The sequence below is a fragment of the Pinus tabuliformis genome, chromosome 1_1 (genome assembly GCF_031772625.1).
Source record: "Pinus tabuliformis cultivar Carrire ecotype Pingquan chromosome 1_1, CPIR1, whole genome shotgun sequence".
In the NCBI taxonomy this organism is placed as follows: Eukaryota; Viridiplantae; Streptophyta; class Pinopsida; order Pinales; family Pinaceae; genus Pinus; species Pinus tabuliformis.
This window is the reverse complement of record NC_142297.1, coordinates 49,542,031-49,830,388: the sequence shown is the minus strand read 5'-3', so window position 1 is coordinate 49,830,388 and position 288,358 is coordinate 49,542,031. Positions and strand designations below refer to the sequence as shown.

Genomic DNA, 288,358 nt, shown 5'->3' with positions numbered 1-288,358 from the left:
GACCACTGTGTAAGACCATATTTGATCACTGGAGGAAGGCTGGGAAGACTGACACTAACAGAACCAGCAAACACCTTCTTAGACAGAGTAAACCAAGAAATCATAGAGGATTAAAGGAGTCCCTTTCTCGATATTGCCCTCATGGAAACTCCGACAAGATGGTGGAAGACACACTGTTGTGCATTGAGAGACTAGACGAGCATCACACAAGCCAATAAGGAAAGATTTGCCCAGGAGGAAGAATGACGACAGAATAAGGGAAGATACAAGGGGGATTCAAATCCTGAGGAGCACATCAAAGAGTGCATAACCAATTGGAAGAGCTAGGGAATCCCTAAGGATCGATGGGTACACACATTTATACATACCCTCGGGACTGTCCCCCGAGCTTGGTATGTCCAAGAGGAGCTTCGCCAGTAGACAATAGATTGGGATACCTTGGAGGCATAGTTTTTTAGCAACTTTTCATTCAGAGGCAACGAGGCACAAATGACAGAGGCACTCTAGGAAATAAAAGAGGTTATGTTCACCCTAGAGTCATTGCTTGAAGGAGTGCCCGATGAAAACTTTCTTCAATGTCTATATGAAATGGAGTCGCCAGGATATGCAAACTACAATAAGGTGGACGCAGAGCCAGAGGAGGATCGGTTGGAGGGACTGAGAAACCTAACCTTCGGAGAAACATAAGGATAGAGGGACATCTGGGAGAGCCCCTCAACGGAAGGTGCCCATCTTCTACCAATGAAGTTGAGAATGCAAAATGTTGGGTCAGAGGATAAGCCCAAGATGGCATCGGTGGGAGACTACTAGGATGAGAAAACCACCAAAGAAATTTTCGACTGATTGCAAGAATATCAGGACCTATTCCCAGTTTTAGTGGCAGAGTTGAAGGGGATAAAAGGAATAATTAGGGAAATGAAAATCGTTTTGAGACCGAATGCCCAACCAGTAAAACACAGACTGTATAGATTAAACCCAATGGTGAAGGAGAAAGTTAATAAGGAGCTTGACAAAATGTTAGAAGCAGGAATCATATTTCCGGTAGATGAAGCTGAGTGGATAAGCCCAATAGTCATATAGAAAAAGAAGGATGCAACCGAAATCAGAGTATGTGTTGATTAAAAAAGCCTTAACAATGCATGCGTGCATGACCCGTTCCCTACGCCTTTCAGTGACTAAGTCCTAGACAATGTTGCGGGGAACGAAGCATATTCATTCACAAATGGATTTTTAGGGTACTAGCAAGTGCGAATAGCAGAAAAGGATAAAAGAAAAACAACATCCACTATTGAGTGGGGGTCCTATGCATACAATGTCATGCCATTCAGACTAAAGAATGCACCAGCGGTCTTCTCAAGGATTGTCATAGCTGCATTCTATGATTATATTCACAAGTTTCTAGAAGTCTACATGGATGACTAGATAGAATACGGTATATTGAAAAAACACACCAGCTTATTAAGAATATTGTTTGAAAGGTGTAGGCAATTGCATATTTCTTTATACCTCAAGAAATGTATCTTCGCAGTCCCATTTGGAACTCTACTAGGCCATATCGTCTGCAAGGATGGAGTACGTGTAGATTTTATAGACATATTTGGGCACATCAACCCCAAGCTTATATGTCAATAAAATAGGGCTCATCAACCCCTAAAAGAGTTCTTTCATGCCCTAAAAGAACATAGTCATCTGATTACATCATTCCCCAAAAGTTACACCTGAAAAACCATCCATAAATGGCCTAAACTGAACCATACTGACTGCTCCACTGGAAAAGTACGATGCATACTGAGTGGTACATTGCTAGGTTGCGATGCATATTGTTTGGGCCTTCTATAGGGTATGATGGGTGAGGATGGAAAAATGTTTGAGACAGTTTGATAGGTGGTTGCTCATGGAATCTTCTGGAAACTTCTCCTATGCCACTTGCCTCTCTGAATTCGCCCAGGGATGAGTAATAGATCCAAGAAATCTCCAAGTGGAACCAATTGTAACAAGTGGAATGACACTAATCAAAACTCCATGGATGACTCACACCCTTGCACACATCTATAAATGTATCCCTCATCTAAGAGATCCAGAGGCTGGAATATTGTGAATTGCAAGGAAGTGTTGATAGTTTATAATTGAGGAAAGAGCATTGTATTGTTGGTGTGATCTTTCTATCTCATGAGGTGAAGAGGGATTGATGCTGGGAGGATGATGCTAGATCAGACAACTGGGTTGTAATTCTCCCTTCTATTAATAAAGTTCTTCAAGTTTTCTTCCATATGATTATGCAATTATGAATGTTATCATTTGTGAATGCTATCATTTGTTCATTATATATCTGATTCTGTAATGTTTATGTTGTAATAGATCACAATGCTTTGATAGTTCTTTGTTGCTGTTCTTGTGCAGGTACTCTCCAAGAGGGTTAAGTACAGGGAGGAGTTGCAAGCTCTGTCAAGGGGGAGAGAGATCAAGCAAGGGATTAAGCGGAAGTTCCAGGTTGGTTCCATTGTCTTTCTCTTATCTGTCACACATAGAAGAAATCGTTGAATTGCTTTAAACTGTTGTTTCTATGGTAGCTACCAAACCTAGAGGGCTAGTCGTTTTACAAGACACTATTTTTCCCATAAACAAATTGACGATTCCACTGGGGAGGAACAGATGTTTGTTTGTTGTTATTGTTTGTTTTATAAACTATAGACAGAGCCTGAAGTCAGCCAGGTAGCCTTCAAATTGCTCTTGCTCTGCAATTGCATAGTAGATGAATGCTGCTTCAATCAATATCCGGTTTAGTTTATGAATTAAACATTTGACCTACAAGCACATCTAGATTCCCTTTTGGTAGCTCAGTAACCTCTCAAGACATTCCTCTATACTTTGCTCTTTACTATCCATCAAAGCTCAGCTTAACTCATTGAAAATCGTTGCACATCTGAGCCAAAACCCATTTCAATTGCACTCCCTAGCCCATCACACTGTCTGTCACTGTAACCCAGTGTGCATCACACCTCCTAGTGTAGTAAGTGCGATGCATCCCTGTTTCTGTGAAGCCCAGGTGCGATGACTGACTGAACCCTTTTTCCATTCTAGAAATTGCAGGTTTTTGACATTGTTTTCAGTTTTGTTTAGTTGTTTTGCTGCTTATGAACAATGCCTCCTTACTGAAGCCTACTTGCATCACATAGATCAACCTCCATTAGATTAGGATTGGAGAATGTTTTTTTTGTATTTGTTCATCATTTAAAATCCCTTGTCGAAAAGTTATTTAAATCAATTTGTCGCTTTGATGCAAAAAATGTCGTAACTATTGTTTGGTGTCGAAAAGAGAAGTGTCATGGATTCTTCCTTCCCTTAATAGTTGATTGAGCTTTTCTTCAATATTTGGTCTGATTTGTTTTTATTCGAAGTGTCAAAAGCATTTTTATTCAAAATTTAAAAGTGTCATTTAGTCTTCCTTTCTCTTTTGAAGAATAAATTGTCGAAAATGTCGCCTTGAAAGAAATATTTCACATTAAGGAGAATGAAAACAAATACATGCATTTTAATTTAGCATTTTTTAGTTTGTGTGCGAAAAAATGATTTAGGAAAATGAACTAGTGTGTGCTCTTTGCTCTTTGTTTGAAAGAATTGTAATCTTCTTTCCCTAGTAGCTAGGATTTTCATTGCTCAAAATAAAAAAAGATTGTGTCAGACCAGGCAGTAACTCCTCAACACAAATCGATTTTTATATTACATTCCTTCAGGTTGGTTTTTATTATATACATGAGGGAGAGACTGTTCACTTCATCTCCCGATGACTGTTCATATTACTTATTATTTATCTACATTATATTCACCCAATCCCGATGATTAGGTGTCAACATTCCCCCCTTAATCTAAAGGGATGTTGGTGAGTCCAAGCATCATTCTGAATCGTTCAAGGTTTTCTCTTCTAAGCGCTTTGGTGAATATATATGCAATTTTCTCATTAGTGGAACAATGACGGAGATGGATTGTTTTGGCCTCGACATGATGTCAAATCAGATGATATTTAGTATTGATGTGCTTTGTTCGATCATGGAACTTTGGGTTCTTGTACAACTTTATTGCAGAGGTATTGTCAATCATGAGTGGAGTTTATTGTACTTGTTTTACCTACAAATCTTCAAGAATTTTCCTGAGCCACACAATTTCTTTTGTTGCTTCCGCTGCTGCCACGTATTCTGCTTCTGTTTTGGAATCTGTTGGAACTGATTGTTTGCATGATCTCTAGGAGACAACTCCTGATCCAAGACTCATAGCATATCGTGAAGTAGATACCCCGGTTTCTTTGTCTCCATTGAAGTCTGAATGAGAGTGTCCAATCAAGCTAAAGTCGTCCACCTGTGTATACTTGATTCCAAAGTCTTGAGTTCCCTTCAAGTACCTTAGAAATCTTTTTGCAGTAGACCAATGTCCCTCACAAGGCTTTTGCATAAACCTGGAGAGGATTCCAATAGCAAACGAAATGTGTGGTCTGGTAGTAGTTAGGTAGTTGAGACTTCCTACAAGCTGTCTATACTTTGTTGCATCCTCAAATTCTTTTCCTTCAATAGATGTGAGCTTTAATTTTTGTTCCCTTGGAGTGGTAAGAGGATTACATTCTGTCATGCCAAACTTGTTCAACAAATCTCCAATGTACTTCTTTTGAGAAAGAAGTATGGACTTCGGATGTTGGGTTACTTCAATACCAAGATAGTAATGAACATAGCCCAAATCAGTCATTTCAAAACTTTTCCCCAATTCCTTCTTTATGGATGCAATCTGCCTTTCATTGTTCCATGTCATCAAAAGATCATCTACATATACCACAAGATATACAACTGTTTTTCCAACTTTCTTGACAAATAAAGTTGCATCATCAAGATCATAATGTTTGAAATTGAGTTTCAGAAGATGCTGACTTAGTTTTTCATACTAGGCTCGCGGTGCTTGTTTGAGGCCATACAAGGACTTCACCAGTTTGCATACTTAATGTGCATGTCCTTTCACAGCAAATCCTTTAGGATGGGACATAAAAAGATTCTCTTTTAGATCTCCATTTAAGAAAGAATTTTTTACATTCATTTGATGGACTTTCCAACCATTCTGAGCTTCTAGGGCAAAGAGTGTTCGGATGGTAGCCCATTTTGCTGTGGGGGAAAAAGTATCCTCATAATCGATCCCTTCCTTCTGTGCAAAACCTTTTGCCACAAGCCTAGCTTTGTGCTTGTCAAGTGAGCCATCAGCTTTATACTTGTTGTTGTAGACCCACTTGCAGCCAATTGGTTTGGTTCCTAATGGAGGATCAACCAGCTTCCAAGTGCCATTCTTTATGAGGGAATCATACTCGTTTTACATTGCCTCTTTCCATTCATCACGAGAAGCAGCGTTTTGAAGAATTCTTCGGCGAAAATCACATTCAGAAATTTTTGTCGACGCGTTTCGAACCAACCAGTGTCGTTCATCGTCAGGACAAGTTGAATGAGCAGATCTGGCTATGCACTTTAAATAGATAGGGCAGAATATCCACTGACTCAGATTTCACATGAGGTAACAACTAAAAAGACAATAGCTAAATAGCCGTTATCAGGTCAAATTTAGCTGTTGTCTTTTTAGTTGTTACCTCATCGTGAAATCTGAGTCAGTGGATATTCTGCCCTATCTATTTAAAGTGCATAGCCAGATCTGCTCATTCAACTTGTCCTGACGATGAACCACACTGGTTGGTTTGAAACGCGTCGACAAAAATTTCTCCATGTGATTTTCGCCGAAGAATTCTTCAAAAATTTGATATGGATCACAGAAGTCTCAATTCAATAATTGATTCCCTGCACGGAAGAGAAGCAGCTTCTTTGAAGGAAGTTGGTTCAAAATCTGTAGACAAGTTCAATTCACAATCATAAGAAACATCCATATCAACAGGTGAATTAGAGTCATCTACATCACCTCCATTTTGCCGGTTTGAATTTCTAGTTCCTATCTTTCCAACCTCATCAGGATGAACACTTTCAAGTACCTTTGTCAGCCACTTTAGGCGACCTTTATCAGATGGTCTAGGCTGCTCCGCTGATTGAGTTGGGACTGAATCAATATTGAGTCTCCCAATTCTGTCAATCACATCACTTAAAGCATCATCCGTTGTTGGAGTTTCATGTATGGGAGAGTGTTCTTCAGAAGAAGATTCCACATGTTGATCTAGTATAGGAATCCCCCCTTCAAGATGTGGAATCTGATTATCAAATTCATGAAATGATTTTTCTTTTGTGAATCTATCCAAGTGATCAAGTTTCCGCTCAACAACATTGTCAGTTTTGGATGATTCAAGAAAAATTACATCTCTAGATAAAACAAACTTTTTATTTACTTCATCATAGAGACGATATGCTTTGGAGGTGTTTGAATACCCCAGGAAGATACATTTATGACTTCTAGCACCAAGTTTGTTTCTATGTACCTTTGGTATCAAGGCACAAAAGGTGGAACCAAAGACCCTGAGGTGCTTTACCAAAGGAACATGTCCATACCACATTTCACATGGAGTCTTGTTTCTAATAGCATTAGATGGACATCTATTCTTTATATATGCAACACATAGAACAACATTAGCCCAAAACATTATCTTTACATTTTTTAAGAAGAGCATGGATCGTACCATATTTAAGATTGTCCTATTCATTCTTTCAGCTACACCATTCTGTTGGGGATTATAAGGCACAGGTGTTTGATGTTTGATCCCATGTTGGCGAAGAAAGTTTTCAAATTCATTTGATGTGTATTCTTTTCCATTTTCAGTGCAAATAGACCCAATATGAGATTGTGCATCATTTTCAATCCATTTATGAAAGTTCTTGAATGTTTGAAAAACATCATATTTGTTCTTCAATAAATAAACCCAACACATTCTGGTGTAGTCATCAATAAATGTCATCATATATTTATTTCCATTTGCAGAAGGAACAGGCATTGGACCACATAAACCTGAATGAATGAGTTCAATTTTTCTATGTGCTCTTGAATGTGAATCATGAAAAGACTATTTGCTATGCTTTCCTAGAATGCAAGCATCACATTGCTTAAATTTACTAGGAATTGTAGGCAAACCAGCAACACAATTTTTCTTCAACAAGCTAAGGTTGCCATAGTTCAAATGTCCAAGTCTAGCATACCATAATAAACTTGATAGAATTGTACCTTCTTCATGATGAGAATTGTATGAGAAATTTTGTGCACGAGCAAAGGTACCTTGCAGCTTGAGAAGCCTTTCTTCTTCTATTCACCTCATTACAAGTGAGTGGTCAGATGATTTTCTCATCTCAAGCTTGCCATCAAACATATGAATGGAGTGACCTTGCAGGTGGATGTGGACCAAGGATAGCAAGTTTCTCTTTAGCTGTGGGAGATAGAGAACATGATGTAGAAGAAAGTCTGGAAGACCAGGCAATTCGAGCCTGATTGTGCCAAGCCCTGATGGCTTGATTTTTGATTGGTCTGCAAAGTATACTGCTCCATCAACATTGTCAGTAAATTCTTCAAAAAAATCTTTTCTATGAGTCATGTGGCAGGTTGCTCTTGAATCAAGCAACCAATCTTTTTTCCAAGAAGCAAGTGAAGCATTAAATAAATCTTCATTTATTCCAATATTACATTGTGCCACAACATAGTGAGCGGATTCAGGTGCTTTACCTTTGTCTGTATCATCAATTTTACCTTTCTATTGGTTTCTTTGCTGCTCAATTTTGTCCCATGGTAACTTGCATGTAGAGGCATCATGTGATCCATTTCTTTTGCAGCATATGCAGTGCAAATATGCCTTTTCTCCTTGACAATGTCTGCCCCCCCCCGCCTCTAAAATATCTTCCTCTTCCTCTTGAAGAATCTAGAGCATGATGCTTTTCTTTATGAGCAAGGCACACAACTTCTTCACAAGATTCAGGGGTTGTCTTCTTTCCAAAATCTTTCTCTCTTTCAGCAAACTTTTTCACAAGAGATTCAAAGGTGATATCTTTGAGATTTCCATTTGCTTGCAATGACTCAAGATAATTGAAGTAGGATAAAGTGCCTTGAGAAAAGTGATAAGAGGAATATCCAATTCAACCTTAGTGGATTTAATATCATGCATTATAGACTTTACTTCATATGCAAGAGCAAGAGGATCATTATTTTGCAGTTCAAGAGTGAAGAGTTTAATCATGAGTTGAAAAACTTCAAGTGCAGAATGTGATTCATAGAGTTCTTTCAGCGTTTGTAAGGCTTCAAAAGCAGTGGAAAATGGCGAAATATGGCGACTCACCTCTTCATTTACAGATGTTGTGATTAATGCATAAGCTTTGTTGTTCTTGTTTTCCCAAATGACGAGCTCTTTGTTTGAGGTAGGTTGTTCTGGCTCTTTGTCTCCACACTCCTTTCCACAACTCATTGAAAATAATGGTGTATTTTATCATCCGGGACCACTCAGGATAGTTCTCCTTGCCAGTGAGAACTATTCCCACAATGGATATGATTGAATGCATTGTAAAATCTTGTACTGTAAAAAACACTGTGTACTGTAAAAAATATACTTCTGCTGGCAAAAATGTGCTTCAGAATAATACAACCTTATTCTTCCTTCTTGATTAGGTAAGAATTTTATTTGATATACAAAGAGTAAAACTGTATTCTATATAGAATGTCAACTGCTCAAACACCTATCATAACTTGAATTCTTATGTAATTGGAATTTGTCAAAGAAATGGATGGATGCTTTTCTAAAAAATGAATGGTATCAAAGCATTCACTTTTCACCGCACGCAGGTGTGTTGATCATACTTTATAATCACGCTCTTAAATAAATCTTCATGAAATAAATCTTCAAAAAATAAATCTCTATTAAATAAATCTCTTCACCGCACGCATATATGAGAAATCTGGTAATACGAATTTGTCCAAGAACAAACCCAAGCCTCCAACGATGTCCAGGATACTAGCAAAAATGCTCTCAATGCCGTAGCCACACCATGCTCTCAATGCAGCAACTACACCATGCTCTCAACGCAACAGCATGGAATGAGCAAAGGTTCAACACTCCATCATGACACACGGCAGAGATGGCCTTTAGTCCTCCCAGAACAGTTATGCAGTGGGCACATAACAATTATGCAACAATACAATTATGTAGTGGGCGCAGAACAATTATGCAGTGGTTATAAAAAATACCACATGGACAGTATGGTAGAGAGCCCAAGGAGCACAGAGAATAGAGGGACAGAATATGGCAGAAAACCGAAACAAGGAGTTACAACACAAAAGCTAATTTTGGGAGCTGGCTCTGATACCATGTCAGACCAGGCAGTAACTCCTCAACACAAATTGATTTGTATATTACATTCCTTTAGGTTGGTCTTTATTATATACATGAGGGAGAGACTGTTCACTTCATCTCCCGATGACTATTCATATTACTTATTATTTATTTACATTATATTCACCCAATCCTAATGATTAGGTGTCAACAGATTGTTTATCATTGTAGATTACATTTTAGGAATTTTAAATCATCATCACGCGGTGAACCATTGATTTAAGGCAAACTTTAAACAAGATCAACTTTAAAATAAATTTCAATGAACCTAACAACGCTTTGGAACTTAACACAACATATCTAGAGGTCTAGGCTAGAGACGTGTTCCGGCGTCGTAAAAACTAGTAACTATCATTTTCATTGAAGGTTGGGTGATTCCTCCTCCTTGATACGACAAGTGCTAGCACGGACTTGTGCTCCCTGTACTATCGCGTATATATTGGGAGACCACAATAGGCTTATATCCTTTATCCATAGGAAGCTGAGTCTGTCGCCTTATTGATCGCAATGCACTGAATACAACATTCGGGAAGATTGACTGCCGTACATAAGTCCTTGGTAATTTCTCTTTAATTTATCACCAAGGTGTATATTGCAGTTTTGCGATTGGTTTGGTAATCCCTCTGTCTAGATTTTCTAGAGTAGTCACTTTTGTTCCTTTTCAACTCTTTAAAAGAAAAGGTCCATCTCAGCACTTGTCACTTCAGGCTCATTAAAAATCGAAGGAGACTAGAGTCATCTTTAGCTTTTTCTCGACTCTTAAAAAATGAAAAAGCAAAGTTGTGTCCAAGCATCATTAAAATTAATTGAATTCAGAATAACATCATTTTCCCCTTAATTTTGAGTTGATCAAGTAATCCGCAATCGTGGAAGAAATTCAATCAAAACCCCGTCATTCACGGAGACTAGCGAGTCAACCGTCTTTGACTTCGGAAGCGAAGCCAATCCGAACAAAGTGGTTTCGTTTAACTGAGTCCAATTCATCTAGTTTATTTGAAACTTTCGTTTCAACATCGTCAAATACTACAGTTACTCCAATCATTTCTAGTACATCTGCCTTTAGAGAATAAGTTCCGCAGTTACAAGAGGACATTAGAACTGATCCTAGTGTAATGGTAGACACTTCTGTACCTGAAACAACTCCATATAGAGTTGATCCAGAACCCATCTTAGTTCAAACCAAGGCTACATTTGAACCAGTAGTTGTTCAAGAACCTCCCTCTGAGACTGAAGTTCATTTACCTGAACATATGGAAGTTGAGTTTCGGAATTCAGAAGCTGTCACCCCTCTCGTATCTGTCACTGCAGAAGCTATACCTTCTTTGGCTCCAGAAATCTTTTACGGACCTGACGGTCTACCCCTTCCACCTGGTTTGATTGCTATAGAGGAGATAATAGAGGATCCTCCATCTAGTACCTCGTTACATTTTGGAACTGGGATTCATTTGTGTCCTTCTAATGATAACTTTGGTTCTTTTAAACATCCTTCATCGCAAGTTCATGTCGAATCACTAGGAAATATTTTGGATAGATTAAACATGTCTGAGCAACCATTAACATCTAGGAATGTTTCATCTAATGCAGCTGCGGCAGAACTTCCTGCTGCCATTCCTACAGTGCTTGCTGGTATACCATCTGTTTCGGCTAGTTATCAATCACTAGCCAGAGTCCACTCAGGGGCTGCTTTAGCAACATGGTTTGCTCCAATTTATTCATTCGGATTCCCATCTAGTATTTCTTATGTTGAAACTCAGCAATTTGATCCTGCATGCCAGTATCAATATGGGCAAACCAGTCTTCAAAGACTGATATATCCTTTAAACACTGGAATGCCGCCATATGGAGGGCAGTATACTTTTTCATTGTTCCCTCCTGGGGGACAACCATATGAGAGTTTCCAAAAAAATTCAGGTCAAATTGGAATTACATCTAGTGGTTGGATACCAATACTACCACAACAACCAAGGGTTTTATATTCAACGCAACCGATCCAACCTGTGTCAAATATTTCCACTACACCTGCTATTATGACTATGTCACAAGCACAAGCATAGCTTGTTATGTCTCAACCTCAAGTCTCTCGAGTTGCGATACAATAACCACTTGTCTCTATAGCTCAATCGCAACCTCAGGTTAGTGCTTCCTTATCTAGAACGACTCAGGCACAAGCGGGTATTATCAACCCGCATCTTGGTCAATCTTCCAGTATTGGGCAACCGCAAATGGTCCAACAACCGTGGCTGGCACAATACCAATAACCACAATTCCAGCAAACCTAACCTCAGCTTGGGCTTGGTTTACAAGCTCAAACTAGATTTGGTCAATATCAAGCCTACCGAGGACCTGAACAACAAGGCTTTGTGGGTTATGGACAACCGCATTTTCAAAATGGTTATCAACAACCACCCTATACTGGTTATGTCCAACAACCTTATCAAAGTTACCAGCATCAAATACATTATGCTAGTATGCAAAGACCTACTACTCAGGCGATTCCATCTTATCCTGGGTATGCTCCACCTAACTTGAATCAGCAATTGCCTTTTGTAGCAACTCTGGAATTACCATATTTGAACCGGCTAATGAATGATCCAATTGCATACGCCCCTTGGTGGGCAGCGATTCCTCATAAACTTCCCTCTGATATTCCTAAATTCAATGGAAATCCAGGTGAAGATCCATCGAATCACGTAATGACTTTTCATTTGTGGTGCTCATCTAACACCCTGAATGATGATTCAATTAGACTTCGCCTTTTTCATAGAACGCTCACTGGTCCAGCAGCGAAATGGTATATTGAATTGCCTAGAGCTTCATTTGATGACGTCAGCATCCTTGCCATTACTTTTCTAACCCACTTTCAGTTACCCATCAGGTACGAAATGGGAATAGAACTCCTTACCAACTTTAAACAGACCACGGCCACTCACGTATCCGATCATATTCATGAGTGGCGGCTTGGTCATCGAATGGTAAAGACGTACATTCTCGATCAACTGTTAGCTGAGTGGTTTATTAAGTCCTTATTGCCATCTATCATTGAAGACGTGGGGAAAGGAGGAGTTGTCACTAAAGAGCAAGTCATTACTCGTGCCCAATATTTAGACTTGATCTATACTCAGTCCGGCACACTCTACGACAAAATTCCCGATGCTCCTAGACTAGAATTTTTCGTTCCACCTCCTCCTAAATCGAATAGGGGCTCTCATGCTAGTGACGTCGTGATCGGTGCCTCAAGCACGCAAACTACAAGGGGTCCATCTGGTAAATCTCTTGCTATTTCTAGTTAGAATGCAAATGAAAACCCTCTTGCCTTGGAGATTAATGTCGTGTCATCTAACAAGGGAAAAAATCCAAAGCAACCAGGGGGCAAGAAGAAAGGGAAAAATAATAAGAAGAAACAGGAGAATTCAACTCCTGAAAAATCATCTGAGAACCCTACTGGGCCAAAGAAACCTCCTCGTTTTCCATGTTTGATATGTAACGAGGAGCATTATACGAGATATTGTCCACATCGATCTGAGATTTCAAAACTTTTGAAGGCTTCGAATACCTCAGCAGTGTTGATTGATCTGTTTCCAAACCCAGAAACTAATCTTGTTGCTATCGATCATGCTTCCACATCCCAAGTGCTTATGCTATCCATCTCAAACAAGCAAAATGATGCTTTGATATCGACAAGAAATAAAGATTATGGTAATCCATCGTTGTCGAACAACCAGGCTATAGGTCAACCTAATGGTTTGACAACGACTTCACCAGAAGTTGTTCCACCCATTATTCCTAAATTAACTATAAAGCTGCCAAAGGGAGTCATACATAAATCGACATTTAATCCTCATGCTCGAGCTGCTCAGAATTATAACATTGTGGAGGATCTAGCTCAATCGCCATCTTCTATGTCGACACTTGAGGTATTGCAAAATTGTCCCTCCCAAAATCAGGCTTTGTTATCAGCAATAGGTGGGATTGATCCAATGGATTCCAATCTTGTGGCCTTTAATCATAAAGGATATGCACCTCAGTTACCAGCCCAACTCGCTTTCCTCATATAGGTAAAAGCCCTTAATAAAAATGTTCATCGGACTATCATTGATGAGGGGGCATCTACCTGTATTATGTCAATGAGTTGCTAGAAAACTCTTGGTTCACCACCCTTGTTGTTATCATCAACAACATTAAAATCATTCGATGGAAGAACGTACACTCTATATGGGATTTTAAGTAACTTGCAAGCTGAACTGGGGGGCAAGACAGTAGAAATTGAAGTCGAGGTCATTGATGGAAACCTTGATTACAATATATTACTGGGAAGGACCTGGATTTATGATATGGTTGTCGTTGTGTCTACATATTTTAGAAAGATTGCATTTCCCTTCCAAGGTGGAATAACAATCGTTGACCAACTAGCCTTTTTTCCTAACAGTTCACAAGCTACTGGAAGCATTTCATTGATCCTTAGAAGTTCACAATCACTTCAAAATGTTGGAGTAGGTCTCCTAAAAGACCCTTCCTTAATGGGAACTTTTTCCCTCCCGCCTCCATCTGGTTTCGCGGAAGTGGCCACAGTGGAAACCTGTCAAACGATCTCTTCTACATCATCTGAATTTAAGAAGAGTTCCGACTATTTTGATAGTGAGGATCATCGTGAGGCGTTGCCACCAAGCCCCATCAAATCTTTGTAGCAATCAATTTTCTGGGCTTGGGTGGAAAACCCGAATCAGCACTCGACGAGTGTTTGGGTAGATAGGTCTTTAGAATATGGTACCTCTTCCGATCCTTGGTCTCATATACATTCTACAGATGAAGGAATCATCCAATCAATGATGATAGGAGAGATGCCATGGGAAGATTACCACCATCGTTCCCACCTTTGAGATGACAATGAAGATTATTCAAACAACCTCAATCATCCTTCAATTTTTTATTTTTTATTAAATTCTGTAAATACAGTAGATTCTGAGCGAAATCTGTCCAACATTGAAGAAACTATCGCCATTAATATTTTGACCAAACCTAATGTTGTAGAGAATATTCACGTTGGAAAATCTTGTTCTCCATCAGAACTAGAAATTTACTGCGCTCTTTTTCGTGAATTCAGAGATGTCTTTGCATGGTCATATGAAGAAATGCCAGGCATTGACTCAAGAATTGTTGAACATGAAATCAAGATGTATCCATATGTCAAACCAGTACGACAATGGCTTCGACCTGTTCATCCAAAGAAATCCGTTGCCATTAAAGTAGAGGTTGAAAAACTTTTGCGTGCTGGATTCATTTACCCTATTCCTCTCACTGATTGGGTATCGAATATTGTTCCTGTAATGAAAAACAAGGAACGAATAGAGTGTGCGTTGATTATAGGGATGTAAATCAAGCATGTTCGAAGGACAACTATACTACACCCTTTATCAACCAGATAATTGATGAATGTGCTGGATGCAAAATATTTTCATTCATGGATGGATCTTCTGGATACAATCAAATCAATATCCACCCACAGGACTAGTCAAAAATTGCATTTATATGTCCGTGGGGCACATTCGCATATCGTAAATTACCTTTCGGTTTGAAGAACCCAGGGGCAAAGAGGGAAATGAATTATGCCTTCCATGACATCAAACACATTGTTCAACCATATCTCGACGATCTGCCAGCTCATTCGCGAAAACGGACTGATCATCTGTAGCATTTGAGAGCCATATTTTACGTTGCCGACACTATAAAATAAGACTCAATCCACACAAATGTGTGTTTTGTGTTGGTTCTGGTCAATTACTTGGTTTTGTAGTTTCTAAGGATGGAATTTGACTTGACCCATTTAAGGTTCAGGCAATCCTTGACATGCCTCCACCTTCAAATTTGCTTCAGATTCAGAGACTCCAAGGGAAATCTAACTTTCTGAGGAGGTTCATTCCACATTATGTTGAACTCGCTAAAGGTTATACATGTCTTTTGAAAAAAGGGGTACTCTTCCACTGGGATCAGGTTGTGAAATCTTCCTTTGATGCTTTAAAAGATTCCCTGATAAAAGCATCATTAATGTATGCTCCTGACTATCAAAAAGACTTCAACTTGTATCTTGCCGCTGTAGATACAACCATTGCTATGGTTTTAGTGCAAGAAGATAACGGAATTGAACATCCTAGATATTATTTAAGTCGTAATCTTAATGATACAGAAAGCAAGTACTCTTATGTTGAAAAGTTGGCTTTATCAGTCGTTCAAGGAGTACAAATATTTCGACACTATGTTTTCTTTCGAAAAACTACCATTGTGTTAGATTGCACCCTATGACCTACATTCTGTCACGTCAATTACTAGGGGGGAAATATTCCAAATGGATAGCCATTTTGCAAGAGTTTGATCTGGAATTCACCAAATCCAAATCAAATAAGTCTCTCATATTTCCGAATTTACTTTGTGACCTTCCCTCGTCATCCAATGATTTAACATCCAAAGCATCAATCGTGGATGAGACTTTGTTTATGATATCGTCAAGTGATCCATGGTACGGAGATATACTGGTCTATCTCCAGACCCAAAATTTTAAGGCTAACACCTCTTTCTCTAAACAACGACATACTCGATACCAAGCCAATGACTATCTGATTGTTGGTGATACACTTTACCATCGTGGTGTCGATACAGTGCTATGAAGGTGCCTCACGCATGAAGAGGCCGAAAAAGTTTTGAATGATTGTCATTCAGGTGCTTGTGGGGGGCATATATCTGGTTACGATACTGCACAAAATATCTTACGAGCTAGTTACTTCTGGCCCACCATAGTCAAAGATTGCATAATTACAGTCAGAAGTTGCCATGCTTGTCAGATTTTTGATCGCAAAACCAGATTACCACCTGCACCACTGCATCCAGTCGTTGCTGTTGGGCCCTTCGCTAAATGGGGCATGGATTTCATGACATGTAACCCATGACATGTAACCCCACCTCGGTCGGGGGGCATGAGTATATTATAGTCGTTGTCGACTATTTTACAAAATGGGCCAAGGCAATGCCTACATTGAACAACAGCGGCGAAACGACTGCTCTTTTTTTTCAATCATGTAGTTTCTAGATTTGGTGTACCACAGGCTATAGTCACATATCATGGGTCATATTTTCGCAATCACATTATGATCGAATTAACTACCAAATTAGGACTATCCCATGATAGTTCTACTCCATATTATCTGCAGGCTAACGGACAAGTTGATGCAATCAACAAAGTACTTAAGTGCATGTTGCAGAGAATGATTGGAGTCCACAAACGGATTGGGATTTAACCCTGTACTCAGCTTTGTGGGCATATAAGACTTCGGTGAGAAATGCGACCGGATTTACGCCTTTTTAGTTGGTGTATGGTCTGGAAGCAGTCTTACCAATTCAGTGCGAAATCTCATCCCTCAAGCTTGCAATTGATCTGCTTCCCGAAACTTCTGAAGAAGAAGCTCGTTTCTTGGAACTAATCCATCTGGATGAAACCCGTCGTGACGCCGCGTTAGCTAACGAAACACATGAGAAACACGTCAAGGTGCAATATGACAAAAATTTCAAGCCTCGTGTCTTCTTAGAAGGTGACTTGGTCTTGCTTTACGATTAAGACTCTGACAAATTAGGAGTAGGTAAATTCGAACCATTATGGATGGGACCCTACACTGTTAAACAAGTATTGACAAAAGGATCCTACGAGCTGGGTGATTATGATGGGATTCCACTTTCGCAGCCCCGAAACGGGTTGTACCTTAAACGTTACTATGCTTGATTAAGTATAGTAAACTCATTGTACATATGCTTTTATTGCATTTTTGAGTGTTTTCTTTTAGAATTGTCATTTTGGTTAGGTAATCCACTTCGCATTTGTTGCAGATGTCAGATTTTTTGCAACCATTTGTTGGGTATGCTAACGGAGCTAGTCATAGTACGCAGAACCTATCTTCTGCTGCCTGGGCCATCTTCACTCCAAGCGGCGAGTTAGTGACTTTCAGGGGGATATGTATTGGTCGATCGACAAACAACATCGCTGAGTATAGCGCGTTGATGGAACTTCTCTCTGACGCATGGCATACGCCGACTCATTGTCAGGATAGATTCACAACTCGTCATTCTACAGGGTACTGGTGTTTATTCCATTTGGAACCCAACTATTTATTGCATGTTCCTAAGAGTTAGGATTTTGGAAAGACATTTTGATTCCATTCAATATCAACACATTTCTAGAAACTTAAACACATTGATTGATTCATTAGCAAACTATGTGTTAAATAGACATTTGCAACATTTGTAAAGAAAGCATTTCACATCAACATTTGCATCAGGATTTCATCACTTAGCCAAAATAAAACTCCAAAAACCAAAAATAGATAGTTGTTTATAGTTTTTACAAAATGTTTTGTGTCCAAGACAAAATCAGTCATCTGACCAAGAAACTCAAAATGAATGCAGAAAAACATCCTAGACTAGTGATGCTGGTGATAACATGTCACTGCCTATGCTATCATGCACAAGAGCCTAGTCCAACGACTCAGTACGCCAGTAGTATGGCACTGTAACCTCAAAGGTAACTCATCGGTCCTGACATCCTGAATGCTGAGAGTGAGGCCCTTGATCTAATCCTGCAACACTGCCAGGGTCTCCGATATGTCTAGATCCCGAAGGACGGCCCTCCCTACAACCTCTCCTACTGGAGCATCATCTGCCGCCCGTGGGCGTGCCATTGGTCATACTGGTCCAACATCTGAACACACATATAAGTTTGATTAGTCTTGGTAACATCAAAAACACAAAAACATTATAAAAATGAAATCGTATCCAAGCGTAGTTCCCCCATGGTTCAAGCTTGTCAAAAAATGAACCCACCTTCAACTAAATAACTTTCGTGATTGCCATCCCTTTGGCCGATCATACACTTTCACTTGGTTGTTTTACCCCTTTTTGAGGAACAGCTGCGATGAGTGGTCTTATTAGCCAGCTTGTTCACAAAATTCACCATGTTTTGAGAAGTTCCAAATTCACTGGAACCAGTTGCTACCCTAGACACCACTCGTTCCTCAAAATCGAGTCTCCTTTAAGCCATTTTCAAACTTGTTAAATATGAAAAGATTGTTGAGCACCGACCTTTCCAGCTCATTAAAGTGATTGGAGATGTCATCCCTCTTGTATTATTTTATCCTTTTTCGGACCTGAGGGATTATCTTACGAAAAAGTTCAAGCGCTTGTCTTTTTTAGCTTGTTAAAGTGATTGGAAAAGTCATCCATTTTGTATTATTTTAATCATTTTCTGACCTAAGGGATTATTTTACGAAAAAGAACTTATAGAGTTTCCTTTTTGTCCATTTTCAAACTCTCTAAACATGAAAAGGACCAAGTTATCCTTGTCGTCAAACTTGTTAAAATAATAGCGACAAACTTGTCCATTCTAGACAAGACCGAGTTTCACTGTCGCTAGACTCGTTAAAACATAGCGACATGTTTGCTTGAAGGGAAAATTATAGAACAAGCATATGTTATCCTCCTCAAGCTTGAAAAATATAAAGAGGTAATGGTCAGTAATGACTGGGGAAAAAGGGAAAAAAATTGAAGAATTTATAGTAGCAGGTCGCTCTTGAACATGACACTTTCACTCCATCACCATTATTGAGTCGGGTTGGGTTATTTCGTTCACCGGTCATCTCACCACTGGTCTTTCACACCATCCATATTTTGGGGTTAACACTACCAATCCATCTCAGTGTCGTCGACATGTTCAAGAGAAGTCATTCAATTGAGAAACCACAATCCAGTTAATGCTTCATCCACTGCAATACCTCCAACCTTCATTTTTTCATGACCACCATTCCTGAACTTTGTGTCGTCAGTTCATTTTCACTTCTAGAAATCATTTGCTTCGTTTCATGTCGTAGATGTGGGATACATCAAGACCCTCCTACGACAAGTCACTTCTTGTCAACTTCAGGTCATTATCCAAGAAGTTGACTTAGAAACACCCCTTTTAGTACATTGAAACTTGTATACCTCAATGGCAAGTTTTTCACTTCCGGTGATAGGTTGACATCAATGTCCTTCGACCAAAACATTTTGCGTGGTGTTCGACATTGGATCATATATTCACACCAAGTGAATTGTACTGTAGTACCTTGAGGGTCATTATCATTATTGATGATTCCTCTCGCATCTGTTAACAGCTCACATCATTGGCTGGTAATCAGGCTATATCTTTCCATGTTCGACTTCAGAACATCTCTTCACATGGATTGATTTGTACATCGGGAGAAGATTGAACAAATTTGAATACCCTGGATCTAGTTTCATCCATCTGGGCTGCGATATATTCAGGGATATAAAAACATCAAATGTACAAAGGCACTGCATAGATAGTCATCCGAACCATGGATGATGACTCTACATCTAAAGAATCACCAATCTGCATCTACAAACGACTATCTGATCTATGTACATGAAATGAATTTATAAAGCTGAGCATGGGAATGCCTACCTCATCTAGATCATGAAATTTATATTATGATGATGTATTGTATTGTAACTTATGTAGGTCACCTTCCAGTTTGAAACTTCGGATCCTCATTATAAAGCATTTCACCCGACATCAACATTTACAACTTCATGCTTTAGGGGGCAACTGTCATAGACATATTTGGGCACATCAACCCCAAGCTTATATGTCGATAAACTAGGGCTCATCAACCCCTAAAAGAGTTGTTTCATACCCTAAAAGAACATAGTCATTTGATTACATCATTCCCTAAAAGTTCCACCTGAAAAACCATCCAAAAATGGCCTAAACTGAACCATACTGACTGCACCACTGGAAAAGTGCGATGCATACTTAGTGGTACACTACTAGGGTGTGATGCATACTGTTTGGGCCTTCTATAGGGTGTGATGGGCGAGGATGGACAAATGTCCGAGATAGTTTGCTAGGTGGTTGCTCATGGAATCTTCTAGAAACTTCTCCTATGCCACTTGCCTCTCTGAATTCACCCAGGGATGAGTAAGAGATCCAAGAAATATCCAAGTGGAACCAGTTGTAACAAGTGGAATGACACTAATCAAAACTCCATGGATGACTCACACCCTTGCACACATCTATAAATGGATCCCTCATCTAAGAGATCCAGAGGCTGGAATATTGTGAATTGCAAGGAAGTGTTGATAGTTTGTAATTGAGGAAAGAGCATTGTATTGTTGGTGATCTTGCTATCTCATGAGGTGAAGAGGGATTGATGCTAGGAGAATGATGTTGGATCATACAACTGGGTTGTAATTCTCCCTTCTATTAATAAAGTTCTTCAAGTTTTCTTTCATATGATTGTGCAATTGTGAATGTAATCATTTGTTCATTATATATCTTATTCTGTAATGTTTATGTTGTAATAGATCACGATTCTTTGACGGTTCTTTGTTGCTGTTCTTGTGCAGGTACTCTCCAAGCGGGTTAAGTACGAGGAGGAGTTGCAAGCTCTGTCAAGGGAGAGAGAGATCAAGCAAGGGATTAAGCAAAAGTTCCAAGTTGGTTCCATTGTCTTTCTCTTATCTGTCACACATAGAAGAAATCGTTGAATTTCTTTATATTGTTGTTTCTAGGGTAGCTGCCAAACCTAGAGGGCTAGTCATTCGACAAGACACTAGTTTTCCTAGAAACAATAGACCCTGCAAAGGTTGCGGAAATTGTCCACATGGAACCACCGTGCAACGTAAAACAAATAAGAGAAACTTTGGGTCATACGGGGTACTATAGGCGGTCATTAGGAACTAGGCATCCATCAGAACCCCAATGGAATTTTTTTTGAAAAAAATAGAAGCGTTCACTTGGATAGCGGATTGTCAGACAACCCTGAATAAATTAAAGGAAAGGCTAGTAAGTGCCCCTATACTGGTGTACCCTGATTGGAACAAAATGTTCTATGTGCACATTGATGCCTCAGGGATAATGCTAGGAGCAGTCTTAGCATAAACAGGGGAGAAAAACATGGACCATCCAGTGTACTATGCTAGCAGAAAGTTGTGTATTGCAGAAAGAAACTATACAACAACCGAGAGAGAAGCCCTGACAATGATTTACTCTCTACAAAAGTTCAGGCACTATTTACTGGGTGCACCATTCAAATTCTTTACAGACCATTCCGCGCTTAAATACTTGGTAAATAAGCCAGTATTAGAAGGAAGGATATGTCGATGGTTGTTGATTTTCCATTTACATTCTAGGTGGTCGTAAAGCCCGACAGACTAAATGTGGGACCAGACCACCTATCGTGACTAGACACAGGGGAGAATGAAGGAGCAGTGGATGATCAATTGCTCGATGTTGACTTGTTCAGAATAGAGGCAATCCCAAACCACTTGGAAGAGATTGCCACATTGTTATCAACCGGTCATTGCCCAGAAGGATACACGGAAGGACAGAGATGACACTTAGTAATAAGGGCAGCAGATTACCAGCTGATCGTAAGAAACCTCTACAAGATGTGCTTAGATCAAATATTGAGGCACTGTACCCTTCGACATGAGAGGAATGAGTTCTTATGGGAGTGCCATGCAAGGGTTGCAGGGGGTCATGTGGGAGGTAAAGCACTCAAAAGTCAAAAGTCAATCATCTATTTTTATTAATAGGAAATCTAATGTGACATCAATAATCTTTTTTTTAATTGTAATAAGAGGTCTATTTTCAAAAGTAATGTGGAACTATAAAAGAATTTTTCGCGCAACGGTTTTGCATGCAGAGATATGCCTGGATCTATTGAAAAGAAATATATGTTTAACGATAATGTAACATCAATAAAAACAAAATTATTTCAATAAGTTTATTTTCAAAAATAATGTCGAAATATAAAAGCATTTTCCGCGCAACCGGTTTCGCGTGCAGAGAAGCGTGTTGTCTATTTCAACAACAAATTTCTATTGGCCGACCACCCTTCCATTAGTCATATGGGGAAAGACAATGGCCCATGTGACTCGGCTTTTGTTTCATTAATTAAAAGATATTCAAATACACTTGCGAAGTCGAAAGTGAAATATGGCCATTTTTATTTATATTTTCTTATTATTCACTGGTTCGGTGATGCAGCTGCGCACCTCTTCTTACGTCATTGCAATGGTGTGATAACGTGGTTCTTCTATTAAATATTTAACTCCATAAACAACCCTTAGGTCATGTTTATTTATTCAATTGCATTGATAAATATAAATAGACTTTTTTATTATTCATAAACGTGATAAACCATTAGTAAATAATGAATTTCAATTTATATTCAAACTTTTAATTAATATTATTAAAAATAATAATATAATGTAATTGATAAAACTCAAATCAGAGATTGGATTTGGTAAATCTTTGAAGAAAGAAAATATAAAATACGCTCTCTTTGTTAAACTATGCTCACCTTTCCTTTTCAACTTCGAAAGTGCATTGGAATATCATTTAATTTAATTAATGAAACAAAAGTTTAAATGATTAGGGGCATTGTTTTATATCAATTTCTATTTTTACTTTTGTAGTATTATAAATGTCCTCTGACATGTAAGGGAAAATAGCGTTTGCCCTCTCTCCACGCTTCATTCATTTGTTCATGTGTTGTCACTCAAAAAGAGAGCGTTATTTTCCTCGCATGTCAGAGGGCATTTATAATGTTATAAGGTGGAAATAGGAGTTTCCTTGTCTTATGAGGAAGGGCGGCTCGTTCGGCCAATAGGAATTGAGAGTTGGAATAGGCAACACGCTTCAAAGGTCCGTTTACGTCGCTAGAAGAGAGACCGTTAGGTCTAAGTGAAGATCTGAATACTAGATGTATCTATGCATCGGCTTTATGCAGGGGGGAGAGGCGACTCCTATTTCCGACCCTATAGCAATATTAATGCTATGTGACATGCGAGGGGAATAGTCATGGACTGCCCTCTCCACGCTCGCCCTCTCTCTCCACGCGCTGTCACTCAGAGGGCCATGGCTATTCCGCTCGCATGTCAGATAGCATTGATATTGCTATAGAGTCAGAAATAGGAGTCGCCAGAGAGAGATAGATAGTGAAGATTTAAATACAAACGTGTCTATGCACACAAATCCGATGCGAAAAATTGCTTTTATAATTCCCTACTCTTACATTATCTTTAAAATATACTTTTTAATATAATAAAAAGATTATAAGCTTCCAAATTACGCACTAAAGTCCACGGAGACACCCCGATCCTTCTTCATATCTGCATATGTATATGTTTGTGTTTATAATATTATAATAAGTTGATAATCTTTACGAGTATAAATAAAAGGTTTGACATCGATTTTAATCATATTCAAAGTTGTATTGCAAAATAAAATTGGTTTATACTGGAAATGTGTCATCACAGATTTTGTATAAAATTTATGTTATTAAACATTATTAAAGTTTAGTTTTAATATGGTAGGGTATCTGGCAGGTTGGTTTTACTCTTCATTGTATGATTCTTGTTAGCATTATTTTTTTAACAATCATTTCTATTTTTTTTAAGAGTTAAATTAAAAGAAATGTATTTTAAATTTTTTCTCTATTTTTTCATAATTATTTTAAATATTTTATATTTTGAATTTTTCTCTGTATATTTTTTTTTATCAAATTTTCTCAAAATTATCTTAATTTTTTTTAAAATGTTTAGGATGGTAAATATTTATTTTTGGGATGGTAGAATTTAAATGTAAAAGGTTTTTACAAAATATTCATCTAATTTTACATTTAAAAATGTAATTTAAAATATGGAAAATTGCAATTTTATTAACAATTATATAATTTGATATTATTGATAATTGCTAAAAACAAATCTAAAAATAATTATAAAAAAAAAAAATATTTAGAATTTTTTTACCAATAACTTATTTCTCTTCACCCATTAGTTAAAATATATTTATACTTAATAAAATTGAGCCAAAATAAATGCAAACATACCGCTAAAACATATTAATATGATTTTATTTTTTTTACTAAAAATCAAAACCTCTCTTATTATAAAGAAATTCTCCTTTATTTATCCTTAAATAATCCAACACTTTTTCAATCAATTTGATTATATCTCAGATGGATCTTTTTCATAAATATTCATTTCAATTTCTCTTTTACAAATTCCTAAAGATTCCTAAATATTCCCCATCCTAAACACAAATTTGATATTAAATCTTTCATATTTAATATAATAAAAGAAGAAAAATAAGATAATATAAACTCATTTTAAGTTTAATTTTTTTCAATTAATTAGTTCCTAATAATTATTTTAGAAAAGAAATTAATAAACATGAAATGCAATTTGTTAGGTTGATTTTTTTTAATTATAAATTTTTATTTTTGTGTCTTTGAAGTAAGGTGTTTTGCATTATGTTAAATGAGGATTACATAAACCAAAAAATTTATGTTACTAATATGTTTAAATAAAAATCAGGCCATAAACATAAGTGAAGAGTTTTTGTGTAAAAATATAATTGCACACCTCTTTTTATGCCATTGCAATAGTGTAACAAGTTATGTGACGTAAATGAGCACTTTCTCTTAGATCATTGCAATGGTGCGATAATATGGATAACATGATGTTGACGGTGTTGGAAATCCATCAACCAAGAGGGTCTCCCCTATGTGAACTCCCAATTAGACCTCATATCATTTGAAGTAGGAGCCACATCCAGAGTATCGACCCGACCGCCATGTATGTTGTAGATTTTCCTTGGCTACAAAGTTCAGCACAAGAGAGTAATACACAGTTATCTTTGGATCAGAAAATGAGTATGCCTTGTGAAATGTTCAGCCGCGGAAAGTATCAAAGTCCTTCTAACAAAAGGGGAGAGAAAAGTGGGCCCTTTAAAGATAAGTAATAGTACTAATCTAGAAAAGATACACAAGCACATACATAAGAATGAATCGTTGATCAACTAGCGAAATAGTTCACAAGGAAGCAATGATTGTTAAATAAAACAAAACACACTTTTAACAAGATAAGTACCAGAGCCACTGAAATAGTTCAATTTCCTTAGTACATATGAGAAACAATATATATCGCAAATATTCAAAGAACAATCTTACAATATTCACGACATATGCATGAAAGTGTGTCGACTCAATGAGCTTTTGAATTAAGTAAAAGTTCCAAGATACATCAAAATAGGGAACACCACTAGCCCCAATAATGGAGCATTAGAGCAGTCACTTGCTCCTCCAAAACAACTATCTTTCTCTCTAATGCCTGGTAGGAGTCAAGGTGATAAAGTCCTTTGCATGTAGAATGAGGGTTGATATATAACAAATGGGGTGATCATTCACCTCCAATGTAGCTCCTCGACTACCCTCTTGATTGTTTGACTTCTCTATGACCTTTCGAATCCCACATGACTTTTCACATTACATATATGACTCTTGGATTTCCTCTTTACATTACATTTTCCAATATAGAATTAACATAATCCATAAATTATGTGGCACATGATCACTTGTGACATGACATGACATTGATGACATTGATTGCATGATGACATGGCAATTTCAAGACACTCTTTGTTGTTTCTTTGTCTTCAATAAGAGATGTGTAATGCTTCATCTTCATGAGAGATATGCATTCTTCTCCATATACACCCTCCAAAGGGTTGTGAATCAGATGGAGCCTTCATGCGGTCCTGGTCTTTTGATCTTTTTCTGTAGTTTGGTGTTCCTTGGTCTTCTCGCTTGATGATCATCTTATCTCTTTAGCTCCATATGTGTCTTCTAACATAGTCCTCCTCTCCTTTTCCTCCATCATCATCTTGTCATGATAAGACATAGTACTTGCAACTAAAAACATTCATGACAATGCATCGTTAGTCCGAAAAACCCCTAACCTCATATATTTTATGAATTCACCTGTTAGGGTTGGAATTGGTGACTGGTTGAGTGACTGACTAAGGGGATTGCACATTTCCATAGGCCAAGGTCTAGGAGTGAGTCTTGAGACTGCGCAATGCACAGTTTAGGATGGTCAGGTTCAAGAGATTGTGCAATTGAGGGAGTTGAGAGCTTAAGGTAGGGGCTTGAGACTTGAAGATGTCAATTATGCAGTTTTGGAAAGACAGAGGTCAATAAATTGTTCAGTTGAGGGACTCAAGGACTTGGCCTGGAGGCTTGAGCCTTGATATGGCACAATGCGTAGTTGAGGGAGGCTTGGGCAGAGGGATTGCACAGTTGAGGGACTCAAGGGCTCAAGTTGGAGGCTTGAGCCTTGTGTTTTCCCATTGCACAGTTTTGGGAGGTAGGGAGACCAAGTGATTACGCAATTATGTAGTTTAGGAGCCCAAGGCTAGGGCTTGAGGATTGAGAGTGTGTAATGTGTAGTTAAGGCTGGGATAGGGAGAAATATTGTGTAATTATGGAGCTAAGGGGTTGGGCTTGATGTTGGCTTACATTAATAGATGAGATCCAAGGTCTTCATCTCTATCCTGATCAAAGTACGAATCTAACCATGTGAATAGATTTGTTGATGTCGAACATGGTAGAAACCACCTGATTACCAGTCAATAATGTAAGTCGTTAACAGGCACGCGAGAAACCACCAATAATGATGACAGCCCTTAAGGTACACTAGTATAATCTATAAGTGTGAATATGTGAGCTGAAGTTGAACACTTTTCGAATCATTCGATCGAAGGTCAATGATGTAAGCATGTCGTCGAGCACAAAGAACTTGCCATTAAGGCATGCAAGATCCAAGGTACTGAAAGGGAGTTTCTAAATCAACTTCCTGGATAATAAGCTAAAGTCGACAGGAACTGATCTATCGAAGGAAGTCCATAATCTTTGCCACATCATTGACATGAAACATAGGATATCTCAAAATGATAGAAGTGATTCAAGATTGTTGCAGAGAGGGTCAAATAAGTATAGGAAGTTTGAATTTGTAGATAGGACTTCTCTTGAACATATCAGCGACACAACTCCGGTGTTCGGAAACACTTGAATCAAAATGGAATCAGAGTTCATGATGACAATAGGGGTGATTGAATCAAAGGCAAATGAATTTTCCAAACCCAGGAAGGAAAATGGCGAAGAGAGGATATCCCAAAAATGACACAAGATGTAGATGAGTGTCATGTTCAAGAGCGACATGATACCTTTACACAAAATACACATCTTTACTTCCACTCCTCACTATTGCTAGTGAGTGCCTCTTTATTTTTAATCACAATCTTGAAGAGGATAACATATGCTTGTCGTATAAGTTCATCCTTCGGATGAATCCATCCCAGTAAGTTTAACGAGCCCTAGGAAGGAGTAGCTTGGTCTCGTCATGGTGACAAGTCTTGTGTCATTTAAGTTTTACAAGTCAGATGGGGGGGTAAATCAACATCTTTTTCATGTTTAAAGAGTTTGAAAAAGAGGCAAACAGGGAACTCCAAAGGTCCCTTTTTGTAGATAGTCCCTTGAATCCAAAAAGGTAGAAAACGATATTCAAGAGAACCTCTTAGCCATATTCAACTAATATATTCCTTTTTCATAGCTAGTCTATCTCAGTCTGGAAAAGGGTTAAACTTATACTAAGTGGACGTCTTTTCATTTACTTTTATGAGTTCGAAAAGACAAGTTCTCGGCAATATTTTCATATTTTTGGAGTCTGAAAAGAGCTGAAAGAAGACTCCAACTGGAGGAACAAGTGGTATAAAAGTATAAAAATTGGTTCTTGTCACGATAGAACTGCTCAAAACATGTAAAGGTCAAGAGGTTGCTAATAAGACCACTCATCGCATATGTTCCTCAGGAAAGGGTATAAAAACCAAGTGAAAGTGTATGATCTGCCAAAGGGATGGTGATAATGGAACAAAAAAATCAAGGCTCATCTAGCAAAAACACGCTGATAAAAATGGAAATCATGAGAGCTAAAGTGGAATGGTTTCATTTTTACACAAGCTTGAAACATGGGAAACTATGCTTGAGGATACTTGAAGATGGTTTCATTTTTTCACAAGCTTGAAACATGAGAAAAAACTATGCTTGGATTTCGTTTCATTTTTACACAAGCTTGAAACATGAGAAAAAACTATGCTTGGATTTCGTTTCATTTTTACACAAGCTTGAAGCAAAGATAAACTATGCTTCAGATGAGTTTGCATGCCCCTAGAATAATGACTCAATTCGAGGTCATGAGGATAGTTCTTTTACCATGTCAACCTTGTTAAAAAATGAAATAGGTCTCCATGAGGAAAGTGAAGAATGGATTTATAGTGAGGGAGAGGGAGTTAGAGATCCACCAAAGGGGGAAGAAGGTCTTTATCCAAAAGGTAATATTATTAAAGGTGGGATCAAGGTCTCTAAATGGGAGTACTCGACCATATATTCATCCAAAAACTACCAGCTCGTTATTCCCAAGGCTTCTAGTAAGAGAAGATTCTTGTCCATTTTTGGAGAAAATGCTTAAAGAGGACCAACATGGATATTTCTATCAAAAGTCGCACTGCCAGCGCTAGTCAGTGGTTAGACAAAAGATTACCAGCACAAATTTTCCTACTAAAACTAGTGTTGGTCTTGCAAATTAGGGTTTTTCACAAGTTTTTCCAGAATTTCTTCAATACATTAGTTCTATATCTCTTCATGGATGTAGTGAGCATATAATTCATGGTGAATGAGTTTAGACAACTTTTTTCGCTTTATGAAATTTGTGACGACAGTGGCACAAAGGACGACAGTTCAGGTATAGAGTTAGGAATGTGACAAAATACTATGTAATAGATGTCCCCTAAAGCATGAAGGTAGAACATGAAGTGATGGTTGAAGTGCTTTATCAGTTAAGTCAAGGAGCTCGGAGGACCACCGTCAAGAGACCTGCAAATCAAGCATGATAAAATATATGATATCTCTAATATATACATATTCCTGATGATACATCTGAATAGACATCAAAATATAATACATGAATCCACGGTATGGATGAAACCATCCATCTGAAAAGGATCATGTGTATGGATCCACGACATGGACACATCCATCCATATGAAAAGGATCGTGTCTAAGGATCCATGGCATGGATACAACCATCCGTATGAAAAGGATCATGTATACAATCATGAATACTCAATAACTCCTCTTAACCTGGATTTTAACAGATGATATCCAAGGTCTTCATCTCTATCCCGACCAAAGTACAAATCTAACCATGTGAATAGATGTGTTGATGTCGAACATGGTCGAAACCACCTGATTACCGGTCAATAATGTAAAGTGTTAACAGGCACGAGAGAAACCACAAATAATGACGATGACCCTCAAGGTACACCAGTACAATCTCCAAGTGTGAATATGTGATCTAAATTCAAACACTTGCTGAATCACTCGATCGAAGGCCAATAATGCAAGTCTGTCATTGAATACGAAGAAATTTCCATTAAGGCATGCAAACTCCAAGGTATTGAAAGGGAATTTCTAAATCAACTTCCTGGATAATGAGTTGAAGTTGATAGGAAATGATCTGTCGGAGGAGGGCCATAATTTTTCCCACATCATCGACACGAGACATAGGATATCTCAAAAAGATAGGAGTGATTTAGGATTGCTGGAGAGAGGGTCAAATAAGTATAGGAAGTTTGACTTTGCAGATAGGACTTTTCTTGAACATATCGACAACACAACTCCAAAATTTGGAAGTACTTGACTCAAAATGGAATCGAAGCTCATGATGACAACAAGGGTGATTGAATCAAAGGAAAATGGATTAACCAAACCTAAGAAGGCAAGTGACGAAGAGAGGATATCCCAAACCCGACACGAGATCCTTTCCACTACTCGTCCTAGTTTACTTTAAATAGTAGCAAAACCCTCCTTAGGTTAGGAAGCCACTTCCTTAGCCTTAGAGACAATGCCAATGATGTGATAGTGGGTGGCTTTCCTAATGGTTGCTCCTTGACTCTTCTCCTAAGATAAGGACTTTTACCCAGTGAGAGTTTGAGTTGCAACATCGACTGCAAAGCATAATTTGAAAAGTGTAGTTTACTCTCAATAATAATATATCATATTTGGCAACTAGTTTATATTCTAGTTCGTAAAATATTTCTTTGGATTTTTATGGTTGAATCTTACCATAAATAGACAACCATATAGTCAACACTTCTTGAATGATAGATTCTTGAAGTTGTTTTATTCACCATGGATCTGCGTGAAAGTGTACTCAAATTGTGAATAGGATGTCATGATTAGATTTCTAATACAATGGTGTTCCATCTTCCAACATCTTGAGTACTAGTTGGAGACTTGAAAAATTGAATGCTGTTGAGGGATTTCCTTATAGATCAAGGATATGAAGTGCCTAAATTCACAAGCAGTTAGTCCAATATTCCTTTTTGCCTTGCATTTCATAGGATATCCTAGACAAGAGACTCATCAAAAAGAGTAATGTTCCTTTCGTTCATTGAAAGGAGCATGTAAAAACAAGATATTTGGGCCTTCAAAAGTCACAAGTTCAGTATTCGGAAGATGCTTTCCTCCATTTTTAGTAGACCTTACTAGCACTACACTCCATTTATATAGAGGTATTTGCAACACAATCTGAAATAAGGTATAATCATTTTTTTCATGGGAAATGTCTTTGGGGAAACCATCTAGATACTTCATCAGATTCCATGAATGGCACGTCTGGTAAAAGCTATCAGGGTACAACATGTACTCCTAACTCAAAGGGACTCTTCCGGACCTGAACCCATTACGTATTAAAAAAATTTCCTTGAAACTAGTCGGTTCTAACCAATGGAGCTAACCCACTAGACTAAGGTATCCACAATTTATATTACTGCACACTTAATGTGTGTCCCTCAATTTGATTCCAAATTTCCAACTAACCAGTAATCTTGATAAGCAAAATCCATCCTTGAAATGATGGAAATGGTGTGAATATAATCTCTTGTCTAACAATCCTGGAGATGAATTTAGTGGCATTGTGGCAGTCACCACACACACATAGGATTTTTGTGATACAGATAGGTGTCCCATAGCTTGTGCAAATAAGCCCAAAGGCAATAGCTAGCATCTCACTGACTGTAAAGTGTGTTTTTTTTCACCTTTTCATCCTCATTATGCAGCACACGGTTTGTGTCTGGCACAGTATGTGCCGCCTCCAGCTTCCCAGACAATGTTTCTAGTGTTGCATAAATTTTCTCAGATCGAGTATGTGATCTCTCTTCAACAATGAATGTATGAACCCTATTATTTACTTCAATCAAGCTGTATCCTGGTATCTTTTTTATTCCCCTGTACTTCATCATTTTTCGCACCTTTACTACATCATTCCATCTGCCAGCTGTGGCATAGATGTTTGACAGAAGTACATAATATCCAGCATACTGAGGCTCTAACTGTAAAAGAAGGTCTGCAACTTGTTCTCCAATCTCTATATTGTTGTGAATTCTGCATGCACCAAGCAGGGCTCCTAATACACTAGCTCCAGGTTCTATCGGCATCTTTTTAACAAAGTCAAGTGCCTCGTCTATATGCCCAGCACGCCCAAGGAGATCTACCATGCATGCATAGTGCTCAACCCCGGGAGGGATGGAATAATCTCGAGTCATGCAATTAAAGTAGTCCCAACCCTTTTCCACCATACCTGCATGACTGCATGCAGTCAGAAGACAGACAAATGTAATATGATCCGGTTGTGTGCCCACATTTTGCATTCTCTCAAAAAATTCCAGGGCATCCTTACCAAGCCCATGCATGCCATATCCAGCTATAATTGTATTCCATGACGCCACGTTTCTTGCTGACATACTGTCAAAAATTTGCTGTGCAATATGTATCTTCCCACATTTGGCATACATGTCGATAAGGGCAGTCCCAACAACAACACCCAGCTCAAATCCATTTCTTATTATATAACAATGAATAGACTTACCTTGTTGTAAAGCTGCTAAATGGGCACATGCCGGAAGCACACTCACCAGAGTCACAGAGTCAGGTAACTCATCAGGTTGCATTTGATTCAAGAGTGTGAAGGCATCGTGGGCATGTCCACTTTGCACATAACCAGCAATCATTGTATTCCATGAGACCACGTTTGTTGTGGGCATCATCTCAAACAATTGGCGTGCAGCTTCTATGTCCCCACACCTGGCATACATGGCTACAAGGGAATTTTCTACAAAGATATCCGTTTCAAAATTACTTTGAATCATGTAATCATGGATCCATTTTCCTTGTTGCAGAGCCCCCGGATGGGAACATGCTGAGAGGGCACTCACCATGGTGCTTGAGTTGGGTTTTATAGATTCTAGTAGCATTTGATTAAAAAGTGCAAAGGCCTTATCATCACTGTTCTCAGCATACCCAGCAAGCATTGCATTCCATGACACCAAATTTTTTCTACCCATTCTTTTAAACAATTGCTCCGCAATATCTATACTCTTGCATTTTGCATACATATCTATGAGGGCAGTCCCAACAACAACCTCGGACTCGAATCCACTTTTAATAATGTAGCCATGATTACACATGCCTTGTTGCAGAGATGCTAAATGAGCACATGCCAGCACACAACTAACCATAGTGACTGAGTTCGGTTTCATGTTATTCAGTTGCATTTGCTTAAAGAGAGCTAAGGCCATATTGGCATATCCATTTTGTGCATATGCAGCAATCATTGCACTCCACGAAACCACATTTCTTCTAGGCATTTTGTCAAACAAGGCATATGCCATATCTACAGCCCCACATTTTCCATACATGTCAACAAGGGAAGTTCCCACAGCAACATCTGGTTCCAATCCACATTTCAATACATAACCATGGATCCTATTACCTTGATTCAAAGATGCCAATTGCCCACATGCCGTCGATACACTCACCATGGTAACCAAATCAGCTTTCATGTCTGCCAGTTGCATCTGATTAAACAGTGTCAAGGCCTCCCCAGCATCACCGTTCTGCGCATAACCAGCAATAATTGTGTTCCATGAGACTACATTTCGTTGAGACATCATGTCAAACATTTGACGTGTAAATTCTAAACTTCCACACTTGGCATACATAGCTAGGAGAGCATTCAACACAGAAACATCAGACTGAAATCCAAAATGAAGAGCATAGTTATGAATCCACTTGCCCTTTTGCAGATCTCCCGATTGCGCGCATGCTTGGAGTGCACTTGCCACGGTGACCGAATCTGGCATCACATTTTCAGATTGCATTCGATCAAATAACTCCAATGCCTCATCTCCATATCCATTTTGCGCACATCCAACAATCACAGCATTCCATGACACAACATCTCGTTCAAGCATTTTCTCAAACACATGGCATGCATCCTCCAAACCCCCAGATTTTGCATACATAGTTACAAGGGAATTCCCCACGTAAACATCAAAAGCAAATCCAGCTCTGATAGTGTGATCATGAATCTGCTTACCTTCTTGAAGAGCAGATACGGCGGCACACGCCTTTAGCACGGCCGGGAATGTGAACTTGTTGGGCCAAATGCCTGCAGCATGCATTTGGAAATAGAGCTCAATGGCTTCTTCATGGAATCCATTCCTGGCATGCTCACCGATCATCAAATTCCATATGAAAACATTTGGGTTACACATTTCGTCAAACACTTTGCGTGCATCCGCCACACTTCTGTACTTGGCATATATGGTAAGAAGTTTGGTTTTCACAAATGCAATTTTGTTAAATCCTTTTATAATTAAGTTAGCATGGACCTGATTCAGCTCTTTCAAGCTTTCACACGCCTGCAGGAGATAATAGATATATGCCTGAATAATATCAGAGCCCATGGTATTGTTGACTTGTAATTGTGCTGGTGTGGGTTGTTCATTAACAGTGATCTCATTGTGGATAGATTTTGTTTCAAAATCATGTACAGAGAAGAGCACTTGAATTTTTTCCCGGCTTCTGAATTTGTTGAAGATGCGGGAACGCTGCAAATGCCAAGCCAATTCCACTCCCAGTACTGAAAAAGCCAAAGCCATGATACTGAAGGAGAATAACTGTGAACAAAAGCCATTTATCAATTCAAACGGATTTCAAGAATCCATGAATGAATTTTCATATGGCAAATGTTTAGATAAAAAGGAGTTCATTCTTCAACTCGAATAGAGAAAGGTGCGTGTGTGAATTTCAAATTGGATTGTGATTACAAGAAGCAATGGCGGCTATGGAACCAGGCAACTTCCAGCAATGAAAACGGTTCTGGAGATCATGATTCGAGGCTATGCTAAGGTAACCATGCATGAAGGACTGGAGATATTTTATACTTGGTCGTTTCTGCTGTCCTTCCAGTTCTGTGTCTTTGCTGGGTACCTATAAACCTTGGAGGATGGTTTTAGTCTTTCTCGCCTTATCGGTACATGGGTTTCTATTTTTCCTGGTTGAGGATATTTCGTCTAACCACGTAGAGGAATTGCCTCGATGGACTAAAAGTGGTTGGAATTTGGCTAAAAAAATTTCAAAAAATCTTGTAGATGCACTGTTTGAATCGTGTTTTTGATGGTGGAAATGGATTCAGCACCATCAAAAGATGTAAGACACCTAAAATTTTGAAGTTTAACAACTATAACTTGGATTTACAAAATTCCTTGACAGATTTTCTCTAAATATGACCAGAATTTCCATAACTTTCCAGGGAACTCCTTCGCCTCGTTAGACTATGCGGAGGTAGGACCTCCATTCCTAAGTTTTCCGCAGCCTTGGGACAAACAACACGTCATGTCTTAGGAGCGTCACCTAAGTCCACCAATCGTGATGACCCTCAAAAACCGTGTAGGCTTTGTGGGGGTAAAACCCATGTTAGGCGCTAACAATGAGTGAAGCAAAGCTGCGAGTTTCTCTGCCCGGCCTTTGATGGGTGCTTCTACTATATTTCTCTTAATGATGGAACAGTCGAAAACATGGTTCTCCACTAGAATCCGCTATAGGGATATTGTCTTGCTATTAGCCTCCTAATTAACCACTAAATACACTTTCATCCACTACAGGGCTATTGCCCTGCTATTAACCTCCTAATTAACCACTAAATACACTTTCATTTTCTAGATGAAGGTGACTTCAAAACTATCTTACAAAAATCATGGATTCTTGGTCGTGGTTATATGTGGCTCTATCGGTTGGCTTCAATAGTTTACAAAAATCTTGGGTTCTTGGTCGTGGTTATATGTGGCTCTATAGGTTGGCTTCAATTCCCTTCAATAGAAACCAAAAGCTCGATATTTGTGGGTAAAATTGGTTGTTTTTCCACTGGAACTGTGGACGAAGCAGATTATCATGTGGGTGAAAAATAACATCAATATATACGTTTAATTTGACGTGATGTCCTTGGTATCTTTTGACAAAAAAATTCTTTGGGTCCTGGTCGAAATGGACTTGGAGAAGGAACTTCCTAAGGAGCTATACATCATAATGAGAAACTATTACTTCTATCAGAGGCTTGACTTCTAGAATGTGTCCTGCATATGTTCCATTTGCCATCATATTGGTCATCTAAGTGCACTTTGTCCTATGGCTAGGGAAAATAGTCCTAAAATTCCTATTCTTAAGGTTTTAGCTTCTACTCCCTCTTTTTCTACCCTCACATTGTCAACTAAATTTTCTTGGGAGGTAGTGTGGGTTTGATTGGAGGCAAAGGGTTTCATTGGACTCCTTCTCGTCTATTAGTGTCAGAGATCCCCCCTCCTATTATATATAACCATGGGGCTATGGGATTAGATACTAGAGGATCTATATTTTTGGCTCTTGGCATTGAGGAGGCAACGAGAGCTTTTGATCTCCTTTCTACGGATTCCCCGTTACTAGTGGACCTCACATAAATCTCAAAGGATGGGTCATCTGCACCAGTGCATGGGTTGGGCTCTTCCATCGGAAGGATGTCACAAGACTTGGCTACTTGGTCACAAGTTCTCATGGAGTCACTATATGGTAAGCTACTAAATTTGCTACTTGCATATGATATCGCTTTACTAGACAATCTTGCTTGTAAAATAACTTTTCATTTTTATGTTGTTGTCAATGTTGTAGAGACTCCATCATTTATCGACCCGACCCTTTGTTTGGGGGGTCAAGCTCGGACCACATTATTCTTTACTCGCTTGGTTCCCCTTCATCATTATCTATTGCCCCATGTGCGAGCTATTCTTTTATCTACTATGGTTCAATAGGAGGGGAACATAAAGTGAAGGCTTCAGGATCCCTGGATCCTTCCACCCCGTCCTTCCTTAATCTTGATTCCATTATGACTTGCCCTTATCCTCCTCCCTCATCTGCCCCCCTTGTGGATTTTGTTCCTACATTCCAAAACGTCACTATCAAGGAGAAGAGCCCTAATAAAAAGGATTTTGCCCAACACATTTCACCGCAGGGGGATCTTTTTAGGGAGATATCTAATCCTATGGATGTATCTAGGGCCCTTAGAGCATGTGTGCCCTCCATTGAGGGTCTCCCATGATTATTATATCCTTGAACATCAGAGGAGTTATTGGGGGGGGTGCGCCTCCTAATCATCAAGCCCATCATAGACTTGTCTCGATTGAATGGCCATCTATCATCCTTTTCCAAGAAACTATAGCCCCTACAAAAAAGGCTAGAGAAATCTTTATGAAAATCAACCCATACTGGTGCATTTGTGATGTTGAAGTGACTAGACGTTTTGGAGGTTTCTCGGTGATGTGGAATCCCAAGGAGGCCTCTCTTAAGTCGTTCTCCTCTAGGTTTATACATGCATTTATGCAAGGATCCAATGCTAGATTCAATCATAGATGGAAGTCTTTGACTGGTTTAGGCTTGTAGGGTTGTTTGGCACTTGAGTTGGATGGTCTCATTCGTAAACCATTTCAAAGTGGCCCCATTCTTAATGCTTGAGAGGATCTCCTTTTTTGGCAAATGAATTTAGCAATTGGAAAAATCACAACTAAGTTGGCATATGTAGCAATCACAACAAACATTAATGCTCCTCAACGGTGAATCATAGACTTGTCTCGATTGAATGGCCATCTATCATCCTTTTCCAAGAAACTATAGCCCCTACAAAAAAGGCTAGAGAAATCTTTATGAAAATCAACCCATACTGGTGCATTTGTGATGTTGAAGTGACTAGATGTTTTGGAGGTTTCTCGGTGATGTGGAATCCCAAGGAGGCCTCTCTTAAGTCGTTCTCCTCTAGGTTTATACATGCATTTATGCCAGGATCCAATGCTAGATTCAATCATAGATGGAAGTCTTTGACTGGTTTAGGCTTGTAGGGTTGTTTGGCACTTGAGTTGGATGGTCTCATTCGTAAACCATTTCAAAGTGGCCCCATTCTTAATGCTTGAGAGGATGTCCTTTTTTGGCAAATGAATTTAGCAACTGGAAAAATCACAACTAAGTTGGCATATGTAGCAATCACAACAAACATTAATGCTCCTCAACGGTGAAATGGTGAAGCCAGAAAATCTGTGATTGTGACATTCCTCCAAAACTTAAATGCCTCACTTGGTTGGCATTGGAAAACAAAATCTTGACATGGGACAATTTGACTCGTCGTGGATTCAAGGGTCCAAATGTTTGTGTTCTCTACAAGTGGGGCCTAGAATTAAGCATCTATTATATTAATGTGAATTTGGAATAGCTTTATGGCAAGAAGTCCAAGAATCTGTGCATTCGAGTTTCAAGTCCATTTAATTAGAAAACTTGCATCTTTTGGTGTGATCAAATCATGGAAAAACACAAATCCCTTCCAATTTATGTGGCTTGAGGAATCTAGAAAGATCAAAACAAACTAATCTTTGAAGATTTTCCTATAAGCATCCACTGGATTATACCTCAGATTCTTGGTTTTTTCTATGATTATCTGAGACAGAGGAAACCTAGGAAACGTTGCCTTGTTTCTCTTCCTATTGCATACTCTATAGATAACTCTGGGTTTTTTAATGGAGCTCAACATAATCGAGTCTTTGGTGGTGGTGTTGTTATAAATCTCCGAGGAAATCTCATTGTGCATATTTGTCTAAATATGGGGTTGGCTTCTAAGACAAAAAGCAAAGATTGTTGCATGACAAGTTCGTCTACTTTTTGTTGCATCCTTTAAGGTGGTTTATCTGCTGGGACATGGAGACTCTCAGTTTGTAGTTGAGTGGCTAAAGAGAAACAATCAGCTTATGGCAATCAACCTTCTATGTTGGAAGGAGAGAATTAACTCCTTGAAAGAACACTTCCAACATCTCTCTTATCAGCATGTTTATAGAGAGTTGAATTGTTAGGTGGATGCACTCTCCAAAAGAGATCTCCTGGAAGAGGAAGGCACAATCATCGTGGAAAAATATCAGGGTAGTCAACTTTTGTGGAGAGGGCGCCTGCATTTCTCTTCCGACCATCAACTCTTGCCTCATTGATTTTCTTAGATCTTATCATGCTCATGTGTTTAGAATACAATAACTTGGTTTCTTTTTGTGATCAAAATAGTAGCAGCTCCAATGCATTGTCTACATGTTTCATTGTTTTTGCTATGCACAGAAGTTATTAATGTTGCTTGGTATGCTCATATTTTTAGAGCTCCTAAAGTTTTTTGTACAACCGTTGTATAGGCTTTTTAGGGTTTATACTTTGTCTTTATCCCGGCTATGTGTTTGTGCTCATGTATATTTATACAGAGCCTAAATAGGCCTATGTAGATATTATCCATGAATATAAACAATAATTATACTTATTTTCATTAATAGAAAGGATGATCTCTTTTTTCCCAAAAAGAAAAAAAAAACACAAAAACTTATATTGTTTAGTAAAATATATGAATGAAATTATTAATATATACATTGGACAATCTAAAAACTCAGTGAAAATGAAACAAAGATGTGTCATGTATAGGTTTACAAGTGTTTCTTGATAAAATATGGTCTTATTAATTGGATTTTAAGTGGTGAGAAGGAATTATTATTATTTTTAAACCTGCCCATATTATAATTGGTTGTGAATAACTTGTCTTGTTTTGTAATAAATATTTTTAATGTTCTTTAAAAATTATTATATTAATTCTAATTTTTTTAAAATAAAAATATATTTGTATTTATAAAATTTATTATTTTTACTTTTATATTGTAATAAATATGTTTAATGTTCTTTAAAAATGATTATATTAATTCTAATTTTTTAAAAATAAAAAGATATTTGTATTTATAAAATTTATTATTTTTACTTTTATATTGGGTGAGTATAATGAAATGACAAATTTTATGTGGTTTTAATTGAAATTATCATTGTCAACTATTTGATTTATAAATGAATAAATAAAAATATTTTAAAGTGTCACATGTTCATAGATTGTATCATGATTTAATGTTGGTGGGTATTGGGATTGACTTGACACATTAGTTACAACCTTACCATTCAATTGAGAATGCATGATAAATATTTATTTTTAAACATGTTTTAACGTTCCTTGCAATCTCTTTAATAAATGCTTGATGGCAGGCAACACAATGGCTACATATATTTGATTGCAACATAGCACAAACACGAACATTTGATTATAATTGCCTCGGAAGGGCAAATAGAGTAGTTACACCATTGGTGACATAATGAACCCAGCGTTGCACTATTTTCTGGAGAGTGGTAGTTGTATATGAACTATGAGGTGTCTATGTGCATATGAAACTAAAGAACATATGAACTTTTAATGTATATGAGTGACACCAAACAATACATACTTCCCAAATATTATAGCGTTGGGTATAAGATATGCTACATTTTATACCTAATTTTATTTTGATTGGCTACATTTATCAAGATTCGATATTTGTGAAATATGTTATTATCTGCAATAGAGTAGCTCGTAAATCTCACATGAGTTAGATTTGTGGTACTATTTTTAGCTACTCCTACTCCTAAGCTAACAGTGCGTGGGTTATCTCACGTGAAGTGATACTTCCAATGCAGCCAATGGCGCATTGGTAGACCCATGTTGGTGAAGGCATGGTTTGTGAAAAAGACAATTGTGCGAACCAACAAATAAGAAAGATGTAACAGTGAAGACAAACACACTCCGAGTTTAAAAGTGTACACATAACAAAACTAAGTGAAAGTGCATGACATGCACTCTATGGATTCGCCATGGTGTTGTGCTACACTGCGTGCAAATGTCGAGTGTATGTATTCTCTTGACTATGACAAGCAAGAAAACGTGAGAAAGGTAGACCATTTACGTTGTACATGTGTGCTTGCTATGTAAGATTCCTCCAATGCATGAGTGATGGGGTCGTGTAGTTCGAGTGGAGGAAGAAAAATATGGGTGTTTGGTCGATCTTCAATGCAAAGTAGAGAGTGATGAGGAGCATTGAGTGTTTCAACAATTTCCTGACCAGAAGTGAAACCAACCACAGGATAGCGAGGGCCTAACATAACCAACAGTTGGGGCTGAAGTGCCTCGACATTCTAGGGGGTTTCGACCTCACTGATAGATAGATCATCATAGACCAGTGTCTTAGATAGATTAACAACGATTAAGTCAACATCGTGATCAGATGAAGAAGTAGAGAGATCACAACAACCAAGATCATAAAATTCACGATGTTTGTCAGCATCCTCATGATTTGATGAATCGGGTAGAGGGGTAGACGAGAAGCAAATATGTTCACCCTCTATTTCTTCAAAAATGACAGATGATAGATTGGATGGATTTCCAAAGGAAGATGTCTCCTCTATACACTGTGATGATATACTAACATCTGACATGTCCTATGAATGATCGGAAGTAGAAACATCCGGAAATGGGTTTTCACAGGAGAAATCAGCAGTGGAAGAATCACAAGGGATGTCAGGATGAAGCGGATGAGGCGCGTTGAAAGGGAGTCATCCTTCACCACAGGTTCTTCTTTAGATTCCCGCACACACTCGTCATGAATGATGGCACAGGTTGGTTTCATAACACCAAATCCGCGACAACTTGATCCTCCTTGACAACAATTTAGGAGTCCGGAATGGGAGAACACAAGACGGTACAATCCAGAGGATCAACAAAATGCGAGGACGAAGGTCGAGCGAATGAATCCACATGACCACCAATAGGCTTGCAAGCCAAATCTGCACAGAACTCAAGAGTAGGTGGGGTGGGAGGATGTGATAGTTCAACAGATGTGTGTGCACGATCTCCCACATCACTCTGCGGCGGTGGAGCTTTTTGATGAGGTGAAGGCGAACAATCACTTGTGACAACAACTGCTCCTACTCATGATTGCGCAATTCCATCACCGAAGTATAAGCAGGATTTGAGTGATTTAAAAAATTGCAGATTTTCAGATATGTAAAGAAGATACTCAAATCTCCCATCGAGAAATTCCCAATCAATATCATCTTCGGGGAATCAGTATGCAAGATTACAAAAGTGTGTGTGAAATTGTTCAATGCATTCATTGGGTGCTTTTCATAATTTCATAATTTCTTTGTTGAGTGCTTTACGGTCAAAGTGATTGAAAGCATGGTCTATCTCTGCGACCAGATGAGCAAGAGAATGAATAGATTTTTCGGGCAACGTGGCACACCAGTGCATTGGGTGCCCTCGAAGCGTGTAGATGAACAGCGCACATCTCATGTATTCTTCAATGAATCCATGTCTTTCGCATGAACCTACAACGCCAACTGCTTGCCTAACCAAGGTTATGTGGCCTCCACCATCATATGTTTTATGAGACAAGTTATTCAATAGATTTTCTGAGATAATGAATTCATTTCCATAGGACATGCACTCCAGAAGAGCAACTCGGTAGTTAGTCATGATAGATGTGTAGAGATTCAAAACAGATGTGAGGACTCAACTTTTCATCTGGCCCTCCTTCTAGCACCAAAATGTTGATGGTGTTGGACCCACAAACATGTTAGGGGATCTCCCCGATAAGAAGTCCCAATTAGACCTCAGACCGTTTGGTGTAGGAGTCCCAGCAGTGGGTCGTACGGTGACTGCGATTTGCATAGAAGCAAGTAAGATAACTCTATTGGTAGCAAGGGTGTGACAGCTGCAGTAAGACAAGGAAGGTGCATGAGAGGCTCTAACACACCGAGGGTGAGGTGAGTGCACCCCTTGGCAACTTGTAATAGTACTCGGACTGGAAGGGAACATACGAGCAAAGATACATCACAACATGGAAAGAATGTTAGCGAGCAATCCAAAGTGATGGTTAAACCAACAACACATTTCAGAAAGATTCATACATACTTATACAAAATAGTCCATACATGCATGCCTAAGAAAACTAATACATATATCATTTATAGTAAACCATATAGCATAGAATATAATACAACATATGCATGAAACATGTTGGCCCTTATTATATAAAGAAGTGTAAGTTCCAGTCATACAATACATCCATGTCCAACAACTAGTTCCAATAGTGGAATGTTACAACCACATCCGTCTGCTCCTCCAAAGAGATGTACTAGCTCTGTGCAGTGGAGAAGCCAAGGCTCGTTACAATACTATCCAAGCTCTCTCCAAGATAGTCTTATCGGAAGCTTGGCTGACCAAAATCCTCTACAATGAGTTATGAGGGACTATTTATAGCAAAGGGTGGGGTGACCCTTGACATTCCCCTTTGTGATAGTTCAACCATCCACATGACTCTTCATCTACTCTATGACTGTTACATCTAACTATCGACACTTGACTTACACTTGACAAGATAGTACATTACAATGCACATGTGCTCATGTGAGACAAAATGGCTTGAGCAAGCCATGCAAGACATCACTGACACTCGATCCGTTGTGGTGAGACCAAATCTTTGACATGTTTGTGATGGTGAAGGTGATGAGTTGATGCCAAGCTTGGTCATCTATGATGGTGTGCATGCGCTCAATGGTGACATCTTGTTGAAGTGAACTCTTGCCTTTATTGCATCTGAGTGCATTGGTATGACTCCTCCATCCAAATCATCTGCTAACATGCGCATGGTCTTCTTGGATGCGGACAAACTGACAACACATTGTTGCATAGTGTCCATGTTGATCCTCCAGTGTGTTCTAGTGGCCATGCGCGTCCACTATCAACTACATGTTCAGCTCTAGTTGGAATTGCTTCTTGTCTTCACCTTGGTGAGTGTGCTGAATGGGTTGGATCACATGCCTGCACACAATGGCATGCATGCTGCTGAATCCCTTGCATGTGATCAACAACACTGCTCACCATGCCTGCTTTGTGCCAGCTTCTGGGATGGATCTATAACTTTTACAGGCACAGTTTCATCCGTGAGTGCTTGTCGTGGCCCCTGTTTTACATGTTCCTACTACAACTCATTCGCTTGTATGTGCAGCTCATGTTCTTCCTTGAGTTGTTGCTTCAGCACATGCAACTCCTTCTTTGTTCCATTCTCTGTCTTCACGCGATCTTCATGTCACACCGTCACCTCATAGCTTGAGTCTCCAAATTTTCTTTCATCATCAGTGGATCTGCTTGAGCTTTCAACTTTGTTCCACCTCTGTGTTGTCAACAACCTTTCCCTTGCATTCATTACATCTGGTATGTTGCCTTCAACTATTGTTCATGATGTTGCTCGTTGTGATGTTGTTGCCATCATATATTGATGTCCTTGTCTACGAACAACTCAATGTCTTTGTGGGTATACAAGTCCATAGACACTTGATTGACTGCATCCCCAAGTGTGATCTGAATGGTGTCTTCGACTCTTCTCTCTTGGAAACAATTGTACTTATACTGCTGAGAGGCAGATGAACACCTACGATACCTAGGGACATGGAAACACTCATGGCAAGCAATATGTCAATTGAAAACCAAAATGAACTTGAGAACTGACTTGCAACATACCTATGTGATTGATCATGAAGGTTGTGCAATTTCTGCCGGAAGGTTGGGAGACTGACTGCCAATACTACGTAAGGCACAGTCTGGACTATTGGGAGGCTGACTGACTGTTGGAACTACACAATGCACAATCCATTATGGTTGCTGAACATTGGGATTGCGCAATGCGCAATTCCAGCTGGGAGTGACTATAGGCTCAGGCACTGTATTGCGCAATTTCCTAGGCCAGCAGTCACTATCCCTCATAAATGCGCAAAATAGTCTTGGAGGACATTGTCTGGGCAGAAATTCCATTTTGGAGAGGAAGATAGAGCCTTCCTTCCCTAATTGTGCAATTATGTCTCAGTGAAGGCAAAGTCCAAACCAAGGTTGGCCAGACTCGCTGACGAGAAACTGAAAGCAAATAAGGAATTGAATGCATGGCGACACTAAGTGAAAGAAGAAATGATTGATCGTGCACGCAAACATTGAATGAAAGATTCAGTAAACAGATCAACATGCATGTGGGTGAAGCGAGTCGTCGAATCGGCGACCATTCGTGCAAAACAGTTTCATACATGCGACATCAGTGAGATAGCAATAAAAACTGAAACGGTGCTGGTACAAACTAGTATGTATCAAAATCACGGCAAGCACTCTCTAAAATCAAGCAGACAACATTCATACGAAGTGAAACACAAAAAGTGCCAGAAATGCAACACAAAACATGGAAAGCGGGCTTACCCCAAAACAGTTGAATTGAATGTGCCGACAGCTCCTAGATGCGATGTGGGATGTCAGAGCTGCAATATTGATGTGAGGAATGAGCTTTGCAGCATCTAGTTGATGAGTTTTGATAAAATCAAGGTTGTTACGCGCATGCCACAAATCTAGGGAAAGTGACACTTGGTGGGAGGTTTCTGAAATGATCCTTGAATGTAACCTCCAACTGCCAAAAATAGATCCCTGAAACAAAGGATGCCTTTCCATGTTGCCTTGGGAGAAGCTGCCCATGTCTGCAAGTCTATTTTGCTCGGTCCTGAAGGGAACCGGTCAACTCAGCTGCACATGCAAGAGACTACCCAACTGCTGGAAGAAACTGTGTATTTCTAGCTAGGAGTTGGGCTTGCTGCTCAAAAGATTTGTGCAATTTCTAGGAAGAGCAGCTAACTGCTACCGAGATTTGCGCAAATTCAGGGCTGAGCATCCCAGCTAGGAAGAATTGTGTAATTTTTTGGGTGAAGCTTTCTCAGCAGGCTTACACAATTATGGGGTACATCAGGCTGTCAATCAGGATTGCGCAATTTCTGGAGGGAAGGTTGGTTGCCCTCCAGATTTACACAAATTCTTGAAAGAGTTTCTCAGCCTGTTGCTGGACCAATTCCGGATGAACAACCTATGAGGGGAATGCATCAAGGTTTGATCGACATGCTATCTTTCTACAAGAAAATCACTGGAGCTTATGTACCTGACGAAGCAAGACATGCATGTTGAATTTTCTAATTTTATCCGTTAAAAAATTAATCTATATTCTGCTGGTTTATTTCTTCTACTTGCAAATTTTGAACAAGTTATTTAAAACATTTAAATACCGAAATAAACACAATAAGTCACAACATCTACATATCAATAGCTGAAAGAAAAAAACACACAAGTGACACCGTTATTTTTGGACAAATGTCCCTAGAAAAACCCAATGTGGGAAAATTGGTGCAACTATTCTAAGGGTATATTATTATGCAGTATTTCCTTGAGTACAATTGGGTGCATAATCGGCTCACTCGACAGAGAAAAATACACAGAATCAATACCTCTATATTCAGAAACAGGTATTCATAAAACCAGTCCCACGAAACCCTCTCTGGTGACTCTGAAGCTCAGCGCTGGCCCTTCTAGCCTCCGCGTCAGCCTCAGGACCCTCTGTGTCAGCCCTTTGAGGCACTTCACAGCCTCGGGGACCCTTTGCATCACTCCAGTAGCCTCTGTGTGGCTGACGCTATCCCTCTGGCCTCTGTGTTGTATTTATTGGGCTCTGTGTGGTCTGAACTGGTTGTTTCTCTCGCTCTCTCTGCTTCTGCATTAGTCTCTCAATATTGTCTTTACCTCTCTGTCCAGTACTCACTACCCCTTCCTACTGATCACTGATTCACTTTTCTTAGAAACCCCGCTCTAGCAAAATGAATGACTGATCACTTTGATGTATTCTCCAACTAACCCTCAAGCCTCCTCTTATACTTTTCCTGTTAGTCCTTCAACGACCAAGATTACATCTCTAATCAATGGCTAATATTAGATTTGGCTTTTCCATGTCTTTTGGAACCTTCTAACCCACTTTTATATTAATACCCATTAATATTTTATTTTTCTTAAGTTTAGACTTAGGAACTCCATTAAAAATATTAATATTTTAATATCTCCCAAACTAAGTACAATCTGTCCAAACCATTTCTGGGTCTTGGAGATCTAATGTGCTTTATCCTATCCACCAATTTCCATGGCTAGAGCATATCTGCTGCTATCCAAATCAACACTTCCTCTTAGAAAGGACTGTGCTCTAGTAATACTCCTCACTGAGCATCACTCTGATTATCTGGCACCGGCACCTGTGCTGATGCTAGGCCTCCCCGCCCAACATCCTCTATACTGCTACCCATGGCCCTACCATTGCCACTACTACATCTGTACGACAACTCCCTCTGCATTTGTGTTTTTGTTGGTCCATCCTCCTAACACTGCATCTTTACTGCATCCCCTCTCATCATGTTGTGTCATGCTACTGCATATTGCTATTTCATTGCAACTTAGTTACTTAGAAGTATGTAACTGATCCACCCAACTTTTGACATCCCTATCAGACTAGAAACTCTCTCTCTCGATGTTGAAGCTCTCTCTACCACTAACAAGTGCTCCCTCTACTGACCTCTGTGGTGCTATAACAACTCCCTACATCTCGCATCATTGCACACCTCTTTGTGCCATCCTGCACTAGTGCAACACTCTTAGTGCTTCTCACGTTGTTTCAATTGGCTAGCCTCGCGTTGTCTAGGGACTCCTACACTGTAGCACTCTCTTTCGCTTCATCTTCATTCGTGTCTACCAACATCCACTAGTCCTGCTACTCTCTCTTCGGGGCTCCCGTAGCAAGGTATAATCCAAGAGGTTGGGTACCTCAAGGATCCTGCTCCTCATCACTTGTAGTCCTCCTGACTACAGCTCGATGTCTCCCCACTTCTTCTCAAGTGGCACATGAGCACTTATGGCACAATCGTCATCCTCCTCAACTTATTTCTCCGCCTTCGCTGGTGCTACCTTAGAGTCAGAAGCCTCTCCCATACTCTTCTTCCTTAGACACTAGTTTACATAGTGACCCAATTCCCCACAATGGAAACACTTGACCTTGGTGAGGTCCTTCTTCTTCCTCTTCTCCTGCTTTACCACAAATTCCATAGTTGCATCCTCTTCCTCTTCTCCTGCTTTACCACAAATTCCATAGTTGCATCCTCTTCCTCTTCCTTCTTGATCTGGACTCCTTTGCTACTACTCCCCGTCGTGGTTAGTCGTCTGATCTCCTCTTGGCAAAGAGTCGCCCACAGGTCTTCCCAATCTGGAAGACTTGCCCTGCCCAGTATGCTCTAGACAAATTTATCCCACTCCTCGGAGACTGCGTTAAGTGTGGTCCTCACCATCAACTCCTGATCCGGAATGGCCCCTATGGAAGTCAGTTGGTTTTGGATCTCCTTCAACCGACCAAGGAAGAGATCTATCTGCTCCCCCTTCTACATCTAGTATGACCTTAGCTGATTCTCAAGGAGCATCTTCCTCTGCATGAAAGTATGCTGGTACAATGTCTTCAAAGTGTCCCACATCTCCTTTGTCATTTCCTTCTCGAAAATATGTTGGACCACATGATCCTTGACACCATCAAGGATGATGCACTTTGCCTTAGCCATTGCCTCTTCGTACCTTTCATTAGCTATCGAGTCAACTGGGATAGCCATTACTCTCAAGGCGAAGCCCTTGATACGATGTTTGTCTAGAATGGACAAGATCCTGGCCTTCCAGACCACAAAGTTGGGCACTCCGTCCAGCCTGTCCTGATTTATCAGCCCATTCACGACCATCTTTCTACTCTTCTCTGTCGGCTACTCTGAGTCTCTCTACTTCCCGCTTGGAAGTTCTCGGTTCGACTCCTCTGAGTCTCTCTACTTCTCGTCTGGAAGTTCTCTTTTGGACTCCCTTTGAGTCCCAATTTCCCTCCTGGAAATCCTTCTACCAACCGTCAAATTGCCCCCTCTCTGATCATTTATGCAACTATAACATTGATCTGAATTCCTTGGCTAGAAATTCACCTCGACAACAACTCCCTCTACCTTGGTTTTGCCCTGTTAGGTATTGTTCTGACCACAGTACCCCACCAACTTCTCTCCCGCAAACTGCCCACAACTTCATTCACCCCAACAACTGAAGGATTAAACCTCTTGGCTCTGCACAATACTAACACCGCCAAAACAGCTCCCTCAGCCAACTGCGTCAGCCCTTCTGGCCTCTACGTGAGCCTATTTCTGCCCTCCTCAGCCTCTGCGCTAGCCTCTATCAAGCCCAGACTGATGACGTAGTCCCTCTGCGTCAATCCTTCCTCTGTTGTTGCTGCAAGGATCAAATACTGTCACTCAAGACCGCTGATTCTGTTGCAAATTCTTTTCTTAGCTGATGCCTTTAGCTTTCTTGTGATCTAAAACCATGCTCTGATAGCAAGTTGAATTTTCTAAGTCTATCCATTAGAAAATTAATCTGTATTTTGCTAGTTTATTCTTCTACTCGTAAATTTGGAACAAGTTATTTAAAACATTTAAATACAGAAATAAACACAATACAGTTACAACATCTACATATCAATAGCTGAAAGAAAAAAACACACAAGTGACACCGTTATTTTTGGACAAATGTCCACGGAAAAACCCAATGCAGGAAAATTGGTGCAACTATTCTGAGGCTATATTATTATGCAGTATTTCCTTGAGTATAACTAGGTGCCTAACCAGCTCACTCGACAAAGAAAAATACACGGCATCAATAACTCTATATTCAGAAAACCTATCCCACGAAACATTCTCCGGCGACTCTGAAGCTTAGCGCTAACCCTTCTGGCCTCTGCGTTAGCCTCCTACTAACCTTCGTCAGCCCCAAGACCCTCTGCGTCAGCCCTCTGAGGCACTTCGTAGCCTTTGGGACCCTTTGCGTCACTCCAGCAGCCTCTGCGTGGATGACGCAGTCCCTTTGGCCTATGTGTTGTCTCTGTTGGGCTTTGTGTGGCCTAAACTAGCTGCTACTCTCGCTCTCTCTGCTTTTGCATTGGTCTCTCAATATTGTTTCTGCCTCTCTGTCCAGTACTCATTGTCCCTCGTTTCTGATCAGTGATTCACTTTTTCTTAGCAACGTGGCTCTAACAAAATGAATAACTGATCACTCTAGTGTATTCTCCAACTGACGCTCAAGCCTCCTCTTATAATTTTCATGTTGGTCCTCAACAGCCGAGATCTCAGCTCTAATCAATGGATAAGATTATATTTGGCTTGATCCATGTCTTTTGGTACCTTTTAACCTTATCTTAATACCCATTAATATTTTATTTTTCCTAAGTTTAGACTTGGGAACTCCATTAAAAATATTAATTATTTTAATATCTCCTAAACTGGGTACAAACTGTCCAAACCATTTCTGGGTCTTGGAGATTTCATGTGCTTTAGCCTCTCCACCAATTTTAATGGCTAGATCACATCTGATGCTACCCCAAATCAACAATGTTGATGTGAAGGTTGGTAGGGAGGCTCCAAAATGAAGCTAAGGCAAAATTTTGGAGGGTGGTTGTAGCCACTACAACACTCTCTTATATTCATAATATGTGTGAGACGAGGAAGATTTTGTATTCGCTTATTTTAATTTTTTTTAATACTGAATAGGTTGGAAAGAAAATCACTTTCTTGTTATTTACTTTTATTCTCTAATCTAATCCCCATGACACAAAATTTAAACTCTTGGAATAGTTTCACATTTCTAATTAGGAAGACAAAATTGACTTCCCATTTAAATCAAGTTTTTCTTATTGTCACTAGATGCTTCCATTGCTAGGTCCCTATGTTAATTTGTCTTAAGGAGATGATAAATTATGGATGTGAGAAACTTATGTGGATAGCTTGGAGCCACATAAGTCCCTACAATTTTCTCCCAATGGTGCCTAGAAAATTCTAAAATAATTGTAGTTGCTTACTAGGTGTTTGTATTTGAACGCCAACTAAACCTGAAAGGGAGGCCATCAAAGTTGATGGTCCAATGATAAACTTAGAATTCATGTGAATTTCCATAGACTTTTCTAGTCCACTACTTAAGTCTAACTTAACAAGAACTTGAGCCATTCCCATGGTTGAGAATCACAAGAAATTGAATTTTCCCATAAAAAATGATAAGGGAATTACTCATTTCTTCAAATATTACATCCATCCAAAAAACCAAATGCAACCATGAAAATAATACCCAAGTTTTTGTTATATCTTTTTGAGTCATTCTAGCATCAAAATTCAATTTTCATGTTATTGTTATATCTTGTTGAGTCATTCTAGCATCAAAGTTCAATTTTCATATTTTAAGAAACAATGGTTGGTTACTCCACTTCCAAATGTTTTGTAGAATTGAAATTTGTTTTTGTCCATTCCTTTAAAGTGTCATTCTTCATACTTATACCTAGATGGTGCCTCGCAAGGGCCAAATATGTCATTTCCACAATAGCATTTAACCTCATCTTTTTCCCTAGATGTAGGTTCATTGGATGGTATATCTTCTTAAAACATTTGCAACTTTTTGTTTCCTTACAGTCTCTAAGTTCTATATACCAAGACCATGTTTTTCAAGGTTTGTACCACTCATCAAATTCTAGCTTAGAATTTCCCTTGTCAACCTTGAGTTGGAAAATTTATTGTCATTGGTGATCTTGTCATAGTAGCCAAAGGTCAAATGGTACCATTTGAAGTAAAAATACATACATAGGTACCATGTAACTATATAAACTCCTCATTCAATTCTAACCTTTGTATTAAATGCATAGTTCTCCTAGGTCAAATCAAGTGCGCATATTAGTAGGAGAAACATACTTGTAATTACGAACCATGGGAATGCTTAAAACCTTTCCTATCACCTCCATTTTGAAACTAGTGATAACATGGTTTCACATTTTGAGAAAATGTTTCTCTATTTCTTTGATGATGTGTATAGTCTCTTCTTCCAATGGATGTGAACCCAAGTGGTATAGCAATATGGTTCTAATAGGGTTGCAAACCCGCTATTTGCTCACCTTTTAAAGGATCATATGAGAAATCAAAATCTATTCTATTTCCTATCAACATAAATCTCTTCTAGTTCTTTTAAACATAACTCTAAAATTCCCTATCTGCAAGTTTAGTCATGGTGCAGGTACTTATCCACTTGTAAAACCATCCAAAAATATCTAAATATCTTAATATGCATTTATCTTTATACGTTTATATAAATTATCATATCTAACTATTAACTTACATGTTTTTATTTTATATGAGTATTTTTAATAACATTAAATACACTTACAATCTATGTATTTATTTTATTTTTTTCTACTAGAGGAATCGACAACTAGGCCAATCACATACTCATATGACATGGGGTCAACTCCAACTGCTTCCACTATAACCCCTAGGTGAACCACATCGTTGAACCAAACCATGTCGTCTAAGCATGCAACCCAAGGGTAAACTCGGAGGATATGAACCTGGAATCACGTGGTACATAATACTTCATTTTCATGGTCATCGCCAATTGAGATGCTCAAGGGAGACTCTTAACATCCTATATTTCTTACATAAACAAAAACTAAACATTTTTATGAATAATGTTAAGTTTATGTAATATTAAAAAGGAAATTGGAAAAAAGTGGTATACATACATACATACATACATACATACATACATATATATATATATATATATATATATTTCTTTTTATAATTCATACATTGAGAATGAAAATGGATATATTTTATCATTATTTATTATTCTTAAATAGTGTTAGATTTTATATATATATATATATATATATATATATATTTCTTTCTTTCTTTCTTTCTTTTTATATTTCATACATTGAGAATGAAAATGGATATATCTTATCATTATTTATTATTCTTACATTATTATAATAATAAATAGTGTTAGATTATTTATATATATATATAAATATATAACCATGGGAATTCTTCACACAAAGAGCATTAGAAGAATACACTCTATCTCCACATATTTTGTGAGCAAAACAAACTTTAATCTTTTTATTTGTCATCAATTAATTTTAATTAAAATTTAAATTACATTAAAATAATATATTAACTTATTATAACCTAAGGGAGGGTGATTCAACATTGAGTGATTCCTTCAATTGACACTATCTTATACAAATATTATGTGGAGGTAGTAATCCTCAATATCCAAAATTTGTCAATCAAATAGGAAAAATATATTAACTTATTATTATTAAATAATTAATGTTAATTATTTTCTTATCTAAAAAACTTAACAATTATCAAATTACGTTATTAATTTCATATGAGATTAATTACAATTTGTTAAGATTAAACATTATAGATCATCTTCAATACAACATAACCATAACGGGAGAACTTGAAACATTAAGTTCAAATAAATGTATCCATGTATTTATAGCACTATAATTTATTTAATAATTAGTTTATGGTTTATTTAGCATTCTCACTAAAGAAAGTGTTATGCCTTGTGCACCCATCTCATGCATGCATGCAATTAGAATAATGGCCCATAACGAACCTAGAGCTCAGCTAGTGAAAGTGAAGTGATTAATTAGTAGATTATTTAACTAGCAATTGCCCTAAAAGGTGCAACCACAAACCCATTGGATTGTTAAATTGAAAAATTTGTACATTAGTTTGTATAATTAAACAAATAATAATTTGTGTATTAAATTTAAGTTTTTTAATGTTTTTTCTAAATATGGATGGGGATTTGTAACGCTGATATCTATACATATAACAAAAATTTTAAGAACTATCTATACATATAGAGCCTATGCAAAAATATTCAAGAAACCAAATTAACACCTTTTGCTTAAATCTCTAGACTGGTGATTATGTCAGCTCCACACTTTTGTCACTCTCTCTTCAAAGCATGCATTATGTGATATATGTTGCATTGGTCCGAAACATAAAAAGCAATATGAACATTACAAATGCCTACAAACTAAATAGAAACTCCCATGCCATAAATACTCCTCTTGTCAACAATATCATTATTACCAATAATGACTCTCCCCATGCACTATATATTGAAGGGTTTTCATTGTATTTGATAGATAAAGAGCTTACTCTAAATGTTTTAACTTTGGATTTCAGGCATCTTTGGTTCATTTTTTTAGTTGAATCTCGGAGTACCCACAGTAATAGTCATGTTTCTCAATGTTTCAAATCCCAACAGGGATCCATCATCAGGACAATATTGAATGATGATAGAAGAAGAGCTAAGTGAGAGTATAAATAGTGTTACGATATTTTTAATATCACATTTTAACTTTTCAAAAAAAAATTAGCACTTTTTTTCTGGGTTAGGGGTGGGGGGGAATTTTGTATAGATAGATTAGTTGTTGAGATAAAATATGAGTTTATTAAAAGTGTTTAAAGAAATTAAATTGATTTATGTACTTTCAAATTTCAATCGCCAGTTTAAATTAATTTAAATTCTGAATTTATTAAACATTGAGAAAAATAAGTGTCTCAAAATACAAATCTCTTTTTTTTAGTGTAAAAAAGATTTGATCATTCTCGTAGTTTCATAGATTGGAAATTAAATCAAATCTAAATTGGTTTAATCATTATTAATAGTTAATAATTATAATTATTAATTTATTTTATTTTGTTTTTGTTTTTATATAATTTAACTTAGTTAAAATACTTATATAACATAACTCAATATAATTTTACATCTTTTCCATAATTGTAAAAATAAATCAATACATAAAACATTTAAACTCACTACTAAACAAACTTAGCTTCTTGAAAAGTCAAAATTTTAGAGATAAAGAATAATCAACTCTCAACATATTCATAGAGAGCTCAATACAACAACAAACATTTTACCAAAAAAAACCTCTTCAATGGATATAGGATACTTATATTACCAGGATTTCTTGGCAATACTTTTCAAAGTGCACATTGTGTGTATTTATGAATATGAATATTCATCCACAAAAAATTTCTGAATATGAATATTTCATCCACAAAGTCCTATATGAATATTGTGTGTATTTATGAATATGAATATTTCATCCACAAAGTCATGTGCAATGAATATGAATATTCATCCACAAAAAATTTCATGACGTTTTGGAAACGTTGGCGAATTAATATGAATATATAAGTAAGGTAGCTTTAAATAGTCTTGCGTTCCAGTGGGCTACATTGCATTCATTTAATATTTTAATTGTTATTTACCAACGAACTAAGCAACAAACTGTTCTGCACTGTGTTTAAGGTTTATCACTGCTCCACACGGACACTGGTGTAACATAAGTGTTCGGTCTTTTTCAAGATGTGTGTCTTGCTACTTCTCCATCTACTAAATTAATTACATAATTAATTACATAATTCAAGTTTGGTCAAGTGATATTTGTTGTTATTATGCTTGCTTCAATCATGAAACTTGAGATTCTTGGCCAATTAAATTGCAGAAGAGTTGTCAATAAGTAGTGGAGTTGAAGCCTTTTTGTTTCTCCTACAAATCTTCAAGTATTTTGCAAATCCAAATGATTTTTTTGTAGCTTGAGTTGCTGCAACATATTCGGCTTCGGTGGTAGAATGAATAAGAACAAATCGCTTGTGTGATCTCCAACTGATAGTTGTTGATCCAATACTCATCAAATAAACAAAAGTAGAGACTTCATTCTCATTCTCCATCAAAACCAGAATCAGAATAGCCATTAAGATGGAAATCTACAATTTTGGAATATTTCATGCCATATGTTCGAGTGTCTTTCAAATACTCGAGCACTCACTTTGTTGCGTTCCAATGACCTTCACATGGTCGATGCATGAACTTGGAAAGTATTCCTACAACAAAAGCTATGTCAGGTCGAGTAGTAATTAGAAAATTCAAACTTCCAACAAGTTGTTTGTACTTTGTTAGATCTTCAAACGTACTTCCTTCGGTGGAAGTAAGATTCAAATTTTGATCCATAGAAGTAGTGACAGGGTTACAATCCTGCCTTCCAAATCTATCCAATATACTTTTTCTAATAAATGAAAATGGATTTGGGTTTTTGATCAACTTCAATCCCTAAATAATAATGTAATAAATCCAAATTTGTCATGTCAAAAAATTTCATCAACTTTCTTTTGACGAACACTATATAATCATCATTATTTCCTCTAATCATCAAACCATCTACATACACAACTAAATATACAACTAACTTTCCAATCTTCTTAACAAAAAGAGTTGCATCATCTAGATCAAATAACTTATAATTCAACTTGAGAAAGTGTTTACTTAACTTTTCATACAACGCACGAGATGCTTGTGTCAATCCATACAAATTCTTCACTAACTTGTATACATTTTTCTCTTTGCCTTTGATAGCAAAACCTTATGGCTGAAACATTTAAAAATCCTCCTTCAAATCGTCATTCAAAAAAGTTTTTTAACATCCATATGGTGTATCTTCCAGCTATTATGAGCTGCAAGAGAAAACAAAGTTCTAATTGTGCCCCATTTTGTTGTAGGAGAAAATGTTTCTGTGTAGTCAACACCTTCCTTTTGAGCGAAGATTTTTGCTACAGGCCTTGCCTTGTATTTATCAAGCGAACCATCTGCCTTGTACTCTTATACACCCATTTTCAACTAATAGGTTTGACGCCAACAGGAGGACCCACTAACCTCCAAGTTCCATTCTTAATAAATGCATCATAGTCCTTTTTCATTGCATCTTTCCACTCATCACAATTAGCAGTTTCTTCAAAACAACTCGGTTCGCTAATTGTACAATGATTGAATTCACAGTCATGAGAAACATTACCTTAATCATCTTTAGAAGACTTTCATGTTTCAAAATCATCATACTTGCTTGGAACTTTTCTAGCACGTGTAGATCTTCATAAAGGTTGTTGAAGTGCTTGTGATGGTTGCTCATCCTAAAGTACAGGTCTTTCACGAACACTTTTTGACCCTATAGAAACAACATTATCCTCCATTTTTCCTTCAATAGTAACATCCTCATCATTCTCATGTATCAAAAATGGAAAAAACACAGACTAATCCAGAATGGGAATCCCCCTTCAGTATGTGGAACATCATCATCATATTCAAAATAGAATTTTTTAGATGCAAATTTCTCCAAATGAGTCAGTTGTCTATCAAGAGTGGAATTATCTTTATCTTATTCAAGAAAATTAACATCTCTGGAAAGAATGAACTTCTTATTTTCTTCATCAAATAGCTTGTATGCTTTGGAAGTATTAGAATAACACAAAAATATACATTTTCGACTTCTTGCACCTAATTTATTTTTTTGTTGCCTAGGAATCAAAGCATAACACTTAAATCCAAAAATTCTGAAATGTTGAACAGTTGGAGTCCATCATACCAAAGTTCATAAGGAGTTTTGTTGTTAATAATAGAAGAAGGAAAACGATTTCTAATATAAGTTGCACAAATAATTACTTCTCCCCAAAACATTAACTTCACATTCTTAAAGAACCTCATAGACCTAATCATGCTAAGCAAAGTTCTATTCATACATTTTGCAATGCCATTCTGTTGTGGATTATAAGGTATCATAGTTTGATGTTTGATTCCAATGCCCTTCAAATAGTGTTCAAAGGCATGTGAAGTATACTTGCCACCATTATTAGTTCTGAGAATGCATATATTTTGTTGAATTTCATAAAGTTTTAAAAACTTCAAACACTTGTGACTTATCTTTCAACAAATACACCCAACATGTTCTCAAGTGATCATCAATAAATGTTAGCACATATTTATTTCCATTGGAAGTTGCAACATGCATAGGTCCACATAAATTTAAATGTATGAGACTTAATTTTCATAAAGATCTTAAAGAACTATGAAAATGTTGTTTACAATGCTTTCCCAAAATACAAACATCACAGGGTGTAATCTTTCTTGGAATTGTAGGAAGACCTGTAATACCTTTCTTTTCATAATTTTGATGTTGCCATAATTGATGTGACCAAATCGAGCATGCCACAAGCTGGGAGATAGGATATCACTTTGTTGTTCGAAAAGAGTACAACTTTCACGAGAATTAGTAGACAAAGTACCATTTAATTTTAAAAGTGTACCTTCTTCCACACTGGTCATAATAATTGTATGATTAGATGCTCGTCGTATCTTGATGATGTCATCAAATATATGAATAGAATGCCTCTGTCACTAAATATGGATAAGAAACATCAAATTTTGTTGAAACTATGGAATATAAAGTACATCTCGTAAAACATAATATGCAAGATTTGGTATCTTCAAACGAATAGACCCAATGTTAGATGGTTTAATTTGAGACTTGTTAGCAAAGTAAATAACACCATCAATATCATCATTGAAAGTTTCAAAAACATGTCGCCTAAATGTCATATAACAAGTGCCTCTTGAATCCAAAATCCAACTATCTCACCGTGAAGAAAATGCAGCGTTGAAAACATCATTAATATTAAAACTATAGTGAAAAACAATGTAATGTGGAGACTCTGGTGATTTTACATTATCTAGTGGTAGTTGATCTTTCTTTTCATCCAACTATTATCTCCTTTCATTGACTTTCTCACAAGTGATTTTACAGTTAGCAGCAGCATGACCAATTTTACTACATCTAAAACATATGATAGTTGGTCTATCATTAAAATTCCCTTGTTGTCTATCATTTTGTTGTTTGTCTCTCTGATTATTTTTGCCCCTTCCCCCTGCCTCTATTATTTCTCCTACCATAGCCTTTACTACTTTTATCACCTCTAGAAGTTTCAGCATGAGACTTTTGATCCTTTTGTGCATGGCGCAAAGTTTCTACATTAGAGTTAGGTGGAGCCTCTTTCTTCCCAAAGGCCTTTTCTCTCTCAGTTGTTTTGTTTACAGGTTTATCAAATGTAATGTCTTTTAATTGCCCACTAGCTTGGAGAGATTTCAAATAATGTGAATAGACAGGGTGAAGGACCTTTATAAAAGTTGTGAGTTGTAAATCTACTTCAATTCTAGTGGCTTTTATATCATGAAAATTGGTTTTTATTTCATAAGCACTCTTCAATTGATCATTATATTTCATCTCCAAATTGAACAATTTCTACAACAACTGAATAATTTCGAGTTCAGAGTGTGAATCATGCAATTATTTCAATTTCTTTAATGCTTTGAATGCGGTATCACAAGAAACGATATATCGTCTTACCTCTTCTGTCACTAATGCAGTTATTAATGCATATGCCTTGTTGTCCTTTGTCTCCCAAATTGCACGATGCTTCTCGTTATCAGGCATCTCTTGTGCAATTTTTTTTCCATCTTTATTTGTTCTGCCTTGACAAACTTCCCATAAATTGTTAAAAACAAGGGCACTTTTAAGCTTTTTGATGCAAGTGCATCTAACATCGGTCAATTGTTTACTAGAGGAGTTAGTTTGTAAAGTGAGGATTTAATTAATTATTTTATTTTTCTATAGTTTTTAAGAGAAATGAAGATTACTGAAATAGGAGAAGATTCGAGAGTATTGTGGAAGGTTGAGAGGATAATGGATTAGTTAGCTCTTACATAGGGATAAGGGATTAGATGAGAGATTTTATGGATTATGAAAGATATTTTGGGAGTTTGTTGAGGCTCTAGAACCTATTTTTGTTCAGATCCATTTGTATAAATTGAGATGAGCCCATGAGATATGTATGATGTATGTAGAAGTGTGTGAGTGAGCGTATGGAATGAGAGGCCATGAATAGGCCATCAGTTCTCCTGTAATTATTATTTTTATTAATTAATCATTTTCAATTTATGTATACATGCTCGGTATGAGTTTCAATTCAGTTTTATGTGTGTTTGTGAAGACTATATGGTTAGATGTTATTTGACCTGCGTCAATTTTTGGTATCAAAGCACAAGGTTGGGTTTTCGAAAGAGGTATGACGAAATGGTAAGTACGTGTTGTTGTGTCGCTGTGTATTGAGCACTTTATTGTTGGGTATTGACTGTATTTGCAACGTGGAGCGAGGATGTTGTTCTACTGTAGCACGTTGTCCATTTTTTCGTCGCCCAGGGTCCAAAACAATTGTGCTACCACAAAAGCATCATTTTCATGGCCATGCTTATTTAATCCTAGGAGTTGCTGAGTTTCTTCAGAAAGAGCTCCCTTTTGTACTATCAACCTTTCACGAGAAATCAACGAGGGACCGACATTCTTTTGCACGAATTCTTTTGCACGAATCATTGAAGCAAGGATGATTGCAGATGGGGATTTATTATGTTACAAAGACAGATTGACAAACTAGAAGAAGTAAGAATGAGAAATCTTCGTGGAATTCTCTTGTTGCTGAAGACCAATGCTCGAAGGATAGTTAGAACTGTGATCGTTGTTGCCACCATTTTTGAAGAATCGAAGACGTGTTCAGTTGTTGTGCGAAGCTGTTGGAGATACGATTTGTGTTGAGCGTGGAGAAAGAATTGTCTGTCATGGGCTTGCAGGAGGCCACAGTACGAGGTTAGATTCCTGCAGTGGATGATCAGGTGAACATTGTCAAATATCTGGAGCGAAATTTTGAAGATAAAGAGCCTCCTTCTTCAGACTTCAAAATGTTTAGTTTGTGGGCATGAGAGTTTGTGATGTGTCTTCTATTGAATATTGATCTTTTATTGGAGCATTATTCGATGTTAGAAAGCGTTGTTCAAATTATACACACTGTGTAGAAAGACTTACAACGTGTTATGCAGTGTGTTGATGGAGATCTAATGCATTTATGCCACACAACTAAACTGCGTGATGTGATGAGATTTGCTAAAGAACCATGGTTCGACTAATTGCTATTGCCTGTGAGTGTAGAAGAATTTAGTTCTGTCATTGCCTGTTTGGTTGCCATCGCAGGATTTTTCTATGAAGGTAAGATTGCGTGAACACACTCCATTGGTCGATTTGGAATTATTCAAAAATCTACCATCTTTTGACTATGCATCTGTTGTTTTGTTCCACATTGTGCCTATATTCTTAACGACATACAAAGATCAGAATTCCACAAGTGGTAGATCATGACAAAGAGTTTATTGGAAACGCATGAATTTTGAAGGCTTAAAAGGCCTATCATTATTCAAGAATCCAATGAGATCAAGAAATTTAAGAAAATAAAATAAGATCCAATGAGATCAAGAAATTTAAGAAAATAAAATCAGAGAAGGATAGCAGATTGGAGGTTCGAGGACAATTTCCAAAAGAAAATGTGGCTTGGAATTGTGGTCTACTTTTATATTGACGTGAGATCCACTTCACATAAAACCATTTATTATTTTCATAAGGATAAAATTTCATAAGTGAAATTTTTCATGTTTTAGGGTAAAATATAATTCATAAGTGGATATTAAAAGAGGAGAGAGAATAAGTTCTTTGAATTATATTAAAGTGGATTTTATTGTGAGATAATTAATGTACTAGTATACATATTGAAGTAAAAGTCTATATGTAATGAAGTGAAAAGAGTCTAGTAAATAGTGTCAAGTTCAAATTCAAATGTTTTTTTTGGGAATATTTTTGATAAAGTTAAAGTTGAAGAGTGAATTTTTCAAGTCAAGTGGTCAAAAGTCAAATTAAAGTTTGAGAAATCATATTTTATAAGGGTGTATTTTCGATTGTACTCGACATCGAAGGTCATTAATGCAAAATTGATGTAAAAGTTTGGAGTCAAAAGAAAACTTAGCGTCAAGTCAAAAGTGTCATTTATTGTAATGGGTGCATGATCGGCAAAACCTGACACCCAAAGTTTGGTCAAAGTGTTGTAAGGACAAATTGAAGAGTTACTGCAATTGTTGTTTGCAGCAAAAAGGAGCAAGAAGTGTTCAGGAGCAAGGTTCAAGTGAAAGGAACCATTGACCAAGTTTAGAGGAGATAACTTGGTAAAGTGATTCAGTTGCAGGTTACAGTGAACAAGGTGAAGTTCACGAAAGAAGATGAAGATGGATCGAGATAAAAGTCACAATGATGGCATAGCAATTAGCATTGTTGATAAAGAGAAAGAGATCGTTGAATTAAAGGCACGACTTGACGTGCAAATGGAGTTGTTACAAAGACAGAGACACAGATGGCTAATAAAGAAAACAGTTAAATGGCCAATCCAACAATTGATGGAAAGAAGACAAAAGCATAAACTAAAAGTTTTATAAGCAGAGAAACTCCAGACAAATATATACATTTGTGAACAAAAGAAAGAACCATTGATGGGTGACAACGATGATGATGTGAATGTGGGAAAATCATTGAAGACTATTGTGCATATTGAAAAGAGGCCAGAATAACATGTAGATGATGAATGTATGGATATGGACACCAATCAGAAAATTGAAGAAGATGAGGAAGAGTTAGTGGACAACTTAAAGGATTGTATGCTGATGAGCCCCAAAAATGGATAATTATTTGGGCTCATTCAACCTCCTAATTCGACTTAATCCACCATTCTCATTAGTTTATTGCATGTTTTTTATTATATTTATGCTAATAGAGTGAATTGGGTTAGTCATTATGCCAACAAGTCTAATGGGTGCTTTTTGTAGCCTTTTTGGTCAATTTGGAGACAAAATTGAAAGTCTTAATGAGCACTTGGCAGCCAAATTCGTGGGAGAACAAGGGAGAGGATTTGTAGGAAGGTGTCCCCTTCATTTATGGGCCCTTACCTCGAATTCTCCACCATCAGCTCAGAGTTCAAGAGCCACCAAATCAATTAGCACAAGGGCAGCCAAGCAAGTCAAGTAGGATTGTTGTTAACTACAAGTTTTGGGCAGCCGAGTCCCTAAAGTTTAGGAGGACTGTTGGGGTCCTCAATCTGTACTAATAAGAAGGCTTAGGGCCTCATTTTGGTTGGCTAGTGGTTAGTCATTTTTATTAGCTAGTGGTTAGTCATTTTGTAGCCAATAGTTAGTCACTTTGTAGTCATTTTTGTATTCATTTTGTAGTCATTTTGTAGTTTGATTCTTAGGCAGTAGATTAGCTTTGCTTTCAGCACATTTTCAAGTTCTCCTTGGGGACAATTTTTGGAATGTAACATTTCTTTTGATCAATAAAGATGAATCCAGCTTTGCACCAGGTCTAAATCTCTCTTAGGAGGTTGTAGCTCTTGGGGTTGGGCCCATCTCAAGTGCCCAGTACCTCCTTTGTTTATCTTTATGTGTTTTTGCTGCATTCTTAGAATAAAATCTGCTATTTAGATTTAAATATTGTGTTATTGTTTAGGTTGCTTTTGGTGATTAAAAAGGTTTTTCAAGTTCGGATTTGCTTGATAGGTTAATCATATGGAAGATCTTCAGAAAAAAAGGCTACTAAACACCTTGGATCTCACCTCCCCCTCAGTGGAATCATGAGTTGGGACCAATGTGACTTTGCTGCCAACAAAAACGTTGTTTTGCTTTGCCATGCAATCCTTAGTGTTGGAATCCTCTTTTGTATATGTTGATATTAGTAGCGTTTAAATGCTTCAGTTGATGATTTCTTAGTGGCATAAATTAGTTCATGCATTCCATTTCGAATAAATTGTTGTTCATTTCCTTTTGTTGTTACTTAGGTCAGAATAGAGTAAAGTAACTAGGTCATAGGTTTTATAAGTGTTTGTTTGTTCAGTTTGAAAAACCACTTGCAGAGTACCTATTACCCTTCCTTACCTGCACATACTCCATCCAACCTACCTGTTTCATCCTTCACTCAGAACCCTTACCTTACATTTACCTCATTCGCTTACTTTGCCATGATTCTCATCTTCTTGTGCAACATCGTTTCATCCCTCCTTGAACAAATCTCACCATCTGCGCCACTCCTCGACTCCATCCTCCAAGTCTTGAACTCCCCTACACCCCTATTTCACCTCCATACTCGTTCCTCCACCTTTTCCCCTCCATCCATTCTCCAAAATCCTCTTTTCAGAACACACTGTAGAAAATTACAGAACTTCCTGTAGAAATCTCTGAGCATCATGTAGAACCCCTGCAGACTTCCTGAAGAAGCTCACAAATGAGGTTTCTTGATAGCCAAACTTTGTGAAACTCTTCGGAAGGGTGTTAGGGACTCCTTAGACCCTCTCTGAACATTCTCAACCTTTTCAAAGCATTTCTCATCCTTGATCCACCTCTGCACAGTAACAAAATAGTTAGAAGCACATGCATGATAATTCCAACAACTTGAACAAAAATACAAAAATATGTCTTCTTCAGATAGAGGTAGTCTAGACGCATGTATTTTACCTTCATAGAAGTAATGGCATCTCTTTCAGTAGTTTGCATGCTCTCCTTTGTGTCAGTAGGACTAGCTGGTAGAATTAGGGTTTGCTAGGGTTTGTGTTTCTTTTTGGCTTTCGGTTTCTTTCCGCAAGTAGATTAGCTTCCTTCGAGTTATCTTTCATCCATCAATTAAAAAGCTTCTTCTAAGAGCTCATAGAAGTTGGCTTAAGCTCCTAGCAGACTTGTGCCAGCTGACCAAGTGACAGCTGCGGCAAGAGCTAGTACTTGTGCATACAGCATCGTCGCTTCCAAGTTTGTTACGAACTACCGGGTTGATAAAATTAAAGAAGGGAGTTCCAGGAGTTGCAGCATTATTGTTGCAATACTGGAGCCCACCATATGCTACATAAGCAAGGGATGCAGGAAGCCATAAGAGAGACCTCCAGGTCTCATGATTTTGAAACTAATACTTATTTTGTGTTCACAGGTAGTGGAGGATCACAAGAAATCGAGAGTAAGCTGAAAATTAAGGAAGCTCAGGAACCATTGGAAGAACCTATGCAAGTCTACAAAGGCATAGATATGGAAGTTGTTGCAGAAATGAATTTTTTAGAGGGTTGGTTGGACAATCCAAAGAATAGTTCTGAAGCAAATGAAATGATGATGGACTTCAACAATTTCATAGAGGACGGGGACGAGGTTTCAATGAAGAAAATGTGGCAGAAAAGTGGCAGCGATAAGGACGACTTCAAAAAGAAGAGGCAAAGAATGATAGAAGATGAGTGGTATCCTAGTGAATTCATGGACAAGGGTCAATTTCAACAAAGAATGGGTGATTTTTACCAGCAGGAAGACAAGTTGGACATGGAAACTGAAGAGATTACAAGATTGATGGTGAAAGTCTCCCAAAAGAGACACATTGTAGGAAAGAAAGAAGATGGCATAAGCTTGTTAGTGACATCAGAACAAGCATACATCAGCAAAGAGAAGGGAGAATTGCAACATAAAGTTTAGAAGCCTGGAAGACAAGAAAAGACAGCCACTGAACATCAACAACATAACAAAGTACATGATCAGCGACAAACTAAAGTTTGGGATCCAGAAAGATTTTATCATCTTATGAACATTGATGATCGAGAAACCATTATTTTCTTTTACCTGGGGAGTCTGATGCAGGTGCATCTAACCCAGGTCAATTGTTTATTAGAGGAGTTAGATTATAAAGTGAAGATTTAGTTAATTATTGTATTTTTCTATAGTTTTTAAGAGAGAATGAAGATTATTGTAAATAAGAGAAAAATCAAGAGTATTATGAAAAGTTTGAGAGGATTATGGATTAGTTAACTCTTATCTAGGGATAAGGGATTATATGAGAGATTTTATGGATTATGGAGATATTTTGGAAGTTTGTTGAGACTCTAGAACCTATTTTGGTTTAGATCCATTTGTATAAATTAAGATGGGCTCATGAGGCATGTATGATGTATGTAGAAGTGTGTGAGTGAGTGTGAGAAATGAAAGACCATGAATAGGCCATGCATTCTCATGTAATTATTTTGTTTTATTAATTAATCATTTTCAATTTATGTGTATATGCTCGGTGTGAGTTTCAATTAGTTTTATGTGGGTTTTCCATAGTTGGAGTTGTCCTTAGTGGAAAGGAGAACTATCAAACTCATAGGGGAATTTCCATAGTTGGAGTTGTCCTTAATGGAAAGGAGAATTACGAAGAGTTGTTTAGAAAGTGAATTTTTGTCACTTTCTAAACTCTTGATAATTCTCATTTTCCTTAAGGACAACTCCAACTACGGAAACTATTGAAGTCATAATTGTTTTGCAATCAAATAAATTTTTCAAACAAATCCTTTTCAAAGTTTCAAATATGTGAATTAGTCCTCTAAAAGAAAATATAAATTCTTTTTTTATAAAAATTGGCTTAGTGATTTGATGGTGGGCTTCAAAAATAATCTAGCAGATAACTAAGTTCAAATCTCATTGTTTCCTTTTTTCTTTTTCTCTTCAACTTTTAAAACTTATTTCAAATAAAAACAAACTTGTCCTGGAATATTTCCACCGCTTTTTACTCCAAGTTAATTAATTTCAAAATTGGCCACTTTTATTTTTATTTTCTCATTTCACCTTTCTTGCACCATTTTTTTCTTAAATACAACTGATAAAAGAAATGAAAAATATTTTCTTTAATCACAATTTGATATAGTTTCCATTCACTTGATACTCGCCAACTTTTTCTCCTATTAACTTTCACATTTATATGATTCTTTCTCTGTTCACTTTCACCTATCTAGTTTTGCTTCTTTCTCTATTCACTTTTACCTTTCTAGCTCTGTCTCTTTCTCTATTCACTTACACCTTTCTGGCTCTGCCTACTTCCACACAAAGATGTTTCTAGAAGTAATATAAAACATATGGGAAATGTATTCACCTTACTCTTGGTCTCATATTATGGAAATGTCTCTATATTCATTTATTTTTTACAAATCCTTGTCAAAAAAAATCTGAAATATCTTTTTTTACTTTCACTTTCATGAACCTTGAAGCATTCTCTACTTTCCAATACTATGTGTGTTAAATTTAAACGCCAAATATGGAGAAAGAAAAATATTTCACTAAAAATAATTAATAATTCACTTCCAAAAAAAACGCTTCAACACTTCACTAATATTCAATGTTATTTATTCATTGTCGATTGTGCCAACAATAAGAGTTACTGGTGGGTAATCACTTTTACTTTGGTTACTTTTAACTTGATTTCCAACACCCTTGCAATCTTTATCTCATGTCTTTGCAAGCAATGCGCTACTCAAAATGCATTTTATGAAACTTGTACATTCATCTCTGCATAAACTTCAAACCATTGCCTCCTTATAAACAAACTCAATAGGCAAGGAGTTTATAAACTATTTAACCGAGGGACTGATACCATTGTACCTGAATAAGCTCTACAATGAAATAGCATCATATTAATGATAAAATCACTTATTTATACATGTGCAATCTAGGTACGTGATAGTTGTGTCTCGGTAACTTATTAATTGTAAAAGCAGAATATGAAACTAATTACATATTGTACAATAACAATCCTGAAGGATTAGTTAACATCTTTTTTAATTTAAAAATGTAAATTCGGATTTTAAATATGTCGTAGTTTGCTTATGAGTCCATCAAAAGCTTATCTTTGTTGTCCATGCTATAGTGATGCAACAAGTTGATGAACAAAAGTGCAATGTTATAGTGATGCAACAAGTTGATAAACAAAAGCACAAGAAGAAAGAAAAAAGCATTTGTAGAGAGTTAAAAAAAATGATTGCGCAATATTGAAAATTAGAATTATAGTTCATATTCAATACCTACTAGAGCAGATACTACATCAAAGTCTCAATTTGAATTGGATCACACAGATCCCTTGGCAGAAGAAAGAGTAGAGATCGAAATATGTAAAAGGCGGTTAGGAGATGTAAAGGCAAACTATTCAAAATCCGCTAGAGGAACCAGAGAAATGACCTTAAATAATATTCAAACAGGCCTTCCAGGTCTATTCCAAGCACTGAGTAGTTTTTCAAGTTTATGTGCACGTTCCTTTGAGGATATCTGTAATCAGATCAAGTCTTTGAAGAAACATTCACTTCGAGAGATCCTATCTATGTATAGATTATACTCTGCAATAATATTTGTTTCAAGGGTCCTCACATTGTAATTTATATTATATGCAGATATTGAGTTGCCCAGAAGCATTTTTCTCTATTGTGCATACAGGAAATAAACTTGGTTGTGACTTGTTTTTTGATTGCCGCATTTGAGTTATGTGTACACCTCTAAGTTATGTGTACAAGATTATGGAAGCTAGGGAAGGAAATTAGTTTGGAGCTATGTCAATAATGTAACTTAAAATATCTAAGATAATTATTTTGTCACATTGATCATATGGATATTAACTTGCACATAAAAGGTGTTGTGATATCATTGTCATGTTGATTGTTGTCTTTTTTTTACTTGGCTAGCCCTTCAGAAAAGAAAAAGACAACAATCAACATGACAATTGTGGTTCCTGGTTTATATGTGACAACTTTTTTATTTGCATCTAGTGCAGTTCATGGTTTATATGTGACGGCTTTGCTATCCGCATCTAGTGCTAATGAAATGAAATGAAATTTTAGCGTCCACAAGACTAGATATAGTTTATGGGACAACTAGCTTCCCTGTTTTTTGCTTTACACAATTCAATCCTCTTATTATTCAAATTAAAGATGAACTGACCCAACCTTCTAACATTGCCCTCATTGAAAAGACAATGCCAAGGAACCGATGTTAACATATTGTTGTAACTATCTCTGATGTCTCTGAAAGCATCACATTCCAAAATGAAATGTTTTTCCAATTCCACTGCTCCAGAAGTGCAAAAAGTACACACCTGTTCTTCTCAAGCTTCTTTAGTCTTTTCCCACAACCTATTTCACACCGTAATTGAAAATAATAAAAAGAGAATCAATAGAGCCATTATCCCAGAAAATATTCACAATAATATCTAATTTTTTTCCACCAAAAGCACGGGCTTAGAACCTTCGGTGCAACCGAAGTGTATATGTTTTATTACTAAGGCCAATGTTCGTTGACAAGTAGGGGAACTTGGAGCTGAGAAAAATTAGTGTCGAGGGCTTACTATTTAGTTTCTTATTCTCATATTCAAGTTTAAATTTTTGGCTGTGTAACATATCGTTGTGTTTGAGCATCCTTGTGTCTCCTTCTGATATCATTGTCAGGCAATATCTCCTACATGGACTGAGAATACAATGAAAAGAAGGGAACAAGAAAGAATGAAGGCAGTCAGTGATGAAAGGTTTTGACTCTGCATATTTTACAATGATTCTGGAACTTATCTCTTCTAAATAATTTCACTTCTATTTCCTGATTTATTATGTTACTGTATTTTTTGTGCACTTTGAAATGGTTACGCTGATATTCCCCCTCCCCTAAAAACACTGACATTGGATCCACCCTAGTTCCGTTTATGTACAGATCTGCATACAAAAAACAGATCAATTTTTCGGTCCATGGATCGATACACGACAAGAATAAATTGAGTAAGAATCTTCTAAGATGTTGATGTATTTTGTCCACAGATGAATTCTTTGGTGCATTGAGAAGAGTGGTAATATTGGTATTCACAACCAGCAGTATTCTTGCATTCAAATTCATGCAGAGCGTTACAGAGAAGGCTTTTGCATGAAACCTTGTTGTAAGTGGAGGAACGCGAATGATCATAGATGAAGCATAGAACTTTAAAGATATGCAGAAATTATATATAAATATTTTATTAAAGAGATGAAATTACAGATGATGCTATTACAATTGCGGGTGCCTGGCTTATATATCGCCATGGACACCCTTTAGGGAAAGGGCATGATCTTATGATCGTGCCCTTTCATCTAATTTAACTGAAACTTAAATAATAACCTAATTTAACTAATTTTTTACATAACATTGTCTTCCTCCCGAAAGAATGCTTTGTCCTCAAAGCATACGCAACGACGGATGTTGTTGACAAAATGCTTCATTCTCCCAAGAAGCGTCTTCTTCGATAAGTCCTTCCACTTGATTATATATTCCAAGATGATCAAGGTCCCACACTTTAAAAGGTCTTGGATCAATCTCTCAATTTCCGTTTTTTGGTGATGTGAATATCAGTATGGCTTGATGTTGACGGACTCTGATCTTACCTTGACTTCTATTGTATGCTCAATTTCCCTATTAGGTGGCATCTTCATGGGTAGGTCTTGAAATACTTTTCCATGCTTCCGAATCAGATCTTGTATCTCTGGTGACTCTTCTCTGGTCATATTTGCAAATAACATTTCTAATTGATGACATTGTATTACATAAGTAGGTGCTCTTTTTCGACTCAGCTTCATCATCTGAGATGATGATACAACTTGATTTTCTGGTGCTTGGAATCCGTGTAGCTTGTACTTCTGACCTCCCCATTTGAATTTTATAAATTGTACTTGATGGTTGGCAGCATAAGTACCTAAAGTTCGTAACCATTGGATACCTAAGACTACATCTACTCCTCCTAACGGTACTGTGAAAAATAGAGACTCTAGATTAAAGTCTTGAATCTGCAAATTGACCTTATGGCATTTCCCTACCTTTTCAATCTTCTTACCATTAGCTACCATCACTTTCATGTTTGGTAAGGGAAATGAAAAGATATTGAGTCTCTTTGCCATGGTTGCATCTAAAAATTTTTGTGTGCTTCCAGAATCTACGAGAACCACTATGTTGTTCTTCTTTATGTGTCATTTTAACTTTAAAGTCTGAGGTTGTGATATACCTGTCATAGCTGATAATGACACTTGTGGAATACTTCCATCATCTAATTCTGGCGAGAATTCTGGGGCGTCTTCTGTGTCTTCTATGTCATAATCTTCACTGTTTGAATCATTGGTTGCTTCACAATTATAGAGGTTCTTTGGTTCTTTTCCTTTAGCACATCTATGTTTGGGGTCCCACTTCTCACCACAGCGCTTGCATTTACCCTCCTTTATCCTTTGCGCTTCCACATTAGATTTTTCATCTTCACGACGATGTGGTGGAACATATCTTGTATTATTTGAGTCCACACACTGGGGTATCCTTCGTCTTGCATAAGCTTTTTCCGTTGTTGACCAAAATATTGGTTCGGATTTCTTTTCGGCTATTTTTGTTTTTCGTCTTGCTACTTCTATAGATGTAATGTCATGCATCTCAAGTTCTGCTTGTAAATGGGTTTTGAGTCCCGAGATGTATGACTGAATTAGACGAGATTCTGATAACCCAGGTACTCGTGTTACTAAGGTCTCCCATTCTTGAGTGTATTCATCCACACTTCCTTTTTGTCGTAATTTGATGAGTTTTGAAAAGAATTCTTCTTCCTTTACACCTTGGAATCTTTTGAAGAATGCATCTTTAAATTTTCTCCAGCTAATGACGTGTGTTGTCTTTTTCCACCACATATACCAGTTATATGCTTCTCCTTCCATTTTCATGGATGCATGCCTGAGCTTTTCATCATCATCATTGATGTCATATATCTCAAAGTATTATTCTGCTTTATTTATCCATGCAACATTGTTTTTCTCGTTTCCATCGAATTTAGGCATCTCGACTTTTGCCCGTCACTAATATGTTGCTACTGGTTGAGCGAAAAAAGGATGTTGATCGGTAAAGTTATCCCAGAGTTGCTTGTTTGTAAAGGCTGTGTTACTCGCTTCTTGGTGGGGTGTCACTGATTTTTTTGGGGATTCAACTTTGTCATGAGAGTCTGTGGACTTAGTTGAATCTGACGAGACGTGTTCTAGATTCTCTTCACCTTCTTTTAGTAGTTGTTCGGGTGTACAATTCGACCTTTTACACAGACTTTTCAGCATTGTTAAGACCTCTCTGATCCCTGCTTCTGTCTGGATATGGTAATTTTCCATCTTTATTTCTATTCGATTCGTCGTATCTTGAAGATTTTTGATTTTGTCTGCTTGCTCCCCAAGCTTGCTCTCGACTTCATTTAATCTTTTATTGACTTCGTCGTAGTTGTTATTTATCTTATGCTCTGCGTCAACCAATTTTTTCTGGAAATCCGCCATTGTCATTGTCGACATTGAGCGGGTTTGTGGGGGCGTGTATTTATTTGCAAGCGAAAATATTTTTCCTCTTTTTTTTTATTAGCGAAAATAAATTTTATACATATAAATTTTAATTAATTAAAATAAATTTAATTAATTAAATTAACATATATATAACTTTTAATTAATTAAATTATATATATATATATATATATATATATATAACTTTTTAATTAATTAAAATAATTTTAATTAATTAAATTAACTTTATATATATATATATATATATATAAAACTTATCACTGTATTATATATAACATAAAATATATATATATATATATATATATATATATATATATATATATACACACGTTATATAAATGTTTATATATAAAATATAATTATTTATATATATATATATATATATATATATGTGTGTGTGTGTGTATGTTATATATAATATATATAAATTAACGTTATAATAAATGTTTCACGTTATATATATACAAATAACTGTTATACGTTGTGTATATATTCGATAGTTCCGGTAAACATCACATTTGCTGATGGGGTCACCTCCGTTGATCGTTCAAAAGAAAACGAACATCAAACGGAAATCACCGCAGATATTTTCGACGACGGCAGTGGTAGGTCTTCCGGCGATTGCACAACAGTTGGACAGCGGACGGGTGGTCAGCAGAGTGGACTGATGGCAATAGCGTGAGGGAATTGGTAGCGGTGGTAGTGAGACTGCACACACAGAACAGTTGGATTAAGATGGATATGGAAGGCTTCGACGGAACAGGAATGATGGCGGTGGTGGGGCAGCGGACCTATGACAACGGCGGGTATGCAGACGCTCGATGTTGTACACAGCAACTGAGGCAGCGTAACACAAGACGACATCGATCTTACTCGCTCTGATACCAGATGAAGCAGAGAACTTTAAAGATATACAGAAATTATATATAAATATTTTATTAAAGAAATGAAATTACAGATGATGCTATTACAATTGCGAGTGCCTGGCTTATATATCGCCATGGACACCCTTTAGGGAAAGGGCATGATCTTATGATCGTGCCCTTTCATCTAATTTAACTGAAAATTAAATAATAATCTAATTTAACTAATTTTTTACATAACAATAGAGCAGGGTTGGCTGCTTATAGCAATCAGTGCAGGGCTTGCCATCAGGAGAATTGCCACCCTTCCCGCAGGCTGCATAACAGTTAAAATTTATTGGAATCTTATTGGACCAATCAAATTTTGAACTGATGTCAATTCGCACCCTTCCCGCAGGCTGTACAACCGTTAAAATTTATTCGACCAATCTAATTTTGGACAAATGTCAGGACCAAAAAGGTAGACAAAGACCGGCCTGACCATTTTCAAGAAGAGATGCCTATCAGTATCAGTGTAAAAATATTCACTCCAGAAGAGACGCCTATCAGTGTAAAAATATTCTCCCAAAAGTAAAAAGCATAAACAGGGTCCATTTTCGTCCCGAAAACAGAAATTTTAGTGGAAATTTTTGAAAATCTGAATTACAGCATTAAGATTTTGGGTGTCCCATGTATTCAAAATGGGTTTTGGATGCCAAAGAGTTTTGATAGTGATGAATCTATTTTCACCGTTTGAAAAAAACAAAAATTAAACATTGCCAATCAGATTTATTGAGGAATTTCCCAAAAATCAAAAAATTTAAACAGTGCCACAATCAGCAATCAGATTTATTGAAGAATTTCTCACCGATTCACTGTCGAGGCAAAATTGTGACCTTGTTACACAACACCCTTAACAATCAGATTTATTGAAGAATTTCTAACCAGATTCACTGTCGAGGCAAAATTGTGACCTTGTTACACAACACCCTTACCCAATCTGCTGGTTAACTGTCACAGTAGAGAAATTGTGACCTTGTTACACAACTCCCTTATCTGCTGGTTAACTGTGTCACAGTAGAGCAGAGGGGAAGAGAGCCTATCATTCACACCTATCATTATTTATTGAGCTGCCATTGACTACCATGCACGAAGATAAAGGCAAAGAAGAAGGCCTAAATCACTCCAATTACCCATTCCCATTCCAAAAAAGCATTCTGAAAATAGTTGCTTGAAAGACGTCATTTTTCCAAACTTCATGCACGAGTGTTTGACATCACCATTGTTCAATTTAATTCCCTTAACGTATTAAGATTTTGGACAGCATTGAGGCTAATCCGTGGTTGTGCTACGGTGAGGTGAAACAACCTTTCATATGCTAGTATGCCTCTCATATATAACCTTACGTTTGCATTCTAGGATCATTCCCTACTGCTCTACATTGGACGTCCAAGGTACCATTGTTATTCATAAGTTAAATTGTTGCTTTGAAGGTTGAAATAGCATCCTATGTTATAAATAAGCTATGGAAATAATAAATTTCTTGGATTGATAGCATCCTATGTTATAAATAAGCTATGGAAATAATAAATTTCTTGGATTGATTCTTAAACCTAAACATAACTCAACACGCATGCAGTCAACTGATGCAGTGTGTCAACGTCATGCCATATTGGTTAGATTTCTGATATTTATCATTGGCCGTTGGCATCACATTTGGATGGTTCTCATTGCTATTTTTCATGGTCACATAATACACTTAAAATCACAAAATTCTGTTATATATTTGGTATCTTACAGTTGTATTATAATGGTTCCTGAATGCTCAAGTGATTACATTATCTAAGGCAATTGTACTAGCAGGTCTGAGTATTGGTATTTCTCGAGTTAGTTTAAAGCTTGACAGTGTTATATTTGCTATGGTAACACTGTATCCTGGTCTTTTAATGCCTATTATTGGATCGATGCAAATCTTGGCATTATAATCTTGTTAACTAGAACTATGGCTGAAGTTTAGTGATGCATTTGTTTTTTTGTGTTTTGTGGCTTAAGTTTGAAGTATTTCCATTCACTCATCTATGAGATACCTTGTTGATAACCTGCTTATGCTATATAGAATTAAATGCTAATGATAAGGGCATCTGATGTCTCTCCGAATTGTGGATTGTTCACTGCTTGTGTCCTAATTTATGATAGTATTAAGGGTAAAGGAAGATAATCACTATGGAATCTTTTGAATACGTAAAGTAAATATTTTCTATTTTTTTAAAAAGAATTTGGAATTTATATAATCTGATCTTGTGATGACAAATAGTCTCTCATTTCAGGAAGCAAGAACCATTTCACTTGATAAGTTGTTGGTCCACGTTGATATATATTGAATTCAATCACATTTAGCAAGTTTTGTCCTCATTTCCAAGCATTTATTATGAATGAGTCATTGCTACTTTGAATATCTTTCAAACTCAGTTGCAATTTGGTAATTTGAATTGTCTGTATAAGCATTCCTTCTATCCTAAGATTGAATACCAAACTGTTTTAATCAAGCTTAGCTAGAAGGCATTGCCCTTTCCACTACTCGTTCTAGTTTACTTTGAATTGTAGCAAAACCCTCCCTAGGTTAGGAAGCCACTTCTTTAGCCTTAGAGACAATGCCAATGATGTGATAATGGGTGGCTTTCCTAATAGTTGCTCCTTGACTCTTCTCCTAAGATAAGGACTTTTTACCTTTAGGAGAGAGTTTGAGTTGCAACATCGACCTCAAAACATGATTTGAAAAGTGTAGTTTACTCTCAATAATAATATATCATATTTGGCAACCAGTTTATATTCTAGCCTTCAAAATATTTCTTTGGGTTTTTATGGTTGAATCTTACCATAAATAGATAACCATATAATCAACACTTCTTGAAAGATAGATTCTTGAAGTTGTTTTATTCACCATGGGATATGCGTGAAAGTGTCCTCAAATTGTGAATAGGATGTCACGATTAGATTTCTAATACAATGGTGTTCCATCTTCCAAAACATCTTGAGTACTAATTGGAGACTTGAAAAAATCAATTTTCCTTATAGATCAAAGATATGAAGTGCCTAAATTCACAAGCAGTTAGTCCAATATTCCTTTTTGCCTTGCATTTGATAGGATATCCTAGACAAGAGACTCCTCAAAAAGAGTAATGTTCCTTTCATTCATTGAAAGGAGCATGTAAAAACAAGCTATTTGAGCCTTCAAAAGTCACAAGTTCAGTGCTCGCAAGGTGCGTTGCTCCATTTTTAGCAGACCTTACAATCACTACACAACATTTATATAGAGGTATTTGCAACACAATCTGAAATAAGGTATACTCATTTTTTTCATGGGAAATGCCTTTGGGGAAACTATCTAGATACTTCATCACATTCCATGAATAGTGTCTGGTAAAATCTGTCAGAGTACAACATGTACTGCTAACTCAAAGGGACTCTACCGGACCTGAACCCATTACGTATTAAAAAAAATTCCTTGAAACTAGTCGTTTAAAACCAATGGAGCTAACCCACTAGACTAAGGTATCCACAACTTATATTACTGCATACTTAATATGTGTCTCTCAATTTGATTCCAACTAACCAGTAATCTTGATAAGCAAAATCCATCCTTGAAATGATGGAAATGGTGTGAATATAATTTCTTGTCTAACAATCCTGGAGACGAATTTAGCGGCATTGTGGCAGTCACCACACACAGGTTTTTTGTGATACAGATTGGGGTCCCATAGCTTGTACAAATAAGCCCAAAGGCAATAGCTAGCATCTCACTGACTATAAAGTGTGTTTTCTTTCACCTTTTCACCCACATTATGCAGCACAAAATTTGTGTTCGGCAGACCGTGCCTCCTCCATCTTCCCAGACAATGTTTCTAGTGTTGCATTAATTTTCTCAGATTGAGGATGTGATCTATCTTCAACAATGAATGTATGAACCCTATTATTTACCTCAATCAAGCTGTATCCGGGTATCTTTTTTATTCCCCTGTACTTCATCATTTTCGCACCTTTACTACATCATTCCATCTGCCAGCTGTGGCATAGATGTTTGACAGAAGTACATAATATCCAGCATACTGATGCTCTAACTGTAAAAGGTCTGCAACTTCTTCTCCAATCTCTATATTGCTGTGAATTCTGCATGCACCAAGCAGGGCTCCTAACACACTAGCTCCAGGTTCTATTGCCATATTTTTAACAAAGTCAAGTGCCTTCCAGCATGCCCAAAGAGGTCTACCATGCATGCATAATGCTCAGCCCTGGGTGGGATGGAATAATTTTGAGTCATGCAATTAAAGTAGTCCCAACCCTTTTCCACCATGACTGCATGCAGTCAGAAGACAGACAAATGTAATATGATCCGGTTGTGTGCCCACATTTCGCTTCTTTCAAAATGTTCCAGGGCATCCTTACCATGCCCATGCATGCCATATCCAGCTATAATTGTATTCCATGAGGCCACATTTCTCACCGACATACTGTCAAAATTTTGCTGTGCAATATTTATCTTCCCACATTTGGCATACATGTCGATAAGGGCAGTCCCAACAACAACATCCAGCTCAAATCCATTTCTTAGTATATAACAATGAATAGGCTTACCTTGTTGTAAAGCTGTTAAATGGGCACATACCGGAAGCACACTCACCAGAGTCAGAGAGTCAGGTAACTCATCAGGTTGCATTTTATTCAAGAGTGCGAAGGCCTTGGGGCATAACCACTTTGCACATAACCAGCAATCATTGTATTCCATGACACCACATTTGTTGTGGGCATCGTCTCAAACAATTGGCGTGCAGCTTCTATGTCTCCACACCTGGCATACATGGCTAAAAGGGAATTTTCTAAAAAGATATCAGTTTCAAAATTACTTCTGAATCATTTAATCATGGATCCATTTTCCTTGTTGCAGAGCCCCCAGATGGGAACATGCTGAGAGGGCACTCACGATGGTGCTTGAGTTGGGTTTTATAGATTCTAGTAGCATTTGATTAAAAAGTGCAAAGGCCTTATCTTCACTGTTCTCAGCATACCCAGCAAGCATTGCATTCCATGACACCAAATTTTTTCTACCCATTATTTTAAACAATTGCTCCACAGTATCTATACTCTTGCATTTTGCATACATATCTATGAGGGGAGTCCCAACAACCTCAGACTCAAATCTATTTTTAATGATGTAGCCATGGATACACTTGCCTTGTTGCAGAGATGCTAAATGAGCACATGCCAGCACACAACTAACCATAGTGACTTCTATGTTATATCCTAATATTGAGAGGAGAAATGCTAATATAAATAAATTAAAGTTGAAGACAAGATTAACATTTACTTAAATTCTGAAACCAAAAATATAGTTTTATAAACATTAAAAAAAATACACTAAAAAACTTAAATTTAATATATCAATTGCTATTAGTTTGATTATGGAAACTAAGCACAACTTCAATTTAAAAAACCTATCGTTGTCTCCTGCACCTTTTGGAGCAATTGCTAGTTATAAACATTGAAGCATGCACAACCAAACCCCAAACCACCTTTGTCATACAAGACTTGCACTTGGCATACGGTAGAAATTTCAATGACATTAACTTGTGTACAAGTGCTGAAATAGTTACAAATCACTATAATACAAGACAGTCACTTGCAGAATTTTAGAATTGGTGCTTCAGTGACGATAACCAATCTGCTCAATACTGACTCCAAGGGCATAATGTAAAAAATCCACTCATCAGCATGGAGGGGTACCTCCAAAGATCTAACTGCTGTTCATATCAGCTATATACCGGATGTGGGGAAACCTATGTGCACATGAACTAATGATAAAAAACATGTGCAATGCCCTTGCAAGTACAAAAGATATAAAACATGAAGTGCTGCATGTAGATGGATTTGAAAGAAGTTAGATGCTGACTACAATATCATTAAGTTGCACCCATCCATATGCACAACGATCTCTTATTTTGCGAATAGTCATAGCTGCAGCATCAATTGCAGGTCGTATTTTGGCAAGGCGTTTCTCTGCTGGCATTCTTGCATTATACTCAAACTGCAAAAGGTTATTTCTTTAGTAAAGACAACATTGATTGAATTTTTTTAATAATACCAACATTGGTTGTTATTGTACAAAAATTTTTGCCAGGCAGTAAGGATGAACTCAGTCAAAGATTACAAACCTTTTGAATCACACGTGGAATGTCAAGTATGTGGCAGAAGTATGTAAGCTGCTTGTACAGGTCTACCTCGGTGTACTGCTCCCAAATATTAACAATTTGGCTGTTTAGTTCCATTTTAAAACAACTTATTAGGCGAAAAACACGTGCCATGAGAATTTTACCAGTCATTACCTGTTGGACAAGATGTCCATTGCAGCGAGGATAATTTGGACAAACTGTTCCTCTTTCCATATCACCGATAACCCGCAAGTTCAAGTTTCTAGTTGTGTGCTTGCACATTTCTTCATCACACTGAAAAATACAAGATGGGAACAGAATCAACCAAGAAAAATCAGTTCAACATAAAGGAATTCTTTGTAATCTTCTGATGTGATAGTTAATAAAGGGCATCTAAATGAGATTGGGAAAGAACCATACAATCATTAACCCTGTATAGTACAATGCGATGAATTTTTCTGCCTGCCTTTTCACCTGCATAGCACAATGCAAAAGAGTATTTAAACCAAGCATAGACACTAGCTCTGCAGTATGCAGAAGTATTAGTGGGATGATCCACAGAGTTATCAACCTATTATGGAATCCTGTAAATGACGGCTAACCTGATTAGCTAGTATGGCAGGAGAAATTACACTTGGTACACCCTCATCTTGACATTTTGGGCAATGGAGTGAGCACCAATATTTCTCAGTTGCCTCCCTTGATGTCTTGGATAATGTTTCATCTTGTTCATTTTCTCCGGAGTTGGTTGTAAGATTTTCAGAACTTTTAATTATGCTTGCGACACTAGGACATTCAAAACTTGAGGAACAATGTGGGCATACTATCAAGAATGGCTCGCAGTCATGGTATCTGTTGAGCAACTCAAACAATGTTAGAGAATTAAACTAAATGCAATATAACAAAGTAGACTCAGATATAAGAAGCAGTCTGAAGTTTAATGAACAGAACCAAATAGATAATATCACTCCTTGCTGAAGTTGCACCTTTCATCATCATCATCATGGAGACTGGAGAGAAATGCAGTAGCTGGCTCTTTCGCAACAGCTTCAAAACTCATTTTTGGTTCAAACTGACAAAAGAGACATTTTGTCAGCTTCATACAGAATGTCATACAAATCCTGAAATGCCTTAGAACTATAATGAGATGCACATGCTCACCTTCGATGAGTCCAATCCAAGACAATCTGCAAGACGTCCTGGGCTTGTACCTTGGATAGGTGCACATAATCTAGACACAACAGGATGAATCTGGAAATAGAAGCCATCGAGAAACAGGTCACATAGAGAATAGGACATATTGAAATCGATGTGTAAAGGTAGAAGATATTGCATATCAGACAACATGCTTGGTTAAATTATATGAAAATGTACTATGGTGGCCTGCATACTTTATTTTTCATGAAAAGAGTAACATTCTCCATTGTCTAGGTGGAAAATTACCACTACTTGATCTGATGATATGAGAATGCAGAAATACCTGCTGAGATAGATAATAATCAATGTCAATCATCCAGTTTCCACTGTCCCTTTTCAACTCATCTGGATGTCTTGCCCTTTCGGCAATGCCTGTTGTTGATCCCAATCCAGATCCCTATTCAATATAAATAACAGCAAACTAAGATCCTCAGTAAAAGGAACAGTGAACTGAAAGTCTAGAAGCAACTTCCTTTTCTCTGCAACAACTATCATCATTAATGACGGAGACAAGTTGAACACGCATTCTGTTTATTTCTTGAATTGACAAAATTCCGGTGTATAGTTTGAAAGATTTAGAACGTACACATCAAACGCTTTGTATTTGCATTTATAAAACAAGAGAAAAGGTGTGCACCTGCTCAAAACAAATTATGTAAGGAACTGTATCACCAACAGAACAACCAATATGATGGCCACTCTGCTTCATTCTTAATGCCACCTGTCAAGAATGAAATGTGTCAACTTATGATAAGCCTGTACGCATACTCCAATGGAATGAATGTGAATACACATCATAAACATAAAAAAAAAGCTACTTGAAAATGGATGAAATGGTGTTATAGATTATCTACCTGGACATGTGGCTGGTTTTTGGAATCCGGATACTCCTCTGGAGGTTTAGTCAATGATTTTGTAATGACGTATTTCTCAAGCTCCACTTGACCATTTCTCATTTCCTCTTGCACCTATTACAACAATTTAACTATAAATACCTGCTGTGTACCTATACACAACTTATTTTGCACATTAACTATTTTGTTTATAAACTCAATAATCTAATGTTTGAGTCATCAATGACTCATCACTCAGCTAGTTCAGAAATGTTAGTTACTTGCATTAATCACCCATCACTAAGTTAATTGAGGGTTGTTAACTACAGAGATTATTTACACATTGGTAGGCTGAGTCATATTAAAAAGGGTCACCCCCTCACTTCTAATAATCACTCTATTATCGTCAGCTGAGCTGTGGCCTAATGATAAACATGTGAGAGTTTGTAACCACTGGCCTGTGTTCAAATACCAGTAATAGTAGGGAATATTCAGAGTTGCATGCACAGGAGTGCAGTTCCATTAACTCCAAGCCAGTCCCAGTAGATACAATAGAATCCAATAGTGGATTGGGGGAATAAGTCCCTGATTCTGGCCAAAAAATAAAAGGTGTACCATATCACTATTTCTCATCGCATTTAAGTACCATATTCCTGATATATTGATATATTGATAATAGTAATATATCAAATCTTGTTTCTCATCTGAGTACCATTTTCCTGAAGATGTCTACCTCCATATTTCAGGAAGTCCAAGTGCATTCCACTTTTGGATGCACAGTTACCCCCAAACATTTGTTTTCGTTATTGTTTATTAAATTATTTCTCTTGTACTTGTTATTACTTCAATAGTTGCAGTAGTAGTTCCATTTTGGGTAAAGAATGCAACAAAACATTATCAAAGTTTTAAATTCTAGCAGAGGGTTGTAATTGTATTAGATTTTTGAAAATATTATGCGCTGAGTTTTCAAAAACCAAAATTAAAAATTTGGAATCTACTCAAAAAACTGGTTTAAGAAAAAAAACAATTCACTCAAATTGAGAGTTGAATGAACAAAAATATGAAGTTTGAAAAAATTGCGATCTTTGGCATTAATATGACGGGCTATAACTTTGGGCTTTTTTAGCAACTTCTCAAAAGAAGTTGTCAATTTTGACTTAATATTCAAGAATAAATATTATTAGCTTCAAATCAATATATTATATATTTGATTTGGGCTTACAGTGAAGAAGAATCATTTTGCTGAAAATGGTGTAAGCATCACTTTTGGCCACAGCTAACATCAATATTGCAATCATTATTGTATGTGTCTGTAGGATTGTTTAATGTTGACCTGGTTAGCACTGCTTTATTGTATTCCTAGGTTTAGTGAAAGCTGCCCCAATAAATGTGGGCCCATAATCCTCTTGAGGAAAACGCCCTACTCGTGAGTTGTGTATTTATAGACAACTTTCATTTGTGATTTCACATATCTTCCAACCATTCTTTCATCTTTGGGATAGTGATTTAATCTACAAGCACCAAGTGTTGCACTCACGCTTCTGAATTATTTTTATCTCTACGGTTGCACCTCTTTTCATGAATAGTGCTGCTTCTTTCTCTTTATTGTAAAACTATGGTTTACTGATTGTTTTGATCCTTAGAGTGACATCCTTAGATCCATTGCTAGATCTTCCTATCTCGCTCATCTTTTCTTGGCAGACTATTGACTAATTTGTATCGTGCTAGTCTTTTCTATGCATGTCGCAGCAGCACTACCGCTTGTTTCTTTCTTTGTTTATGTTATTTTCAGCATTGTCTAGGACCTGTGCTTACACTCCCACATTGCATTCATATGGATTGTACTCTTCTTCAGCCCCATTGACCTACTTTTGCAGTCATCTCTTGGACTGGGACATTTAATAAAATCATCTCATCTTTATCTTATGATATCAGAGTGCATGTGAACCTTAATTACCCAATTCTGCAGCTGATATGAGGCTATTTAGCTGGTGACATCACTGATTTTGTTCCTGCAAAACGAAGGTTTCAAACCATATTTTAACTGCAGATTTTCAACAGCTGATCTGAGGCTATTTGTCTGGTGAAATCACTAACTTTCTTTCTTCAGAACCAAGGTCTCAGATCATCTTTTAATTGCAGACTTTCAATAGCTGATCGAAAGGCACTTTGGCTGGTGGCATAACTGATTTTGAGACTGCAGAACCAAGGTTTAAGTCTAAACTTAGGAAAATTAAAGTATTAATGGGTATTAATCAAAATATGGGTGAGAATGTTCTAGAAAGCAGATCAAGTCAAGTTTTTAATCTTAGCCGTTGATTAGAGACTTAATCTCGGTCGTTGAAGTCTCAACGAGAAAAGTATAAGAAGGAGGCTTGGGGTTCATTTAGAAACACACCGAGAGAACGAATTGATCAAGAGTTCGAAATTTCTGGGGCTAAGAAGCTGAGAAATTCGAACTAAGTGATCATTCTGCCGCAGAGAGGCAGAGATAGTTCGGGAATACGGGGCAGAGAGTCGAAGAGCCACTAGTGGAGGCAGCGCAACACCTAGAGGGACTAACGTTGGGCCAGTCTAGGCCCATGCAAGCTTGACGCAGAGCTAGAAGGGCCACCGCAGAGGAAAAAGTTGCCTTCACGCAGAAATCCAGAACTGTCAGAGTTGTCGAAACAACTGGAAGAGGTTGACGCAAAAGCTCCAGGAGGCAGAAGAGGCAGCGCAGAGCTAAAGCAAAGCATGCAAGGCTGACGCAGAGCCCGTAAGGTTGACGCAGAGCCCGTAAGGCTGACACAAGGCCTACGCAGGGCTAGCGCAGAGATAGTCAGGGTTAGCCAGTTTTGATGTCAGATCAGTCGAAAACCATCGGGTGAAGTGAGGTAATCTCACTCAGTTTTCCGCCATTATATTTTTCTCCGTAACTGGATTGTCGGGAGGGCATCCAGCATTGTATTCAGAACTACTGCTTAATAATATAAAACCCTCAGAGTTGTTGCATCGGTTTTCCTGCATTGGGCATTTCAGGGGACTATTTTGTCCAAAAATAACGGTGTCTTATGTATCTTGTTCTTTGCTAAGTTTCTTGTTTCATGTAATCAAATTAAATTCGTGTAGGTTGCTGAAGTAATTTACTTCAATATTTTTCAGAAAATAACTTGATAATGTATATTAAAATCAAGTAGAAGTAATTCAACAGTTGATCTGAGGCTATTTGTCTGGTGAAATCACTAACTTTCTTTCTTCAGAACCAAGGTTTTAGATCATCTTTTAATTGCAGACTTTCAATAGCTGATCGAAAGGCACTTTGGCTGGTGGCATAACTGATTTTGAGACTGCAGAACCAAGGTTTAAGTCTAAACTTAGGAAAATTAAAGTATTAATGGGTATTAATCAAAATATGGGTGAGAATGTTCTAGAAAGCAGATCAAGTCAAGTTTTTTAATCTTAGCTGTTGATTAGAGACTTAATCTCGGTCGTTGAAGTCTCAACGAGAAAAGTATAAGGAGGCTTGGGGTTCATTTAGAAACACACCGAGAGAACGAACTGATCAAGAGTTCAAAATTTCTGGGGCTAGGAAGCTGAGAAATTCGAACTAAGTGATCATTCTGCCGTAGAGAGGCATGGATAGTTCGGGAACACTGGGCAGATTGGCAAAGAGCCACTAGTGGAGGCAGCGCAACACCTAGAGGGACTAATGTTGGGCCAGTCTAGGCCCACGCAAGCTTGACACAGAGCCAAAAGAGCCAACGTAGAGGAAAAAGTTGCCTTCACGCAGAAATCCAAAACTGTCAGAGAGTTGCCGAAACAGCTGGAAGAGGTTGACGCAAAAGCTCCAGGAGGTAGAAGAGAGAGCGCAGAGCTGAAGCAAAGCATGCAAGGCTAACGCAGAGCCCGTAAGGCTGACGCAAGGCCTACGCAGGGCTAGCGCAGAGATAGTCAAGGTTAGCCAGTTTTGTTATCGGATCAACCGAAAACCGTCGGGTGAAGTGAGGTAATCTCACTCAATTTTCTGCCATTATATTTTTCTCTGTAACTGGATTGTCAGGAGGGCATCCAGCATTGTATTCAGAACTACTGCTTAATAATATAAAACCCTCAAAGTTGTTGCACCGGTTTTCCTGCATTGGGTTTTTCCGGGGACTATTTTGTCCAAAAATAACGGTGTCTTATGTATCTTGTTCTTTGCTAAGTTTCTTGTTTCATGTAATCAAATTAAATTGGTGTAGGTTGCTGAAGTAATTTACTTCAGTATTTTTCAGAAAATAACTTGATAATGTATATTAAAATCAAGTAGAAGTAAATTCTGTTTTGCTACAGTAGGGGATCCTTGAGTTTTAGGAATTTTCACATGGTATCAGGGCATTGATTTTGAAACAAAAAGAGCAGATCCAACGTTGAGCAGAGAGGCCAATAGCTGCATTTGGCAGCAATACGAATCCCCTTGAAGAGATTGCGCAGTCCTTGCCGAGAAAGCAGAGATTTCGAGGAAATCTCCCTCTAAGAGAGTCGACAAAGAGGTACGATTTCCAGTTCGTGAGCTTGCAGAGGCAGAGGGAGTGATGCGGAGCCTCAGTGTAGTGCTTGAAAGGCACAATTTCTGTCAGAGCAGAGATCCGTCAAAAAAGAGCAAAGACACATAGAAGGGGAATTTTCTCCTCAGAGGACTTTTCTCGCCAAAAGTTCAAATTTTTCACTTGTCGAGCAACAGACCAATGCTACGCAATGACTAGAGGAGTCAATTTGACAATTTGGGTGAGATGGCATCACATGGGCTCAAAGATCAGGACAGGTTGGAAGAAGCTTCCAACTATGTCATATGGAAGACCAAAATCTTAGTTGTTCTGGAGGAGTACGATCTCGAAGCTTATGTCAAGAGTGTTGTGGTTGTTCCTGCGGACAATGATCAGAAAAAGAAGTACAAGGCCGAGCAGGGAAAGGCGAAGAGGTTCATACTCGATGGAGTTCGAGATCATGTGGTCTCACACTTGCAGGGCAAAGATACAACTCGAGAAATGTGGGAAGCTTTGTCTTCATTGTATGAAGGTTCTTCCGAACAGCGGAAGATGTACTTAGAACAAAAGTTGCAACGGACATTGATGCAGAAGGGAGAAGGGGTTAACTCCTATCTTCAACGTCTTTAGGACACCAAAGACCAGCTTGTTGCAGTGGGGTCTACTCCTCAGTCTACCGCAATGGTAAGGATGGCCCTGAATGGAGTCTCGGATGAATGGCAAGTCTTCGTCCAAAGTATATTGGGCAGGGAAAGACTACCTTCATGGGAGGAGATGTGGGCAGCCCTTCAACAGGAAGAATTAAGGAGGGATTTGGTTAAGGTCAACCTCAATGGCAACAATAAAATTGGCACGAATACCAAGGAGGAGGAGGAGAATGCAACTCTAGCATCAAAGGGACAACAGAAGCAAAAGCAGAAGGACATTTCGAAGGTGAAATGTTTCAAATGTGGCGAGATGGGCCACTTTGCATCCCAGTGTCCTTTGAAGCAAAAGGATAAGGATGAGAAACATGATCCTAAGGTTGCTCCAGCAAAAATTGACGAAGATGAGTTTGCCATGAGTGCCCACACATCTCTAGGAGGGAAATGGGGCAATATAGAACTGTAGTCGGGAGGACTACATGTGGGCAAGATCCTTGAGGAACCCACCTCTTGGATCAATTCCTTGATACGGGAGTCCGAGATTCAGCAGTAGTGAGATGGACTTAGAGTCAGATGATGCAGTGGATTGGTTGGAGAGACAGATGCAGTATCCTAAGACTAGAGACTGATCAGCACAGAGAAAGGTTGGCAACAATGCAAATGGCACAGTACAGAAGTCAACAGCAACGCAGAAGATTCAAAGGGTCAGAGACTAATAGCGGTCAGATTCCAACATTCACATGGTATTATGCTAAACACAGTTAGCGCAGTAACTTTGGGTGTTTTCCAGTTGCTTCTCTCAGCCACTGAGTTGCAGTACGGATGTAGTGTTAGCAGTGGCAGTGCTAGCAGAATAACAAATGCAACATTTGAGAGAGAGTTGTAATACAGTTGCAGCAATGGCAATGCCAGTGTCATGGACAGAAATACAGCAGTAGTAGCAGCACAGTGTTGGTCACAGCGACAATGCGAAAAAGACATGTTTTAGAGACAGAGTAACATGCAGTTGGACATTGTTGCTAGAGCACATTTCTCGCTAAGAGGGAGTGTTAGTTTTTGGTAGCATCGAATGTGCTCTAGCCATGAAAATTGGTAAAAAGATTAAGGCACATGAGTTCTAAAGAACCCATAAACCGTTTGGTGAAATTCCACCCCGATTGTATTTTATTAAAATAATTAATATTTTTAATGGGGTTCCTAAGTCTAAACTTAGGAAAATTAAAGTATTAATGGGTATTAATCAAAATATGGGTGAAAATGTTCTAGAAAGCATATCAAGTCAAGTTTTTAATCTTAGTCGTTGATTAGAGACTTAATGTCAGTCGTTGAAGTCTCAATGAGAAAAGTATAAGGAGGTTGTTAGGATATTCCGACACATAGGAAATAGTTAAGTACAACTTGGTCTAGTATAGAGTTAGGTAAAGTGTGTTTCTTTACTATGTACATTTTGTAACTTACAATCTGACGGTCACGATATGTAGTGATCCGACGGTTCATTCTCTCCTTGGTATTACCGACACTTGATCCGTGGCTTAACACCCGATTGGTCCATGATCTCTATTTAAAGAGCATGGAGGGTCATTTGTAGGTTAACAGTTCATGAGAGAAGCTTATGTAAATTTTCATTCTTTTATTAATAAACTGCCTGAAGTGGCCACGTTGGCTCAGGCCGTGGATTGTTTCCCTCTTTGAGGGTTTTAACCACGTCAAAAGCACTGGTGTATTGATCTGCGATCTGTTTGTGAGCGGTGTCCTTTGGTGTTCTGTCTGAGGAACTTACCCTGTAAATTCCTACATGGTATCAGAGCTATTTGAGGGCCGCGTCCGTTGGTGATCCAAATCTGAAGCCGGTAGAACTGCATCTGACTATTGTTTCCTAGATCTACTGTTTCTGACTGCTTTCGGGCCGAGAGGACTACTCTGTTGTGTTGGGAGCATCTGTTCCAGTGAGGAACCCCTTTCGTTTCATGCGAAAAGGTTTCCAGTAGCCCTAGCTGCGTCATTTTTAAGATCTAGAGGTATACAGTGTTTATTTGCAATTTACAGTTATTTTCTCTCTGTTCATTTCGGTTTTCGATTTATTTAGCCTTTTTTTATTACCGCATCTATACCTTTCATTTCTACATATGCTCTTTGCCCTGCAACTCTGTGCGATCTGGGCAAATTAGAAACAGAAAGGAAGGATTTTTCTCATGCGTATGCTCTTTTTCGCTGTGCCTTAGTGTGATCTCGGAAAATCAGAAACATTGAGAAAAATATTTAGTTTCCGGCTAAAGCTAACTTCGAGCCGCAAGGTTTGTTTTTTTTATGTTCGTGTTGGGTTTTTTGTTTTTTGTTTTGTAGGGAAAAAGAGTTTTATCAAAGCAAGCACGCAACCCAAAGCATCAACCCCCCCCCCCTCTCTCTCTCTCTCTCAAATTTTTTGTATAGCTCACTTGATGCAAAGCTAATTTATGAGAGTAGAGGTCTTGGGTTCAAGTCTCCATTTTGTGGGGGCGGATTTTTCATTTCCGCACATCCCCGCACTTCGTCGGCGACTTCATCAAATTTTCTTCAAAAAGCCATAACTTCTTCATCCGGAAGCCGTTTTCAGAACCATTTTTTTTTAAATAGCCTAATTTTTCGAGATCTTTCCATTGAAACACTTAGTTTCAGCATCTATAGCTTCAGTTTTTTTTTTTTTAAATGGAAATTCCATGCCAAGTTATTCTTGACAACACCAACTACTTCCAATGGTGGTCCTACATTGTGGATTTACTTAGAAGTAAAGGTCTTTACAGAATAGCCACAGGCCAAGAGACCAAACCGAAAGATGAAGACAAGGCAGCTAAATGGGAAAATAGGCAAGACCAAGCACGTGGGTTGATATGGATGTCTATTTCTCCAGATCTTAGATTCCATATTCCAGAACTTCATACTCCCGATGAAGCAATGAAACAGATTACTAAAGTCTTTGGAATTAAAAATGAACTTAAAGCTCAACTTGAAAATGAATTGCTTACATTGGACCCCAATAATTTTTCTTGCATTGAAGATTTTTTTGTCCAAGTTCAAGACCCTTAGACTTCTCTTAGAAGGTGTTAAGGTTAAGAAAGAAGATAGTAGCCTTATCTACTCCATTCTTACTAAGTTGGGACCAGCCTATTCTATGTTTGTCTCCACCTTCCATTCTACAAGAGAAGCCTTCATTTCTCAAGGACAAGCCTACAAGTCCCCTTCCTTTGATTCCTTTTGTGATTCTTTAATAAGAGAACAAGAAAAACTCTTACACCTTGGTCTTCTTCATCTTGGAAACTCTTCTAAGAAAGCGTTAGCCGTCCAGCAGCAACCAAATTCAAAGAATCCTAAGAAGTCGTATCCTAAAAGGAATGGTCCTAAACCAAACAAGGGTCCTAAGCAATTTCCGCCTCAAAATGAAAAATCATTTCAACAAAATGATTAAGACAAATAAAAACAAATGGAAGAAGACTAATAGACATTGCAACTTTTGTAATCGAGATGGCCACTTAGAATCCAAATGCTTTAAGAAGATGGAAGCCTTGGAAGCAGCAACGAAGAAGCATAACATCCATTTGGAGCAATCTTCAATTTCAACTTCATCTTTAGGAATGGCACTTTCTGCATGTGGTTGTCAAGCATCTCGGTCTTGCTATGCACTAAATGTATCTTCTTCTTCTCATTCTCATGAGTGGCTCATTGATTCTGGAGCTTCTTATCACATGGCCAAAAACAAAGCCATGTTTTCTTCTTTAAATGATTGTAACACCAAAAATATATATGTTGGTGACGATAGATCGTTTAGTGTTGTAGGGACTGGAATTGTTCATCTAGACAATGGTCAATTTAATGATGTATTATGTGTTCCAACCTTATCCTGCAACCTTCTATCTGTATATCAGATAACCCATTCAGGTGAAGGTAAAACCGTTGAATTTTCACCTCACGATGTTGTAATTAAGGACCTAAGAGATCCTAGACAGATTTTAGCTACTGGCATTGCTGATGATTCTACAAGGTTGTATAAGTTTCACAAGGTCATCAAATCTTCCCTCAGTATTTGTTGCTCATAATGATGAAGTGAGAAAACTTTGGCATGAGCGATTTGGTCACTTAAACTATTGCTCTCTTCAGAATCTATGTAAATAAAATATGGTGACAGGTCTTCCAATGATATCTTGCAGAGATGGTGTTTGTTCCAGATGTGTACTCGGAAAACATCATTGGGATAGTTTTGAAAAACGTGCCTCTTGGCACGCCTCAGCCCCTTTACAACTCGTGTATAGTGATTTATGTGGTCCACTTCCAGTTGCTTCATTCTCTGGCTACAAATATTTCTTAAACTTTCATTGATGATTTCTCCAGATGCACTTGGGTATACTTCTTAAAACTCAAGAGTGAAGTATTTAACATGTTCTTGGCCTTTAAGGCCTTTGTTGAAAAACAATCTGGACATCAAATTCTTAAGCTAAGATCTGATAATGGTGGAGAATATGTTAAAAACACATTCATCAACTTTTGCACTGAGAATGGAATTCAAATGCAACATATTGTTCCATATACTCCACAACAAAATGGTGTAGTTGAAAGGAAGAATCGCACCTTCAAGGAAATGGCTAATTGTATGCTTCAATCTAAAGGACTTAGTCTTAATTATTGGGAAGAAGCAATTAACTGTGCAAATTACATAATAAATCGCACTCCTACTAAGGTTTTAAAGAATATCACTCCAAAAGAAGCATGGAGCTCAATCAAACTAGATGTAAGTGACTTTCGTATTTTTGGAAGTGAAGCATGGGCCCATATTCCAGATGAGAAACATAAAGCTTTAGAACCTAAGAGTGAAAAATGTATTTTTGTTGGATATTCTGAAGATGCCAAATGATATAGACTTATTCCACTTAAGTCCAAAAATGTTATCATCAGAAGAGATGTAAAGTTTGTTGAAAATATATCGGCTTGCGAGCCTAGTTCGGCGGATGTGCCACCTCTCCCTATCTCTTCTACTTTTGAAAATATTTCTTCTTCAGATGATGAAAGCGAGGATGAAAATCCTCCCCCACCTTCTCAGGATCCTCCTTCAGCTCCTCAGCTTCCAAAATGGGTCTGTGCTGCTCGAGATGCAGCAGGTGATCTTGTCGGTGTTCCTACAGATCAGCGACGTACACGTTCTCAGTTCGAGAGAGACTCTTCTTTATTGGCTCAAGCTTCAGTAAATTATGATCCTGACACCTTTGCAGAAGCTTCAGGCCATCCAGATTGGGAAGCAACTATGAATGAAGAATATCATTCATTATTGGCAAATGATACATGGGATCTTGTTCCTCTACCAAAGGGACGAAAACTTGTTAGATGCAAATGGGTTTACAGAACCAAGTATGGACCAGATGGGAAAGTTGATAAACATAAAGCTTGTCTTGTTGCTAAGGGTTTTTCACAAGTTGAAGGCATTGATTATACTGAAACCTTCTCCCCTGTTGCCAAAATGAACTCTATCCGCCTTGTTCTTTCCCTTGCTGCCTCTTTCAAATGGGAAGTCCATCAAATGGATGTTAAATCTGCCTTCTTGCATGGGGACTTGCATGAAGAAATCTATATGGAACAACCTATTGGCTTTATACAAACAGACTCCAGCCTTGTATGTCGGCTTAAGAAATCCCTTTATGGTCTCAAGCAAGCTCCTCAAGCTTGGTATGCCAAAATGGATAACTTTCTTTTAGAAAATGGCTTTTCTAGGTGTCATTCTGACCATATTGTCTACACCAAGAAAGTGGGCAAGTCTCTTATCATTCTTGTTCTTTATGTTGATGATCTTATCCTGACTGGTAGCGATCCCAACCTTGTAAACCATGTGAAGTCTAGCCTTAAAAGGAAGTTTGAAATGACAAACTTAGGACACTTACATTATTTTCTTGGTCTTCAAGTCTTGCAATCCAAGGAAGGTATTTCCCTTTCCCAATCCAAGTATGTCGTGATATTCTACGCCATTTTCACATGGAAGACTGTAAGCCAGCCCCTTCTCCCTTTCAGTCTGGAGTCAAACTTTCAGTCACTTGTACTTCTCCTGAAGTTGATGCTACCTTATACCGTCAACTTGTAGGAAAACTTTTGTATCTAACCCATACTCGTCCTAACCTTTCCTTTGCTGTTGGCCTTGTTGCTCGGTTTACGCAAAACCCACGTGAAAGTCATTGGAAAGCAGCTAAAAGAATACTTCGTTATGTTCAAGGTACAGTTCAGTTTGGGATTCATTACAGTGCTGACGCATCTCCTCTATTGGTTGGTTTCACTGATTCCAATTGGGCTAGTGACCCTAATGATCGGAAGTCTATTGCAGGTTGTGTTCACTCTTGGTTTAGGACCTATTACATGGGCTTGCAAGAAACAAGGTGCCATTTCTCTTTCTTTAGCAGAAGCAGAGTATCGTGGTGCTGTAGAAACTAGTAAGGAAGCCTTGTGGCTTCGTCAGATCCTGTCAGAGTTTGGCTTTCAACAGCAACATCCGACTACACTTTGATGTGATAATCAAAGTGCCATTCAACTATGCAAAGATCCAATCAAAATCAGCGCAGCAAACACATTGAACTGCACATGCACTTCATCGGAAAGCTCATTCATGACCATGTTCTTGAAGTGCAATATTGTTCAACAGATGATCAAGTTGCAGACATCTTTGTAAAGGCTCTCACAGAGGCGAAGTTCACTAAACTTCGATTTATGGTTGGAGTTCAAGAAGTTGTCACTAAGGGGGGATAGGCTCTAGTGCCTCCTTCCTTCTCCTATTGTGTCATATTTGTAAATCCTTCAATCCTATCCCAAGTTGTTGTTGAGGGGGGATGTTAGGATATTCCGACACATAGGAAATAGTTAAGTACAACTTGGTCTAGTATAGAGTTAGGTAAAGTGTGTTTCTTTACTATGTACATTTTGTAACTTACAATCCGACAGTCACGATATGTAGTGATCCGATGGTTCATTCTCTCCTCAGTATTACCGACACTTGATCTGTGGCTTAACACCCGATTGGTCCATGATCTCTATTTAAAGAGCATGGAGGGTTATTTGTAGGTTAATCGTTCATGAGAGAAGCTTATGTATATTTTCATTCTTTTATTAATAAATTGCCTGAAGTGGCCGCGTTGGCTCAGGCCGTGGACTGTTTCCCTCTTTGAAGGTTTTAACCACGTCAAAAGTACTAGTGTATTGATCTGCGATCTATTTGTGAGCGGTGTCCTTTGGTGTTCTGTCCGAGGAACTTACCCTGTAAATTCCTATAGAGGCTAGGGGTTCATTTAGAAACAAACCAAGAGAACAAATTGATCAAGAGTTCAAAAATTTTGGGGCTAGGAAGATGAGAAATTCGAACTAAGTGAGCATTCTGCAGCAGACGAGCAGGGATAGTTCGGGAATACTGGGCAAAGAGGCAGAGAGCCACTAGTGGAGGCAACGCAGCACCTAGAGGAACTAACGTTGGGCCAGTCTAAGCCCACGCAAGCTTGATGCAAAGCCAAAAGGGTCGATGCAAAGGAGAAAGTTGTCTTCATGTAGAAATCTGGAACTGTCGAGGAACTATCGAAACAGTCAAGAGAGGTTGACACAAAAGCTCTAGGGGGTAGAAGAGACAACGCAGAGCCTATAAGGCTGACATAGGGACAACGCAGAGATAGCTAGGGTTAGCCAATTCTATTGTCGGATCAGCCGGAAATTGGCGGATGAAGTGAGGCAATCTCACTCAATTTTCCGCCATTATATTTTTCTTTGTAACTAGATTGTCGATAGGGCATCCAGCATTGTATTCAAAACTATTACTTAATAATATAAAACCCTCAAAGCTATTGCGCTGGTTTTCCCGCATTGGGTTTTTCCAAGGACTATTTTGTCCAAAAATAACGGTGTCTTTTGTATGTTCTTTGCTTAGTTTCTTGTTTCATGCAATCAAATTAAATTGGTGTAAGCTACAGAAGTAATTTACTTCAGTATTTTTCAGAAAATAACTTGATAATGTCTATTAAAATCAAGTAGGAGAAGTAAATTCAGTTTTGTTGCGGTAGGGGTTCCTTGGGTGTAGGAATTTTCACATGTTCTTCCAATTGGTGATCATGGGTGTAGACATTGTTCTACAATCATGCATTCTAAACCTCTTCAGAATATCTATAGCGTATCTTCCCTGCCCAAGGGAGATCTCCCCGCCTTTCTGCTACACTTCCAACCCTAAGAAATAGTGCATCAACCCCAAATTCTTCATATCAAATTCTACTGCCAAGCTCCTCTTGCAGTCCTTTCTGAGCCTTGATGATCTTGTCAAGAAGAGATCATCCACATACAATACTAGGATGAGTGGCTCACCCTCTACCATCAAATAGTAAAGTTTGGGATCTGCATCACTCTTGACAATCAACATCTGTTGAAGTAGTTGTCAATCTAACCATACCACGCCCTGGGAGCATGCTTGAGCCTGCATAGAGCTTTCTTTAGTTTGCACACGTGAGTGTGCCTCTCAGGAGTCTCGAAGCCCTGTGGTTGTTCGATGTACCTTCCTCTATGACCTCATTCAAGAATGTTGTCTTGACGTCCATCTGGTGAATCTGCCATCCCATCTAAGTGACTAGGGATATAACTGACCGAATAGAGGTGTATCTGGCAACTGGAGCAAAGGTCTCCTCATAATCCATTCTTTCTTTCGGTGCATACCCCTTTGCCAAGAACCTAGCCTCAACCATCAGCACCACCTCCCAAACAAAATTCGTCATGATAGTGTTGTATTGTTCTACCATGGTATCTACCCACACTTGATGTTGCAAGGCTTCCTAAAAGCTGGAAGCTTCTACAACTTGAGCTACCAATGCTTGGTATATGTCAGGTTGCTTGCACTCCCTCTTGTTTGTCTTAGGAGCTCCAACAAACTCCTCTGCATCCTTTAATGTTTGGCGAACCTCTCTGCTGGCTCAACCACTAATAGTGGGAGGTTCTACCAACTCCTCCTCATCCTACCTCTATTGCTCCATCTCTTGAGATCTTACTGGATTCCCTGCTCCTAGGGAAATACTAGTATTAGTTAATGTATTGGATCCCTGTGATTGTCCCACTGGTTGCCCCTGTTGTTGGACCAATGGAGCTTCAGCTGGCTGATTCTAATCACCTAAAAGCATCTCATGAGATCTCTTGAAAGCTCGATCTTCCATGAACTTTACGTACCATCTTACTACAATCTTCCTATTGCTAAGAATGTAGATCCTGTATGCATTAGACATTTCGCTATATCCAACGAGAAACCCCTTCTCTGCAGTCTAATCCAATTTGGTGTGCCTCTCATCTAGCATGTGACAATAAGCAACATTGCCAAAGATCCTGAAGTGACTTACTTCTGGCTTCATCCCTATGAAGACCCTTCTATCATTTTCTTCCTCAATGCTCTATGAGGAGTCATGTTCTAAATATACACTGCAATGTCCCATGCCTTTGCCCATAGAAACCAAATCCTAGTAATAACACATTGTTTTTGCAGACCCAACTATGGTTATGTTTTTCCGCTCCGGTGCTCCATTTTGTTGAGGATTATATGAAGCTGACCATTCTCTTCTGATGCCTTCCTTCGCACAAAAATAAAGCAACAAAACTTAAAGAGTGTGTGTGCTTTTAATATAAAATACTCAAATGTATTTATAAATAATATTTTATTAATATATGAAATGTACAAGGATATGAATGTCACAATGAGTTCATGCTTATATACCTAGGCAAGTGTCCTTTCATGATAGGGCATGTCTTTTAGGCATGCCTTTTCTCTTAACTAATGGCTATTTAAGATAATCATTATTTGATTATTTATTATTTATATTTATTTATTATTCACTTTATTTTATTAATTTATATTCATAACATTGCCCCTTCCTTCAAAAGCTTTGTCCTCAAAGCTATATAACTGGCAATTTTCTTCATATTACATTTGTCATCTTGACATATGTAACACAACCTCACTAGTACCTCAACGTGTATAATTTGTCGTTAATATTATTTTGGAACTAGGTTTAATTTATTTTTTCTTTCCTTTTTTTAATTTCAATTTTTTTCCAATTTTTTAAATAATAATAATAATATATAATTAATTACATAGTTAAATTATATAAATTAAATTAATTAACTGATATATATATATATATATATATATATATATATATATATAATTTGTAACTAGATTGGCCCAAATCTGGCATTTCTTCGGTATGGAAAGCACTGTTAAATTCACTACCCCTCATCAGGGATAACCTGGTTTGGAAAGTTAATGATGGATCTCTGGTTCGAATTGGTGTCGACCCATGGAATGGGAGCGGTGGCAGACATCTTTTATCAAGACAGCGAATTCAGTATCTAAATTCTCGTGAGATCAAGGTCCTTGCTAATATTGTGGATCCTCACAACACCTCTATTTTTGCACAGCGATGGAAATCTGTACACCAGATTAATCTACCACTCTGCTGGCATCATGAATGGAACGATTTATAAATGCTCTATCAGAATCGCACATTAGGATCAAACAGGGGCCAGATGAGCTCATATGGCATCACTCTGATAGTGGCATATATACTCCAAAGGCGGGATACTGAGCGCTGATCACACAAAAGGTACCGGATTTGATTACCTTTTGGTGGAAGGCAATTTGGAATCTTAATGCGCCTCCTCGAACAAAACTCTTTTTCTGGTGCATCCTAAAAGGCATAGTTCCCACAGGGGAAAACCTTATGCACCGAGCCTTCTATGGACCTACCTGGTGCACACTCTGCAAAAATGCAATAGAATCGATCTCACACTTATTCTTGAATTGCACAGCTTTGACGAACCTATGGCAAATCATCTCTTCTTCTATTCATTTCTCGGGCTCTTGGGAAGGCGATAATATAAATGGAGTATGGGAAATATGGTACCACCAGCACAAAGGAACTAAACTTCAGAGTCTTCCTCTTATTATTAGTTGGTATTTATGGTTATCCCGGAACCGGATCATCTTTGATGAAAAACCTGTGAGCTGGCCCCATCTATCAGCGCTCATTATATCGGCCTACAATGAGCTACCTGAGCCACCCCAGCCTCGTCCCCGAAGACCCCTCGACCCTCCACATATCTTCAATAATTCAGCAGAGAGAAATAGTACAAAGATCTAATTTATATCAGCAGCAACAAACCCTAGTTCAAGCTTGTCAAGTCTCCACCGATGTGTCATTCACTGTGCACCAGTCGAAGACTTCATCGCGCATCAGTCCAAGACTTTGTCGTGCTCCAGTCCAAGACTTCGCCGCGCATCAGTCCAAGACTTCCCCGCGCATCAGTCCAAGACTTCGCCGCGCACCAATCCAAGACTTCGCTTCACACCAGTGCAAGACTTCGCCGCGCACCAGTCTAAGACTTCGTCCCGCATCAGTCCAAGACTTCACCGTGCACCCTTCCAAGACTTCGTCGTGCATCAGTCCAAGACTTCGTCGTGCACCAATCCAAGACTTTGTCGCACATCAATGCAAGACTTTGTCGTGCACCAGTCCAAGACTTCGTTGTGCACCAGCGCAAGACTTCGTCGTGCAAGACTTCGAATGATCTATTTTGGCTCGGGTGATAGAGAGAGCCTTTCTGTGCAGGAGAGAGAAGAGACTCTTTTTCTGCGCAGGAGAGAGAGATATGATGAGAAGTGAGTGACCAAATGAGGAGGAGTCATCCTGTACTTGTATCCAAACGTTGAAGTTGAATAGATGTGTCTGTTGGGCGTCTGAGCCTACATAAGTTGTTGGCCGACTTTGATAATTTGTCAATAATCAAAATAAATTCATATCTCCATAAATACTTATCGGAATCGGATGATCTTTAGATCAATCCTACACCTCTCGACGAGAGGAATCTAGGAAAAATATTATCAGCCATGAATAAGGTGACCCATATGGAGTTTGGCCCTAGTTGCCAATTTCAACATGATGCAGCGATTGCGTGGGCTCTTCCCAGCTACTGCGTCACCTTCCCCTGGTTCAGAGTGTTGATCCAGGCACTGCATGAGCCTCTATGTCACCTTCTATGCACTGTGTCACTCCCCTAGTGCGTCTCTGACTCTGGAACAACGTTGTCACTACGGACTGCTGCTTTTCTACTGCAAATTCTCCGGATTTCTTGGTTGGTGCCTTCAGTCGCCTATGATTTGCAATCATTCTGATACCATTTGAAAATTCTTGAATCTAACACATCAAAAACCCCTACTGCAATTATTGGTTTACAATCTCCTACTTGTTCTTTACATTAACAAGTTATTTAATTGTATAAACATCGAAGTAGACATTATTACAGCCTTCACAAATATACAAATCATGCACTGAAATAAACAAAAACAATAACACAAGGGACACAGTTATTTTTGGACAATCGTCCCCAGAAAAGCCCAGTTCAGGAAAACCGGCGCAGCATATAGAGGGTTTGTATTATTAAGCAGATTTCATGAATACAGCTAGGGTGCCAGAAATGGCTCACCCAACAGAGAATATCCTCAATGGCAGTACCTCTATCCGGAGACAGATACTCTGACAAATCAACAAATGGATGATCAAACCCCACAGCGACTCTCGTTGTTCCCTATGTTGGATAGGGAAAGCTACTCCAAGCACTGCTCAAGAACTGCATCACTCCTCCAAGAGTTGCGTCACCCTATCCTGACTCGGAATCTATTGATCTGCTTCCAATCTACCCCACAAAACCTCCCAAGCGAAGCCCTCTAAAACTTCTGCATCAGCCTCTACGTATTTTGCGTCAACCTCTACGGCCCTATGCGTCCTCTGCATCAGCTCCTACAGCCTCTGTGTCAGCCATTCTAGAGCCTGCGTTGTCTCTCGCGACACTCCACTGCCTCTTTGCTATGTATTCTTCAGCCTCGAATGGAAATCCCTTGTTGAACTGCCCCTCACTGCAACTAATCACTAACTCGATTTCCTCAACAAACCTCGCCCCAAAAAATCGAATTCGAAATCTCTTGGTGTATTTCCAACTGACCCACAAGACTCCTCTTATACTTTTCCTATTGACGATTCAATGGTCGAGATTTCCCTAATCAACGGCTAAAATTAGAACTGGCTAGATTCTCGTCACTTAGAACTTTCTCACCCATATTATATTAATACACATTATTATTTTTATTTTCCTAACTTTAGACTTAGGAATTCATTAAAATATTAATTATTTTAATATCTATTCATCCGAGTGGAATTTCTCCAAACGATTTATGGGTCTTGGAGACCTCATGTGCCTTAGCCTCTCCACCAAATTTCAAGGCTAGAGCACATCCGATGCTACCCAAAATCAAAAGTGTGCAACTGTAAGAGGGGGTTGTTGACGGTGAGGTTGGTTGACCACGGGACATTGGAACAGTGAATATGACGTACAAAGGTCCAAGGCTAGCGGAAACATTTGTGTGCAAAGTATGACAACTCCAACATGCAGTGTGCCAATTACGTTTATTTTAAAAAAAATATCTACTTTTTTAATGATTTTTTTCTAACATATATATATATATATATATATATATATATATATATATATTTTAATGGCCAAGGACCAACTGAAAAAAATGGACAAACTCCAAAAGTTGTAGCAAACGCTTCAACGACAACGACGTTAAGAAATTTTGATGGCCAAAGCCCTGAATCAAACTAGCTCTCTGTGCAACAGTGAAGCATCCATAGGATCGAACAGCATTGATACCAATGTAACGAACAAAGTTCGTATACTTAGAGGAATGCTCTAATACCAATGTAACGAACAAGGTTCATATACTCAGAGGAATGTTCTGATACCAATGTAATGACCAAAAGTCGTATACGCAACAGAAATCTTTAAAATACTTCAAAGGCGTAAATGTCCATTGTAATACATGTAATTGTATATTGAATATTGTATATGAATTGATATGAGATATGAGATGATTACAAATGAGAATGAGGGTCTGCTTATATACCCTAGGTAGATGCCCTTTCATGAATGGTCATGTTTCTAAGACATGCCTCTTCATTACTAACTAACTAACTAACCATTAGTTAATTAATTATTAATTATTATTATTATTAGTATTATAATATTTATATTTATTATTTTTATATGAATGAAAAATTCACCCAAGTTTGATTACCAAATTGATGTATGTGAAAGTGAAAGCTTGCTCGACCAAACAGCCCTTAGCAATAAATAGTCAAATAGGCATTTTTTGGTGCATTCCACTTTTGGGTTAGTAAGTGTTCCCAACCCTTTCATCTCATTGTTACTTCATTTTGTTGTGGTCCCTCAAACTATGTATTGTTTGCAGCTGAAATAAACACTATTATCATGCTTCACAACAAACAAATTAAATCAAAAAGTCTCATGTTGTGTTAGATGGATTGGGAAAGGAGGTTTGACATCCTTAAAATAGGGAATCTTTGTTGGTATTGATGGCCACCAATTACAATGCCTACAGATAACTATTAATGTATACTTGCATTCAAAGGTTGTCATTAAGCATGCTCACATTTATGTTCCTCACAGTTGTGATCTTTTATAATTCCACCTATATTTAGTGTTTATTATGTCCCACTCATAAGTGTCGCTCATGAGATCACTAGCAATAAAATGGCTCTTAAGCATTAGAGTGGAAGTGAGGGGTAAAGTGTGCATGCTATTGCAACTAGTAAAAGGGCAGTGTCCATACTACCTGGGATTTGGCCTTAGTTGGCATCCATACCTTCTTAGGAATGTTTCAGATTTATGTACCGAGGATTTCAGGCATTCATGTGTTGTTACTAATAGCTACTGTTGGTTTATCTTTGGTCATTTATAGTATAGCATTGCCAAATCAAATCTACTCCTAAAAAATTACTGGGATTTCAGTTTTTAGAGTTGAATCTGTTGTTGTCGATTTTTACAATTATTACAGTTTTGTTTTGTTTTTTATTGTTTAGTGCTGTTAGCACCTATCAGTTCTCAAATTTTCAAAAGAAATAAAAGAAAATATGGATTAATTAACAAAATTAAAGAATCACATTCCAAGTTTGGCTCATTGAGACTTCTGATACTTGTTATCACTTCAATAATTGCTTTAACAGCTGATTTTGGGTAAACGAACATGGCAGCATCTCTGTCGTTTAAAGTAAATTATTGGCAATGACAAACAAAAGCGTGATGCATGAAACCTAACACTCTCTTTTTGAAAATTATAAGGCAGTCATAAAAATTCTACCACAAGAGGAACTCTAGTAAATACCTTCTGCAGCTTGCTGTGAATAGCTTCCACAACATCTTCACATGACCTGTAATAAACAATGACATCCCAAGATGTTTTCATATATTGATGAAATAAATGCAAAAACAACATTTTTATGGTGAAGTGTGACTTACAAATAGCAAAAATGATTCCTTGTAGTCAGATTTTCTAGAAATAATGATAATAAGAACTCATTTACCTCCACCATCAACAATTCTTCCAGAGGAGCTCATGATATGATAATGGTAAAAAAATGGACATAAGATTCTAAAATACATAGTATTTTCAATTCGTATGTTATGAAGAAAGTTCATACTTGAGTCAGCAAATCTAGAACACCTAAAATATGAAGAGATCCATTGAGGATACAAGTATATATAAAAAAAATATGGTTGAAGAATATGAATTGGTTACAACTGAGGGTCCCATAAATGTACCTAGATAGGCACCCTTTAAAAGTTTAATGAATGGTCATGTTTTGAGACTTGCATCCTCAATATACTACTTGTTATTAACTATTAATTATTAATTATATTCATAACAAGGTAAATCAATGGTTCCTTGTGGAAAGCGTAGAAAATTGATATTTAAAAACAAAGTATATAATGCAATTGACAATATAATGTGTTTTCCCAAAAAAATGCTTTCTGCTCGTAATGTCCCCAACCACTTAGGAAACTTATGACAAAGTCCACTAGCCTAGCGTGGTTCCCATAGGCTAAAGCGGGGAAATATTTAATAATGGGGCTTAAATTCCCTAAGAAAACGTTATAACGTTGAAAAAGGAGAAGGGGTGATATTTCCTAGGCAAGTGAGAAGTCACTTTAACTTTATAAAGTGAAATATCATAAAGTGAGTTAAGAAAAGTGAATTTAATAAAAAAGGAAGGTGAAAAGGTGTTAATTTTAGGTATGTTCTATGCTTAGAGCAATTTATTTCAATTTTCACACTTAGCTCAATATCTTTTCTAGATTAGCAATCACATCAGCATTAAAGTAAACACAAGATGTGGCGCTAGACAGGGACAAACCCCAATGTGGGGAAACCCTTGATCAATTCTTCTTATATGTTCTTCAATAGTTCAGCAGAAAGAAAGAGAGAGATAGTACGTTTACAACAGAAGTCAACATAGTACGTTTACAACAGAAATCAACACTTTGACTTATCTAGATAAGAGCATAGATCATCTCTAAGAAGATGATACATGAGATCAGTTGAAGACATGTTGCTTACAATTGAAGAGATGGGCCCCCTAGGTAGACCTCTGGTGTTATAGATGCGATATGTCAATTGACATGATCCCCAATGGACCATCTTGCAACTTGATACAAATTGCCAACCCTGAACCCATGAGAAAAAACAGCTATGAAACGTACCTTTCCATTGATGAATGCCACCCTGAAACATTTGACTTCCATTTCTGAGATGGTCACCAGGTTCTTCTTGCGATCAGGTACATAAAAGAGATTATGTAAATGAATCGAGTTACCCTTATTCAATTGAGGGGTAACATTCCCTGCACCCTTTCCGGGATAGGTGGCATCAGCTCCAAGTATAATCCCACAATTGTTTCCTCTACCAAATTAGAGAGTACACCCATCTATCCGATGAAGTGCCTCGAAGCACTGCAATCTATAAGCCAAATTCCCAAAGAATGTGAAGGAGAGGGCCAATACAAGATAACGCTTATTTATCTTATCAGAAACAACATTTGATTCTTGGGGTTCCTTGCTTTCTATGAAGAGTCGGCCATTTCCTTGATGACCTGCATTACCTGTCATTCCTTTGATCATTGAAGATGTCCCTGGAATGATTGTTATCATCATCAAGTGATGTGTCCTTGCCATTCGGACACTCATTCGCATAATGGTCGAACTAGTTATATGCTTTTCCTTCCACCCTGAGATCTGGTCTTCCAATGAAGTGATCTTTAGGTAGGCCATATTCCGTTGCACCATTCTGATAATATTCTCTGCTTCAACTTCACCCTTGGTGAATTTGAAGAGGGATGAGGAATCCACTGATCCTTTTTTCCTTTCCCAACTATCTTCGGTAATTGCTCTTTCACTCTTGCTTGGGCATTGTCTTCACTCCAGCGCCGATACCATGTTAATTTTAGTTATGTTCTATGCTTAAAACAATTTATTTCAATTTTCACAGTTAGCTCAATATCTTTTCTAGATTAGCAATCACATCAGCATTAAAGTAAACTGCAGATAGAACATAAACATAAATCGCAAAAGACAAGCCAAGACAAGAGGACACAAGATGTGGCACTAGCCAGGGACAAACCCCAATGTGGGGAAACCCTTGATCAATTTTTTAATATGTTCTTCAATAGTTCAACGGAGAGAAAGAGAGAGATAGTACGTTTACAACATAAGTCAACACTTTGACTTATCTAGATAAGAGCATAGATCATCTCTATGAAGATGATACATGAGATCAGTTGCAGACATGCTACTTCAACTAATTATCCAAGGTGACTCCTTCACCTATCGTTGTGTTACATTTTGTCAGCATGCTACACCTCACCGCGCTACACCCATCATCATTATGCTACATCTCATCACGCTTCATTGATCATGATTGTACCCATCACTGTACTGCATTATGTGTCATTGCTACACCATGTTGCCATCCTGACCTATGTGTTGGTTGCACCTTGCTTGCTTGTTGTCCCTTGCTTGCATGTTGTCCTTTTGTGTTATGGGACAAGTCGTCAAGGTCGGCCAGCAACCAAATAAATCCCACTTGTGCTCAACATTTTAGTAGAGGTGGCCTTCAAGTCATTTCAACACACTTGGGATCTCTTCCTCTCTACTTGTCTTTGGGTTTTAGTAGGAGAAGAGATCCTAAGGGATAATGTTGCCCTTATCTAGAGGGCAGAAGCCAGAACTGCCAAGAATAGTCGGAATTGCCGGGAATAGTCGAAATTGTTGGAACTGCCAGAACTGTCGAGAATAGCTGGAATTGTCAGAACTACCTGGAACTGTCACAACTGTCGGGAATAGCCAGAATTATCGGAACTGTCGAAACTACCGAGAATAGCCGGAACTACCGGGAACAACCGAAACTATCGAAACAGTCGGGAAAGCTGAGGCAAGGGGCATGATCCGGAAATGCCAGGAAAAGTCAGAACTATCGGAACTGCCGGAATTGTTGGGAATAGCTGGAATTGCCGAAATTTCCGAAACTATCGGAACAGCCAGAGCATCTGTCTCCGAAGGAGAGCAGCATGCAAGGGACAACTAACTAACATTGGGGCAGTTGTATGGTACTTAGCAGCAAATACACCACGCATGCAATGTTACAGCTAGCATGCAAGGGACAGTTAGCATGCAAAGGACAACAAGCATGCGAGGAACAAGCAAGCTAGGGACAACAAGCAAGCAAGATGCAGCCGGCACATAGGTCAGTATGGCAACATGGTGCAGCAATCGCACATAATGTAGTACAGTGATGGGTACAGTCATGATTAATGAAGCATGATGAGATGCAGCATAGTGATGATGGGTGCAGCATGGTGCAGCACGGTGAGGTGCACCATGATGACGAAATGTAGCACAACAATAGGTGGAGTCACCTTAGAGAATCAGTTGAAGCAGTATGTCTTCAATTGATCTCATGTATAATCTTCTTAGAGATGATCTATGCTCTTATCTAGATAAGTCAAAGTGTTGACTTTTGTTGTAAACGTACTATCTCCCTCTCTCGTTGTTGAACTACTGAAGAACATATAAGAAGAATTGATCAAGGGTTTCCCCACATTGGGGTTTGTCCCTGGCTAACACCACATCTTGTGTCCTCTTGTCTTGGCTTGTCTTCTACGATTTATGTTTATGTTCTATCTGCAGTTTACTTTAATGTTGATGTGATTGCTAATCTAGAAAAGGTATTGAGCTAACTGTGAAAATTGAAATAAATTGCTCTAAGCATAGAACATACCTAAAATTTAACAATGTTACAATAAGGACCCGCTTATATATACCTAAGCAGGTGTCCTTTCGTGACTGGGCACATCTTTTAGACATGCCTTTTCACTTAACTAAATGACTATTTAACATAACCAATATTTGATTATTTAGTATTTACATTAATTTTAATTATGTCACTTGTTACTTATATTCATAACATATGAGCTTCCAGAATTTTAGCTATACCTATTATGCCTTGTTTGAGGACCAAAATTCTCTTTCCTTTCTACACGTGATTTAGTCCTTTACCCTTCAACACTTTTGCCATCAACTTGTCTTTCTCTATTTAGCAAAAAGACCATAAGTTACCTTGATTATATGTTAGTGCATTATAGATCAATGATGGTTATCTTCCATCCTAGATCTTGCAGATGAGACCTTATGAAGATATCCTACATCCTTTGATACCCTTTACTTTTATGTAGATCAGATTTCATGTGATCTTCTTCATTGCACCTTCAGAGAATGAGTTTATCATATACATCTCTTTTATGTCTCCAATGTTGCTATATGAGGGGATCTTTTCATAAGTATCCATTTTCATAAATTCAGAGGAGACCTTTTTATATGTTTAATGACTTCAGCTACTTAGAGGACTATGACTATCCTTCTTCTCCATGCAAGGAATCTTGATGACCCATCAACCTATAGATGTCCTTGCAATTCATGAAGTCATTTAACCAAATTTATAAATTGAAAAGATACTTACTTGTCATGTGAAGATGAAATCTTCACCTTGATTGCTTTGATGATGGTTGAAGAAGATATATGAGGGCTTCTTCTTGAATGATCTTTGTTCGAATGAGAAAGCCTTTTCTTAATAGAAAAGGTTGCTCCTTTTGATAGGGATGATTTGTTGCTTCCTTGGATGATCTTCTTCTTGGATAAGGAAATGATTCTTGCTTGATTATAACAATGCCTTCTTGCCTTCAATATGTTTTGCCTTCTTTTGTAGAGTAGGTCAGGATTGCTTCAATCTTTTCCAAGATGATGAGATCTTTATTTTGAGGTCCTTTGAGTTTCATAGCTTTGTAGATATCTTGATGAGAGTCTTGGTGGTATTTTGATGATGGTGATGTGGAGACACAAGTTCTTGATGTGGAGTTACCTTCTTGTCGTAGACCGCTTGTTGTAGATTTGATCCTAAAACCCTTGGACTTGTTTTGATGCCCTTTCTGAAGAATGATCTGTGTATGTCTCTTTTGTTGTCCTTCCTTTGACTTCAGCACCTTAGCTTTGACTCCATGTTGAAGAATCTAGGGCAAATGTAGTTATTGTGATTCTTCTTAACATGATAACTATTTGTGAGGTATTTTAATTTTTTGCTTATTAGCAAAATCTTATCTTGATATCATTAGTGTGTGTATTTCTTACTTCATTTTATAGTTACGAAAAATACAAGAGACAAGAACACAAGATGTTGGCTTTCTGCCAGGGCCAAAACCTCTCCCTCTTGGAGAGGAAAACTTGTACAAAATTCTTCTTATAGAGATTCCAATTGACTAATACCAAGACCATGACCCTTGACCTATTTAGCCACTCCAAGACCAAGACACCAATCCTCTTCTTTGTCACTGCTTGAGATCATCATCATTGCTGCACCACTGAGGCTTTCACCGCCAAGATCTCCATTATTGTTACAACACCATTGTTGCACCTTCATTTAGGACTTTACCATGACAAAGAGATCATTGATGTTGCACCATAGTTGCTCCTTCATTTAGATCATTGTTACACTCTCACTTGAGATCTTCACCATGTCAACAAGGTTTCTATACTGTGTGAGAGTTGCACCGAGATCATGATCATGTCTTCATTATGACCGAGACCATGATTTCTACTTTACCGAAATCATGATCGTGTTTAGTATCTCGAGAATGCTTCACTGTGGGATCACTGAGCTTCTTCTTATCACAACCATACAGAGAATGTAACTGTCTAGAGAGTATGCTGAGTGTATCACTGAGATCCTTATTATCATAATTATGCTCAGAACGTGATTGCTTCATTGCTATGCCGAGAGTGCTACCACTGAAAGGGTCACACTGTAATTACTTGCTGTAATTATACCCGAAGTTGCAGAGACTTGTGTTCATTCTCTTGCACCTCATCCGAAACCCTATACCATTGTGCTTGACCGAGACTCCAAAGATGTATGCGGAGATATCTCTGGTGTGAGATTATGAGATTATATCATTATGAGCTTTTGTGGTGACCTTAGTTGGGTTTATATAGTTGTCACGTATCCATAATAAGCCGACATGTTACGGTGAACTGATGTGCCTCTATTTTTCAGCGGACTTATCATATATATAAGCTTTGAGGCCGACATGATTGTCTTCTACATTGTTTTGATGGCAGAATTTTTCTTGAAGGATTGTGCTTGTCTTGGAGGGCTGATCTAGACACTAGGTTGACTCATTTACATTACATATATGCTCAAGAAGAGATCTTTAACATTTTCTTTGACTCTTTGCCTTTACTACAACACTTCAACATGTGTTGGACCTATGTAATGAGCAAGAAACTCATTTTACAATTTACAAAAACAATATTTCTTCTCTTTTTACAAGTACAAAGATCAAAATTACATTTATGAAGACCGAACCTAGTTCCACTTTCTTCAACACCTAGGGCAACAATTTACCGACAACTTAGCCACTGAAAAAAGTTCAATCTCCAAGGGTCCTGCACTGGCCTTTCCTCTAGCCCTCCTCCAAATTTGAAGACATTCTGACGGTGGAGTTGGGAGAAAATCCAAGCCCTACCTCTAGGACCAAAACTTGTCCTGCCATCCCCAAGGCTAGTACTTCCCAGGGTCAAAGCAACATCATTGAGTGATCCTTCCCACTTTGTCTAGCGTAAGAAAATCATTGATTATTTCATACCATCCTCATACCCTAGACCGAGTCCACTTGGCCCCGAGTGGTCCCGCTCCTTCAAAGGACCATTCTTCAATAACCATTCGGGAATTCAACTTTAACAAGGATTTAGGGTGTGGGGAACTCCTTTCAAAGCCTATTCTCATACACCTAACCCCCAAAATCCTCTTCCTTTCCCTAGAAGCAAGCGAGCTCCATCCTTCAAAACCTTCTCAGAAAGGGTCTGTATCACTCATATCCATTGACTTATCATTCATTAGTGACTCCATACATATCAGGTCTCCTCCCATCGGTGAAAGTCCATAAATAGTGTAGAAATTTCTGTTTTCCCACCCCGGTTTTCAGTTTCACCTTATTTCTCCCATGTAGTTAAATGCCCTTTCCCATAACCATACATTTAACAAGCTGAAAAAATAAATATTGCTGAAAACACAAATTCTGGAAATTTTACAGAATGCTGGAAATTGCAGAAATAAAAATCAGCAGTAATAAACAGCCTTTAAAACACATTTAAACACTGAGATTTTTGGTCAAATTGACCCTGGAAAAACCCCCTAGAACTCTTGGGGAAAACCAGTTTGAGAGCTCTTCTTTATTTCTGAAAATGCCTTTTTACAGTGTGAAATTTTCAGCAAAAATCAGCAAGCAAATTTACAGCTTATCTCGATTTCTGAGCCTCACAGCCCACCAAAAATTTCCAAACAGCAACACAATGATGTACGGCCACTGTACAGACGATACAGACAGCTGTACGGATGGTGCAGACGGCTGTACAGACTGTACGGACATGTTGTACAGGTGGTACGGACCTCGATTTTTGTGCAGAAAATCAACTGCCTCGATTTCTATGCAAAAACAAATTTGTCTTTTACTATTTTCTCAGCAAAAATCTGTCTTTTACTGCTTGCACATTCAACTGTAAGGATTTGCTTAAATGTTGCCTTGGTATGTGTGCCAAGCTGCTGCCTCCTTCTCCTCCTTGTCCAGAAATCTCTCTTGCTCTCTTGCTCTCTCTCTCTCAATCTGCTCATGAAAGAATGAATGATCTTTTCCTCCCTTAACCCAACCTTAAGTGACTTTTGGGTGATCCCTAAATCCAATGGCTGAAATAGATTTAGATCAATGGCTGAGATTAAATGCTCATTTAAATCTCACTTTCTATTTTTTAATTCACCCCACTTTAATAAAGACCCACTTAGTCATTTATTTCCAAAGTCACTTTTCCTTTCTAATTTTTCATTGACTTTATAAAAGTCACTTTAAAATTAGACTTAGTAACTTTATCACTTAAAGTCACTTTTAAATTAGATTTAACTTTATAAAAATTATAAAGTTACTTTAGGAGAAAAATTAAATTCTTTTGGACACTTTTCCCTAGGCCAAAGATCAAACCCTAAGGGAGCCATCTGTCCTCCGGTACCAAATTTCAACACTCCCTTTTACCGAGGAAGGTGTTCCTCACCACACCCATCTTGTCTCTGGAGTCTGAAGTAGACATGCTTGCCCTGTGGTAAAGCTTTGGTAAGAATATCTGCCACTTGCTCATCAGTGGAAATATACTCAAGCTTCAGAGCTCCCTTCTGAACATAGTCTCTGATGAAATGATATCTGATCCCGATATGCTTTGACCTGTCATGAAATATTGGATTCTCTGTGAGTTTAATGCAACTCTGATTATCACAGTAAATCACTGAAGGTCTCAACGGCTGACCAAATAAGCCAAACAACATCTTGCGAAGCCAGATGGCCTCACAACTAGCTAGACTGGCTGCCATATACTCTGCTTCCGCTGAACTCAGTGCTACTGACTACTGCTTCCGGCTGAACCATGACACTACTGCTGAACCCAACCCAAAACAGCACCCTGAAGTGCTCTTCCTATCAGAAGCACAACCTGCCCAATCAGAATCAGTGTATCCTGCCAATCTCACTCCATCTCCCTGCTTGTAGTCCAGACCATAATCCATTGTCCCCTGCAAGTACCGCAAAATGTGTTTTGCGGCCATCCAGTGAACCTTCCTAGGCTCACACATAAACTGACTCATCGTGTTGACTGCAAAACAGATATCTGGTCTAATGTTGACCAAATACATCAAGGAACCAATCAGTTGCCTGTATAATGTGGGATCCACCAACTCGGAATCTGAAGCATGAAGCTTCTTCCAGTTGGTGATCATCGGTGTCGACATGGGTCTACAATCCTCCATGTGGAATCTGCTAAGGATGTCCACAATATACTTCCCCTGCCCCAGGAAGAAATGCCCCTCCTCCTGCCACACCTCCAAACCCAAAAAGTAATGCATCAAGCCGATGTCCTTCATCTCAAACTCCGCCGCAAGATCTCTCTTGCAGTGCTCTATGAGTCTCTCTGCACCTGTAATGACCAAGTCATCCACATACAGCACCAGAATGAGAGGCTCCTCACCAATCACAATAAAGTAAAGGTTTGGATCTGCCTCACTCTTTGTGAAACCCATCCCCTGCAAATATGTATCTATCCTGGAGTACCAAGCTCTGGGAGCTTGCTTCAGGCCATAAAGGGCCTTCTTCAGTCTGCACACATGGGACTCCTTCCCATGCACCTCAAAGCCCTGTGGCTGCTCAATGAACACCTCCTCCTGTATGAAGCCAATGAGAAATGCGGTCTTCACATCCATCTGGTGGATCTTCCAACCCATCTCTGCTGCTATCGATATAATGGAGCGTATCGAAGTATATCGAGCCATGGGAGCGAAGGTCTCCTCATAATCAACTCCCTCTACCTGGGAGAACCCTCTAGCCACAAACCTTGCTTTGAATTTCTCAATGATGCCATCTGCAGCATGCTTTACCTTGTAAATCCATCTGGAAGTAACCACGGATTTTCCCTCAGGCCTCGGCACCACCTCCCAAACATCATTCTTCATGATAGAAGAATACTCCTCCTGCATGGCCTCTCTCCAGACCTGCTGGCTAGCTGCCTCCTCATAGCTAGAAGGCTCAAAGTCAAGGATGTTGGTAACCATCGCCATATAACTACAAAACCTCTCAGGTGGTCTACTCTCTCTGACCGGCCTCTTCGGCTCAACAACAGATGTGGCATCTCTCAAGGTGTCCTGAAGCCACTTGGGCTTCCTCTTCCCTGAGCATGCTTCTCCCATAGGAGAATGAAACTTCTCCTCCTCATCACCATCAGTAGCCTGAACTCCTGACTGTTTGTCTGTTGTCCTCCTGCCTGCACCTGAACCGGTAGAAGCTGAGGTACCATGTGAACTATCCATCAGTGGACTCCCTAGTGAACTGCTCTGTGAACTGCTCTGCATGCTGCCCGGAGCACCACCCCTCTGGCTCGGCGAGCCACTGCTCACTGATGGACCTGACATCCTCATAGATATACCTCCGGATCCTCCTGATCCCTGCCCACTGGATCCCTGCGACTGACTCAACTGCTGCTGAGGGTCTGGCTGATCCAGATACTCTAACTCCCGTGACCTCCTAAAGGCCCTGTCCTCCTCGAACTTCACATCCCGTCTGACAACAACTCTCCTCTGTGCAGGAATGTAAATCCGAAAGGCCTTTGAGGTCTCACTGTAGCCCACCAAGATACCCTTCTCTGCAGTGGGCTCTAGTTTGGTCCTCTTCTCCTTGGGTATATAGGAGTATGTAATGCATCCAAAGATATGAAGATGACCAATATCAGGCTTCTTCCCAGAGAAAGCCTCCTCCGGAGTCATGTGTCCCAAGGCACGATGCGGACTCCTGTTATGCAAGTAAACAGTTGTGTTGCAGGCCTCTGCCCACAAGAACAATGGCAACCCCTAATCATGTAACATGGCTTTGGCAGCACCTATGATGGATCTGTTCTTCCTCTCTGCGACCCCGTTCTGCTGGGGGTTGTAAGGAACTGTGAACTCCCTCCTAATGCCTGCCTCCGCACAATAGTCAACAAACTCTCCAAGGGTGTACTCTCCTCCATTGTCCGACCTCAAGGACTTGATCTTCTGACCTGTCTGTGTCTCCACAAGAGCTCTAAACTCCTGAAACCACTTGAAGACCTCACTCTTGGTCTTCAAGAAATAAATCCAGGTATGCACCATGATATCCCAGACTTCTGCCTCCTCAAAGATACTCTACATTCTCTCCTTCCAAACGCTGTAATTTGTATGCCCATCCAGCCTATCCTCTACCCTCAATCTCAATGACATCCTGTTGTCCTAAAACTGAAAAATAGCACTGCTGTGGTAAAGATAAAATTGTTGTTTATGAAAAATCATCTTGCTGGAATTTTCTGAGTGAAAAAATCAGCAGCTGTAATTTTTCCTTTTGCTGTCTCAAACTGCCCTTCAGCACTCAAGCTCTGATACCATGTAGAAATTTCAGTTTTCCCACCCCGATTTTCAGTTTCACCTTATTTCTCCCATGTAGTTAAATGTCCTTTCCCATAACCATACATTTAACAAGCTGAACAAATAAATATTGCTGAAAACACAAATTCTGGAAATTTTACAGAAAGCTGGAAATTGCAGAAATAAAAATCAGCAGTAATAAACAGCCTTTAAAACACATTTAAACACTGAGATTTTTGGTCAACTTGACCCTGGAAAAACCCCCTACAACTCTTGGGGAAAACCAGTTTGAGAGCTCTTCTTTATTTCTGAAAATGTCTTTTTACAGTGTGAAATTTTCAGCAAAAATCAGCAAGCAAATTTACAACTTATCTCGATTTCTGAGCCTCACAGCCCACCAGAAATTTCCAAACAGCAACACAATGTTGTACGGCCACTGTACGGACGATACAGACGACTGTACAGATGGTATGGACGACTGTACGGACTGCACGGACAGGTTGTACGGGCGATACAGACAGACTGTACGGACCTTGATTTTTGTGCAGAAAATCAGCTGCCTCGATTTCTGTGCAAAAACAAATCTGCCTTTTACTATTTGCTCAGCAAAAATCTGCCTTTTACTGCTTGCACATTCAGCTGTAAGGATTTGCTTAAATGCTGCCTTGGTATGTGTGCCAAGCTGCTGCCTCCTTCTCCTCCTTGTCCAAAAATCTCCCTTGCTCTCTTGCTCTCTCTCTCAATCTGCTCATGAAAGAATGAATGATATTTTCCTCCTTTTCCTCCCTTAACCCAACCCTAAGTGACTTTTGGGTGATTCCTAAATCTAATGGCTGAAATAGATTAAGATCAATGACTGAGATTAATTGCTCATTTAAATCTCACTTTCTATTTTTTAATTCACCCCACTTTAATAAAGACCCACTTAGTCATTTATTTCCAAAGTCACTTTTCCTTTCTAATTTTTCATTGACTTTATAAAAGTCACTTTAAAATTAGACTTAGTAACTTTATCACTTAAAGTCACTTTTAAATTAGATTTAACTTTATAAAAATTACAAAGTTACTTTAGGAGAAAAATTAAATTCTTTTGGACACTTTTCCCTAGGCCAAAGATCAAAGCCTAAGGGAACCACCTGTCCTCCGGTACCAAATTTCAACAAATAGAAGGGAGCCTTAGCTGGGGTGACAGTGGGCTAAGACTCCATTTGCTGCCCTTGGCCTAGCATTTTGCCTTTAGGGATTCCCCTTAGGTCCTCTGCTAGTTTGAGCGATAACAATTCCCATAGGCTAAAGCTGGGAAATATTTAATAAGGGGAATTAAATTGCCTAAGGAAACTTTATAAAATTCAAAAAGGATAAAGGGTGATATTTCCTAGGCATGTGAGAAGTTACTTTAACTTTATAAAGTGAAATATCATAAAGTGCTTTAATAAAAGTGAATTTAAAAAAAGGAAGGTGAAAAAGCTACCCTCAACTCATAAAAGAAGAAAAATGAGGAGACTATCCTCATTCATGCATTTTGAAGTTTTTCGAAGGAGTTCTTAGAGAGCATTGAAGGAGAAGCTTAGGGTTTTGGAACCCTAGCCGCTATAGCAGATTTCGGTGTTAAAACTAAAGAGTGAAATCACTCAGATTTCACTGTCGAGAATCAATGAGAAAACGATTTTCTAGAGATTTGAGCAGGAAGAGGTGCTATCAATTGAATCTCTAATTTGTTGTTCTACATTTATCATATTTCGGGTTGAAAGCACTGCCAGAACTGAGCTACAATTTTCCAAGCTTCATTGTGAGTAGAAGAGCTTAAGTGGAGGCTTGAATTTCTTGCAAGAAGGAGGGCGATTTTTTAGCAAAGTCTGGTGGACTGAAATCCTTCATAAAGCTGGATGAAATCACTGCAGAGGCAAGAGAATCAAGCTATCTTTCCTTCCTAGGTTGTAACCACTCTCAGAAATTGTCCCAGCAGCAATACAGTGGACCGTAACCTTTCCTTCACTGCAGAGGTGAATGCTCTACCAAAGAGAGGCTATGCTGGAGGTTTCTACTAGCTGCCTTGAACCAGAACAGAGTTTCCTATTGCTGTGTGCATGGGAAGTCTTATTAGAATCATTTCCTGGGCTGTACTGAACTGGAGGAGAGCCAATATAGTGGTTGTTACAAGTAGAGTCAAGTAGGAAGCTGTCCCGTAGACTAACACAGAGACTCGAGACCTCTTTTAAGCTGTCCAACGTTCATCAACAGTCCAGGTTTCCTAGATATCATTTCTGGGTTATGCCACTTGTCAATTTTAATAAGTGCTGAAAATTGTATTTCTCATGCTCCATAAATTATAGACTGATATTTTTGAGAAAAGAAAAGTGTATTTGTATGATGGTCGGTGTGACTCTTCTTATGGGTCACTTGCTATTACATTCTATGAATTGAAAGTTGGTATTTGAATGATGAGATTCTTATGAGTCACTGTTTGGGAATGTAAAAGTTGATCATTCACACTTACAGCAGTGCATGCATAAATAAGTTGACCAAGGTTGTCACTGAAACTTCACTGAAAAACCCAGAAAGTCATAACCGCTTGAGACAAGTACTTGGGAAGCAATATTACAGTGCTCTAAGCAATAAATTTTGAAAATCCCTTATCCTGATTTTTGCATAGTAAATTAAAATGTAGGCCCATTGTTATTCCAAAACTTAGACTATTCATACTTATTTTGATTCATCAATAGAAATTACTAAATTAGTAACAGAAAGTGCAAAGTGCAACATTAAGAGATTAAACAAAAGTAAACATAATATTTCTGAGTTGGATGTGACCAACTGTATAGTAATTTTGGAAAGAACTTCACGTTCCCCTCAATATAATCGGTTTCCTTCATACTCTGGCATCGTATTCTTTGAAACTTACAACAGTAGTAAAATTTTGTTCAAGAATAACATGATATAGAAATACGCAATTCAGTTTTCAGCAACTTCCAGTTTCCAAGAATTCCTTCAAAATATTTGTTTCACTCCAATAAAATTCAGGAAACCTACCCTCCTGACAAAATCTGTTCCAAACAAAAGTTGCCTATTTCTTTTGACAATAAGCTCCAGTCACGACGAACTATATCAAGCCCTTTTTGTTCAATGACCTACACACACAGGATGAAGTTCCTTCACATTCATTCTGAATGCATAGAATGTACACTGTGGACAATATTTATCTCGAAAAACACTAGAATCTTGCAATGGGGTGACTGTGTATTGTAGGTCAATACTGAATACAAACCTCGTAGATGGTACCATCCTTGTTAAATTGCACTTTAACTGCTGCATATTTCTTTTTCTTGAGCAGAAGCATGCGCTTATATATCCCATCTAGATCTATTTCCAAGCATTTATACTTCTTGTTAACCTGAAGACCATACCATCAGTCATAACCCCACCATCACAAGCTCAAATTCATTAATGGAGTCATCATTTAACAATATAGAAAATGCACTAAGAATGTAAAGGCAAGACATTGATGGGATTGGGTTTTCAAGTCAAATCCACCTCTTTTATGACCTTCACTGCTACCATCTTGGAATCTGTTACATCATCCATCCCAGTATGGATCATGATCGAATCTGTATCTCCATAAATGACCTGCCCAAAATTCAAATAATACATATTTTAAAATAAAACACAAACTCCAATATCCAAGTCTGCTTTATCCCATGAGTGGATTTACATTACATGTTTTCGTACATGTTTGCTGTTCTTGATAATAGATTTTTAAATATCACGCATATCATGTGACTGGGAGTATTGCAAGCACAGCCCTGTGCAATGGTTTTATAGGCCATTCTGGAAATGAGAAGGCCTAACAGGTTTAAAGTTTAAACGAATAATTTTTAACACAATAGACAGCTCACAATATCCATAATTTGCCATGAAACACATTGCCCGTTTAGCTAGCAACTCATCAAAAGACAAATCAGCAATGTGAAAGGGTGCATCAGCAACCCACAATTCTTCAAGCCATACATAATCATCAAGAAGCCACACATTATGCCAAACCAATCCATGAGCACTATGGCATACATCCCATGTAGCCTAGTATCATCCAATATCAATGAAGGATTGGGGCAACTTCATCATTGAAGCAAAGAGCGACAAGTGTATATGTGCCTCCACATATGTACCAATGAAGAGGGGTACTCCACATAGGACCATAAACCAATATAAGTGTCAAACCATGCCAAGTAAGCTACCATGCTCCAATAATAGTCCTCGAACCATGATAAAACATACCAAATTAGCCCAAAAAGTGTGAAACCATATGAAAGATAGGGGCAAATGCAAAGCAGCAAGCACTCTACATCACCATGAAAATATGCTAAATTACCCCAAAAAGTGTGAAACCATATGAAAGAAAGGGGCAAACACCAAGCAGCAACACTCATCATGATGCCAACCAAATGTAGATGTCAATACAATCAATAATCACTAAGGTGATAATGTCTCAACTTACATCATCATCACCCAACCCCTTATGAGGACTAGAACCCTCGTGCATATGCACTACGAGTAAGTTGTAACATATAATGAGACAAGCAACATATCAAACACAACACCATAATGTCCATACCATCCATATCAAGAAGCAAGCATCACCACCAACTATCCACTAAAAAGCCAATTCATCCATCAACGATATGCCACAATCAAGAGAAAACAAATGGAGGAACCATGACAATCCACCACAAGCAAATCACGAGGTGGCATCATCTCCAACATCAAAAAATAGAGTGCACACTGTACCCCTAATCCATCTAGAGTTCCATGGATACCTTGCTGCAAATCATATATTGTGATGAAATTCACAAGAGTTACCCTCATGCAATATGAGGAGCAACACAGTGCAAGCTGCACATGTACATTAGCTTCAGAAAAGAGTGAAATAGACAATTGGCATATGGATTGGATCCAAATTCAAAAAAATATCAGCAATGTTTCTTTATGAGAGGAGTTCAGAGATACACAAGACATCAAGCAATGCTGAAATATCATGAAAAGACAAGCTTGCCTGACCTCAAGATTAAGATGGTTTTGTACAAGGTCAACGGTACTTTGTAAGATCTCCCGGCCCTGCACAGACAATTTCAGACCACTCATACATTGTGCTGAAAAAAGCTTATTGCTCAAAGCAGGAAGTACGTTTGCTCACCTGTGAGGTGATGAGCTCTGCCAGCGGCTTTGCATAAAATCTTGAGTTTGTGAATCCCAAGCAGCCATACATGCTGAAATATACGGCATGTAAAAACATTGAATGTGTCAACTCCAAGAAAGTGACCCCACCAATCAATCATGCAAAAGAACACCAATGCAAAAGACGTATGATTTGAAAATCTAGAGTTAGCATAAACCTGTTAGCAGTGAGCTTCAATGCTTGCTGTTGAATATCTAGCTGTTGATATTTTAGAGGATCTGATGTGTTTTTTAGCCATAACTTAACTTGTTTCCTTCTTCCAACTAAATTTTTCAATAACTGGACATTTAAACAATAAACACTGTCAAAAGATAGGCTTCACAAATCAAAGAGGATGAGAATGGCATTTCCTCACTGTCAGCAATTGAAAACAATATTACATTGCAGTCACCCATTGAAGAAATTGGCATCCACATGAACATAACATGCTCTTAATTTGTGTCCCAGAATGGCATTACGGTATTCCATAACTGAAACTTACTGCATTATATTTTTCAAAACAATATATCCACAGTATGCATGCCACAAGTCAGCATACAAAGGTGGAATGGATTAAAATTAACAATAAACCCAGCAGAGAGTCATCCAATTAACTACATAAAGTACAGGACAGCAATTGGCATCAGCAAAGGTAAGTATGTACAGAGAAATTAGGACATCTGTACAACAAGAAAGGGCGTAAATAAGCAATGCAGCATCAGTCACAATCTCATAAGGAATGCAATTTTGAAATTCTCTAGAAATTTACCTAAGAATAGCACCCAAAAAACATTTCACTGTGGATTAAAGAGCCAGCAAAAATACAATAGTCAAGATTCTAAGTTCTGCTGTCCTCTGAAATTTCTGATAAGATAATCAAATTGTTTAAAGAAATCAAATACTTCAGAATATTTTTCATAATTAATATTTCCAATCCCATTTAAAGGATGGCTGGTCAAAAGGAATGATGTTGATGGAAAGGAATCAATAACCAGACAAAGCATAAGGACTGAGCAAAGACATCCAAATCCTCCTTGTGTTGGCATCAAATAGAAACCTTTTATCCTTTCTGCCATTTATATTTAGTTCAAAAAATGGTCTTTTCATAATATTTGCTACTTCAAAATAAGCATACCATTTGTAGAAAAGATCCTGCAACCAGCATACCTGTGGAAGAACTCCAGATATGTTGCAGGTTGGTAAATTAGGTATAGAGCCATCCGAAGGGCGCTCAACAGTTGTAAAGCAAACATTATACTCCTGCCAAAGAAAGGAAAGCTGTAAGTTAATCACAGACCCACTTCACTAATATATCAGTTCATAAATGCAATACCAGAGAAAGAGCATTAAACAAGAGAACGAACGATCATAAAATATTAACATTGTAATTGTAATCAAGTAATTAGTAACAAGTTTCACTAATTTATGCATCATTTACTCAAAATTGTACTGCTTGTTCCAAGAGTTTCCATGATATTAAGCCTTACCTGTATGATGGAAGGGTAAAGACTGTTGAAGTCAAGAAGTAAAATATATTTGTCATAGAGGCCTTTCTTTGGTTCCAGAACCAAACCCCCTGAATAAGCTGGACCTTTCTTATGCTTGCCATATGTGTGTAGCGCAGCCTGATCCTCAACAATACCATCAAGAACTTGTTCCTCCGCATCCTCAACCCCACTTTCTGAAATAATTTTTCTTTTTGATGCTTTAAGTTCTTTCTCTCGAGCTGACATCTTGTCTGGTAAAATATACTTTCTTCCATGGAACTCATGCAATAGAAGATACTCAACTCTTTGGGCCCTAGCCCCCTGTAGTAAAGCACCTTTAGAAATATCTTTATCCTGGAAAAGGAATTGATATTATAGCACAAAGGCCAGCAGAATGCACATTTACCTGCAGTGTTTTACTCCACAGATTTCCACTGATATTAGTAAGTTGGCGTGTCAATGGGAGCACACTCAAGTGAAACATCAACCCCAGCGATAACCAAGCATCAGTTTCCGAACATTCAACCTGGTTAGAAGCAAAACCAGCACAGACTTGGTTTAGATTTTCTCTCAATGAAGGCAAGATATATCAATCCAGCTTCTATTTTAGAGTATCCAAATCAAACATCTACCTCATTCTAATAACAAGTAAATAAATAAGTACAGAATGCTGGATACACACCAGTTCCATTAGAGAGGCTGATGTTTGGTACATTGTCGGTGTATCAACAGGAGAAATCTCTCTTCTATCTCTACCTAGTTGATTCTTTGCAAGCTGTGTCAAAGAATAGCTCACCTACAATTCAAGTTGAGAGAATACTAAATAAGTTGTTCCAAAAAATCTTAATTTCAACAAACAAACAAAAAACTTTCCTAAGCTTTCACAAAGAAAACAGCTGATTTAACATATCCCAGATATACCTCTTTCAAGAGCTCACGGGAAGACAAATAGGTATCACATAGTAGCCGACCTGCAATACATGACATTACTCCTGGGCTTGCTCCTGTCCCAAAGTTACCACTTCCTTTGCTAAGCTTAGGCATCACAGAGCGCTTCAACCGCCCAGTTTTGCACCACATGTTGCTGGGCACCTTGCAAGCCTGTCACAGGAAATGATGTAACATTTATAATTTTATATACAAAAATAAGTTGAAGTCCCTCAGAAATAGTGGTAGCATAGATGAATAAAAAGAAACAAATATCTAGGCCACCCCTTAGACATGATCAGTATTAACAAATATGTAACCCAAACTCTAGTCTGACAGTGTGCAAAAACAATAGTTGGTTCTTGGAATACATCTAAATTTTCATGTCAATTAAACAAATTCTATGGTGCAAAATAATTACGTGAAACATGCTTAAAGTTTGGGTAATGAATGCATCCCTATTTTAAAATTGATGCCTCTGGCACTAAATGAAATATTTAACATCAGATGCCTTGAATACATTTGACATGCATATAGTTTCATTGATGTTATTGTCTTGGATCAAACACACATTTGGACAATTAAAAAAAATGATTGGAACACTCATTTCAATTTCATGATTTTCCATTACCTTATGACATTACTTTGCCATCTGGTCCATGCAAAATAATTTGAGGCAAGGTAAAAATGATTGTTGATCTCTATGAAATGTATCATTTACACTTAGTATACACCTTTTTGGATGACTGAAAGTTACTCAAAGCACTCAATTAAGATGTTCATTTATCATTTGATTCAGGCACACAGTTTGAATGATCAAATATTAATCCATTGAAAGGTGATTTGTTTACATTAAAGGTTAAGTAAATGTTACATCACTTTCTCAAAAAACTCATGTGACAACCAACTCATGATAAATTCATCATGATGAGATTTCTTTTGAAAAGAAGTTATGCCATATTAAATTTGCATGCTAAAAGAATTTCCTGGAACAAGTTATTTTCAGCGACAACTATGTATTGTTGTTTCAAGCAAATAATATTTTTGTTTCAAACACATTTAATGTAATAAACGGCGATGCAAATGATAAAATATTTTTTTGAACATAAGCTTGATGCATAATCTCAAATGTAAATTTTGGAATTGACATTAATGGTGCGTGGTGAATTTATGGTGATGAGATTTCTCTGAAAAGTTTCAGTTATCTTAAATTTGTGCGAATTTCGAATGGTTAAATAATTCTTCATGACAGTCATCTACCATTTTATTTCAAGCAATCACATTTTGTTTCAAGCACATTAATGGAATGAATGAGAATGACAATACATATTGATGAGCAAAGGCCAATGATTTCTACAAATAACTTCTGAGCAAGAAATTCCCTTGGTGAATCTAAGCTAGAGACATGTTCCAGCATCTATAAATAACAGCAGAATATATCATTAATCCACTAAAACTACAGTTTGGAGCTCATACACAAAAGGAAAACTCGCAACTTCAAGAGTCTACTCATTGAGCTTAAGACTTGCCTTGTTGGAGCCTGGAGGTCCAATTTACCCCTATTGGTACTCATTTGAGTAGCATCGCATTAGACAGAACTGAACACAGACATTACTTCCAATACCTTGAGTATATCAAAAGTCACCCTACGACAAATCCCAAAGCCAGCTATTCATTCGTCAGACTGTTATAGTGCACCAAAAACAACATTCGAAGAGATTACTCTCTCATATTGGCCTTGTGTTGGTATATTTGAGAGCTAGCGCACCAGACACACTCGTTCTATGAGACAATTCTTGCTCAAAAAACACAATGTTAACTTGCATCACTTAAACTCATTTCTTGAATCATGGATTGAATGAAAATACTTTGTTTTTAAGGGTGGTTCATGGACACTGAGAGGCCGCTACATCCACAGGAAAATCCAGGTAGATCAACCCGAAGGGATCTACCCGTCAGCCAAACTAGCAAGGCCTAACCCCAAGGGCGTCGAGGAGATTTGACCTCGTGACATCAAGCTCAGAATTACAAATCAAATGTGGGGAAACCCCCCTTAGGTAGGAAGACTTCACATCCAAAGCCTAAAAGTGGAGGGCAAGGCCGTTGCGGTGATGGTAGGTGGTTTGCCTATTAGTAACCTTAGGTTCTTTGTAACGATCAAAGTTCGTATACCTGCAATAATCTTCAGAACACTTCGAAGACAAAAACATCCATTGTAGGACAAGTAATTATATATAAAAATATTCAAATACAAGTGAGATGATGAGATATTTACAAATGAAGGTGAGCGCCTGCATATATACCTAATCAAATACCTCTTCACCAAAGGTCATGTACTTAGGGACACACCTCTTCATTAACGAATGACTAGTTAATTAATCATTATTAATTATTATTATTGTTTACATTATTTGTATTAATTTTTATATATTTTATTCATAACATTGCCTTCCTCTTGAAAAAGCTTTGTCCTCAAAACTTATTGTTGACAAGGCATGTCATTTGTTTCTTTGTCTTGTAAACTATTTGCACCTTTCAGTATTCTTTGAGATGTCATCTTCACTGACACAAGATGATAAGATCCTTGGAGTGATAAATAAACGTGTCAAACTGAGAAGGGATCATACCATCCTGAATTAATCTTCTGTGAAACTTGGCATTTTACTTGGTATTTGGGATAATTTGTTCTTGTCGGTCTGGATTGTGTCGACACCATTATTCTTCGGAACATGAGTTTGTTGTTTATGTTTTGAGTGATACAAATATGTTGACTGATTGGGATGTCTGTTCTTGTGGTTCGGATGTCGATGAGGAGTACTAGTGATTTGATTTTCTCTTATCATGTGTTTGGCAATTTCCTGATTTACATAGGTGACAATGTTGTTGAGTTGGTCACATAACCTTCACTTTGTTGAAGAATGTAACTAGGTTCAGTCTTCATATTTATATTTGAGTCATTATGAAATGTATTATTATTATAATGACTTATTAAAGCATGGGTTTCATGCTTGGGTCATCATCTTATAGGTCAAAGTCCCCATTGAGGATTTCTAGGTTTTATATTGAGTCATCAGAGTCATTGTCCATTAAATGAGACCCTTCTTGGTCTTTTGAATCATGTAAAAAGAATTATGTTAAATATGTAATTTGTCACCTCCACACCAAGTCGGCCCTTGCCTAATGAAGTCAGTGTACAAGATGACAATTCGACCCACAGAAGAGGCTATATATACTAGTGCAGTTCGATCTATTTGGAGATCAACTCAACAAGTTTGATAGACAAGAAGGAAGTGCAGAAAAGTGTGAAGTTTGAGGAGAAGAAGGAAGGATTGCAAAAGAAGAACAAGTCGAAGTTTTTAGGCTACCTCTCTCTCTCTCTCTCTCTCTCTCTCTCTCTCTTATGCAAAATTACTGGGCTATTTGTTGGGTCGAAGTTCTGGATTTGTTGGATCGAAGTTTCGTTGCCAAGAAGGTCGTAATTCTGGATTCATTGGGTCAAAGTTTTGTTGCTACAGGGTCAAATATCTAGATCGAAGTTGCTGGAAGGAAGGGCTAACTTAGTGGTTGGAGGAAGTGTGTGTCTAGGTCGAAGAGTCTTGGATTATCTCGTCTTAACTACTGAAGGTAGAAATTTGACTGGGTTTTCCACTAGATAGGGGTTTTTCCCTGGCTGAGTGCCTACATCTTGTGTCTCTTATTCTTGTGATCTTCACACACATAATTTGGTAATTGCTTGATGAAAAATAATATAATAAATAAGTAAAAGAAGCCAACATAATTCACAAGTAATTATCAAGAAAGAGAAATCAAACCCTAATTCTACTAGCACTGAAAATCTGCTTAATAATAAAACCCTCAGAATTGTTGCACTAGTTTTCCCAAGTTGGGTTTTTCCCGAGACAATTGTCCAAAAATAATGGTGTCCCTTGTGTGTTTGTCTAATTCTTTCAGTTGATGATCCGTAGGTGGTTGAGACTGCATTGTGTTTATTTCGACATTTATATGGTTACATAACTTGTTCAATAATTAAACAAGTAGGAGAAATAAACCAGATAGTGCAAGAAAAACTCTAATAGGTTAGACTTAGAAATTTCAACATCCACCAAACTAGAATCTGAAGCACGAAGCTTCTTCTAGTTGGAAATCATTGGTGTAGACATGGGTATACAGTGTGCCATGTGAAATCTGCTCAACACATCCACAACATACTGCCCCTACATTAGAAAGATATGTCCCTCCTCCTGCCACACCTCAAGCCCCAAAAAGTAATGCATCAGCCCAATGTCCTTCATCTCGAACTCCATAGCAAGATCCTCCTTGCAACCACTAATCAGTCTCTTTGCCCCAATAATGAACAAGTCACCAACATACAACAGAAGAATGAGCGAATCATCCCCTACAACAATGTAGTATAGGTTCAGATCTGCACCACTCTTCGTGAAACCCATCTGCTGCAAGTAAGTATCAATCCTCAAATACCAAGCTCTCGGAGCTTGCTTAGGGCTATAGAGTGCTCACCTCAACCGACATACATGGGTCTACGGCCCAAGTACCTCAAAGCCCTGTGGTTGCTCAACATACACCTCCTCTATATCTCCATTCAGAAATGTGGTCTTGGCATTCATCTGATGGATCTGCCAACCCATTTCTGCAACAATAAAAATAAGGGATCGGATAGAAGTGTACCGAGCTATGTGAGCGAAGGTCTCATCATAGTCAACTCCCTATATCTGTGACAACCCTCTAGCCACAAACCTTGCCTTGAACTTCTCAATGTTGCCATCCATAGCATGCTTAATCTTGTCGAGCCACCTGGAAGTCACAACTGACTTGCCCTCGGGCCTAGGGACCACTTCCCAGACATTGTTCTTAATGATAGAGGCATACTCCTCCACCATAGCCTCTCTCCATACCTCCTAGTTGATAGCCTCCTCATAGCTAGTAGGCTCAAAGTCAACAATGATGGTAGCCTTGGCTACATAACTGCAAAACCACTCAGGTGGCACACTCTCCCTGTTCACCCTCTTTGGAGGACCAACAAACTCTGCTTCCTTCAACGTGTCTTGAAGCAACTTGGGCCTCCTCTTCCCTGAAGAAGTTCCCCATAGGGAAGCTCATCCTCTCTCCCTCCCCCAAGTCTAGTGAACCTAAAGGTCTGCCAACTGACGTCGGTTTACCTTTACCAACACTTGTCCTCGAAGAACCTGTATTGGCACCTGTGCTTGTGTCAATTGAAGTGCCATGTGAACTCTGTACCAGTGGACTCCCTAAAGAAATGCTCGGTGAACTCGCCATTGGTGCCCCATATGTCACTGACACTAAAGTACCTCCTGTACCATGTCACTGACACTGAGTATCTATTGTACCAGTCGATCCAGAACCCTGAGGTCCTATTCCTTGTACTTGACCTCCTTGCTGAGGAGAAGTATGTGACTCTCTCTCATCATACTCTCGTGATCTCCGATAGACCCTCTCCTCCTCGAACTTCACATCCCTCCTAATCACCATTCTCTATTTAGAAGGACTAAAGATTCAATAGGCCTTCGAAGTCTCGCTGTAACCCATAAAGTTACCCTTCTCCGCCATGGGTTCCAGTTACGTCCTCTGCTCCTTAGGGATATAAGAATATGTGAGACATCCATAGATACAAAGATGTGCCACATGAGGCTTCTCTCCAGTGAAAGCCTCCTCCGGAGTCATATTCACCAATACTCTGTGAGGACTCCTATTCTGAAGATAAACAACAGTATTGTAGGTCTCAGCCCACCAAAAAAGGCAACCCCTAATCATGAATCATCGCTCTAGCAGCCCCAACAATAGCTTTGTTCTTCCTTTCAGACACCCCATTCTATCGGGGGTTGTAAGGAACCGTGAACTCTCTCCTAATGCCCTCCTGTGCGCAGAAGTCAAAAAACCCACCATCGGTGTACTCACCACCATTGTCTAACCTCAAGACCCAAACCTTCCTACCTGTCTTCTTTTCCACAAGAGATTTGAACTCTTTAAAGTGACTAAAGACCTCACTCTTGGTCTTCAGGAAATATATCCAAGTCCTCCTAGAGTAGTCATCAATGAATATAACATAATACTCATAACCACCCAAAGACACATGAGACATACGGCCACTAACATTAGTATGAATAAAGTCTAGTATACCTGTAGATCTGTTGTCACTCACTGGGAATGGTAACTTGGTGTACTTGCCCAAAGCACACCCTCTGCAGACCTCATAATGCTCAACACTGAAATCAAGAACTCCAGTAGTGATCTCCCTCGGTACTCTCAAAGCTCCATGATGCATATGCGCCATGCTCTAGTGCCATAACTCGCACAAGACTCTATTGTTGGTGGTACTTGTGTGAGTGCTACCAGATGTGTTACTCACCAATGCTCCTGCCAACTGAAAAATGAACCTGTATAGTTTCCTAGAGCAAACTCCAATCACTTTGGCCAAAGTGATGGAAGCTCCCCTAGGATGCATCAATACCTGCCCTCCTGAGAAAGTGACGTCAAACCCCTTCTCCATAGCAGGCACTGAAATCAAGTTCTTATTCATCCCCGAAACATACAAAACATCCATGACCTTCAAAGTAGGCAAAGACTCCCTCTCAAAGGTCACAGTCCCCACACCAACAGCTCTCACAATGCAGTCATCTCCTAGTACAATCTCAATATCAAGCGCCCTCTCTACAAGCTCTGAAAAGAACTCTCGTTCACCTGTCATATGGCGAGAAGCCCCGTTATCTATGTACCACACATCGAATGATGTACTCCTACTAGATGTAGAAGTAATAAATGCAAACTCCTCGTCAAACTATGAAGCAAACTGCTCCACCTATGTTGAAGCTGCATTACCCTTCTTCCCCTTGTTCTTCCTCTCAGGACACGTAGCAACAGGGTGTCACATCTTCTAACATGCCCAACATTTGACTTTGGACATATCCGTATCTTTCTTCTTCTCCTTCTCCTTTCCCTTAGCCCCATCTGATGAGGCCCCTTTCTTGCCCTACCCTTTGTTCTTCCCCCTGGCTGTTAAGGCTACATCCTCCTCATCTGCTATCTTCACCCCACCACTGTCAATCTTTTGTCTCTCATGTTGTACACAATCATCCTAGAATCGGTCTCAATTGGGAAGATTCTCCCTAGAGGTAACAGCATCTCCAAAGACCTTCCAGGACTTAGGAAGCCCCGCTACAGTTATCCTGACTAACTCTGTGGTTGCAATTGTCTCACCAATAGCAGTCAAATCATCACGTACCTGTTTGACCCTGCCAAGATAATGAACTACACTTTCAGCCTTTGTCATCCTGATGTTCTTCAATTGTTTTGATTGCCATCTTCCTGCTCTCATTGGTACTCTGATAGAGAGTGGTTAGAGTTGTCCACATCTGCTATGCATATGTGTTTCCTCTCACTTGAGGAACCATATGATCCTTCAGACTGTCCATCAGAATCCTTTTTGCCTTTGCGTTGTTTTTTGTGAATTCAGTAAGTTCATCTGCAGCAGTGGGAGATACAACCACTTGCCACACTATGTCCCAAACTGATGCCTCCTCAAACACTGTATGAATTCTATCCTTCCAAACAGCATAGTTGGATATCCCATCTAGTTTGTCCTCTATCCTTAAGAACATGGCCATGACTGTTGTCCAAAATTTACAAAACCAAGAAAATGGAGAAATGAACTTTCTAGGACACCTTACTGTCCCAAAAGTTCAGACTATGTGAAACTTCACTTTGTTGTCCCAAAATATCAATGCGTTGTCCAAACTGAGTTTGTTGTCCAAAAATTCAGTTTGTTGTCCAAACCACTATTTGTTCTCCCAAACTATTGTTTGTTGTTCAAACTGCAATTTTCAGCCCATAGCTTTGATACCATGTTGAAATTTGACAACTAAAAAGAGTTTCCAACAATCCCAACCCAGTTATAATTTCACCTTATCACTCCCATTCAGTTAAATGTCCTTTCCCATAAACATACATTCAACATATAGAATTTTGGAAATGAAATTTTCAAATTAAACACATGGGACTGTCAACACATGCTAAAAATAAATATCGACATAACCAGACCAACAACACATAAAAATACACACATATTTTTGCTCAACTTATACCCAAGCAAAACCCCTTCAATCTTCTCTGAGGAAAACATGTTAGAGAGCTCTTCAAACTTATTTATCTTTCAAGTTCAAGAAAAATACATCTGCAGACAAAACAAAACAGCAAAATACAACTTATCTCTTCAGCACAAAACTCCTTGAAAATCGTGCCCACTTTGCCTTGATTTATGTGCCCATTTGAAGCTGAAAATATGTACTATACAGATACGACTATACAGACTGTCCGGTAGGGACTGTACATATTTTCATACCAATGTATGGATTGTATGGATTTTTTTCAAAAAAAATCAAAAACTTCACTCAAACGGTATGCAGCTCACAACATTCAATGTTGTTCGTATTATACCATCTGTTGTCTTCTAAACCTTGATTTCCATGCCCAACTTTCCCATAAATCACTCCTACAGCTTGCTGCAACAAATTTATCATTCAGAACTTTTCTCCAGCTCTCAGCCTCCTTTCTCCAATCTGCTCATGAAGAATGAATGCAGTCTCTCTTTTCTTTTCCCCCTTTTGTTTCCCTAAATGACTTTTGGGAAACCCTAAGATCTAATGGCCCAAATTCATTTAGATCAAGGGATGAGAATAAATGTGCATTTAATTCTCACTTTCTATTTTTTAACTCACCCATTAAATAAAGTATCGACATTGTACTTTATGTCTAAAGTCACCTTTAACTTTATAATTTAACATTGACTTTACCACTTATAAAGTCACTTTCACTTTATAAAGTCACACTTAAGAAAAAAAATATTTCGGACACTTTTCCCTAGGTAGAGAATAACCCATGGGAAACCACTTGTCCAAGGTACATTAAAAATCAACAAATAGAATTGCTTTTGTAGATGGAAAAGATCTAGATTGGGCAAATGATTCAAGCATCGATAAATCTAGGGTTATTGGAGTATGTGAAGGAAGTTTATTAGAAGTCATGGCACCATCTCCTCAAGCCCTAGTTCACATGGAAATCAATCCCATTGAACTATGGCATAGAAGATATGGACATTTATATTATAAGGTTATTCCCTCTCTCAATCAGTTGGTAAATGGAATTCCCAATATCAAAGAAGGTCATGAAGGAATATGCAAGGGATGTGCCCTAAGAAAGAATACAATGAAGCCATTTACAAGCAGTGAAACAAGGTCTAAAGAAATATTGGACCTCATTCATTCAAATGTGTGTGGGCCTATGTCTGACAAATCACTTGGAGGTCATCTTTATTATGTAACCTTCATTGATGATCACTCTAGAAAGACATGGCTATTGTTAGATAATCCAAAAATAAATATTATCATAGGTTATTAAGTGAGAATAAAATAATTATTAATTTAAGATATTAAGTTAATAATTATTAATCTAGAATATTTAATTATTTAATGGAGACATTTAGAATTAGTATACTGTTGTAAAAGATATGACTCTACAAATGTGTCGTATCTTAGGCTCTATTTTAGTAGAGTTGTTAGTAAGATTGTTTGAAGTGGACACTTGTTAGTAAGTGGACACTTGTTATTGCATAAGTGATCCATAATTAGAGGTAGTTAAGACATTGAACTTATAAATAGCTCATTGCAAGAGTGTTTGGTTGTTCGTGTGTAAACTCTTGCAAAATCAATATGTAATTGTTTTTTTATGATTAATAAAATTACGTGTTTGAGGACACTTCTGCCATTATTGTGGTATCAGAGCTCCAGTAATGCTACAGCTGATGTGAGGAGCAGATTCCAGCTCTACAGGCACATGGAAAACTCCATTAATTTGGTCAGTTAATATTTGGTACCTAATTTTTGGTTTTTTTACAATTTTTAAAGCTTGAGCGAGATTGAAAACAATCATGTGAAACAAAAAGGAACAAATGACAGTGTCCTGTGTATAAACTGCTAGAAAGATTTACACAGTTGGGCAATTAGATAATCCTAGCATACAACAGCATGCTCTCACATTTTGTAATAAAACCTAATATCATGAGGTAGAATCACAGTATATATAATTCATCAAACATAACATGTATCAAAGGCATTGAAATGTCGAAAACAAACACTCCTTAATCGTGTGTGGTTTATAATTATTTTACCCTTTCCAGCATGATAAAATCTAGTAACTGTTCCATTGTTGTTCGCCCATTTCCAAGTATGTCTAGTAAAATAGTGTTGGCTCAAGCCTACGGCTACAAGATATAGAGCTTGGGTTCATACCAAGTGCTCCACTTTAAAAACACTCCAATTGTAGCAGTGGTGGACAATTTGCACTCCAACGACATTTTTTGGGTTGCAAGAATTCAATTGTAGATTTGCTATTGTTTCCAAGAATTTGTCGGTGGGGTTTTGCTGTTTGAGAGACTTCGGCATCGTAGTAGACAGGACCTTTTCAAGACATCACCGCGGGCCTATCAGAGGATTTACTTCAAAGATTTGGATATTTTCCCTGATTGTGGAACCGACAATCAGATTTGTATCCTGGATCTTCGCCAGTCAAACTCCGTTATCTTCCCCCTCATTTGACAGCTTCTCCATGGATGCCACGACGACTGTGAAACTGTTGAGTTCGGATGCTTTGTCTCCAGAAGGTGGTTCCACGTTCACTGCCTCAGATTTTTCTGGTTTATCTTCTGACGGAGGAACGGCCTGCTTTTCGTGCGACTCAGGGCATTCTCCGACAGATTTGAAGAACTTCCCAGGCATTCAGTCGACGAAGGACTGGGAACGCTGGGGTTCAAATCCCTCTTAGAAAGTTCATCACGCAGCTCCTGGATCTTAAATTTCTTCTATTCTATTGCGACCTTTGATGAATTTTCAATCATCGTCATTACCAAAAACCAAAGAATTATGTAATAGACCACGAAGTGCAAATCTGGCAAAATCTGCCAAGCTGTCAGTAGATTTGTCAAATTTGGTGTTTTGGTGCAAAGCAGAGAATTATAATTGATGAATGCAGCAATAGAAATCATCGTTTCAACAACAAGAAATTGGACTCCACGCTGCCAGTCTCACACTTGCAACTCATTCACTTTTTAATGCAGGTTTTAAAGACTTTCATAAAGTTTTAATGGAGAGATAAGGTGTGAGCAGGTGTAATATTCTTGGAGAAATAAGGCGTGAGCAGGTGTAAAGTTTATTTATAAATAGTGGGGATATTACATTTTGTAAATTTGTGGGGTAATAAGGAGATTTTATTTGTAATTTGTTTTTGGAGAGATAAGTGTGGCATTGAAACTCAAAATAATTTTACTTTGAGAGGGGTAATTTTTTTTTTACTAGGATTTGCAAGAACATTGTAAAAGTCAAATTTCGAAAGTTACCTTGTAAATTTTTAAGAAATTGACTAGAGCCAAGTGCAAAGTTCATTCATTTTTCTCCCATTTCAACGACTATACGAGGGTCAAGGCCAAGCCCCGATAGATCGTTTTTTGTGTAGTGTGTTGCGTGTTGTGTTGCCCATCTTGATACTTTTTTTAGCCTGATTCTTGGTGCGAAGCTTCAACACTACAATGTCAAAGTTGATTAATTTGTTTTTTGATTCCGACAAACTTGAAGGCACAAAATCTTACAAAACATGGCAACTCCTCATCGAAAGCACTCTCATTTATAATGAATTGTGGCAGGGTATATGTGATGGCGATATTAAGCCAAATAAACCCACAGATGAAGTTGCACTAGCAAAATGGCAAGTTAAGAATGCCAAAGCATTAGCTCTCATTCATCTTCTGTCAATGATGAAATGTATGTCCATATAGTAAATGCTACAGATGCATGGTCTGCTTTGAGAACTTTTAAAGAATTCTTTGATACTCAGCCTGAATCAAAGAAAGTTGATCTACAATTAAAATTGTTGCAACAAAAATTGACTAAAGGAGGTGATGTTCTTGAATATATCTCAAGACTTAAGAATATTAGGCAGGAAATCATTAACGTTGGTTTTCCAGTTGTAGATGATAGTTTTATGGTCACAATTTTAATTGTTGGACTTCCTTCTTCCTACACACATTTTTTGGAGACTCTACAATTAACTGGTAAGTTAGAGAAACTAAAGTTTGATGAGCTCTACGAAATGTTGACCCAACATGATAAAACCTTTGGGAAGAAAAAGAAAGTTGGTGAAGATGTCTTTTTCACAGAGGCCAGCACTAGTAAATCATCGACTGACAGTTCTAGAAACAGAGGCAGAGGGAATTTCAATCAGAATCAAGCAGCACATAATGTACAAAGTCGAAGTCGAAGCCAAAGCAGAGGAACAGTTCAAGCAGGAGTATTTTTCAAGGCAGAGTAAACAATCAAGGAAGAAGAAATAGTAATCAAGGTAAAGGACAAGCTCAAAACAAAAGTCAAAGCAGAGGCAGAGGACAATCTTCAGGAAGAGGAAGAGACTTAAGTCAAATTGTGTGTCGAATATGTAACAAAGTTGGACATTATGTTGAACATTGTCGAACCTCTTTTAATAAAATTCCCAAGTTTCATCAGCACTCAACACAATTTGCAAATGATCAAGATGATAATGACCCAGACCATGCTTTTACTTCTTCGTCGGTATTACAACTTTCATCCCATCTTAGAAGTGATTATGAAGATGCTTGGATCTTGGATTCAGGTGCAACTCAACACATGACTTGTCGACGTGATTTTTTTTTTTGAATTTTCAAGAGTGCCAACTTAATTCCATTTTTCTTGCAGATAATACAAAACATACTCCTTATGGAAAAGGAACAGTTAAAGTTTTTCTCCCTAGCATTGGAGAAAAAATGATTTCAAATGTATGGTATGTACCAACCTTTAAGAAAAATTTGCTATCTTTAGTCATGATTCGACATGCAGGACATCAGGTAATTCTAGAAGATGGCCTAGTTAAGATTAATTCAGTCAAACAGAGCTTGAAAACAGTGATGACAAGTTATGAAGATGGAAAATTGTTAAGGATGAAAAGGACATTTATTCCAAGGCATTCTAATCACCTATAAGATTATGGCATGTAAGATATGGACATTTAAATTTTGATAGTCTTTCTCAATTGTAGAAACAAGGGATGGTTAAAGGACTTCCCACTTTCAAAAAGGAAAATGCAAAATGTGAAGCTTGCATTTATGGAAAACAAAGTCAAGAAAGCTTTCCAACATGTTCATGGCGTGCAAATAGGTTGTTGCGACTAGTTCACAGTGATGTGTGTGGACCACTACAAACTTCATTTGATGGTTGCAAATATTTCTTACTATTCATTGATGATTTCAGTAGAATGACTTGGGTTTATTTCTTAAAGCAAAAGTCAGAAGCATTTGAAAAGTTTAAAATGTTTCGCCAACATGTTGAAAATGAAGTCAAAGAAAAGATAGGTACTCTCAAGATAGATAATGGGGGAGAATTCACTTCAAATGAATTCAAAACTTATTGCAGTGATAATGGCATAAGAAGACATCTTACAAATGTTTACACTCCACAGCAAAATGGAGTAGTAGAAAGAATGAATCGCACCTTGTTAGGAATGGCGAGATCTATGTTAACTTTTAAAAGGTTAAGTCCAACATATTGGGCAGAAGCAATTCATACGGCTGTCTACTTAAGAAACAGATCTCCAACTACTTCTTTAGACGGAATCACACCTTATGAAGCTTGGTTTGGTTTCAAACCTCAAGTTAAACATCTTAGAGTTTTTGGATCAGTCTGTTATGCTTTAGTTCTAAAAGAAAAACGAACTAAACTTGACTCAAGAAGTTTGAAATGCACAATGATTGGCTATTCTAATGAGAAGAAAGGGTACTGTCTTTTGACCAATGGAAAATTTATTGTGAGCAGGGAAAAGAAAGAGCGCTGAAGAAATCGAAAGACTTCTTCAAAAGTTAGAAATCACCAAAGAAAAGGAAATATGCAAAGCCAACCAAAATCACCAAATTGGTATGAACTTGATTTTCCTTCATCTAAAGATGATTCCTCCAGTCCATCTACTTCAACAACACCATCAGGATCTTCTAGCAATTCATCCACATCTTCAAGCAGCAACAGTTCTTCAGACAGTGATTCTCCACCTCCAGAGTCTTCAACTGATCGACGAACGTCAGTTTATATTAATCCACTTTACAATGATGGTGACTTTTCAGAATCTCAAACAAGTGAGCATCAACTACCAAAATGGGCAGTTCAACTTTTGAAAGATGTAAGGCCTGATGAGCAGAATAAAACAGGAACAAGGAAGTCACACAGAAGTGAAGGCAATTTTGCACTGATAGCACATGATTTTACTGAACCTTCCACATACAACAAAGCAGTAAAACATAAAGAATGGCAACAAGCTATGATTGAAGAATATCGAGCAGTAATTGATAACAACACTTGGAAACTTGTTGATTGTCCTCAAAATGTTAAACCCATAGGATGCAAATGGGTTTACCGAACTAAGTACAACCAAAAGGGCAAACTTGAAAAGTATAAAGCAATACTTGTCGCTAAAGGTTTTGCGCAACAGAAGGCATTGATTATGAGGAAACTTTTGCGCCTACAGCTAAATGGAACACCATCTGATTAACACTTGCATTGGCCGCTCAGAAAGGATGGAAAGTTCATCAAATGGATGTGAAAATTGCTTTTTCTCAACAGGGATTTACAAGAAGTGTATATGACACAACCACCAGGTTTTGAAATTGAAGGGCACGAACATAAAGTCTACAAATTTATCAAGGCTTTATATGGGTTAAAACAAGCTCCCTGAGCTTGGTATGCAAAAATGAATGAATACCTTAGGAAAGTTGGTTTCCACCGAAGTGAATTTGATAATACTTTGTATGTGCAACAACAGGGCAAATATCTAGTGATTCTTGTTATGTATGTAGATGATTTGATCATTACTGGAAACAATGATGATCGTATTGCACAGGTGAAAACAAAGTTACATGCAAGTTTTAAGATGACAGATTTGGGATTACTTCACTACTATCTTGGAGTTCAAGTCTTCCAACATCCACATCATATTTTCATTTCTCAAAGTAAGTATGCAGCAGAGGTTCTTCAGTGATTTGGAATGCAGGATTGCAAGCCCGTTCTTACCCCCATGGAGCAAAACTTGAAACTTTCAAAATTCGAAGGGGGGGACTTGATTTATTTAACAAACACTCACCCTGATCTATCTTATGCAGTCAGTATTCTTTCACGTTTTATGTAGGAACCATGAGGCAGCCACTGGAATGCAGCCAAAAGAGTTCTTCGATATATCCAAGGAACAAAAGATTTTGGTCTTCCTTACACAAAGACTAAAAACTTCGTACTTGGTGGATATTCAGATGCCGACTTTGCTGGAAGTATTGATGATTGAGCATCAACATCAGGTTATTTAATGAACATGGGGTCAGCAGCAATATCCTGGAGTTGTAAGAAACAAGCTACAGTGGCCACTTCTTCAACAAAAGCAGAGTACATTTCAGCATAGGAAGCAGCATGTGAAATTGTTTGGTTGCGCAGAATTTTGCAGGACTTGGGCATTTCTCAGGCAGAAGCTACATAATTATTCATTGACAGTCAGTCAGCCATTAAACTTGCCAAGAACCCAGTTTTTCATTCAAAGACAAAGCATGTGGACACCAAGTATCATCATATCAGATCTCTCATTGCCAAAGATGTCCTCAAGCCAATTTATTGTCCTTCAGAAGATCAGATCTCCAACATTTTCACGAAACCGCTTGGCTGAATAAAATTTACTAAGTTCAGGGATGAACTTGGTATCGATCGTAATGTATCTTTGGATCATAGGGAGGAATGTTAGATGATCCAAAAATAAATATTATCATAGGTTATTAAGTTAGAATAAAATAATTATTAATTTAAGATATTAAATTATTAATTATTAATCTAGAATATTTAATTATTTAATGGAGACATTTAAAATTAGTATATTGTTGTAAAAGATATGACTCTACAAACGTGTCGTATCTTACACTCTATTTTAGGAGAGTTGTTAGTAAGATTGTTTGAATAACTTTTATTGTAAGTGGACACTTGTTATTGCATAAGTGATACATAAGTAGAGCTAGTTAGGACATTGAGCTTATAAATAGCTCATTGCAAGAGTGTTTGGTTGTTCGGGTGTAAACTCTTGCAAAATCAATATGTAATTGTTTTTTTTATTAATAAAATTACGTGTCTGAGGACATTTCTGCCATTAGCTATATATCTACTCAAATTAAAGGACAAAGTATTTGAAAAGTTCATGAAATTTATATTTGAAGTAGAGACCTTAAACAAAAGAAGCCAAATTCAGGGATCTTAGTTGGCTACAGTCTTTCTTCAAAGGCATATAGAATCTACATCAAGGAAAGAAGACATGTTGACGTAAGCAGGGACGTTATATTTGATGAAAATCATGCCTACAAAAAATCCAAAGATATTCCTATTGATTTTGATGATGGGGACATACCACTATTCAAAGAAAAAGAGCTCCACGACAATCCTACTACAAATCAAGAAGAAGAAGATGAGGGACCAAGTGATCATATCCAACCTGTGATCATACCCGACACAAGGAAGAAGACAAATTGGTTGAAAGCTACTCTTGAATATGCTGAAGGACATGGGGCTACGAAAGGAACCTTTAGAGAAAGCAAAAGACCAAACCTTATCAATATTATTCATAACAATTCGCTAAATAAAATAAATATAAATATTAAATAATTAAATATTATTTATGTTAAATAGCCATTAAATTAAGTGAAAAGGCATGTCTAAAAGATGCCCATTCACGAAATATCACCTACTGAGGTATAAAAGCAGGGCCTCATTGTAACATTCAAATCATCTTATATCATCTTATACAATTTTATATTAGATTTTAAGCTTCTGTGGTAGTTTTTTGCAGTGGCATGATCCGAATTATCCACAATTTCGTGTTCATTCCGTCGACGTTTCAAACCCCAAAGGGGGTCCATCATCAGGACTAAATTAGATAGAATATGAATGAAAGTTTATTGACAGAAGATTCTTTCGACCTGGGTATAAATAAACCTAGATCCCTAATTTTTATATAAAGAAGATGACACTTATATATATGATTTCTTATTTATTTTTATTTATTATTATTTTATTTTTATAGTAGTTTTAAAAAAAAATTAATTAATTATTTTTTTTAGCTTTAATTATTCCCATTGTTTTACCTAGAACCTAAAAATATTTTAATTGATTTACTTAATTCACAAATAAGTTTAATTTATTTTATAATTCTTTCTATTTTTTTTATTTTTATTTAATTAATTAATTTAAATTTAATTGATTAATTAATTAATTATTTTAATTAATTCCTTTTTATTTATTTTATTTGTTGTTATTTACCATTTTTCATTGTTAATCCTATTTAGCCCTAATTTTCTAATTAATTAATTAATTAATTTATAATCTTTATTTTATTTATTTATTTATTAATCAAATGTTAATCTTTGGTTATTATTAATTATTTTAGTTTAATTAATTGACTAATTTTATTTAATTTTTATTTTTATTTTTATTTAGAATTAATTAAAATGATATAATTAAATAATTAAATTAATTTAAATTAATTAATTCTGTTTTAATTGATCTGATTAAATTTAATTAAAATTGATTAAGTAATTAGTTTATAATTCTTTCTATTGTTTTTATTTTTATTTTTATTTAATTAATTAATTTTATCCATAATTCTTTTTTATTTATTTTATTATTGTTATTTACCATTTTTCATTGTTTAACCAATTAAGCCCTAATTGTCTAATTAATCAATTAATTCATTAATTAATTAATTTATAATCTTTATTTTATTTATCAATCAAATGTTAATTTTTTGGTTATTATTAATTATTTGAGCAATTTTATTTAATTTCTATTTTTATTTAGAATTAATTAAAATTAATTTAATTAATATAATTAATTAAATTAAATTAATTAATTTTGATTTAATTAATCTAATTAAATTTAATTAAAATTAATTAATTAATTTTATTAATATGAAAACCCCTGATACTATGCTTCCAAAGGCCTGGAGGGGTTTATTTGTCTGATCAGGGGAAGCGAATTTCCACTAATTTCACTCCCATTGTCCCTGTTGAGGTTCTGAGGAAATTTCATAATTTCGATGGCCTCTCTGATTTTTCTTTTATGATAATTATCCTCTCTTGCAATTATTTTAGTGTCTTCCAAACACACATGATGTTTGGTTTTGGACGAGTGTTCTGCAAGGGCTGATGTACAAGATCTCTCATTCTTTATATCAGTCGCGTGCTCTTTTAGTCTTATTTTCAGAGACCGACCTGTTTCCCCAATATAACTCTTGCCACAAGAGCAATCGATCTTGTACACACCCTTGAGTTGTTGACAATAAATGTTATCCTTTACTAACCTCATCATTTGCCTTATAGTTCCACCTGTTGTAAATTGAGTGTTTATGTTATTCTTCCTTAAAATTTTTGCAATCTTATCTGTAATCCCTTGGATGAATGGAAGATAAACTTTTCCGTAATTTTCTTTCTTGTCTTCAGGAGGACGCTTAGAGAGGACCTTATCCTGAGCTCTTCTTATAGCTTTCTTGATACTCCACCCTTTGTATCCAAGGTTTTTGAAGACAGAGGTTAAGTGTTCAATCTCTTCTTTTAGGTGATGAAGGTCAGAAATCCCGAAAGCCCTAACAGCTAGAGTGTTTAAGACGCCAGATTTTTGGGAAGGATGATGGTAAGAGTCAGCATGAAGATTGCTATCAGTATGAGTTTTCTTTCTATAGACCTGGTGTCCCAAAGTACCATCCTCTTTTCTACTGATCAGAACATCTAAAAAGGGGATCTTACCGTTCTCTTCAAGCTCCATAGTAAATTATTATTTTAAATACCTTCTGTGTATTTTAACATTCAAGTTTACCAGCTATCAGTCCTTCGTGCTTCAACATAGTTTTTATGCTACACCAAAAAGATATTATGGATATTGTTGTGGCTTTTTCTAGCACCACCTGCAACACGAGTGCTTCAGGGGACATAGAAAGGCTCCTAGAGACAGCCTCTGGGTTGATTGTAGACCAGTGCCTAGGACATCTTAAAGAGAGGAGTTCATAGAAGATTATGAGTGGGGTTTTTGTTGCACTCCAATTGTCACGTAAGTAAAAGATAGCAAGAGGGGCTTGGTTCAATAAGCCTTCATTAAAGTAGACTCAAGCCAACATATGAATCCAAATGCACGGGGTTATATCTTCTAGTGGCCGACACACAACAATGAGACAACTTAATACTGAAGTTGTAGAGATGGTGGAGAGGAGGAGAGGAAGGAGGGAAATAGATGTGTAGGGTTGCAGACAAACAAAATCCTCAACAACAATGTTCCAGTAGAAATATAAAAGAGGAAGGAGGTGAAATGGTAGAAACAGCAGTATGCTAATTAAGGTTTCATGCCAAATATAACATGGGTATCATTAGCACCAAACAACATGGGTAAATCTGGGCTCACACAGGTACTGTAGGTTAATCCAATAACACAAATAAATCTGCAATTATTACAAGTAGTGTATGCTATTGAATAACACAAGTAAATCTGTAATATAACATAGGTACAGTACTCTATTTAGCAGCCTAGATAAATCCATCAATCAAGGAGAAACCCAATAGCTTCATTACATTATTTCAAAGAAGGGAAAACAGAAATTAAACGAGATTTACCAAGAGGAAACATGCTTCACATTGATCATGCTTGGAATCACCAGGGAGTTTCATTAATCCAATATAAGTCCAACACACCAATCCATAACATTCAGTGCAACATCAGTCAAGTCCCCCATGAATGAGCAAATAGAACCAAAGTGGCATCTCTGAGAAATTCCGGAACCTTTTATCAATGGGAGCTTGGATTACAGTTAAAAAATATCTTCGCTAGAGCTCCAGCTATCTGCTAGACTTGTTGTCTTAGCGTGTAAGGCTCTGCTGCCCAAAATGATTCCAATCAGAATTCGATCCCTTCTTGGAAATAAGCAGAAATTTGCAAAATAATGAAAAGAAAGAGGGAAACGAAAAGATAATGGAGAAAGTGTCCCATCTGTTGTTCCTGTGAATGACCTTTGGTCAAGCCATGTCTCAGTTGTGATGTGTTTCCCTTGCCACTCAATCGGTTCCACCTTAACTGCCTGAATTTCTCATTCTCTGGAGTAGGGAGTGGGTCAACTGTGAATGTCTATCGCGGAGTGGGAATAGAGTGTCCAAGCAGTCCTTTGCTGGGTATTGGAGTGGAGCTCCATGCCGAGCCATTAAGTCTTCCTGAGCCTCCCATATTGCCATTTACTCACAGCAGTCATGCAGTGAAGCCGTCTAATCCATTTATGCGGCCTATGTAGTCCTTGGTTTGCAAGGGCTTCTATAAGATTAGCCCATTTCAGTGTGCCATTGCCCCATGCTTTCATTCCAATGTTGCACGAAGCGGGGACGAAACATGGACCTTTTTTGGAAGCGGGGACACGAAAGCGTCATTTTCCAAAAATTTAGGAAGCGAAGCGTCTGCTATATATATATATCAAAACTTGTGTCTGCTATATTTATATTTTTTTTTGCTATATATATAATTTTTTCTTTTTTCTTTTTTACATTTTTTTATAATTTTTTTCGAAAGCTTGACGCTTCATACGGCCGAAACGTGTTTCGGAGGTTCGTAAAAAAACCGCAACGCGGTTCGAAAAAACTGAAACGCATTTCGGGCACACGCTTCCTGAAATTTCTAGGAAGCATGTTTATCAGCCCGAAACACATTTCAGTTTCTCCAAAACGCGTTTCGGATGGCACTTCCCCCACGCATCCATACGGATTGCAGATCGGGGTTTTGATCCTGGGGGGGACGTTTCCTGCAACACTGTTTCATTCAATACCACAGCTACCAACCTATCCACCTTTAAAGCTCTGTACTGTGCTCTCAGGGCCTTGTTGTAATTGAGGCTTTTCCCTTTGAAACATTATGAAACCGAGCGCTATGATGCCCCTCAGCCCCCCTTTGGTTTAGCCCCTCTCTGTGTTTCTGCATAAAAGGACCAAGGTTGTGACCTGGGGCTTAGCCCTAAGGCGCTAGAGCCTTTAGACTCTTTTCCGGGGGCCTTTTCCCTTTGTTGCATAATATCCCGCATACTGACAATTTTCAATGCTTTGCCTTTGATACCACCCCTTGACACCTTGCGATCGTCGATCTACGAGATTGGGCCCACCCAGGGTATCGCAATCACAACACGGGAGAGGGAGAGACCCATCCACTTCTTTTCATAGCGTAGGCCGACTGTCTGGATGTGAACTCCTTATAAGATGTAACACATAAAATATCGCATCCGAGGAAGTTCCTGCATATCGCAATCGCAAGCCGGAAGGGACTTCGGAGGAGGAGGAAACTTTGCTTTGTGCAATCGCCAACTACGGGATTGATGACGTCATTAGTGCCATGTGGCACCTCCTGAGTGGTGACACATGTCACCCAAAAATGCCGCCATATGAGCCATCAACGACCCCATGGATTCTTAGGACCAATAGGATTCTGCCACGTGACCCCCCTGGAGGAGAGAGAAAATGGTTGTCTGCCTCTGGTTTTGCAATTGATTTGCTTTGTAAAATGAAATCGGCCCCTCCTCCCCCACAATTCCTTAAGAATGGCCCGTTGGGCCCGCAGATCGTCGAATTGTCGATATTATGGGGCCTAATATGCGGGATTGCGGCACTGCAAGATGTTGGGCCGCGAGATGCACGATATGGCGAGACCACCGGATGCGGGACAGAGGGATGTGCAAGACCTACCCACCGCCAATCTCTGATTTACTGTGCATTGGGCCCTCCGATTGCGATGAGCCTCCTTTGGTCTTTTCTCCTTGTTTTCTAGCTCTAAAAAGGGTCCCTTCAGTCTACTCTAACTTCTGATCCAAAAGTCCATTTTTAGACTTCCATATACTGTTGGAAAGCTCATTCTGAGCACTATGCAACGGAGAGGGTCTGATTAAGCTTGGAGAGCTTGTGTGGCTTGGGAAATGGCTTCAAACTTCACTGCTTTTCTGCACTTTGGGCAACTGATAACTTTATAAAGTAGTGAGTGACAACAGATACGTTGCATACATGACAAAACTAATAGAAGCTTAACCAACTAAATTTGAAGAAGTTGTTCATCAAGAAGTATGGAAGAAGGCTATGTAGGAAGAATATCAATCCATCTTGAAGAATGGAGTTCGGGAAATCGTTCCTAGACCAGGTGACAAATCAGTTGTCACTTCTAAATGGATCTACAACATCAAGTACGTTGTTGATGGAAGCATAGACATGTACAAAGCTAGATTTGTTGCAAGGGGTTTCTCTCAAAAGGATCATATAGACTATGAAGAAACCGTTGCACCTACCGTAAGATATACTACTATAAAATCTTTGGTTTTGTTGGATGCAACATTGGGATGGAATATCCATGAAATGGATGTCAAAACTACATTTTTGAATGGAACCATCGATGAAGAAGTGTACATTGAATAACCTGAAGGCTTTGAAATAAATGGCAAAGACACTCATGTTTGTAGACTCAAGAAAGCCCTATATGGTTTGAAGCAAAGTCCTAGGGTACGCTATGCAAGAATGGATGCATACCTTCTAAGAATCGGGTTCGTCAAAAGTATTGTTGATCCAAATATCTATATCAAAGTTATGGATAATGAACCTGTCATTATTCTACTATATGTGGATGATCTATTTATTATAGGTGTAGTGTTGAAGTTTCTAAGATTACTTAGTTAGAAACCCTCCATGCACTTTATCTAATTTATTCTTACCTACTTGTTATTTTCCTTAACAAGTTATTTACAATGTAAATACCGAAAATAAACACTAGTGCATGCTCAACATATTACAGATTAGCAACTTGGATTAAAACGACCAATGACTTCTAGAGGACAGATCTAGGTTCATTGACCATTTCACTCAGTATATCCCTCAGCTGGTTACCAAAGAGGACAACCACAATCTCAACAGGCCAATATCGGAAGAGGAGGTCAGTGAAGTGATTAATGAAATGCAGAATGGTAACCACCAGGCTGGGATGGATTCAATGTAGACTTCTTCAAAGCTTGCTGGGACACTGTCAAACATGATATCCTCGAGGTGTGGAGGATTCCAAAAGATCCAAAAAGATACTGAAGGCTCTGAATGCATCCTTCATAGCTCTGATTCCAAAGCAAGAAAATGCCATGACTCCAAATGGCTTTCAGCCCATAGCCTTATGTAGTGTGGTGTATAAAATTATCTCCAAAGTGATAGCCAATCGACTCAAACCACTTCTACCCGCTCTCATTTCGGAGGAGCAAACAAGCTATGTGGAGGGAAGAAAAATCCTCAATAATATCATCCAAGCTCATGAGGTGGTACACTCTCTCAAAAGCAACAAACAAGCTAGTATGATCATTCAGTTGGACCTAGCGAAAGCCTATGACAAATTGAGCTGGTCTTACATAAGAGCAATTCTAAAAGCCTATGGTTTTGACTAGAATTGGATAAGGTGGGTCATGGCATTAGTTACCTCAACCAATTTTTCCATACTACTTAATGGAGCTCCATCAAGGACCTTCACACCCTCCAGAGGGCTCAGGCAAGGAGATCCGCTCTCACTGTTCCTCTTCGTCCTCATGATGGAAGGGCTAGGCATAGCAATTAAAAGGGCAAATGCTAAAGGACGGATTCAAGGTATCAAACTTACCGCGGATGGAGAGGCAAACACCCATCAACAATTTGTGGATGATACAATGTTGCAAGGCATACCCACAGTCAGGGAAGCCAGAGCAATCAAAAGCATCTTAAATGACTTTGCTATGGCAACAGGCACAAAGGTAAGCATTAACAAATCCAAAGTTTTTTTTCTGTAACACTAATAATGCTATTCAGAGAAACATTACCATAATTCTTGGATTTCAAAGGGAACAGCTACCTTCCAAATATCTTGGCATTCCTCTTACTGACAAACCTCTAAGCAAGAATGTGGGAGCCAATATTAAAAAAACTTCAGGACAAGGTCATAAAATGGACATGCCGTTCATTAAGTTTGGCAAGGCGCCTTGTACTCACACAAGTGTCTTGCAAGCCATTCCTATTTTTATGTTTTCAGCTCTTCCTGCTCCTCAAGGTATTAAGCAACAGATAAGAAGCATACAAAGGGACTTTATGTGGGGCAGAGGGGAAGAGAAAAAGAAGTGGGCTTTAGTAGCCTGGGACAAGCTTTGCAAACCCAAGAGCCATGGTGGATTGGGGCTTCACGATCCGGAGACCCTCAACAGAGTTTCGGGAGCCAAGCTTTGGTGGAGATGGATTAAGGAACCGAATGCCCCCTAGGCTAAGCTTTGGAAACAAAAGTATGCCAAGTACTGGCAAGAGAAGGATCATATTAGAATGTCAGGGCAACTCAGGGGCTCCCATATTTGGAACCTTGCCTGGGATAATAAAAATATTGTTCAGCAACATTGTTTTTGGGAAATTCGAGCAGGGGACCTTGCTTGATTTTGGGAGGATACCTGGCAATAGGAACCCAACCTTTATAGGGATGAACTTGCAGATCTGAAAAGTGACACAAATAGCAATGGTATGGTTTTGGTAAAAGACTTCTGGGATCAGGGAAGGAATAATGGAAAATGGAGGAAGTTGAAGGATCTAGGATACAGTGATGAAAACCCGTTGAAGACCAAGGCAGAAGCTCTCATCCAGGAGTTAGAGCATAGAAAGATTATAGTTTCTTCCTCAACGGATCAACTAAGATGGGGAAAGAATATTGAAGGTAACTTTAACCTCGAAGAGGCTAAACAATAATTCACAAGATTTAACTTTGTCAATCCTGATCAAGACTGGAAGAAACTTTGGCAAAGTTCACATTGGATGAAAATGAAGTTATTCATCTGGCTCGTGCATCAAAGGAAGATCTTAACTTGGGAGAATCTCCTTAAGAAAGGCTTCATTGGTCCTTCCAAGTGTTACCTATGTGGCGCTCATGAAGAGACAATTGAACACCTTCCCAACCTCTGTCCTTTCACTTCAAAGGTGTGGGACTAGGTGGCCTCTATTTTTAGACAAACTAATAGGGATAGTCTCAGCATATCCAACACTCTAAAGAACTGGAGGAAAAACTTCTCAGGGAATGAGATAGTTAATAAAGCCTGGATTTTGATTCCAGGTTTTGTCATCTGGAATGTGTGGAAAGAACGCAACAGTCGGATCTTCAAAAACAAAACAAACAAGCCACAACACATAATTGAGCAAGTTCTAAGGCAGCTCAAAGACACAATAAGAAGCTTGTTGAGGACCCTTCCTAAAGATCCTCCTTTGCCCCAAGAGGAGAGAATTATACTTCACTTGGGTCTCTAGTCTATCAGTCCTCTGGGAACAACAAAGGCAGTGAGCCTTATAAACAAGAGTGTTAACATTTAGAAGCCCCCTCCTTATGGTTTCTTAAAAGTTAATATTGATGGAGCAGCTAAGGGCAACCCAAGATTAGCGGGTTTTAGGGGTGCCATAAGAGATGATCAGGGACCAATACAGGAAATATTCCATGGCCACTTGGGGAAGGCCACTAATAACATGGCTGAGCTCATGGCATTAGAGCAATGCTTGGAAATCCTGGTGAATTCTAGTTCACACAATGTTATAATTGAAGCGGATTTGGAATTAATTATTAGAGCGGCTAAGAAAATTAGCAATGGAACCTCTCCAGATAAAGTGTCGAAGCACTGGAAGATTTTGCAAGTTTTTTACCGCATCTATGCTCACCTGTGAACCCTTAAAACTGTTAGATTTGCTCATGTGAAAAGGAAAGCTAATATGTTAGCGGATCGATTGGCGAATGAAGGAGTCACAATTAGGGACAAGGATTCTAGGTATGCTTGGGATTCGCTACCCCCAGGCAAATTGCGGGAGGACTGTCTCTGTCAAGCAACACAAGATATGGAACCATGGACTAACAAGATGGATCAAAGGGACCCAGAAGACCAGCGGGAGGTTGGAGAACCCCACACAGTCTAACCCGCCTTGGTTCGATTACTTTCCAAAGTCTAGAATCCTTTTGATTGAGTGATGAAAGGTTTGACTCGGATAGCTCCACAGGATGAGGTGTCCCTCTTCATATGGCTTAGGTGGTGTATGACAGAGAATCCAGGTGGACGGGATTGGCTCAAGAACTGCCCGTTGGACGGAATTGAAGGACAACACATGGCGAAAGGACGTGTTTGTTTTTTCCCGCGAGTCAACCTTTCCAATACCACAAGCAGTATATCGGGCGGGGTCCGAATGGTTTCTGGTTTTTCTGAGTTTGGCTCCGATTCCACTCTTCGAGCGACACGTAGCGGAGCGAGGAGAGAGAAAACCACCCTCATTGGGCAATTATCTCTCACGCTTCTTGTCCTTCCAATATTCATGAAGACCGTTGGATCTTAGTCAGTTGATCAATGGTGGTGATGTGTTTGTGCTAGTTGGTCGGACCCAAAAAAAAAAGATTAGAGTGTTATGCTTTTAATTTCTGTCGAGTCTGTTTGACATTTTTAAGCTTGGCTTGTGGTGGGACCTCTGGTGGACCCACGGCGAGTCATTTGTGGCCTTTTGTGACCTCCAGTTCGATGGACTAGCCCTCCAAGGAATTCTAGGCTCATTTGAAGCACGACAGAACTTCCAGATGACCTTGTGCCTTAATTGTTTGGCGATTCTCCCCGGCTTTCCTGTTTAGGTTTCTCTTGGTTTTGGATGATTGGTTTGGTTCGGCCTGCCCGACTAACTGTTGAACTCTCACAGAGCGAGTGCGTCTTCTTGTAAATTATGTTTATTTGGCTGAGTTTAATTGAAGGTCCTACTCTTACTTGATCAAAAAAAAAACGACCGATGACTTTAATACTTCATTTTGAAGTTGTTCTAACTTGTCATTTAGTGACTCCTTGTCATTTTTAGCTTTTTTGTTTGTGTAAGTAGGGTTTGGTTATGATTCCTTAGACATACAAGTTCGTCATTTTCTAAATCATTGACTTTGTCCTTAGAATCCTTCTCTTTATCTTTCAAGTTTTTTATTTGTTCTAATAACCTTTGATTCAGTGTTTTAAAATGTAAATTTTCTTCTTCCTTCTTTGATAGATTCTTGTTGAATTTCTCCTTAGAACTTTCATTTTCTTGCTTTAATTTTTGCTTCTTAATTTTAGACTTCTTGATCTGTTCAAGTAATTTTTTATTATGGTCTCTTAGGCGCAAAATCTCTTCATTACCTTCTGTTGATTTTTCTTGAAACTGATCTTCGAGATCTTTATATTTCTTCTCTGATGCTTCATTCTTTTGTTGAATTTTGGTGATTTCTTCCTTTAATTGTTTTATTTGCATCTGCTCATTGTCTTGATGTTCTTCTATACTAAATAATCTTCCACACCTTAGACATGTTAGATTGCATTTTTTTAAGACAAGTATATCCAATTTTGTTTAAACAAAATGGACATTTAATCCAAAATATTGATTGTTGTGTGGGACTCATCTTCACTACTTCATTATTTTCAAATTAGGCTCCATTTTTCTTGACTTGATAACATTCCTTGGTAATTTAATATATATATATATATATATAATTCTCAATAGTTTTTTTCTTAAACTCTCTTCTTTTTTTATAATTTTTTTAACTTTCTTTTTCTTTTTATTTTTTTTATTTATTTTGTTTTTTTAATAAACTTTTTTCTATATACATTTATAATTTTTTTTCTTTTTTGAAAAGTTACAATCCTAGCGAAACTTGGCTATTCACCCCTTTGGGGTATAATATAAAATATATGTCCATTTATTTGCCTTTGACTCAATGAATTTTCTCCACGTAAAATGTAAAACTTACCATTCACATAAAGAGATTTTGTATTCCTTATGTTCTTCTTTTACCTTGAAAATACCATGGACAATTACCATGGATCGCTAAAACCATGAGCTTGTAAACCACTTAATGAAGAATCAAGATAATCTTATCTACTATTCCTTCTCTTACATATAGTTGTAAAGATATTTGGAAAGATTCTCTTTTGACTTTATCATTCAATTTTTATCAATAATGTAGAACCTTTTTATATATATGAATGTTCTCCTTCAAAATTTACATTGGGCTATTTTTGTTGATCAGTGATTGTCATTGATGTCAACCCAAGCAACACCAGGGGCTACCCCGATGCATAGGCATTTTTCCTTGACAACTCATATTATTTTGCGTCAAAGATCTTCTCGATGGATTCTACTCGTCGAGATGTTTCCATTGATATATGGTATGCCTCCCAGTTCTTCACAGTTTGAGAGTTATTTGCGTTTGAAGTCGGAAACCCCCATTAGTGGGATAAAACCCCAGGGGTTGAGACATCACCTTATTCCCCAATGATTGTCAATATATAACAGGGATTCTCACGTAATCTCATCTCATATAAGTTGAATAAATTGAAAATCCAAAGATAGTAAACCAATCATTGACTTTACACTTGGGTAGGACCTTATACTCTAAGCCAAGCTTTGATTTCAATTTTTTAGTGGAATTGACATTTTTCTATATAAATATCAATAACGGGTAGTAATTAATTAAATTAAGGATATTTATTATTATTTAAGTAATAAGTAATAAGATTTTATCAAAGGATATAAACTTAGTTGAATAGACAAACTAAGAACATTAACATTAAGTCATAAAGAAAGAAACACAATCAATAATGAACGCTTTGTAATATATTATTAAAACAAATTAAAAATTATAAGAATATTATTAAAAAATAATAATAATAAAAATGAATTTAAATTCAAATCATTTAGATGGTCGGCTTACCAGTGTGACATCTCACCCAACCATAACCATATTTATTGCTACTGTTTCTCTTCGTTGTAAATCAGTCATGATGATGAGTCTTGGTCTAAACTCGAAACATCAACAAATTAAAGATGAAAACTGTGGAATATCCAAATTCAGTTTCTCAAGTATTAAGAGTTTTATTAAAGCTATTTTTTAAGTAATAAGTATATGAGACCTTTGGATTACATGGCACATTTACAAAACAAAACAAAACAAAAAAATCCTAAATTCCTAATATGCCTCCCTAACTTCTACCTCATAAAATTCTCTAATGTTCATAATATGAAGCCCCTCCTAGCTCTATAAAAGGAGACTCATTATCCCCTCAACGAGTGTGCTTTAAAAAAAAATCATTAGTATAACACTCTGAAATTTTTCGATCCCCTGAAGGAGATAACGCAGATATCTGAGGGTTAAGGTTTGTTTGATTTTGATGGGATCGTATTGCAGGAAGAAGCGAGTAAAAGGTTAACGCATAAATTATAAGAGGCAATAGTGCAGGCATGATAATAGCGTGGGTGTTTGGCTTAAAAGGACAACAATGTAAGGCATATCATATTGTTTCAGGCCACTCGGATTTTGAATCTTGATGATCAAGTCTGGTATCCACCTACAGAAGTCTCGGACCTGTAATTTGAAAGGCTGCAAGGTTACATAAAAGAACAAAATTACAAGAAGTCTCAAACCTGCATTTGAGAGACTTGTTCAGTGATCACAACAGCAATCCTACAATACTTTAAAACAAATCAAAATCTCTTTATCTGGGCAGCAAACAAAAATGACTACTCTCTCTAAGACTATATTACAGTGAATCCTACAGCAAGAATTGAAGACAGTACGTTGTTTGTAATGAAGGGTGTTTGAAACAGTGACAGTATTGTTTACTATTCAATGATATCATCATCTACTACAGTGAAGGATTGAAGTAGCAGCAGTGTATGACTTCACTTCTTGCAGCAGTTACTAAAGGCATCTATTTGATTAAGGGTTGAGCAGGACATCTTCATCATTTCACAGCATTAAGAGCACATACATCAGTATCATCGTCAGCATCACAAGGTAAGATAAGGTAAGCCTGTTCACTTTTTTTTTGTGTTGATATTTATTGACTTGCAGAAGTATTTATTTATTTTGGTTATTATTATAAGTTTTGTATGGAAAGGGAGATTCGTTTGAGTGTGTTGCAGGTACAGATTATCAGGGCAAGCATCTTTAAAAGACAAACAGCCAAACATTGAAAATAATCAAAACTAGTCCATCATTAAGAAGAGCAGCATCACTGAAGGACAAGTTAAAGAACCTCAAGCAGTTAAACCTTGAAGCAGTCCATCATCACTTCTGCAGCACTAGCAACATCAAGTCTTGTATAGAGAGTCCTTTGTAAATTGAAGTATTGTATATTATTGTAATTTGGAAAGTCAGTGACACTGCCCAGAGTTGAAGAGGGCATTTTTTGGTCAAGGGTTATTGGGACTAGAGTTTAGGTCTTACCGTGTCAATTAGTCAAAGAAAATCATTGTAACGTGGATCATTGTCCCTGGTAGGCGAGTCCACACTTTTGTATTTGATTTTTGTCTTTATAGGGTGGTAGGGTGGTGCTAGGTGTTGATTTGGGGTACCATCAGATGTGCTCTAGCCACGAAATTTGGTGGAGAAGTTGGGGCACATGAGATTTTCAATACTCAAAAAGGGTTTGGGAAAAATTTGAACAAATCAACAGATATTAAAATAATTAATATTTTTAATGGAGTCCCTAAGTCTAAACTTAGGGAAAATAAAATATTAATGTGTATTGATATGAATTTGTGTTAAAGTGATCCAAAAGACATGGATCAAGCCAGATCTAATCTTAGCCATTGATTAGGGACTTAATCTCGGTCATTGAGATGTCAACAGGAAAAGTATAAGAAGAGGCTTGAGAGTCACTTGGAGAACACACCAGAGTGATCAGTCATTCCATTCTCTAGAGTGGGGTTTGCTAAAAGAAATAGCAATTGGTGATCGGGAGAGCAGCTAAGGGGCATGAGTATAGGGGAACAGAGAAGGCAGAGATTGTGTCATGTGTTGAAATTTGGTACCAGAGGACACGTGGTTCCCTAAGGCTTTGATCTTTGGCCTAGGGAAAAGTGTCCAAAAGAATTTAATTTTTCTCCTAAAGTGACTTTGTAATTTTTTTTATAAAGTTAAATCTAATTTAAAAGTGACTTTAAGTGATAAAGTTACTAAGTCTAATTTTAAAGTGACTTTTATAAAGTCAATGAAAAATTAGAAAGGTAAAGTGACTTTGGAAATAAATGACTAAGTGGGTCTTTATTAAAGTGGGGTGAATTAAAAAATAAAAAGTGAGATTTAAATGAGCATTTAATCTCAGCCTTAGATCTCAATCTATTTCAGCCATTGGATTTAGGGATCACCCAAAAGTCACTTGGATCACCCAAAAATCACTTGGGGTTAGATTAAAGGAGGAAAAGGTCATTCATTCTTTCATGAGCAGATTGGGAGAAGGAGAGCAAGAGAGCAAGGGAGATTTCTAGACAGGGAGGAGAAGGAGACAGCAGCTTGGCACACATTCCAAGGCAGCAGTTGAGCAGATTTGTACAGCTGATTCAGCACACAGTGAAAGGTAGATTTTGGCACGATTTTCTAGAAATCCGTACAGCTGGTTTGCACAAAAATCGAGTGGTTTGCACAAAAATTGAGGAGCAGTTTGTTGTTTTTTCTGCACGCAAATCAAGGTCTGTACAACGCATTTATTGCAGTCCGTACAACGCATTTAATGCAAGCTGTACAACAGCATTTAATGCTGAAAGTGGGCACGAAAATCGAGGAGGCCGTACAGCATTTATTGCTGTCATGTTTGCTGTAATTTCCAGTTTGCTGTGAAGCATGGGAAAAGAGATAAGTTGTAAATTTGCTTGCTGATTTTTTGCTGAATATTTCTCACTGTAAAAAGGCAATTTTCAGAAATAAAGAAGAGCTCTCAAACTGGTTTTCCCCAAGAGTTGTAAGGGGGTTTTCCAGGGTCACATTGACCAAAAATCTCAGTGTTTAAATGTGTTTTAATGGCTGTTTATTACTGCTGATTTTTATTTCTGCAATTTCCAGCATTTTGTAAAATTTCCAGAATTTGTGTTTTCAGCAAATTTATTTTCTCCAGCTTGTTAAATGTATGGTTATGGGAAAGGGCATTTAACTATATGGGAGAAATAAAGAGAAACTGAAAACTGGGGTGGGAAATGAGAAATTTCTACATCATGAGAGCAGCGCAGCAGCCAAGGAGGGTGACGCAAAGCCAACAAGGGCTCACACAAGGCCACGCAGATACAGCCAAGTGCTGCGCAAAGCACCAGAGAGGCCAGCGTGCTAACGCAGAGGCTCCCAGAGCTTACGCAGGGCCTCTTGGGGCTGACGCAGGCCAAAAAAGGCTGACGCGTGCCAAGAAAGGTTGACGCAGGGCCAGCGTGAGACAAAGAGGGGCTGACACAGTCTAGATTGGGCAGACGCTGGGGTTGTAGAAACAGTTTTGTGCTGAGGAACTACTGGAAGGATTTTTCTGAGGTTTCAGCCAAGAGATTTCTCTCAAACTATGAGGTATAGATGCTAAGGAAATTCTCTGTTGAGTATGCCAATTTCGGCACCCAGATTGTACTATGATATTGCTTAATAAGAAAACCCTCAGATAGTTGCACCAATTTTCCTGCATTGGGTTTTTCCGAGGACATTGGTCCAAAAATAATGGTTTCATGTGGTGTGTTTGTTCTTGTTTCTTTTAGTTGTTGACCTGTAATATGTTGAGCATGCACTGGTGTTTATTTTCAGTATTTACTTTGTAAATAACTTGTTAAAGTAAAAATAACAATTAGGTAGGAATAAATCAGAAAAAGTGCATGAAGGGTTTCTAAGCTAAGTAAACTTAGAAACTTCAACATGGTATCGGAGCATGATTGCAGATCACAGGACTAAAAAACATCAACCGAGCAGAGCAATAGCAACAGAAAACAGTTGTCCCAAGGTGACAAAACTTGTTTCTAGCAGTGCAAAAGCCAAGAAGTGTGACGCAAAACCAGCCAGATCCATGCAGAAGAAGCCAGGAGTTGCGCAGAGCCTCAGAGAGACCACTGTTACTGACGCAGACAGCAAGAGGGCTGACGAGAGACATCCCAGAGCTAACGCAGACCCATCTGGGGTGATGCAGAGCCAGCGTGAAGCAGAGAGGGGTTGATGCAGTTCATAGAGACGCAGTTGTTGGAGTCTAGAAGGCTGCAGAAATATTGTAGAGTGGAGTTGGTGAGGTATTGTAGTCAGAACAGTACCTGACAGAGCAAGGCCAGAAGAGTTGTTACCGAGGGTTTCTAGCCGAGAAACCTGGATCAACAGTGCAGTTGCACAAGACAATCATAGTAGGGGGCATCTCGACAAGCAGCAAAAGGATTTCCAAGAGGGAAATCAGGACTTAGAGGGAGTCCAGAAGAGAACTTTTGGACAGGAAGTAGAGACTTAGAGGAGTCAAACAAAGAACTTCCAGGAGGGAAGTAGAGGAGCGTCATGGCACTACACGGGGTAAGAGACCAGGATAGACTAGACGGAGCATCAAACTTCGCAATCTGGAAGGCCTGAATCTTATCAGTGTTTCACAGGAATCGTGTTAAGAACTTCGCCTTGAAGGTTATAGCTATCCTAGTCGACCCCAATGATAACAATAAGTACGAGGAGGCGATGGCAAGGGCCAAGTGCATTATCCTTGACGGGGTCAAGGATCATGTGGTACCACATATAGGCGAGAAGGAAACTGCAGTTGAGATTTGGTAGGCTCTCAAGAACATGTACCAGCATACTTCTGTGTAGAGAAGAATGTTGCTCAAACAAGATGAGGTCGTATCAGATGAAGAAGGGTCAATCGATTGACTCCTTCCTCGGAGGACTGAATGAGATCCGAGATCAGTTGACTGGAATAGGAGCGACATCGGATCAGGAGCTTATGGTGAGGACAGCCCTGAATGTTGTCTCAAAAGAGTGGGAAGTGTTTGTCCAGAGCATCCTAGGCAGAGGGACTCTCCTACCTTGGGACAAGATGTGGGCATCTCTTCGCCAAGAAGAGATCAGACAGCAGTCAAAGACAAGTAGCATCAGCAAAGGGATCAAGGTCAAACAAGAGGAGGAGGATGCGGCCCTATCATCTTAGGGAAAGCAAGAGAAGCCGAAGAAGAGAGATCTCTCCAAGATCAAGTGCTTCCACTGTGGAGAGTTGGGTATTATGTGACCTAATGTACAAGGAAGAAGAGTAAGGGAGAGTCTTCTGAGACTAAGGCAGCGCCAGCACGAGCAGAGAAGGAGTCTTGATAGATGATGACTGTGCCATGAGTGCACACGCACCAATTGAGCGGAAGTGGGCAGACATCGAACTGTAGTCAGGCGGACTACAGGCGATGAGGGGCAGGATCCTCTAGGTACCCAGCCTCTTGGATTAGACCTTGCTACAGGAGCCCCGACGAGGAGTAGCAGGACTGGCTGGGTGGGTAGAGACAGATGCGGATGGAGCGGCAGAGAGAGCTACAGTGCAAGAGTCCCGAGACAGCGCAAAGCTAGCATGCTGCAGTAGTGCGAGAGGCACAAGAGTGTTGCACTAGTGCAGGAAGGCACAACGAGGTGTGCAATGCTGCGAGATGCATGGAGTTGTTGCAGCAGCACAAAGCTCAGAGAGAGGGAGCACTTTTTAGTGGCAAAGGGAGATTCAGCATCAGTGGGTGTTTCTAGCCCAACAGGGAGGTCAATTGGGAGACCAGTTACTTACTTCTCAGTAACTAAGTTGCAATGCAACAGTGGGTAGCTCGATGCAACATGATGAGAGGTGCAGTGCAGATACAGTGCTGGGAGGAAGGACCAGCAATAGCACGAATGCAGAGGGAGTTGTCATATAGATGCAGCAGTGGCAGAACCATGGACAGCAGTACAAGAGGCAGCAATGCAAAGGATGTTGGGCAAGAAGGCCTAGCATCAGCACAGGTACCGATGCCAAATTATCAAAGTAATACTCGGTGAGGAGTATTGTTAGAGCACAGTCCTCGCTAAGTGGGAGTGTTGATTTGGGGTAGCATCGGATATGCTCTAGCCACGAAATTTGGTGAAGAGGTTGGGCCACATGAGATCTCCAATACCCAAAAAGGATTTGGGCAAATTCCAAACAGATCAGGAGATATTAAAATAATTATTATTTTTAATGGAGTCCCTAAGTCTAAACTTTAGGGAAAATAAAATATTAATGTGTACTAATATGAATCTGTGTTAGAGTGGTCCAAAAGACATGGATCAAGCCAAATCTAATCTTAGTCGTTGATTAGGGACTTAATCTCGGTCGTTGAGATGTCAACAGGAAAAGTATAAGAGGAGGTTTGAGGGTCACTTGGAGAACACACCAAAGTGATCAGTCATTCTATTCTCTAGAGCGAGGTTTGCTAAGAGAGATAGAATCGGCAATCGGGAGAGCAGCTAAGGGGCATTGAGTATAGAGGAATAGAGAAAGCAGAGATTGTGTCATGAGAGCAGCGCAGCAACCAGGGAGGGTGACGCATAGCCAACAAGGGCTCACGCAGGGCCACGCAGAGGCAACGAAGTGTTGCGCAGAGCACCAAAGGGGCCAACGTAGCTGATGCAGAGGCTCCCAGAGCTAATGCAAGGCCTCCTAGGGCTGACGTAGGCCAAGAAAGGCTGATGCAGGGCCAACATGAGACAAAGAGGGGCTGACACAGTCCAGATTGGGGGGTTGCAAGAGCAATTTTGTGCTGAGGAACTGCCAGAAGGATTTTTCCGAGATTTCAGCCAAGAGATTTCTCTCAAACTGTGAGGTATAGCTGCTAAGGAAATTCTCTGTTGAGTAGGTCAGTTTCGGCACCCAGATTGTACTCTGATATTGCTTAATAAGAAAACCCTCAGATAGTTGCATCGGTTTCCTACATTGGGCTTTTTCGGGGACATTGGTCCAAAAATAATGGTGTCATGTGGTGTGTTTGTTCTTGTTTCTTTTAGTTGTTGATATGTAATATGTTGAGCATGCACTGGTTTTTATTTTCAGTATTTACTTTGTAAATAACTTGTTAAAGGAAAAATAACAAGTAGGTAGGAATAAATCAGATAAAGTGTATGAAGGGTTTCTAAGCTAAGTAAACTTAGAAACTTCAACACTAGGCAGGTGCATGAAGTCCCCTACAAGTTGGAGCCTACAAACACTTCAGGGTGGTAGGTCAGTCTAGGAGGTTGAGGCATCCATTTAGTTGACAACTGAAGAAACCAGGGCATTGGGGTGTCCTTCCAATGGGAGCTGGAGAAGAATGATTTTCTAGAATTCTAGGAAGTTGTAATTTTCATTCAGTTGGGGTTGGAGATTAAAGAATTTATTAAAAAAGCATTTGGTGGTTTTTGATTCGGAGGGGGTTTTCCACCTAAAATTATTGTGCCTTCTGTGTTTTATTGTTCATCGTTTTTACTGCATAAACATTATTAATAATTGAAGATTAATTGATGCTTTGAAAGATTTAAAAGTGCTAATTTAAGAAATATTGATTCACCCGCCCCCCCTCTTAGTATTTCCAACAATTTTTTTACTAGAATCATTGAAATGTCAATGACCAAAGGCCTTATTTTATTTTATTTTAATTAACTAATTCATTTTTTTAACTCTTTTCTTTTATAACTTTTTTCCAATTCTTTTTTAACTCCTCTTTTTTCTTGAAGTGGCCAAGGGCCTAAACAAAAATGGAGAAACTCCAACTCGTGTAGCGAAGCGTTTTAGTTGCGACGACAAGTTGATGGCCAAAGGTCGAGATCTACAAACATGACTCTAATGCCAATGTAACGACCAAGTGTGATATACGCAGCGGAAATCTTTAGAATACTTCAAACACATAAATGCCCATTGTAAGACATGTAACTATATATTGAATAGTGTATATTGAATTGATGTAAATGAGAATGAGGGCTTGCTTATATAACCTAGGTAGGTGCCCTTTCATGAATGCTCATGTCTCTAAGACATGCCTCTTCATTAATAACTAACTAACCATTAGTTAATTAATTATTATTTATTATTATTATATTTATATTTATATTTATTATTTATTATTTGTATATGAATTATATTCATAACACTTGCAATAACCTTCTCTGAAACTGTCAAAAACTCCCTCTTTCCCTGTGCTCAGCTACTGCTTTGCTATTCACACTCCCTTCTGAAATGCGTAACTTTGTAACTGCTACTGCCAATCTGCAACTAGAAATTTGAACTTTCAGGACTCGAAGTTCCGTGAGGAAAAATTTCCCTCTGTTGTGTGTGCTTTTCTCTTCCAACCGACGTTGATTTTGCTGCTACAAAACCCTCTGTGTCCAACCAAGGAATCTACTTAGCAACATTATGAGTTGATGTTGCTCCCTCTGACTGCTGGAATCACAATCTCGGGCAATTCAACTTTTCTGCAACCTTGCAACTCAAAAATTGAATTTTCTGCCTAGCAATTCAAACTGCCTATCTGAGCATTGCGCTGCCTCTAGGAATTTTGGCATGTTGCTCCTACTGAACAATGAAATTCCCTCTTTCTCTTTTGGGCTTCCCAGCTGATCCCTCACACTCTAATTCCATGTGAAAATTCCAAAACTAGAATTCTGTTACAGCAACTAGAATTCATTTTTCTAATTGTTAATTATTTTAACAATTTATCTGCTACAGCAAATATCAAATAAATCACAGTGCAACCTTTACAAATAAAATACTACAAAAATAATAGCGTCGAAAATTAAGAAAATTCTAGCACACACATAAAAATGACACTATTAGTTTTGGACAATTGTCCCCAAAAAAACCCAACATGGAAAAAATCGGTGCAACAATGAGGGCTTTATTATTATGCACCAGCGAAAATCTGAGTACAATATATGGATGCCCAAATGGCAATCCAAACAACAAGAAAATCTAGGCAAAATTATTTTAAGGGTATTACCCTTCTTCCACAAGCAATCTCGACACAATTTCCTTCAAAAAACTCGGCATGTTGATCCTCTACGTTGCTCTAAGCAAACCCTGTGACGTTAAGCCTCCAACATGCCTCTGATGAAGTCATTTTGCATGCCTCTGTTGAGAAAATCACCTCTGTAACTCTAGACCCTCTGCCTGGTCTCTGGAACTAAGAACGAATTTCTCTCCTGCAAATCGAATTGCTTCTCTGAAGCAACTGTGCAGTCCTCTGCACTACCTCACTAGGAGTAACTCAGCACTCTTGCTACTGCCTCTCCAAATCTAGAAAATTTCCTTCAAATCACTGTCACTGCCCCTCACTATCTCTGATGCCTCATTGAGGCTCGAACTTTCCGACAACCGACTGTTGCTACTCTAAAAATTTGAATTCTCCAAGTGAGTCTGGTGCATTCTCTATCACCACATCGATCCCTTCTTATATATTCTTGTTGGGACTCCAAAGGCCAAGATTAAATCTTAATCAATGGCTCAAATCATTTCTGGATTGATCCGTGTGAGTTTCTAGAGAATTCTCACCTTGACTTAATTAATTCTGATTAATTAGCCATATTCCCTAAGTTTAAACTTGGGAAATATTTTAAAAACGGCTATTAATCTAATTAAGTCATCTCTAGGTGGAATTTCCATAAAAGATTTCTGGGTATTGGAGATCTCATGTATTCTAGCCTCTCCACAAAAATTCATGGCTAGAACACATCTAATGGTACAAAAACTAACAACTTGAAGGTACCATTAGCTTAAGGATTCAAAGACAAATCTGAAGCAAGTGCTTTGAGACTGTCACCTAACCTAGATAGTTAGGGTTTGGGCCTATTTTCACCTACGGAGGAGTCATCCAGCTAAGGGAAGGAAAGCGTTCAGCTGGAAGAGGTTGATCCAGGCATTTTACGGCTTGATCTACAAGACCCAAGTGTCAGTTTTTCAACACCTTGCCTTCCAAGGGAGGTAGCTAGCCTTAGAGGGCTTATTTGTTGTTGCAACTAAGGTTCTTCACAAGTATTTTATCATTGGAAGACTTGCAAGTCGTAAGCCAATTTTGTGGAGGAAATCAAATTTGTGTGGCTCGTACTCATCCATCTGCTTCATTAAGGGCAGTAACAAGGGTTTGAAGGCTCTTGAGCCCTAGCCGCAGGGATTTGAGGGCTTGTAGCCCTAGTCGTAGCCACTAAGTGGCTTTTGAAGGCTAGTTGCATCCCTATAAGAGCCTAATTTCATTTTTGTAGTTGATTTTGAGGGTTAATATCTTGTTTTGCAAGCCTAACATCATTTTTGCAAGGGTTTGAGCTTGGTTTTCACTGAATATCTTGTCATTCATCCACAAGGGTTTGATTTTTCTTGGCTAACCAATAGTTTTGCAAGGCTAATATCCATTTTGAACAAGTTTTGGGTGCTCATAATTGATCTAAGGCCTAGCCATAGGCCTAGAGGGCCTTCTCTCACTTAGCCGCAAGGGTTTCTAGGGCTTCTAGCCCTAGTCGCAGCCCTAAAGGGCCTCTAAACCCTAACCATTTGCTTGATTTATCATTTGAATTATTTTTTGGGCTAATTCCTTGTGTTTGCAGGTGTCTTGCACTTGTTGGAAGCCTCACATCACATTTTTTGAAGTCATTTGCCTTAGCAGCTAGCCTAGGAGGCTCATCTTGTCCTGGTCGTGGGGTTTAGGGACCTTCTTCCTTGTTTTCAAGCTAATCATTTGTGGTTGCAGGTATTCAAAGGCTCAATCATTGCCAAGTCACTTCATTTGGTGCCTCAAGCTTGTCTCAACTTGGCAAACTTGGTAGTGGAGCAAGGCCTTTAGGCCTTGAGGGTTTGATTTCTCTAGCCCTCTCTCTTTCCTTGGTTATCATAAGTAACCGAATCTGAAGACTAATCTAACAGTGGCATAATCAAGTGTTAATCATCCAAATAAGCTAAATAACTCTAAGAAATAACACACGTTAACTAAAGGTTTGAAAACTATTGTGTTGGCTAGCTTCTCTTGTCAATTTTGGGACTATTTTCATTTTAATTTTGGAATTTCTAAGTCTAACTGTTAGAAACCCTTCATGTACTTTCCTGATTTATTTCTGCCTACTTGTTCTGATTAATTAACAAATAATTTACCATGTAAATACTGAAAATAAATACAAGTACATGCTCAACACATTACAGATCATCAACTGAAGGAGACAAAACAAGCACACAAGTGACATCGTTGTTTTTGGACCAATGTCCCCAAAAAAACCTAATGCGGGAAAACGATGCAGCTATCTAAGGGTTTGTATTATTAAGCAATTTCATAATACAATCTGGGTGCCAAACCCAGCTCACCCAACAGAGAATAATATCGGCAGTAGTCCCTCTCCTTCGGAAACAGATATTCCAGCTAAAACCTCGAATAAACACTTTGATAACTCCTAGCTCCAATCTGCCCCACGAAAACCCCAGCGTCAACCTCTAGGGACTGCGTCAACCCTTTCTGGCCCAGCTTCTAATCCAAGTGGATCTTGGTGGCCACCTGCCAAGTCCACCTGGACCACCACCATTGTTTCTCTCAGCATTTTCGGTTTCATTAATTGTAGCACAACTTACTATTTTTAGCAGGTTTTTCGGTCCTGAACTTCTGGAGCCGTTTTGAGGCCCTAAACGACGTTTTTTGGGAAATTTGGGGCAACATGGGTCAATGGACCCATGTTGCATCCCAAAGTGGTAGTGCTCGAATAGATCTTTCTAACGAGCTATTGTACGCGTCAAACGGAGACGTATGCCAAAGTTACAACCCCGGAAGTTGATGTACCAATTTACCCAAACGGGCCCAAAGTTTGGTGTTTCATCTTCTAGGGTTAGGTTTTGGAATGTTAAAGGTTTTCGATTGTTTCTCAACAATAAATAGGCCTTCGAGCCTCATTGTAAGACAGTTTAGAGACATGTAGCCACCACATCTCTTCTCAGAGATAAGCTACCATCGCCCTAGCTGGTTTATTTCCATTACTGTTTGTAAGCATATTTCAGTATTTTACACTAATGAAGTGAAGTATTATTTCTATTGCATATATCTGTGTTTATGGTTATCTCTGTAATTTGTTGCGTTCCTATTTAAATCTGGATCAGTGGTATCAGAGCGGTCTGCTTTTTCTCTGTTTTTCTTTGCATGTCCCCAACGAGGTTGAGATATAAGGAGTTAGGGCTTGAACTGGTCAAACCTTTGCGGGACCAGCCTCGCAAATCCCGACGGCCTCCTATGGCGGATGAGAAGAAAGACGAGGGGGCAAGAGATCCTATCAAAATCTTGCTCGAAGAAGCCCTCGAGCGACAACGGAACGCGATGATGGACAGTTTTGCCCAAATCCTTCAGCGGCTACCCAGAAGCGACGCATCAGCTTCCAGCAGCTACTCTGGAAACGCCACACCCTTTAAGGTACAAGTTAATTTTGAAATCCCCATATTTGAGGGTCAGATCGACGCAGATCTGCTGGAGGGTTATTTTTCTGTTCAAGAATTTTCAAGTCGGGAAAAGATTATTTTCGCACTTCTCAAAGCAGCCCCCCCCCCCCCGTCCAGGACTGGTGGGAAACCTACTGCGAGCAGAAGGATGAAAATATTGGCTCACTATTTTCAGCCGCACCCACCTGGAATTCATTCCGGGATGCCATCAAGGAGCAGTACTACCCTGTCGGAAGCTATGAGGATGAATACATAAAATGGACCACGCTGCGGCAAGGAAGGGACCAAGATGTGTCGGAGTTCACCAATCTTTTCCATACCCTTCGCACAAAGTTGGGTATCAAGGATACGGAGCAGCATTTGATACTCAAATACCGCGGCTGCCTGCACAAGTACATCGAGGAAGAAATACAATTCCTAAACATCTCCTCGCTCGACACAGCATACCGATATGTCGTCAAGGTCGAGCATAAGTTTAAATAAAAGAAGCGAGACTTTGGATCTGTGAATCTGAAGCAAGGGAAAGGTGCCCCTAAAACACAGAACAAAGGACAAAGCCAAGGCGGGGCAGCCCAATACAACCTGCGAAAGCTGCAGGCAAAGAACATCGTCGTGAAGACGAAAAAGGACACGGGAAAATGGTGTGAGTTCCATAAGAGCTCCACTCACAACACCAGTGAGTGTCGGGCCAAACAGTCACTGGTGGCTGAACTAAAGGTTCCAGAATCAGATGCATGTTCCGACTCTGAGTCAGAACCCGACAAGGGGGATAACAAAGGGAAGCAGATCATTGACGCAGATCCCAACGCCACTGTTGCTACTGCCAAGATCCAGAAAAATGAACCCGAAGATCCAGAGGAGGAGCGTCTCTTCCACTCCCAGATGTGGATAAAGGGCTCCCTGCTACAGTTCATTGTCGATAGCGGGAGTCGAAAGAACCTCATTTCGACAGAGGTCGTGAAGCGGTTGGGCTTACCGACCACAGCACATCCACAACCGTACACCATCGGGTGACTTCACCAAAGACGGGATCTTCGCGTGAGCCAGCAGTGTCGCCTTCCGTACAACATCAAGCCCTTCACGGATGAGGTATTGTGTGACAGTTTGTGATGTATTATTAGGACAACCATACTTGTGGAAGCGGCATGTTGTGTATGAATCAAGGCCCCGTGTTGTTATTGTTACATTGGGAAATAAGTTGTACAATATACCAGAGGTAGCACCGCCTACCGCCATCTCTTTGATTACCACAAAACAATGCAGTAAGCTCATTTCCAAAACTGGGAAATTTGTTTTCCTAATGATACGCTTGCAAGGAAAGAAGAAGACAGTAGCCACGACCTCCAGACAAGACCCCTCCGCACGAAAACTACAGATGGATAAGGTCGTCAAGGAGTACGAGGACATCTTCACCTCCCCCGTAGGGGTTCCTCTACACTATCAAGTCAAGCACTCCATCGATCTGTCCCCGGGTGCGCAGCTACCCAATGGACCAATTTATCGGCGCTCCGTTCTAGAGAACAATGAAATCAAGAGGCAGATTCAGGAGCTGTTGCAGAAAGGTCACATCCGTCCGAGTTCATCACCTTGTGAGAGCCCGATCGTGTTGGTACAGAAGAAGGATGGGACTTGGAGACTTTGTATTGACTCGGGCACTGAACAAGATCACTGTCCGTAATAAGTAACCGATCCCGCGGATTGATGACCTCTTGGACCAACTAAAGGGGGTAAAATATTTCAGCAAGATCGATTTGAAGTCAGGATATCACCAGGTACCAATCGAACCCTCTGATGTGTGGAAGACTGCCTTCAAAGCCAAGGAGGGTCTCTTCGAATGGTTGGTTATGCCTTTCGGATTGACGAGTGCTCCTGCAACCTTCATGAGTGTTAAATTTGGACAACTAGGTCCAAACTCCATGTTCTGATGCTCAGATTAAGAGGCTAATATTTTTGCTGGATTCCTCTTTCTGAGAGGTGTAAAATCCATATAAAAATAGTCTTAATCCGATGAGCAGAACTTATATTTTGAATTTATTATTCTTAATAAATTATATGTGCAAAGGTCAGCCAGTTTTGTAATGTAGGCTCACATGCCCAACAGATGTGTCACACACCCTCATTGATGGATATATATATACAGGAAAAGTTGGAGAGAATTTGAACACAACACAACTCACATCTTCCTCTCTCATCCTAAAAGTACGAGCTGCCTGGAGGACAAATTTCAGCCACACGTGGGAAGGACGAAGAGGATTTTTCTGCTGCTAGGGTTTCGCAGAAGTTTGACCAGCTTTGACTTTGGTCAACGCTTGGTCCAAACAAGCTGAAAACTTGTGGGAGGTTCGATTTTTGAAGGCCATACTACCTGGCACAAAAATCGAGGTCAAAGGGTTGACCGTTTTGCTGATGCGTTGACTTTCAGCTTGCTGCCCCTGCCTTGACTTTTCAGGACAGCGTTGACTTTTGTAGAACTGACTTGGGTTGACTCATCTACTGGTTGGAGGGTTGTTGTGACACATGCTGGGCTGGTTGACCAAAGGAGACTTTGCTGGTTGAAGCATCCTGTTGACCGCCGAAACAAACACATACATTTTTCTTGTTTCTGATTTGTCTTCTGTAAGATCTGCTTATATGTTCTATCTGCATTTTGCTTATCTACTTGTATGATTGCTGTGAGAAAAGTGAAATTGCTCTTAGCATAGAACATCTACAAAACTTTACATGGTATCAGAGCTGAGGTGAAGACAAACTCTATCTATAGCAATCATCATCGAAGGAAATGGATTCCTCTAAGCTTGAATTCAGGGAGAATGACAAGCTGACTGGAAGTGATGACTTCCATGCCTGGAAGATGTTATTAGATCTCAAATTAGAAGATCATGATCTCCTAGATCATGTGACAGGGAAGATTCAAGAACCTCCATCAAATGCCTCTGCTGCTGTTAAACACAAGTATAAGAAGGGAGAAATCAGAGCAAAACTGTTGATCAGGGAATCCATAAATAAGAGTCTGGTTGCCTACATATCTGAACTAGGCACATCCAAGGAGATGTATGACAAACTGATACTTATGTTCCGAGTAAACAATGTGAACCAAGTGCTATTCCTCAAGAACAAGTTGAAGAATATGAAGAAGGGCCGAAACGAGTCTATTCAAACTTTCTTTATGAAGTTGACCGAAACCAGGAACAATCTGCTAGCTATTGGGGAGACAATAGCTGATCGTGAGATGGTTCTCACCGCACTTGGAGGACTTCCATATGAATGGCAAGTATTCACAACTACCATTCTCAACAATAATACCATCCCTAACTTTGATGAGCTTCTGTCTAGATGTATGCAAGAAGAAACAAGGATGAAGGAATTTGATAATGAAAGAAATGCTGCCTATGTTGCTCATTCCCGAAAGAAGAACTCTGGTGGTTCCAAGGACAAAGGAAGGACTAAGACTCAAAAGAAGAAGGGTAAATGTTTCACCTGCCATAGGACTGGACACTATGCTAGAGAATGCCCCTTCCAGAAGAATTCTCCCGATAGTGACGACAACAACAACAACCGAAGGAATGGGAATCAAAGAAATGACAAATCCAAAGGAAAGAGGAAGGCTCACTTTGAAGGAAACCATCCACCTTCTAAAAGGACCAGAAATACCAGGTATGAGGAGTCTAATGTTGTTGATAAAAGAAATGAGTATATTCTAATATCTACTCTCTCAGCTGCATCTCCGCCCGACACTATGGATGTTTGGCTAATCGATAGTGGTGCCTCAAGACACATCACCGGATTCAAGGAAGCACTTTCTGACATGGTTGAAAGGGATACTAATCTAGAAATTATCGTTGGGGATAATGCCACTTATCCTGTGAAAGGGACCGGGACTGTGACCCTCCACTTGTCTCAAGGACAAGTCCTCCATCTACAAGATGTACTCTATGTACCCAAATTGAAGAAGAACCTTGTGTCTGTATCTGCCATGGAAGACAAAGGATTCAATGTAACTTTCTCTGATGGAAAGGTACTCATGTGGAAGAAGAGCTTCAAGGAAGCTATCTCAATTGGTTTTAGAGTTGGTACACTCTACCAGGTTGGAGGGAGTCCGTTGGGAGCTATGACTTGTGATACTATTCGTCACACCGAACTATGGCACCGAAGATTTGGACACCTTCATTACAAGGCTCTTCCCGAAGCAAGGAAGGTGGTGACAGGGATGCCTGATTTTGGAAATAATCATAAAGGTGTATGTAAGGGCTGTGCTGAAAGAAAACATACAAGGGGACCTTTCCCCTCAAGTGTCACAAAGACATCTGAGATATTGCAACTGGTCCATTCTGATCTTTCCGGTATGTTGCCTGTAACATCCCTGGGGGGATGTTCTTACTATATGACATTTACTGATGACTTCTCTCGCAAAACCTGGATATAATTCTTGAAGAAGAAGGATGAGGCTTTCATGTGGTTCCGTACCTTCAAAGCCTTGGTGGAAAATATGACCGGAAAGAAGATCAAGATTTTGAGGACTGACAATGGCACTGAATATGAGTCAAATGAGTTCAAAGACTTTTGCAGAGAAGTTGGCATTAAGAGGGAGACTACCACTGCATATACTCCTGAGCAGAATGGTGTTGCTGAACGCAAGAATAGGACTATTGTGGAAGCTGCCCGTGCCATGCTATGTGACCAGGGTCTTCCAAAGTTTCTGTGGGGAGAAGCTGCAAATACTACTGTGTACATTCAAAACCGATGCCCTCATTCCGCTTTGGACTCCAAAACTCCCGAAGAGGTTTTCTCTGGTAAGAAACCTGATGTCTCACATTTTAGAATTTTTGGATGTCCTGTATATTTTCTTGTGCCGAAAGAAAAGAGAAGTAAGCTGGATGCTACTGGGAAGAAAGGAATGTTTGTGGGCTACAGTGAGACTTCTAAGGCATATAGAGTCTATGTACCTGGTCAAAGGGAAGTAGAGATAAGCCATGATGTCACTTTTGACGAAGATGCTTCCCTGAAGAAAGTAGTAGATCTTCCTAGATCTGAAGAAAACCATGAAGAAAGACCTGGAAATCTGGAAGAACCCCAGGATGAGACTATGCCTGATGTTGAAGGGCCAATGGACCCTATTGATCCTTCCCCTTCTCTAGGAAAGAGGCCATCATGGCTCAGGGACACCCTCGAAGATGCTGAGGGTCATGCTGCCCCAAGGGGAACATTCCGAGAAAGCAAGAAGCCGTGTAGATACCAAGGGTATCTAGCTGCCATGAGTACTATTATACAATCTGAACCTGGATCTTTTGAAGAAGCCATCAAGCATCAAGTCTGGAAGGATGCTATCCATGAAGAATATGAGGCTATTATGAAGAATGATGTCTGGGATGTGGTCCCGAGACCGAAGGACAAATCTGTTGTCACCGCTAAATGGCTCTACAAGATTAAACATGGATCTGATGGGAGTGCTGAAAAGTTTAAGGCAAGATTTGTTGCTCGTGGCTTCTCTCAAAAGGAAGGAAATGACTATGACGATATATTTGCACCTGTGGCTCGATATACCACCATTCGATCCATCATAGCCCTTGCTGCTACGCAAGGATGGAGTCTTCATCAGATGGATGTCAAGACCGCTTTTCTGCATGGTGCAATAAAGGAAGAGGTGTATGTAGAACAACCTCTGGGATTTCAAGTTCAAGATCGAGACACTTATGTCTGCAGGTTGAAGAAAGCCCTCTATGGGTTAAAGCAAGCACCCAGAGCTTGGTATGAGAGGATGGATAGTTACTTGATGAAGTTGGGCTTCACTCGAAGCAATGCTGATCCAAACCTTTACTTTAAGGTTGAGGAAGGAAATCCTCTCATTCTAGTGCTGTATGTGGACGACCTCTTCCTGACAGGTGATGACCCTCTCATTCATCAATGTAAGAGGGAGCTTGCTGCTGAGTTCGAGATGAAAGACCTAGGACTGATGCACTATTTCCTAGGCCTGGAGGTCTGGCAGAGACCTGGAGAGATTTTCCTTTCTCAAGGAAAGTATATTGTGAAGCTTCTGGAAAGATTTGGGATGGTGGACTGTAAGTCCGTGTCGACACCAATGGAACTCAACTTTAAGAAGTTGAGTGGCAGCGCTGCAGGGCCTATCTTGGCCAATCCTACTGAGTATCGTCAACTCATAGGAGCTTTGATGTTCTTAGTGAACACCCGTCCGGACATATGTTTTGCAGTGAATACTTTGAGTCAACAGATGGTTGAGCCTCATCATTTTCACTGGGTTGGTGCCAAGAATCTTTTGAGATATCTTCGGGGCACGATAAACCATGGGCTGAGATACACTGCCGGGAGTGTAATACTCTGGGGATATACTGATGCCGATTGGGCTGGCAGTGTGGTGGATCGTAAGAGCACATCTGGATGCTATTTCAATCTTGGTTCTGCTTCGATCTCATGGATGAGTAGGAAGCAGAAGTCGGTGGCTTTGAGCACCGCGGAGGCCGAATACATTGCTGCTAGTATGGCCTGTTGTGAAGCAGTTTGGTTGAGGAAGCTCTTTAGTGAGTTGTTCCAACATGTGCTAGATACCACTGTAATACTCTGTGATAATCAGAGTGGGATTCGTATGACTGAGAATCCTGTGTTCCACGACCGATCCAAGCATATTGATATCAGGTACCACTTTATCCGGGATATGGTACAGCGAGGCGCCGTAAGGCTCGATCATATAGGAACTGATGAGCAGGTCACGGATATTCTCACTAAGCCCCTGGGGAAGGTCAAGTTCCTAACCTTCCGTGAGAGTCTTGGTGTCGTGGAAAGACCCTATGATGTGGGTCCTGTTGGACGATGAGCTCTGGGAGCTCTGGGGGGCTTTGGGGATAGCTTCTCGGAGCTATAAGCACTCATAATGCTTCTGCCCCACCCTTGTGATTATTGAGTTGGTTCGCCACTCATTTAATCTGTGCCCCGTATGCATCCTACCCATTGAGTTCAGGGCTCATGGGAAGTACCTCTCATTTGGCCAATGAGGTGTGGAAAAGCTAGAGACTATTAGCAAAGACTGATGGGCGCATCAGAGATTGTCGTACTCTCTATCTAGGATGGCATGGTCCAACCACTTGATCTGGGATCAAGATTTGTGAGGTCTGGGACCTCTGGACTGATTATGTCAGTCGGGGAATGATGTCTTTATGACTGACCCACTTCTGTTCTGAAATAAAGAAGCCAGCAAAGCAAGTTTCGGCGGGATGACTCACGATGTTAATTGCACAAATAGATGGAGTTCTCCCTAGTTGAGAGGGAGTGTTAAATTTGGACAACTAGGTCCAAACTCCATGTTCTGATGCTCAGATTAAGAGGCTAATATTTTTGCTGGATTCCTCTTTCTGAGAGGTGTAAAATCCATATAAAAATAGTCTTAATCCGATGAGCAGAACTTATATTTTGAATTTATTATTCTTAATAAATTATATGTGCAAAGGTCAGCCAGTTTTGTAATGTAGGCTCACATGCCCAACAGATGTGTCACACACCCTCATTGATGGATATATATATACAGGACAAGTTGGAGAGAATTTGAACACAACACAACTCACATCTTCCTCTCTCATCCTAAAAGTACGAGCTACCTGGAGGACGAATTTCAGCCACACGTGGGAAGGACGAAGAGGATTTTTCTGCTGCTAGGGTTTCGCAAAAGTTTGACCAGCGTTGACTTTGGTCAACGCTTGGTCCAAACAAGCTGAAAACTTGTGGGAGGTTCGATTTTTGAAGGCCATACTACCTGGCACAAAAATCGAGGTCAAAGGGTTGACCGTTTTGTTGCTGCGTTGAATTTTAGCTTGCTGCCCCTGCATTGACTTTTTAGGACAACGTTGACTTTTGTAGAACTGACTTGGGTTGACTCATCTACTGGTTGGAGGGTTGTTGTGACAAATGCTGGGCTGGTTGACCAAAGGAGACTTTGCTGGTTGAAGCATCCTGTTGACCGCCGAAACAAACACATACATTTTTCTTGTTTCTGATTTGTCTTCTGTAAGATTTTCTTATATGTTCTATCTGCATTTTGCTTATCTACTTGTATGATTGCTGTGAGAAAAGTGAAATTGCTCTTAGCATAGAACATCTACAAAACTTTACAATGAGGCTAATGGATGACATCTTGCAGCCATTCACCAACTCATTTGTAGTGGTATACTTGGATGACATTCTGATCTTTAGCCAGAGTTGGGAAGAGCACCTCCACCACATCCGACAGGTTCTTCAAACATTGCGGCAACACAAGCTATGTCCCAATTTGGAGAAATGCACTTTTGGCATGACCCAGGTTCAGTATATGGGATACATTATTGACGAACAGGGGGTGCATGTGGATCCGGCCAAGATCCAAGTCATTCGGGATTGGCCATCTCCAACCACTCTGACAGAGCTTCGCAGCTTTCTAGGTCTTGCCAACTTCTACCGCAGATTCGTGTTGGGGTTTTCTCATATCACTTGGCCCTTGAGTCAAGTCACCAAGGGAGGAGCGAAAGCGAAATTCTTTTGGTCTGAATCTCAACAGAAGGCATTCATAGAGTTGAAAGATCGCCTCTGCACGGCACCAGTGCTCGCGTTACCAGATTTACAACAACCATTTAAGGTCGAGACAGATGCCTCTAACTATGCGATTGGGGCAATCCTTACTCAACACGGGCATCCAGTGGCATATCACAGTGAAACACTTTCAGACACAGTCCGAAAGTATCCCACTTATGATAAAGAGATGTATTCCATTGTGCAGGCTTGCCGACAATGGAAGCATTACATTTTGGGGAAGGAAACGGTCATCCACACAGACCACCGACCCCTGCAGTTCATACAGACCCAAGGGCAATTGCAGAATGATCGCCATCATAAGTGGTCTACATATCTGCAACAGTTCCATTTGAATATCAAGTATAAGAAGGGCAGCACCAATAATGTTGCAGATTGCCTCAGTCGACCACCAATCATGGCGTTAACCATTGTGCTCAACTCTTGTGGGCACGAGACTTCTGATTGGCCACTTCTCTACAAAAGTGACCCAGAATTTGGCCACACATACCAGACATTCTTGGGGGGTCGGCATGTTCCAGATTTTCATCTCCAAGATGCCTTGTTATGCCACCTGGGTCACCTTTGTGTTCCTTCAAGCAAGCGTGCCAAGATGATTTGGGAAGCACACTACAGCCGGGCTGTTGGGCATTTCGAGGTCGAGAAAACGGTGGAAGTACTGCAAAAGTATTTCTATTGGCCAAATCTTCGACGGGATGTCGGGAAATACATCAGATCATGTACTGCCTATGCCATTGCCAAACCAACCATCAAGAAGCAAGGCCTCTATACCCCGCTGCCTACCCCTAGTCGACCTTGGGAATCCATCTCCATGGATTACATGTCAGGCCTTCCTTCCACTAAGCAAGGAAATGATTGTGTTTTTGTGGTCGTCAACAGGCTCTCGAAGATGGCCATTATGGCGGCCTGCAAGAAGAATATCACAGCAGAAGCCACTGCTAAACTCTTCTTTGAACGAGTTTGGGTGCACTTTGGGATCCCACAGTCTATCATCTCAGATCGGGACAGTCGATTCTTCAATACATTTTGGTCTAGTCTCTGGTCAATGTTGGACACCAAACTCAATAAGTCCATAGCGTTCCATCCTCAAACTGATGGCCAGACAGAGGTTGTCAATCAGATGATTGTACACATTCTGCGCATGTACAACTCAAAGCATCCACGCACATGGGACGAGAGCCTCCCCTATGTTCAGCACAGCTACAACCGAGCTCTTCATAGCTCGACGAGCCACAGCCCTTTTCAGGTGGGCCTGGGGTTCCAGCCACTATGCCCCATTGATGTGGCCATGCCACTTGCAAAGACTCACACATATTCAGCTCATGTTCAGTCCGAAACAGATAAGGCAACCAGCTTCATTGAGCACATCCAACATATTCGCCAGAGGGTCCATGACATTCTGGAGAAATCAAATGCCAAGTACAAACAGCGGCATGATCAACATCGAGTGCCACACAAGTTTCAGGTGGGCGACAAAGTCTGGTTGCATTTGCAAAAGGAACGCCTTACTGGAGCCTATCGGAAACTGAGACCACTAATATGGTCCCTACACCATTACTAAGGCTGTGGGAGACAATGCATTTGAGCTCAGCATTCCCCCATTCCTTGGCCTACACCCAGTGTTCAATGTGGACAGCCTTCGGCCATACTTTCCACCATTGCTAGACACATCCGACATTGCAGAACAGCTCACACCCACAGAATTAAATGCAGATTGCATGGAACAAGCTGCAACTGATTGGATCATGGACACACAGATCAAGAACACTCGCCGACAGAATATCCAACTATATCGGGTTATCAAAGCAAGCCAACTCCTTCACCAGGGCAAGTGGCTCACCAGGGACCAAGTTCAGCAAAAGTTTCCTCATCTCATGGAGGAACTCAACGCAATGGGGACCATTGCTTCCTAAGGGGGGAGGAATGATCCAGGTGGATCTTGGTGGCCACCTGCCAAGTCCACCTGGACCCCCACCATTGTTTCTCTCAGCATTTTCAGTTTCCTTAATTGTATTACAACTTACTATTTTTACCAAGTTTTCGGGTCCTGAACTTCCAGAGCCGTTTTGAGGCCCTAAATGACGTTTTTTGGGAAATTTGGGGCAACATGGGTCCATGGACCGATGTTGCCTCCCAAAGTGGTAGTGCTCGGATAGATCTTTTTAACGAGCTATTGTACGCGTCAAACGGAGATCGTATGCCAAAGTTACAACCCCGGGAAGTTGATGTACCAATTTACCCAAACGGGGCCCACAGTTTGGCGTTTCATCTTCTAGGGTTATGTTTTGGAATGTTAAGGGTTTTCCATTGTTTCTCAACAATAAATAGGCCTTCGAGCCTCATTGTAAGACAGTTCAGAGGCATGTAGCCACCACATCTCTTCTCAGAGATAAGCTACCATCGTCCTAGCTGGTTTATTTCCATTACTGTTTGTAAGCATATTTCAGTATTTTACATTAATGAAGTGAAGTATTATTTCTGCTGCATATCTATGTTTATGGTTATCTCTGTAATTTGTTGCGTTCCTATTTAAATCTGGATCAGCTTCACCCTAGCTCACCCTACGTCAACCTATGGATGCACTGCGTCAGCGCTTAGAGCCTTTGTGTCACCCATGTTGGCTCTCTAAGGCACTGCGCAACTCCTAGTTGGCTCTACATGAACCTCTGAGTGGCTCTGCGTTCCCCTCTCTCGGCTTCTGCACTAATCCTCCCGGTACTATCTCTGCCTCTCTGCTCTGTATTCACTGCCCCTCAACTACAAATTTGATCACTCTTTCGACTTCCTTAGCAAACCCTGCCCCAGAAAATCAAAATCTTGATTAACTTGATGTGTTCTCCAAGTGACCCTCAAGCCTCCTCTTATACTTTTCTCGTTGACAATTCAACGACCGAGATTAAGTCCCTAATCAACGGCTAAGATTAGATCTATCTTGATCCATGACTTTTGGACCATTCTAACACAGTTTTATATTAATTCACATTAATATTTTATTTTCTCTATGTTTAGACTTAGGGAGTCCAATAAAAATATTAATTATTTTAATATCTCCCAAATTGTTTAGAATTTGCCAAAACCATTTCTGGGCATTGGAGATCTCATGTGCTTTAGCCTCTCCACCAATTTTTGTGGCTAGAGCACATCCGAGGCTACCCCAAATCAACACTCCCTCTTAGTGAGAACTATGCTTTAATAATACTCCTCACTCAGCATCACCCTGATCATCCAACATCAGTCCCTGTGTTGATGCTAGGCTTGTTGCCCAACATCCTCTGCACTGCTACATCATGTACTGCTACCCATGGCCCTGCCACTACCACTGTTGCATCTGTACTGCAACCCCTCTCATCATGTTGCATCATGTTGCCCATAGCACTTCCACTACTAACTGGTGCACTGCAACTCAGTTACTGAGAAGTAACTAATCTCCCAACTCTGACTTCTCCGTCAGGCTAGAAACACTCCTGATGTTGAAGCTCCCTCTATCACTGACAAGTGCTCCCTCTCTGACCTCTGTGTTGCTGCATCAACTTCGTACATCTCGCACTGCAACCTCGCACTGTCCTGGGACTCCTGCACTGTAGCTCCCTTTGTCGCTCCATCTACATCCATCTCTACCTACATCCCGCCAGCGATGCTACTCCTCTTCGTGGCTCCCGTAGTAAGGCATAATCCAAGAGGTCGGGTACCTCGAGGATCCTACCCCTCATCGCTTGTAGTCTGTCTGACTACAGCTCGATGTCTCCCCACTTCCGCTCAGGTGGCGTGTGATCACTCATGGCACAGTCATCATCCGTCTCCACTTCCTTCTCCGCCCTTGCTGGCGCAGCCTTGGTCTCCGAAGCCTCTCCTTTCCTTTTCTTCCTCAGACACTGGCTCGCATAGTGACCCAGTTCCCCACAATTGAAGCATTTGACCTTGGAGAGGTCCTTCTTCCATTTCTCTTGCTTTCCCTCAGATGCTAGGGCAGCATCCTCCTCTTCCTCCTTCTTGATTTTGATCCCCTTGTCGCTACTTCCTGCCTTGCTTAGCCTTCTAATCTCTTCTTGGCGAAGAGTCACCCACATTTCCTCCCAATTTGGAAGGGTCATCGTGCCAAATATGCTCTGGAAAAACACCTCCCAGTCTTCAGAGACTGCGTTCAGGGTTGTTCTCACCATCAATTCTTGATCCGATGTAACCCCTATGGAAGTCAACTAATCCTAGATCTCCTTCAATCTACTGAGGAAGATGTCAATTTGTTCTCCCTTTTGCATCTGGTATGACCGCAGCCGATTTTCTAGTAGCTATGTCGATCTCGAACTGGGTCATCAAAGGGTCAACCCGCATGTCTATCGTAATTAAAAGAAAGCAGAAGTAATGGCTCGAGTGCGTTGTTCTCGATTCGATAAGGGCGTGTCCACAGTCCGCGATAGCCGCTAGCGACGACGTACCCGATGGTGTTGATTCTATATCGTGTGATAGCCAGAAACAGTGATTGTTGTGAGTTGGTAGCCCGAATGGACCTGTGTACGTTTATTGTGATTGGTGACATATCCTTCTCTGCACTAAAGTTTGCGGGTACAATTTCTTTAGGGCCTCCCACATCTCATTTGTCATGTCCTTTTCGACAATATGTGGTACTACATGGTCCTTGACCCCGACAAGGATGATGCTCTTGGCCCTCTCCATTGCCTCCTCATACTCGTCGTTCTCAACTGGGTCAACTGGGATCGTTATCGTCCTCAAGGCGATGTGCTTGACATGATTCATGTCTAGAATGAACAAGATTCTAGCCCTCTAGACTACCAAGTTTGAGGCTTCATCCAGTCTGTCCCCCAATCACTGCCATCTCGTTGCTCCTCTACTTCCCTTCTGGAAGTTCTCGATGTGACTCCCTCTGATCCTCGATTTCCCTCCTAGAAACCCCTAGGAGGGAAATCCTACACCACTAATCCGGATTTCTTGGCTAGAAATCCTCAGCAGCAACTCCCTCCTCCTTGGTCTTGCCCTAGTTAGGTATTTTTCTGACTATAGTACCCCACCATCTTCACTCTACAACTTACCCACAACTTCCTAAGCCCCAGCAAACTAAAGGTTAACGCTTCTAGGCCCTGTGCACTCACGACACCAGCAAAATTCGCACCTCCTAGCCACGAGCGTCAATCCTTCCTGACTGAGAAAGATGACTGGGCACTACATAGGTCGTGTCTGCTCCACTCTGCCACTGCTTTGATCCCCTTCACGGCTCAAACTTGATGACACATGCACTGCGTCACCCCTTCCTTGCTGCTTCTCTGTTAGGAACAGCTTCTGTCACTCGGGACAATTGTGTTCTGTTGTTGCTGCTCTGCTCCGCTGATGTCCTCATTTCTCATGTGATCTACAACCACACTCTGCTACCATGTTGGAATTTCTAAGTCTAACTGTTAGAAACCCTTCATGTACTTTTCTGATTTATTTCTTCTTACTTGCTCTGATTAATTAACAAGTAATTTACCACGTAAATACTGAAAATAAATACAAGTACATGATCAACACATTACAAATTATCAACTGAAGGAGACAAAACAAGCACACAAGTGACACCGTTGTTTTTGGACCAATGTCCCCAGAAAAACCCAATGAGGGAAAACCAGTGCAACTATCTGAGGGTTTGTATTATTAAGCAGTTTCAAAATACAATCTGGGTGCCAATACCAGCTCACCCAACAGAGAATAATCTCGGCAGTAGTACCTCTCCTTCGAAGACAGATATTCCAACTGAAACCCAGGATAAACACTCAAACAGCTCCTAGCTCCAATCTACCCCACGAAAACCCCAGTGTCGGCCTCTAGGGATTGCGTCAACCCTTTCTAGCCCAGCGTCTACCCAACATCACCCTAGCTCGCCCTGCTGCGTCAGCCCCTAGAGGCACTGCGTCAGCCCTAAGAGCTTCTGCGTCACCCACGCTAGCTCTTTGAGGCACTGTGCAACTCCTCGTTGCCTCTATGTGAGCCCTGGCTAGCTCTACGTGAACCTCTGACTAGCTTTGTGTCCCTCTCTCCCGGCTTCTGCATTGATCCTCCCAATACTATCTCTGCCTCTCTGCTCTGTATTCACTACCCCTCAACTGCAACTCTGATCACTCTTTCGACTTCCTCAACAAACCTTGCCCGAGAAAATCGAAATCTTGATTAACTCTATGTGTTCTCCAAGTGACCCTCAAGCCTCCTCTTATACTTTTCTCGTTGACAATTCAACGACCGAGATTAAGTCCCTAATCAACAGCTAAGATTAGATTTGGCTTGATCCATGACTTTTGGACCATTCTAACACAGTTTTATATTAATTCACATTAATATTTTATTTTCCCTAAGTTTAGACTTAGGGACTCCATTTAAAAAAATTAATTATTTTAATATCTCTCAAACTGTTTAGAATCTACCCAAACCAATTCTGGGTATTGGAGATCTCATGTGCTTTAGCCTCTCTACCAATTTTCGTGGCTGGAGCACATCCGATGCTACCCAAATCAACACTTAATGCCTTGTTTATTTGAATTTGTTCAAGTCTGGTGCATTTTCAAAGTGATTGCATTGTAAGGAACCTGGAGAATAATTTGTATAAGTATTGCATCTTAAGAATAGCTCATTATTTCACTGACTTGTCTCTTGCATTCTTGCATTGTTATTGCTAAAATAGACAATTTGCCTCTTTACATTTTGCATCATTGTATTGTGTTTTCTAGCATTCATTACTAATCACTCATTGTATTGTGTTTTCTAACATTCATTACTAATCATTTTTAGCAATCTCATCTTGTTCTTGTCTTTATTGATGATTGTTATTATTGTGTTTTCTATTGTGCTTCATTGGTTTCTGATATAAGTAATAAATCGCTATCATTTTGTTCTAGTGCCTAAGTGTTAAGTAACAATATCATAAGAGGAATTCAATGAGATTTTATTGACAAGTATTAATAAGCTCTTGGATAATTGGAATTGCTAATCTTGTTTCATTGAGATAATTTGTCCTCTAAGTGCTTCGTTCACTTGTGTTGCTCTTGTTATCTTGTATAAGCATTTTGATTTCAAGTGATTTAATCTTGTTGAAGCATTTAACACATTTGATAATCCATTAAAGCAAGCACTCATATCTTGCATCATCATTTTAGGTTAGACAGTGCATCTCTAAAACATGCCCCCAAGCATAAGCTTGGTTGTAAGAGAGATGGGACCACCTTCTTCGCGCAACTTGCGAAGTCTAGACACTCGTTCGCAATCAACACAATGACCTTGCAATTCTTTGTGGTCAATCCCTTGTAGGAACGTTGGCACTTGGGTGGTTGGAACTCCACGGGAGGTATTGTTAATGGGACCTTAGTGCATTCGAGACTAGCTTCAAAAGAATTGAGAAGGATTTACCTAGACAAGGCATATAATTAAAATCTACTAAGAGCTTACATCTCACATAGATTTGAGTCTTCCATTTCATTTAGGATAGATTGTGCATCTCGCAACAACTATTCATCAGGTGACTTGGAGCATTAATCCATATTGTGCAAGTAGTTAATCTTAAAAGGCATTGTTCTCTAACTCATTATCTCAACGAATCTAATCAAATTGTGCTTAATAATCACACTTGTTGCTTAATTTCAAACCAAGTTGCTAGGCCATTCAATTGTATCTCCTTGACTTGTTGGTTACCAGCAAGTTGTTCATCATCTCATTCATAGGGACTACCCCCCTTAGCCTGCATTTAGGAGACAGCTTAAACGAAGAGGGCAAGGATCAAAGTGACATCCCTTGTCCTAAGCATTGTCATGATTCTTTGTACAATTTAAGTGACAACAGAGAGCAACTAAAAATGAAGTATCGCTCTCTCTATGGCTCCCGTAAGTGACACAGCTAGCAAAACCTATCTTATCATGGTGTATGGTGATCAGTCTCCATTCAGTCAATGAGAACCAACTCGGAGCTATCCTAAGGGGATCCTAAGTTAGTGCATCCAATGTCTACATGTGTATGGGGGGCAGACAATGATACCATCCTGCAACTCCAAGAAGTGCTCAAGGTAGGACATCTTCAGGCCCATGCTCGTTAGAGGTCAAGTCCAAGTGACCTGAACGTACAATTTATAAATTCTTTTGGAGATGGTATTTTGCATGGAGATGTTTTCTTGGTATTGAAATAAGTGTTTTTTTGAAGAATTTTGTAAGTTTCATGCTTTATCTTGTATATTTTGCACTTTCTATTTTTGTACTAGGGCTTCTATATTATGCCATGATTAAATGCTAAATCTATGTTGAAATCTTGCTCCATTATCGCATGCAAAATCGTTCTCATTGAAACCTATAATGATCTGATTGTTCATAACTTGTAGTAATTTCTTCCCTCACAAGAAAAATAATTAGGGTTTTAAAAGTGGATTCCCTAGTCATCCCCCCTTACTCCATCAAAACCATTCTCATTGAATTTAGCCCTAGAATACTCCATTAAACCCATTTAGGATAAGGCACTAATCATAAGTTGTCTTGATCACTCTCTAAATAAATAAATTTTCCTTCCTTTTCTATTTTCCTAGATGTCTAAGCTTAGCATCTAGGGTTTTAGGTTAAAAAATTGCATAAAGGTGAAATTTTGTTTGATGTTTATGGTTCATTAAGGAGGAATTGCATCAATAAATCATCTAAAAGAAAAATCTAGCATTGTTGCATGGTTAAAACATTTTTCTTAGGATTGATGTAATCTTTTTGTTGTTTATGCATGTTTTCAAACACAATATTTCATTTGTAAACCCTAATCCTTTACGTCTATTGGAAGACCATGTTCCCTTTTGTTGATTATTCATTAGAAGGCCTTGTCTTTGGATGTTATATACATTGCATACCTTATCATTGCAAAACAGCAAAACCCTAACTTATATCAACTATCTTTTTGGTCTAGGAATAGAGCATTTGTACATTGGCATCAAACATCTAGGCCTTCTAGGCTAGGCCAGTACTTTCTCCTATTTAATAGACCTCACACAGATCACCTTAAACCATCATTATTAAATACCCTTTAGCCAAGTTTAGGGAAGCCTCGTTTGTGGTCAAATACCACTAAAGAACAAAAGAAAGGTTGTCGAGGTGACAAGGGCAACCCTTTTTATTGTTGCCATAGGTCTGCTTCCACCTAATGGGGCTTTGCACTAGACCTGCTAGATTTTACGACAACAATACTAATAAGTTGTATTAATTTAGGACCAATCAAAAATATGGAAAATTAGTGTTTTTTGAAAATTTTGAAGTACTTTGTTATTACCTTAAAAAACAAAAACTGCTTATAGAAAGTTTAGCTGTCTCCAATACATCCCTACTTACATGACAAATTTCACCTATCTCTACATCGTAGACACATAAGTCACAAATCCAAAGAATCTACATTTACCTGTGCCCTGTGAAGAAGAACATCAAGGTCAAACCCTGAAATATTGTGGCCAACCAGCACATCAGGATCTAGTTGGTGAAGCTTGATCATCAAGCGATTCAGTAAAGCTCTTTCACTGTTTGTAAAATAAATGGTCACATTAGTCAGGCATGTATATAAAAATATGTGACTAATGTAATATGTAATCTATTGGTTCAATATATGGAAATTTACTGCCTTCTTATCCATCTTTCAGTCAAGCAAAAACAATATTTGAACAGTGATTATTTTTAAGATAAAATCACATTCAGAAACAGACCTGCTCTCGTAGTTCAAGATATTAGACCCGGCTTTAGTATTTCTGTTAGCAACCTCCTTTGTGAATCCCATGGGAAATATGCCTCCATCAAGTTTGCGTAAAATAGAGAAGTGACCAAGCATGCCAGGCTTGTTCCATTCAGACTTTGGCATCGGATAGTCAATCTGCATGGAGGAATAAATGATATCTAATCTAATAAGATAGCCTTGTTTAAATTTTGAAAAACAAATTCTATGCTACAGAAAGTACAGTTAAAAAAAAATCCCAAGCTCGTAGAATTCTGTCCCTTTTTGAAGACATACAAACACAGCCAAAAAAGGAGAACCGAGCAATCTTTATGCTAAAGCCTAAACCCTGAGAATATCATCACAAAATAAGATCAAACAGGTTTAAACAATCCAGACATTAAGAACCAAATGAATAGCTGATTACACAACATGCATACCTTTGTTTTGTGACAACAGACAACAGACACAGATGCAATTTCATTCACATTGTGTTTGTCATTAATTATGGTTTTAAGATTGATGGCTGCAACTACTAGTGGAGGAATTTCTTGAGGAATATTCACAGACCCTGCAACTTTCAACTCCTTTGGAGAACCTACAATAGCTTCAAATTTGCACCAGCTTACCTGATCCCAAAATAACATTGTTTTAGTCAAACTGAATATATGACTGGATGACAAACTCAAATATCTGAAGTCCTCAAAAAAAATGAGATATTCAAAATTTAGTGATACTCCTCAATCCATATCAAATGTAGCAACATACAAATGAGGCAAATTTATATTAAACTGGACATCTTACCCGAGATGAACTTGGGCAGCAGACAGCTTTGGAAATTGAAAGCCAGGTTGGGCCTCGTATTCTTCTTTTAATTAGGAATAATTCTAGCGCACTGGAAGCACATGATCAAACACTTATAGTTAAGGGAGCATGTTATGACTAAAGTTCTAAACTGATGAAAATTTGAAAACGTCAATTACAGAAAAGATATCGTGCTGAAAAAATATTTTCAAAATATAGTTAATAATGATATGAACAAACTAAAAACATATATCATGTCAAGGACCGATATTTGTTGAATTGATAAAAGCTTCAATTGATTTCAAGACCGTTAAATATAACACATAAAAAGAAATCCAGTTAGGTAAGGCCATTTGAACTCAGCAACCATGACGCTTTGTAAGGTATCTGCTTTATCAATATATGTTTACAACTTTACAGTTAAAACTAATATAAAACAATATGAGACACAAGAATGGACCAAGCTTTGTAAAACCTAAAACTAAGTTGCACAAAACATGTATTAGCTTCCAAAAAATGAATGCCTTGAAACAAGATTGTTGGAAGCAGAAAGTGGGAAACACAATTTCCTAAAAACTTCTGTGAGAAGAGCATTTCAGAAGTATTTTTTATATAATACATACTTTAACATATTTTGATGCGTATATATTCAAAAAAAACATGCATAATGTTGAATCGACAAAAACATGAAGACATAGATTTAACTATTGGATTAACGATGACCATTAAAACATCAACCATTTAGTACACATATAAAATCAATTATCTAGAAATTATAACTTACAGCATTTTCATCAAATGATCAATCAACAACCACAACATCAACTTTCAAGTTTCAACATATAAAATTTATCATTAACAAATTGTAACAAATAACATCTACCACAAAATGAAAGAGAACATCATATTCATTCACAAAGAGTAGAAAGATAATAGATTCAGTCAACAGTTCAACGGTGGGTTCAAAACTTCGAAGTTCAAAATTAAATTGTCATATAATGTTTACAAAATAAGGCATAATAAAGACAAATTCCTAAGTTTTAGAGACTATTTAAGAGAAAATAGGCCATAACAAAGATGAAGTACTAAGTTTTAGAGACTATTTCTAAACAAGAGAAAGAAAAAGACATCAAGCTTTCCTCTTGCCACAAGAAACTTTTAATTTATTTCTCTGTGATCTATGAAGAAGAGGAGCAGGAGTAGGTGGAAGTGTTTGAGGAACACAACCAGCAGCTACATGTAACCACATAACTGTTGAGAAATGTAACTAGTATCGGTCTTCATAATTGTATTTGAGTCACGATGTAATAAGAAAGAAAAGAAAATTTATTGCAAAAGAAAATTTATTTGTAAGCATGGGTTTCATGTGTTATTTATTTTGTATCTAGGTCAAAGCACCCATTGTGTGCTTCTAGGGTTTATGTCTTGAGTCATTGTCCATGTCATCTTGTTCTAGACCCTTGTTGGTGTTGATTTCTGGGTAGCATCGGATGTTCTCTAGCTCCGAAATTTTGTGGAAGGGCTAGAAAACATGAGATCTCCAAGACCTGGAAATCGTTCGGAGAAATTCCACCCGGAGTGCATCTTATTCAAATAATTAATTATTTTTAATGATGCCTAAGTTAAAACTTAGGAAATTAAAATACTTCAAGTGAATTAATGTAAATATGGGCAAGAAGCTTCTAAGAGACTAGGATCAAGTCTAATTTAATCTTAGCCGTTGATTAGAGATTAGATCACGACCGTTGATATCTCATCAAGAAAAGTATAAATGAAGACTTGAGAGTCATTTGGAGACACACCGGGAAAATACGTAGTAACCCGAGGGATGTCGATTCTCCAGAAGTAAGAGTTCGATTTCAGAGTGAGAGTTGCAGGATGAAAGAAGAGGACGGTATCAGCATCAATCGGACATTGAGGAGGAGGGGATGCAGTGCATCAGAGGGACAACGCAGAGGGACAGATCAAAGAGGCATCACAACAAAGGACGCAGTCCTCATGCAGTCCTCACACAGAAGATGATGCAGAGGTGACGCAGTGGAGGCTGGAGGGGATCTTAAGTGTCAGAATTTCTCCAATGATTGGAAGAAAATTATCTCGAGTGTTTTCACGAAGGTTTCTATAGGTTCTACAAATCATTCTTTGTAAAGAGATTGTTGTTGAAGAATAATAAATAAACCCTCATCTGTTGCACTGGTTTTCCCGAATTGGGTTTTCCCAGGGACTATTGTCCAAAACAATTGTGTTGATGTGATTGATTCTTGTGCTTCTATTTCTTTGTTCTTTTCTCTATGCTATTATGTGACAACTGCAGTAGAATTTACGTTGATGTTTACTGAAGGGTTTTGTAAATAATTTATTGTGGAAAATAAGAGAAATAAATCAGTTGCTGCACTAGAATTTCATGTTAGAAATTTTCACATGGTATCGGAGCTGAGATCGGGCAACAGGGTTAGAGAATCTGCAATGAGTCGTGAACATGATGTTGCTAGAGCAATAACTCAAAGGGACTCGCGCAATTCTCCCAAGAAAGAGGAAAGCACGAAGAATATAATGGATCACGACAATTTTGTGTTGGCTTCCAAACTGGAAGAAGAAGTCGTTTGCCTATCAAGTTCTGCTTCCTCTGAGGTTTGGTATATTGATAGCAGGGCTTCTGTGCACATGACAGGAATATGAGAATGTTTCTCGAGCTATCATGAAGAACAGATGAACTTCCAAATCACCATGGGAAATAAAGCAAAATGTACCCCCATAGGAAAAGGTATTGTAGTTTTTCAAACACAAGCAGGGGATCGACTTTGAGCTACCAATGTGTTGCATGTGCCTAGATTGGAAATGTACTTACTCTCTGTATCTCAGTTACAGAACAAGGGCTATTATGTATACTTGGTTGGGCAAAAAGTTTATGTCAAACATCGGACTTGGAAGAAGGCCCAAATTGGAATCAGAAGCAACAGACTGTATAATTTACAGCTAGAATCTCCAATGGCACAGATAGGCAGCAGTGGTGGAAAATATTTGAATGAACTATCGCACAAAAGGATGGGGCTCTTACACCATGGGGCCCTAAGAATTCTCAGAGGAACTGTAACTGTCACAAGAGTTCCAGAATTAAGTACCAAACGAGATGATGTATGCAGAGGTTGCGTATTGGGAAAGTACACCAAAGCGGGTTATTCCAAAAGTAACAATAGGGCAAAGAGTGTTATGGGATTAATACACTCAAATATCTGCGGACCCATGTCCACAAAAGCTCTTAGTGGTGCCGAATACTTCGTCACCTTCCTTGATGACCCTTCCACAAAGACTTGGATCTACTTTCTAAAAAACAAGGATGAGGACTTTGATTGATTCAAAGAGTTTAAAGCTCTGGTTGAGAATCTGACAGGGAAGAGGATAAAGTGTTGCGCTCAGACAATGGTGGAGTGTATATCGATAAAGACTTCACTGAGTTTTGAGCAAGGGAAGGCATCCAAAGAGAATGGACATCTCCATATAATCCAGTGCAGAATGGAGTAGCAGAAAGGAAGAACAGAACTATTGTTGAAGCAGCGAGGGCAATGTTGTATGATCAAGATATGCCCAAATTCCTATTGGCAGAAGCATGCAGCACAGCAGTATATGTTCAAAACAAGACTCCTCACAAGGCATTAGGTAAGATTACTCCGGAGAGTGTCTTCACTAGCAAGAAGCCTAAAGTGAGTCATTTCAGGATATTTGGGAGCTTGGCACACTGCCATATACCCAAAGAAAACAGGAAGAAGTTGGACCAAACTACAGAGAAAGGATATCTTGTGGGATATAGTGAGAATGCTAAGGCATATAGAATCTACCTTCCAGACAATAGAAAGATCGTAGTACGACATGATGTAAAGTTCATGGAGGACAAAGCTTTTAGGAAATCCCGAGAAATGCCTTCTAAAGAGCAGTCAAAAGATGATCCATTGGTCCAGCCACTTAGACCAGCAGAAACCAGCACCAGTATTTCTCCAAGGCATAAGAATCCAAAAGCATCACAGTAAGTGGAATATCAGGAGGAGAAAATAGATCCACCCACTACCAGTGGAAGAACAAGCCGGGAACTTTGACAGATACTACGGGACGCAGAGGATTTCATTGGAGCTCCTAGGAACAAGAAAAGGGAGTGTAGACAACCAGATAGATACCAAGCTTTGGTGGCTCAGGTTGGAGAGCCCTCTAGTTTTCAAGAGGTTGTTTAGCATCAAGTATGGGTAGATGCTATGGTGGAGGAATACAGTTCCATAATGACCAATGATGTCTGGGAAGTGGTACCTAGACCTCAAGATAGATCAGTTGTAGGTTCAAGATGGATCTACAAGGTCAAGTATGTTGCAGATGGCAGCATGGAAAAATACAAAGCCAGGTTCATGGCTAACGGGTATGCTCAGATGAAAGGGATATACTACAAAGAAACCTTCGCCCCAGTAGCCAGGTATACTTCTAAGTTCTATTAGATCAGTGATATCCCTTGCAGCACAGATGGGGTGGGAGATTCACCAGATGGACGTCAAAATTGTGTTCTTGAATGGGGTAATAGAAGAAGTGTACATTGAACAACCAGAGGGCTTTGAGACACATGAGACGAAAACTCATGTATGTAGGCTGAAGAAAGCCCTGAATGGGCTTAAACAAGCGCCTAGATCATGGTATGGTCATATTGATGGTTACTTGCAAAAGGTGAGATTCGTCAAGAGTGACGTAGATCCCAACCTCTACTATCTGACTGTAGAGAATGAGCCTCTAATTCAGGTGTTATATGTGGATGACCTTTTTCTAACAAGTTCATTTAGGCTCATCAAAGATTGCAAGGAAAACCTAGCTACAAAATTTGACATGAAGGATTTGGGAAGGATGCATTATTTTCTAGGGTTGGAAGTTTGGCAACAGAAGCGTCAAATTTTCCTCGAACTAGGGAGATACGCTACAGAAATTTTAAAGAGCTTCAAAATGCAAGACTGTAGACCCATGGCTACTCCAATGATTACCAACTGGAAGAAGATTGATGTGTCTGAGATAAAGAAGTAGATCCCACCTTGTACAGGCAGCTCATAGGGTCCCTGATGCATCTGGTCAACACCAAGACAAAGTTCAAACATTTGTTACGTTGTCAACACCCTCAGTTAGTTCATGGTGGAACCAAAGAGGGCACACTATGCAGCAGCCAAGCATGTTCTCAGATATATACGAGGAAAAGTCGAGCATGGATTAATCTACACTCGACGCAATGATATTAGACTGAATGGGTTCACTGGCACAAAGTTGGCTAGAAGTCCAGTAGATTGGAAAGTACCACTAGGTACTATTTCAACATTGGATCAGGAATGACCTCCTGGTGTAGTAGGAAACAGAAGTCTGTAGCTCTGAGCTCAACCGAAGCTGAATATATGGCAACTAGCATAGCATCGTGTGAAGCCATATGGCTTAGAAAATAGCTTGTGAATCTATTCAAGAGAAGGATGGAAGCAACCAACATTTTGTGTGATAATCAGAGTTGCATCGAGCTCTCTGAGAATCCAATTTTTCATGATCGGTCGAAGCACATTGACATCAAGTGTCACTTTATCAGACACTGTGTCCAACGAGGTGCAGTACAGTTACAGTACACTCCGACAAGAGAACAGGGGGCAGACATTCTCACCAAGACTCTAGGAAGAACAAAGTTTGTTTATTTCAAGGAGAAGATGGGGATGATTGAGAACCCATTTCAGTAGAAGAAACAGATAGTGCAATACTTAAGAGGGAGCTACAATACAGATGCAGCAGTGACAATGGCAGTGTCATGGGCAGCAGTACAAATTGCAGCAGTGCAGTGGATGAAGTGCATCAAACTGAACATCAACAATGCAGAGGACCGATGTCATGGATCAATGTGATATTTCTACTGGGAAGTATTGCTAGAGCACATTCCTCGCTAAGAGGGAGTGTTGATTTTTGGGTAGCATCGGTTGTGCTCTAGCTCCGACATTTCCAAGACCCAAAAATCGTTTGGAGAAATTCCACCCAAAGTGCATGTTATTCAAATAGTTAATTATTCTTAACGGTGCCTAAGTTAAAACTTAGGAAATTAAAATAATTAAAGTGAATTAATGTAAATATGGGTCTAGTTGTGATAAGAGGGGAACGAAGGGTGAGATAAAGAAGTAGTACAACAAATAGGCCTCTAGATGTGATGGTCGCATCAGAGAGGGGAGGTTGTGAAGTGATCATAATCCTAAGGATGGGTCAAGGGGGATAAAGTATATTCAATTAAGGGTTCCTCCTTGACACCATATTCAAAAAAGGGAAAAGGGGCATGGTCACTCGAGGTGATACCAAAAGGGATGAGGGACTTACTTGAGGAATAACTCCAGGTAATGAACAAGAGGGAAAGGGCAAAGGGGAGGGTGAAGTGTCATATTCAACAAGTTTTCCTTCCTCACAACCTAAAGGCTAAGTGATTTGAATACATAATCATAAGGTAGGTGGATAAGAGCATCGTTGCTTTCCTCATAATAAGCATCAAAAATTGAGCTTTCATTAAAAGGGGAGTCAATCACTTCCATCAAAGATTGTCCTTCTTTATGCAAGGGAAAATAATAATTCTCCTTCCCAAGGGTATCAATGGGTATGTCATCATAAATAGCGCCTGAGGGGAAAGGAAGACCAATCTCATCCTCATCCTCCTTGTCGATGTCATAAATAGGAGCACGATCAAATTGAGGACCAACAATTTCCCATTTCTCCTTTTCAATGTGGAAATAATCTTCAATTTCATTTTTCAAGGGGCTAATGGGATTATCTCTCTCAAGGTTTTCAAAAGAAGATTCATTGGGAGTAATATCATTGAGAAAGTTAGGCTTGGTCTCAATTTCACTTTCCATAAATTCATCCTTCCCAGCACGTGTCCTCAAGATCATCATTTTCATTGTGTGGACCCAAGGAGGACTCATCTTCTTACTCATTACCTAGATTCTTAATGACTTGATGATGCTCGATGAAGGTTTTCTCTTGGATGCTTAATGCAAGATGTACTTGAAAATGTCTAAGAAAGCCATCAACGAACTCTTTAATAGATGAGATGCTCCTAGGTTCATGATCATGCAGCCATGAGTTATGACCGCAGAGAGATCCCATGAATAATAACATAAGGACATCTTGGTGGACAACCTTCTCCCTTGAAGTATGTGCATTAAATTTGTCTATGTGGATAATTGCGAAGAGTGGATCACCATCAAACATGAGTGTTGACCACTAGAGTGGCACTTGATGATTATATGAAGACTCCATGCCCAAGGGTGATCCAGAGGACACTTGTACCATCAGATATGATCAATCAACAAAGTTTTTTAACTCTACTTCAATCTTCTCATCATCTTTCTTGTACCCAGATTCCACACCCTGCAGGGAATTGTAATAAGTGATACTAGTAATGATGAGTTTTGAGTCTATAACAGACTTAGGATGTTGGGACTCGATCAACAAACAGTACACCTTGGAATGTTTTTTACCTGGTTAATTATCCCTTCTTTTTCAAAAGCAAATAATTTTCTAGGTTTTTTCACTCACTTTTTACTCCAAAGTCAGGGTGACAATTTGAAAGTTGAGCTCCTAATACATCTTAGTGTCTAGAGTCAATGTATATTACCATACTAGATCACACAAAAAAATTTGTGGCATTTGGCTAGGTCTAAATAGGATTTTTTAATAATTACAAATATCCCACAAAACAAGATTTTTTAATTCTTTTCTATGTAATGATGTAAATAAGTAGCCTTCAGAAATGTATAGGGCGTGTGACTACTCGAAATTCATCCTCAAAGACCCAGTATTATCCTAAGATCTACTTTGGGGGTCGAAAAACGACTTATAGTCCCTCAAAAGTTGATTTTTGTTAAAATCGGCAACTGGGGCCAAACTCCATATGGGTCACTTTATTTATGGCAGCTGATATTTTTCTTGGATTCCTCTCTCTGAGAGGTGTAGGATTGATCTAAAGATCATCCGATTTCGACATGTATATATGGAGATATGAATTTATTTATATTATTGACAATTTGTCAACGTCGGCCAACAAGCAAATCAAGCATTTTCACCCCCAACATAAACTCAATGTTGCATATAAAAGGAGGAGACCTTATTTCACAATCTCATCCTCACACATCTATCTCTTCTCTCTTGATTGGGTACGCAGATCTGGGGTAGCATCTCTCCCATATGTGCAAAGGAGGAAGGAAGACTTTTCTGTTTAGGGCAGCATTGACCAAGCTTGACCGAAGTGCAAAAGTGTTGTTTTGACAGCATTGACCTCTTGTTTGCGGATTGGGTTAGGATGCCTCTACTTGGCAGCCCGTAGTTTTGGACAGCCACTTTGACCCTGCGTTCACCAACGTTCACTGTCCTAGGGCTGGCTACAAGCTTGACTACAATTGACCAATGTTTGACTAGGATTTTTAGTCTGTTTTGGGCTGATACATCTTGTTGTTGGAAGCCGAGTTGACTGAGCTTTGACCGAGCTTGATTGGAGATCAAATCTGACCTGTTTTACTAACATTGACTTTGTTTGTTAGGGTTTGTTGTTGTTGTCATAAAATATCAAATTTGTACATTTGTATTATCTCTCTCTCTCTCTACTAAACTATTGAAGAACATAAGAAGATTTGATCAAGAGTTTCCCCACATTGGGGTTTGTCCTTGACTGGTGCCACATCTTGTGTCCTCTTGTCTTGGCTTGTTTTCTACTATTTATGTTTATGTTCTATCTGCATTTTACTATCGTGCTGATGTGATTGCTAAAATTGGATATTGATATTGGGCTTATAAGAAAATTGAAGTAAATTGCTCTTAAGCATAGAACATACCAAAAATTAACAATTTTCCTAATGACAGTGGCAAAAATGAGGAAAAAAATTCAAAAAATTCAATAACTGGAAAAAATTATAAATTTTTCCAAAGTCAAAAAAAGTCAAACAAGTGACATGGCAATTCCAGGGAAGGTCAAAAGATGATGTGGCAATCATGTGGGGCCCACCAAGCAAGCTACAACTCAAGTCAAAGTTCCAAGTCAAATAAATTCAAAGAGGGCCCACATTGAGTTTATGAGCCACATCGAATTGTTAAAAGTGGTGATTTATTTCAAATGGACAAGAAACAAAAAATATTAAAGGCGAACACATTAAAGTAGTTTCAAAATTAAGGGGGGCCAATAAAAGTGGCATGGTAGATCTTGTCCCCATTTAAAATCACACATTGGCAATTTGTTAGTGGAGTACGCATCAGCCAATTTCAACGAATGCACAGGCAGTTAAAGAAGCATACGTAGAGCTAGAGACTCCTGGTGGGGGACAACACCACCATGTGTTAAGAGTTTGTCCCCATTCATTGGCACACATTGTAACACATATAGTTGACAGCCAACAAGGAGGACTATGCTGCCAATTTAAACAGTCAACGCAACCTCCAATTCAACGTGCTAGAATAGCACGTAAAGAAGGCTTTAGTGCACACGCAGCTCAAGAAAAGACAAGTATATGTGGTAGAAAATTAAACACAGGTTTGGAGGAAGTTGTCTCCTCTCATCTCCATTTTTTACGCACTTGTACGCAACAACACATGTTTGAAAGCTTCCATGCAGTCACCATAACAGCGACACACAAATCTTCTACAACACCGTACACAACAGTTGGTTGGCTTGACTGTTCGAGGTGTCAACAGCAGTTCGAGACGTAGTTTTACATGGGAGTTGGGAAGCAATCTTATGTGGGAGTTTGCTTCCTCATGCACCTATCATCAATCACACTTGGCAGTCCATCAAATTAGCATATGAAGAAAAATACGTATACGCAAGAAAAAAATAAAGTTCCATGCAGCAGTTAGATAATAAGGCAAATTTCACATAAAATTAAAATGTGACTTGATGGGGATTTACTCCCTCTTTTCTCCAGCTCATATTATAGTTGTAGCACAAAGGATGTACGCATAGGATAGCAAAAGGTATTCACAACAGTTTGATTTCCACGCTTCATAAGTTCCTTTGCCACTTGAAACTTGACTTGGTCTTTGGGATTGTCATCAAGCTACACTTATCACTTGGTTCCTCCATTTGGTATTGGCCCCCATTTGCTTATTTAAATGAGCTTTGGCTCTCATCTTTGTATCATGTTATGAGCTATTGAACTCGAGAAAACTTTTTCCTTTTGTACATGCATACTTTCTTAATATAATCAAGACTTTGGGGCTATTTGGTTGGTGTTCTCTTGGCATTATGAGGTGATGTCCTTTCATGCTATTGTTATTGTGTTTAATTTCTTTTGCATATTGTTTTCTGAAGAAAGATCTCTCATGCAGCCCTCAATGAGTCTCTCTACCCCAGTGATGATCAAGTCATCAACATACAACACCAGAATGAGAGGCTCCTCACCCACCACAATGAAGTATAAGTTCAGATCAACCTCACTCTTTGTGAAACCCAACTGCTACAAGTATGTATCAATCCTCGAGTACCAAGCTCTAGGAGCTTGCTTCAGGCCATAGAGTGCCTTTTTCAATCTGCAAACATGGGACACGTTCCCATGCACCTCAAAGCCCTGCGGCTGCTCAATATAAACCTCCTCCTAAATGAAGCCATTGAGAAATGCAGTCTTCACATCCATCTGGTGGATCTTCCAACACATCTCTGTTGCAATCGATATAATGGAGCGAATAGATGTATATTGAACTAGGGAGCAAAGGTCTCCTCATAGTCAACTCCCTCTACGTGTGAGAAGCCTCTCACCACAAATCGAGCCTTGAACTTCTCGATGTTGCTATCTGCAGCATGCTTTATCTTCTAGAGCCATCTTGAAGTAACAACTGATTTACCTTCAGGCCTCGGCACTACCTCCCAAACATCGTTCTTCATAATAGAAGAATACTCCTCCATCATGGCCTCTCTCCAGACTTGCTGGCTGGTTGCTTCCTCATAACTAGAAGGCTCGAAGTCAACAATGCTTGTTAACAATGCCATGTAACTACAGAACCGCTCAAGTGGTTTCTCTCTCTAACATGTCTCTTTGGCCCAACAACTGATGTGGCCTCGCGCAAGGTATCTTGAAGCCGCTTGGGCTTCCTCTTCCGTGAGCATACTTCTCCCACCGGAGTGAAAGAATCCTCATCGTCATCAAAAGCCTGAACTCATGAAGGCCTGTCAACATACCTCATGCCTGAACCTATCCTTGTAGATGTTGAAGTATTGTGCGAATTGTCCATTAGTGGACTACCCTATGAACTGCTCTGCAGACTTCCCTGCATGTTGCTCGAAGAACCACCCACCTGACTCTGAGAGCAACTGCTTACTGATAGACCTGACATTGTAATCGACGTACCTCTTGAACCTTGACCACTGGATCCCTGTGACTAACTCAGCTGCTCTTGAGGGTCTGGTGACTCTAGATACTCTAGCTCCCGTGACCTCCTGAAAGCTCTCTCCTTGAACTTCACATGCCACCTGACAACCACTTTCCTCTGCGCAGGAATATAAATTCGATAAGCTTTCGAGGTCTCTCTATAACCCACAAAGATGCCCTTCTCTACAATGGCCTCTAGCTTGGTCCTATTCTCCTTGGAGACATAGGAATATGTAAGGCACCCAAAGATTCGAAAGTGCCCAACATTAGGCTTCTTCCCAAGAAAAAGCCTCCTCCGGAGTCACATTCCCTAAGGCACGATGTGGACTCCTGTTCTGCAAGTACACAACAGCGTTGCAGGCCTTTGCCCACAAAAATAAAGGTAACCCCTAATCATGAAGCATGGCTTTGGCAGCGGCTGCAATGGATCTGCTCTTCCTCTCTGCAACCTCATTCTACTGGGGGTAGTAAGGAATTGTGGACTACCTCCTAATGCCTGCCTCAGCACAAAAATCAACAAACTCACCAAGGGTATACTCCCCTCCATTGTCCGACCTGAGGACCTTGATCTTCCTACCTATCTGGGTCTCCACAAGAGCTTTGAACTCTTGAAACCGCTTGAAGACCTCACTCTTGGTCTTCAAGAAATAAATCCAGGTCTTCCTGGAGTGGTCATCAATGAATAAAACATAGTACTCATAGCCACTCAATGATACATGAGACATCTGACCACTCACATCGATATGTATCAAGTCGAGGATCTCGGTTGTTCTGTTGTCATTGCAAAGAGGATCTGGCAAACTTCCCCATAGCTCATCCTTTGCATACATCAAGGTGATCAGAACTGAAATCTGGCACATCAATGGTGATCTCCCGCAATGTACTCAAGGCCCCATTATACATGTGCCCCATCCTGCGTTGCCAAATCTCACAACTTTGAACTACTAGATCTGTTGTCGGTCTTGTCTCGGGTGCTGCTACTCAATGCCATCAGGGGTTGGAATGAGAGCTTGTACACCTTGGCATGGCGCACACCAATCTCTCTAGTTGAAGAAGTTGGAGTTCCCTTAGGATATATAAGCACCTGCCCTCTCCTGAACAAAACATCATACCCTCTACCCTCAAGTGCTGAGACGGATATCAGGTTCTTCTTCATTCCAGCCACATATAGAACATCTGACACTTTCAGGGGAGGTTTGGGTCCCCTATCAAATGTCGATGTCCCCACACCGACTACTCTAACAATGTTGTCATCACCAAGTACTACCTCCCTATCAGTATCACCCTCTGAAAGCTCTGAGAAGTACTCTCTGACCCTGTCATGTGGCGGGAAGCACCACTGTCAACATACCAAATGCTAGAAGATGCTCTACTTGTAGAGGGGAATACACACTCCCTCTGAACCTATATCGCAGGTGATCCTGCACTAGGAGCCTCACAAGCTATGAACCCAAACTCCCGATCAAATCTCTTTAAGAAGCTCTCTATCTCCGCAGAAGCTACCATGGGTTTGTCTTTCCCTTTCTTGTTCTTCTTCTCCGAACACACAACAGCATAGTGTCCCAACTTTTGGGAAGTAACAAACTTCAATGGCAAACAAAAATATGTATATATAAATATTTTATTAATAAATGAATATTGAATTGATGATTACATTTTTAGAGAGAGGCATGGTTATATACAACCCTAGGTACCTCTTGGTGAAAGGGCATGATCTTTGGTCATGCCCTTTTGCCTAATACTACAGTTAATCTAATTTTACATAATCCTAACTAATTTTTACATAACATTTTCTTCCTCTCAAAAGAATGCTTTGTCCTCAAAGCATACGTAACGACGGATGTTGATGACAAAATGATTCATTCTCCCAAGACGCTTCTTCTTCAAATAAGTCCTTCCACTTGATCAGATATTCCTTGATAGTATGATGTCGAAGCTTTCTTTCTCTAGTAGACAAAATACCTTCTGGTTCTAGAATGACTCTTCCTTCATCATCTAGGGATGGAAGCGTTGTTTGCACTGATTGATTGTTGCCTAGTGCCCTTTTAAGGCAAGATACGTGGAAGACATTGTGAACACGACTTGTCTCTGGAAGGCTTAAACCATACACAACTTGGCTAATCTTTTTGTTGATCTGATAAGGTCCATAAAACTTTAGTGCCAATTTGTTTTTTCCTTTCTGTTTTAAGGATAATTGTTTGTATGGTTGGAGCTTGACAAACACCCATTCTCCGACTTCAAACTCTCTTTCGGTTCTGTTACGGTCTACTTGTTGCTTCATACAATTCCTTGCATTATTCAAGTTTTCTTTTAATATTTGGACAATTTTTTGGGTTTCTTCTAGTTGATCTTTAACAGTAGGTAGATTTGTCTAGATAATAGCTAGATCCTTCCATTTCGAGGGTTCATACCCATATAAAGCTTGAAATGGCGTCATTTTTGCTGATGTAAGATAAGTGTAATTATACCACCACTCAACAAGATGTAACCATTGAACCCACTTATTTTGTTTTTCTGTATTGTAGCAACGTAGGTAGGCCTCCAAACATTTATTGACAACCTTTGTTTGGTCATCTGTTTGAGGGTGATAAGCAGAACTCATATTTAGGTAGGTTCCTATATGGCTGAACAATTCCTTCCAGAAATTACCCTTGAACTTGGCATCTCTATCACTCACAATGACTTTCGAAAAACCGTGTAACTTATATATATTTTTGCAAAATATTTCAGCGATTTCTTTTGCTGAGTATGATTTCTTTATTTCCATAAAGTGAGCATATTTGGTGAGTCTGTCGACTACTACGAAAATCTTGTCCTTGCCTTCACATATTGGTAATCCTTCGATAAAGTCCATCGATATTTCTTCCCATTTCTGATTTGGAATATTTAAAGGGTGAAGTAATCCCGGTGTCGTAATATTTTCACTTTTATTCCTTTGACATGTGTCACATTTTGCTACATACTTCTAAATATCGTGATTCATTCCCTTCCAAAAGAAGGATTGACATGCATTGTAGTAAGTCTTAAAAAATCCTACATGTCCCGCTAACGGTGAGTCATGTGATTCCTTGAGTATCTTAAATTTAAACTTGGAATTTGTATTTAGATAAATTCTTCCCTTGTACCATAGGATATCATTTTTCCACTCAAAATTTGAGTTGTTGGGAAGGTTATTGATTATTGCCGTTATTTCTGGATCCTTGGCATACTTCAAATTTTGTTAAGCCACTCAAGAACAACCACTGAAATTGCAAGTAGTGTTGGTTCTTCGTCTTTCCTAGATAAGGCATTTGCTACTACATTGTCTTTACCTCTTTTATGTAGTATTTCCAAGTCAAAAGCAGTGATTTTTTTCAATCCATTTTTGTTGTTCTTCGGAAAGTGTTTTTGTTGAAGGAGATGCTAGAGACTATTCTGGTCTATTCAAATGGAAAACTTACTTCCCAAAAGATATTGCCTCCACTTAGCTAGTGTGTGCATGATAGCGAGCATTTCTTTGTTGTATGTGGATTTGAGGCATTCTCTTTTGTTGAGCTTGCTACTTTCAAAAGCTATTGGATGTCCTTGCTGCATTAGTACTACACCTATACCGAATCCAGAAGCATCACACTCAATGATAAATGGTTTAGAAAAATCTGGTGTTGCTAATACGAGAGCATTAAACATAATTTCCTTTAATTTTTCAAAACACCTTCCTGCTTCCTCATCCCATAGAAACGAATTCTTCTTTAAAAGATTTGTCAAAGGTGCAGTTATATGTGCATAGTTTTTAATAAACCTTCGGTAATATCTAGTCAAACCTAAGAACCCTATTAGCTTGGATATATTGACAAGTTTGGTCCATTCTTTTATAGCTTTGATTTTATTAGGGTCCACCTTTACGCCTTCATGGGATATAATGTGTCCAAGGTATTCTACTTCTTCCTTTCTGAAGGTGCATTTGGATTTTTTTGCGTAAAATTGGTGTTCTTTAAGTAGTGTAAGAACTTTGTCCAAATGTTGCAAGTGCTCCTTCCAAGTTTTACTGTAAATTAGAATATCGTCAAAGAATACTAATACAAACTTCCTAAGATGTGGACGAAATAATTCGTTCATGGTTGCTTGAAACGTTGATGGTGCATTGGTTAATCCAAACGGCATTACTTTAAATTCATAGTGACCTTCGTGTGCTCGAAATGTCATTTTTGGTATGTCCTCTAATCTAATTCTAAATTGATAGTAGCCTGATCTTAAGTCCAATTTTGAGAAATACTTTGCGCCATGTAGTTCATCTAACATTTCGTCGATAAAGGGGATTGGGAACTTATTTTTGATTGTTATTTTGTTTAATCCTATATAATCAATGCATAACCTGAATGAACCATCTTTCTTCCTCACCAATACCACTGGGGCAGCAAAAGGACTTTTACTTTTCGAGATGATCCCACACTTTAAAAGGGCTTGGATTAATCTCTCAATTTTTGTTTTTTGATGATGTGGATATCAGTATGGCTTGATGTTGACAGGGTCTAATCCTGCATTGACTTCTATAGTATGCTCAATTTCCCTATTAGGCGACATCTTCATAGGTAGGTCGTGAAATACTTTTTCATGCTTCCTAATTAAATCTTGTATCTCTGATGACTCTTCACTAGTCATATTTGCAGATAACATTTCTAATTGGTGACATTGTACTACATAAGCGGTTGCTCCTTTTCGAATCATCTTCATCATCTGAGATGATGATACAATTTGATTCTCTGGTGCTTGGAATCCGTGTAATTTGTACTTCTGACCTCCCCATTTGAATTTTATAAATTGTACTTGGTGGTTGGCAGCATAAGTACCTAAGGTTCGTAGCCATTGGATACCTAAGACTACATCTACTCCTCCTAACGGTACCGTGAAGAACGGAGACTCTAAACTGAAGTCTTGAATCTGCAATTTAACCTTATGGCATTTCCCCACTTTTTCAATCTTCTTACCGTCAGCTACCATCACTTTCATGCTTGGTAAGGGAAATGAAAAAATATTGAGTCTCTTTGCCACGATTGCATTAAAAAATTGTGTGTGCTACCAGAGTCTATGAGAACCACTACGTTGTTCTTCTTTATGTGTCCTTTTAACTTTAAGATCTGAGGTTGTGAGATACCTGTCATAGCTGATAATGACACTTGCGGAATACTTCCGTCATCTAATTTTGGTGAGAATTTTGGGGCATCTTCTATCTCTTCTATGTCAAAATCTTCACTGTTTGAATCATTGGTTGCTTCACAATTATATAGGTTCTTTGGTTCTTTTCCTTTAGCACATCTATGTTTGGGGTCCCACTTCTCACCACAGCGTTTGCATTTACCCTCTTTTATCCTTTGCGTTTCCACATTAGATTTTTCATCTTCACGACGATGTGGTAGAACATATCTTTTATTGTTTGTGTTCGCATACTGGGGTATTCTTCGTCTTGAATATGTTTTTTCAGATTTTGACCATAATAATTGTTCGAATTTCTTTTCGGTTGTTTTGCTTTTCGTCTTGCTACTTCTATTGATGAAATGTCATGCATCTCAAGTTCTACTTGTAAATGGGTTTTGAGCCCCGAGACGTATGATTGAATTAGACGAGATTCTGATAACCCAAGTACTCGTGTTACTAAGGTCTCCCATTCTTAAGTATATTTGTCCACACTTCATTTTTGTCGTAATTTGATGAATTTTGAAAAGAACTCTTCTTCCTTTACACCTTGGAATCTTTTAAAGAATGCATCCTTAAATTTTCTCCAGCTAATGACGTGTGTTGTCTTTTTCCACCACATATACCAATTATATGCTTCCCCTTCCATTTTCATGGATGTGTGCCTAAGCTTTTCGTCATCATCATTGATGTCATATATCTCAAAGTATTCTTCTGCTTTATTTATCCATGCAACATTGTTTTTTTCGTTTCCGTCGAATTTAGGCATCTCGACTTTTGCCCTTCGCTGGAATGTCGCTAGTGGTCGACGAAAAAGAGGTGTTGATTGGTAAAGGTATCCCAGAGTTGCTTGTTTGTAAAAGTCGCATTACTCACTTCTTGGTGGAGTGTTGCTGATTTTTTTGGGGATTCAGCTTTTTCATGAGTTGTGCTCTTGATTCTCTTTATTTTCTTGTAGTAGTTGTGCGGGTGTACAATTCATTGTTTACACAGAAGTTTCAGCAATGTAAAGGACTCTCTAACATCTATTTCTGTTTGGACATGTTGATTTTCCATCTTTATTTCTATTCGATTTGTCGTATCTTGAAGATTTTTGATATTGTCAGCCTACCCCTCAAGCTTGATCTGGAAATCATCTAATCTTTTACTGACCTCATCGTGGTTATTATTTATCGTATGCTCTGCGTCAGTCAATTTTTTTGGAAATCAGCCATTGTCATTGACATTGAGCGAGTATGTGGGGGCGTGTATTTATCTGCCAGTTTAAAATTTTATTTTTTTTTTAATATTTAAATAATTAAATTATATAACATATAGTTTTTAACTATATAATATATGTATATATAAATAAATTATATATAATATATAATTATTTAATATAATTTAGTTATATATATTATAAATATATATAACGAAAACTCAATATCGAATTTAAATCGGAATGGAACGGCATGACGGTTTGACCGATGCTTAAGCAGATAACACCATCGAGGACCAAGGACCGCATAAAATGTCACGTTGTACCTCTTGACTATTCAAAAAAAAACTCAAATTTTACCGCAGATGTAATGATGGGCGACAGATTTGGGATGGCTGATAAGGGGTGAGGCACGCAGAGAGCGGAGAAGAGCGTTGGCACGCTAGCTCGAACAGGCGGACAAGGTAGCGGAACAGACAAAACAGCGAATTGGTACGAAGAATGTCGGTGGGACTATCAAGCAATGGAGATACCGCAGAGCTGAATCAAGTCAGTGGAATGGAGCAGGACCAAAGGGATGCAGGCAAGCGTGCAACAGATAGCGTACGGAATGGACAGCGGCAGAATGCAGACAGCGTTGGAGTGGACGGGTATGGGTGGAGAATGGTATGACGGAAGAGGAATTGGCGTGAGCAGCAGAGATGAACAACGAGCACAGCGGAAGTGGGGGATAACGAACCCGCTCTGATACCAGATGAAGTAACAAACTTCAATGGCAAACAGAAATATGTATATATAAATATTTTATTAATAAATGAACACTGAATTGATGATTACATTTTTAGAGAGAGGCCCGGTTATATACAACCTTAGGTGCCTCTTGGTGAAAGGGCATGATCTTTGGTCATGCCCTTTTGCCTAAATACTACAACTAATCTAATTTTACATAATCCTAACTAATTTCTACATAACATTTTGACAATTCCAAGATGAACAACGAGCACAGTGGAAGTGGGGGATAACGAACCCGCTCCAATACCAGATGAAGTAACAAACTTCAATGGCAAACAGAAATATGTATATATAAATATTTTATTAATAAATGAACATTGAATTGATGATTACATTTTTAGAGAGAGGCCCGGTTATATACAACCTTAGGTGCCTCTTGGTGAAAGGGCATGATCTTTGGTCATGCCCTTTTGCCTAAATACTACAGCTAATCTAATTTTACATAATCCTAACTAATTTTTACATAACATTTTGACAATTCCAACATTTGACTTTGGAATAGTCCTTCTCCTTGTTCTGCTGCTTGCCTTAACCCTTGCTTTTGCCTCCACTGTTGGAAGCTTGCTTCTTTGCTCAGCCCTTCTTGCCTCTTGCTAACAATGCCACATGGTCATCCTCCTCCACCTATTTGGATGCCCCAAGATGGTTCTTTCTGATCTCATTCTGAATGAAATCATCTGACAACCTCTCCCAATCGGGAAGGTTTTCCCGTGCAACAATGCCATCCACAAAATTCTCCCATGTCTTGGGAAGACCATTCAAAGCAATTCTCACCAACTCAGTGGGTGCAATGATCTCACCTACGATTGCCAACACATCTCTCAGTCTCACTGAAGTGATCTTTGTGAGGTATGATGTAGCACTGTCAGTCTTAGCCATTTTAATGGCCTTCAGTTTCTCCTTTAGGACCATTTTTCTGTTTTCATTTGAATTCTGGTAAAGAGTGGTCAAGGCTGTTCACATCTCATGTGCATAAGTCTTTCCTCTCACTAATGTGTCCAAAAATAAGTGTGTCCTACGTATTTTGTTCTTTGCTCTGTTTTTTGTTTCATGAGATCAAATATTTAATTATTGTAGGGTGCAAAAGTAATTTGTTTCTATATTTAGAAGAATAACTTGATAATGTATGTTAAAAGTCAAGAAGGTGAAGTAGATTCAGATTAGCTGCAGTAGGGGTTCCTTGGACTAGGAATTTTCACATTGGAGCACTATCATTTATTTGAAACAATTGTAGCTTAAAACAATCTATTCCATTTTACTTGTTTATTTTCCATTCAATGGTGCAAACACATATGAGCTTATTTACATTCTAGCCTCTCCAGTTTTGCAAACTATTTCTCTTTTGTTAAAATTGAACTAGAGCCAAACTCCATGTGGGTCATCTTATTTAGGGCAGGTCATATTTTTCTTTGATCCCTCTCATTGAAACGTGTAGAATTGATCTAAAGATCATCCGATTCCGATAAGTATTCATGGAGTTATGAATTTATTTGTGTTATAAGACAATTCGTCGAGGTCGGCCAGCAACTAAATAACACCCACATCTGCTCAACGTTTTAGTATAAAAAGAGGTTACTTGATAGTCATTTCTACACACACTTCACTCTTGATTTCTCTCCACTTGTTTTGGGTTTTAGTGAAAGAGAAATCTAAGAGAGGAAGCCCTAAACGCAAAAGGTAAGGAGCCCTAGTATGAGCCCTAGACGCAGTCAAGGAGGGATACTTGCTACCCTGGTCTCTATAACTCCTAGACACAGTAGGGAAGGAGACCTTGCATGATCCACGCATGACCTAGCCGCAGTCCTAGATAATCCATGCGTGACCTAGAAGTGATGCCCTAACTCCTAACACAGTGATGGAGGAGAGGCCTAAGTGTTGTCCTAAAGGAGATTCTGGGACAGCGTGATATAAAGGAGATTAAGGAGGCCAAGTCGTGGATGTTTTGAGGTTTATTCTCTTGTAACAAGCCGAGTAAAGGGACCTTGCTAGGTCGCAGCTAAGGTAGCATTCCAGCGAGGAAAGAAGGCAGCGTGGAGCCTTCTAGGATCAATTTTGAGGATTGGTTGCTATAGCAAGAAGGCTAAATGTGTTCAAGGCTAAACGCAGGTCTGTTGGACAGCAAACAAGGTAAGGAACTTTGTTTTGAAGAGGGTTGTAGCTGACAACCAGGACTGAGGTAGGTCACAGGCCTAAACACTTCAAAACAGGGACAGCATGGAAGTGTTTGGGGCTATACAGTGCCCAAAATAGCAGCATGAATACTAGCATAAGTCGCAATTCATAAGGGAAAATTTTGGGCCAAGATTTGAGGATGGTTAGGGACTGTTGTGTGCCCCAACCAATCCCTGAAATTACAGTTGTAATAAAGTGACCAACAGCAATGTTTGTATTGTGTGTTGGCAGCAAGGTAAATGGGACAGCAAGGGCATGGTGCTTGCTAGTGCTTGCTAGTGCTTGGTGGACAGCAAGATATGACAGGGCACAACATGCTAAAGCCATCATAGGAGCAGGAATGGATGACTAACAATGGGACAACAGTATGGCAAACATGGAATAACAATGACACATGGGACAGTTGTGGCAGCATGGTGCAACAATGGCACATGGGACAGCGGTGGCAACATAAGGTGCAGCAGTATGATGTGTGCAACATGGTCATGAGGTCCAGCATAGTGATGATGGGTGCAACATGGTGCAACACAATGAGGTGTTGCATGATGATGAGGTGCAACACAATGATAGGTGAAGGAGTCACCTTGGAGAATCAATTGAAGCAGCATGTCTTCCACTGAGTTCAAATATCTCATGTATCATCTTCTTAGCGATGATCTATGCTCTTATTTAGATAAGTCAAAGTGTTGACTTCTGTTGTAAATATACTATCTCTCTCTCTACTGAACTATTCAAGAACATATAAGAAGAATTGATCAAAGGTTTCCCCACATTAGGGTTTGTCCCTAGCTAATGCCACATCTTGTGTCCTCTTGTCTTGACTTGTCTTTTGCGATCTATGTTTATGTTCTATTGGCAATTTACTTTAATGTTGATGTGATTGCTAATCTAGAAAAGATATTGAGATAACTATGAAAATTGAAATAAATTGCTCTAAGCATAGAACATACCTAAAATTAACATGGTATCAGAGGTGAGGTGAAGACAAAGCCCAAGCAAGAGTGAAAGAGAAATCACCGAAGACAGTTGGGAAAGGACAATAGGATCAGTGGATTCCTCATCCCTCTTCAAATTCACCAAGGGAAGCAGAGAATATTATGAGAATGGCGCAACGAAAGCTTCTGATGGCCTACCTTAAGATCACTTCAATGGGAAGTCCGGATCCAAGGGTGGAAGGAAAAGCAGATTCCTTGTTTGTAATAAGTTCGGCCATTATGCGAAGGAGTGTCTGAGGTAGGGACACATCACTTGATGATGATAACAATCATTCCAAGGACATCTTCAATGATTAGAGGAATGACAAGTAATGCAAGTCATCAAGGAAACGGTCGACTCTTAAAAGAAAGCAAGGAACTCCAGGTATGAAGAATCAAATGTTGTTTCTGATAAGATAAAGGAGTGTTGTCTTGTATTGGCCCTCTCCTTCAAATTCTTTGGGAATCTAGCTCATTGATTGTAGTGCTTCAAGGCACTTCATCAGATAGAAGGGTGCTCTCTCTAATATGGTAGAGATGGAAACAATCGTGGGATTATACATGGAGCCGATGCCACCTATCCCGGAAAGGGTGTAGGGAATGTTACCCCTCAATTGAATGAGGGTAACTCGATTCATTTACAAGAATCTCTTTTATGTACATGATCACAAGAAGAACCTGGTGTCTATTTCACCAATGGAAATCGAAGGTTTCAAGGTGGCATTCGTTGATGGAAAGCTACGTGTTTGAAAATAGAATATTCAAAAATGCTTTTACTCACAGGTTCAGGGTTGGCAATTTGTATCAAGTTGCAGGATGGTCCATTAGGGATCATGTCAGTTGACATATCGCATCTATAGCACTGGAGGTCTACTTATTATAGGAATTCAAAAAGAGCATGAAGGTACATGTCTGAGATGTACTGAAGGAAAATCTTACAAGGGGACCATTCCCCTCTTGTAGCAAGTCCACAGGTGTGGAACAACCCGAGGGGTTTGAGATTCATGATCGGGAATCGCATGTATGCAGGTGGAAGAAAGCCCTCTATGGCTTGAAGAAAACAACCTCGGCTTAGTATGAGAGGGTTGATAGTTGTCAGATGAAGCTGAGATTTAGTAGGAGTGAAGCCGATCCAAACTATTGCTTGAAGGTTGTGGATGATAGACCTCTCATACCAGCACCTTCTGAGGACGACCTCTTTTTGACAGGTGCAGACCCTCTCATTTGTAGAAGTAAGAGGGAGTTGGATTTCGAATTTGGAATGGTGAATTGCAAACCCATGACTACCTCGATGGAGCATAACTTTCAGCAATTGTGTGGTAGTGATGCCGAACTAGATTTGGGAAATGCCTCTGAGTTTCATAAACACATTCGCATTGATGTTCTTGGTGAACTTTCGTCCGAATATGTGTTTTGCAGTTAGCATTTTCCGCTCATGTATTGTTAAGCCTCACGAGATTGGTGCCAAGAATCTTCTGAGATATCTTCAAGGCACAATCTCTCATGGATTGAGATACACTGCCGGAAATGTGAAGTTGCATGATTATTTTGATACTAACTGGGCAGGTAGTGTGGAGCATCACAAGAGCACTTATGAGTGTTGGTTCTCTTCGGGTTCTGCTTCAATATCCTGGATGGGCAAGAAGCAGAAGTCGGTGGCTATAAGCATCGCTGAGACCGAATACATTGCTACGAGTATGACCTCGTGTGAAGCTGCCTAGTTGCGGAAGCTCTTCAGTGAGTTGTTTGTACACATGATGGATACCACCGTGATCTTCTGTGTCAACCAGAGGGGGATTCGATTATTAAGGAATCATGTATTCTATGATTGCTCCAGCATATAGATATCAGATACTACCTTATCTAGGATATGGTACATCGATGAGCGAGGAGGCTCCATCACATTGAGACTGATGTACAGGTCGCAAACATTCTATCAAAGCCCCGGGGAAAGGTCAAATTTGTGACTTTCCCGAACAACTTGAAGTCGTTGAGAGACCCTCTTATGAGGATCCTGCATGATGCATGCATTGAGCTCTGGGAGCTCCAAGGGGGCTTGGGGTACTTCTTGGAGCAGCAAGGGACCATAGGGCGACTCGCCCTCCCCTAATGGTGCGTTGTGTACAGGGTGAATGGCTCAGCCTTCCCCTGTGATACCCCGTGGCGACTTATGGACAAGATGATTAGTTCTCCTGTTGAGGCATCCTACCCATGCAGTCTCGGACTCATGGGAAGTACCTCTCATCTGGCTGATGAGCAGGGAAATAGGGTTAGGGACCATAGTACTACTATCGATGGACGCATCATTGTATCTACCGTACTCCCTATGCTAGGATGACCTCCATTGATCTAGGATCAGTATGAGTGGTTTGAGACACTCTCTTGTGATACTGATATGGGATCAAATGAAACCGACTTCGGGTCAGTAAGAGTGACATAACTCACTTTCTTTTGGAACTGATCTAGGATCAGTAAGAGTGGTATGACACACTCTCTTCATATGGAACTGACTTCGGGTCAATAGAGAATGGTATGAGACATTCTCAACCCATTCTTCTTCTTCATGGTTCAACAGTGCAGAGCACAGCAAAGCTCAACAGAGCAGAGCAGAGCTCAACAGAGCAGAGAAGAGCTCAACAGAGTAGTGCAGGGCACTGTTGGCAGAGATAGTAGAATCTGGCAAATGGATCAGCAGACAGAGTTCTCCCTAGTTGAGAGGGAGTGTTAAAATTGGCAACTAGGGCCAAACTCCATGTGATTCATCTTATTTAGGGCAGCTCATATTTTTCTTAGATCCCTCTCATCGAGAGGTGTAGGATTGATCTAGGACACAGCTAATAAGGAGCCCTAGCATGATCTACGCATAACCTAGCCGCAGTCCTAGATATTCCACACATGACCTAGAAGTGATGCTCTAACTCCTAATGCAGTGATGGAGGAGAGGACTAAGTGTTGTCCTAAAGGAGATTCTAAGACAGCGTGATATAGAGGAGATTAAGGAATTCAAGTTGTGGATGTTTTGAGGTCTGTTCTCTTGTAACAGGTCGAGTAAAGGGACCTTGCCAGGCTACAGCTAAGGCAGCATTCCAGCGAGGAAAAGAAGGTAGCGTGAAGCCTTCTAGGATCAGTTTTGAGGATTGGTTGCTACAGCAAGAAGGCTAAATGTGTTCAAGGCTAAACGCAGGTTTGTTGGACAGCAAACAAGGTAAGGAAATTTGTTTTGAAGAGGGTTGTAGGTGACAGCAAGGACTGAGGTAGGCCGCACACCTAACCACTTCAAAAAAGGGACAGCATGGAAGTGTTTGAGGCTATACAGTGCCCAAAACAATAGCACAAATACTAGAATAAGTCGCAGTTCATAAGGGCAAATTCTGGGCCAAGATTTGAGTATGGTTAGAGACTATTGTGTGCCCCAACCAGTCCCAGAAATTACAACTGTAATAAAGTGACCAACAACAACATTTGTATGGTGTGTTGGCAGCGAGGTAGATGGGACAGTATGGGAATGGTGCTTGTTGGAGCTTGGTGGACAGCAAGCTATGACAAGGCACAAGCATGCTAAAGCCATCATAGGAGCAGTAATGGATGACTAACAATGGGACAACAGTATGGCAAACATGGAATAACAATAACACATGGAATAATTGTGGCAGCATGGTGCAACAATGGCTGCATGGGAGTCGGGACAACAACGACAGAATAGGGTGCAGCAGTATGATGTGTGCAACATGGTTATGAGGTCCAACATAGTGATGATGGGTGCAACATGGTGTAGCACGGTGAGGTGCAACATGATGACAAGGTGCAGCACAATAATAGGTGAAGGAGTCACCTTGGAGAATCAGTTGAAGCAGCATGTCTTCAACTGAGTTCAGATATCTCATGTATCATCATCTTAGAGATGATCTATGCTCTTATTTAGATAAGTCAAAGTGTTGACTTTTGTTGTAAATATACTATCTCTCTCTCTCTGCTAAACTATTGAAGAACATATAAGAAGAAATGATCAAAGGTTTCCCCACATTGGGGTTTGTCCCTAGCTAGCGCCACATTTCGTGTCCTCTTGTCTTGACTTGTTTTCTGCGATCTATGTTTATCTCTGCAAAACTATTGAAGAACATATAAGAAGAATTGATCAAAGGTTTCCCCACATTGGGGTTTGCCCCTGGCTAACGCCACATCTTGTGTCCTCTTGTCTTGACTTGTCTTCTGCGATCTATGTTTATGTTTTATCTGCAATTTACTTTAATGCTGATGTGATTGCTAATCTGGAAAAGATATTGAGATAAATATGAAAATTGAAATAAATTGCTCTAAGCATAGAACATACCTAAAATTAACATCTTTGAAGCATTTGCATGTAGCATTAGTTTAATTTGGGGAATTAACACAATTTAAACTTCATCTAGGCATTTTAGTATAGGAAGGCCCTAAGCCTCATTAAAATTTTACCTCCAACACAAGTTGGTTGAAGTAGACATCTTAGGAACCCTCTACTCCTCTACTGACTTCTCACTGTGAGATCCATATCTTTGGGCGATGGTGAGGTCTGAGGATTGAAGAGTTAAATTGTAATCTTGTTGTAGAGATAATTGATAAAATTAACCAAGAGCACTTTCTATTACATTTACTTTACTTGTCTCTTGATGGTTTGAGTTTTCATATGCAAAGTCTATTCCAAAAACAAGTATTGTAATCCTTTCAAACAAGTGTTTTATTTTCATGCTTCAAGTCTAATTGCATATTGATGCCTTGGTTTAGCACTTCATTTCTTTTACATTTCCAAGTTAATTACTAATTTTTGGGTTTTGACAAGATATGTTTCACATGTTTTGATTCATAAAGTTGATTATCTCAAAAGCATTTTGTATCTTACATATCTTTTGCTAACAATTCATGTTTACATTTCAGGGTTACTTTGCTTTCTCTTTTGAGAGCATTGCATTTTACTTCAAGCAAATATATGTTTAGTTTGTTGAGCAAATTCTTTATAAAGAACTGGTTTTATGGTTTTTCTCATGTTAATGATTGGCATTGTTATTTCAAGTTGCTCACATCATATTTGCTCATAAGTCCTTAAAAGTAATACATTTTCACTATAACACTCTCCTAGAAACTCACATCTTTTAACTTAACTTTTCATTAGGGACCACCCCCCTTAGCTAACCTAGGAGATAGCTCAAACAGAGAGTCGAGATTACTGTGACAGCCCCTTCTCTAAGTTCTCTGCCACCAGCCACACATTGTGGGGTTGAAGGCTTTTCTCACTGACGTGTAGGTAGATGTAGGCAACAAGGTTAACATTTTTTGGCACCATTGTCGGGGACAAGCTTTCTTATACCTGGGAAATTGACTAACCTCTTAGTTTTAGCATTTTTAAACTTTAGATTTAGATTCTTGCTCATGTGGCGACTCCACTCAATCCAAATTTTGCAATAGTCTCTACTAGGAGAAATTCAAGTGGTCTAGTTAGCCCCTCTCATGATCCTGAAAGGGTTTTTAGAGAGAGGTTGAATAGACTTTCTCATAATAGAGCTCTTGCTAATCTTGGACAAGAGGTTATTTCTAATATTCATTTGCTTTTTCAAGAACAAGTAGAGCATAACATCATGAATGATATTTTTGCTCCTTGTGACTTCACTAGCATAAATGGCTATAAAAACAATATCCCTGACAAGGCTATTGAAAAGTTGCCTTCCTTTGAAGGTAACAATGCCATTAGTGCTACATCACAGGTGAAAAAATTTAATGTTTGTATCTTTAAATGGTGTAACGCTGCTAATTATGAAGATGTGAAGATGAGACTTTTTGTCTTATCTTTAGAAGAGTATTCTCTTGATTGGCTCACTGAGCAACCTGCTAACTCATATAACTCTTTACAAGCCATTCTAACTGCATTTTTAGATAAGTTTGGAGAGAAGAAGGAAAATAGGCATTTGATCAATGCCATTAGCAACATGACGAAAAATGAGAACAAAACCATGGAGGAGTTTAACAAGAGATTCAATGAATTGGTAAAAAGCATGTCTGCTACTATTAAACCCCTTGATGAATTTCTTTTATGTTCATATCTAGATGCTTTTGGGGTTGACACTGCCTATGAGTTGAAGAGGAAGGAGCCTACAAATCTAAGTGTAGCTCAATCTAAAGCCTTAGAGATAAAAAGAGCTAGAAAGCAATCAGGAAAATCTAAAATTCTTGGTTTCAATAGAGGGTCATCAAAATCAAATGATTCCAAAGGCAAGGCCAAGGAAGAGACTACACATGATCCTATTAAAGAATTAACTCAACTCATCAAGAGCATGGAAGCGAATCACATTAAAGAAATGCAAGCCATGCAAAATAGGTTGGTGGCCATGGAAAGATCACAAGTGCAAAGATTCCAACCTAGGCCAAATGATAGATGGCAAAAGAATAAAGGCCCTCCACAAGATTATAGGCCTCCTAATCCATTGGAATCCACCAACATGGTAGATCAGATTCCCCCTTTTTGTAGGCCATGTAATGAGTTACATGCAGAGGCCACATGCCCATATGTAAAGAGAATTACGGAAGGTAGCATGTTGGGAGATGAACAAGTAGGAACAAGTGGTCAAATCAATATGTTCTCCATGGAAGATCAAATATACACCATTGAAAGAAATCAAGAGATTAACCATAAGCCTAATAATCTTGGGTTTGACAATATGATTGCAAAATTTGACGAAGTCACTAAATTTTTTGTGGAAAAGCCTACATCTAGACAAATTCTTGCTATGGAAAAACACAAAGGATTGACATATTAGAGAAGAGCTTTCCAACGGCACAAGAATCGCGTCAATAGAAGTTTGTATGCAAAAGTTATGCCACTCAGAAGTTGACCTTCCTGTTTTCACACCTATAGTTCGGGAGGATGTCGCGTCAACCCCCATTATTCATGGAAAAGGGGCTAGCAACATGATTGTGATGTAAAAGACTCTGGAAGAGTCTATTTTGTAACTCTAGTTAAGAGTTGTAGTCAAACTTACCTACTAGTAGGCTATCTGGTTGTGTTATAACCAAGCGACTAGGAGGAAGAGGCATTCCATTCTTTCGAGAGCATTTTGTTCCATAGTTGAGCAAAGATAGCCAAGAGAAATAGGAGGTAGAGCACACATAGAGGATCTGTGCACTGTAGCAGCCCATGGACCATAGACATTACTTCTTTGCATCCGCAGCGATATTTCCAGACAGAGAAAGAGAGCGAAACGACCTCACCTTCCAGCTAGGTTTTCTCCCGAAAGGGTTTCCCATAAAGCATATCTTGTGTATTATGTGTTGAACTTATTTTGTCGTTCTCTACTTTTCTGCTTGATTTACTTTTACATGAATGCACTAATTATAGTTAATTTTATAGATCTAGAAATCAAATATAACTATAATAGTGTAGAATCTCAGATTTTTAATATAATATTATCAAATCTGTTGTGACAAATTGTCCAATGGAATATCCACGTAGTTTACGGATCACCAACCCATGTTCAGGGATGCAATGTAGCAACCAATGATGTTCCTATCCTGGACAAGGTGAGAGGTAAGTACCAAACAAGAATAGTTGCTTCAAAAGATTGAATTGATCATATTTAGGTCTAGCCTTGGGGATGTCTAGGCACAATTCGATCCTAGAGCTAGGGTTTGAGATTCCCAAAGATTCCATTGTCAGAATTGCCTCAAATTTAGAGAGGGAGGGGACCCACAAACGCAGTAGCCTATAGGAGATCAAAGTTTTTCCTTGGGTCAATTCACGGGAAATTGACGCCCTAGGTGACCTAATGGGGCTAGACTTGGGGGAAAGGGGGAAAATGGTAAAAAGAGAGTTAAAATGATCACCTTTCTAAGGGATCAGTGCGTAGTTCACATGGGAATATGGAGTGAAGGATAATAATGAGTAAGAACTTGGTTTCTTGATCAAGGAGGCCTAGAAAGTCAACTTCGTCCAATGTTGAGAGAAAGAAAAGAAAAGTGACCTTCAAGCATTTATACTTCAAAGCAAATGATGCAAGATTCTCGAGATGATAAATAAATACCTATGACATTTCATTCATATAACATTGGCACATACATTAAATTAGCTAAAACATGTTCAATTCCACATTTCAATAATGCAACAACTAGCCCTAATTTTAGTAGTATGCAGCAAGAAGAATAATAGCATTAAAATTTACTTACAACGTTATAGAGTATGTCCAACCAACATTTCATTTGCTCAATAAAGCTCCAAGATGATAGAAATAGCCAAAATCCATACATCAAAATTCATCCATCTCCAAAAAATATCCACCAAGGAAAAAGTGTAATTCTCTATGATTAAAGAGATCCCAAGTCAAGTGATGATACAAATGAATGTATCTAACATCAATATATAGCCTCCTAAGGAATTTGAATTGGCCTATGATAAAGTAATGTGCAAATAACCCTTATTGGTGACAAGCCCCACCAAACTAGCTCAGAAGTGTAAAAATAAGCTTCACAAGGGGCCAAATAATAATATGTACATGTCGCAGGGCCCTCCAAAGGCCCAATAATGTCATGAAGTGCCATATTGAAGAATAGATTCCTTGAAATATGATGGACAAGGGGGTGTCCCCTCGTTCTCCAAGTAGCAGACATGTGGTGCTCCCAGTGGGACCGAGGGAACAGAAATGATTCCATGGGTCTCCATATGAATCGGAGATGCCTATAGATTCTCTGCAAGGGTCCAAGGTGTGGAATGAATGTTGCCATGACATTGTACAAGTCCTGGGACACCTATCAAGAGTGTGGGGCTCCTGTGGGGGCCAGTTGGGCATAATGTACCAAGCATAGCACCATCATCCCAAAAGTGGATCGCTGGTAGTTTTTGAGCATCCATGAAGATCCATGGAGTGTTATCTGCTACTGTGGAGGCCCATGGCTCTCTATGCACACCAAACATGTGCCAATGTAGACCTCTGGGGTTAGAATCCCATATAGGGAAACCAAACCCAAATGGAGACCACCTATAATCTTGCATAAGATCCAATGCATCCCCTAACCTTCCAATACAACCAATCATTAAATTAATCGGGTAAAAGATCTTACAAATCATGGATAACAAAGTGGGCACTTCATAATGGCATGGCCTTCCTTGGTGGGCTTTGGCATGTGCTAGTGTCTCCAAGCTCTAAAAGGGTTAGCCAAGTACCTTATTAGGTGGTTTCAACCCTTAAAGAGGATAGTATGTCCAAGGTACATCCCTCTAATGGGGGTGGCAAGTGACAAATAAGTGATATGGAATAGGGAACGAGAGGGGGAATCCTCAACCACGTAGTGCGGCATAGGGGTAGCTAGATAAAGGGAAGTCGACACATGGGTATGTAATGTATAGGAGGGAGCAATCGTGGTACATGGGGTGCCCCGGCCTTGATTTTTCCACCCTTCTTTATATACCTTTTGCTTTTTTATGAATTTTCTTTAATTAACTACTCGGGGCTCAAAGAACAAGAGCATGATGTGTAAGATATAGCAGTGATTACCCCCTTTAGGTAGGACAGTTCATTGCCCTCCAAGTTTTGGGACAATAAAGGGTTCCTAAATGATAGAGGAGACTCATCTAGGGCCTATGGAACCAGGGTGATGGCCATGGGTTGGGGCAGAGCTCACGTAATGGTTTTTTTCCCACGTGCTAATTATTTTTATCCCGGCCATCTTTTCCATTTTGTGGTACAATTTCCTGTTAAATGTGGCTAATTATGCTTTTCACTTTTTCTTTTAATTATTTCAACCTCCAAGGCATCATTCTAGGCCTGACCCAAGGTGGGGGAAAGGGGGTAGGGAGGTTGGCCCTATGTGGACCCAAAATGCAAACGTGGACTCAGGAGGGAGAAAAAGATGAATGGGGGTATAGTGAGTGGAAAGGGAGTAATATGTGCGGGTAAGGGAGCAGGACCATGCACCCAAAATCGAGGTTTCCCAAGTAGTACCACCCTAGAACCAAATGGTCAATAAAGGAGATCCCACAGGACTAAGATCCAAGAATAACAACCAAAGGAGATCAAGGGGACAAGAGCACAAACTAAGCCGACTCTTTCCGCCAAATCCCCCCATCAATCCATACCCAAAAGTATCCATGATAAGTAAACCCAATACTCAATTACCAGATAACCAAACATACCTTTAGATTCAGGAGGCCCACCTTCAAACATACGATTAATATAGGTGGGTAAGGGATCACATGGCTGGCTCAGGTGGCAGAGAAATGGCCCAACGAGCTAGTAGGAGGCTACATGGGGTTGTTCGTTGTTGGCTAAGGCTCATCATGGAGAAAAATTTCTCCTGGGGATATCACCCACGAAGTGGTTGGTAACAAGACCAAAGGATGATTTACTACTGCAAACCTTCTGAAAAATCGAGCATCGATTAGCCCTTTCTAGGGTTTTCTTCAATTACACTAGCTTTGACTTTTGGAGGGAACTTCAAATTTCAAAATTTGAATATTTGCTCAAATTATTTAATTTGATATCTCCAAAAATCTCTTATAAATATTTGCCCTAAATAATTTTATTTTTAAGCAAAGTCTTTCGGTAGAAATCACATAAGAAAAAATTTATTTTTATAATTCTTCCTTTGGCGAGATTGTCTTCATATGTGGCATAGAGCTTCCCTTAAGGGAAATTTGTCTCGACGCTAGCAAAAATAACAAAAAGAAAGTCTTGAAAGGTAATTGAAGGTTGCAAAGATATCTAGTTTTCATCAAGTAAGTACGTTAATGGCCTCGTCAATGAAATATGAGAACAAGCTTCAAGGAGCCTCTAACTATAGAGCATGCAAGACAAGGATGGACCTCATCCTTGCAAAGAATAAGATATTAGATTTTGTAGTGGGAAAGGTCAAGGAACCTTCAGATGATGCTTTAAAGGAGAAGTACAAAGTAATTGACATTCTTGCCATGAACCTAATTGTGGATGGAGTTAAAGACAACTTGATTCCCTACATATCCAAACTAGATTCTTCAACAAAAATGTATGTTGCTCTCTCCAAGTTGTTTACAATCAAGAATATTGGGTAAGTAGCAGGTCTAAAGAATGAACTTCGAACAGTTAAAATAACAAAAGATGATACAATGTCTTCCTATTTTGTAACAATTGTTCGTATAAAAGATGAACTATGAGCACTTGATGAAATAGTCCCTGAAAAGCAACTTGTGATCACTACCCTTCGCCTTTCCTATTGGAATTAGTAGTTGGAAAAATTCTCCATCCTTCGAAGAAAAGTGGTCTACCTATATACAACAAGAAGGTCGTCTTTCTTTATTAGAAGGCAAACAAGAAAATGAAGAAAATGCCTCAAATGCCTACTCTGCTCATGTCAAGAGGAAAGGAGGAAATAAAAGGTTTAAGAGGGTTAAAGAAAAATCATGGGAAGACTGATCTCTCCAAAATAGAACTCTATCATTGTCACAAGATGGGACATCATAAGAATCAATGGCCCAATAATCCTAAGAACAAAAAGAGAGAAGGGGAACAAGCTACAGTTGCTACTAATGATAATCCTCCAAAGAAGTCAAAAGCAAAGGATTCTGAAGTCAAAGACTTATTCTATTAAGTCTCATATATCCTTCGCCTATAGTCTAGGTTATTGTTTTACTTCTTGTAGAGTTTCTCTTATGTTCGTCCCTAGGATCAATCTTTTTGATTTCTAGGGTTTATAAAATTAATATGCTTTTTTTCTTGACTTGTTTTGATGAATTAAAGAAAAACCTCACAAGACTAGGTTGATGTAAGATCAAGAGGGAGCTTCCCCACTTTTTCACAAAAGATAAGTATCATGTTCTTATTTCCTTGTCGGTATCCTCTATATATCCAGCTTCATTCTTTGTCGATTATAATACCTTTTCTTGTGTTTTCCTTAGAAGGAATGTTTGCAATTATACTCTAAAAGGAATGCTTGCAATAAAGATTATGGTTAGATTCAACGGGAGACTTCAAAAGAAGAAAGAAGCATAGAGAACCCTTCAATAAGAAACCCTACAAGGTTTGTAAAAGGAGCAACTCAAGGTATGTGTAAGTTTACAAGACTTATAGCAAGTATTTATCATATAAGAAGGTACGGTCATTTTAAAAAATTTGCTTTGTATTACTCACTCTCTCTTGCCTGGGGTTTTGAAATATTAAGATTCTTATTTGTTAGGGTGATTGATCTTCAAATTAAATCAACCCTTATCGTACTATCTATCATTTGCTCACTTTGGTAAAACCGTAACCTTTAGGGTTCACTATAAAATCCCTAGCTTTTAGCGCTTGTTAATGACATTTAGAACATATGATGAAGCCCTAGCTCTTTAGAGTTTGATAAATTAGGGTTTATGACAAAACCCTTGTAATAACCTAGGAATGAATCCCTAAGTGTATATGCTTTCGTATGATTGAAACCCTAACTTGGTCTAGTTGTTGCATATCTAATATTAAAGTTTTGATGGTTATATCTAGGGTTTACAACAAAACCCTAGTAGAGATTGATGTAAGATTCTAGAAACCCTAGATGTAAAATGCTTTCACTATGATTGAAATTAGTTGTTGATGTCTAAAGTTTAGTTTTGGTAATGGAATCTAGGGTTTGACAAAACCCTAGCAAAGATTGTTGTGAAAATCTAAAAAGTGTAATCCTTGTTAATTGTAAACCTAACTAGGTTTAGGTTTTGGATATCTAAAGATTGATTTTCTATTCGAAGTTTTAATAACACTAGATACTCCCATTATTTTGACAAAGTTGACTTCATATATATTTGTACTTGGTTATATTTGTTGTTGAAGATTTGCAAGGACATAATCTTCAAAGATGTTGAAGATGCTTACCTACCTTATACTTGATGATGATGTTGAGCATGACAAAAAGAGGGAGCTATAAAAATCTTGATAACATTGAAGTTTACATTGTTGATTAATCAATGACCTTGTTTTCGTGTGAAGATATAAGGCATGATGTTCTGAAAGGTTGAAGTTCTCCAATGATACGATAATGCAAAAGAAAGAGCTTATGTGGATGAGTTATTAATGGATTTGTCCCCTAGTAGAGAAGAAGCTTAGATAAAGAAAGTGTTTATCTCCCTAGTTATAAAGAGAGGGCATATTGTGACACCACTACAAAATGTTATTCGTGATTGATTAGGTTGTGAGCAAGAATTGATGTTTTGGAAAGTGTTGAGGTTGAGTTTGGTGTTGCTGGAGAAGTTGAAGAATGAAGTTTCCGTCATGATGTGTTTGGATGTTGTGATAACCTAAGAAGCATCAAAATGGTTGAGGACCCTGGATTTTATATTGATGAAAAGTACTAGTATTGGTTAAGGTCGTGAAGTTACAGTACATGCCAACAAATGAATAAGTAGTTGATGTGTTTACGAAATCTCTTCCCAACAAGAAGTTAGTTTATTTTAGGAGCATGCTCAAATTGGTGGATATCTCTAATTTGGTTGAGAGGGAGAGATGAGTACCATAAAACTGCCTGTATGATGGTACTTGGGAGGACATCTTGGCCTGGTTAGTATTGAGATCTCAGTTGATGTCTAGATCCCAGTGAGGGAGGGTATCTTGTGGAGCTTCAATTTAGTGTTGATGCCTAGATCCCTGTAAGGGTTGGTGTCAAGGCATGGAGGCCTAGATGGTATCTATATCCTATTGGATTGATACCAAGGATGTAGCCCGATGGTACATATAGTTGTAGTTGCCTTGATGACACCTTAGTCCCTATTGGGAAGATACCTTGGCAGTTAGGGTATCCCTAGCATTGCGTATGTTGTTGTACTCTTCTTGGAACATTTCAAATTGCAGTCAACCTTGTACCAATTGAACAATTATGAATACCTCCCTAGTTAAGAAGGAGTTAAGAAATGTAACTAGTATCGATCTTCATAATTGTATTTGAGTCATGATGTGATAAGAAAAGAAAATTTATTTATAAGCGTGGGCAAGAGGTTTAAGTAGTGAAGCATAGTCTCTTGCTGATTATGTTTGTAAAATGCTCCCATTATTATAAGATTTTGATATGGCTAACTTCATGCTTCTATAGTTTTGGTTATCTAAGTTGTGCAGGTACACAATCTTCAAGATGGTGAAGATGATCGAAAGAAAAGTTGGTGTGATAAGCATGATATGAATGGTGATGGTAATGATAACTCTTGATGAGATGAATGGAAGCCACGAAAGATTCTTCGTTGTCGAAAATAAGAAGCTCATCTCCCTGGATTAAGAGGGAGCTTGGATAGAGAAAATCTCCCTAGTTGAGAGGGAGAGAATAGTTTAGATCAGAGAATGAATTTTGAAGGATATGCTGCCATATGTGAAGTTGAAAAGGAAAGATTCAATTGATAGGCCTACCGTGTTGAGAAGAAACATAAGGAAAACCCTGAAGGTTTGTGTTTATTGAGGAATATATGAAAGTATATTATTGATTGGGGTTCTGTTTATCTCTCGAAGGTTTTGATAGCATGTTGGTTACCGATCAGTTTAAATCAAGAGAGATTTGTTTTCCTTGATCTGTTGGATCAAGGAGAGGCAATATGAGTGAAGCATTCACTAGGAGGACAATTGGTCGGCACTTTGTGTTGATGTCTAGGTCCCTAAGTAGGGAGGGTGGCGTGGGTCGTAAAGCTCTGAACATGGATACGCACCTAGGTCCTTGGGTTGATGGTTAGCAAGTAAGCCTCATGGTAGCTAGGAAGGTTGAATGCTTGAGTCCATCTTAGTCCCACCCGAATAGATTACTCTAGTCAAGAATCTATGTGGCATTGCAGTGCCTAAATTGTTGAGAGACCAATGGAAAGATTGCCCTGGTCAAGAATCTAGTCCATGGCTTTGCAGAGCCTAAACTTCTTCACAAATGATGTGTTTTGAGATCTTCCATGTACCTCTCTGATTCTATGTACCTCTAAGAGGGAGTGTTGAAGAATGCAACTAGGTTCGGTCTTCATAATTGTACTTGAAATCAAAATGTAATATATTTGTCAAAAGAAAGCAAAAGAAATTTGTATTATTAATTGAATTGACTTGTTAAAGCATGGGTTTCATGCTTGGGTCAAATGTATAGGTCAAGCCTCCATTGTAGGCTTTAGGTTATTGTCAAAGTCAATTTGTGAAGACTCCTCCATCAAGTCAAAGTCTCCTTGTTGTTGAAAGAATCCTCATCAAGTCAGCTTACCTCAAATAATATCATGTCGGCCTAAATACAAAGACAAATCTCTTCATGATTCATGTCATCTCATTTAGGATGGACATATCACTATATATACAAGCCTATGATCTTCGCATTACAACACAATACAAGTTCGGATTTCAGAGAGTAAGTTTTCGGTGCTATAACAGAGATAACAAGTTCGAATAATGCAGACGATTTAGTGTCATTACAGGGAACTCGGATAGGATATTTATGCTTCCACAGTTCAGTGTTATGCAAACACAGTTCGGTGTTGTTATAGGTTCGGTGTTATTACAGTTTGATGCTTCCACAGTAATCACAATTTCAATGATATGACACATGACTCTGTGCTACTACAGTCTCACAATTTGGGTGCCATTTCAGTTCAGTGCCACTACAGTGACCTCAGTTCGGAAGTTATCACAATGACTTCAATATCACAGTGACATCAGTTTGGTGATCCTACAGTGTGAAGGTCTCGGTGGTATTATAAGGATGATGTCTCGGTGCAAACACATTTTGAAGCTAACATAGTGACATAGATCATGATATGCAAAAACAATGAAAGGAGGATGACTTGATGGAGAAGTCTCGAGTCTAATTGTAAGGATCTTGGTCATCTCATCTTGAATCTATTGAAGGAATAATTTTGACTGGGTTCTCCCCTAAAGAGGGGTTTTGCCCTTGGCAGCGTGCCTACATCTTGTGTTCTCTTTTATTTGTTGCTTGGCATTAGTCCTGATGATAAGAAAAGATAATTCAAAAGAACTAATAATAATAATAAACATCCCAAGATAATGTTATAATAAGAGAAATTGTTTAACTGCCCCACTCCATGGATTTCTCAATAAATTCTCCTTGCATGAGGAATTTAACCTCTCTCATTCTCTAATGCGCATAGGAGGAAAGGTTGATTAAAGGCAATTGTGGGGTATCATCTCGAGGTTAGATCTTCTTCAACCACATCATATTATCTTTCGCTTTCTCTCCTCTTTCTAGCTTTTACATTCTTGTGCAGGAAAACATCAATGTATTGGTTTTGTACGTATTCCTTTGGTGCACTCAACCTTTTGGTATATGTAGAATAAAGTTGTGTCGTGCTTTTTTCTAACTTTCAAAGCTTGACAATGTTTGATAGCTTCTTATGCAATTTTTAGAAGTTCATGAGCTTTATTTTGGTAAAAAGATCTGCCATCAAGTGTTTTTCTCCTTGATTTTCTTTCATTATCTGAAGCTAAAGTTGAAGAAAATTCCATCAGAGTAAAACTTATTAGATACCATTGAAAACTCGATGGCATCTAATAAGTTTACCTACTATTGGATTTGAACCAATGACTCTCGCCGTATGAAAGCGATACTCTAACCACTGAGTTAAGTGGGTCATTCATTCTCATAGGTAGAGTTGGATTTATAAACTATTCTAAATCGAAATCGAATTAAATGTATAGACAATGTATGTGTCCCTGGCACAGATCGAACTTATTTACAAAAAAGTTATAACCCCTTTGTCAACTTGGTCACTTGCCAAAGGATACCTTTTTTTTGTTGTTTCGATGTGTTTACTTTGCAAATCTATAGGGAAAATAGTGCATGCAAATCTAGGGACATACCCCTAGGGTTGGCAAGCACCATCCCAAACGGAGAGAAGAATTTGCATGTCTCACCACTATTGGGCAAATTGTTCAAAATGTTACACAAAAAGTTCATCAAGTCACTCACTTTTCTGGGGTATGAATTTATGTGCTAAAACTAGCATGACCACTTTTCCAAGGCACAAGGGTTACTTGGAGATGCCTCTCAAGGGACACCTCCAAGCCCTTAAAGGGGCATTTGTGGTCTCAATCTATGAGTAATTCCCTACTTGCTAGGAACAATTGAGAAAGTGGAAGTGGAATCCCCATAATTTGAGATGTCGAGATATGGTAGGTAATTGTTCTCCTTTAATAAAATATAAAAAACAGCCATCCCACCCAAGAAGACATGGCCCTACAAAGCCTTACTTATAACATACGCATATGGGTCACTAATCGCAACATCTTGGAAAGAATTTTAAAAAATGAATAAAACTTACTCTCTAGATGCAATTTAAATATATAAAGGACCTTATTTCGTTGCTCATTTATAAGTTATAATTGATCATTAAAGATTAAATTAAATTATTTATTGAGCAAAGTTTCCTCATCCCTCAATTAATGGCTAAAATGATGAAGGAAATGGGAACAGATAGAGGCATATATCTAAAACAATCATAAATTAAATATTGTAAGATATTGCATACAATCAACCAATTTAACGAAGAAATAAATTTTATTCTGACATATATTGATATGCAAAGTAATATTAGCCATGACTAACCAAATTCTCCCATTAAAACTTAGCAAATGTTACTCACAAAATGCTACCAATTAAAAGATAATGATAATGAAACCATAATAATGTAGGAAATGGCATTTTGTAAAATGTTCGAAGAAAAAGCACATTAAATCCTTTTATTGCCACAAAAGATGCAACGTAGATACTCTTAATCACTAAATAATTGAGCAATGTTTTCCATGGGATAACAAAGTAAGCTGCAAACCTGGAGTGAGTACCAAATAGAGCAGAGAAATGATTTCCTTTAAAATCAGCCGGAAGAGGTGGATCCTACAACAATGAAAAATTAGTGTGATTTAGTAAAAATTTCCATGGTTCAAACTTCATACAACATAGAAACCATTTAAAATTGGCATTCAAGTTTGTTGGTATTTGCAATAAGAAGGCCTTAAAATTTGCCCAAGCAAATAAGCTAATAATTATAAAATTACTTTGGACATCCAAAACTAGTATCTTATCAAATCAACTTCGAAATTTCAACTGCAAAACATTTAGATAGCTACCATGGCAATGAAATGACAAAAGATGCTTTATACACAAGAAACCTAGGCTAGCATAGATGTTATTGTTAGTTTTAGTAACTCGAATAGGTGTTCTAGTCTCAAATGGTGTCTATGAGGCTAGGAACACAAGTGGATTGATTATCTCTAATGCCCAAAAAGAACAAACAAACAAATATATATATATATATATATATATAGTCTTAACTGGAATTAACTAACCAATTTTAATTGGAATTTTCCTAAGTCTAACATAGGGAAATGTGTTAATTAATTATGATTAATTAAGACAAATCGATTTTGCTCTAGTGACTTCTAGAAAGTGATTTGAGGAAGTCAAATTAATCTTAGCCATCGATTGGAGTTAGATCGTCGTTGTTGATTCATCAATGAGAGATTATAAGAGGAGATCGATGAGGCCTTTGGAGACTATTTGAACAACAGATTTTCATTGATAGCAAGGTCATAGTGATAGTGTGGGAGATGCTAGAAGCAGGGTTTTCAACAGGAGAAATTGAAGAGAGAATTTAGAGAGAAATTCCTCACAGTGATTCTACTTTTCCGAGAGTAAGGAGCAAGCCGAATTATTCTGCAAGAGGAAGGTCGATTTAGGCAATGCAAATTACCATAGCCTCTTCTTGTTTCCAATTGTTGAAGCAATATTTTGGAGGCAAAGTGAGTTGGTTACTCAAATTGATGGAGGCAATATTAATCACAAGATTGATTTCCCGGAGGCAGTGCAAGTTTATGGGTGGCCAAATTGCCAATTTGTATTTTTCAATTTGCCAATACAAGTTGTTGGAGTAGGTGTGAATAGGCTAGAAGAGGCCGAGTGGATTTGCAAAGGGAAAATATCAATTTCCCGAATCGATTTCGTTAGTTGTGAAGATAAGAAAAAATGTTGAAGCCTTGCCAGTTATAGGCAAGCAATTTATGTAATCCTTGATTTGCTGAAGAAATAATATAAATCCTCATCTACATAAATGGTTTTAACTTTTCCAACACTAGGGCTTTTCCATGGACAACTTGTCCAAAAATATCACTGTCCAATTTTTGTGTGATATTTTCTCAATTCCTACAATTACTTTTTGGTGACATTGTGGTTGTCTTTTTATTCAGTATTTGTCGTTGATAATTCACAGAAGACAAATATTATGCAAAGATAAGAGAATAATTACCAATAACTGCAATAGAATATTCACAGATATTATATGTAGGCATTTGTATTATGTGCCCCTAAAAGATAATTTTTTTAATACCTTTAAGATGCCCTAAACACACAATATCATGTTGTGGGACACTTCTATCAATGCATGCTTATCACTCTACATCTACTTTGAAATTATATATTTAAAAGAAGTCCCGAGTAAACACAGCTGAAAAATATGTAGCAAGAATCAGTAAAATCATTGTCTTCAACAACCATTATAAAAATACCGATGCAAACCTACTATTATCCTTTGGGAAATGCCCAAGAATGAGTGAGCTTGTCCGACTAATTCCAGGAGAGGCTCAGAGCGATCAATGTTAGTTTTTGTAGCATCGAATGTGTTCTAACCACGAAATTTGGTGGAGCGGCTAGAATACATGAGATCTCCAAAACCCAAAAATTATTTCTGCAAATTCCACCTAGAAGTGTCTCAATTAGATTGTTAACCACTTCGGAAATATGGTTAATTAATCAATATTAATTGAGATAAGGCGAGAATAGTATAGAAACTCATATAGATCAATCCAGAGATAATTCTAGCCATCTATTATGTTTTAATCTTGGTCGTTGGTGCTCCAACAGTGGATTATAAGAGGAGGTCAATGTGGTGATGGAAAAGACACTTGAGCAGTTCGATTTCATAGCAAATCAATTTCTAGAGTAGCAGCAATCACTTGTCGTTGAGAGCCAGAGATCCAAGCAGTGAGAAAGGGGCAAGGACAGTGATCCTGAGGCAGTGTAGAGCTTTGTGTAGTAGCTTCAAAGAGGGCAACTCAATTTGCTAGAGAAAATTGTTCTTAGATTCAAAGATCACGCAAAGGTTCCAGAAGGCTAGAGAGACGAATTTCTCAACAGCAAAAGACCAGTCAGAGGCTAGACGTCATAGTGACTGTGTAGAGGTTGACGCAGAAGCTTCAGAAGGTTGAGTTTTCTGTAGGCAAGTTGTGTCGGGATTGCTTGTGGAGGAAGGGTAAATTCCCCTCAATGATTTTGCTCAAATTTTCTTGATGTGGATTGTCAGTTTCAGGCTTCCAAATTGTACTCAGATTTTCACTGGTGCATAATAATAAAAACCCTCACTGCTACACCAGTTTTCCCAAGTTGGGTTTTTCATGGGACATTTGTCCAAAAATAATTGTTTCATATTTTATGTGTGTGTGCTAGGATTTCTCAATTTCCAGCGCATTATTTTTCAACAGGATTTTATTTGTGAAGGTTATAGTGTGTTTCTTTCAATATTTGTCGTAGCAAATAAATTGTTAAATTAATTAACAATTAGGAGAATAATATCAATTGTTGCAATAGGATTCCATATTCGAATTTTCATAATCAAGAGAAGCTCTCCTAACATCAAAAGCCAAAAAGAGAAGCATAGTGATGGGAATCTTCCAACTGATCTAGATTGATAAGCAATTCTATAGTAGAAGCAAGCACATCTATGTGACCTTGCCTAAATGTTGAAATTTGACGACTAAAAAAAGTCTCCAACAATCCCAACCCGGTTTAATTTCACCTTATCACTCCCATTCAGTTAAATGCCCTTTCCCATGAACATACATTCAACATATAGAATTCTCGAAATGAAATTTTCAGATTAAAACATATGGGACTGTCAACACATGTTTAAAATAAATATGGACATAACGACACCAGCAACACACATAAAAATTCACACAGATTTTTGGTCAACTTAGACCGAGGCAAAACCCCTTCAATCTTCTCAGAGGAAAACCTGTTAGAGAGCTCTTCAAATTTATTTATCTTTCAAGTTCAGGAAAAATACATTTGCAGACAAAACAAAACAGCAAAACACAACTTATCTCTCCAGCCCAAAACCCCTTGAAAATCGTGCCCACATTGCCTCGATTTTCATGCCTACTTGAAGATAAAAATATGTGTTGTACAAATATAATTGTATCGATACGACTGTACAGATTGTTTTATACAAAATGTACAGGTTTTTTTCAAAAAAATTCAAAAACTTCTCTCCAATGGCGCGCAACTCACAGCATTCAATGTTGTTCGTATTGTACCTTATGTTGTCTTCTAAACCTTGATTTTCATGCCCATCTTTGCCTAGAAATCACTCCTTCAGCTCGCTGCAACAAATTTCTCCTTCAAAACTTTTCTCTAGCTCTCATCCTCCTTTCTCCAATATACTCATGAAAAATGAATGCGGTCACTCTTTTATTTCCCCCCTTTTGTTTCCCTAAATGACTTTTGGGCAACCCTAAGATCTAATGGCTCAGATTCATTTAGATCAAGGGATGAGAATAAATGTGCATTTAACTCTCATTTTCTATTTTTTAACTCACCCACTAAATAAAGTACCCAGATTGTACTTTGTCTAAAGTCACTTTTCACTTTATAATTTAGCATTAACTTTACCACTTATAAAGTCACTTTCACTTTATAAAGTCACACTTAGGAAAAGAATTATTTTGGACACTTTTCCCTAAGCAGAGACTAATCCATGGGAAACCACTTGTCCAAGATACATTAAAAATCAACACTCCCTCTTACGGAGGAAAGTGTTTCTCACCACACCCATTTTGTCCCTGAAATGGACATGCCTGCCTCTTGGCAAGGACTTCGTGAAAACATCGGCCACTTGCTCATCTATTGATATATACTCCAGCTTCATTGCCCCCTTCTGAACATACTCCCTGATGAAATGATATCTGATGTCAATGCGTTTTGACCTGTCATGAAACATTGGATTCTCTGTGAGTTTAATGCAACTCTAATTATCACAGTGAATAACCGTCGGTCTCAAGTCCTGATCAAATAGACCATACAACAACTTGCAAAGCCAAATGGCCTCACAACTAGGCTAGCTAGCAACCATATACTCAACCTCAAAAGAGCTCAAAGCAACTAACTTTTGCTTTCAACTGAACCACAACACAATTGTCGAACCTAATCCAAGGCAACACCCTGAAGTGCTTTTCTTGTCAGAAGCATAGCTTGCCCAATCTGAATCTGTGTAACCTGTCGACCTCACTCCATCTCCTCGCCTATAGTCCAGACCATAATCAACAGTCCCATGCACGTAGCGTAGAATGTGCTTTGCAGCTACCCAATGCACCTTCCTGCACTCAACCATGAACTGGGTAAGTGTGTTCACTACAAAGCATATATCTCTCCTAGTGTTGACCAAATACATCAAGGACCCAATAAGTTGTCTATACAATGTGGGATCCACCAAACTAGAATCTGAAGTGTGAAGCTTCTTCCAGTTGGTGATCATAGGTGTAGACATGGGTCTACAGTCTACCATGCGAAATCTGCTCAACACATCCATAGCATACTGCCCCTGCCCCAGAAAGCTATGCCCCTCCTACTACACCTCAAGCCCCAAAAAGTAACGCATCAACCCAATGTCCATCTCGAACTCCATAGCAAGATCCTCCTTGCAACCACTAATCAGTCTCTTTGCCCCAATAATGAACAAATCATCAACATAAAAACACAAGAATGAGCGGATCATCCCCTACAACAATGTAGTATAGGTTCGGATTTGCATAACTCTTTGTGAAACCCATCTGCTGCAAGTAAGTATCAATCCTCGAATACCAAGCTCTTAGAGCTTGCTTAAGTCCGTAGAGTGCTCGCCTCAACCGACGTACATGGGTCTCCCACCCAAGTACCTCAAAGCCCTGTGGTTGCTCAACATACACCTCCTCCTCTATAACTTCGTTCAAAATTGCGGTCTTCACATCCATCTGATGGATCTACCAACCCATTTCAAGAAATTAGGAACTCCAATAGTGATCTCCCTCGGTACTCTCAAAGTTCCATGATGCATATGCGCCATCCTCTGATGCCATAACTCACATAAATGTCTACTGTTGGTGGTACTAGTGTGTGTGCTACTAGATGTGCTACTCACTAATGCTCCTGCCGAATGAAAGTTGAACTTGTATAGTTTCCCAGAGCAGACTCCAATCACTTTGGCCGATGTGATGGAAGCTCCCCTAGGATGCATCAATACCTAACCTCCTGAGAAAGTGACGTCAAACCCCTTCTCCTCCATAGCAAACACTGAAATCAAGTTCTTCTTCATCTTTAGAACATACAAAACATCCATGACCTTCAAAGGAGGCAAAGACTCCCTCTCAAAAGTCACAATCCCCATACCAACAGCTCTCACAGTGCGGTCATCTCCTAATACAATCTCAATATCAAGTGCCCTCTCTACAAGCTCTAAAAAGAACTCTCGTTTACCTGTCATATGGCAGGAAGCTCCGTTGTCTATGTACCACACATCAGATGATGCAATCCTACTAGATGTAGAAGTAATAAACGCAAAGTCCTGGTCAAACTGTGAAGCAAATTGCTCCACCTCTGTTGAAGTTGCAGTACCCTTCTTCCCCTTGTCCTACCTCTTGTGACCTCTCCCAAAACTCAATATATTTACCCATTTGCTCTCATTCTAAAGAGGATGGAAGCTTGAGAGTTTGGGTAAACTTTATTGTAATTCTGCTATATTATTAATAATAAAACAAGATTTTGGAGGTCCGTGATCTAGCATTTTGTGTGGTTTGCTTGGTTCATTTATTGACATAACTTGTTGAGTTGTTCAATTTAATTGTTCAAGTTGGTAACTCGGGCCTTGATAGGGGTATTGTTGCCCAAAAGAGAAGATAACAATTATTTGCTATCTTCTTATCATCTTGCATTATATGATCTAGTATTGTATGCATTTCTAGGTTGAATAGCATGCTTACTTTGTTCATTGTGCATGTTCCAACTATCTTACTAATAATTTGAGCAAGATTCAAGTGTGATACAGGTTCCTCAAGCTTGGAGTTGGGGAAGTCCTCGATTGGACCAGCCATCTTCAAACATCTTTTTTGAAGCATTATTTTCACCAATATCAAGGACTTTCAAAGGGTTCAAAAGGGCTTTCAAAGAACCGTTCTCTCTCACTTCTTTTTCATAAAATCTATCATCATTCTTGGTCCTATTCTCAAGCATTAAATTGTCATACCTAGCGAATTGAAGACTTGTATTTGTGATTGTCCTAGCAATCACAAATTAGCAAAGAAAAAGTTGATTAAACTTAATTATTCTTGCTTGCTCTAAAGTAGGAGTTTCATTCATTTAATTTAGAATTTGTCTAGAGATTTTTTTATCAAGATTTTGTATTAACATTACAAATGTCCAAAGTTTGTTTTAGCATCCTTCACCTTGCATGTTTGTTGATTTGTTGGCAGATTGTGCCCAACTTTTGAATATCCTAGCCACCAAGGCTCACATTTCACTCATTCACCTACGACTTCAAATTTCTTGATATTTCTCTTTGCTCTTCATTGAAAATCATGCATTTAGGCCTCTATTTGGATTGTTGTCCTAACAGCAATCCATTTTGCTAAGAAAGACCAATTTACTTGGTTATTCCTTAGCAAAAATATCAATATAATCTTTTAAACTTAGAAATTTTTGTCCTTTATATGATAGTGACCTTAAGTAGTTTTGATCATTTTTTAGCATTTTCAAACTAATTATCTTGTTGATCTCTTGCAAACTTGTGACAGTCCAAGAGGAGTGTTGGTGGAAGAATATAAGGCACCAAAAAAACTACCATTGGATCATTGATTTTATAACCACCATTTGTGCCTTGTAAACCCCTTCAAAGGGTTTTCTTCATTAAAGGATCTTTCAAGAAATTGTAATTTCGTAAAGAAGGATCTATTTTGGGTTTTTCAAAAGATTCACTGTAACTCCTCAAAAGTTATTTTAATTTGTAGTTTTTGGAGAAGAGAATTTGACCTCTTTGAGGGAATCTTGTTGTAAGCTCTCTCCCTCTCCAAAACATTTCTTCAAATCTCTTTTCTGAAAGGTATTTATTATAGACTATTTCTCTCTATCCCGCATTATATAAGGGAGATCTAAAAAAATCATTTTTCTTGGGAGTTAGAAGAGTTTTTCCTCTAAGCATCCCCCTTCCCCATTTGGCAAACTCTCTTGTTGTGCTTGAATGATTATTTTTTCTTGTCACTAAAATAGTTGGTTAATTTTCATTTCATTATAATTCTCCAGATTAGATTTAATTTTTCAATAGTTAGATTATCTCTTTTGCAATAATTAATCCACCTCCAGCTTTGCTGGTTGAAGTAGTAACTTAGGGACCCTCTTCCCCCTAAGACTTTTTATTCTAAGATCGAGGCCCCGATGAGGCCAAGGCCTAGGGAAAGAGTTGAGTTGAAACTTGTTCAATTTGCAACTAACTAATTGGAAAACTAATTTAAAATAAATCAAGAACACATTCATCTACATTTATCTTGCAACATTGGTACTTGAATCCTTGTCTCATTTTCCCTCTTATTTTACAAAGTTTATCTATTTTGGATAATTGTCATTATTTCAAATACATACATTTTGTTTAACAAAGTATATTGCTCCAAGTACTCTCCCTTCAAGTATTTACATTTCTAAGTACTTCATAGTACATACTGAGCATTTTTGTACTTGTTTGTCTGTATTGCCATATGTACTTTTAAAGCATTTAACTTTTGAGTATTTATTTCCAAGCTTTACTTTCAAAGTCATCTTTTTCACTTGGAATACTTACTTTTGCAAGTACTTTATATTCGGCACTGGTCTACTTTTGTTCCATCTTCTCCATTGTTGCAATATCGCTACTTATAGATATGGTTATTGTTATTATGCTCATGAAATTGATACTTTGAATTCATTTGCTCTTATTTATATATTGATTTGATTTGGATGTATCTTTGATAATTATAATTAACTCCTAGAACTTAACTTGTCTAGCATAGATTTGTTAAGCCTTGGCAATTTTTGCATGGTCCACCCTTTGCATGGTCCACCCCCTTTGGCTTCGCTAGGAGTTAACCTAAACAGAGAAGTTGAGATTTGAGGGGCAACAACTCAACTCAAAACTTGCCCCCAAGGCCGCACCAAGTGGAGTTAAAGATTTCTCCACGACATCCCAAGTGTGGATTCAAGCGGCAACATACTCAACATTATGAAGTTCATCACTTGACATTGAAGGTTTGTAAGTACCATGACCATATAATTACCTTGTTGCAAGTCTTTATTCTTGGGCCCTTTTGATGAGTTGTGATAAGTTGGTTAGAGATGAGTTGGCATTAGGGTTTTCAAAACCATCCCAATATTGACCAACCAATTAGTCATATTAGTTTTGAAACTTTTTCAACCAAAAACCAGTGGTTCCAATAAAAAATGGCCAATTCCATGGAATGTTGTGCCAAGGCACGGAAGTCCCACTTGAACGGATTAAAAATACAAAATACATAAACTTATAATAAATTAAAGATGATAACCCTAAACTTAATTCCAAATCCCTCCCCTTTCTATTCAATGACACCCCCCCCCCCCAAGGGAAAAAATGTCTCACGCCTTCACATGATCAATTCATAATTTTTTAGCTAGTAAATGTTTAAGTGAGTGTTAATCTTCATTCAATAGCATTCTTCCTGCTAGTTTGAAGTGCTTCTTGGGCTGATTTGGAATGTTGAATCAAAGAGTTTCTTGGGATAACTTGGAACGTGTGAAGGTATGTAAAAGTTTGATGTTATTCATATAACCATAATTTTCTTTATAATAACATGTTTTGCCCTTGAAATTAAAATATCCTAGAATTTTTTTTGCAAAATAGTTATTGTTGGTAAAAGAAATGCCAAGGCCCCTAAAGAGAAGAAGGATTCAACATGGGAGCATTGCAAATTCACTAACTGTAAAATAGTATGCAACCATTGTCAAAAGGAAATTGATTTGGGAGGAGGGACATTGTCAACAGCTTGAAACAACACTTAACACATGCAAGAGAATATTGGAAAATGTAACTAAGATCGGTCTTCATAATTATCCCTGTACTTGTATTTTATGTAAAAGAAGAAGAAAAAAATTATATTATTATTATTTTTCATTAGTCAAGCATGTTCTTCATGATTCTAGGATTTGTTGAGTCAAAGCTTTATAATTGAGTCAAAGACCTATTTGGACTCCTTGAAAAGGAACAGGGAAAAATAAATTTTGTCTTCCACAAGACCAAGTCAGCCTTCCAAATGGACAAGTTGGCATGCCCAAGGGACGCGAGCCTTTGCATAAATGAATAACTATGTATTGGCACATGTTCTCCTTCATTTCAACAAGCGAAAAACAAAAAACAAAAAAAAAATGTTGAGTTTAAGATTACAAATTCTTTGTGGCAAGAATTGTGAGTTTTCTGTGACATGACCTGAAAGGGATGCGAACTCCCGAGGATATCTTTCCTATTGAAATAATGCAGATTATTGTAGCTAATTCTGAAATAAAATGCAAGCCAAAGGACTTTAATGACTATGATATGCAAGGTGCAAGAGGATTATGAGCTACGTGAAACACAAGCTATAAGAAGGACGAGTATCTCTGTGGGACTTGGCATCTAAGGACAAGCTTGTGACAGATTGAGTTGATCATATTGAGAATAAAACATCACAAAGAATGGAGGGCTGACTTGGAGCACTTGTGGAGGCCTTGGTCCTTGGGTCTTAGATGTCTCACTTTGATCCGATTCTATAAGAAGAGAAGTTGGTTGGGTTTTCCCCCTTGTGGAGTTTTGCCATGGCTTGGAGCCTATATCTTGTGTTCATTGTCTTTTGTGATCTTCATGTTAATGGTTTTGATAACTGTTAGATGAAAAGAACATAATAAAAACAATAAGAAGCCAACAAACATTCACAAGCAATTATCATGAAAGTGAAACCTACCTAATATACAAACATATTGATTTCTCAACATGGTATTACAGCTAAGGTTGAAGGAAAGATAGTTTGAAGATCACTTCCAGTTGGTTTATTTGTAGACAATTCTACAGCAGTCATCTCTCCAAAAGGAAGCAACTCTCTCTCTCTCTCAAAGGCATCATTGAAGGCTCTTGTTTTCACTCATCACCATCAGCATCAAGTTCAAGGACATGTCTATAGCAGGGATCAAAGCTTATACCTTGCTATCATCACTTTGGATTTTAAGCTCAAGGAAAGATCTGAACCAATGACAAAAGACATCCAAGCTCCTACAACAACATATCTTCGATGGCATCTAAAGATACTGTAGATATAAACCATTATATCTATTGTGGAATTCGAAGATAATATATTCTGGAAATGTGAGACCATGCTTCTCTATAAACCCAAGACCTTATGGCATAGCAGAAACAAGTTATAAGGGCTATACAAGATCACTCTGAAACTTATTATCCAAATTAAAGAAATGTCTATCTTTCCTCTGTGGTTTATCATGGCATTTGAACTCTACATATTAGAGGCTTCCTGTGGGAAGAAATATGTCTCTGAAACCGAAAGAGGTATCCTATCGTGGCTTCCTAATCCTTTTTAACACCAAACATGTAAATTTAAGTTCTGAGGCATACCTAGTTGAGATTTGAAGCACACATGTCCAAGATCTGAAGCACAAGTATTTGAGTTTTTTAGCATACATAGTCCATGTTTTGATGATAATAAAAATTTGAATTCTAAGGCACTCAGAAAATTTAAGTTCAGATCTTATGAAGCTCTTGTATCGGAAGTTTTTGAAGCATATAAATGAATATTTGAGGTACTGATCAATACACAAGGTTTTGTGGCACTTCCACGAGGTATCTGAAGCTCATTGTAGCAACAAGTTTTGAAGATTCAAGATATCAATAATGACATCAAGTATGAGGCCCATCTGAAACTATATAAGACAGCTCAATTCATTTGGGAAACCATCCATCATCTCCAATATATGTGAATCTGTGGCACTATGATTATATACCTGAGGAACAAAAGATAAGGATAGAAGTATGTCTAATGCTCATCACGTTTAAACCAAAACCATATGTTTGAAATTTCTCAGAAGTTTAGAAGGTATTATTTCTACTCAAATACAAGCCGCTGAGGGGCCGTTACTAGGAGACAAATATGATGACATCAATCTACAATATCCAGACTTTTCTACATCACTATAGTCTTATGTGGACAATCTACATCAATGGCAGAGACAAGAAGCATATATATATTAGAACTGAACCTGTGGTAATGACATTCAAAATATAGAAAGTCCAAAGTTTGTCCTGTACATTCTGAAGGTAATATCTAGCCCGAGCCCCAGAGAGGGAGAAATAGAAGCTTGTCGTCCATGCAACAAAATTTGATTGATCTTATGAGGAATCGACCTTTTACATTTGGTTCATTGAAAAATCATGGTATAGTGGAAGGAACCAAAGAGCACAAGTATGAGAGCAGTTATGTTACATTCCTTTCAATACATAAACGAAAAATCTACTAGGAAGCTGATCTGAAAAGAATGATTTAAAAAGAATTAAAACAGAGTTGCAAGTAGCAGAATTTGAGTCACCATATTGTGATATATATATAACTTGAGGAAGGGACCAAAACTATGCAAAACATCACTAGAGGCCAAGATCTTATCAGAGACAAAGAACTTTATGGATCGTACCCTAGCTTGAAGGACGAAGAACAGAGGCATCTATGTTGAAGATAAACATTTGTTGAAGAATGTCGGCACTTGAAGAAGAATCAGATCTTTGCATAAGTAAATATAAGGTAAGGTTGCAAATGTATTTATAATCTGTGTGCATTTCATGTTTTGTGTCAAGTTCACTTGATCATGGTGATGGTCATTTGAAAGATAGTGAAAAGGATCTGCAAAAATATAGATTAGAGACAGTGACATATAAGATATCATTTCGTTGCACATAAAGGCTAGGTCTTGAGTTCAAGAAATGAAAAAGTGTCTCTCGGATTTTGCAGTTGATCCTTTTGCATGTTTTTAGACCTCACAATTCCTAAACATATCAGACCATGATGACCTTATGAATCTAGGTTTTGCAGAAATCACTGTTTGTGAGGTCTTGAAGAGTTTTGGCATTTAGGGTTTGTGAACCCTTGCATAATTTGAATCAAGAACCCTAGAAGCATAACCATGTCTAATCATGTACACTATAGCAGTAAATCTAACCTTTGATATTTAATGTGAGAACAAGGTTGGTGAACAGATCCAAGATTAAGATGGAGCTAATCCCTCTCAAAAGATAAGTAATTTATATCTCCTTGTTTGTTATCCTTGTACATTGTCCTTCTGGTTCTTTCATGATCTAACAAAAGTTGCAGGTCAAGACAAAATTTATCTAAAAGCTTGAGGAGCAGAAGGAAGGAGTGGAAGAACCTGGCAAAGTATGAAGATGAAGAAGAAGGCAGCAATTTGAAGTTTGCATCAAGAAAGTCGATTAAAGGGGAAGAAGTTCACTTACCTCAAATGGAAAGAGGGAGCTATAGAGACCCTGATGGATACGATATTGAAGCTTGTTGATTGGTTCGTTCCAGGTACACATCGATTGATGATTGAAAATTGAAGAGCATGAAGCATAACTCTGTTGCAATATAGACCATGGAAAGAAATGTTGATCTCAGAGGGAGCAAGTAACAGAATTTGACATGACAAATCCCACACCTTGACTAGAGGCTATTGTGATTTGGTAACTCTGATATTGATGACTTGTTTGGGATATGATTTGGCTCCCTGGAAGGACATTTTGCAGAAGTATGTGTAGAGACTAGAAAAAATAGCAGTTGAGATAATATGATGTAGCTACAGTTGTTTGGTTTAATTTGATTGGGAGTACATGGTTTGAGTCTACAGCAACAATGATGGCTTGCAAGAGCATGAGGGCAGAATTCTAATTTTTAAGGAAGATAGACATGTGCTAGCAACTGTGAGTAAGTTTGGGTCCTTGAAGATGATAGATGAACCATTTAATGACGAAGTTGCATGATGATTATCAAGTTTTGGGAAGGTTGAAGTTCGATATGATGTGATGCTATTAGGAGCCAAGAAGCCCTACAAGCTACTACTAAGTGTTGATTTTTTGGGTAGCATCGGATGTTCTCTAGCTCCAAAATTTTGTGGAGGGGCTAGAACACATGAGATATCCAAGACCTAGAATCGTTTGGAGAAATTCCACTCAAATGATGAGTTATTAAAATAATTAATATTTTTAATGGGTTCCTAAGTCTAAACTTAGGAAAAAATAAAAATATTATTGGGTATTAATAAAGATAAGGGTGAGAAGCTTCTAAGAGACGAAGATCAAGTCTGTTTTAATCTTAGCCATTGATTAGAGACTTAATCTCGACCGTTGATTCATCAACATGAAAAGTATAAGAGAAGGCTTGAGAATCATTTGGAGAGACACTGGCAAATACTCAGTATCCCAAGGAAAATCGATTATCAAACAGAAAAAGATTGATTTCAGAGGGAGAGTTGTTGGGTGGAGGAAGAGGAGTGCATTAGCAGCAGTCAATGACTGAGGAGGAGGTGACACAAGGCTATCAAGAGACAGCGCAGAGGGAAGACGCATTCCAAGAGACGCATGTTGACACAGAGTGACGCGGAAGTGGGAGATGGGTCTCCAAGGTGTCAGAAAGTTTCCAGGAGAGGGATGAACTTTGCTTCGGGTGTTTTCTCTTAGTGGAGTTTCAGTTTCTCTATAAAATCATTCCTTGTAAAGCAATTGTTGAAATTAATAAAACCCTCATCTGCTACTGCACTAATTTTCCCACATTGGGTTTTTCCAGGGACAATGTCAAAAAAACAACTGTGTTGATGTGATTGGTTCTTGTGCTTGTATATCATTGTTATTTTCTCTATGTAATTATGTGATAACTGCAGTAGAATTTATTTAATGTTTACTGAAGGGATTTCATAAATAACTTATTGTGATAAATAAGTAGGTGAAATAAATCAATTGTTGCAGTAGAATTTCGTATTTGGAAATTTTCACATCGTATCAAAGCAAAGATCGGGCAACAGGAGAGAAGAATTGGCTATGAATCAGGAGCATGATGTTGAGGCATCAACTCAGAGGGACTCACGTAGATCTCCAGAGACAGAAGAAAGCGCAAAGAACATCGATCATGATTATTCTATGTTAGCTTCCAAACTGGAAGAAGAAGTTGCTTGCCTAGCAAGTTCTACCTCCTCTGAGGTTTGGTATATAGATAGTGGAGCTTCCTGGCATATGACAGGAATACGAGAATGTTTTTCGAATTATCAGGAAGAAAGGATGAATTTTCAGATCACCATGGGAAATAAGGCAAAATGTACCCCTGTAGGAAGAGGTATTGTAGTCTTTCAAACATAAGTAGGAGATCGGCTTCAAGCAACCAATGTGCTGCATGTGCCAGGATTGGGGATGAACTTACTCTCTATATCTCAACTTCAAAACAATGGCTATGACATTTTCTTCATTAAGAAGAAAGTATATGTCAAACACCCGAGGTGGAAAAAGAAGGCACATATTGGAATCAGAAGTAACAGGTTGTATAGATTACAGCTAGAATCTCCAATCGCACTGATAGGGGGCAGTGGGGATAAAGATTTGAATGAACTATGGCACAAGAGGATGGGACACTTACACCATTGGACTCTAAGAATTCTCAGGAAAACAATATCAGGAGTTCCGAAATTAAGTACTGAACGAGATGATGTATGCAGAGGGTGCGCTCTAAGCAAGTATGCCAAAGCAGTGTTTTCCAGAAGTAACAATAGGGCTCAGAGTGTTCTGGGATTGATACACTCAGATATCTGCAGACCTGTGTCCACAAAAGCTCTTAGCGGTGCCGAATACTTCATCACCTTCATCATTGACCATTCCAAGAAGGCTTGGATCTACTTTCTGAAAACCAAGGATGAGGTTTTTGGTCGATTCAAAGAGTTCAAGGCTCTAGTAGAGAATCTGACAAGAAAGAAGATAAAAGTGTTGCACTCAGACAATGGTGGAGAGTAAGTTGACAAAGACTTCACCGATTTTTGCGCTAGGGAAAGAGAATGGACAGCTCCCTACAATCCGGAGCAGAATGGAGCAGTAGAAAGGAAAAACAAGACCATGGAAGCAGCTAGGTCAATGTTGTATGATCAATATATGCCCAAATTCCTATGGGCAGAAGCATGCAGCGCGACGGTTTATGTCTAAAACAGGACTCCACAAAGGGCATTGGGCAAGATCACTCCGAAAAGTATCTTCACCAGGAAGACACTAGAAGTTAGTCATTTTAGGTTATTTAGGAGTTTGGCGTATTGTCGTATACCCGAAGAAAAGAGAAAGAAATTAGATAAAACTGTTAAGAAAAAATATCTTGTGGGTGTGAAATTTCTATCACTGCAACATATGATTTACTTTGCCTACTTATTTTCAATAAGTTATTTATGAAATTCCTTCAATAAACATTAAAATAAATTCTGCTGCAGATATCATACCATAATATAGAAACAAACACATGCACAATAATCAACACATCAACACAGATATTTTGGACAACAGTCCCCTAAAAAACCCAACATGGGAAAACTAGTGCAGCAAGGGAGGATTTTATTATTCAGCAATTCTTCAGTACAACCGGACGCCAAACTGGCTTACCCAACAGAGAGAAAAATTCTCCAACACTTCTCCCAGTCCCAGCATCAGCCTGGCTAACCTCTGCGTAGCTGCCAAACACTCTATGTCAGCTCCTGCTTGTCTGTGTCAGCCCTGGGCCCCTCTGCATCACCCACGCAGGCCCTCTAGTGGCTACGCAGTCTCCTGTTGCCTCAGCGTCTGCCTGAAAGGTACTGCGTATACCTCTCCTACCTCTTCGCTAGTCTTCTGTTGCTGATCCTGACTCTCTACTTTGTACTTGCTGCCTCCTGCTACTCTCCAAACCACTAGTTCGAATTTCTCAACTAACCCCATTCCAAAAATCGAACTGACTGGTCTCCCTGAATGTGTTCTCCAACTGACCCTCAAGCCTCTTTCTATACTTTTCTTGTTGGTCTATCAATGGCCAAGATTAAGTCCCTAATCAACAACTAAGATTAGCTATGGCTTGATTGATGACTTTTGGACCATTCTAACTCAGTTTTATATTAATTCACATTAATATTTTATTTTCCCTAAGTTTAGACTTAGGGACTCCATTAAAAATATCAATTATTTTAATACCATCCAAACTGGTTAGATTTTGCCCAAACCATTTCTGGGTCTTGGATCTCTCATGTGATTTAGCGTCTCCACCACTTTTCGTGGCTAGAGCACATCCGGTGCTACCCCAAATCAACACTCCCTCTTAGCGAGGACTGTGCTCTAGTAATAATCCTCACTGAGTATCACCCTGATCATCCGGCATCGGTCCTTGTGTTGATGCTCAGCCTCCCTGCCCAACATCCTTTTCACTGTTGCATCCTATACTACTGCCCATGGCTCTACTACTGGCATTGTTGCATTTGCACAACAACTCCCTCTGCATCTATGCTGCTGTTGGTCCTTTTCTCCCAACATTGCATCCGCACTACAACTCCATCTGCACATGTGCTACTATCACCGCCATTTCTGCTACTGAAACGGATTCTTTATCATCCCCATCTTTTCCCTAAAGTAATCAAACTTTGTCCTTCCAAGGGCCTTGGTGAGGATGTCCGCCACTTGTTCTCCTATAGGAGTGTAGCTCAACTGTACAGCTCCTCATTGGACACAGTCTCTAACAAAGTGACACTAGATATCAATATGCTTTGACCGATCTTGAAACACTAGATTCTCAGAGAGCTTGATGCAACTCTGATTATTGCACATGATCCTGGTCGCCTCCATTTTCCTTTTGAATAGGTTCACAAGCAGTTTTCTAAGCCATATGGCCTCACACGAAGCTATGCTCACTGCCATATATTCTGCCTCAGATGAGCTCAAAGCCACAGACTTTTGTTTTCTATTGCACCAAGAAATCATTCCTGATCCAATGTTGAAACATTACCCAGAGGTGCTTTTCCAATCCACTGAACTTCCTACCCAATTTGCATCAGTAAATCCACTCAATCTAATATCCTTACCCCTGGTGTACAAGAGTCCATAATTGATTGTTCCCTGTAAATACCTGAGAACGTGTTTGGTTGCTACTCAGTGCACCCTCTTCGATTCCACCATGAACTAACTGAGGGTGTTGATAGTGTAGCAAATGTCTGGCATGGTATTGACCAGATACATCAAGGACCCTATGAGTTGCCTATATAGGGTGGGATCAACATCCTTGTCTTCTGATGCATCAATCTTCTTCCAGTTGGTAATCATTGGAGTAGCCATGGGTCTACAGTCCTCCATCCTGAACCTTTTCAGGATTTTTGTAGCATACCTCCCTTGCCGAAGGAAGATCTCTCCCTTTTGCTGCCAAACTTCCAACCCTAGGAAGTAATGCATTAGTCCCAAATCCTTCATATCAAATTTTATGGCTAGATTCTTCTTGCAGTCCCCAATGAGCTTGGATGATCCTGTCAGAAAACAATCATGCACATATAATACTAAGATTAGTGGCTCATTCTCTATAACCAAATAGTAGAGATTCAGATCCACATTACTCTTGAAAAATCCCATCTTCTGCAAGTAGCCATCGATTCGAGCATATCATGCTCTAGGTGCCTGTTTCAGCCCATACAAGGCTTTCTTCAATCTGCATACATGAGACTTCTTCTCATGCATCTCAAAGCCCTCTGGTTGTTCAATGTATATCTCTTCTTCTATTACCTTGTTCAGAAAAGTCGCTTGGACATCCATCTAATGAATCTCCCACCCCATCTGAGCTGCAAGAGATATCACGGTCTTAATAGATGTATACCTGGCTACCGGGGTAAAGATCTCTTCGTAGTCAATTCCTTAGCATACCCCTTAGCCACAAACCCGGGCTTGTATTTCTCAACACTGCAGTCTGCAGCGTATTTGATCTTGTAGATCCATCTCGAACCTAATAGTGATCTATCTTGAGGCCTTGGCACTACATCCCAGACATCGTTCACCATTATGGAGTTGTACTCCTCTACCATTGCATCTAGCCAAACCTGATGTTGAGCTGCCTTCTGGAAATTGGCACGCTCCCCATCCTGAGCTACTAATGCCTGATATCTATTCGGATATTTTCGCTCCCCCTTATTGTTTCTTGGTGCACCGATGAAGTCCTCTGCATCTTGCAAAATCTAACGAAGTTCCCTTCTAGTTCTTCCTCTGCTAGCAAGTGCCTCTGTTAGCTCCTCCTCATCCTGTGAATCTTCCTAATCCGAGGAAGAATTCTTTACTTATTTTGGTTGAAGAGATTTAACCAACAACTCTTCTTTTGACTGCTCCTCAGAAGGCATCTCACGAGATTTTCTGTAAGCCCTGTCCTCCATGAACTTTACATCACATCGAACCGCTATCTTCCTGCTCGCTGCAAGATAGATTCTATGTGCCTTAGTGTTCTCGCTATACCCGACTAGATATCCCTTTTCCGCAGTTTGATCCAGCTTTTCCTCAAGTATGCGACAATATGCTAAACACCCAAATATCCTGAAATGACTCACTTCAGGTGTCTTCCTTTTGAAAACTTTCTCTAGAGTAATCTTGTCCAACGCCCAATGAGGAGTCCTATTCTAAACATAGACTATTGTGTTGCATGCTTCTACCCACAGGAATTTTGGCATATCCTAATCATACATCATGGCCCTAGCTGCTTCTACAATAGTCTTGTTCTTCCTTTTTGCTACTCCATTCTGCTCCGGATTGTACGGAGCTGTCCACTCTCTTTTGATGCCCTCCTTAGCGCAAAAATCAATGAAGTCCTTATCAACACACTCTCCTCCATTATCTGAGTGCAAAACTTTATTTTGTTCCCAATCAAATTCTCCACCAAAGCCTTGAACTCTTTGAATAGACAGAAAACCTTGTCCTTCATTTTCAGAAAAAAAAATCCAAGTTTTCCTTGAGTGGTCATCAATGAAGGTAAGGAAATACTCGGCACCACTAAGAACTTTGGTGGACATAGGTCTGCAGATATATGAGTGTATCAATCCTAATACACTCTTTGCCCTGTGTTTACTCCTAAGAAATGTTGCCTTGGCATACTTTCCTAGAGCATCTCCTCTGCATACATCATCTCATTCTATACTAAGATCCGGAACTCCTGCTATAGTGCTCCTGAGAATTCTCAAAGCCCCATGGTGCAAATCTCCCATTCGTTTGTGCCATAGTTCGTTCAAGTCCTTGTCTCCATGACTGCCTATTAGTGCCATTAGTGATTCTAGTTGTAATCTGTACAACCTGTTACTTTTGATCCCGATCTGCACTTTCTTTTTCCAGCTCGGGTGTTTGACATATACCTTCTCCTTGATGAAGTAGACATCATAGCCCTTGCCTTGAAGTTGCGACACATAAAGTAACTTCATCCCCAATCCTAGTACATGCAGCACATTTGTAGCACGGAATCGTTCTCTTGATTATGTTTGAAAAACTACGGTACCCTTCCCTATTAGAGTACACTTTGCCTTGTTCCCCATGGTGATCTGAAATTTCATCTTCTCTTCTCGATACTCTGAGAAACATTCCCTGATTCCCGTCATATGCCAAGAGGCTCCACTGTCTATATACCATACTTCTGATGATGCAAAACTAGTCATACAAACCACTTCTTCTTTCATCCTGGAAACCAACATGGAGAAATCGAAATCTCTTGTGCAATTTTCTGAAAATCTGTGTGAGTCCCCTGACGTGGATGCCTCTGCATCATGGTCTTGACCAATAACTAGTTTTCCCTTCCTGTCTCTGATTACTCGCTCTGATACCATGTGAAAATTCTATCACTGCAACATCTGATTTACTTTGTCTACTTATTTTCAATAAGTTGTTTATCAAATTCCTTCAATAAACATTAAAATAAATTATGTTGCAGATATCACACCATAATACAAAAACAAACACATGCACAAGAATCAACACATCCACACAAACATTTAGGATAACAATCCCCGGAAAAACCCAATGTGGGAAAACCGGTGCAGCAAGGGAGGATTTTATTATTCAGCAATTCTTCAATACAACTAGGTGCCAAACTGGCTTACCCAACAAAGAGAAAAATTCTCCAACACTTTTCCCACGCCTAACATCAGCCTAGCTGACCTCTGCGTAGCTCCTAGACACTCTACATCAGCCCTGGACCTCTCTGCATCACCCACGCAGGTCCTCTAGTGGATGCGTTGCCTCCTGCTGCCTTAGCATCTGCCTGAAAGGCCTTGCGTCTACCTCTTCTGCCTCTGTGCTGGTCTTTTGTTGTTGATCCTGACTCTCTGCTCCATACTTGCTGCCTCTTGCTGCTCTCCAGACCACTAGTTCGATTTTCTCAGCTAACCCCGCTCCAGAAACCGCACTCACTGGTCTCCCTTAATGTGTTCTCCAACTGACCCTCAAGCGTCTTCTTATACTTTTCTTGTTGGTCCATCAACGACCGAGATTAAGTCCCTAATCAACGACTAAGATTAGAGTTGGCTTGATCCATGACTTTTGGACCATTCTAACCCATTTTTATATTAATTCACATTAATATTTTATTTTCCCTAAGTTTAGACTTAGGGACTCTATTAAAAATACTAATTATTTTAATATCTTCCAAACTAGTTAGATTCTGCCCAAACCATCTCTGGGTGTTGGAGATCTCATGTGCTTTAGCCTCTCCACCAATTTTCGTGGCTAGAGCACATCCGATGTTACCCCAAATCAACAGTGGGATATAGCGAGAATGTTAAGGCATATAGAGTCTATCTTCCAGGCAGTAAGAAGGTAGTAGTTCGGAGGGAATGTAAAGTTCATGGAGGACAGAGCTTTCAAAAAATCCAAAGAAATGCCTTTCATGGAGTACTGAAAAGATTGGTCCAACCACTTTGACCAACAGAAACTAGTACCAGCAATTCTCCTAAAGACAAAGCTTCAAAACAAGAGGAATCTCGGGAAGAGGAAGAGGAAGAGTTGATAGATGTACCCAATCCCAGTGGAAAAAATGAGCCGAGAACTCCAACAGATTCTACAGGATGCAGAGGACTTCATTGGTGCGCCCAAGAGTGATAAAAGGGAGCGTAGACAACCAGACAGATACCGGGCCTTAGTAGCTCAAGTTGGGGAACCCTCTAGTTTCCATGAGGTTGTTCAACATCAAGTATGGGTAAGATGTTATGGTGGAGGAATATAGTTCTATAATGGTCAATGATGTCTAGGAAGTGGTACCTAGGCCTCAGGACAAGTCAGTGGTAGGTTCGAGATGGATCTACAAAGTCAAATATGTTGCATATGACAGTGTGGAGAAATACAAAGCCAGGTTTGTGGCTAAAGAGTATGCTCAAAAGGAAGGGATAGACTACAAAGAAACCTTCGCGCCAATAGCGAGGAATACTTCTATTAGAACGTGATATCCCTTGCAGTACAAATGGTGTGGGAGATTCACCAGATGGATGTCAAGACAGCGTTCTTGAACAGGGTGATAGAAGAAAAACATACATTGAATAGCCGAAAGGTTTTGAGACACATGAGAAGGAATCTCATGTATGCAGGTTGAAGAAACCCTTGTATGGGCACCTAGAGCATGGTATGGTCGAATTGATGGCTACTTGCAGCAGATGGGATTCGTCAAGAGTGAAGCAGATCCTAATCTCTACTATCTTGTCGTACAAAATAAGGCCCTAATCTTGGTGTTATATGTGGATGATCTTCTCCTAACAGGATCATCCAGGCTCATCAATGACTACAAGGAGAACCTAGCCACAAAATTCGACATGAAGGATTTGGGACACATGCATTATTTCCTGGGGTTGAAAGTTTGGCAGCAAAAGGGTGAGATCTTCCTTGGACAAGGGAGATATGCTACAGAGATCTTCAAAAAATTAAGGATGCAGGACTCTAGACCAATGGCTACTCAAATGATTGCCAATTGGACGAAGATTGATGCATCATAAGATAAAGACATCGATCCCACCTTGTAAAAGCAGCTTATAGGGTCCCTCATGTATCTGGTCAATACCAAGCCAAACATTTGTTACGCTATCAACACCCTCAATCAATTCCTGATGGAACCCAAGAGGGTGCATTGGGCAGCAACCAAACATGTTCTCAGGTATATACAAGAAACAGTCGAGCATGGACTATTGTACACCCAAGGCAATGACATCGGGCTAAGTAGGTTCACTGACGCAAATTGGGCTGGAAGTTCAATAGATTGGAAAAGTACAACTGGGTATTGCTTCAACATTGGATCAAGAATGACCTCTTAGTGTAGTAGAAAGCAAAAATCCACAGCTCTGAGCTCAGCTGAAGCAAAATATATGGCAGCTAGCATAGCTTCGTGCAAAGCCATATGGCTTAGGAAATTACTTGTGAATCTATTCAGGCAAAGGATGGAAGCGACCAGGATTTTGTGTGATAATCAGAGTTGCATCAAGCTCTCTGAGAATCCAGTATTTCATGATCGGTCGGAACACATTGATATCAGGTGTCACTTTGTCAAACATTGTGTCCAATGAGTAGCAGTACAGTTGAGGTACACTCCAACAGGAGAACAAGTGGCAAACATTCTCACCAAGGCTCCAGGAAGAACAAAGTTTGTTTATTTCAAGGAGAAGATGGGGATGGTGAAGAATCCATTTTAGTAGAAGAAACGAATAGTATCGGGAGTTGCATTGCAACAATTAGCAATGGTAGTGCTATGAGCAGCACGATGCAACATATTCATAGGGAGTTGCAGTACAGATGTAGTGTCACAGGCAACCGTACATGTTGCAGCAACGCAATAGATGCGGGGCAGAGGATCGATGCCATGGATCAGTGTGGTACTTCTATTGGGAAGCACAACTAGGGCACATTCCTTGCTAACAGGGAGTGTTGATTTTGGGTAGCATCGGATGTGCTCTAGCTCCAAAATTTTGTGGAGGGGCTAAAACACATGAGATCTCCAACACCTAGAAATCATTTGGAGAAATTCCACTAGGATGAGGAGTTATTAAAATAATTAATATTTTTAATGGGTTCCTAAGTCTAAACTTAGGACAATAAAAATAGTAATGGGTATTAATAAAAATAAGAGTGAGAAGCTTTTAAGAGACAAGGATCAAGTTTATTTTAATCTTAGCAATTGATTAGAGACTTAATCTCGACCATTGATTCATCAACAAGAAAAGTATAAGAGAAGACTTGTACTGACAAATACTCAGTATCCTAAGGAAAATTCTCAAAGAGAAGGAGATTGATTTCAGAGGGAGAATTGTAGGGTGGAGGAAAAGGAGGGCATCAATAGTAGTCAGTGACTGAGGAGGAGGTGACACAGGGCTTTCAAGAGAGTGCAGAGGGAAGACACAGTCCTCACGTAGAGTGACACAGAAGTGACGAAAAAGTGACAAATAAGTGGGAGAAGGGTGTCCAGGGTGTCAAAAAGTTTCTAGGAGGGTGTTTTCTCTCAGTAATGTCTCAGATTCTCTGTAAAATCATTCCTTGTAAAGCAATTGTTACTGAAGATTAATAAAACCCTCATCTACTGCACCGGTTTTCCCACATTGGGTTTTTCCGGGGACAATTGTCCAAAAACAATTGTGTTAGATGTGATTGGTTCTTGTGCTTGTATATCACTGTTATTTTCTCTATGTAATTATGTGATAACTGCAATAGAATTTATTCTAATGTTTACTGAAGGGATTTCCGAAATAACTTATTGTGAGAAATAAGTAGGTGAAATAAATCAATTGTTGCGCTAGAATTTTGCATTTAGAAATTCACACTAAGATCACCATAGAAGAATGATAGTTGATGAACGTGACAAGCTAGAGCCTATGGTTATGCCTCCCTGGTTGAGAGGGAATAGATCTCCTCCCTGGTTGAAAGGGAGTAATGAGGGGCATTGTATTTTTCATTTGTCATGCTCTAGACCAGGACTAACAATCCTAAGTCTAGTGAAGGTACTAGTAGGGAGAATGTGTTGATAGGTTGTTGTCATTGTTGTCAACCCAAGCAACACCAAGAGCTACCCTGATCTATTTGGCATGGAAATTCATGGTTTCTCGCATCAAAATCATTTTAGTTGCTTTCTCCTCGAAAAAATATTTATGGTGGTATGTGGCACGCCACGTAGTTCTTCACAGTTTGGGTCTTTCACGTTTGAAGTTGGAAACCCAAATTAATGGGCTAAAACCCCATAGGGTGGTGTCATGTCACAAATTTATTTGTTGATGGTCATCAAATATCTAATATAAAAGGTTATTCATTATTATTTATCTTAAGCTAGGATATTAAATTGATTTTTACTTATAGGATGTGGCTCTTGCCATTTAATAATGGAAGAAACCCATATACATCCCCCTCAAGGCCAACGACCCTCTTAACTTAAGATATAAGGCATGTATTACTTCACTTTTTAATGTTTTAATCTCTCTTGGAGCCCCTACTAACCTCCAATTGTCATCTATTTTACAATCCCTCCTTGGTTTATAAATACATGATCATCATTCCTGCTATGATGTAATAGCAACGAATTATCTTGTGATTTTCCCATCTGAAATTTTCAACGACCCTAAAGGAGCAAATAACGCAAGCATCTGAAGTGAGTTTAGGGTTTGGTTCTTCGATAAAATATGGGTCTTGTTTTAGTGCAAGTCACCACCAATGGGAGCGAATTAGGGCACCTTTCTAGATCTATACCTTGAGGAAGAGTGAGCTCGTGACTATTATTTCAAGTCTCTTTTGGAGTGAATCTTGTGCAGATAGACCGAGTCTCAGAACAAAGGTCAACAAAGTTGTGTAAAAGCATTTTGTGCAAGGCTTATTAATTCTACTTGAAGATCAAATCATATGGAAGTAGGTTGAGGTTATAGAAGGAAATATAGGCATATTATGGCACAGGTCTGAGGTGTATACCCTCCTTACAATCCACAAAATTTTGTCACATTACAAGTGTGGATCTCCTATTTGAGGAAGCGTAAAAGCCAAAGAAGAGGCCTAATCTATGAGCCATGCACTAGAAGAAAAAAGAGCCCATTAAGGATTGTTTTGAAAGTAAAATCACATAAATTGCAATGTGCCTAACTAGTGTTCTAACAGTGGCAACAGTGTCCAACTAAGTATCTCATTTGACACTTGTTTTGGCAACTATCTTGGGTTCAAGTTAGTGTGATTTTGATTGTTGTTTTTAGATTTTCATTAATATTCAATCCTTGCGGTATCACTATTTTGTTAGGTTTTGGATTAGATAAAAGTCATTCAATCCTTCTCAAGTTGGTTGGTGTTTGATTAGATTATGTTGTAGCCTTTTTTATTCATTTCTATGGCACATTCGCAGATTGACTCACTTATTTTAGATTTTTTTGAAGATCAAAACTATTGAGAAAAAGGGTCACAAGTGTTTTTGCTTTTGCATTGGTTCTATTATCCTTCAAAGGTCTATCCATAATATAGTTTTTGTACTAACATTCTATCATAGGATCCACTTGATATCCTTTTATTGCAAGTGAAGGTAAGTATCTTGATTCAGGGTTCATTTGTTTTCTTCTTGGAAATTGGTATTCATTGGATATTCTCTTTGCAGGTACAAGACACCTACAACATCCATTATTTAGACCCTGAATTGATGTCTCTCCATATAGTGATTCCTACAACATTTGATTGATAGTTTGACAAAGTTTAATATCAAGGACACAGTGATCTCAAGAGAGCAGTTCTTACATTGAAGGCAAGGTTATCTACCACAGACAGTGAAGCAATGAAATACGGTGCAGGAACAAACAGTGAAGTACAATACAGGAACAAGCAGTGAAGTACAATACAAGAACAAGCAGTGAAGTACAGTGCAAGAACATCAAGGACAGAGCAAAGAGATCACTATAGGCAAAACAATCTACTCAAGAACTTATCATCAGCACTTCAAAACATTCACATTGTCATTTTGTAAAGACATCTCTAAACAAAGATTTGTGGAAGTCATTTTGGGTACAAGGGTCTCTGCTTCTTGGGTTTGTTGAGACAAGGGTTTAGGTCCTAGAGTTATTGTTGGTCAATCAAAGAAAAATCATTGAATATCATTGTGATGTGGATCATTGTCCCTGGTATGGGAGCCCACAATTCTTTTATTTATTTTTGTCTTTATAGGGTGGTAACCTTGTAGGGTGGTGCTAGGCAGGTGAATGAAGTCACCTTCAAGTTGGGGCCTGTAAACACTCCAAGGTGGTAGGGTTGTGCTAGGGCAAGTTATGGCTTGCTAGGGCATTGGGGCATCCTTTCAATTGACTATTAATAAACCAAGGCGTTGGGGCGTCCTTTCAGTGGGAGCTAGAGAAGAATGATTTTCTAGAGTTCTAGAAAGTTGTAGCTTTCTTTTCAGTTGGGTTTGAAGATTAAAGAACTTATTAGAAAAGTGTTAGGTAGTTTTTGACCCAATGGGGGTTTTCCACATACAAATTTTCCGCCTATTGTCTCTATCTTTTTGCGCTGTTGTTTATTACTTTACTGAATAATTGTAATACTGCTAAATATTAACTAATGCTCTGAAAAAGAGTAATTAAGCGTTAATTGCTAAGAAATATTGATTCACTCCCCATCTCAGTATTTCCAACAGAATGGAGGACTGGATAAGCATCTAGAACCGATACTTCTTAAGGATTAGGAATCCAAGATAAAAATAGTCTCGTGGACCGATACTCTTTGAGGATGAGGTAGGGCATCCATGAAAAGAGTAGTCGAAGAGGACCGATATTCTTTGGACTAGGAATCCAATGTAAGAATAGTCCTATAAGGACACACCAAGTTGAGAGGTTGTGGTGATTGTGTCCAAATAAATGCCTCCCAACATTGGGCTCTAATCTAGTGGAGAGTTAGAGTTTGTTAGTCAGGGCTTCACTATATTGCAAATTAATAATGTTGGTTATAATGTCGATGCTTGATGATGGTTTATCAATCTGAACTCTTCTTATGAGAATATTTCAATTTGAGTACCCTTGTATCCCGTTGTAGAATTATGAATACCTCCCTAGTTAAGAGGGAGTGTTGGAAAATGTAACTAGGTTCGGTCTTCATAAATATCCTTATACTTTGTATTATGTAAAAGAAGAAGAAAAAAAAAATTTATATTGTTATTATTTTTCGTTAGTCAAGCATGTTCTTCATGCTTCTAAGATTTGTTGAGTCAAAGCTTTGTAATTGAGTCAAAGTCCTATTTGGACTTCTTGAAAAGCAAAAGGGAAGAATATTTTTTTTGCCCCCCACAAGACCAAGTCAACCCTCCAAATGGACAAGTCAACCTACCTAAGGGACGTGACCCTTCGCATAAACAAACTACTATATATTGGCACTTGTTCTCCTTCATTTAGTAAGCAAAAAAAAAATCATTGAGTTTTTGTGTCAAGTTCGATGAAGTTCTGTAAAAAGATATATGAATTCTTTGTAGCAAGAATTGCAAGTTTTTTGTGACATATGACCAAAAAGGGATGCAAGCTCTTGAGGATGTTTTTTCTGTGGAAATAATGTGAATTATTGTAGTTATTTCTAAAATTATATGTGAGCCAAAGAAGGAATTTAATGATTGTGATATGCAAGTAGCAAGAGGATTATTAGGTCTATGAAATACGAGCTACAGGAAGGACAAGTGTCTCTGTGGGCATCTAAAGAAAAGTTTGTGACAGATTGAGTTGATCAAATTGAGAACAAAGCATGACATAGAATGGAGGATTGACTTGGGGCACTGGTGGAGATCTTGGTCTTGGGTCTTCAATGTCTCACTTTTATCTTATATTATAAGAAGTTGGTTGGGTTTACCCCCTTGTAGGGTTTTGCCCTAGCTTGGGGCCTATATCTTGTGTTCATTGTCTTTTGTGATCTTCATGTTTATGTTTTTGATAATTGTTTGAAGAAAAGAACATAATAAAAATAATAAGAACCCAACAAACATTCACAAGCAATTATCATGAAAGAGAAATCTACCTAATATACAAACACATTGATTTCCCAACACAGAGAACATAAACCTTGCAAGGTAGTCTCAAATGAATTAAGAACCAAGATGAAAGGTTACCTTAATGCCTTTTGAGGAGACAAAGCTAAGAGGATGAGGAATCTTTAGATAATTCTTTCAGATGATTAAATTTTAGACCTAGAGTCTAATAGTTAATAGCTAAAACTTAATATTGTGCTTAATTTTCAAACTCTAGAGACCTCTAAAGCCTTTTTGCATGTATTTTGGTTCAAAACTTCAAAATCCAATTACAGATTGCATTATGTGTTATTTTGGTCATATGATTATCCACCCTTGCTATATACATGAGGAAACTTTGTAGTATTTATGTCTAATGGTATGGATTCACGTGGATGTACATGACCATTTTTTTATCAAAATTTAAATATCTATGTATATTTTTGTCAACCAAACATTTTTTATCCTTTTACAAACTCCAATCCAATTATAGTTGTTGAGTCAACCAATTTGATCACCAATTCAATTCTAATAACTTTGGTTGGCATGCACTTTCTATATTGATTCTTTCATTATTCCAAGGTTAATTTGAACCATATAATTGAGGGGGGTATTTAGACCATGTACACATGCCACTTATTGCTTACAAATGGATCAAATGGGTTGAGAAAACCTTTTGTAGATACTAAAGCACTATTTCGTCATATATTTCAAGATGTTGGGAGAGTGATTCCAACCTTATCGGGCTTCTTACAAATAAAATAGAATTTCATATCCCACTCAAAATTTAGTAGACTAAATAGCTTTCATGATTGGTAGGATTACAACATTTTCATTGAATTCTATTATGTAAGAGGGTATGGGATTGGTATTTAATCCAGGGCGTGAAACCCTTTATGTAGGTCAATGTTGGTGATATTGATTATTGAACTCCTCTGATGTTGGTGGTATTGATTGTTGAACTCCTTTATGATGGCCTTAATAAGAATGTATCCTTCACTCAAACCAAAATGATTGTTAAGTGCGTTAAGTTTTTTCTACATATTATAAGGTTGAGGAGATGAACCCTTCAATCAAACCAAAACCAATGGTTAGGCATGTCAAGTTTTTCAATTCCTACCATATTATAAGGTGGAAGAATCCAAGTCTGAAGACTTTAAGCCAAATAATTTTTATGTAGCTCTTGTTGATGATGTTGTTTCTAGTAGTGGTGAATCAATGATGAGTTTGATGAGTGATCATGTCGATAGGTGACATGTAGTAGGCCAATGGCCCAATAGCTTGTAGCATTGTTTTTGGACTCTAGAGGTCATTTAGAGCCTCTAAATTATTTATTTTGTTGTTGATATGTATTGCACTCAGTGCCATTTTGATATATTCACCCTTACATGGTATATCGATAAGTAAATTTTGCATATTTTGTCTCTAATGGTTTGAAATCTTCAAAATAATTTTTTCATTAAAAATTAATTATTTTATGTATTTTTTCAAATCTGATTCATTCAATTTGGTTCGATCTTATTCCAATTCAAAACCCAATTAGATAGGTGAGAAATTCAAAACCCAATTTCTATTTTTAAAACTATAGAGCAAGGCATACTTGAAGAGGCTATTTTTGGTTTGAGTATATCCTTGGTGGACTTCCCCACTTTGCACATGGTATTCTTATCCCAAGTTAGAGCATGTCCTTTGAGGAGGTTATTATGGAAATAAGGTTGCTTTTATTGGTGGGTTTCCTTAATTAAGCATGTTGTTTTCTCTAAATACTAAAGCGCGTACATTAAGGAGATTTTTTTGGTGGACCTCCAACTGTACATGAGACATTCTCGTCAAAAAAGAGCAGACATGGGTTGGAAAGCCTTAACTTAAGCAAAAATTGGTTAATTGTGATGTTTTCTTGTTTGGTGCATATGCCCCCTTTCAAGGAATTTAACTTTTGTGTGTGATGACTTTATTCCCTTATTATAGCTATTATGTTTTTGTAAAAAATTATGCCTCTTCAATAAAGGCTAAAGGAGTGGAGAGGACAAGATTGGGATATGATTATTGATTATTGTTTTTTCTTATGTTCGCATCTTCACAACCCACTTTCCAATCAAAATGAATGTTAAAGATGATAGTTTTCAATGATAGGTAGATGTTGTCGCTCACCTTGTTTATGTGAACATCCCTAACTGAACATTATGTTGAAAAATCAATATGCTTATAAATTAAGGTTGATTTCTCTTACTTGATAATTACTTGTGAATGTTTGTTGACCTTTTCTTTCTTATATTATGTTCTATTCATCAAACAATTACCAAAAATATAAAACATGAAGATCACAAAAGACAAAGAACACAAAGATGTAGGCTCAAAGTCAAAGGCAAAAACCCCATAAGAGGGAAAACCCAAGAAATCCTCCTTTTATAGAATCATATCAAAGTGAGATATCCAAGACCGAAAAATCAACACCAAGACTGCCACAAGACCCAAGTCTGCCCTCCTTCAAAACCTTCTCCAACCAGGTCAAAGTCACAAAAGTCAACTTTGGTCAAACATAGTCAAATCTCATAATTTGGACCTGCAATTCAAAATTGTAATTTTCGGACTTGCAATTTCGCAAAGTACCCCTAGAACCTTTGCACGTGTGAGCAAAAATAAGGTATACAATAGAAATTTATCTCTTTTGACTTTCATTGTTTTCTTCTTCTTCTTGCACAAATTGTAGAATTTCCACGAAATTCTGATCTGCTAATATGAACAATCTAAAAAACAATTTTCTTTTCATACAATCACACAATTTCTCTACCAAATTAGAGTGGAATAGAACAGAAATAATTTCACAACAAAACAAAATAAGGAACCCAACAAGGAAAACCCTTGCTTGCTTCAAAATTTTATTGAAAAAAAATATGCTATGGATCTATTACAAATAACCCTGCTTCAATATAGAATACAATTTCTCTCTCATCCTTGAACAAGCTTGAAACAACCTGCAAAAATATTGATTTTCTTCCCTCAACCAGCGCACATTAAGCCCCAAAATCCTTGTGCATTCCTTAGGAAATAGGCCCCTACTCTTAGGGCACTTAGCGTCCTAAAAAAATAGGAAATTCCTCATATTTTTGTGTGCACTTCCAAATGGAAATTCTCCAACAATTCGCACAAGAAAAAACTCTTGGCTCGTTCCTCTCACAAGCTCTCTTGCTCACAAACTCATGCCCAAGAATAATGAATAACAAGTGTGCCTTCAATCCCCTTATAAGCAATTAGATTTGGCTATTGTTAGTGAATTTTCTAAATTAGGGATTGAACTGGAGCTTTTCTAGTTAACAAAATTCAACACACTTAGTTAATTGCATATTCCTAAAATTTAGGAGGCTAACTCCACGTAAGCATTCAGTTCCTAATTTAACTCACACTACAAGACAATTAACTCCTCTCCACAAACTGGCAATAGTCAAACTACTTCTTGACGTCGTCCTCATCACTGGAACTCGTACATGACTAAGAAGAACTCCAAATTGATTCCTTGGATTAAGGCACGAATCAAGGAATCCATTCCTACGCTACTTTTAAGCACTCCCTCTTAACAAGGAAAGGATCCTATACAATTCCCAACTTATCTCTGTGATGAGAAAAACTGCTTCTTGACAATGACTTGGTCAAGATGTCTGTTGTCTGCTCCCTTGTTGGAATGTATGGTAGCTTGACTATCCCCTTCTACACACAATCTCTAAGATGGTGACACTAGATCTCGATATGCTTTGAGCAATCATGAAACACTGGGTTCTCAAAGAGCTTAATGCAACTCCGATTATCACAATGTAGCATGGTAGGCTCCATCCTATATCTAAGAAGTCTTATTGCACACTTTTTGTCAGAGTTCCAAAGAAGCAGATTTGCCAAAGTTTTTTCAAATGATCGGATCATCAATCAGCAATTTATTGAATCTTTGTAAACTCATTCTAAAAAATTTATCATGTAAATGATGCTAGTAAGACCGTGTGCATATGTAACAACCTAGGTAAGTCTATTGCTTTGGCAAGAGTTTCATCCTAGAAGGTTTTTTATCTCATCGATTCATCTTTGTTTCTAAACACTAGAAACACAACACAGATGGTCAGCAAAGTTTTTCCCTCCAACCTCACCCCAAAGCTAAGGTGGAATTATTCGTCAAAGTCTCAAGTGAGTCCTAGTGTTCTAGTTGAGTCTTATATAAAATTGATTTGGGAATAATTTAAGCTAATTGGCTAAATTATTTTATTACAAATCACTTGGTCTACTATATCATATTGTGTCGCAAAATTTGGTATGTAATTTGAGGGTCTAAGTCGAATGGGTATTCCCCCTTTGAGAGTTGAATTATAAAAAATATTTTAGTGCATGGTCCCTCATACTTAGACACCATGGCTAAAATATTAGAGGGTGGAAAAAATATTTGATCCCCTCAAGTGTCGATTAATTAATTTTTCTGGCAAAAATAAATAAAAATCCTAAGCCAAAAATTTAATTAATTAGAGTCAAAATGAAATGTCTAGAGAAATTAAATTCTCCGAGTGGAAAAATTCGTGGGTCCCAAAGAAATTAATTTTTGGAGGTCCCCCACAAAGGGAATATTGGAAATCTCAAGAAAAATTCGAACCTTGGAACTTGGTGGTTAAGTCAAAGTAATTTTTTTGAGGAAATTAACTCAAAATAATTAATTTTGAGCTAATAAACAAGAGATTTAATGAGAAATTCGAAAATTCCTCAAACTAAATATTTTTAACGATTGATATTAAAAGATCATCAAGGATTTATCAATAGCCAAGATTATTTTGACAAGGATGTCACAAACTAGCAGTTGTTTTTCCACTTGGAGGATTTATCTATTAATAGAGAGTCATTTTGGGTCTCAAGCCATTCAATGTTTGGCTAAAAAAATTCTGCAGAAAAGTTTGCAGGTTCCCTAATCCTTGGGCTCCATGTTCACAAACTGTGGGCATGAATTGACCTTGTTTGGACTTGAGATATTTGTTGTGGTTTATCCAACTCCACTAAGGTTGTAGCTTGTATTTAATTCAAAAGAATTTTTAGCCATTTATCAAAGAAAATTTTATAGAACTTTATTGCAAAACCCTTGTATAGTTGTAAATTTTGTAAATAGATTTGTATAATAAATTTGTAAATTATATTTTCTAATGGGGTTTTGGGATTTTAAGATTTTTGTATATATTGGGGTTTTGGGTATTTTTTTATCTTCATTTTTGCACGAGAAATCAAATAAAGAAAGCTAGAATAGAGCTAGATCTATGCCCTTGAGTGTAAGATCTAGTCTCCAAATTTTTTTCCAAGGCCATCCATTGAAGAAATTGAACAAATTTGCAGATCTGAAGAACATAAATTTTTTTGAAGTGCGGGTTTTATTTTTCAGCCTTCCCGAGCCCAGATCTAGCCATTCTAGGGCTAGCTTTAGCTTCTTTCCCCCCTACGTCAACCTAAAAGCCTCCTGCATCATCTTTTTAGGGCCTTTCTAGGCTCTAGTGGTACCCTCTAGGAGCCTCGACCTACCCTTCCAGCCCATGCGTCAAGGGTGTTAGCCCTTTTCAGGGCTGGTCGTAGGCCAAGAAGGCCTTGGCCCCCCTTATTTTCCCTAGACAACAGCCCTAGAGGGCTTGTCGTGGGTTTCTAAGCCCCTTAGGGCCTAGCCGCAACCCTTTTAGGGTTTTCTCTCCCTCCTCTACCTTTCGCTCTCCTTTTGTGGCTTCTTCTCTGCCTTTTTTCAGGTCTTCCTCAACCTTTTCCCCTAGTGCCCTTAGCCCTAGTTTGACCTCTATCTATTTTTGAAATTTTTTGGGACTAAATACTCGGTGGGTTTTGCAAAATTTTGGGCTCAAAAGCTTGTGTTTTCAGGTGGCAACTTCAGTGGAAATTCTTGGCAGGTTTGCGCAAGTGATCTACATGGCCTTGGGCCTAGGGTTTGCTCTCTAAACCCTCATATCCTCACTAATTTATTACATCTGTAATAACATCTTCATGACAGTGATATACAGCCCTAAAAAACACATCTAACTGGTCAAAGTACTTTAAAATTTCTTAATAAAATTTTCTTGGAATTTTGGCCACTTAGGCATTAAAGATCTAGCCTATATCTAGTAATTTGCTTGCTGGAAATTTTCTGCATAGATACTGAATCAGATCTGAATATTTTTTGAATAACACACCTAAAAGGACTCAAAAAATCAAATTTTCAGTTTGGCATTTTATTCCAAGTTTTGGGACTAATTTGGCACTTGTAGCACAAATAGCTCATTGATTATCTATTTTACTTGATGTTGTAATAAGTTATTTCAGATTTGATATAATTCTGAATATTGCATCTTAAGTGGACTAAGAATCATTGTTTTACTTTGGCAAGTTGTTGGGCATCTCAGTGATCATATCTAGTTACTATATGCTTGTTATCTCTTGAATCTAAAGTGATTTTCTTATTGTTGTCATAAGGCTAATAAGCATTGAAAATTCTGAAGTATTACTACTGATTTTGGTTATCGAAAATCTAACATTCACTTGTCTTGTCTTAAGTTTTAAGAATTTCCAAATTTTGCACTTATATCACTCACATATAAGCTCTAATCTTCCAATCTCGTTGATATTGAACATTTGAAATCTAATTGGCATTGTGATATTAACATAAGATCATAATTGGAGCATCTTGAGGAATTGTGATTGGCATTTTGTGTTGATAAATCATTGGTTAATTAATAAGTGGATAAGTGCTTCAAGTTCCTTAATTATTGTCATTGTCTAAGAGCATCATCATTGGCATCTATCTTATCTCAAGTAATGGTTATTGGCATCTCATTGGCTAATTATTGAATAGAGGATCTCTTGTCTATTGTTGGCACTTGTATCATTGAGCACTTGGTCTTGTTTAAGATTGTTTTCCAATAAATTGTTAAAGTACTCTCGTTATAAGATAATCAACTTCAAGTACTTGAATCACATAAACAAATCTTAAATTAAGACTTACTCATAATCTTGCATTTCATCCTAAGTGTAGTTGCATTAATAACTTACCCTAAGCTTGGTTGATAGACTCATAGGACAACCCTTTCTCATTTATCTTGAGGGATTCAACCCTTCTTAGCGGTTAACATAGTGACCTTGCAGTCGTTAGAGCCACAGTCTTTGCAGAGCCGAAGGCACTGGGTGGTTGGAACACCGAGGGAGGTATCGTTAATCAATCCTTTGCTTGGTTCCTGTTGGCTTCCATCCTGCAACCTACTCTGTAGACTATTCTCAAAACAATTAAGGGAAGGTTCCATTTAGACTAGGCATATGATCTCAAATTAACCAAGATCCTTGCATCACACTTAGATTTTAAGAGTTGCACTTCATATAGGTTAGTTATTCATATAGCAACGGTTGTCCATCTGGTTACTTGGTCATAATTTATAATAAGCAATAATTTTTTATTCCACAAGTCACTGGTCTCGATTCTAAATCTAATCGAATCCTTAATCTTGTTAAATTTCCACCAAGTAGCTAGACCACTCCAATGTGTCTCCCGAGCAAGTTGGTTCCCAACTTGCTTTCCATTATCTCACTTCCATAGGGACTACCCCCCATAATCTGTAGTTGGGACTCGAGAGACAGCTAGAATAGAGTGGGAAGGGATCAGAGTGACACCCCCCCCCTAAGTCGTTGTCACGGTGTATGTACAATATGAGCGACAAGTCCCAAGTAACTTCCTCATCCAAATAGCCTCGCAAGTTCCCTGACTAGCAGCCATGTACTCGGCCTTTGTTGAACTGAGTGCAAGTGATCTTTGCATCCTGCTGTACCAAGAAACTGCAACAGACCCAATATTGATCCCTACACAATCTGCATATGTGAAACCCTTAAGCCTCACTCCATCAACCTAACTATACCACAATCCATAGTTTGTTGTGCCTCTAAGGTATGTTAACACATGCTTTGCAGCGACCCAATGTACTTTGGTCAATTCCACCATGAACTGACTCAGTTGGTTGACTGCAAAACAAATATCAAGTCGTGTTAACCAAGTACATCAATGACCCAATGAGTTGCTTGTATATTATAGGATGCACTTGATATCCTCTTCCAACATCCACCTTCCTCCAATTTGTGACTAGAGGTGTGCCATGGGCCTACAATCATGCATATGAAATCTCTAGAGAATCTTTTTTGTGTACATGCCTTGTCCCACAAAGATCTCACCATCACTCTGCCAAACCTCCAAGCCAAGGAAATAGTGCATAAGCCCCATATCCTTCATCTCAAACTCCCTTGCAAGGTCCTCCTTGCAATCCTAGATCAAGCTCTCATCTCTAGTCAGTATAAGATCATCGACATAGAGAACTAGAATGAGAAAAATCCCTCCAACCATAATGTAGTACAAATTGGCATCCGCCTCACTCTTAGTGAAGCCCAATCCTCAAAGGTAGTTGTCAATCCAAGTGTACCATGCTCTCAAAGCTACTTGGGTCCATAAAGAGCTCTCTTTAGCTTGCACACATGTGTGTCTCTGTTGAACTGCCCAAACCCCTTTGGTTTCTCTATATAGATCTCCTCCTCAACAACTCCATTGAGGAATGTTGTCTTCACGTCCATCTGGTGGATCTTCCACCCCATCTGTGCTACAAGTGCCAAAATAGTCTAGATGGATGAATACCATGCGACTAGGGCAAAAGTCTCCCCATAGTCTATGCCCCCAATCTATCCCATGCGCCTATGCCAAAGTTCACCTACATCTGCACATCTTGTCTTGCTACTCAAGGCTGCATCAATCTTTACATGCAACTTGTAGAGGTTTTTTACCCTCACATCTATCTGTTTCTTACATCCAGAAGCAAGTGTTGGAGGTAAGCCTTACCTTTATTGAAGATGACATCATATCCTTTATCCTCAACAATAGATACTAAAACCAAGTTCTTCTTCAACCCTCAAACATAGAGAACATCTTTGAGATGAAGAGTATTACCTGACTCCCTCTCAAAGCTGACAATACCACTCCCTTAGTAGCATACTAGCCATTATCTCCCAGCTCGATATTCATTTGCATATCCTTCTCATCCAACTAGCTTAAATACTCTCGATTTCCAGTCATATGGAAAGAGGCTCATGAATCAATGTACCACGTATTGCTCCCTACTAAGCTTGCCATGCAAGATATCAATGAGAAGTCCTTCTCAAACTAGGAGCCAAACTCATCTACCTCAATTGATGCAACTACATACTACATGCTCCTTATTCGACCCCTTCTTCTTCCGGTTAGGACACTTAGAAGCATGGTGTCCAAAGGTATGGCAATGGAAGCATTTGATCTTACTCAAATATGACTTTTTCTTGTCACCCTTTTGATCGTTCTCTCTCTTCCCTTTGCCTTTATTCCCTTTGACTTTACCTGCAAGAGCAAGATTCTCCTCCTCCTTCTCAACCTTGGAACCCTTGCCACTGTTGTTCGAAATCTCAACTAGTCTGAGCCTTAGCTCCTCCTAGATGAAGTTATTCCATAGGCTTTCCCAATCCAGCAACTTATCTCATCCAGTAATGCTCTGGACAAAAGTATGCCAATCTTTGGTAAACCCATCCAGAGCCACACGCACTAGCTCTGTGTCTATGGGCTTCTCTCCAACAGTTGCTAGCTCATATGGACTTTCTGAGTTCTCGTGAGATAGGTAGCTACATTGACCCTTTTGCATCTTGATTGTGCTCAGCTCCTCTTTGAGGACCATCTTTCGATTCTCTGAGGAGTTCTAATAGAGTTTGACTAAGGCATCCCACATGTCCTTAATTGTATCCTTACCTGCAACATGAGGGACAACAAGATCCCAAAGTCAATCCAAGATCATTTGGTTGGTCTTCGCCATTTGTCTTTGGAAGAGCCTCAACTCATATGGATCTCAAGGTTTTGCAACACCTTTCTCAACAAATTCTTTCAGCGCAAACTCATCCAACAAAAACAATATGTGAACCTTCCAAACAACAAAATTTGAAGAGCCATCCAACCTATCTTGCTCTCGCAATCCCAATCATGTGTGAGTCGTCATCTTTGAAGACTATATGTTGATTGATTTACGCTCACAACTCTGATACCATGTAAAATTTCCATGAAATTTTGATCTACTGATATGAACAATTTGAAAACATTTTTCTTTTCATACAATCACAAAATTTCTCTACCAAATAGCAATAGAATAGAACAAAAATAATTTCTCAAAATGCACACAACAAAACACAACAATTTTCTAGGGAACCCGACAAGGAAAACCCTCGCTTGCTTCAGAATTTTATTGAAGAAAAATAGGCTACAAATCTCTTATAAATAACACTGCTTCAATAGAGAATACAACTAATCTCTCAGCCTTGAACTAAGCTCGAAACAACTTGCAAGAATATTGATCTGCTTCCCTCAACCAACCCACACTAAGGCTCGAAATCCTTGTGCATTCCTTAGGAAATAGGACCCTATTTCCTACTGCACTCGACCTCCTAAAAAATAGGAAATTCCTCATATTTTTGTGCGCACTTCCCACGGGAAATTCTCCTCCAACAATTTGCAAAAGAAAAAATTCTTGGCTCATTCCTCTCACAAGCTCTCTTGCTCACAAACTCGTGCTTAAGAATAATGAAGAACAAGTGTGCCTTCTATCTCATTATAAGAAAATTCGATTTGGCTATTGTTAGTGAGTTTTCTCAATTAGGTATTGAATTGGAGCTTTTCTAGTTAACAAAAGTCAACACACTTAGTTAAGTGGGTCCTCCTAAAATTTAGGAGGCCAACTCCACTTAAGCATTCAGTTCCTAATTTAACTCACACTAGAGGACAGATAACTCGTCCTCCACAAACTCGCACTAGTCAAACTGCTTCTTGAACTCGTCCTCATCACTGGAACTCGTATATGACTAAGAAGATCTCCAAATCAATTCCTTAAAGTAAGGAACAAACCAAAGAATCCATTCTTACGCTACTTTTCAACACAAATTTCGATGTAAATGGATGAGTGATTAATTGGTTGCCCAAGTGGGCAAGTTTCTCTCTATATATACACATCCAAGAGGTTGAATAACTGCTTCTTCTAGGCCGACTTGTCCAAGAGTGCCACTTGTCATTGAAGAACACCAGTACACACCTACACAGCTGCTTGTGGAACACGTGGTTCATGCAAGACTAGAAAGTAGTTGGAGCATTAGTTAGCACAAAGGACATAACCAGAAACACGAAATGCCCGTAGTGGCATCGGAACATTGCCTTCGGGATGTCCTACTCCCTCACTGGAATTTGACAATATCTGAAGCACAAATCTATCTTATAGAAGTACTTCGCCTCTCTAAGTTCATCCATCAACTCATCAATGCATGGAATGTGGTGTGAGTTCTTCAGTGTCTTCTTATTTAGGGCCCTGTAGTCTATACACATGCACAAAGTCCCATCCTTCTTCACCAGTACCACTAAAGAAGCAAAGGGACTGGAACTCGGCCTAATATGGCCCAAAGCCAATAGCTCTTGTATGGCTCGCTCAATCTCATCTTGGTAAGCCTTAGGATGCCGGTAAGGGGTGGTGATGACAACATTGACCCCCTCCTCCAGCTCAATCATCTGCTCGAAGCCTCTATCTGGTGGTCAGTCCAGTGGAATGTCTCCAAAACCCCCCTGGTGCCTCTCCAACACAACTACAATATTCGAGTGTGGTTGCCTCGCTCGAGTCCCTATCGCTAAAATCTTGAGCTCCACAACCCATGCTATATCCCATGCCGCAAATTTGCCTCCATCCAATTAGCTGACAATGTTGTGGTGGATAAGAATGCATGTCCCCCAACACAACCAACTTCCCATCAAGCCCCATAAAATCCATCTCCAATGCCCTGTAATATGTAGTGACAAACCCAATAGAATAGAACCATTGCACACCCATCACCATGTTGGTGTCTGACACGTTCACCACAAAGAAGTTATCAATGACTGAATAGTCCCCCGTAGTCAAGGTCAACTAAGGGGCATATCTTGTGCACTGCATGGTCTGGTTCCCTGGCACCAGTATTGAAAAACCCTTGATGGGCTCAGTGTGTAGCCCTCTCCTCTCTACCATCTATGTATCAATGAAATTGTGGGTGGCCCCACTATCTACGAGCATCGACACACACTACCACTAAATAGTGCTTTTAATCCACAAAGTCAAGTATCTCAAAACCCCCATGAGTGAAGCAATGACACTGCCTATGGGAACTATGAAACTCATGTCTCCTCCTGCGCCTTGAGGTTCACCCTCTCCTCCAACTGCCTCATGCTCTTCATCATCCTCCAACTCACTATCTGAAAGACCTCTATATAATGGGCCTTGTCCTTAGTGCAAATGTGTCTCAAGGCACATGGCCCCTAGCAGGTGAAGCCATGCTTCCTCCTCCTGAGATCCCTCTTGTTCTCATCATCACGTTGCCCTCGTCCTGTCAACTCCCTATGTGAAGATCTAATGTCCCTACCCCTCTAACGGAGGGTAGGCCTAGGGGGTTTTGTTGCTCTAGTCTTAGGGACTACATCTAGCATGTCCCTAGTCCAGGTAACACCATCCAGCAGCAATGCGGCCCTATAAGCCCTCACCCATCAACACAAGTGTTTTGATAGCCCCTCAATAAATAGAATGATCAGCTTCGCCTCCAAAATATCAAAAACCATCACAACCAATCTCTGGAACCTTTCCATGTACACCTCAACATGCCTGTTTACCTCAAGTTTGCTAGCGCTCGGAAATCCAACTCGGGGTCCCTTTGGTCAAACTTCTCTCTAAGCCTCCTCATGAACTTTGTGTAGGAGGTGATGGAAGCATGCAATAACGTGATCAACCCGTGACACCACCACTCCTACGCATCTCCATCCAAGTTCAAGGTGGCAAACCTAATCGAATCTACCTCCTACATGGTGTTCAACAAGAGGTAAGTGTACAACTTCTGCACCAACACTTTAGCCAAACTTCTAGTTGACCCCTTTATATGATGATCAAGCTTCAGACCTATGCTTCTCCTTCAAATAGCAAAAACCCCCAAATTATAAAGTCCTCTAGTTCCTAGGGTCCAATGCATCATACTCATCAATCCAATCTGAGGAAGACCTCAACAAATCTACCAAGGTATCCAGTTCTCTCTCCCTGTCAGGTTCATCCAAAAACTAAGGCATAAAAGGGCAGCTAAACAAGCCATATGCATGGGAATTGTTTTGTTCGGTTGTGTGTACATGTACGTGGCTTCCTTCTCCTGTCCAGGAACCACCTTCCCCATTGTTGGCTTAACCCTACTGGTTTTGCAAATGCACCCCCATCAACTGTGCTAGCATTTTCATAATGACTTTGTTCTACCTCACCAACTCCTCCATAGTCAACCCCTTTCCACCTTGATTTGGCTACTCAATGTTTTCCTAGTTCTTTTTGTGCTCTTCGTCCCAACCTTTACACTCCCTAGCTTGCTCTAGCTAAGTGTCTGGGAATGGGTCAGGACCCATTCCTCTACCTCAGCTCTTCTACCTTGACCTCTTCCTCTATGAAATATTATTCCATTGTATCTAGGTGGCATCACTTGCTCCTGTGCCCACAGCTAGCCAAGGACATGCTCTGATGCCACTGTAATGTTCCTGAGTGGAAAATAACAATGAGTACCAAAGACATGCACTAAGAACAGCAATTAAAATTTTAAAACCACACACACAAATTAGTACACCAAGAAACCGAGCGAAAAATGTTAAGCCATTTTATTAATCATGGGTGCATGAGTACATCAAATGATAAGACAAATAGAACCTAGGGTTGTTGAGCAAGCTATGAAAACCCTAGGTGGAATTTTGTTGACCCAAGCACTAGAAATGGCCTCAAATTGGTAACACGCACTGTACATAAATTTTTGCTACTAGCCTGCTAATGGAACTATGAATTCTACCTGATATACGACTCAGAAAATTCTACAATTTTAACCCCGTACTCCTCTCGCTAGACCCACAAACACCCAAAAAGGTTTTGGGTTGGTTTCAGTTGACCCAAAAGCCCCCAAAAAGTGTGAATTGCCCTCTTTGGTTGGCTATGTGCACTATAAGAAATGCTCTAGTAAATTATGCCCAAATCCTCCATTGAAAATGCCTCCAACCTCCTTGCAAAATCTCCTCTAAAATTACCCTTCTTCTTCAGCCCAAATCTCCTCCAAGCTCCTCTTCCTCTAACCCCTGCACAGGCTGTGCAAAGTGACTTATGTGCACAACTAGATATAGCAATATTCAACCCTCAAATTCTCCTTAGCTTAGCCTTGCAAAAGTGTGCCAAAATCTAGGCCTCAAGGTAGACAAATCCTTGGATGCTACAACTCACTGTAGCTGCACCTAACCATTATACAGGAACTGCCTTTGTGCCCAAGTAGTGCGCAAAACTTTATAATCCCTACAATTGAAGCTCTAGTGGAAGCCCGAAAATAGACTCCCAACTAGCTCACTAGGGAGACACTCGAAGTTCTCTAAAATGAGGGTGGAATTCCACTTGGAACTCTTGTGCTAAGAAGCAATGCTCTATCTATGCTCAAACGCTACAAGAGAGTTTGATTTATGAAGTTAGATAGACAAAATATCTAAAATGAAGGCCTCCTTGTCTTATTTATAGATTTTGGTCCTCTCTCCCTTAGTAGTCCCCGTCTTCCACTAACTCGCACCCCTTTTCTTTCTCTTTTCCTCCACAAGTGCAAATTATCTCTTGGGGGGTCAAATTGCCTACTTTTGTGGTCCCCACATTCCACTAAGGTTGTAATTTTCTCCTTTTCTCCTAAGTTTTCATGTCAAAAATGTCTCCAATGCCAAAATTGTCAAAATTGGGTTATTCCTAAGCAATTTAGGAAATTGGGGAGATCACACATCTCCTAGAGCCCCAAGCAATAATACAAAGGAAAATCAAGAAAAGCCAAAAGGCAAATGAAGAAGGGCAGTAAAACAAAGGTCAGGTAACTCATGTACCACAATTGCTCCCTCCTACGTCTATACACCTAAATATGTTGAAATCCCTCATCATTACCATCCTTGAACCCATGGCATTTGGCCTTGAGACCCCTATGTCCCTATCCACCTCATCAGTATTCACATGACCCCTATCACTTGAAGAATGTACCTTGGACATGTCTTTCCCTTTAGGGTCTGGGAACACCTAATAAGGTTGCTTATTAGCCACTCCTATCCAGGAAGGTATCATAATTACATCCTTAAAGCCCCAAATTTGGAAGGGAAGCCCACTACGAAGTCTCGTTTGTGCCCTTGATTAACAAGCTTGGTTCACTTAGATGCACTAGTGAATTATCGCACCAGATGGTGAGGAAGCGCATTGGATCCTATATGTAATTGGCAAGTAGTTCCATCATGGGTTGGGAAACTTAATTGAGGCCCAATCACACTAGAGGATCATATTGACATTTGTAAGGGATGCGTCGAGAGCCATGGGACTCCATCATGTATTTGAGCATCATTTCATGCCATTGGCACCCTCAACACCTTCAACAATTTGTTCATTGCCCCACATTATTTGTGAGATGATGCACTTGGACCAACGTGACCTAGCTAACTTAGCATGATCAATGCAGTTGATCCAAGGCCCAAAGGAGGTTCATCTCACCCTTGAGAAATGAGAGGGCATGCACCATCATCAGAGCCCTCATGTGGAGTAATTTACAGGGTTATCTTTCATCAAGAGACCCATGAGACCAGCATTTGTGCCCAAAACAATTTGTTCATTGCCCCACATTATTTGCGAGATGATGCACTTGGACCAGCGTGACCTAGCTAACTTAGCATGATCAATGCAACTAATCCAAGGCCCAAAGGAGGTTTGTCTCACCCTTGAGAAATGAGAGGGCATGCACCATCATCAGAGCCCTCATTTGGAGCAATTTACAAGCTTATCTTTCATTAGGAGACCCAGGAGACCAGCGTTTGTGCCCAAAACAAACGTGGGGCACCACATGATGACTTGCATGAAAAATTAGGGGCCATCCCTTAACTCATCTTTATTGGAGCTCGCTCTCTCGTCATGGCACTTAGAGGATTCAAAAAGGCCTTCCATCAGGCCGTATTCATCATGTCATCATCATTTTGACTCACTTATGGATGCATAACTTGTAATAGCTACTTGGTCATCTTGTGACCAAGGCTTGTTCTTAGCACATTATTTTATAATTTTGGGGGCTCATTATGCTAAATTGAACTAGGAGAGACTCATATAAGTAGAAATAGTCTCATTTGTGAGAACTCGTCATCATCACTTGGATCTTTCTCTCGTAAAAAAATTCGCACTTTTCTCTTGGTACACTATTGGAGATTCTTTTATGCATTTTGATTTTTGGAACTAGAATTTTGACCACCTTTGGAGCTACTTCATGGCTTATGGTTGGATATATCTTATTGTCATCTTGTAAGTACTTCTATTGAAAATTTCTCTTGAAATAATGTCTAATCTATGGAATTGTTGTAACTAGTTAATGGTATTGTGCCCTAATTTGTTCAATATCATTGTAAAAGGCTATTTGGTTGGCAATTGCATGTGTTACGGTTAAATTTGGCAACTAGGGCCAAACTTCACATTGGACAGCCCATATTTTTCTTGGATTCCTCTCTTTGAGAGATGTAGGATTGATCTAAAGATCATCCCTGTCTGACATGTACAAATGGAATTATGAATTTATTTTGATTATGGACAAATTGTCAAGGTCGGCTAGCAAACTCATGTAGGATCAAAAGCCCAACAATCACATTTATTCATCCTCAACGTTTGGCTATAAATACATGATGCCTCCTCCTCATTTGGACACTTCACTCACTCACAATCTTCTCTCTCCTTCATTTGATTGGGTACAAAATTCAAAAGTTGCTCTCCACAAGTGTGAGGAAAAGGAAGGGTTTTCTTTTCCAATTGTTGACCAGAGTTGACTGAAATTACAGAGGTTTTTTTTACTGTGTTGACCTGTTTTGAGTGTGTTTTTGGGTGGAGGAATTATGTTTGAGCAAGCCACAATTTTGGCATGAAATCCGAGGCAATCTAGCCTCTATTGGACCAACGTCAAATGTTAGGGTTGGTTGTAGCGTTGACCTTTGTTGACCAAGTTTGATTGGACTTTTTCAAATTATTTTTCAACTAATTAGACCTATTGTTGGAGGCCAAAGTTGACTTGGTTTGACTAAGCTGAATTGAGGAAGAATTTTGCCCTGTTGACCAGCATTGGGGCTTTTTGTTTTTGCTATTTGACTAATCATTTTTTCACTGTAATTGGGCAAGTGAATATTATACATTGTACTCTCTCTCTCTCTCTCTCTCTCTCTCTCTCTCTCTCTCTATTGAACTTTTGAAGAATTATAAGAAGAATTGATCAAGGGTTTCCCCACATTGGGGTTTGTCCCTGGCTGGTGCCATATCTTGTGTCCTCTTGTCTTAGCTAGTCTTCTATTGTTATTGTTTATGTTCTGTTTGCATTTTACTCTCATGTTGATGTGATTGCTATACTGGATATTGATATTGGACTAATAAAGAAATTGAAGTAAAATTGCTCTAAGCATAGAACATACCATTGTTATCCTAAAATTACCATGGTTTCAAAGATGAGGTGAAGACAAAACCCAAGCAAGAGGGAGAAGAGAAATCACTAAGAGGAGCAATCATTGATCAAAGACAAGATTCAATGGCTTCCACACCCTAATTCAAGTCGGATGACAAGCTTAATGATAAGTTTGATTATCATGCATGGAAGATGTCTCTTGACATGACATTAGAAGAGCAAGATGTGATGGATTATGAGCAGGGAAAGATTTCATAACCTCCTTCTAATGCGTGGCTACTACTAGGACCAAGTACAAGAAGGGTGAAGTCAAATCCAAGAAAATCATCAAAGATTCTATTCATAAGCATTTAGTTGCTTACATTTCCAATTTGAATACTTCAAAGGAGATATATGACAGGTTGGTTGGCATGTTCAAATCTAGCAATGCAAATCAAATTATTTTCCTCAAGAACAAGCTGAAGGATATAAAGAAAGGAAGAAATGAAGATATTCAATCCTACTTCATGAGGATTACTGAGATCAAAAGTAATCTTCTTTCTATTGGAGAAGTTATTGCTAATAGGGAACTTACCCTCATTGCCCTTGGAGGACTCCCTCATGAATGGCACGTGTTCAACACTACTATTCTTAACAACAATAGGATTCCAGGTTTTGAAGAATTGCTGACTAGATGTTCTCAAGAAGAAACAAGGACGATGGAACTAGATATGCCTTAAATAGGAATGATCCTATTGCATTCTTCGCTCATGTTAAAAAGAAGAACAATACAGGTTCAAAGAAGCAATGTCAAGGAAGGTAGGGTTTCAAAAATGGAAGGAAGGGAAGATGCTTCATTTGCAACAAGTTTGGTCACTATGCTAGGGAGTTTCTTAATAGAAGAGATACACCTCATGATGATGGCAACCACAACAACAACAATTTCAAAGGCAACAACAATTTCAGGAATGGCAGCTTCAACAACCAAGGAAAAAGGAATGCTCCCACTTCTCATCAAGGAAATGGTCGCCCTCCCAAGAGATCAAGAATCACCAAGGATGATGAATCTAATTTTGTTGATAACAAGCAAAAAGAATTTTATCTTATATCTGCCCTTTCTACTGCATCTCCTCGAACACTTTGGGAAATTGGTTGATTGATGGTGTGCCTCAAGGCACTTCATCAGGTATAAGGAAGCTCTTTCAAATCTGATTGAAAGGGATACAAATTTAGAAATTATTCTTCGAGACCATGCCACCTATCCCGTGAAGGGAGTTGGGAATGTTACTCTTCAATTGAATCCCATTCATCTACAAGAAGTACTATATGTACCCGATCTAAAGAAGAACCTAGTATCTATCTCGGTTATGGAGGACAAAGGATTCAAAATGGCATTCATCGATGGAATGGCACGTGTGTAGAATAAAATATTTAAAGATGCATTTACACTTGGCTTCAGGGTTGATAGCCTACATCAAGTTGGAGGAAGCCCATTAGGAGCTATGTCTTGCGACACATCACTTCAATCCGAATTACGGCATCGGAGGTTTGCTCATCTACATTATAGGGCTCTACCCTATGTGAGGAAGATGGTGACAGGTATGCCCAAATTTAAAGTAGAACATGAAGATGTCTGTTAGGGGTGTGCTGAAGGAAAGCATACAAGGGGACCATTCCCCTCAAGTGATAGCAAGACTACTGACAAATTGCAATTGATTCATTATGATCTATCTGGTGCAATGCCCGTGAACTCATTGGAAGATATTTATATTATGTTATCTTTATGGATGACTTCTCTTGCAAGACTTGGATATATTTCTTGAAGAAAAAGGACGAAGTATTCTCATGGTTTCATTCATTCAAAGCTTTGGTCAAAATCAAACCAAGAAAAAGATAAAAATATTGAGGACCGATAATGGAACTGAATATGAATCAAATGAGTTCAAAGAATATTGTAGAGAAGCTAGAGGAGACTACTACCGCATATACTCCTGAGCAAAATGGTGTTGTTGAAAACAAGAACCATCCTATCGTAGAAGCCACTCGTGCCATGCTTCATGATCAAAGCCTTCTGAAGTTCTTATGGGCCGAAGCTACAAACATCGTTGTGTATGTTCAAAATAGATGCCCTCATCAAGCGTCGGACTCCAAAACTCCCGAAGAAGTTTTTACCAATAAGAAACTTGATGTTTCTCACTTTAGAATTTTTGGTAGTCTTGTATATTTTCATGTGCCAAAAGAAAAGAGAAGCAAATTGGATGCTTCTGGGAAGAAAGGAACATTTGTGGGCTACAATGAATCTTCTAAGGCATATAGAATATGTGCCTAGTCAAAGAGAAGTGTAGATAAGTAGTGATGTCACCTTCACTGAGGATGATGCCCTTGGGAAGATCAGTAACCTTCATCTTCCAAAGAAGGACAAAGAAGCAAATTTTGGAAAGCAGGGAGAACCGCAGGATGAGCAGATGCCCAATGCTGAAGGACCAATGGATCCCATTGATCCACCCCCTCATGAGCCCTCCTCATTGAAAAGGAGACACTCATGGCTTAGGAAGACTCTCGAAGATGTCAACAGACATGTTGCACCTAGGGGTCATTTCGTAAAAGCAAGAAGCCGAATAGGTACAACGAGTACTTAACTGCAATGAGCACCATTGTTCAATCTGAGCTTTGCACATTCGAAGAAGCTGCCAAACACCAAGTTTGGAAGGATGCAATGAACGAAAAGTATGAGTCGATTATGAAGAATGATGTATGGGATGTGGTCCCTAGACCCAAGGACAAATCCATTGTCACCTCGAAATGGCTCTTCAAGATCAAGCATGGAGCTGATGGAAGTGTTGAAAAGTTCAAGGCCAAATTCGTTGCTCGAGGCTTCTCTCAAAAGGAAGGTGTAGATTATGATGAGATATTTGCACCAGTTGCCCGCTACACCACCATCCATTCGATTATAGCCCTTGCTGCCTCGCAAGGATGGAATCTTCACTAGATGGATGTCAAGACTGCCTTCTTGCATGGTTCACTTAAGGAGGAAGTCTATGTAGAACAACCTGAGGGGTTCGAAGTTCAAGATTGTCAAACACATGTATGCAAGTTATGGGTTGAAGCAAGCACCCCGTGCTTAGTATGAGAGGATCAATAGTTATCTAATGAAGTTGGGATTTACAAGAAGTGAAGTTGATCCAAACCTTTACTTTAAGGTTTTGAATCATAGACCTCTCATCTTGGTACTCTATGTGGACGATCTCTTTCTAACATGTGCAGACCCTCTTATTCATCAATGTAAGAGGAAGTTTGCTTATGAATTTGAGATGAAGGACCTAAGACTGATGCATTACTTCCTAAGGTTGGAGTTCTAGCAAAAGCCCAGTAAGATTTTCCTTTCTCAAGGAAAATATATTGTGAAGATACTTGAAAGATTTGGGATGGTGGACTGCAAGTCCGTGACTACTCCAATGGAACTTAACTTCAAGAAGTTACGTGAAAGTGTTGTTAGGCCCGATCTGGGAAATCCTTCTGAGTATCATCAACTCGTGGGGGCCCTAATGTTCTTAGTGAACTCTCATCCGAACATATATTTTGCAGTGAATACATTGAGCCAGTTTATGGTCGAGCCTCATCTCATACATTAGATTGCTGCCAAGAATCTCTTGAGATATCTTCGGGGCACAATCACTTATGGACTGAGATACACTGCCAGGAATGTGAGGCTCCATGGTTACTCTGATGCAGACTGGGCTGGCAGTGTGGTGGATCGTAAAAGCACAACTAAATGTTGCTTCTCTCTAGGTTCTGCTTCGATATCATGGATGAGCAGGAAGCATAAGTCAATTGCCTTGAGCACTGTTGAGGCTTAATACATTCCTGCTAGTTTAGCCTCCTATGAAGTTGTTTGGTTGAGGAAGCTCTTTAGTGAGTTGGTTGGACATGTGCTAGATACCACCGTGATCTTCTGCGACAACCAAAGTGGGATTTATCTTTTGGAGAATCCCGTGTTTCATGAGCGCTCCAAGCATATTGATATCATGTACCACTTTATCCGAGATATGGTACAATGGGGAGCAATAAGGCTCCAACACATTGGGACTGATGATCAAATCACCAATATTCTTACAAAGCCCCTAGGGAAGGTCAAATTCTTAACCTTACGTGAACGACTTGGAGTCGTGGAGAGACCCTCTTATGAGGGTCCCGTATGAGATGGATGTTGAGCTCTAGGAGCTCCGGGGGGCTTGGGGTACTTCTTGGAGCGATGAGCGACCATGGGGTGAGTGGTTCACCTTCCCCTAATGGTGCGTGATGTACAGGGTGAGTGGTTCACCTTCCCCTATGATACCCCATGTTGAGATATGCATAAGATGAGTGGTTCACCTTCTCTTATGGCATATGAGCAAGATGAGTGGTTCACCTTCTCCTGCCTGCACATCCTACCCATGTAGTCCAGGACTCATGGAAGTACCTCTCATTTGGCCAATGAGTAGGGAAATGAGGATATGGACCATAGTACTAGCGATGGACACATCGTGTACTACCATACTCCCTTTGCTAGGATGTTGATATTGATTTGGGATCAATGGAAACTGACTTCGGGTCAGTTAAGAGTGGTATGTCACACTCTCTATTATTAGAGACTGACTTCAGGTCAATGGAGAATGGTATGATACATTCTCGATTATTTCTTCTTTATTCATAGTTCAAAAGAGCAGATCAAAGCAGAGACAGTTATGGTAAATATTGTCAGACAGTTTGGCAAGGTGAAGCTCTCCCTAGTTGAGAGGGAGTGTTAAATTTGGCAACTAGGGCCAACTTCACATTAGACAACTCATATGAGACAGCTCATATTTTTCTTGGATTCCTCTCTCCGAGAGGTGTAGGATTGATCTAAAGATCATCCCATTCTAACATGCACAAATGGAATTATGAATTTATTTTGATTATGGACGAATTGTCAAGGTCGGCCAGGAAACTCATGTAGGCTCAGAAGCCCAACAATCACGTCTATTCATCCTCAACGTTTGCCTATAAATACATGATGCCTCCTCCTCATTTGGACACTTCACTCACTCACAATCTTCTCTCTCCTTCATTTGATTGGGTACGAAATTCAGAAGCTGCTCTCCACACGTGCGAGGAAAAGGAAGGGTTTTATGTTCCAACCGTTGAGCAGAGTTGACCAAAATTATAGAGGTTGTTTTTTACTGCGTTGACCAAGCGTTAACCTATTTTGAGTGTGGTTTTGGGTGGAGGAATTCTATTTGAGCAAGTCAAAGTTTTGGGCACGAAATCTAAGGTAATCTAACCTTTGTTTGACCAAAGTTGATTGTGCTAGGGTTGGCTACAGCGTAGACCTTTGTTGACCAAGTTTGACTGGACCTTTTCGAACTATTTTTGGGCTAGTTAGACCTGTTGTTGGAGGCCAAAGTTGACTGGGCTTGAACAACCTGAATTGAGAAAAAATTATGCCTTGATGACCAACATTGGGGCTTTCTGTTTCTGCTATTTGATTGATCAAATTTTCACTGTAATTAGGCAAGTGAATATTATACATTGTACTCTCTCTTTCTGCTGAACTTTTGAAGAATTGATCAAGGGTTTCCCCACATTGGGGTTTGTCCTTGGCTGGTGCCATATCTTGTATCCTCTTGTCTTGGCTAGTCTTCTACAGTTATTGTTTATGTTCTATCTACATTTTATTATCATGTTGATGTGGCTACTAAACTGGATATTGTTATTGGGCCAATAAAGAAATCGAAGTAAAATTGCTCTAAGCATAGAACATACCATCGTTATCCTAAATTAACAGCTACTCATACATGACAATAGATGAACGTTCCTAGTGGATGAAATTTTGTTTTTCTTCCATGAAAATCCATAAATCTTTGAGTGGGTAAATGTTAAAGGTTGGTAGCTTAAGGCATCAATATTTAGCCACCTTAATGACGGTTTTGGCCAACTTTGAATCATATTAGACTCAATAGCCCAAGGGACTATGCAGTGGTCCGAGGAATTTGGTGATCAACCTCTCTTTTCTCTCCAAAATTTTGGCCCCTCTTTCCTAGGACGACTAGCTAGGGCATCAAGTGAATTCTCTTGGAGAAGAAATTTTAAGATTTCATTCGAATAGAACTCTTCCTTAGTGTTTCCCCTTGATGATCTCAAATTTTGGTGGAATTCTCACGGTTAATTCTCTATAAATCATTGTGCCCTAAAAGGGAACCTAGCTTGTTTTCCTTGGATAGGTGGCTTCCTTGAGGGTTATATGAGCCTTGTATTCAATAGAATAAATCAAAAGAGACCTTTACTCTCTCTTACGTTGGCCTACTGAATACCTTGGAGGAATTTATTTCCACAATTATCCCTAAAACCCTAGGTCTAGCATAATTCCTTAATGAGTCTCTCAAGAAAAGCGAAGAGCCTATTTGAAGAGTCAAATCATCTAATAAAGCTTCTTGAGAGGTCCTATGTTACCTTTGGAGCCTTGATCTTAGGCATGCCTATTATCATTGCAAATATCAAGCCCTAAGTCTTGATCTTCATCCCAAGGTCTTTCTTGGAGAGTGAATTAGCTTCCTTGAAGCATTGAGCCTTTATAGTGTCTCTCCTTGAATGGGTTTTATGAAATCACTTCATACCTAGTCATTGACATATTCATTACAACTGATTTTTGCCTACCATGACTCCTCCCATCAGTTAAAGTCCATAAAGGGCAAGGGACATTAACTGAGGTGATAGTGGGACATTGTCCCATTGTTGTCACTAAGTCTAGTACTTGTCCCATAGGTTCCCCTCCGGGGGCCCTACTAGATTATGTGTTAACAAGATGCTTGCATGATATACTTCCCCGAGGTTATGGAGATCTCCAAATAGCTTTGCTAATGTTGTACATGGTCGCCACGTGGAGACAGTTATTTGCTAGAAGAACACTCTACTTAGGAGGAGCAACATTTTGTATCCAAAAGGAGGGCATTAGGTCCTTAACAGCACTGAGTAGCTTGGAAGGTTGCATGAAGTCTTATTGTGCTAGTGTTCATACAAGGGGATCAGAACCAGTGGAGTAAATTTCTTATGAGGATCATAGGAAGAGAGTCAAACATACCTCATGGAGCACCCTTTGTTATGCTCTTGACCTGCAAGAAGATACTAGAATACAAAATATGCGAAGAAATATACCTAGAACACAAAACAATAAGAAATAACAGCATGTATTTTATTATTCAAAAAGGAAAGCAATGTTCACTTGCCTCTTCAAGGGGGCAACCTCCAATAGAACTAGGCTCAATTACAAAATAAGACACAACGCTCCTCAAGGGGAGTCTCTATCCTTTATATATGATTCACACATGCAATACCGTGGGTCAATACCATGGCTCTTATTAATACCATCTATCTAATACCATGGCCCATTTGCAACTAACTGTGGTCCCTTCTTTAAATGTTGGGTCAACCACTTACAATTATTAATATGGGCTTTATTGACTCTTTAACTAACTATAACTATGACTCGACCCTATTACATAAATAAGGGGGTTAGGGTTGGACCCTAACATGCCCTCCCCCCTAAAAATAGTCTTGTCCTCAAAGTTGAAGATGCAGAAACTACTAAAGAACAGTGGCTAGTTACCAGGCCGCATCTTCTGGAGAGGTGTCTTTCCACTTGACGAGGACTTCCTTGATCGTGCGGCCGCGCAGGTGTCGTTCTCGCATGTCAAGAACCTGTTCAGGTTGGAGCCAAACTGAACCTTCTCCATCCAATTCTAGTAGACTGGTTTGAATGCTGCAATGGTTCCCAACCACTTTCTTGAGGCATGAGACATGGAAGACGGGATGTATTTTTGCAGTGGGTGGCAAGGCTAGCTTGTAGGCTACTTCTCTAATGCGCTGACGTATTTGATACAGTCTGTAGAATCTTGGAGATAATTCCTGACAACCCTTGTCTTTGAGTGATGTTTGCTTATATGGCTGCAGCCTCGAGAATACCTGATACCCTTCTTGAAATTTGCACTCTGAATGATGTTGGTCTGCCTATTGCTTCATGCGATTTTGAGCTTAATGGAGATTCTCTTTGAGGTGGGCCAGCATGGTTGCATGGTTCTGTAGGAGTTGATCCACTGCTTGTACCTTCGAGCATCCCTAGATATAAGAAGTAGGTGAAGGAGGGAGTTGACCATAAACTGCTTCATATGGAGTCATTTTGGTGGTGGCATGATAGTTAGTATTATACCACCATTCGGCTAGAGGTAACCATTGTACCCATAGATGTTGCTTTTCTGAAGTGAAACACCTAAGGTAGGTCTCCAGACATTTGTTGACTACTTCAGTTTGACCATCAATTTGGGGATGATAGGAAGTACTGAGTTGTAGTTGGGTACCTTGTAGCCTGAAGAGTTCCTACCAAAAGTTACTAGTGAAGATCGGGTCACGACCAGACATAATGGAAGTGGGCATGCCATGCAATTTGAAGATCTGGTCCATGAAAGATTGAGCCACCAAAGCTGTTGTAAAAGGGTGGGGTAGGGCGCAAAAAATGAGCATGCTTAGAAAATCTGTCCACAACCAGCATGATGACTGACTTGTTGCCTGACTTCGAAAGACCCGTAATGAAATCCACGGAAACCTCCGTCCAGATTGAGGCAGGGATGGGCAATGGCTGTAATGTGCCTGGGAATTTGATTGTTTCTCCTTTGTGGCGCTAACACACATCACACTCAACTACAAAAGTAAGAATGTCCTTTTTCATGTCTGTCCAAAAGAATGAACGTTGAGTGTGAGCATAAATCTTTTGAAAGCCTGAATGGCCTGCAGTGGGAGATGAGTGCAACTCTGCCAAAATGTGACTTTTGAGGGTGGGTATTGGTGATATCACTACTTTGTCCTTGTAGAGAAGAATCTCATCCTGCCAAGAGTAGCCCGTTGTGGAATTTGGATCCGCCTGCAATTTATTAATGAGTTGGGAGAGCCAAGGATGTGAAAACCATTCCTGGCGAGCCTCTTCAATCCACTCTGGAATGGGAAGAGAGATTGCTAGCAGGGTGCTTTCCTCCTCAAATTGGCGTGATAAAACATCCGCTACGACATTTTCGCGCCCTTTCTTGTAAATTATCTCATAATCATATCCCAACATTTTGGCTAGCTATTTATTTTGTTCTGGCGAGGACAAGTGTTACTCCAAAAAATATTTAAGGCTTTGATGGTCTGTGCGGATTTGGAAACATCACCCCAATAAGTATGGTTGCCAGGTATCCACTGCATGTAAGATGGCCATCATCTCCTTCTCATAGGTAGATTGTCCCAGATTTGTCCCACTTAGTTGTTGGCTAGTGAAGGCCAAGAGTCGACCTTGCTGCATTAAGACAACCCCAATACTCGTACCTGAAGCATCACATTCAATCAAAAAAGATTTGGTGAAGTCGGGTAGTGCCAATACTGGAGTGGAACACATGGCATGTTTGAGAGCTATAAATGCCTGTTACACTCCATCATTCCAGAGGAATGATTTTTTCTTGAGAAGGTGAGTGAAGGGCCTAGCAATGCGACCATAATTGCAAACAAATTTGCGATAGTAGCCGTTGCGACCCAAAAATCCTCTCAAGGTCTTTGGTTGTGGCCAATCTTGCATTGCCTGGATCTTTTGGGATCCACCCTAACACCTTCACTCCCCACAATGTGGCCCAAATACTCAACTTCTTCCATGCCAAAAGAGCACTTGGACAATTTGACAAATAATTTATGCTTCCGGAGCAGTTGCAAGAGCAAATCTACATGCTGAAGATGTTTTTCCTAGGTGAGGTTGTAGATGAGGATGTCATCAAAGAAAATAAGGACAAATTTTCTAAGATATGGTTTGAGCAGGTGATTCATGAGACTCTGAAAAGTGGATGGGGCATTACAGATACCAAATGGCATGACCAAGAATTCATAATGGCCTTCATGAGTTCGGAAAGCAGTCTTTGGAATGTCTACTTCTTTCATGCAAATTTTGCGATAGCCCGAGCGAAGGTTGAGCTTAGTAAAGAATTGAGCCCCATTTAGTTCATCCAGCAAATCATCAACCACCGGGATGGAAAATTTATCTTTGACCGTCAGATTGTTGAGGGCCCTGAAGTCTGGACACATACGCCATTCCCCATATTTCTTGAGCACTATGACCACAGGCGATGAATAAGGAATAATGCTAGGACGAATGACACCGACTTCTAGGAGTTCCTTGGTGATTTTTTCAATTTCATTCTTTTGGGCCAAAGGATATCGATATGGGTGCACATTTCGTGGTTGTGCCCCTGGGACCAAAGTAATGTTATGATCATGTTCCCCTCTCAAGGGTGGAATCTCATGAGGCTTGTCAAAGACCTGCAGATGGTTGTTTAAGACCTGTTGCATCTCAAGATGAATATGAAGAGAAGTGGGTTCGAAGGCCTGGATGGCATTAAATTGGGCTATAACTCCATGGTGGCCCTTTTTTAACAATTTTTCCATCCTATGCAAGATGATGATAGAAGGAGCACCTACCTGGAGTCCGCGGAGGGTATGTGTGTGGTTATTCTGCTTAAAGCTCATATATAACTCCTGGAAATCCATTGTGATTGGGTTGAGTGTGCGAAGCCATTCAGCACCCAGGACAATGTCACACCCACCCATGTTGATGGCAAACATGTGGGTCTTTAGGTGATAATCCCCCATTTGAAGTTTGACATTTTCACAGCGGCCTTCACATTTCATTGTCCCCCATCAGCAATTTGGACCTGGATATTAGAGACTGCCCTGACAAAACAATGCACTGCTTCAGCGACTCTTTGATGGATAAAGTTATGCGTACTGCCACTCTCAATCAAGACTACTACAAGGCAATGCTTAATAAAACCTCTAATTTTGAGAGTTTGGGGAGAAGAAATTCTTGTCAAAGCATGAAGCGAGATAACTGGTCCTTCAAGTGTAGCTGGGAGCTCATTTTCTGACTGGTTGTCCTCATCTTCCTCCTCGAGTCCCTCAAATGGTGGGGCTTCCTCAAAGGAACCATGATTAGTAGCATCAATTTGAAAGAATTTGGGTTCCTCGCATTTATGCCCCGGGGAGTATTTCTCATCACAGTAGTAACACAATCCTTGCTTTCTTCTTTCCACCATTTCCGCTAGTGACATCTTTTGAACCTTAAGTGTTTAGGTAGTGCTTGGAGCCTGGGTGGGGCATCCCTTAGCTATGAAATTTGGACGAGTCGACTGGGTCGCTAACGCGCATTCTACTTCACGAGCTATCTTGCAAGCTGCTAGCCATGAGACTGGGTGTTGCAGTCGGACATGGGCTTGTATGGCGTCTTTGAGACCACTGACAAAACATTCCAAGTAGAATTCATCTGCTAGACCTCATGTGCGGAAGACTAATGCTTCAAAGGCTTTAATATATTCTTGCACTATGCCTATCTGTTAGAGCTTAGTAAGACGACCCAAAAAGTTAGATTCATGGTCAAAGCGATCAAAAAGGGCTTTTGAGAATATCTGCCAAGTCATTGGCCTTGCATAGTAGCATTTATGCCACTACCACCATTGCCATCTTTCTTGGTCCAAATACAGGCTTCCCACACTTAGCTTAGTTGCATCATCTCTGATGTGATTCAATGTGAAATATTGCTACATTTGTGTTAGCCATATGGCTGGATGAGAGCCATCAAATTTATACATGTCCAACTTGGGTGGTCGCGGCTGGGACTATTGGTGGTTTCCATAGAAGTGAAGAGAATGGCTAGACTCGCCCTCAAGGTTTTCATTAAAATCATATGCCTTCAATTGTTCCCCCGACTTGCCCTTTGTGATTGTGTCATTTAAGGTCTGGATCTGCTTTGTTAATGCCTCCAACTTTTGTTCAAGGGTGTCTATCTTCTCATTGGCCATAGCTTGAGCTCTGGTTTGTACCATGCACCGATCCGGTGCACTTGTCGTTACTGTGGAAAAAAAATTGGGACCACCCAAAATTTTGATACTGACAAGTGAATGGTACCACCTTGCTCAGCCTGTCAACCTGATTCTTATGGGCTAAGTCTCCTATAAGCGTCCCGGGAGGGTCTTAGACTCTTTTTACTCCAAAAGGTGTTTTACTCCTCGCGTAGGAATACTGCAAAAGCCAATTCCCAGAAAAGTTAATTCTGCCCAATGTCCTGCGAAAATCAGACCCAGGTATAGGAGCCACACAAATAGTTAGATCTGTCGGTGAAACCCTCAACTGCAAAGTATGAGCAGGAATGTGCCAGTGATTGAACCCCTGCTGCTAGATCTGAATGGCGGATCTGATTGTTGCGACTACTACAGAACCCAAACTGCTGGATTTGAATGGCAGGTTTGATTGTTGCGACTGCTACAGAACCCAAACTGTTGGATCTGAATGGCGGATCTGATTAGCAAATCTAATAGATCTGAATGGCAGATCTGATAGATCTGAATGGCAGATTTGATAGATCTGAATGGTAGAACTGATTATTGCGGCTGCAACAGAACCCAACCTACTAGATCTGATCTGGCAAAGATGATGCATGATCTAGAGAGAGAGAAGGGAACTATGGTCTCAAGGCGTGTCAGGTGCTACAGATCGCAATATACACAAGGGTCTGACAATAGTACTCAACCCAATCTTTCAGGGTACTAACCAAGGAGGATCAATCGTACCCTTAGCCGTACAACTCGACTACCCTATCGTACGCGTGAGTAATCTCCCCAAGTGTTGTTCTCGATGTACTGTAGCAGCAAGACGGCCGACAGTTTATCTATAAGAAGGTTTCAAGAGAGCCTAGGGGCTTCCGATATACCCAGAGGGTACTTGGAAGACAGTCTGTGCACGGTCTATCTAATGCGCTACTACTCGAAGGGGTACCCAAAGGGATTATAAGGAAGTCCAACAAGCGTGACCACCTCTTGTATTTTCTGTGTGCATGCCTCCCCGAATCCGCAGGTTTATGCGCTCAACGACAGATCCCATGGTTTAAAGCCGTCGGAACACGTCTCTAGCCAAAAAAAATCCTGCTAAAAATGGAGATCCCACCAGCCCTGGAAAGTGCTCTAATACAACTAGTTATGCTCTTGACCTGCGAAAAGATACCAGAATACAAAATATGCAAAGAAATATACCCAAAACACAAAAGAATAAGAAATAACAGCATGTATTTTATTATTCAAAAAGGAAAGCAATGTTCACTTACCTCTTCGAGGGGGCAACCTCAAATAGAGTTGGGCTCAATTACAAAATAAGACACAACGCTCCTCAAGGGGAGTCTCTATTCTTTATATAGGATTCATACATGCAATACCATGGTTCTTCTTAATACTATCTATCTAATACCATGGCCCATTTGCAACTAACTATGGTCCCTTCTTTAAATGTTGGGTCAACCACTTGCAATTATTAATATGGGCTTTATTGACTCTTTAACTAACTATAACTATGACTCAACCCTATTACATAAATAAGGGGGTTAGGATTCAACCCTAACACCCTTGCATATGGAGCCTTGTTTGTGAACAACACCTTGGAGCTTGACACATGTACCCTTCAAGTGTAGCGCTTCACATGTGGAGCATACATGAATTATTGTAGGTTTGTTTGTAAGGGCATGATCCCACCTATGTATTGTTGTCTCTCTTACCTCTCATATATATAGATGATGGAAATATTCCTTCACTTATTCATTTCTTGTTCATTATTGTGTATAGATGTTATCAAGAGAACACCACTTCTTTGTCTCTCAATTCTTCTTTTGTATTTGATCACTCCCTCCTAGAATCATCAGGGTTCCCTAAACTTCTTGGAGCATCTTGACGACTAGGATTAGAATCTCATCCCTTTGAGATTTGGAGATTAAGGTTTTGTGATGTAACACTAGGTTGTACTTGGTGAAAAAAAGAGGCAATAAGGGGGTTAGGATTCAACCCTAACACCCTTGCATATGGAGCCTTGTTTGTGAACAACACCTTGGAGCTTGACACATGTACCCTTCAAGTGTAGCGCTTCACATGTGGAGCATACATGAATTATTGTAGGTTTGTTTGTAAGGGCATGATCCCACCTATGTATTGTTGTCTCTCTTACCTCTCATATATATAGATGATGGAAATATTCCTTCACTTATTCATTTCTTGTTCATTATTGTGTATAGATGTTATCAAGAGAACACCACTTCTTTGTCTCTCAATTCTTCTTTTGTATTTGATCACTCCCTCCTAGAATCATCAGGGTTCCCTAAACTTCTTGGAGCATCTTGAAGACTAGGATTAGAATCTCATCCCTTTGAGATTTGGAGATTAAGGTTTTGTGATGTAACACTAGGTTGTACTTGGTGAAAAAAAGAGGCATCTTGCCTTAGAGGACATGCTTGCGTGATACACTTGTTGGATCACCTTGCTGTGAGCTAGGGTCTTTTTAGTTTTCCCAAGCTAAGCATTTGGAGAGCTACAAGATTGTACTAACCTTGTGATAAGGCTATGATATTTACATCAACTTCATCTTTACGCATAATAATGAAGCTTTAGCTATTCAATACTTCAGTAAAATGTAGATTTAATTTTCAGCCATATATATTCTTCATGGTTTGCAATTTAAAGTGCCATATATCATGCTAATTTGACATAAGTTTAAGGTGAATGTGTTTAGTGATTTAACATTGTAATTGTAGAAGAAAGGGCAGATTTGCTATTGTATTTACAACTGCCATAAGTGTTTTTCAGATCTGCTATATGCATGATAAGATTACTCTAGAGGGTTGAAGCTTATTCAAACACATCAATGTCTCATCTCTTGAATTGCCTACTGGATTTGGGTTGTTGAGAGTTTAACTATTGTCCATAAACGTTGTTGCTATATTTGTATTCCATAACAATCCTAAGGCTAGAAATTCTGATCCGAATGGAAAATGGCATCAACCCATGGTACTCATCCACCCATATTATTCATTGACCCATGGAATTTACCCATGGTATTGTAAATGGCATCCGCCCATGGTATTGTAAAATCCACCCATGGTACTCATCCACCCATATTATTCATCGACCCATGGAATTTACCCATGGTATTGTAAATGGCATCCGCCCATGGTATTGTAAAATCCACCCATGGTATTCATTCACCCATGGAATTGACCCGTGGTATTGTAACTGAAAAATACTATAAGTAACAAGTCACATTTTGTAAAAGGACAAATTGTCCGCCACAATGTAGCCTTTATAGTTCAGAGGCATGTAGCCACACATCTCTTCTCAGAGATAAGCTACCATTGCCCTAACTGGTTTATTTCCACTTGGGTTTTAATAAAAAGTTTCTTTGTGGTTTTGTTTATTGGGCATTCTCCTTATTTTTATTATGGCAATTCAAGTTTTCAGATCTTGGGGGTCTCTACCCCAAGATCCATTTCAATCTCTTAGATCTAGGGGGCCTCCCCCCAAGATCTAAATCAAATTCACTAGGGTGAGATCCAGGAAACCTCTAAGAAAGAGGTGAAATAATTTGTTTTGCATTAATTGTGATTTTGCTAGAAATTTTCTAGTGCAGAGGGATTGTGTGAGGTGCCACTGGCACCTTTCCTAGTTATCTTTTAACTCTTCCAAAGTCAGTATTTGGAACCATATGATTTTGGGTGTTAACAAATCTTACAATTTTACACTATAAATACCTACAACTGAATATATATAGGATATGACTTCTGAAATAATCTCAGCCTAAAATTTTCTTAAAGGCCTTCCTAGATAATAACAAAAGAATTGTTGAAGAGAAAAAAATAAAAGAAAATGAAATAAATAATATATAATAAAAGCTCTTTTAAAACAATGATTCAAAAAGAAAGCTTGGAGTGCAGCAGTAATATTACCTTGAATGGATAGCTCAACTTTAAGACATGATGTTCTCCAGTTGGTACATCAGACCGCTCAAATGCATAGTTACGCTGCACAGCGATCACCATTTAGAAACTGTGCATCATCAATGCAAACAAAATAAATTGCCATTTGACAATTTTGTTACACGCATAGAAATAATACACTAATTGGGACCTGAAAGCTTTAAGAGAAATCCGAATACATAGAGAAACATTTGCATGGTTGAAATGTACAAAGTTCAAACAACAGTTAAACATGACCTCCAAACAAACTTATAATAAGATCACAAAATTGCAATCTGGATCATTGAAATGGAACCTTTAATCAGGCCAAAGCATCCAACATAAACAACAAAACACACATTCACAGTGGTCAGACATGCATGCACACTCTCACAGCCTGCACTTGCATCTTGTGACAACTTTGTAAAAATGCTCATCCCCCAAACTTAACAGGTTTGACAGTATCAATGTTGTGCCATCTGCAATGAGCACCATGAAATTAAAAATCACAAACCTTGACTGGTACCATACTGAAATTAGTCACATTCAGATCCATTAATTTTTGTGAGAGTTCTTGCTTTAGGCCCGATGCCATCTCCTGCAATGTCAAGAAACAGTGAAAACAGTGACCCTGCTTTACCAGTGTATCATAGGAAATCTTAATTTAATCATCAAAATAATAATGGCATTGCCAAAATATTTGCACTAGGAACATTAGAGAATCAGCAGGACCTGTAACTTTTTCTGCAAAGTAGATAGTTCAACTACACCATCTTTTGCAGCTTGCTCAAGCTCTGTGATCACTTTATCTGGGAAGACTGAAGGGGTTGGTACAGCAAAAACACACCGTTGCATGTTTTGTACCACCACACAACAGCTAGCATATGAATTTCTGAATTTTACCTACAACATTCAGCGAGGATTTTATCATCAATACACTTTCTACCACCATTGATGTCAAACAATGAATATAACTATCTAGTATCTATCATGGCCATACTTGCACAAAACAGAGGAAACTGACATAGTTTGCATAAATTTTACATTGCAACTGCAAAGCTTGTATTTCCCCCATCCATTCACCTACTTAAATCTACCATGATAACTTAACCTAGACTCGAATGATGCTTTTAAATACTCAAAGCCAGAAAGTATGGAGACCTTCAATTTCATAACCAAATGGTAAAAAAGACATATCAGTTGCTGTCCATCTCTACATAAAAGTAACACTACATACAAAATCTAGGTAGCAGAATGAATTTAGAAAGCAACCAATAATATTATTCAGAAAGCTGCATTCAGGTTTTTATTTCGTCCACCAATGACATAAAATACTAAGACTAAAGAGTCCAATCAGTAAGGCATGTGTTAATGAAATAGTATACCTTTTCTATTTTATCGGCCAGGAAAAATATCCCAAAATGAGAATGAACAACTATTTACCCAAAACTCTAACTGAATACATTTTGAAAATTTACAACTCAGTTAATCACCATACCTTCCCAAATAGATATATTGTACCGGGATGAGCTCCATAAGCTTCCTCATATGCATCAACAAGGTAAAAAAGCAAAGCTCCATCTGACTCCAATGGTAGATCATTCACATCTTCAGAAGTTGAACGGTCATCTGTCTCTTCAAGTTTGGCCATTTTTTCATCTCCACCCTGCCACACCGCTTGCCAGTCGGCAGTTGCTTTGCCAGATGAATTTTCGCAGCCAATTAGAGCATTCAATACACATTTATCCTTATCATCCTTCTCAGCTTTTGCTTTCAACTCACCATCAGCTGAAATTGCTTCGCAATTGTCAGATGGCATAACCTTGGGCTTTAAGCTATTTTCCTTGCAGCTTGGATCTTCGGTAATATCAGCTGAGCATTGAACAGAAGCACATTGATCCTCTATTGCTGACTTGGAACTTTGGGAATTTGTTGTTTCAGATGGTGCATATTCATGTACAGTTTCAACGGTGGGAAGCTCCTGCCTGCTTTCCAAATTAATACATGGTTCCCGAGAAACTTCACTCACCTCATATTCTGGCAAGCTTGAACAAAAAGCTTGAGGAGATCTCTGAATACTATGAACAAAAGCATTCCCTAATGCTGCTGCACTCTTTGTGCCTAAAATCATAGAAAAACACCTACAACATCAGTTAGCAATACCACTAATAATAAGAATTGGAACTTGACAAACAAGAACAAGTGCATATAAAAGAAGGTTTCAGAAAACAAGTCATAATCAAGTAAGACAAAAGACCTGGTTCACCAGACAAGATCAATATACAACATGCTTGGGTTTTACCTTGATTTTTGCATGAAAATGCAATTTTCTTTAAACGGGCAATGTTTTATACAATTTTAACATCCATGCCCCGAACAATAATCTATGTTTTCATGTTTAGTAAATTATTTTCCCAAAGACCTGTGCCATTGACTAATTAGTAGAATTTCAAAACTTCTTTGAATCAGTCCCCCTTTAGCGTTGCAATCTTAAAAGCAACCGAGGTTGTGTTCAGTAACTAGTCATTTTTTTATTTAAACCGTGTATTACAATTTCTGTAACAACTTTAGCTTTCCAGCAATCGTTGAATGCAAACTGTAGCCAGAAATTTCAGACCGGTGAATCCCAATACTTGTAAAAATAATCATGTTTACAACCATGTTTCCTGGTGTTCATGAAAAGTCTTAGTTTCCAGATTATCTTCAACAGCAAACATCATCAGATTTGCATGATCTGACAAATGCCAACAAAAAAAACATAACAGAAGGTAGACTACAAAACATCCATTATAAATCTATGAAACCATTATTTACAATGCCAGTTATAAAATTTAAATAGTCTGATAAATAAACATCTACATTGTGCTTCTACCTTTTGAGAATTTGCCAATAACTAAATTTCATTTTCGGGTGAGGAATTTTCACACTGTGAAGGCCATAATAATTGTAAATAGCCCTATTTTGGTAAACTAGCATGTACCAGCAACCGATTCCCTAAGGCAGTTAAAAATAAAAAATAAAATAAAATAAAATAAAAATTTAACCCTACGCTGGCAAACCTAACATTCAGAAACTTAGCAATACCTAAATCTTCAATGGCAAATAACAAATTTTCATATTTTAACCCTACATTACCAGTATATCATTTACGATTTGCCAGTAACCAAATCTCTAACAGAAGATGTTGATTTTTTTGTATTTTTACCCTCGAATGGTAGTGTAGCATCCAAAAAGCTGGCATTGAGGAAATCTTTCATGCAGATAACATTTTTTGTATTTCACGTTTTAACCAATAAAATGACAAACTTGCATATGTTGATCCTGAGTTGGCAATTTAAAAACGTGCCAATGACGAAATATCAATTATGGATAATATTTCTTTTGCATTTCAGCGGCACGGCAACTTAAAATTCTCCTACCTGCTCGCCTCCTTCGCTTTTCCCTATCGACTTCGTCGGGAGTAATCTCTGCAAGAACATCTTCGAGAATACTGTCCGTTGAAAACCCCTTTATTTGCCCGCTCTTGTCCTCTTTATTTTTCTTGAACATTGACGCCGAGGCGAACATTGACGACACTTTCTGCTTCCCCATCATTGCTGCCGCAGCTGACAGAGCCGACGCCTTCTTTGACGGATTCCCCCCATCCTTCTTCTTCCGATTTTCCGACGAATCCTTCGCCGCTTTCTTTCTTCTAGCAGATCCGCCATCTGCCTCTGCCTCTTCTGATGAGGAGTAAGGGAGATCGCCTGCCTCCCAATCATCTTCCTCGCCGTCATCATTGTAGCCGAGGCCGCCATCGTCCACCACGAAATCCTTGACAGCCGCACGACGTTTTGCGACGAGCTTGGCGTAGTCATCTTCTGCCACAGAATCGTATATTTTATCATCTAATTTTATCTCGAAGGCGTCGACACGGCGCCCACCCTGTTGCCGGAGGTTCTTAAGCTGTTGCAGAGCGGCAGAACGATCAGAGCCCGCCGCCGCGGCTCCAGCATTCCTCCGCCTGCTGCTGCTGATTCCTCCCGTCGACATTTTTGTTTCTCTGTTTAGTGGCTGCAAGATCGAATGACAGAGATGAGTTTTGGGTTTTTCGCCGTGGTATGTTCTGGCGGGAAGATGCAAACAAAATGGCGCCAAATGTTCTTCAATTATTATTTTCATGGCACTTTACCCGCCCTGCTCTACCATGGTCACATTATAGACATTATGGTGCTGCTCTACCGTGGTCACGTCATAAACATTATCGTGCTTAAAGTTGAGAAAGGTGTTGAAAAAACAAAACGTTTCGAAATTTGGGTTAAAATGGATTTGTTAAACATTTCCTTAGAATTGGGGTTTAAATGGATTTGTTAAACATTTCCTTAGAATTGGGGTTTAAATGGATCTTATATAATAATTTTATACATTTCATTTATATAAGTTATACGATCATGACTCATGTAAATTACAATTAATATATATGATGAAATTTTTTTAATATTTTATTTTTATAATAAATAAATAAAAAGTGAGAGAAGTATTTTTAGATTACTATAGTTTTATTGAATTAACAAGTGAAGAAGGGTGGTAGTGTGGCAAAGATTTTGAAAATTGGAATAAATGTGAGTAAGAGTTGGGTAGTCCAAGAAAAATTGTTTTTCACCTTCAACCTTCTTAGTATATTGTAAAGGTGACAGACTCTTTTGTCCAAAGGTGTTTTGGGAATTGAACAACGTCGAGTTTCACTTTGAAACTCGAACAAGGAAAAAGTTTAGTTGAGTCGAGTAACAAGAATTTAATTTGAATCATCAAGAAAACCGTAGTTGACCAACAACACAACTAGCATAATGCTTTATCCAATGTTGTGTCGGTCAACTGAGTGACCCCCAAATATTAGGTTTGTGCTTCACCATACTTCCTAATATATGGGAAAGAATTTGTTCTCCCTCCAAATCTTTATATGCGTGCATTGCAACTTTCGCAAGATTTCCATGTTTGCCTTATTATTCAAAGTTGAATCGATACTCTACTTAAGCCTAAGGAGGAAAGGAAAAAGGCTTGACTCAAATTTGGCACCCACCAACATAGAATCAAGAGGTGGTTTGACATGAAGTCTGCAAGTAACAAAGAATTCAAAGTAGGTGACCTTGTGTTCAAATGGGATAAACCCCATGAAGACAAAGGCAAGCATACCAAGTTCCAATCCATTTGGCTCGGTCTATTTTTTATCCATGAGAAACTTGGCCTTAACACTTATCTATTGCAAACCTTACATGGGAGATAGAGCCCCTCCCTGTCAACGACCAATATTTGAAAGCTTATTTTAGATTATAGCTCTTTGAGTTGTTTTACCTTTTACATATTATAATTCATGTATTTTTCTTTTCTTTTGTTTTACATGGTTGTTCCTTTGCTTTGCATTTAATTTGAAACCCTTGTACATAAATAATTGGATCTTGTACATAAATAACTCACCCATATAAATAAATAAAAGGTACTCTATGATGCCATGAATAGGTTTGTACTGATTGTTCATCACTTGGCTAACATTTAATCTTCGTCAATTGGTTGTTTTAATAACCTATATGAGCTTGCATTGTTCACATGGAAAACAAGAATTAAGTCTTATGGGGAACTCTATTAAGCTGGTAAAGCTCAAAAAAATTATATAATCTCTACAACTTAATTGTTATTAATAAATAGATTATGTGCATGAATGTGTTAGCCCATTGGTTAGAGAAGATATGGGGATAAAAGTGTAATTGTGAGCAAACCATTTCAAATAATCTTATTCTCTTAACAATAAAGAACAACTTATTTGTTTCATAAAGCTAAGTCGAGATCCCTCATCCACCCCAACATCAAAAGCCTAAAATTAATAATGCAAAAAAATCATATAAAGAAGATCAATAAAAGTGTAAAGACATGAGAAAGGCTTCTCGCATGCAAGGGTGATGCAAGCAACTTCGTTAGGGCTATGGACGCACACTGGAAGCAAAGCAATGCTTATGCTCCTTGAGTGACTCTGTCAGGACTATGGAGGCTCACTAACAATGGAACAAAACTAAAGACTCATCTTAATCATGAGCACTTTCTCACTTGCATAATATCTCCATTTATCCTCAAACTTCTGATCTATGAGCTGTGATAAAATTGGTGTTATGAATCAAGACCAAACCAATTAATAGAGGGACAATATAGTTAATCAAGATGAGACAGCTACACCAATGGTGCCCTCAAAGTCAAGTCAAAGGCTGAATTGGAGATCTTGAGGTTCTACAAGTTATTCGCCAATTTTGCAGTAGCTACAACAACCCTAAAAAAAATCTGATAGGATCCAAATCTTTTTGTCCCCTGTTTCAAAAAATTAGACATCTAGGTGATCTAGCCCCTAAAACTATTATTCATACCCTTAAGTTACATGTATGGGAAGGTTTTTTAACTCATAAAACTTGAAAGTCTTAAAGTTGCATTGCATCGCATCGCAACTCTATAGTGCATCACATCGCAACCCCTCAAAGTAGTTTTTTATCCCAACTATTTTTTCGACAATGTAATAAGAGCACATTCAATACACATCCCATGGTGGAAAAGTTATATATAGCACCCTCTCCTATTTCATTTTCATCGTGTCATTTCTCGCAAGCCTCCTTTAGTCATTTGCATTATGTGATTTACTAGTACTTCCCTGTCATTCGAGGTTACACTGCGTGGCCTAAAGTGTAACAGTTGTGTCGTTTTGTAGGTAGGTATTGTGGACCTTATTTCTGCAATGATTCTTTGTCAATTATAACCAACCCTCCCATATCTACCCACTTTCACCGCCCTACCAGGGTAAACATGAGTTGAGGGCTACTATGATATGACTCAACCTCTTAGGTACAATTAAGTAAGTGGGATCGACAAACTAGAACTTTACTGACCTTCCTCAGGAGTTACAAGACCCCCAAGATCTGAACAACCACTCCAAGTGCCCAAACCCTGAGCTAACTTGCCTTTTTAATGATCTGGACTCCCAGACACTTGCATAACAAGGCAAGTCAGCAACTGTAACGCTCCAGTCACATGGATAACCCTACCTCTCAGCGACTGCAGTCTAGGATTCCCAATTATATGCATGTGACCCCAAAATATCAACCACTTTTTCAGGGCTAGGATCCAAACCTCTGCCCAAAACTTAATAGAAATTTCTAGAATGATGAATAACACAAGGACAAAGCCATTAATGCAAAACTTAATCAAGAACTTGACTTAACTAGGCCTAACCGAGACAGACATTTTGTCAAACACATTGTGAACATGTAATCTACAAGTCATAAATGCATATTTGGACATAGGGGTCTCATACTT

The 288,358-nt window shown here is 38.8% G+C and overlaps 1 protein-coding gene and 1 pseudogene across 1 annotated transcript; both read right to left on the bottom strand.

Annotated features, from left to right (window-relative positions):
* Positions 1 to 31,334: 31,334 nt before the first annotated feature.
* Positions 31,335 to 34,268, bottom strand: LOC149211513 (pentatricopeptide repeat-containing protein At4g19191, mitochondrial pseudogene; annotated as a pseudogene).
* Positions 34,269 to 77,811: 43,543 nt separating this feature from the next.
* Positions 77,812 to 285,201, bottom strand: LOC149211512 (DNA polymerase alpha catalytic subunit-like). The gene is made up of 32 exons (XM_089391517.1): positions 284,449 to 285,201; positions 282,528 to 283,150; positions 281,762 to 281,932; positions 281,544 to 281,627; positions 281,021 to 281,095; positions 219,357 to 219,421; positions 179,925 to 180,015; positions 179,561 to 179,749; positions 179,116 to 179,279; positions 178,818 to 178,932; positions 119,493 to 119,672; positions 119,254 to 119,367; positions 118,978 to 119,097; positions 118,572 to 118,892; positions 118,252 to 118,344; positions 117,263 to 117,384; positions 117,064 to 117,136; positions 116,928 to 116,984; positions 115,407 to 115,499; positions 115,141 to 115,266; positions 114,906 to 115,003; positions 100,692 to 100,737; positions 80,308 to 80,421; positions 80,091 to 80,174; positions 79,737 to 79,850; positions 79,418 to 79,507; positions 79,243 to 79,328; positions 78,859 to 79,108; positions 78,677 to 78,730; positions 78,431 to 78,550; positions 78,260 to 78,334; positions 77,812 to 78,132 (listed from the first exon to the last, which is right to left on the bottom strand). Exons 1-32 carry the CDS (start codon positions 285,188 to 285,190, stop codon positions 77,986 to 77,988), a joined length of 4,896 nt encoding a protein of 1,631 aa, XP_089247643.1. The 5' UTR covers positions 285,191 to 285,201; the 3' UTR covers positions 77,812 to 77,985.
* Between the last annotated feature and the right edge of the window lie 3,157 nt (positions 285,202 to 288,358).

Bases quoted from the DNA above. Each gene is read 5' to 3' on its own strand.
- LOC149211512 (XM_089391517.1), bottom strand. From the start codon at position 285,190: ATGAAAATAATAATTGAAGAACATTTGGCGCCATTTTGTTTGCATCTT. The intron at 283,151-284,448 runs GTAGGAGAATTT...CTATGATTTTAG, and splicing joins AAAGCGAAGGAGGCGAGCAG to GCACAAAGAGTGCAGCAGCA. The intron at 179,280-179,560 runs GTATGCATGTTG...TCCTCCATGCAG, and splicing joins TCTGTTGTCACAAAACAAAG to ATTGACTATCCGATGCCAAA.